Consider the following 283,433-nt stretch of genomic DNA (forward strand, 5'->3'; position numbering starts at 1 on the left):
GGCGTTTTTCAGCCTTAACAATGGTACCAAAAATATATGGCAAAAACACACCCAGGCCAAAAGGGGTTTGGAATGTAGAGGCAAATTTTAGACATAACTCATGCAGTTGATTTTCAGATGTAGTCAAGAAATTAAAGCATAAACATTGCTCCCACACAAACGGAACCCACACTAAAGAGGCAACAGAGTAGAAAGTCCACAATGACATTTCCTTTTTCCTGCACTTCAGCTTAGATGCTCCTGCACTTATGAAACATCCCATACAGATACATCAAACCCCAGATGATTATTCCAGGAGTTGCATAATAGAGTACGCACACTGAGTATCCAACAGTTTAACTCATCTTTTTAATTAAGGAGCAGTTCATAATTCATTTTGAATGAGCCCCTTAAGGGATTACTGAAGATCAATGCCACTCACATTATTTTTGTATTAGATGAATAGCAATAACTATGATAGTAAGCACATTCAGGACTTTTTTGCAGTCCTCACCAATATCTTTCAAAATAAAGCCCTACAGAAAATCTGAGTAGATGGCTGGATTCAAGCAGAGTTAGAAGAGCAGAATGTAGTCACAGCAAAAATGCACAACAGATTTGGAGCCCAATTTACAGCTTTACTACTGAAGCTTAAACGCAGTTGTTGTTGTACAGCTGAAGTCTAAATTCAGAGAGTTCAAATGACAAGTAAAGAATGAAAAAATAAGTTATTAAAATTATGAGAAGAGATAGCAGAAATTCAGGGTAGATTTTTCAAAACAAAACTTTATGTAGATCCAGATGCAGTAGGTTTCAATTGAAACTTTTGATTGATCCCAGCTTTTGCCCTGTGAGACATTGCTGATGCACAGTAACAAATAACAAAGTTAGTTGGGTGTGATCATTTCTAGAAAGATACAAAAACATTGTGAAAAAAAGAAGAAATTAACTCGAAGAGTGTACAGCCTGAGGCAGAAAATACCAGGTAAATGAGACAGCAAAGAACAGTGTGTGAGGATGAGAGACCCCAAGTAAAGCAGGAGTGATTTCTGCAGACTCTCACACACATGGTTTTACCTTGCATGAAAAAGCTGCAAGAAACCCAAAGGCAAGGCCAGCTCTGCCTACAGAAGGGCCAAGTGGGCAGAGACACATGAAGATGTGGTAACATCAGGGCAAGCAGTGAGGGAGTGGAGAAGAGGAAATGTAAGGCCGCAGGCTGGGGAGCTTGGGCACAGCAAGCTCTGAACACCAGGGCAAATCCAGAAGCATGAATTAGGCACAAGTAGCAGAAGCAGCATTGGACTGGTAAAGTGGATACAAGGAAGATGCTTCCACAAACCTGCTTTATGTTCTTGGTATTCTGGTCAGTGAGTCAAAGGAGAAATAGAATTGAGAGAGATCTCAGGGAATTGCAGAGAAGGAGAAAGAAAACCAGAAATTAGTAATATCAGAAATAGCAGTAAAATGATTATAATAAAGCTCTAACTTTAAAATTTGCCCTTCTTTGAGCAGGAGGTTGAACTAGATGACATCAGCAGGTCCCTTTCAGGCTAAATTACTATCTGATTCAAAGAAAAAGGACAGAAGAGAGAAGGCAGCTGAAGATGGAAGCAGTTAGTGTGGAGAACTAACTTGAAGGAAAGAATTATTGTTCACAAGGTAAGATTAAGATAGAGCAAGAATAAGGAATTGGATGGAGAGCAAATCTGCTTTTCTTGGTGGTTTGACTTTCTCAATGAAATTCTGGAGGCAGGAGAAAAACAGTCTGTACAGAGGTAATTAATATTCCAGAAAGGGTTGCCACAAGGAGAATATATAGGGCTGAGCAAGATACCCAGGAGTGCATATGGAGGAAGGAAGAGGCAGAACAGATGAAAGCCTGAAGACTTTTTATACAGACCAAAGAGAGTTCTGGAGGAATATGCTCCTAGAGAATTAAAAAAAACACTCATAAAAGCGCAACAAAGGGAAAAATCTCACAGTGAAATACGAGTGTCGTTCGTAAAAGGTAAGTCAAGGAGACAGAAGGCAGGGGAAAAACCTTTAAACTAAGATTAGAGTAAGTTGTGATTGCTGTCAGTCTCGGTGGAGAGGAAGCGATAAAAATAAGAGTGGTGGAAATTCGCAGAAAAATGAGAGAAGAAAAGGAAATGAAAGCGAATGGCACTTGAGGGAGGTGGAGGCAGAAGCTGGATTGCAGCAAAGGTGAAGCTGGACTTTCATAGCAGGGAGACTGTAAGACAGGGAGGGAGGATGACGGTGAGTTAGGAATGAGAATTACCTATCGAAGCAGACCTGTGTAAGATAACTCAGGGAGAGCATGTTTTACTTCAGATAGGGATTAAAATGAGAAATAGTCAAAACTCTATTTACTATCTTATATGAAACAAACAAGAAAAGGCCCAGAAGGCAACAAATGTCAGTTCCAAATACACTTTCTCAAAAGCTGAATTAATGAAGCAACATCCATAGGCAGCAGGGAAGTAGGTGCTGCAGCTGGAAATGCCCAGTGGCAGCCTGGAGAAGCACCAAAGTCCCAAAGCTGTCGCCACATGAACATGCTATAGTGACCGTGAAATGCATGGTTAGGAAGACTGACCCTTCTGGGCCGTATCTCAATCAGAGAACCACACCTAGATGACAACACCTTATAAAGAATGTCTAATACCATCTCTGATGAAATTTAACCCACAGATTAAGACCAATACAGCAGACGTCAAGCTATTTGCTCAGGCCAAGGGTATAATAAAATGCATATAGAAGCACAGACATTCAGGGAGAAGCAATTGCGTCTAGGAGTTGTTGTGGAGAGCATTTGTGCTGCTATAAGGAAAACCATTTCAAAACCGGCTTCTGGTTCCCCAAAAAGCACTGATAATCTCCACTAATGTGAAGTATCTCCACATAAAAGACTTAAAATATTTCAAAATTACATTTGTTTAATCTATTTGACTCAAAAACTTCCATAAATTGTGATCACTTGAAACCCATCCCATAAAAGAAAAAAATGCTCAATGTACTCCCAAACTTTACACATTTAAACTTTCTCTTCATGTCTAACAGCCTTCTACAAAGAGAGAGTGTTATGTTAGAGCACATGATCTGCTCTGCACCAAATCCCTCTGAAGATATTCAGAAGCAGGGGAAAGATGAAACAATTCATCCTCCTTTCATGGTCCTTTCTCTTTTCCCTTGGAAAAGGGGACATCCAGCCTGTGAAACAGAGAGTATTACCTTGCATTATGTGCCTTCACCATTTTATGTAAAATTAACTTCTCTATACAGGCACACAGTATGTTTTGTATTCATATTACTACTTTTTGTGTACAGGATCAAAATGACTGATAAATAAAGATTGTACCAAGCCACATGCAGGCTGTATTTTTTTTTACTTTATGGGATTATTTCGTCATGTAATTACAAAGGAAATTATCCCCAGGCCAGAACTGTATTTACAAAGTCATATTTTCATTCGGAATCAAGTGATCAAGAAACATTTTCTATGCTTAGAAATGAGTGGAAATGAGATGGACATGCTTTGTGCTGTGGTCGGAGCTGCCAGTCTCAGCACTGGAATCTGCACCACCCTGTGTCTACATCCACACTGACCGATTGCCCTGTGCCCAAAAAGAGAGGGTTTTGTGCTGGCTCCCAAGGTGGCACAAATCAATACAACTTTGTGGAACTAATTTATACAAGCTGAGAAGTTTTTGAAATTACTGAAATCTTTCCAGCACTGTGGATGAGTGCAGACAGAAAAATGGCAGAGCTGTAAAAATTTTCTTCAGTTACTGTAAGTCCCATTTTCAGCAGGGGTTTTCTGCTCACTTCAAAAGTTCCTCTGTTACTTTTCAATCAAGATCAACAACCCCAGACACTGGGAGTCCTACTGCTCTAAAGGCATTAAGTAGTCACTGAAAGAGCTCTCAGACCAGTTCAGCTATTCTGATGCTTGCAGTTGCATTGAAAACTCCTCTGCAGCCTGGCTGCCATGGCCACACCCCAGGGTACCTCCAGGTAAGACACTCTCCCTTCCCAGGCCTCCAAAACTCACATGTCCTGGCACTGGAGGAAGTGAGAAGCTCAGGTCAATGAGAAGCTAAGTCACAATTTATTGTCATTGTCTACTTCTGAAGTCTGGCCAGTGATTACTGTTCAAACAGGTGCAAATTAATAAAGAACATCCAAGTTACATTATTAAGGAACATAATAAATGCACCTTTTTAAGTGACCATAATAAATGCAGTCCAGCAGCAGAAAGCTTGTGTCCAAATAAGTGGCAGCATTTCTGTAACATGTTTTATTTAACATAAGCCCCAAGTCTCACTCAAGGACAAACTTTACATGAGTAATGTCACATAACATCAGGAATCACAGATCAGAAGACTTTGGCCAAGTTCCTTTACCCATGCTATTCAATCAACTCTCAGCTAAAGAAAACTGACACCTCTGAAAATAATTCAAAAAAAGAGCATCAGATTAGGCATTGTAACTCAATAAAGTTGAACAGTGAATAGCTGACAACACTAGAATTTTGCCTATTGCAAAATGTCACAGTTGAATGAATGGATGGATGGGGCTTTCATGCCCCACTGAAGCATGCACAGGCTTCAAACTACTGGCATGTGTCAAGATGCTGCAAAACCTAACATTTATAAAAGATACATCTGGTGTGCATTTATTGGGAGCAGAGTGAGGTCTTGTTTAAATTGCACACATGAATTTGATGAGGAAAGCGGGAGATACCCCATGTCTCACAGTAAAAGCATGTTTTAACCTAAACTCCTCCATCTATAATGCATGTCATGAGGTGTGAAGACCTCTTGCACAGCGAAAAGCCAGAGCATAAATTATGAATCAAGGCACAGGTGGAGTCCTGAAGGCTAGGCAGAGTTCTCAGTTCAGTGGTGATTTTTCTGGGTTTATGTTCTTTCAAATGATACTCATTGGATAGAAATATATTGAGGTTTTTATATTGCAGCCAATTAAAGCAACTGTTGTATTCTGACTTGGTTTCACAAAAGTTGCTTTTAATTTCTGTTTTTATCAGGCCATGATTTTTCCTTCCCCAGGATCATTTGACAAAGCAATTACATTCACCAGCAATTCATCTAACATTGTCAAACACCAGCAAGACAGACATATCCAAATCATGGCTGTAAATCATCTTTTTTGATCAGAGCAAAACTACACAGGTCTTCATCTGGTTCCATGCGTTTCATGGCACTGTTTGAAGCACACTTTTCCCCAGCTCAATATTGTGTGTGACCTTTCAGATTTCACCTGTAGTTTCAGCAAAAGCGCAATTTCCACTGGCATGTATTGTAATAACTAGTGCTGACAAAAATGTGTGTTTCCAATTTAAACCCACTTAGTTTCACTTGGCACCTGCGCTAAACCTACTTGGCAGCAGAAATTCAGGAGGAGCGACAGCAGCGGAGCAGGCTCTGCCCAGCAATCCTAACTCGATGTGACCGCTCGGGCCACCAGCCTTTGTCACCTGCATGAGCCGCCATGGGCACCACAGTGTGTTTGCAATGCACAAGCAGTCCCAGGGCAGGGCAGCCTCGGGTTCCATGGCTGCTTTCTGTCCCACAACAGAAACAACTCAACGTCTGTCACACAGCTAGCACAAGGCTAACAGATTTTCAGGTGTTACCCCGAAGTAATTTCACAAACTTTAGGCTGATTAGAAAAGTGCAAGTCTGCAGGGAAGGTGGGTGGAATGTTTCCACATATTTTTGCTTCCAAGGCAAAGCAGCTTAAACAAATAAATGCAGCTTTAGCTGCTTCCAGTCACCTCCTCAGCAAGCAGGGAGAGGATACCCACATAACAAGCTGTGGGCATCCAGTGTGACAGGGCATCCTGCCTGTACCGCAGCCACTTGGAGACCAGCCAGGAGCCCAGGAGTTATTCCAGATGAAAAAGCACAAGGCTCTGCTCTCCGTGCGCCTGCAGGATCACTGTGGGGAACACCACTTCATGCCTTGGCTGCAATGACCAAGAAACATCCACAAAAAGGGAAACATCAGCTTGGATCCCAAGGACAAAGCAGGGAAAAAAGCAAACCAGAAGACCACACAGGTGCACTGCTCTTTTCCCTCCATTTCTGACAGTGTCTGTGTCAGTGACTGCAGCTCTTCCAGAGATTTAAATACTTCCTTGGGCATACCACTGTGTCAAGTGAGGGTTGTTTAAAGCAAATCAGCAAGTTGACACTTTCCTTCTCAGATGTATGAAACCTTCCAGTTGAACAAGCCCAGTGCCAAGCGTTTTCGTTCAGAGGGATCCATGGCAGGATCACAGGCAACTGTGCTAAACCTGACCCCAGGGAGGAGGCAGCTCCAGCAGGTTTTTGCATGAGAAATGAGCCCAACAGAGAAGATGCAGATCTGCCTTTCAGGGTGGCCCAGTGCTGGCAAAGTGATTAAACTAGCCCCAGAGATTATTCTAGTACAAAATCATGGGTAACAGTGACCACTGGCCAGAAAAGCACATGCCTGCACTCAAGACCTGCACAGACTGGATTAACCTGTTTGTCACTTAGTCTTGGGTTATACCTTTTTGCGTAGCCTGCCTGAGATGTAGAAATCGCTTCTCCAATCTTCTGACACTGGGGAAAAAAGAAGTAAGGGGAAAAACCCAATTATACAAGTACTGGTCTGTTGACATTTAAAATGAGACAATGATGAACATAAAAAAAAAGGTTAAAAAAAAAAACCTGGGCCAGCAACCCAAAGGACCAAAGACAAATCACAAAATAGGATGCAATTAATTAGGCTGAAATGCCAACAATGTTCAGTATATCGTTTCAAGTATCTGCGGTGTCAGACTGCTACCATGACCCCCAGTACGAATATGCCAAGGGGAAATGTAGAATAGGACTGAATCACGTAAGTTAAGTACAAATATTTTAAAATGACATTTTAATTTCTACCTCACCATTGTAACATTTTCAAAATCATTAAATAAGCATGTCGCCTATTCTCAGAGCAGACCAAATGTCAGATGTTTGTATGTATTATTCAGTTGAACATTTTAGTACATAATCCTCCTCATTGCTAAACAGGTGGTATTAACGGGTTATTTTCTTAAAAGGAACAGTGAACAGAAAACAGCTGATACTATGAAGTGTATTAGTGAACATGAAGCCAATGCTTCCATGGGACTGAGCAAAGGACTGCAGGCAGGACAAGTGGAGCTGGGAGCCACAAATTCCTGCTGTGTCTATGACTTCTAAAGCACATTTCAAGGCAGAGCCTTGGAATTCATTTACCACAATTTAAGTCACCAATGCTAAACAATTCTCTGAAAAAAACTGGGCTCCACGAGTTTTAAGATAAGCATGTCAAAGATAAAACCCACAAGTCAAAGGTGGTTTTTAATATTCAGCCTTTCAATGGTCCAGGCTGAGAAAAGCACCATCTGCCCACCTTGAACACAAGAGAAATGCTCCTCATCACCATTTAGGAACTATCTTAAGATAAACCAAATGAAATCATTTTATACCAGGATAAAAAATACTCACCTTGGAAAGTATATTAGTTATTAATAGAATTATATATACTTGAAAAACAGACTTGTGTGGGCAAATGAGTACTGTGTAAGCTCTACATGGCAGAGTATATCTTTACTGTGTCTCATCCATGAGACTGAGTATTTTATAGGACTTCACAATTAAAATCAAGTAACAGACCTAAAAGGCTGGCAACCAAGTTGAACAGATTCTTTGTAGCCCACCTTGCTTCTCCAAGATTGTATGCTGGGTTTCATTGCTGTTTTGTTCCCCATGTTTCGCTGGACCCAAGACCAAAAAATGAGTGGAGCAGTACACCATCAGGAGCCCAGCCTTTGACTTTCAGGAGGAGTGTGAAACAGGCAGCCCAAGGAAAGGAATTATTACAGCCCATTCCAAATGTGCTTCCCAAACTTTGCTTTTACAACTAGTACTTGTTTATGTTTCATACAGAATTTCTAAGAGGATTGACAGCCTGTGGGCTTTTGAAGTGCAAGAAGCTGATAGCATTTTTTTCTGATGAAAATCTGCAGACTGATTCTACTCTGCTTTATCTGAATACCAGCAAACCCACAACACTACTCCAGGCATTGCTCAGGTTTTTGTTGTTGTTGTTGTTGTTATTGCTTGTCACATCAAATAAAAATCTAAATCCATGAATTTGATAAAGTTACTTTTCATTTTGTGAACATGAGGTTACACAGTGAGTTCTGGAAAGAAAATGAATTGCTTTGTCCATCATTCAGGTTTGGCTGCAGCTGCTCTGTGTAAAAGTGCATTGCAAAAGCAATTCTCATCTGCTTTTCTTTGAAGCACAACCAACCAAGAAGCTACTAATGAACAGGAATATTTCTGATTTCTCCTCCCAAAACAAGTCCCCAGTAAGACACTGCTTTGAGTTGCATTTTTTTCCCACAAATGAGGGAAATAACACAACTCAATACATGAGCCAGCTTTCATACCCAGGGTGCTACCACATGGCTGGTACAGCAAACTCCACTGAAATAGTCTTTCACAAACACTTGGTATTGTTCTACCAATAGGAACAGATTCCTGCTGTATGACCTGTGTAAAAATTACTAACTAGACCATTTTCTTTTACTACTTCCTATTCTTCAATCTTTTCTCATTCCAGGTTTGAAAGAACTTACTGAACTAAAATATCCACAGAAGGCAAGTTGCAACCACACTCTGAGTGCCTTGAGATAAAAAAACTAAGGTAAGTAGGAAAATTTTACCTGAAAGACTTTGTCTTCATACTTCACCACTCCTTCTGCAAAAAGTACTTTTGTAATGTCCTCCACTGACTCATAATCTGGATCTCAGACAAAAAGTTCATTTTCACAGCTATCATTTTAATAGCTGAATAAATGTGGCCATACCTACTGGAAAAACAAAGATGTGTTATGCTTGACCTAGCAGTGAAGATTCCTTTGCTACCAATCTTCACAGCTGGTATCACTCTCTTGGCTGCATTAAGCTAAACCAAGTCTAACAGCAAGTGTTAAAACCACATCTGCATTGTATTGCATCAAGATAATTTGTTGGTTTTTTCAGCAGTTGAGGATTGACTATAAAAATATTGAAACCACAGTCTCTATGTTTTTTCTGCATAAGATATCAAAATGCTTTTAATTTAGAGGAGTGAATCACAGATCAGATTATACTGCATAGCCATTTGATGGAAAATTCTAGCTGAGGGATAGTCATACATGTGCATAAAATAAATCAGCGAAGCAACTACATTAAAAAGCTAAGCCATATCGAATAACATATTCATGAGGTGTTACTGTGTTACACTGAAGTGAATTTGTGTGGCAAGATTCTGGTACTGGGAGGGCCACAGGGGTGGCTTCTGTGGGAAGCTGCCAGAAGCTGCTCCCATATGTGATGGAGCCAATGCCATCCAGCTCCAAGACAAATCTGCTGCTGGCCAAGGCCATGGCCATCAGTGATCGTGCAGATCTGTCTGATAGCACCTCTGGGATAATCCAGTTTAGAGCGGAAAAATCCCTGTGCAATTGCAGCCAAGAGAAAGGAGTGAGACTATGAGAAGAACAGCTCTGCAAACACCAAGGTCAGTGAGGAAGGAGGGGCAGGAGATTCTCCAGGCACCTGAGCAGAGATTCCCCTGCAACCCGTGGTGCAGACCATGGTGAGACAGCTATGCCCCTGGAGCCCATGGGGGTCTGTGGGGAAATAAGAGATCTACCTGAAGGTCCATGCTGGAGCAGGGAAAGAGTGTGAGGAGTCCTTCCCCTGAGGGGGAAGGAGCAGCACAGACCAGCCAGGGCCAACCCACCACTTACATGTTATTTAGCCCACCTAAGTTACAAATAAAACCTATCCTCATGTTATTCCTGATCTCCAGCAAAGCCACAAGGTGCTTTCTGCATCAGCCTCTGCCCATCAGCAGCAAGGAGGGGCATGAAGGCAGATCTGCATAGCATTTCTCCTTCATATGCCAATTCATTAATCTATTAAATAAGACAATATGCCTACTTTTTTAGCAATAACTAGAGACAAAGAAAAACTATTTAACAAAATGGAATGATTAGCCAAGGCTTTTAAGAGATGCAAAACACCACTGGAATTTCAAAGGATATCAACATGTAAATTTTGCACTAATGAATTAATCAACTGCATTCAGGAAAACACATTGTGCTTTCTTTATATTTGAGAAACTGACATGGTCATTCAATACAGAAAAGCTTTCAATATCATAGAGTATCATTTTAACCTTTATGTCTGACAAGCATGTAAAGCTCTTCAGATGAAGCCATCAAACAATAACCTGCACCACCCAAGGAATTTTGATATTGTTAAATTTTATTTTATAGTACAGTGTTGGGCACTTTATGGTCATGTGGAGTTCACCAAAAACTTCTACTGACGCCACGAACTTTGGAAGGAAAAATAGAAAACAAAACACACCACACATCACAGCTCATTTACTACATCTACACAGTGCACTACTAACAGTAGTCAAGGTCTGAATTACAGTTCTCAAGATGACTTTGAACAGTAGTCCAGAAGGTGCGAAAGCATGAAGTAAATTCTTAGATTTAGCTCTGTTTTCGTTAAAAGGTCAGTAACTAACTAAATTTTTTAAAACTGTTCGGACAATGCTGGTTGTTTGGTGTGTGAGTTTGTGGGTTTTTTTTTTAAATCTCTAAATTTAAATTATCAGTAAAATCCTAATGTGTCCTGAACTTTATGCCTCTTCTCTAAGTATTAAAGGCTCACAACAAGGACATTGTCTGGAATGGTTTTCAAAGGTCATAAAAAATGTTCTGAAAAAACACTTAGAAGCATCTGGATACATAACATTGCTTTGTTCCATGTTGAGGCATTTCTCATTATATCTGACACATTTAAAAGTAACAAACAGAACTGTCAGTTTGCCAAATATGTAAGCATTTTAAATTACTCTTTGTCCTCAGAAATCATGAAGTAACAGACATGATGTGCTTGTGTGCAAGCTGCACCCAGACTAAGCTCTGCCACAGTGCTTTATTGTCTCATTCAAGTATATTAATTTAAAGAAGTTCTCAAGGGAAAACCAGAGATTAAAAGAAAATGTACATCAATATACAAAGAAATTAATTTACAAAAAACTTAAAAGGATACTGGCAACATTAGTAGATATTTTAAGTAATGACTTAAAAATAATTAGGGATGTCACAAACTAAATTCTTATGGTCACCACCATGAACTCTCACCTCATTGCTGGTCTGGAAAAACAATTCTTAACTCCCCAACTTTTTATCCATAATAAACAAGTGATAAAATGATAAACCAAACATCACAAATTCTGATACTTAACCTTACTTCAATTTAACCAGTTTATAGTTTTAAGAATTACTTGGAATTACTGGTATGCAAACATTGTCTTAGGCCTTATTATTTCTACAGAATGTGACATCCATAATCACTCACAGTCATTGGAAATATACATCTGCCTCATTAGAATATATTTCTTCATGTTTTTATCATACAACCATATTTCAAAGCTACATGTAATTTTACACATTTCTGAAAAATACCATCTCAAGGATCTGCTTGAAAGCAGATGTGCACTACTAAATCACTTTGAAATAAAGAGAAATATTGCACAAAATTCACTGAAGATTTGAAAGTCAACACATTCCCCCCCACCCCGACCAAATAGCTCCTTTATTTTTAATAGAAACAGAACATTAATTCACACAGAATCATAATAAATGTCAACATACTTGAAACTCAACTTATTTTTCAAATGCTAATACTGTTACTGGATGCTAAATACAAGTGTCGTTAGTATTGACCTAAGGAATATAATAGTTCAATTTTATTTGAGTACCCTTTACTACAGTAAATGTTGGGATAACTTTCAACTGTGTTACCTGCTCCATACTCCAACCCAGCAGAAAATGTCAATGGCCCTGCCAACTTCATGGATGGTGGGTGGTCCTCTAGACTGAGGGGGCTGTGGACTCATCAGGCAACTCTATTTAGAAGAGTAAGTTAAACAGCTTTCAGAAAAACCTGTCAAGTACTTTCAACTGGCCACTCACTAAAACTGCAAAACAGGTATTACAAAGCAAATCGAGGAAGGTTTTGCACAAACTGTATCATCCCTTTCCATTCCTTTATTTTCAACACCCTGAAGAACATGAATTCTAGGCCAGCTGTGGTCCATGCTCTTGGGGTGAAGATGAGAACACGTTCTAGTCAGCTCAGATTGTGCTAACAAGTAAACAACAATTGGCAAAGAGATACAGACCTAATAGCAGCAAAGAAGTTATTGAAGAAAAGTCACATCACCATTCATCCTGGTTTTGCTGGTGCATTTATTTCTACATTCATTCTCCAAAGATTTACTGCAATACCACAGGAACAGACTGCCCCTCACCATCCTGAGCTTTGCACTAGGGAAGCTGCTCACCTCAAGTGTGATTTTATTGGCCACATTTGTTTAGCCTGAAATTTCAGGCTTTTGGGAACAGACTGGCTGGAGTCTCACAGCACCTGGACTAGAGGCTGGTACCAGGGAAGAAGGTGTCAACTTTGTTGGAAATAAAGATCACCCTTGCCTTCTCCCTGTGGAGTCAGGGAGGTCCATGGTTAGGGGCTCCTTTCTGCAGGACAGGGTACAGTCAGTATTACACAGGGGGGTATTTGCAAAAGGGCCTCATGCTGGCACTTTGATTATTGCATGAAACGTTTCTTTAATTACTTACATGCATAGAGAAAATATTTTAGATGCTCCTAGCAATTCTATTAGACAGCTGCACCAATGAAAGATTGTTCTGTACGACTGAATATGATTGACTGTAGGTGGATAATGGAAGCTGTTTTAAAAACCTGGCTTAACTGTTCTTTTGCCTAGACTTCACATTGGTTACAAGAACACGAGGTTGTAAACTAGCTCATCCTAAAATGACATCTAAAAGAGATTTTTGAGATCTAAAACACTCTTCTAAATAGACTGGGTGGGATTTTCAGAAGCACTCAGCATTTGTCTAAAACTCTGCCTGAAGTCTGTGTTACAATGCCTGAGAGGGGACTTTAGTCAGTGCTGAGAGTTTCTGATGATCCCACCCCAAAAGCAGCAGCACCACTGAAATGCTAAATGACAATGAAGGCTTCAGTCAACAAGTTCTATGACAACTTCTACAACTACATTATTTTCTTCAGAACAAGTCTATTTCTCAGAACTACGTGATGCTCAAATATGTGAGATGGAAGAGCAAACCAATGCCTATTCTACACAGACTGCCCTCTGCATGCATAGAGGGTGGGTAGGGATCACCTTTTCATCCACAGTGCTGTCCTTCCCTGAATATCTGCACTGTGTTCCATGTTACATCTCTATACACACGAATGGGAAGGCTTTGACCGGGACAATGTATTATCCATTCTGCAAATCCCACAGGGGGTTAATTCCATAGGCAATACTACTTTTGCCTACATGACTGGGCTGGAATCACACTGAGCTGGAACTGAAATCTCGGTTTCTTCAAAGTTACTATCCCTCCTGTGGCCTCCCAGGCTTTGCTTCACCATACCACACTGGAACAACCCAGGAACCCCTTTCTGCTTCTACCACACTTACTTTTTCCTCCCAAACCAGATGAGTGATATGGCTCATTTTAGGGAGATATCTATGCAAACCAAACTCAAATATATGAATTTCAAGTTGTAGTTTGACTTTCTACATCAGAAATTTGTTCCTATGCGTAAGTAACAGCTTATCGAATTATCGAGTATCTCCCTGAAACAGGAGAAATGGGAAGATTTTGAGATCCTGAAGAAAAGAGATGCCTCTGAAGAAGACCACAGGAGCTCTGACTGAGCAGAATTCGGTTCTCACCAGTGGCTGGTGATGAATGGTGATGATTTTCAAAGACACCAGAAGGATTCCCACAAATAAAAATCATACAGGTAATAAAACCTGCAAAAGTACTGGACCTGGACAATTTATCTTAATATTGAACCCAATGTGGTAATATAAATACAGTATATGTAGCCAATAAACAGTTTTATATTACCACAAGGACAGAGAGCAAGAGTGTTGAACCAGTAATATCAGTTTGGACTCTTATCTATTTGGTAACTCGTAATTCTACTTAAATAAGGCACAATTATTAGCCTTTTTAAAAGATCACTCATATTAAGTGGAAAGATTCTGCATATTACAGAGTAAAAAATGTACCTACAGTTAAAAATCAACATATATATAAAACTATGTCTGAACCCATACAAAGTTCAGAACAAAAAAAGACATACTAGTTAACAATTGTAAACACACTAGAGGTTTCGTAAATAGTAAGAAAAAAAAGTAGCATAAGCACAGAACGATTTTGAAAATAATTCAAAGTTGAATTTTACCTTCCATCTTTTATTTCATCTGTTTACTTCTTTTCAGCCTGCATTTTCACTCAATGTAACACTGAATTATTGCTACAATGCCTCAATTTTGAAAGATTCCACTATCACACTTTCAATTTTGTGATCCTTATAACAACTGTAAGAATACTGGAGCCTTACATGGCTTCCATATTTATGTCACAAAGCTGAGAATGGACAATATATGTGATTATTTGTTCAGAGTCTAGCCCTCATGTAAAACCAGTAAGATTTATGCCTCTATCAGACAGTAATTTTTAAAAATAATTTTTGGCAGTATTCCTGAACTTAGATGTTTGATGGTTTTGAAGGAAATGATGGCCATAATTTATGATTTTTTTTCTATTTTCATCCTTAAACATTAATACTGTTTACTATCTTTAATAAATGAAGAAAATAAACAACTTAGAATGAACCATGAACAGAAACATCGTATCAGATGCAGAGGAAAAGAAAAGGCAAATCTTGAAATTCTCATCTACAAAATGTAGAGACCCGAACGAGAATGAGTGAAAAGTGCTACAAGAACAAAAACTTTTGTGTTGCTTGTTTTCGCTTAGACACAATTGCAGCATTGTGTTTGGGCAATGGTTAGTACCAGCAAAGGAGAAGAATGCCCTCTACCAAGTCATTAATAACAGATCTAAATAAGGTTGCTCTGCAGTTTTGTCACATGAACAGCACCTGAGCCACTTGGTCTGACCCACCTGGAAAGTTTAAAGAGTTAGTTTTAGGATACTTTCAATTTTAAATAGTGTGAAATATTTTACCAAATAACATTTGTTATTTTAAAAAATCTACAACATATCACGTTGATACACAACAGGAAACCAAAGTATAAACAAATACTTTGGAGCACAGACTTCTGGACATATAACTCCTAACTCTGGAATACTGTGATTCTCCAGCAATGCAGACTGCAGATGTCCTCCAGAACACTCATGTTCCAATCAGAAACAGATATTTCTGTAAGATTTGCCCTTTTACAACCTTTTAGCTTTGTTGCACTGATTAAAAAAATTAATTCTGGAGGCCCATCTTCAATGAAAGTATGGCCCAGACCTTCTCATTGGGGAACAAGGTGAAACTTAGGCACTAACGAATTCCAAGGTCCCACCCTACTGCATCTTTGGTGGAGTTTCAAACACTGACTCTGACATGAAATGGAGCAATTCCCTTAGGTCAGCTGCCTTGCAATAAAGCAGCCAAAAAATCCCTTTCCATTTCTGTTAGCTAGAAGGAAAATTAATTAATAAAACTCAATGAGTCAACTTTTCTACTAATTATTATGAAGGTACTAAAGCACAATCTGATCCAAACACTGAACCCATGAACATACTCAGGTCTATGCGGAGTAAGACAAATCATTCAGGCCAAAGAGGGAATGAAAGAAAAAAGGTTTCTAACATGACTTAAAAGAATTCTCCTCAGGCAGAGTTCATTTTACACCCATGTGCTATTTCTACCAACTGCACCACAAATATCCTTCAAAGCTGACAATTCCAATCTGCTGAAACTGATTTAATTTCTTTTCTGTCCTGAGCAACTATGGAGGCCAAGATATGTATGGTGAGGTGGAAAAAGAGAAGAGGGAGAAAATGAAAAAAATGAAGGAGCTGCTTCATATAACATTAAAAATTTTCAGACTTTTTAATATCCAAATATTCCTCAGGAACACTGCCAGAAGGAGGAAAAATGCTTGTTCTAAATACAATATACATAAAGTCCATTTATTCTCCTTCACTGAACACAGAAAGATTTTTGGTTGTTCAACTTGGCTAAAATGAGAGTTGAACATATGCAGTATCAAACTGAATCTGGAATTTTAATTTTCTAGTGCTACAAATTAGGCACAAATTAGATTTCCAACTATTAAACCGTAGAAAATAAAAAATAATAGCAATCTATCAATTCCACTTACACTTTCCTTTCTGGAAAATTTTAGGTGAAATAGTCTACCTAGGGAAACCGGATAATATGTCTTTAAAGTGTCTTAGTTGTAAACAGAAGTCCATAAATGTCACATTATAATTCAGCGCTTCATGAACTTTATAGAAGGGAGAAAACCATGTGCTACCTTTTTGAAGTCTGGAAGACAGAGCCACAGTTTTAGTTTGGAGTAAGTTCCAAGTAATATTCACAAGAAATTCCTTAATTTAAAAAACGTCTCCTTCCCCCCTACCTTTGCTGAAGCAAATTCCTGCCATGGAAAATTATTATTGCTGTTTTGTAGATTTGCATTCATCTTCTAAGATAGTTAAAACCTCTTCTCAAAAGATTAAGGCAATTATTATTCATTAGAAATATTAACATTTGTACATTTCAGACAAATCAGATTGCTTGGTTCATTTCATGCTTACTGGAAATAATATAGTACCTTCAAAATCTGGTTACCTGTTAGGCGACACCTTTCCTGCTGCTTAGAGGAAGCAAATGCTAGGAAGCACCATACGCTTGCTGTATTTTTAACACAGAGACTAACTAGTACCTGATTTAAGAGTGCATTCATATATTTAGTTCCATTTTGTGGACCTAACTACAGCCAACAAATGAACTGAGTAAACATAGAAGCACATGTCCCAGTGGCAGAAAATGCATACTCAACTGAAGAGAATTATTTTTATAACTGAAGATCTCTTATTCCTTTTTCATCTTTTGGTTATCATGTTACATAGAGTTATATGGAGTCCTGAGTAGTCTCCCTTTAACTTCTGATGGGAGTCAAGTTTCTCTTCTCATGGTTTTCTTACGTTTTATTACCACTGCTACTGCTGGATAAGCTATCCTTTGAAAGACTTAAACCATAGTGAAAAGCAGAACTCAGTTTACATAATGACACCACTTCTTGAAGAAGACCACCCTCCTCTGGTGTTTCATCTCCTTCCTTCCCATCTTTCTCCCAAGGGACCAGAATGGATGGATGTTGAGCAAGACTTGCTGGGAGCTGATCTTCTGAGGTATTGCTTAGTGTTTCGTTCTGCTTTGCATATTTACAGGAAGAATAGCCTGCTTTGAAACTTTCTGGGGAAGTGAACTGAGCACTTGGTCGTACTGGAGATGGGGAAGTCATACTAGTGGTGTCCATCCTGTCATTAATAAAGGTTTTGTCACTCTTTTCTTCTTCCAGCCTTGAGAGAGATTGTGTCTGGCCACCAGAAGAAACTTGCTTCCTTGGTGATGGAGGGAGCTGCTTCCCATGGAGGACACTGTCATCCTGGCCTAGGTTCCACTCTGCTTGATCATTAGCACTGCTGCAGAGCAGGGTGAGATTGCTCTCACTGGGTGCATTTGACTTGTTCTGAAAGAAAAGACGTGTTTATAGTCAATGTCACAAGAAATGTCTCTACACTGGCATTTTCAAAACAAAAGTACTGTAAGGGATTTTATGTGTTCCTACATCATGGATCCCTTTCAGGGTTTAATGTTACAAAACAAGAACCCCAGATACAAAGCAAGACCAAGTGTTTTTACACTTCCTTGCCAGAACACTGTCTCTTCTGCTAAGGATCACCTTTGGTTCAGAGCAGGGATTTCTGTCTCCCTGTCCCTTCAGTCTTTGCACAGGCAGTTTTGACAGTGAACAAAGACACACTTTTCTGGTTTGCACCCATAATATGAGAGGGAGGGGGATTAAAACGAAAACCAGATGGCATTTCCTCTTTGCTTCAGTAATTAATTATACCAACTTTCAATATTAAAGTTTTTTGGCCAAACAAAAACGGGCATTTTATTAATCTAACCCCTGTATGACACTCGTAATATAAAATTTTACAAGCTTTATAAATATTTGCATCAGTATTTGCGGCTCCAGTAACAAGTCTTCTACTATAGGATCCCTTTCAGCAAAAGTAAATGTTGGACAGCTGATATGCACTGGAAGACAAAAACACTAATATTTTCTTGGATAGTATCACAGCAGTGACTTGGTGAAGGTTTTAAAATTGTAAGCAAGCAGTTTGTTTACACTAAAGGACCTATGCAATCCTACCTAAAAAAGGAACAAGAAGCCCTCTTAGAAAGTTCTGGAATACTATTCCAGCAGTGTTTTGGATGCAATTACCACATGTATCCCACGACTTAAATCAAGATAGAAACATCACCAGTTAAAGGCTGCAAAGTGAAAATGGAAATGCCTTCTAAACTGCAGAAAAAAAGACTAAAACCATCTCCAGATATACCAGTTTGAACACATAAATATAATATTACACAGGTGTATTATTCAGAGGTATATATGTGGTTACTGTTTTAAGGGAAAAAGACTGTTCCACGACGACTTAGTAAACTGGACAAAGTTTCTTGGCTGGTGAAAAACCATCATATAGTGACCAGCATGAGTGTACCATTACGTAGCCCTGGGAAGACACACTAGCAATTCTAAGGACTATGCTCCAGTGTCTGATGTAATGTTGCTGATTCCATTAAGTGCAGTATTCCACTACTATTAGACTTGGGCTGTTTTTCAAATGAAAGCAGAAGACTAACCGCAGTCTTGTAATCAATGTCATCCATTGACCTGAAGAAATCCAAGCTCTTTGCTCCTGAGAGTTTTCCTTGATCTGAACTGTGTGTGCTCAGCGTGTCCAGGATCTCCCCAAGCAAGTCCATTTCTCCTTGATGCTGAGGAATTATTCCAGTTTCACCAGAACCATCACTGTCATAAAAGTAAGCTGAAGCTTCTTCACTGTCTTCTGATGATAACCTGAAAACAAAAGCTTTTTCATCAGAGAAGAACCTAAAAGTAACTTCATTACAGCCACTTCTGAAAGGAGAATGCATTCCAAGACTTTTGAAAGGGAACAAACCTGGAATTTCTTTCAACTCAAGGATTTTCCTAAACATAGATGTCTGGTATCAGTGGAGATGCAGCTGCCATTAGTTGTCTCCTGGCCCAGCCACACACTTTGTGCTAGTGGCAAGACTCCGACACTGAAACCATTCTTCCATCACATGAGCACATTTACTGGAGTACTGCCCATCTTCAAGGAGAACTGGTGCTTTTGTCTCTTATTTTCTCTCTTGTTCATTGCAACACCCTTACCTCGGACCCCCATTCTACCCCAGCCTGTTCCTATCTCAGTCTATCCCAAATACTGCTACAAGGGCTATTTCCCACAGCTCACTGGTTTGATTATATCCTTTTAACCCTCCCCCTTCCCTACTACATCACAGCTTAAGCTGCCTGATTTTGCTGGCAGTGTCCTTTCTGGTTTATATCAAAACCTATCTGGTTCATTATCAAAAATTAACTCCTGAACTCAGAAAATGTCTCAGGGCAGTCTAAGCCTCAACTTACTACTTTCCTTTAGTTTTCACATAAGAGAACTCAGAAGTCATTATTTCTCTTTCAGACCCTTCAAAAAACTTCCCATTGTCAGGACCACAACACAAGTCTTGAAGAATTGATGAGCTGAGGTCACTGCCCACCATTTTGACAAACATTATTTTGCTGTTTCTTTGTATATGTAGTCTTTTTATCTGAAGCCTGTGAAGATAGAGGATTACATCAAGCTCTTCTAGACACTGTAAATAATGAAAAGATATTAATAGCCTGTTCTTATTTTTAAAGCAGATTTAAATCCTAAACTACTTGACATCATCTAGAAAAGAATCAAGCCAGCAGGCTGGACAGGAGAAATCTGTGTCACTTCAACTCGACTTTGCTGAATAGCACTAGTTACCTTCTCTCCTATATACACATACACATCCAAACAGGCCTCTTACTTGCTTGTTCTCTCCATTTCATCATCGTCATCTTCATCCAAGGCTAAATCCTGGTTGCTGAGACGCTGGTTGAAACGTGTCTGGAGAACAGAAAATTAGCATTATAACTCTGTTTATTTTTTCCATTTCAATATGACTTATCTGAAGACTAGCTGCCACTTTACTCATTAAGACTTCCCAAGCACTTGATGAGGAAACCCACATATTGATCAAGTCTTGTAAAGGTTGTTACAAGAGGATGTGAAGTCCTCAAGCATCACCAATTAAAGAGAACAATTTTTCTTCATGGCCGAAGGAGTGCGCCATTATTTATGCAAAGCCTGGTGTGCCTTATTATTTATGCAAAGCAATGATTAGCAGAAAACTGGCAACTGAAGGAAAAGCATCACTCAAGCCACTAGCTTCCCTTTCTTGAAAGGGTATCACAAAAAGCACTGTAGTTTAGTACTTTCTGATAGAAATATTTGCCAAGCTTTAGTTGATGTTGTCTACTGAGCATGAAGAACAATAGACGTTTGAAAAAGCAAATACAAAAGAAGTCAGGAGTCTCTTTACATAGGTATGTTTCTGTTAAGGTGTTATACAGGATTGCAGAGTAATGTGTAAACTATGCACTAAACTTACCTTAGTGTAGGATAAGTTACTGTAGATTACAGCCAACTCAAAGTCAGTGCACACTCAGCGTTCCATGGGAACTTTGCATGGACTAGCTACTGTGTTGCAAATTCAGATACTGCTCTATGAAGTACTCACCAGCCTGTTATATCCCCTTATTATTTAGCAAACAAAACTAGGCTTAAGAATTCTACAATAATCGGGAAAAAGTCTCTGTCTTGACCACAACATTTAAGTCAGGAATTTTAGTCACTTGGGCTTCACAAGTGACTGTCTTAAGGACCATACATCTCTTATATTTATTTTGTATCAAAAATCTGGAAAGATTAATGATACAGGCAATCAATTCACTGAAGATATTCTGAATCTTGGATAATCACCCATAATTTAAAGACATAGAGACAGACTTCGTGCAAAGGGAGAACAGCCCTAAGTAACAGGAAAATCAAGCAAGTAAAAAGAAGTGCTACTGCCCACATCTCATCATGCAGTTCACCAAATGCCTAAACCTGCAACAAGAAATATGGCCTTAATTTCAAACAACCAGGAGCTTGAAAACCTTGTTCTGTGAGGATTTCAGTACGTTACCTATTACAGATGTTGTCAGTGTTCTACACATACCAGGACACTCTGTAACTACACCCCCACCCCCATTATTTTCAGGAATGTCTCAGCATTCACTCTTTATAGACTGAGACATTTGTTCTTGTTCAGCAAGAGAGGATTTAATTAGGGCAGCAAGTTTTGATAATACTTTCCATAGTTCTTCACCCTCAAAGAGGAAACATATGGTTCTTAATGTGTTAAATCAAGTAATGGTTAATAGAAAAATGAGAGAATTATCAGCATATTAAACCCCATGAAAGAGCTCTAAGACTCATACTGAGCAAAAGGTATAGGATGGAAGGCAAAGCAAAAAACTGCTTCTAACTTTTTCAGTTTTGTGAATTCTTGGTGTCATTCCCATCACTGTTGCAATCCATCATTTTCCTGCTTGTAACTAAAGAGAGTTAACCATTCTGTCTTAACTGTTACTCCTAATTAGCAATCTTACTGCTCACTGTCACAACTACAGTCACTGTTTACAGTTTGTAAGTTGCTTCTTTAAGTATTTATTTTCACTGCGACAACTAAAATACATTGTTTCTTTAACACTGGAAATCAATCGCTTCCCCAAGAAAATTCTGACATGACATTCATTGTAATTAAAGCTCTAACTTGGAACAAGCTCTTGGAGGACCAAACCCTTCAAATTGCATCAAAATTAGATGCTACCATCACATCTACTTCTACTAACATAAATTAGAGATTTTGCAGGGAAGAAAGCTCTTTAAAAATGTTGAGAAATTTCTGAAAACAAAATGAAAACCGACACTGTAGAATCAACTCCGTCAATGTAATAAAATCCTACAGATAACACTTGCCAACTTGTTGAAACAGTAAATAATGTTTCAAAGAGATTCACAGATATCAAGTTACAAAAAAAAGGTAAAAAAACAGAAAAAAGGGAAAAAAGTAAAAAGGTAAAAAAAAAAGTTGTGTCTTTGAGAAACAGGAACCGAATAAAGTTAATTAGCATCAGCAAACCCCACAGGCATAGAGGTGGCCCCTGAGAGCATGTACAGACAGACTTATGCAAGTGTGCTAGTGAAAGCAAGAATAAAATTATATAAAGGAATATAACAGAACATGTTGATAAACATAAACCTTCCCCCAAAACAAGACCTTCTAGTTCCTGATGGTCAGAATCTGTATTTGAAAAAATATTTTTATTACCAATTTAAATTTTTGGGCTATAATATAAAATTATATAGGGAGACTTTCAAGAACTAAATCAAATGAAATGTGATTTACATATAAAGAAAAAAAAGTGGGGAAGGAAAAGAAAATATTTGGCTGTAAATAACAACCTTCTCCAGTATTTACAACTCTGTGACCTAACTATGGAGACAACAAGCAACATATGTTTTTGAGTAGGTGACTTTCCTCTAGGAACTGTAATAAAAATGACTGCAAGGGAGGGGCATGTCCAGACTACTTTGCAAAGGAAGAAAAAGAAAGAAAGAAACCCTTAATAAATTCCAAAGGAGAGCCATAAAACTTTTTCAATGTTCCACCAGGCAAAGTGACAGAGTACGTGCACCTGCAAAAGCTGTCAGAGTCATTTAAGAAGTCCTTCCATTACTGACGTACCCTGCTGTTTGCAGTTATTTAAGCTTTTAATTTCTGTCTTTTCTACATTTTGAAGTGTGTAACCTTTTTTATACCTCTTTATGAAAAAAGGACAGACTTCTGCTTCCTTCCTGATTAGCATTCTAATAACAACCAGACCATTTAAATTTATTACCACAAGAAATGATATGGCAACACTCTTTTCTTGCTGCACCAGAACTTTATAAAGTCTTAATAGACTGCTGTCATGTTTTTTTCTATAAAATAAAGGAAAAAACTTCTTTAAAGTACTCAATTGTTTTGCTTCTTCCAATAGTTCTGCTTAGATAATAGATCAATTACTTAATGTATTTACTTTGTACCAAAACATTAGCAGGGATTCGTTTTGCTGTTTCAAATTTTTCCCATTTTCAGGCACACTGCACCCTAAGATGCCACCTCTCATCTTATCCTTATGTATCCTTTTTGTATATACCATATATACCCTCCTTGGTTTCTGCCCCACTTCAAAGTCTCCTTCTGCAAGTGATCTGCAACCTATACAGAGCTGAGCAAACATTGATCACTGAAATAAGAAAAAGGAGGAGCTGAAAGTACAAATACAGGTAAAACCAAAGTGAGAATAAGCCCTTAAACTATTCTCTTCTGCTTGCTGGTAGCCTCACAAAATGTACACCTTTGGCATAAAAATGCCAAAATACATGAATGCAAAAGGATTCAAATGTAAGATGGTTACATTCTTAATTGGACATGAAAGTCAATCTTTAAAATGTCAGCTTTTTATACAATGCTAGACCTTTCCCAAGTCCAGCTTTTGGGAATCAGTGCTTATTGATTGATGCTAAGGCAGGAAGCTTAACAAGGCTGCTCCTATTAATTGTCCTCAAAGTGAAAAATAAATAATCTTTTCATAAATGGCAGCACACATGCAACTTCACATTTACTGGTTAGTCAATACATCAACACATATAAAGTTTCTGGAAAAGAAAAATATATACAATATTTTAAATCTGTGAAGTACTGTTTCCTTTTTCTTAAAAATTGAGAGATTATTAATTCAGTACAAGAGAGCAAAATAAATACATGTCTGCAATTATTTATGATTCGGTGTTTTATTTTACCTATCCTCTTCTACAACCAAACCACAGACATAATTATGGCTCCATCCAGGGGGGAAGCAAAAGATCTCCCAGTCAAACTTTCTAGTTAAGCACAACCTGTTGCCTTCCTTCTTGCTTAAACCCTGTGACTTGAAGTGATGAATCACAGGAAGGTACCTCACATTACACTCCACAAGAGCTGAGACTGATGAAAGGAAAGGAAGGGAGAGCTAAAAAAGAAGTATAGTTTCTAAACAACAATGCCTTGATGTATACTATCTAAGATGTCATATTTGTTTATATATATAAATACAATTATTACAGCACAGGATTAATGAAACATTTAAAAACTATTAATGTTAAATAAAAAAATCCCTAAAACTTCATCCTCTTAGAAGAGAGACCACCTCTGCTTTAACAGATACAGAAATACTGATGATGCATTTGAAAGAACATGAAGTGGCTGGAAACATCTATAACTGTGTGCCATGAAAATGTCATCAATTCTGAGATCCTGTTAGGATGATAGGCAAACAGAGAAACAAAAAAGGTAGCTTCCCAACAACAGAGAAAAATCCTTTTCTGTGACAACAAAGAGCCTGCAAGAGCAGAAAATCTCCAAAAATCTGCTTAGAGACACAGATAACCAGAAATATGTGTAGGGGCACAGTATTTGAAATGCAAAGGACACTGTAATAATGCCAGTCTCCATTGACTATGGTAAAGTTAATGGAAACACTAATATCTGTGCTGAGGTAGATTTATCATAAGTAAGGGTGATAAATTTATTGAGATGCTTAGTCATGGATAGCACACTGTAATTATTTATGTTCTGAATTGCTGCAGTGAAAAAATGAATGATCTCTAAGCTCCCCACCTTTTATTCATGCTAGACTCCTGAGCACAGGTATCAGAGGAGAATTTTGTAACACTGCTTTTCATTTTTAAGAATTAATCATGCTTCTGCAAATATTTTTCAGAAATAGTTATGTTTTTCTCCAAAACAAGTAAACTTTCACTTTCCCTGAAGAATCGTGGACCTTTTTTCCTCAGGAAGCCTGAGCCCCCAGAATCAGCCTGAGGCCCCACACTGCCCACAGTCAGGCATCAGATCCCACTTGCTCTTCTCAGTGGCACAGAGGCTATTCTTAGCTGAAGTGCCTGTTTGCAGCTGATGATGCACCATGGCATGGTGCCACACATCATTCTAGCTGCAAAGAGGGCACCATTCGAAGGCAGCCTGGCTCCACTTGAATTGGCAAGAAGCACAAGTGTTAGTCTTTTAAAACAGGATGTGGAGATTTGCAGTGCCATTTGCAACAACTAAAGCCAGCAGCTCATTTTTTTGTGGATGATTTTAAGAATTAGACTTACCAGGCAGAATTTCCAGTTACAAAAATTGAGAAAAATATCACCTATTTTCCCCTTTGCTGGCTATTAATGTCCTAGGTACAGTCAATGATTAGATGGAGGGAAAATGACAGAATGGAGCATTGAGGGGGTCACACTGGAGAGGAACAAGGAGATAAAGGAGAACGTGTGTCAGAAAATAAACACTAAGCAGTGTCCATATGCACAAAGCCACATAAATGTTTATATGCACAAAGGTAGAAAAGGGAACAACGGATGGTTTGAGATAACAGAAAAGTCAAAAGACCTGGACTTAACTCAAGTGCACAGTGTGTGACTTTCTAGTGAAGCATAACAGCTGTAAAGCCAGTCTGGCTGGCTGGAACATACCATTCCTAAGCAGGTAAAAGAAAGATTACTGATTAGATTGATCTTTTGATTAAAACGGGCATTGTACACTTATATCAACAGAACTATCACGTGGCAAAATCACTGCTGGGAGCGCTGCTGATCATGTGTGACTTTCTCAGAGGAAAACTTTTCAAAAATACAAAAATATACAATGTGGATGTGATTGTAAAGACAGACATTCTATACTTCCAGACTTCAGGAACACTGAATTCTGTCTATCAGGCCCATGGACAGTGGAAGAACCTAGGGAAGCTCTGTGTGAAGTTTGAAAACAGGCAGACTAATCACATTAGCAAGGAAAAAAAAGATTGTGCCTTAGAAACAGAAATACTGACGTCAAGCACGTTTCTAGGCTCTCTAAGGCTCCCAACCAGAAGAATTAACAAAGAGGAGTCCCTCCTCCTGTTTGACACCAGAAGTGTTCTGCTCAGCAAAGAGGGTCTTTCTCTGCAAGCTGTGAAATATGGCTGGCACTTGAATTTTGATGCTACTCACTAATTTCATATATTTTAAGGCCAAAATTAGACAATTAACAGCAGGACAGAGGCATCATCAGGATGCAGTCCAGATTCCAGGTGGGCTGAGTTGCCCATCAGTCATTCCCCTCTCTCTCCATTTACTGCAGAAAGAGCCTAGGGCAGCACTGCTAATAACCTCAGCGTTTCACAAGTGTCTAAAATTAGACGGGTCGAATATGGGCTCTACATTCGGAGATGCTGAGATCCCCGTAGGAAAGGCTTTTCCTGCCTCTTCTAATCCTCCCTCCTTTTGCCCACAGCCAAACTTTTCCTTTAATTGAACTTTTGCATTTTTTTTTTTCATTCTTAGATACAGGATTATAGAGAGAAAGAAAAGGTTAGGGAACATACAGTGCTACAGCTGAAGTTTTAGATGTAAAGTAGCGCTTCAGGCCAGAAGGCAAAAGCAACATGAAGTTGGGATGAAGGTTCCAGACATTGTCTGATGGCTCTTCTGGCTCCCTGCTTTGAGGGAGCCAAAACATGACCCGTGAAACATAGAAGATACACAGCAAATGAAAGCAGAAGATACCACAGTTACATTAAGATGTCAATAATCTCCTGATGAAAAAAAAATAAACCGATTATTTCCATTAACTCCTAAGGACAGAAAGGTTTATCATCCGATTTTGAAGGTACTTTATGAGACAGCATTTTTCTTCCAGATACTTCAGAAAAAAAGGCAACACTGGTAACATACCAGTATGGTTCATTTGTTTGTAGAAGAAAGACCCTCAGAAAGATTGCCTTTCTATTTGTTAAAAAGCTTAAGGCAGGGACAATAATAGTCATGAAAAGCCTCTGCAAACTTTTTGCTTGCATAAATTTTCTTTCAGTAAGATCAATCAAATCAGTATGTTGATGACTTTGTCTTGAAAAACCAAACATTTCACAAAATACCTACAGGGTAACAAAAAATTCCTGAGCAATTTCCTGACCATCATCCTATCTTCACATTTCTTTTCTTTTTTAACTGGGAGCATGGCAATTACTGCAGGTATTTCTCAAGTGATTTTTACTGCAAAACTGGGAGAGACAAGTAGCAACCAGGTTTACACCAGTTTGTGGGTGCAGAGCGAGGAGCAGAACTCTGATGCGGAGAGTCACTGCTATACAACAGAGTCTCTGTTTAGCAGGTAGGGTGGGGGGAAGTGTGAGAAATCTCATACCTCTACTTGGTAGCTTAGATTCCCTGTTCCTGAAAAAAATAGTATTATGCATGATACATGAAAGCATCTAAATGCTTAATTTGCACAAAATCCAGGTACTGTTTCACCTAACAAAAATAAAAGAAGTACCAGTTGATTTCTAAGAGGTTTTCCATTGTACCAAGCCAGGGTTGCACAAGGCAGAGGCCATGTGTGCCTTCACTGCTTGGGAAGGTACCGGAGCCACCAGAGGGCACTCTCGTAATCTGCAATTTCAATTTTGGCTGCCCAGCTTTTTCATTTTTAATTAAAAGGAAATCTGACTGCTTTGCAGAATGAAGAGATCTTTCTTGACACACCAAGACAAAAGATTTTTCTCCAAATTAAAGGAAGCTAATGATATCTACAATATTTTCAAATTACACCACATTACCTAAAGAAACAGAATTTACAGATCAACCAAAGCTTAATTCAAAATTGCATTTTACTTTGCATTTACAAAACGTGATTTACATTTAAAATTGGCTCTTACTTAATGACATCTGTCAATTTATAATATTTTAGTCAATGACAGTAGAAGAGACCTCCAGTAACACAATCAGTGTTATCTGTGGATGGCAGCCATAGATATGATCTCAGGCAGATTATCTGAATACAAGTACAGGTAAATGCTCTTAAATCAGGGCTTTCATGTTTCTTAAATCATTGTGGGGCTGTTTGTGGATTTTGTTGTCCTAAAATAAATTGAGTCATCTTATACAGAATACTCAGTATATCTTGCACTGCATTATCACAAGGATGGCATCTCCTCTCTTACGCTTCTGGAAAAAAAAGTCTTCAGAATAGGCCACTCTCACCACCTTTTTCAGGTTAGAAGGGTAATCAGTTACTAGAAGCCCTTTGTAGCTAATGATTATGTCATTTATTTTACTGGCCATTGTAGGGATATTGATAAATGAGCCACTCCTGAAGTTAAGGTTATTCTGAACACATCTTCCTGCCTGACACTTGCCATCTTTGTTGAACAGATGCCAAGTATACCTACTGCAAGCTGAATATTTATTGTATAGTTATTAGGATATACTTCCATAAAACAGAAAAGGGTCCATTTGCAATATGCCTTAAAAAAAAAAAAAGGTAATTCTCTTCTATTTGAGCATACCAAGAAAAAAGTTTAGCCTTACTTGGCTTTTATTACCTTATGCAAAACTGTTTTTAAAACCTTCTTAGACACTGTATTTGGATCCTGCAAAGTCACGGTGAGTTCACTTGGCATCTTTGATATAGCAACATATAAAGTAGTGCAGACACACAGGGATTGCTGAGAAATCCACACTTAAGAGTCCAAATGCCCATTTCCATTACAGATGCAAAATACCCGTAGTACCTTAGGCATGTATTATTACACACATTTCCTTAGAGACAAGGGGGCATTGCTAACTTACTAATTGCAAAGTGAACTGGTAGTTCTTATTTGGTATTCTGCAAATCTTCAAGAGTGTTTTATTAGCCATGAAATACATTAGGACTATTGATATCCTGAAATGCTCTGTTTTCAATAAGCTACCCTAACACCTAAAATAACAGCAAAATTACAAATTCATGAAATCAAACAGATCTTCCTGGCATTCTAACCAGGATCATAATAAACACGCTTTCTTTTTAATTATATATCCAATTGGAACAATTTACAGAGCTCCTACTCTGCATTTAGGCCCCTGTGTACCCAGAAATCTGCATTACCTGGGAGCATATAATGAAACAGAATTAAAACAGATTATGCAAAAACTGAATGTGCCACAGTCTAATACATGCCCTACTGTGCCCTTCTCATCAATAGTTAAAGGAACTCAGCAATATCATTGCCAAGATACTGCAAATGGTGTCAAAGAAATCTCATGCCTGCATAAATTTATATTTCAAAAATTTTGCTGGTGATTTCTTGTATCTTCTACACATAATTAATGCAAGAGATAAAACATACCAGAGACATATTATTAGCTCTAGGCATGAAACAGTTAACAGCAGTGCACATGCCAAGGTTTTAATAAGGCTTAACAATAAAAAGCTTCAATCCTCCACTTTCACTAGATTTTGTTGTTGTGGTTTTCCCTTGCTTAGGGCAATCCATCTGTTAATGTTGACTTGCAATATAGTTAAGCTTGCACACGTATAAAAAGCCTAGAACAGTGAACCTAAGCAAGAGGAAGCTCAAATGAATCTTACAGAGATAGAACGATTCATCTTAGGCAAAGATTAATTGTGTGCGCACACGCGCAGGCACACGGGCACGGAGCAGTGCACTCCCCACAGTTCTCTTCCTTTAGGAAAGACTTTCAAAATGCAAATTATAGGAGGGCAAGCTGATCACTACAGTTTGCAATAGTGCTTTTAATTATTTATCCTCTGATTAGGTTTTGACAGCTATTTTACATGCTATATTTTTATTTACTGTTAATTTTTTTAAGTCTATCTGGAAAAGAAAAAATACAATAAAGCCACTATGACAGCAGTGATAAAGCTTAGTAAATATTCATTGTTAAAAATGGCTCTGCACTGTGACCAGTGCTGGTATTCTCCCTGGGCCAAACTGGCCTTGTTTTCAATAAAACCAGAGAAGTATGCTTTCCCTTGAGCCCTGTTAGGCTGAGGCTGCAGTTGGAACTGTCATCTTCACACAAAAGCAAAGGGGTTGGGTTTTACAAACGCAAAGCCTAATTGGGAGATCTTCATGGCTGTACCCTTGACATTTATTAAAGCCTCATCAACAAAACAGGAAATAACCGTACTAATTAGCAGACCCATATACAAACCACTATTTGTTGGGGTAAAAGCAGATTCACTTTTTATTGTAAAGGAAATATCCTCTCAGACCCCAAAATCCTGTTTTGACCCCATTTTTAAAATAATCTGTCTCAGTGAAGCAAACTTTCATATCATACATAACTTTTCAAAGTAAATATGTTTTACAGCATCTCAGGCAACTATTAGTATTTAACTGTTTCCAAGAAATGAAAAACACAAAGCTCAATGCATGCATCTAATATGACATAAGATTTAACACCAAAATCATTATATTTCCTATTTTCTGAATGTTTCAGTATGGAAGAGATAGTAATAAAGTGCAGAAGTGCCTCTTGTTCAGAAGCAAGATGACTATTTCAAGCAACCACTCTTTTGTTCCTTGTTTATTTAGATTTTGGAGGGATACTCAAGTACACTGACATAACCAAATCAGCATCTGGTCCTTTCTTTAAATATGTATCTAAGTGCATGAACCCTATTTTAGCACTATCCTTATGCTGATACAGACACTCATGGATATAATTTTAGAAATCTGGGTGGAGAGGCTCATTTGCAGGATAAAGAGAAAAAGGATTAGACCTGACAACAATAGCACTCTGAAACATTCATTTCTTTTAAACAGCAGATTCAGTGCTAGATCAAACATAGTCTCTCCCATATACATGCATTGTGAATACAAATACACATTTTTATTTGGATGTAAAGTTTTAAATCAACACTTATTAATAAAGAAATTGTATTTGTGTTATCTTACTCAAACATAAAGAACAAAATGAAAACAAGCGTAGCAACAGCAGACTTATTTTTTAAAAATCTTTTGGTTTGTTTGCTTTTGGAGAGGAGGAAAATAAGGGAATAGTGTGAGTGAGGGGTGAAGGAGTTTTTGGAAAGCCACCCTCATGTGCTCCTTCCTGCCCACTGGGTTCATGTGACGTTTGGGACAGGAGCCAAGAAGATATGGGACCCTCATTTGCAGTAGGGCAAAACTGTGGGGCTGTTGCTTACAAGACTTGCTAGAAACTAAACCCTATTTATGTACATGGATATGTACCTGTGTACAAACATACGCCTGACAAAGTGTGTGTGTGTGCATGTATGTACCAACCAAAGCTACAGATAGACACACACTGTCTTGTTTTCAAAGCTAAAAGATAACTGGTAGGAATAGCAACAATTACAGGATTTTGCACTATACAGCTGTATGAACATAAAGTTAAATTGTTCTGCCTAAACACATGCTTTCAAAAGAAATGTTTAATTGCACCAAGGTAAATTATATCGCTTTGTATCCCTAGACTCCTGTACGTAACAGTAGGCAGCACTGCCATATCAATGAAGCAGAAAGTCTTTGTATTATTTATAACCCTACTAAAAATGTACTTAATACTCATGTACAATTCCACTGCCATTTAGCAGTAATCTGCATCAGTTCTATGGTAAATTTCACAAACTTTATTACTGTTAAAAACTAATTCAAATCCAAATTGATTCAATAGATAATCCAGAATTTTATTACTGCAATATCTAAAGCAAAAAAATAAACATTGCTAGATTAGTTGAACTGAATTTCTATACTTAATTCTCATATAGGGAAGATACAGGCATTAAAAATTCACATATAAGGTATTAAAAACATGGAATAACAATGTAATGTAAAAATAAAACCCCATATATTAAAAATAAGCAGGTAATAATTTTCAGAAAGAAGTGTTACAAAAACTCATTTGTTGACATCTTTGAAATAAAACTGTCAAAATGAATCCAGAAACATTAAAACACTTGCCAAAGTTGAGACACTACACCTGTTACTTCAAACTAGACTAGAAAGGATTAGAGAACAAAAGCCAAGACATTGGCACTGTATTAACTAGTTGACTTATTAATAAAATAATAAATCATAATGATCTGAGCAAGGCTAAAGGCCGTATGGCTGCCAAAACAATTTCTTAGAAACACAAAATTAATGTGCCTCACCATAAGAAACTAAAAAGGATAGCTTAACAGAGATCTATGAATAGACCAGAAAGTACTTTTTGTGAGAAGCTTTTATCAAAAAACAGTATTTAAGAATTAAATCTAAAATGCACACTTATAAATGTCCTGTTCTTTACCCTCTCAACAGGGATGAAATACAAACAGCATTTTTTCTCCATACAAGCAGTATTTCTATAAACACAGTCTTTTAATCTCAGTATCTCAACACAGACAATAAAATAATCTTAAACAGATTCACCAACACACTACTGTAAGTGGCAAAAAATTCCCCATATGTGCGTGAATACGAACAGAAGTTTCAGATGTCTTACCTGTGCCAGTCTTCGCTTTTCTGAGCTTGTTCTTTTCTCATAATGTGATGTGTAGGTGGGAGCAATCTGTACTGCACCAGCACCACAAGTTCCATACTCTTCCTCACTCTCCTATGCAACAAAACAGATTTAAATTCCTTTATTTATAATCATTATCTGCAAACATACCCTCCATATTATGCATGCAGAATGCATTCAAAATTATCTTGCCACAATCTATTACTGTCATGAAAATACCATCTGTAGTAAGAAAATCAATGTAGCTTTTCAAGACACTGGATTACCAACGTTGTCATTTAAAAGTTTAAATTGTTGAAAATTTTCTTAAAATAGCCTAAAAGATGCCTAAGAAATGGTTCCTTCTCCATATAGAAAATCTTACATGGAAACAAAATTTTGAAGGGGAAAAGCAGCTGCAAAATGCCTAAAACATCTTTTCAAATGAAACTACTTATTTGTCTCTAACCATTGCTGTTGTTCACAAATCTTATGAAACTAAAATTGGACAACTACACTTTCTGAAATACATTGTATTACAAGACTCTCCCACCTCAAATTCTCTGCTAAAAGCAAAGGCTTCAATTGTGATATCAAAGCAATCAACTTTATGAAAACATACATCCTCTTAATGTATCTTTGAAGACCTCTGTTGTTCTATGATAAAATATGCAAACAATAAAGAGATTATTCAGTGGATGCACAGAATGACAGATAGTTGCCAGAGGGCTCGTTATGAAAAATGTATTGTTGAACAAAGGGCTAAGCATATTTCAAAAGTCATTAAAAACACAAATCTCATGTGATTTGGGAAGTATAAGCTTCAAACTGATACAGGAAGGAATGTAAGAAAGTAAAAAGTGTACTACGTACCTTGTGTTTTAACTTACTCTTCACTTCTTTTATTCCTTGCCTTGCCTGGTTTTTTGCCTAGAGAAATAAAAGGACTTAAGTACCTCTGCAAGACACTGGCTGCAGTCATGGAGCATGCTTTATGATGCTGTACCTATTTTACCCTTTTTTTTTAAACATCTAACAATATAAAGAAGAGCAAAAACCTTTATGACAAATTTCATACATGCACTGTCACTTATTTTTTATATTCATGCTTTGTATATTTAAGGATTTTTTCAGTACATGCATGCCAATGCTGTGCAAAACAACATACACAAAAATTCTCCATTACTGCTGGGGCAGGCTAAATATGGTCATATACCTCACTCCTTTATTTGAAATGCTCCTTTAAATTTGAAAATTTGAAAGGGCTTTTTAGCAGTAAAGCATGTTGAAAAAAATGCTAAGAGTTTTAAGATGACTGCTACAGTGTTCCAGTCTGGCAACTTGCAGGGCAACATCAATCTTAAGAGAAATGAAGTGATTTCATATGCAGATGGAGATTTTGCCCAGTGTTGCTGAACAGCATAGTGCTGCTATTTAGGGGAGAATTCTGTATGCATTAAAAGAAGCAGGCAAGGATCAATGTCGCATAGAAAACAGCCAAGAATATTCTTGAATAGAGAAATGACTTATCAATACAGAATACCATGTTCTTACAGTAAAAATATTTGAGAGAGAGAGAAAGAAGGGAGAAGAAGGGAAAAAAAAATAGAAGATGAGGGCATGACACCAAAACCCCTAACCCTAATAAAAGAAAAGGTATCTTTCTTAATGAATACGGGAAAAACTAAAAAAGTTTACAAGATTGTCTTGAAAACAGGACTTTTAAAAATATATTCAAGGGCATAAATATCTGGAAACCACCTATTTTTCTGTGGTTTTCTGTACATGGCAATTCAGAAAAGAAAATAATTTTCTTGAATCAAGAGGTCAGATAACCTTTTCGATCCTCAAATCATACATCCATAAGCTCAGTAACAGCACCATGGGGTGCTATGTAGCACATGCTAACCTGAAAGCCACTTTAAACTTTCCAGCTCAGGCTCACAGCATTTGGATGAATTTTGGAGTGCTTTGTTCTAACTCTGAGCGATGGCACCAAGAGCATTACTCAAAGTTATCAGCCAGTTATGCAACAACTAAGAAATGCATATTTCATTTCTCCAGTAGCAGGCTCCATAAAGGGCAACAACACATGACATTAAGTGGGGTAGAAATACAAATACCAAATACAGATTCTCAAAAATTTACTAGAATTTCCTGGCATATATAGAAGTTTACTTTGAAGAACTTTTACTGTCAAGGACATAATTGTAAAAGTTGAAGGCTGGAAGGAGATCATGTGACCACAGTCTAAGATAGTGCAAATTAAGAAGAATAATTTGCAGTAACCTGTTAATGAACCATTTTTTTAATTATAAATGAGTCCATGTAGGAAGTATATTTAATTTATTTACCTGTTTTTCTCCATGACTGCTGTGTTTTTCAAGAGATGCAAACTTAAAAATTCTGTTTGAAAACTTTACTAAAAATACACTAGCTTAGACTGATTTACTGATTTATTCAGGACTACTTATGCATCCAACTAGTGAAACAATCGGAAAAGCAAAAAGGAAACCAAAAGTCTTTTCCTATCTATTAAAAAAGCAACCTCAAAATACTTCCCACTTCATTTTACACTACTGCAGTTTTACCATACTGCACAATACCATACAGTCTCACATGCTTTATTAGTTAGGCAGTCTTTGAAAACAAGATATTTTAAGATCAAAAGTATAAGTATTAAATCCAGTTAAACATGAGTATTCCAATATCATCTTTAAAAGAGCAGCTGATTTGCTGCACACATTATTGATGCTTTACCACATCTTTTCAATAGTGTAGCACTTAGTGCCAAAATGAAATTGCAGCTGTGGATCAAATAGCTAAATGATATTCAAATAAGCTTCTAGTGTATATTAAAACTGAAACAAAACCAGCACACTAATGCTTTGAAAAAGTCTACTTTTAAGTACAAGCTATCTAGAAGACTCTGAATCAACTCTAAATCCTAGTGGCAGATGAGAAAACAAATGAAGCTTGACACTTTCTAGTGGCTGAAGTGTTTTTCTGCAATACATTTCTAAAATGCCTAGGTTTTTAAGCAATCCAGAAGAATGAGACATTGTAGGAAGCTGCAGTATTTTTATGCATTATTTATCTCAAGTAGATGATCTTACAAATTTATACGCTGTTTTCACAGCTGGAGTGGCTTTGGTCACTGCTGTGTTGATCAGTGCACCGCCTTTCTGAAATACACAAAAAATGCATTTTAGCAACATTGTAACACAAGGCAAACCATAAGACAATGACAAGGAAAAACAAACAGCGTGCTGTAAAGTAATAACAACCTTCCTTTAAAATGGGTAAGAGCAGCCCCAGCCGTGTTTCCTCCCCAACCTGCTCTGCAGCCACACAAGGGTTACAGTACGTCATCCCCACAGCTGACACATTTATCAAAGCATTCTAACAGAATGATGTATTTTCCTTCTTCATTCACTGTTACCGTTTCAAAATCAGTTCAGAAGTTAAGGCTATTTTTCATGTGTTCGTATCATATTTATTATGCAACTAAAAAATACTTTGACCCCACAGAAAGAACTCTCTCATTTAATCATGGAAGAATTCTCTTAATCTAAAATAATATATTTTACTAATCCTGCAGAATAACAAGGTTATACCAAGGGTCTTCTGTGAGCCAAACTGCACAAATCCATATTAACAGAATTGTTATTTACTAGATGTGATAAACTTCATATCAAATTGTACTGTCACACCTAATTCACAGTTATGGAATGTAACATGATACAGAAAGGAGTGAAATCTTTAACTATAGAGGCAGAAAAATCTTATGCATTTTGCCACTTGTATTTTGTATGGGACTTTTTTTTTAATCATTAAGAAGAAAACCCACAAAATTATTGCATATACCATAGACATGTTTATTACAGAAGACACATTTTCCTCACAAATGAACAAACTATTACTGTTACATGGACATAAGAAAAAGGATAAAGACTTAAAGGGCAGCCAGTATCATTACTTAACCAAGTTTATACCTTCACTGTATGCATCCACTGTTGATAAGATCTTGAATTTCCTGAAACAGAAATGGAAAATATAATACAATCAAATATATATTCAATGCTTTAAATGTCTCAACCCTCTTCACTACCTGCATAAAACATGCCCTTGGAGGATTATTTATTAATTTAATTCTTTCCAGATAGATTAGGAATGTAAAGAATATGTGTACTCTAAGAAAGAAACCTAGGAATATCTTATTTCATGTTTTCATTTCCTTTTTAAAAGGTTATCATTTTATCCCACAAAATTTCTAATACCAGCTGAGGTAGAAAGAGAAACTAACACTATGTTAAGGTAACACAGTGCTAGGAGGTCTATAAAGAAAAACATTAACTCAAAGGAGAGAATAAAATATCACTAATTGCATTGAAGCTTAACAATCCCTCTGAACAAACTTTCAAACCCCACAATGACATAGATGCAGAAGGTGCCATCCCAAGGAAAAAGAACAGGAGAGCAGTCTGAGGGTTATGAGATAACTGTATATTCCTGTGCAGGAAATTTTTTTTTAATTATTAACTATATCTGCTTTCTTTCCCAAAGAAATCCTCTAAAGTGAGAGCTACTGGCTTCTGTAGGACCACTGAAGACTATTGTGCCACTAAACCGGCCATGAAGGACAAGGTTAAATTCTACTGGATGAAGAAATGAATACTATTTCCCAAAAGCACTTCAGGTGAACACAAAAAATGGGTCCATAATCCCTGAGAAACTTTTAGAGCACATCAATCACTTCTGTACTCCACTACTGTGAGCTGCTACTGACCCCATACAAGACATTCACTTTGAATGCTGAAGTTTCAGTTTGACCATTTTGAAAGGACCATGCTGATATATCCTTGAAGTTACAGACTTTTAACAGGAGTTCTCAAAACTTCTTAAGCTTTGCTTACTGAAGCCTGGGTAGAATTATTACCTTGACTAGTAGAAAGCCAAATCATTCTTCTAGAACATGTCTGAGAACTAACTGGATCATTGTAAAAGGCATTCCAAAGTTTCTCAATCAGGTGAAAAAAATGAGTTGTTTATACTCATATCAGGCACCTTCACATATTCCACTAAACTTTCCAGACAGCCACGCTCTCGGGAATGATGGCTCAAGTGAAAACAACACTTGCTTAGAGAGGAGAGAACCTGATGGCCATTATGATCCTATCTACTAAATACATCAAAATAAGCAAAAACAACTCATTTCTCACTTATTTGAACTGGCTCCCTAGACCTGTTCTAGAAGGAAACACACAAATAACATGTAATAAAGTGACATTTAACCAGTGCTAGTGTGTTACAGAAACTGCATGAAGCATAAGTACTTTCTTTACCATGACATTTCATAACTTCAATTACTATTCATACACCATCTGGATTGTGCTTTTGTTAACAGTGACTCTTTCCACATTTGAGCTGTCTCTGTCACAGCCTGACTTAAACAATAGAAACAGTAAATGAGATCACAGCAAATGATCAAGTTAAATAGTCATCTAGTTGTGTAGAGAGACTTCAGAGAAGGCAATCAAGAAAACTGATAAATACTCATCTACAGATACAGCCATGTTAACATTGCATACCCTCAGTTACATCTGAACTTCTTGAAACCCTGGCAAGATAACATTGAGTCCTTAAAATAAATTATTATTACAAGGTACTTTCAAGTGTTTTCACTTTTTCTGGAGTAAAATTCATGTCATTAGAAATTACTTGAATTAATATATTCTCCAAGAAATCCAAGTGCTAAGGCAATCCATCACTGTATTCTTGTACTGAACGTTACTTAAAACTCTTGGGAACTAATAATCCCATAGAATAACACGTGTAAGGGAAAATAAAACTTTTAAGTACAAGTGCAAACTGTCATGAAGATAGCTGACAAATTTATTTTCAAATGTAGACACAGAAACGGGTTTTGTTTCTTTTGGGGAAAAAACCATTTAAAAAAATAAATTGAAGTTTTAATTTTCCATTTCCAGTTTAATTTTTTTTCTGGTTTAGTTACACTTGCATATGGGGGAAATGCCAATTTAAAAAGAGATTACTGAAAGAATCACTTTCCATTTGATTCAAGTAGTTTTTAAATTACACTCTCCACAGCTAAAAATGTGTTCACCTGTCCTTTTAACAGCTTGTAGCTCACACTAACTTTCTGTGACTTTTCTGAAATCTTTCACCTTTTTTTTTAAAACTTTGGGCTTCCTGATCAAGTTGATGGGAGTTAACTCTGCAAAGAGATCTTACTTCTACCCCATTAGCATCACAAAATGTCACCTTCCATTGCATCCATATTGTCTGCCCTGCACTTCATAGCAATAATGAGGCAGCAGTTATGTAAATACTGAATATGTGCCCTGAGCAATTTGTCCACAGCCTGGCAACATTCAGCTTGCCTGACGTGAAAAGTACACAGGCAGTGCAATCTACCCAAGAGCTGATAGCAAAGCTGCACAGTCCCTGCAGAGCAGAGCCAGGTGAGACATGGTTCACAGGCTGCCAGAGCACAGCCAAGAAACAAGCCTTATCTAACTCCTATTGCAGTTTTATTGCAGCCTCCTGACCCCTAACCACAGCCAGCAAACGAGCTCTGAATACTGACATCATCTATCTGAATAATGGATGCTCAATGCCTCAAATCTGTTTACAGAGCAGCATAAGTTACTCTAAAAAGGCAGGAAAGAAGTAAATCTCTGTATAACTAACAACACTTTAATCAAGTAAAAAAACTCATAAATTATGGGCTAGATCCTAACACAAGACACAGAGGGCAGGAGAAGGCAGCGAAAATCTTGAACAAAAGCAATTATGTACTCTGAGTATAAAAAAGGTATTTTGCAAAGGGTACAGATGGCTCTGCACCACTCAACAGCTTCTCTGTGGGTGCCAAATTCTGTCTTCTACGTGTGCCCATTCAAAGGTAGTCTTGCAAAGGAAGCTGCCATATGCAACTCTGTGGATTTGCTCAAATCACATAACCTCCATCCACTGAGGAAGCTTCTACACCACCTTCAAGACTGACCATAAAATAGTATTTGTGGTGTCATGAATATTTTGATACCATCTATTGTATCTGTGCTCATTTTGTCTGGAGTAGGGTGAGCAGCTGTGTGGTGCTTGGTTGCCAGCTGGGGTTAAGAAACAACACCTCAAATAATAGCAGACCTGTACTAAATGTTTAACAGGAACCCATTCAACAATCCTGTTATGATCAGGACTGGATTCAGCATGCAGTCTTCCATATGGGTTAGTTCATGTGAACAGTGCTGTAACAATTGTCAGGGAACACAACTAAGGCAAACAACATGAGGAATAATACTTTTGATTAATAAGGAAGACAAACGTCCATGCCCCTTCTCAAATCAGACATAAAAGTTTAAAAAAGTTTCCCTTTTTTAGAGGAACACATTTTCTGAAGAACTTAAATTTCTCAGCATTCAGGAAATCACTCTGATTTTTACACTGCAGAAATAATTAGATATGAAAAAAGATGTTTATGGAAAACAACTATCTAGAAGTTAAACAGCACAAATATCCAAATTATTTTAAAAATAGTTTACCTGGAATGTAGCAGATTATATAAACATGCTGTTAATAATGTAAACACTATACTGATATCCCCACCTATGCTGAAATCTAAGTATAATTTTACTGGATTAAACAAACAAATCTTCATTTAGGATACTGACTTAGACACATAGTGTGTGTCCCAGCAGTGATTTGTTAAAGGCTAAAACCTTTCCAAGAATGAATGGAAACAGTGAAGCAGTAACAAGATTAACAACTTCTAAAATTTACAGGACATCATGAGGACATCATGTTGAACAGTTCCCAAGGAAGAAGTGTCAATGAGTACACACAAATTAATTCTGTACCTCCACAAAAGCCTCCTGCTGTGATTTCTTCTTCAAAAACATCAGAGAATCCTCTTCCTGCATTTAATTTTGATAGTCGACCATCAATAAACTAGAGGTGAAAAAAAAAAGGGTCACACTTGGTTGTCTTTTCTACCGCTTTACAGTGTTATAGTTTTAATGTCTTCCTTACAATGAATATGTATATTCAAGACAACATATGGCTTAAGGATAATAAGGCTTTTAGATGGACTTTGCAAGAGCAGTTGGAACCATGAACAGCAGGTATATAAAGTATTTTATACAGATCACTTATCTATATTTTCTGTATTTTAATGGAATGAAAAGAAATTATTTCCTTACAAATGGTAAATTTGGATTTGTAAACACAACCATATCAAGGTCACTGAGACAATCTCAGATGTTCTGTTGTGAAATTGTAAGTTACTTCATATCATCAACAGAACATAAACAAAACTCCCTATGGCATACCTTTCTGGGTGGGCACCAATAGATGTGAAGCAGAACTTGCTGTACACAAAAAGTCCCTTTAGAAAAACTGGAAATATTTCTCAACACCCCGGTCAAAGAAAAAATAGATGATGGTATGATGTCCACTCGAGGTCTGTTTCAAACACATTGTGTTCTACATGAAAAGTGGCCCTACAGAGACAGTAAGTGAGGGGAAATGGTAGCAGGTCCATCCAAGGAACAGCAGAGGAAGGCTGTGGGTAGCTCCAGACATGGTGGCAGCAGAAGGTTGGATTTGATGGGCAGAGGTCAAGCTGACTTGAAGGGCATTTCACTTAACTGAACAGGAGTGTGACACAAAGTGCCAAAACAAAGCGAGGCATAATGCCAAGGCAGGCCCCTGAGAGCCTCTGCACCTGACTGAGCACAGTTCAGGGTTGACACTACTGTGTTTTTAAGTTATAATACACTTCTCTGTCCTTTGGGGTCTCCTTAAGCACTGCCCCTTATTTAAGTGCATTTACAGAGCACACTGCAACACTTGTCCTTATGCAGAGGTTACAGCTGCATGACACACGGATTTGCATCTACACACAAGTTATATACAAAGACTGAAAATGATCCAAATAATAATTCAAAATTATATAAGTAATAAACCTCTCTGAAGGGAATTATTAGGCTTCAAGGAAGTACAACAAGCACAGAGGTTTAAAATTCTTTCAAGAAGTAACCCCTCCCTTTTTGTTTTGAAAAGGCTGAATCAAGTTTGACAGATAAAGTGAGAAAGCATTTATCCAACTATACGCAGTTCATCTGCTAGCAAGAATTATGAGTTATTCGCTGGTACTAAACAGTACAGAGAAATTAACCAGAATTAATTATTTGGCTCCATCATTTTTTACCACAGATTATCCAAACAGTGTCAGTGACAATCTGATGCTTGTCAATGAACACACTAGTGACATGAAAAAACTACTTTCTCAGAGTACAAAAATTCCAGCAGTACCAATAAGGCAAACACAAAGATAATTTCTCTCTCTTCCTTGTCTAAATTCTTTCTTATTTTTTCATTTTACTCTAAGTTGGCTCTTTTCCAAATAGGTTGGTTCATGGTCAGACCAGTGTGGGATCACTGGATTATTTCACAGTAAGAAAAAGATAAAAGCACCTTTAGTTACTGCTGTGAAAACCACCCCCCTAACAAAGATTCCTACTGCCCCCCCAGCCTTTGAACTCTAACACGTTATCTCTCTGGGGAAAGTTATGAATTGATTCCATACTATAAACTACTGTAAGATTTATGGACATACTCATCATTTGGTAAAATCCTATCAACGGAAGATTGAGACACTGACTGAATTTGAGTATTTAATGTAAATACTGACAAAGAGAACTGTTAGGAAAAAGATATTGAAGACATTATTTAAAGGAAATTATAAGTGTCAGTAGTGGTAGTAGCAGTTTCTACTTTTGAGTAATTTACTGTTAATGGTTGCCCTTAGACTGCTACCTGAGAAGAACAGCATGTGGAATTACACACAAAATTTATGGTTTTCTCCTTCCATTTTTCAGACCCACACTCTCTTGAAAAATCTGAGCCTGCTGTTTCAAGAAATGTATTCACTTAGAGATCCAGAGAGCTCTTGAGTGGCTACTGCTTCCAATGAAAAACTAGTAATTCCAGTGTTACTCTTGGATTTTAATGTGACTAAAGACACAACTACCATAATCCTTAAAAAATACTGAATTCTAAAACAGAAATAGAGACCACATCTGTTTTAGAATATTTTCTTGCACAGCCACTCATTTAGGAAGGAGCAAAAATTCCAAGTCAATTTATGCATTATTAAAACCAAAAAGTTTTCAGAAGCAAAGAAAACATCATGAATTATTTTCACAAAATAACACCTCAATAACTTGCAAGAAGAGAGCTCAACTCAAAGCTTGTCAAAGAAATTTGAATAATTTTCAAAGGCTTATGATTTTTCAAGTCCTCATCCTGCATTCATTATTTATTTTTTTAACTAACACTTTCCAACATTTTAGGAACAAGTCCCAGTAAATTCTGCAGATTACATTACTGATACAATTACTGTATTTAAGGAGCTTAAACTATTTAAGGAGATAGTCTGGCATTAGACTTCATGTTTGTTCTAAAAATAAATTCATATTTCCCCCTAGACACTCATCAAAACTATTTTTTGCAGCTTGAAATAAAGATTAGTTACCTTCCATGCTACCCTAATTAAAAGAGAGCCCTGTTAAGGCTCAGAAAAAGCTAAAAACCCGATAGTATAGACAGTACAACTATCAAAGATGTGGAAAAAAAAGTGAGAAAAGTAGTAACATAGATATACAGTTTAAGAGAACAAACATCTCATCTGAACAGAAATTGTCACATGCAGCATATTTAATCAGGAAATAAGAATATTTAATGAAATAAATAATAGTTATTTTCTTTTTAAGAAAAATGTTGCTTATACAATTAAATATCATAATAGTTTAAGAACAATGATAACCAGAGTTTTAACGTTAAATCCATTCAATCTAAAAGGTGGCTTTAGAAAACTAAAGCCAGCAAACTGCAGCAAATTAAACTTCACACATCCCTATATCTGTGATCCATTTCAGCATATTTATCATAAATTACTTCTACAAATTCCTGGAAAAATGTATGTTTTTCACAAACAGTTTGGTGCATTGTCTTTCAGAAAAATACAAACAGCTCCTTCAACTTCCAAAATACATGAAGTCATCAACATTATGTAGAAACTAATTCCTTGATCTCTAAGTCCAAGAGAATGGTTGTAGGCTAAAAGATAATCTAGACATTGTCCCTGCCAAAAATATCCTTTCTCAATTCTCAGTAAAGACTAAGATGTGGAATAAGGGAAATAAAGTAAGATACAGAAATTAACATTATAATACCTGAGAAATAAACTCATGTAAAAAAACCTCTAGATTCAACTCTGGTACACAATGGCAAGAAAATCAGCATATATGTCTGGAAGTTAATCTAATTTTATGAATCCATCCAGGTGAAGGTGACCACAGTTGAAGTGAATAATAATATCACCAATACTTAAAACCCAAAATTTTTTATAAGTGCTGGTTTGCCCTTAACAATTTAATGAGGCTTACAATTAGATTTTGGGTGAGAAAAATGGTAAATGAGCAAATGAGAGATATATGAGTTATCAAAACACTGATTCTCACAGATTCTTTGACTATTTATTTCCTAGATAAAGGAAATGCAATTTATCTATAACACAGAAAAGATTCTTGCATTTCAAAATATTAGCTGGAATAAAAGCAGAGTACCTGAACAGTCCACCTGAACTTCAGGTTGGATGAGGACTGGGAGAAGGAGGAGATAAGAGCTTGTACTGACAGGAAATGTGTCAGGCTGAGCTGTGGCCATGGTAAAGGTTAAGTGCTGGGACTCATCCTGTTTACAGGTTAATTAATGATTTTGGTACGAAAGATTGGCATATGCTAATACATTTGGGGATACCACTAAACAGAAAGCACATCAAAATGCAATACAAAGTAAAAACAGATGATGTTGGAGATGAAAATAATCTGAATGGGAGTAACACAAAGAATTAATCCCACAATATTTTTCTGACAGAGATTTCCTGGAACTTTGGTGAAAATATAACTTCTAAACTTAAAAGAATGGGTAAACTGGAGGAATTAACAAGTTTTAATGTAGGAGAGAGATGATTAAAAGCACAGAGGAAGGATTTTACAAAATGGCACAAATAAAGCTCACTTGTCAGTTACAGCAAAATGGGTGTATTTAAACAACCAACTCTCTGCTTGGTCTAGATTTAAGGCTGCCTCTAAGATCAATTTTCTGCTTAAAAGACTTTCCAGAACAGAATAAATACAGTCTGGTCTCTCTGAAATACAAACAACTTTGAAATCAGCAAATTTGTCAGTGGGAAAAACTGGAGTAGACGCAGCTGGGCTGAGGATTAGCTGAAAAAGTACAACTAACCTTTGCAACAAAAACTAGAGGCATGAAAAGAACCTACTACTACTACTAAATCCCATACATCATCAAAATTGTTACTATTTCCTAATCCTCTAAAATATATTATTTCCTTTGGTTGAAATAAAATTCAAACAAACTATAAACTGATTCTTTTTAATTGAACACTTTAAAATGTAATAGTTAAGTACAGAGCCATGCTGACAAGCCCATTCATTTCAGTGCAATAAAACCTATTTCTAGATCTTGTTTTAGTACTAGCAGTGGCACAACACTAGAAACTCTGCTTGTAAGCACCTTTCTGTTAAGAAAGTTTCATGCGCCTTATCTCACCAAGATACACAAAAGGGAAACAGCACTTCAATCCATTACTTCTTTCTGTTTCAGCCCAATCAACCATACTTCAAAAGGTTTCAGACTTCTTATTTCTTAATTTATATTTTTATTTACAATTTTTATTCTGTTAACACACACCACAGTAAAATTAAAGGAGTCCAGTTCTATGATCAGATTTTCACAAGATTTCTATAAAGTATCATCCCCATCTTTACTTTATACACTATCCTCTGATTAACACCAAATGCTTTTTGAAAATTGGAAGATTGTACATGTAATGCACTTCCCTTATCTATAACGGTAGAATATCCTCAAGGAAGTCCCCCAGATTATTTAAACATGAACTCTCATGTATCAATCATTCCAGGTATTTGCAAGCAAATATATACTTTCATGAATCTTCTGATTTCATTCAGAGTTTCCTTGATTTTCCTAAAAATCTAGTAATAAGTTTAACACCCTTTTGATGCAATGGGGTCATCTGATGAAAAGAGAGAAAAAAAGAGTTACAGAATAAAATCAAAGAACAGAAATAATTTCAAAGTCTGTAATCAAACTATAACTGAGCTGTAGAATACTGTTCAGGCCACCCCTATGGCTCAGGCTTGTAACGTTTTCTGTGTGCACACTTCAAAGAGCCTTGCAAAAAACCCTGCAAGTGCAGGATGACTCCAGTTTTTAAATAAAAAGCCACTGAAGTCTAATTTAAGTAAGTGCTATGTTGTTTAAGCTCTTTGGTCCTGATCCAAGAGAGCTGAAAATGAAGTTCAACCATCAAGCTGGGAGATCCATGATTCTTGTTTAGATGGGTTGCTGACTGGCTCTCAAGAGATGCTGCACTGGCTCTGCACCCTGGGGTTATTTTTTGTTTAGTTTCACCACTGCTCTTTTTAACTCTAAGTGAAGATACAACAAAATTGGTATGACTGTACAAAAAGTACTTGTACTTATATTTCACGCCAGAAATTCATAACCTGACAGAAAGAAAAATGCATTAAAATACAGATATGTTTTAACAGAAAAACATTAAACATGGGTCATTTACCCTCTCATACCTGTTTAAACAGTTGAAGATTAACAGCAGTTTCCAGGAACTGCTTAGTTGTACTGGAACGATGCTTCACAAAACTATTCTCACAGAAAGTTATAGGCTCTCCCTGAAAAATGGAAATAGAAAAAGTCAGATTATGAGTATACATACATGCTGATTTATATAAAATTCTCCATCACAAATGTATCTATTTTTTAATAGTTGATACATACAAATATTCCCTTTCAAGCAGTCTTGATTAATGTGCATACAATTAAACAAACGTAGACAACAACAAAAAACCCCCAAATCCTCATATAATATTTAAATAGCTCTCAAAATACACATTGCAATTGAACATCAGGTGTATGAAGCCAGTCTACAAAATACACATTGCAAGGGGAAAGTAAAGTGGTTTACATTTGCTTCATGTTACCTTTACAGCATGCTCTTAATTAAAGATTCCAAGTAAGTGATTCAAATTTTGAGGTCCAGTGCTTCAAATAATTTACTAAGTATTATTATTCAGTATTTTCAGTAAACCAGCAATACTGTAATCCAGTCCAAAAATATGTCTCTGCACCTAATTAATTTTGTATTTACTTACCAAAACATGAAAAGATTGATAAACATACTGCTGAGTTAAAAGGAAGTTACTGAAGCACACATCTATTTTATTTTTTCACAAAACAAAAGCTACAAAATTTTTGACACATGGTTAAAAAACATTTTCAACTTAGTGCAACAAAATGTATTTTACCACATGGGAAAAGTGCACAGCCTGTAGACACCAAAAAGCCGGCACCAAAACACTTCAATGATGAAAGAAGATTTACAAGTATTCATTGAAAAGTCAGTGCTTGTTGAATAAAAACTGTTACTGAAAACAACACTCATTTAAAAATAAGGGATAAACAAGCTAATTCATTCCTATGTTATTTCCTGATTTCATTTAAAAATCTTTATATTCAGTGTGCACAGATCACTGGACATTCCTGAGGATCATTCCCTTCATTTTGTTATTCTTGTCAATACTTTGTGATAAATGCTTGAAGTTGTTTGGCATAACTGAATAAATAATAAGAAACATTAAGAAGTTTGTGTGGTAATGAATGTACACAAATGGATTTCACCAAAAAGCCAAAGGGCTTCTCACCTAAGTTTACAAAATCAAAATTACTAAGTTAGACACAATTACCAAAGATGTCAAAGACAGAAAACCTGGACTCCAACAAAATGCAACACCTAAATCTACTACAGAAAATTTTACCGCCCAAAAACTACATCTACAGTGGAGTCCCACAACAGAACAAAAGATATCTCAGCCACTCAAAAGAAGAAAGATCAAAGACAGCTGTTATACCAATCTTTACAGCAGCTCCAAGTGACAGCCACTTTAAAGACAGATTTGTTCATGCCCACAATCACCACAGCTTTGTCTTCCTAACCCCATTTAACTCTAATGGCACATGTCACTTCACGCATTTCCCCATCATTCTGGCCCTTCCAGAATGTCACAAAGTGTTTTCTCCACGTGATCTGGGTGAGTTTGGTGAGGAAGCTCTGAATCATTTTTAACTGTTCCTTACACTTTACACTTTGTTTTCAAATGGTTCACGTGTGACCCAAGGAAATGTTGTGTAGAAACACTGTGATATCACATTAAAATCCTAGTCTTATACATTAAAAATCTTCCCTCTTTCTGAGTTTCTTTTTTAAGAGGTCCAATCTACTCCACAGAATACTTAAGTTCATGTTTACCTTGTTTTTAAGTTTTGCATCCTTACTTCTTTATGGAACCTCTGGTTTTAGAAAAGATCTCTCCCTGGAAGAGCCAGAAGATTTATATTTACCCAGCACAATCCCTGTCCTGCCACAGGGTAGGTGGAGTGCTCTGATACAAACCCACCTCAGTAACAGGTGTAGCTCTGTCAGTCAGGGCTCCAGGAGAAGCACCCAAGTTACTCTCCTTACTTATCCCAAGATAACTGGTGAACACTATACACATGCAGGACATGCTGGATCTGCCAAAGAGCTTGAAATGTTCATGGTACTTTAAATAGCATGGCCTTCCTGACCCACTTTGCATTAGCTATTCTCGAGCTCCTAAAGACTCATGTCTTAAGAAGATGACCCCAAGCTACTTAGCAAATCAAAGTGCATCAAAACAAATGGAATAGTCTCCAGTGAGACATGGTGGTATAAGACATAGTGCTCCTGAGGGCAGACTTTCTCCTCAGTTCTGCTGCTCTTCCAAAAAATTTCAAGGCAGCAAATTAAAACAATTCCTTATACATTAATATCTTATATATTTATATATATATATATACACACACCCCCCCCCACATACACACACACACACATATATACATATATATACAAAAATATAATTGTTACACAAAGAAGCAATTTCTGGAAATACAGAGGCTTTCTAGGAGCGCAGCCCTGACTAGATGATCGCTCATGACATAGTAGGAAACATTAAATTTAGGACTAAGGAGAGAAATTATTTTCACAATATACCATTTAGAAAAATAGAAACAGCTCTGCTTCCCACTGCCACTTTCCCAACTATCTGAGAAAGATGAAAGAGAAAAAGGAGAGGTTATCTTCCAGCAGGAGAGAAAACAGGCATGCTTGCTCTCCCTTTCACACCAGCCAGGAAAAGGGAGCAGGCAGATAGTTTCCTGATGGCACTTCTCCTGCCCAAGTCATCTAACAGAACACCAGGGTATGGCAGTTTTTCAGCACACATTTTTAGTGCATGGGTGTAATATTTTCCCAAATACTTTCCTTTAATCACTGAATGCTTCAGATACCTGGTAAGCACTTAGGCAGTGGTACATCTGTTCCCTTATCAGTACAGTTCAGAGACAGAATAACCAAAGCTATCTCTTTGCTGAAAATTTATTTAGTTCTATAAAGAGTTCCCATCCAAAAATCACCCATGTTATCTGAACCTGCTGATTGGGAGACTGCCTTAAAAATATGAGTAGGTTTAAAGCTCCTACCTATTCAGCATATAAAAATGAGAAAATCTGTTGAAACCTGTAGAAATTCCACACTGAAGTCCTCTCGAGCTATCCGTGGTAACTTTGACAAAATCACATTAAAAAACACAGTTAACTCTGAGCTACTTGTTTGTCCAAGGCTCTGATCAACAAAATTGTTTTCTAAATGAAACTTTTACAAAGCTTCAAGATTACTACTGAAAACACAAAGCCTTTTGAAGTGCTATTTAAGAAGTAAATTACTGAATCGATGTAAATAAAACTAGCTTTATATGTTTTCATATAGAAAGCTTATAACATCCTTGTTCTGCAAATACAGCTGACTACCTTTAGAAACTGAGTTTTGGAGGAATGCTTCTCTGATATTTAACTACTAGACCATCAACTCTCCCCTGTTGTATTGATCTACAATGTACTTTCAAAACAAGTTCGATCAAAACCCAGTGGGGACTCTGTACTGAAAAGCAGACAGCTAATACTCAGACCAAACAATCTATGCCCAAACATGATATCTGTCCTTTTAACAACAGTTGCTATAGAATTTTCTTCCCCTTTCATAGCTTGCCACACACAGCAGGAATTTATTACTGTAAGCTACATTCACATATTGAGTAAGATATTTATACAGACCTCAATGGAATATGAAAACTGAGCTAAACCAGTGTGATCATTTTAAAAAGAAAAGTAACCTAGAGGTATGTTTGTGCTTTCTAAATCCAGCGATATTTAACTTGAACAAGAAGTACAAATATATTAATTTTTTACAGAAAACACTGCATTGCTCTAGCATGAGATGACTCATGCCAACTATTAGTTCTGTTGCAACGATTAACACCATTTCATATGGCAGCTCTCACTTATTACATGAGAGGTGATCTTTTTCAACGACTTCACTATTTGTTAGGTAATTCTTGAAGAAAATCCAACTTTTCAAAGGCTGAAAATAAGTTACGGTTGCTTATTTGTCATTTTCTTTTAATAGATGTGGCATAAAATAAGAGGCCTTGTTTATTTTGAAGTACATTTGAAATGCATTCTGCTTGCCATTATTTAAATATAAAATATGAAACATCACACTTGAATTTCCTCCTGATGTCTCCTGCTTTGAATCACACAACTTTTCTGCTTTGCTTATGTTTTCTGATGATGTTAAAATTAATCTCTATCATGGTGAATACTTACATATTCACTATATTTCAACTCCTTCTTCATTCTATTATCTACGTCTCCCTCTCTAGACATAGATTGGGAATACTGCCTTTTGAAGAATTCTCTATATCATATTGTTGTATTAACTGACAACACTGCATATGATTAATGGGAAAAATTTACTAGTCTTTGCTTTCATCTCCACGGTTTGCCCTTGGACATGCAAGGAAGAATGTGTACAGTAAAATAGGTAGAAAAATCACAATGTCACACATATTCTGATAACAAAGTGACACAAACTGCACCAATTCCCATATTTGTATCTGTCACACCTTTGCACGCAATTCTGAAACACAAAACATGTGATATTATCCATGATATCCCCAAATGCTGAACTACCTCAAGAAATTAGGAGCAACAGAAGGTTCAAGGCCAAGTTGTAAGCACCCAAAGCAAACATTATTTGGACCTGTATATGCTTACATGATGCAAAAAGCATCTATCCCACAACACTGCTCACTGCAATGCCCCAGCAGGGTTAGACTGCAGTGATCAAAACTGTTTGTGATCACTGATGTTGCACAATGGCTCCCACTGCAGCTGCTGGCTGGGTGAGAATAAAAACACACTGACCACGTGCCTTTCTATATTCCAGAGCTCCTTATGGCAAAACAATTCCAACTGCCTCGCTGCCATTGATGAAGAGCACCCCTCCACCAGAGGCCACACACATTCCCGTGTAAGAGCATCTCACCCAAGGTCTCAAAATGGATTGCAGTTCTCTATGTGAATGAGAGCATACATAAAACAATTATAATTCACCATTCCACTGATAATACCTTTTCTGCATTATTTTTTGTCATTTATGAAATTATACTGAAGCAATTTTTTCAATCATTTGAACCTACCATGTATGAAGTGGATTTCTTCTGGATTAAACTGAAGCAGAGCTCCAGCTAGTCATGGGTATTCAGCATCCAACACCAGACTAAAATTAGAACCACAGTAAAGCCAGAAATGCACACTGTGTGGATGTCAGGTCCTTAGCACTAGCTCAGCTCTACACAGCCACTCCTATTATGCAATATTTGCTAACGTAAAGTGTACATATTAAAAAAATACTCTTGGCAGTTACAATACTTTGAAGGATTTCTTTATATCATGAGTAAATCAAGAAAAACAAGTATTTGTACTTTTCTTGGAAACTTTTACTTAATTTTTTATTATCATTTAGTACACACAAAAAATATTATCACCTTTATCTATTGCATGTCATATTTCCTGTCTGTATTAGAGTAGTCAGATTTTCCATATGGTCTTTTAGAGTCCCATGAACTCCTTCCAAGACCCCTGAAGATTCCCATTTTCCCTTTCACCAATCACTTTTTTCAATAATTGCTAGACGTTTGTTCAAGACATATTGCTATACCGAGGAGAATCTGTCCTGTGCTGAAAACAAACAGTTGCACAGAATGAGTGTTCAGTGTGATGAACAGCGTTTGGAGTGAAGAGAAGTGTTGGATGAGTACAGACACTATTAAAGCTGTTCTTTACTCAAAGTGAATATTAATGACAGTTGTTTCATGTTTCAAGTTAAAATCCTACAGGACACAGTTGCAAGGAAAATAGTTCATTTGAACATATTTTTCACCCATCAAGGAATCAATAACTTTCCAAACACATTATTTTATTTTTCATCAGGACGTTTGCAATCCCCAAAATAGTACCCCCAAACCCTCTCAGTTCTTGATTTTGAAAATATGGCAAGCTTATTTATAGCAAAAGTATTCCAAATTTATATTGGAAATATTTTCATTTAAGTATTGCTCCTACCAATTTTCTCCACAAACGCTATTTGAACTCCTGAAAGAATGTAAATAAATTCAATAGCTGTGGTTTAGAGTACCTTATTAGACCTAGCCCCACAGACTCCAAAACAAAGAGTATTTTCTTTGCAATAACAGATCTCAAATTTGAGACTCCTTCCAAATAGTTGTAACACATGATTTCCTAAGATATTTTGAAATAATGTGTCTTTAAAAAGTAATTAGGCCACAATGGTTTCAAAAATACCTTCTCTTACATGCAATCAGTGGAGTCAAAAAAAGATAAGTCTGCAAAAGAAAATAATGCAGGAAGACAGACTTCAAAAGTCACTTTGACAAATGTTTGCCAGTCGAAATGATGCATAGTGCAGTACTTCCAGTATAGTGCAAATGTAGATATCTCAGATATGCCAACTGCTAAACTAAAATGAAATGGAAATCAGTTAAAAGGAGAGGTCATTTCAATAGAGACAAAAATCAGGATGCTAAAGAACTTGCACATACAGCTCAACAGTTACCAAAACAAAGGACTGACAGAAGCTTATTCCTGGTCAGAACAGAGTTAAGGACATCAACCAGAAATCAATTGTTCTGCTTGCACGAATTGAATGTAGATTAAGACACTTTTTGATTTAACAGTTCTTAATGCAATCTGCCATGAGTTGACACGGACTAGTGTCCTCACCGTTAGAATAAGGAACAAATGAGATAACCCCTCCTGAAGCAAGGCCAGGTAATGCCATTATGGAATAAACAACAATCTGGTTTGTTGAAATTATTTGTTGTACAGAAACAAGTTGTTTGTTGAAATACAGCAATTTTTAAAACAGGTGCAGCCATTTCAATATGGTATGCAAACAACATTACCACATCATAAGAAACCTGCCACACACAGATACTTGAACTAAACCCTTGAATATGACTTCACTTCTGCATGGGTTACTTTCCATCTCGGTAACAAAGGCCATCAGTGGCCCAGACAGCTGTGTGCAAAACACAGCAGAAAAGACTACCTGTAAGAGAAGCATGTGGGTAGATGAAGACCCTGCCAATATTCACCCCAGTAAAAAGCCCCATCTGGAGCTATTCTATCGATTTCCATCAAGGAATACCATACAGTTCCTTACCCAAGAGCAGAATACATCACCCTGCTCATGCCCAAACACACCCACCCATGTATCCCACACACCCAGTGGCTTTACAGACTGGACTCCTCAAGTGAGGATGATTTTCTCCTATCAAAACTCCATGTTTAACTGAATCCATCAGACGAACATCATATCCACAGAATCCAATTTAGCCAATGTCATCTCAGTACATTTTATCAAACAGAACTACTACCAGCAGTTTACAGTATCATAAGAAAATAATCTGGACTGATAGGCTCAATATGTGCCACACTCATAAACCAGAAGTGATGAAAGCCTGTAACACATTAATCAACTGAGTACCAGCAAAACATCAGAAAAAAGTTCTGATGGGATGAAACAGATTTTCATTTCTCCTAACATCTAAGAGCAATCAAGATCAATGTATAATAGGAAAGATGCATCTTTGACTTGTATCTAGTGTCTGCTAGGAAATAAGATTCTGGCCTTCAGCAAAATCTATGGACTGGTACAGTGAAAAATGATAGAGTTTGAAAGGCACAGCCTCTTCAGTTCTTCACCACATTAAACCAGGCGAGCTGTGTGTAAGCAGTTTCATTAATGCAATCTGATTTCATACTAAATAAATTATAAAACTGATACAAAAAACAGAATAGCTGACTTTGGATGAATATTTCTTCTCCAGTACAACTCACTGTCAGGATATGGTAGTGCCTTCTAGATTGCCAGTGTATCCTTAGCATAGAGTAAGATTTAAAACAGACTATTTCAGACTGGAATAAAACATTTCATACTTTCCTTGTGAAGAATGAGACCATGTTCTTATAAATGAAGGGGGAAAAGTAACAAAGAAGCCATCTTACTGGTTTGTATCTTAGTGCATCTCTGTAGGATCCAAACAGTGCTGCCTGTGCCCGAAGGAAGGCCTTGGCTACTCCATCGCCCGTAGCTGTAGACTGCTTTTTCAGTTTATTTTTCAAGGCCGAGACCTGCACGACAGAGTGGAACAGTTAAATTAACACCTCTGAAATTGGTACAGCGAGGTATGAACCCAATCAGCAGGCAAACCATGGTGTCTATAGGTCAGCCAAAAATTCATCCTCCTCCTTGATAGCTTATCTTTTTAACTGCAAAGAGCACCTGCTGCTCTGTTAATTGAAATGAAAGCAGGGGATGATGGTAGAGTGCTAATGCAAATTGGTTTATGCTCTCTTTTTTTTCCCAAGGCCTCTTGACATAAATAAGCTTAATTATTTTAAAGTAAAATGCGTATGAGCTGCTTTTCTGCAGACTTTTTTTTCATCATAACATGTACTTATTTGTTTGAATGAAGACAGTTGTATATGTTTTATTTATGTTATGAATGTTTATTTTTAAGGACTCTTAATATTCACTTACTATTCCATTTCAGGGAATATCTCTTTAAGTCAAATTACTATCTTATATAATTTCTCATGCACCATGTCAATTAGTTGAGAAAAGTTTGTGTAAATTCAGTGCTACAATGCCTTCAGAATTGTCCCCAAAGATAAAACATGTGAAAGGGAAAATAAAGAAGAACAATAATTAGAAGTTGCTTGTAGTTTAAAAAAAAACAAACCAAACCACCATTCTTATTATAGTGGTTCACTTTTTTTAAGGAGGTCTGTCTTTTTACAGCTTTCAAATGACAACCATTGATTATACAGAATTAGAGAAAAAAGGGGCATTTAGATGACCCTTACTTGGATATACCTTGGAGGAAAATCATGTAATGTTTCAATTGTTACAATATTCTTGAAAGACATGTGGAATTACACCTACATATAATCTGTACTCTCCTAAATTTCCACCATGAGAGACACCTAGAGATATGTCAACTCCAATTAGATGGAATACATGTTTCTTTATCCATTTGTATTGCAATATACCCAACAGAGCATTATTTAAGTCTCTAAACAAAGTAACATCAGAATTACTCTTGAAACAGAACATTATAAATACAAACTTATCACCAAAACAGCTTTCATTCTTCGGGAAATATACGAGAGAATGAGTATCTTTTTGTTTCTTTATGCAAGCAGTCCTGACTGCTCTTGTAGATGATGATTGTAATTGAAGTGTCAACCTAATTAACAACTAAACTTTGAATAATGCTAATGAGAACTGAACATGGCATCAGAGAAAAGACCAGCTCTACAGGTGATAAACCTTCACAGTAGTGACATTTTCTAGTGTAAAGTCACAGTTACTGTGATCTGATCAAAGAGAGAGACCCCCATTGGGTCCAATTATAACTATAGTTTTGAAAAAAATTATTGAGTTATGATATTCATAATCTATGCAGAAAGGCCTTTACAGTATAGGTCTTTTCCCCATAGCTGTGATCTTTTCAATTTATATCCAAGCTCCACAGATCTAGATAAAAGTTTAGAGCTGGATTCGTTTAGCCCATGGAAAGCACACACCAAGGCTCATTTACGGTTTTTCCCTGCACCTCAAAAGGAAGAAAAGAAAAGTACAAATCTGATGACAAAAACCAGTTAAGAAGTTCAAGGTTGAAGAAATAAATGCATGTCTCGCTTTTGTGGGTTTTTTTCTGGTTCTGTACTGTACGATTATTGTACAGGTATTAAAAATAAGGTTTATTTTGCTCTGGGGACAAAAACGCATCTATCTTGTTTATAAGGAAAATCTACCCATCAATGTTAGCTCAGTTTGACTAAAATACAAGCAGTAACATGAGGTCAAAAAATGAATTGCGAACGTTAAAATTTTGTCTCTTTCAAGACTGGCAAAGCAGGGAAAATGTAGAAAATTCTCTACATTCTTTTCAATCTATATGCATCATTCTAAATCAGACCTTGTGAGTTGGGGGAAATTACAGCAGATGATCAGACAGGGTAAGAGAAGGGGGTAAAGATGATGAAGAGCAGAGACATTACATGACAAAGTGGGGAATGTGAAGGAAAATGGTATTTTCTAATTTTCTCAGTTCTAGCAAGCCCTATGCATCCTAACTTAAGTTTGATTAATAGGACACTTTAAGAAAAATGTGTTAAAAAGAACAATAGAAAGCAACAAATCTCCCATGTCACTGCCATATTGCTATGTTATTATTTAGCAATATTAAAAATATCCCAGTGGGCTGGCAGTTTGAAGGTGGGTTCTCCATACATGCACATCTTTTGTTGCTGTTCTGGAGGGAGTTTGAGTGTGAGAAAAGCTACACTGGAGTTCAAAGAAAGCTCCTCCAATTCCTGCTTCTCTCAGGAGGCAATGCTTAAAGGCAGTAAGAGCTCCATCAGATCATTCTGCAGAAAAACCAGGAGCACAGTGCTCTTAATCAAAAGCCTGCAGAGATAATGTGAGCCACAACCCTGCTTTCCCAGCCGTCCCAAATGGAGCCCTGGCTGCAGCACACTCCAAGTGCCCTTGGGACCTGCCTTGGTTTCCTTCCAGCCAAGGTCAGCAAACATGCGAGCAGAGGGACAGCACTTACTCAGCGCTCATCCCACCACCGGGGGATGGCAAAGCCAAGCTGTGCACTTGGGTAGGTGAATGTCAAATTCTCCCAGTTCCATTTAATCAAAGATAGAAAGATAAAGTACTTATTACAGTAAATATAGTAGGTATAGATAAGAGACTGGGTGCTTTGAACTACTTGGAAGGCCTCAGTGCACAGCAGGACTGTGATTGCTTAGATCCATGCACCTCAAACCAAGGAAGTGTGAGATCCCTTTGGGTGACATAATTAATAGTGCTTAAAATTAAAAAAAAAAAACCACAATCCTGGCACCAAGCCAAAAAACCAGCAAGGAGCATCTGTATCAAAATCCTTTTCTCATATATATTTTAATCCATCTACCTATCTATGATTAAAAATGTCAAACTTTTTCTTCCCTTCTTTGTAAGTTTTAAGCAGAAATAGCCTTTTACAAAGTTTAAAAATAAAGAACTGCAAACAAACAAACCACAGGGGTTAAAATGCTGTTAAAATTTATTTCTGGAAGACACTAGTGATCCGCTTCAGAAATGGTATTATTAATTTACAATAGAAGCAAACTGTTTTTATCTTCTCCTAGCAACGGCTTCTCACAGGAAGGTGACTTCACTGGACTGCTAAACACTGCCAATGAAGAGCAATCAGAGCTTCAGGAAGGTGGAAATCAATAGACCAGCTTTTCAGAGATATATAAAACCAAGAGGCTGATATGTAACTAAGTTTATCTAAAATGTAGCAACATCTTGTGTTGGTCATTAAAACAAAAAGCATTATTTATATAAATGGTCACCATATGTCATTTCTCAGAGTCCTAAATATAATTATCTCAACAGAAAGAAACCATGACTAATACTTGTTCAATATCCATGTGAATAGAATTACATAAAATTAAAAAATAAGTTATAAAATCATGTAACTATTAATGAAGTCTTTGTTCCTGCAAAAACTTAAGCCCACATATAAATTTAAGCATATACAGTAGTATTGGAAACGTGTGTTGTCTGAGAAATACAAAACCATGCACTGGGGTTCCCAAAGACCACTAGGTCTCTGAAAAAAATATATTCAGGTATTTCTCTGGTTATCAGAAACAGTTGTTGTATTTTAAACTCCTTTTTGGTGTTCCCCATCAGATGACGCCACTATAAAAGTCAGCCCACTCTCAACAGAATGCAGAGAAAGCAAGAGAAGGCAGCAGAGAAGACGAACAAGTCAAATACCTTAACACAAACTAGAATCTGTTATTATCTAAATCAATATTGCTAATGAAAGGGATTCTAAAGTTTTGGTAGCATCTAGACATACAGGATTCAGGCATCTCAGAGAGCCCTCCAGCACTTAATCACAAATACCCCTTTAGATGAAAACAACTACTTAAATGCAAATGTTTTCAATATGAGTTGTACTTTTCAATCTCACATTCTACCTTCTAAAGCTGCATCAAGGTTGAACACAATCACAACTCCAAGAATTTTTTCACAATAAACAGTTGCCCCATAACACCGTAAACACTGTTGACTGCTCTGAGATTCTGAAATATATTAGTAATATTTTTGGCTATTTTCTGATGGAAAAAGCATCATAAATTACACTATTTAGACTTTACAAAACATCTTTTTAGTTGCAGTATTATACAATGACCTTAATTTCTTTATAATATGATTAATCATCATATTTTCAGAAATAATTTGCACTCTCAGTAATTGCTTCATAAAGTAACCAATTTTCTACATGAATTACAGCCTACTTCTCAAATGCTACTTTTAGAACAGTAATGTTCATATGGCCAATTTATGGCGTTAAAATCCTCTGACTTCAAGAATCTCGAACCTAAAACTCCAAACCCCAGTTTAGATTCTGTACTGCATCACAGTGTGTAGGCACCACGGGCAACAAACACTGTGCACCTTTCAACAGCTCTGTAGCTTTTACAGTTGACAACATTTAACAACCACAGAAGAACCTAAAAACCTATAAAGTCTATTGTTTTCTGAAGATCATATTTATGAAAGTTCTGCTCAGTCTATGATTCTATGTCAGTAAGACTTGGCTGCTAGAACTGATGCTGTCAATCCTCTAAGCTGTTTTGGAAAGTGTTCAGATCTGAGCGAAGGAGTAGTCTTTTTGTCAGAGTTAACTGTAAGTACTGCAGGATCAGGCCCAGAGTTTATAAATCTCAGTCTGTGGTCACAATGTTCTTTTATCTAACATCTTAAATTATTAAAGTGGTGATCTCTGCATTATTGTATTAGGAAATTTACTCCCACAGAAGTAGATACTTATTTTCATTTTTTAAATTAAAAAATAATAGACAAATTCACAGTGAAATGATGAAATTTAAAAACAAGCATTCTTGTCAGAACAGAGAAAAAAGAGGGGTTTTCCTCCCTCTAAGAAAACAAAGGATTCCTGAAAGTCTTGCCCTGATTTATTCTTCCAATTTTAAATACCTTAGGAGTAGCGGAACTGCTACTGGCATGGTAGTATTTCTAACAGCCAATAAATCTAAAATATTATGTGTGAATATTGGAATGAAGCCATTAAGAAGATTACAGCATGCAACGCAGCAGAGGGTCCTCATGAAAAAAGGACTGGTAATTCAGGACAACTGTGACCACTGACCTTTGCACAGTCAAGATCACTGGTCAGTCTGACAGAATAATAGAGTTCACATGCATAGAAAGTCATCTAGCCTGTAACTATAATTTAAATGCTTAAGTGAATGATTTAAAAATGCCTTTAAATCTCAGTTAATTTATTATACAGTTTATTAGACAATGCCATATAATATTGTTTCTTTCAATCTTAAATTTATAATGAAAAAATTCACAATCAGAGCGTTTTAGTAGACATACTACTTATAGGTGGGTAAACCATTAAATACTTATGCTGTGAGTACATCATCAAGTTTATTGATAAAGAAAAGAACTACTGTTTCCTTTGGACACAAGAAACAGTTCTAGAAGACTCTGAAAATGCTGCATTTTTTTTGTTAGGATGTTAACCAGCCTGGAATCGATTTGTGAAAGGGATAGTAAGGCTACAGCTTGTCTTATATTTTCAGTTCTTCCTTCTATTTTCATGCCCTTCAGAGGCACCCATTTTATTTTTGCATCAGAAGTTTTGCTATTTTTGTTTGCATGCTTATAAGGTTTGTCTATGTATGTCAAAATGTTTCACTTATGTATCTGTGACATTTGCTTTAATGTTTTAAGTCTAACTTAACATTTGGATTCTACACTCCTGTGTCTTATATTTTTTACCCAAAATTTTAGCAGCTGCACTGCTCCTCAAGAATGGAAAAGACAGACATGCAATCTTAGGAGCCAAACAGAGACTTGTGCCTTTTGTTTCCAGGTTTTCCAACTATAATTGTACATGTATTCCATTAAACTGTTTTCATTAAAGCCCTTTACAGACTGAAGTGGAGTAAGAGATGAGATTAATCAAAATTAAAAGCTTCAATATAAAATCCTCAAATTCTGCAAGTGTATTTTGCATAGAGTGTAGTTGTTCTGTTGTGTTCTATATTAAATATGGAACAAAATATTTTAAGTCTATAGCCTGCATACTTTGATAACCTACATTAAAATTTACAATAAAAATATGCATATATTCTGGGGGAAAACATACTTCTGAAAGTATGAAAATCTGTATCTCTATTTTCTGAATGCTAGTCTACTAATTTAGAGATTATTTTGATATGCACCTGTAAAATACATGAGTGGTGCCTCTCATTGCACCAATATCCATTTTGACTGTTTGAAGGACCTCCAACTCCAACTCCAGTATCTCATGGAATATGATGCCCAATTCTCAATTCTCTATCTAGCTATTATTTGGCAGGAGGTACAGACCTTTTTGACATTATAACCTCAACCTTCTTCACAGAATGCAAGGTCAGTTAAAATTACTGACACACCACAAAGTGACTCATTTTTTTCTTAACATGTAATACTCTTGCACAACAAAATACAGTCGAAATTATTGTATATATATACGTGTGCATGTATATACTTTTCCATACTTACAAATGTAAATCACAAAACATCACAATAATTTTTATGGTCTTTTACACTTCTGAACTATAGTTAATACTGAATACAAAGAAAGACTGACCCAGTGATCTCTAAAAAGTCCAGATTTTAACATCATTAAAATCAAAGGAAATGGTCATAAATATAATAATCAGGAGTATGATTTCTACTGTACCGAATATATACAAATTACCAAAAATAACAAAAGACACAGTGTGTCAATATAGCACCTTACTTTGATTACATGGGGGATTTTATGATTTACAATTTAGAAAATGTAACTCTTTGATTTCACATTTTGATATAAAATTCTTTGTCTTGACAACTATTTGTGATACCTTGAGCATCTATAACTAAATAATGAAAACAGTGGTTTCACAATTATACTCTTTTAGAGCTCTATTGGGAAAAGCAAGATAAGTGAATTTTGTGGCTATATAAAGTGATATACAGAGTATGTTCCCCTATAGGCAATAAAAAAAAAAAGCGGGGGGTGGGGGAGGCACCCTCTGCAAGATCAAAGTCCAGAAGGAACTGGCACTTAATTTATCATCCTTTACAGACAAAAGACAGCTTTCGTCATTTCAAAAGGATCAGACGTCTTTTATGACAAACTGGGTTTGCAGTTTAATTTACAAATAGAATTCTAAGTAAGCAGTCTTTGCTCTGCCAAAGCAAATGACAAACAGTATAGGTTTTCATTCACGCAGCCCTCAGCAGGATAGAAGAGATTAAAATAAAACTGAAATAATTTAGAGAAAACAAATAAATGTTTCAGAAAGTTGAGGAAGATCAAAGCCTGAATTTTCTGACCCCAACTGTACAAGCATTTCTTATTATATTGACCAGTGCCATCAGATCATTAATTAAAAGGAAAGCGCTGGCAGGTGGCAGAGAAGCAGAAGCCGATAATTGGCCCCCTTCTTCTTTTTGCCTTCAAAAACTCTCTCGTTCTTTTGCAAGACATGCCACTAGGCAGACAGAAATGCCTACTTTGTAATATAATGATTAAGATGAGATGAAGAGGCTCTTGCGTTTAAAGCAGCCATGCCTAATGAATGCAGCTGGCTTTATAATTATGATCCTACTTCCACAATAAGAAATATGATGATGTACCATTCAGTATCTCCGCAACTGTCAAAAAGGCAAAAATCTCAAATAGAGGGGTCTACACTTAGTGCTTTTCACCCCCTTATTCCTTTTATAGCAGTTAGCAAAATGAGGCAAAAATAACTACTAGTAATTCAAGCACCTATATAAGAAAGAATGAAATGTCTAAGACTCACCACTTCACCAGGTAGGTTGTTCAGGTCATTAAAAGGGGTTTCTAGAGTGTTTGTGTCAACATTTAGCAAAACCACATCCTCCAGTGATCTATTTTTCACTCTCTGTTAAGAAGGAAAAAAAAATAGTGGAAAAGCAATTTACTACAGCATCCTCCTGAAAGACATTTTTATTACAATGTGCTAGATTATAAATGATGATTTTACAAAGGACAATAATGGCAAAAACAAGAAGTTGGAGCTTTAGAAGTAGGATTTGTGATTTAGATGAAGCGTTCAGAGTAGCTTTAAAAAATACTTCCTATTCTTCAAACACTAAGGTTATATTAATGATCTCTGAAATGCAAACATATTCAAGAAATTAATTCTTGAAAACCAAGATTTACACCAAGCACAGTTAAATATATTGAACTATTCATATCTTAGGACAACATTTCATCTTTGTGAAAATCAGATAGAATGTTAATCATATAATCAGATGAAACCCAGCAAAAACGAAGTAATTATCTGCAGATTTATGCACGTTACAGGCATGTGATGTCTACTTATCACAGAAGAATGGATGAAACAGTGTACTTGGCTACTACCTGAGAACTAAACAATTTGTTCCTTTCAGGAAAAAGGGATAGAACTCTTCTCTACAACAATACACAATAATGCAGTCCAGGAAATAATTCCAGAAGGTACTGAGTGATTTCGTTATCAGACCAAATCCTTCTGTTCCATTATTTTCTGATTGAATAAGAAAAAACATCCTAGTCAAGATATTACAATTGATGCATGCAGGTCTGATTTGAGAATCTGATTTGAGAGCACAGAGGGCTATGACTAGAGTTAAGAAGTGTAGATGAGAAAAGGCTCTTTTCTGGAAACACAAAAGTGCTGGCAGCTCAGACTAGGGCAGAATCCAACTCATCAGCTTAGCAAATGTGGATCGATTCTTAGAATTTGCTTTAGCAGAAAGTGTAAATGAAATAATGCTCCCAAATCAATTATCTGCTCTGCACGATAATCAGATGACACATGTAGGGTTAAGGGTGGCATCAAATGCTTGTGGAAAAAGGCAAAACTATTTATGACCCAGCTATTACTTATCACTCAGGTGAGGATTGTTTTGCTCTATGTTCAAATCTAAAAAGTCTACTTCTTGTTTTTTGGCAAAAATATTCATTTGTAAACTAGCAGTTATGAATGTTACAGGATGGAGGTTAGATTCAAATTTTCAGAAGGTCAAGAATGTAAAATATCTGGAAAATCACACTAATGCTGAAATCTGATTGATGGTGAACCCGAAATAAATTTTAAATGTTCTTATTATTGAGAAAGTCTGTTGCTGAACCACCAAAAAGGTAGGAAAATAGCTATCATTGAGCTTTGATAGACAGAGAGACAAATCTTGATGTAGAGTTTACATGTCTCCATAAAAAAACTTCAAAAATAAGATTTCAAAGAGACAAACCTTCTATTTAGTAAAGCACTTGAAGCTTAAATTTTGTAATTCTGTATGCTAAAATACAAGGATTTTTTCTGAAGCTTTTCTATTAAAATTATCATTTATGGTACACACATCTCATGCTTACACTGAAGCATATAATAAACTTACCTCTATTAAGCTTAAGTGGACGCCAATTAGATAAGGCATTGGTGCACTGAAGAAAAAAAGTGGAAAAGATCAACCTTTAAGTACCACCTAATACAACATTTGTGAAGAAAAAAAGTATTTGAATCTTGGCACATAAGTCCCTAGTAAACATTCACTGCTTAAGCCAGTATTAGACGAACGCAGTTGCTACTGAAATTTCTCCTAGACAAGGAAAATTTGATTTTGCTCTGTGCAAAATAAAGGGACACTGCTCCAAAGCATGATGTATGAGCAAGGACACCCTACAGCTTGCCATCCACCTTGCCAGACCTGGTTTCAGCAACTGGCCATACTGTATGGCAGAGCTGACCTTGCAGATGTTGCCAAAGTAGTCTGTCTCCAGAACTGTAATGGCTGTAAAACATCACTCTGGAGAAGGTGGTACCAGTTCACATCACCACACTGCAACAACAAACATCATTAACACCAATTTTGTTCTCAATATGGTTCTGAAACCCTTCCTTGGCAGGCATTTGGAAGTTGTGGAACATCCTATTTATCTTGGTTTCCTATAATCTTCTGGTTCTTCCACCAGAAGATCTGGCATCATCTGACCAGGAATATACTTGGTGTCCAGTGCTGAAGGAAAAAAACGTCCAACAATCATCATCACACTTTTGGGTACTGTGAGATCACTAACAACATTCACTGCAGAGAAGTGAGCAACAGACAGGCTCCTTTTAAGAACTCAGTGGGAAATTAATCATTAACAGATCAAGGGATAAAAAAAACCAAATTAAAAGAATCTCTGAAAAATAAACATAAGGTAAGATGACTTATACCAAGTTACACAAATAGTTCACATACAGTAACTTCTCTCATTGCACTAATTTGATTACAGATCTGAGCCAGTGGCACTGACTCATTGGCAATTGACTTCTCGAGGATGGGGGAGAGGCTTCACCGTATCAGTTGACATGGTCTCATCCATTTGTTCCCACTTCTGGGAACAAAAGAAGCAATTCTCACCTGCCTATGACTGCAGCCCATTTCAGAAAAATCTGTACACCCTATGGATTAGCCAACTGCTCTCATTAACAATGTCCTACAGGAAATGATCAATGCAACCAAAAAAAAACCCCACAAAAAACCTCTGAAAACCCAGAACAAAACCACCAAAAAACCCAAACCAAACAAAACTAGAAAATAAAACCCCAGGCCAAGGCCCAAACAAGACTGCATCATGTTTATGCTATCAAAATATATTTGCTGAAACTGCAAACTGTAATGGCTGAAGGTTTTTTTGGCAATGGGGCTTCCAAAAAGGAAAAGAGAGACTCCTATTTTCCCCCACATGTTTTTCTTAGCCTAATACTCTCATATTTGTACCTCCTGACAACTTCATCCAAGCTAATCCTTATGCCTTTGTGAACTAAACTCAAGTTACATGGAGCTGTAAATGAGTGTCATTCCAGAGTAGACACACAATTATATTCAGAGAGGATTCAAACAGCTTTAAAACACTATCATTTGAGGAATACTTTATACTATGTAACATATTTAACCAAGCCAATAAGACTATGACTGACATGTGACTGAGGATTCTACTGCTGAGTATGAGCAAAATAGATACTCTCGTTGCTCATATCAGAGTGCGTCAGAGTTACAAATGGCATGAACTGGAGAAACTGGCAAAAACAAGTGCTATATCATGCAAGGAGTTTGTGCACACTTGTTTTCTTGCACACCAACACTGCTGTAACAGCTTCACCAGGCCTGTACTGACTTAAAATAGCTGATGATTTGCTCCATTAATAAATCTGTCATTAAAAAGGGTAGCGTGCAGCTCTCTTCCATAGAACAAAGCAACAGCTACATCATTTCATTTTTGAAGTTAACAGAATGAAGGTACAAAGCACATCTTGAAAATGCATGAAATAAAAACTGCAGGTATGGAAAGTCAATTTGATCATTTTCATTAAAAAAAAAAAAATTACTGCTGGATTCTGAAGTCCTAACAGCAGAGGATTTTAATATGTACATGAAAATGCTTACTATGATGCTACTGGGAGCTGCTATATAGTTTTTCTCTTGCTTATGCAAGTTATTACCTAAAATGTCATTAATCTATGGTATCACTGCCTAACGTAATTACTATGTTATGCAAAACATGCAAGTTAATTGGAAAATAATTGTCCTGTTCTCATGAAAACAGGCACGTGTATATCCCAATTCAGAAGAGACCAAGTCTCATAAAGACATACTGCAATTGTAACTTGAATTTTCTAATTGTGTTATATTCTTAACAGAGCATCACTGTAACAGATGCTTTATCATCCACAGACAAAACTGTCATACATTCTAATATCAGTGATTTAGTTTGCCAACAGATTACACAGAAATTTGATGAAATTAACTTTCTCCTTTACAAAAATTAATTTCATTCAAATATAATTACTAAATCAATGTTCAAACTTCATTTTTGTAAGAGTTTTCTTGAAACCCAGCCACCCACTCTACTGACTGCAAGTCTTTTTTGACTTAGATGCAGAAGAGAAATCAATTCTCTATAAAGAATTAAGAAAACTCAATGTTTTAGTAACTCTGCTCTGTTTTTTTCCTCTACAGCCACAATGAATATTACTTTCACAGCCTAGTATTCAGCTATCTTTTAGAAAAAGAAATTTATTCTCTCTTTTTTGGATGGTTGTTCCAGCTCTCACATTGGAGTTCTCATAATGGAATTCAAGGCTGAGATAAGCTATACAGGGGTAAAAAATCATCCTGAAGTAAACAAATAGACAGTAGGTTCACACACTGGACCTTGCCAATAACCTGCCCAATCCTGAGAGCAGTGCAGTCCATGCTCAGCTCTGTGGGTTTGGGCTACTCCAGGAACATGTTACATTAGGTCTAAAACCAGCTTGTAAATCAAGCAGCATTAAGGAACAGAACAGATTTTCTGATTAAAAACCCAAGTGAAAGAATTTCAATAATTTTTAATATAGAGCTGTTTTACTCAAAGATACTTTTTTTTATGCTCACAAAATGTACCAGCCAAGGAACCCATGAAATTTATCAAATGTCAAGTGAAGCATTGACAATCAGTGTAGTTTCTAGGTATGAAAATTCATGTTGAGCTAAAAGGGAACAAGGCACAAGGCACTTTTATAACAAGAACTTTGCTTATAAAAATGACATAAAAATGGAAGACAAAAAGTAATTTTAAAACTCTTTCATTGATTTTAAATTTGCATGATCCCGTTGGACTGCAAACTAGGTCTGGCCTAACATAAACTTTGACCTTAAGAATTCATCAAGGTTTTTTAACTTGATATATTATATACTTATGAGGAGAACATTTATTTACTGCTAATACACCAGAACATGAGGAAAGCCAAATAATTTATGTGTTTTTACTACACTTTTCCAACCCATCTCACAAAAGAACCATTTAAACCAGACACAATCAGAAAAAGAAAATGTAAATGCACAAATTTATTGTGGTAAATTCATCAATTGTGCATTTCCTTTCATGAACTTTATGTCTCCATTTGAACATGTCTAAAAAAGGGAAACTTTTATCTCCACTCTACTGTACTACTGTGGGAAATAAAAAAGGGATATAAATGAATTTTACAAGTTTAAGAAACTCCATGCCTCTTTTTAATGAATAAAAAAAATTCTCAGGTCATGCCACAATGACTTAGAATCTCAACTATTGTCATCATCACAAGCAGCTGTGTACAGTATCTAACGTTATTATTTCTGGAAATATTATCTGTGCTTAGAAGAGGAAATAAAAAAATCTTCTAGTATTCAGGATGCACTCTACAGAGTATAGATTGTTGAATAAAGCTGTTGATCTCCCTTCTGAGAACAGCATTTATGGATGATACTGAAAAATTACAAAGCTTCTGGCAGTAAGCTCAAGTAATACAAAAACTAATCAAACACATCCAAGCTCTCCCCCATCTTGGTGCATTTTATCAAAGCTAGGAGGAAAAAAACAATTAGGACAGAGTTTCTTCAAAAGAAAACTATCATTAAAGATGAAAGGCTTAGCTACAGTCAAAAGAAAAGGGAGGAGCTGGAGAAGAAGAGATTTCCTATTTAAAACAATAAATAACACACACATGAAGTGTAATAACTACCACAGAAAAAATACACCATGGGCATATATTGTAAACTTGACAAAAAACTGTCAACAAGGCTTAAAGAAACATAGTGAGAATTTGTTCAAAAATAAAAGTTCAATAGATTGGGCGGAGTTCAATGGAACAGCAATGTATTTATAGATTCGAGGGGGGAAAAACCCAAATCAAAATCAACAACATAAAGGCCAACAAATATACAAGTGTAACTTATTTCTGTGAAGAAAACAGACTTATGTTGGTAAGCATCTGGCTTGGTCTCAGTTTTTATATATAATAATAGTAATTCCAATCGCTAAAATAGTTTAAATGGTTTATTTTTCCAGAACAGACCCATAATGTTTAGTTAAAGTGAACATCTCCCAGGATTCCATGTTGTAGATGCTTTAATGGAAACTCTCACTGGGTATGTCTGACACTACTATGAATAAAAGAAAGTAGGTCTTTTAGCCTGAAATTGTGAAACACAGGTATCTGGAAACATCATCCCCTTGAAGGATCAGAAGCGACGCAAAAAGTGACTTGTTCAACTTAAAATTTTGCCAAAACCACAAAGTCTATCATGTGAACAGAAGTCAGGAGAACAGAATTCTTATAATGAAAATTTTGGAAGTACCAAAAGGAGTTTTCGGTTCTTTTGGGAAGGTGCTGGATAGAATCCTGAGCTGGTTAAGTCTAAAAACAGAAATTCTAAATCACTGTAAAGACCCAAGGGAAACAGTGATGCCTATTAACATTTGATTCTGGAAAACTGATCAGTTTCTTTCTGCTTGCTTCTGTAAGTATTGTTTATCTCAGGTTAAAATAAATACCAAAAAAAAGAAAATTGCAACACATTTAAATTATTGAATGAATTCTCTAAGAATAAAACAGAAACAGTTATTACAATCATAATTCTAAATGCTGCACTGATGGCAACAGCACTGTAATTCAAGGTACCAATGCAAACATCACATCAAGGCAAGCTGCAATACCTCTATTCAAGTCATCATTTAAGCACTGGATTAAGTACTTTCATAAACTGCATCCTGTATATTCAGTCAGATAAATAATTAGTGTTTTCATCTGTTACTTAGAATTACAAGACAGGTCAGAATCTCAGAAATGGGGATAACAGGTTAGCTGTCTTACCAGCAGTAGTCCAGAAGATGTGGAGGAAGCACTGGGATGTAAATATGTTGCCAATACATTGGATACAACAATGCAGCTGACGCATGAACACAAGCAGTTAACTAAAAATAAAAATACACACACAGAATTGGCAACAAAAAAACATGAATAAAAAGAAAACACAAAATCTTAAATTAACTTTTAAACATGCAAGAATCTTAGCCTCCCCAAACCACCTATTATATATTGTCTTTAATTGTCAGAACACCTACAAAGAACTCTGGTGTACGCTTACAAGTACAACACTTGCAAGAAATCAGGCTAAAACATCAAGTAAGCCCTCCCTGTTCAGCTATTTCCCTGAAAAATGGGAAATAATCATGAATTACTTGATGCAGTCATGGTCAAATGTGAGTACTGCCATGGACACACAAGACTCGAGTGCACCCCAGCTGCACTTGACTCTAATGAGTGGGCAAGACTCAGCAGAGTTTTTGGTCCCCATTTCTGCTATTTTCAACAACTGGAATTGATCTGAACCTGCATGAAACTACACAATAGCACTGAACTCAGAAGCATGATTAAATGCTATTTGTGTCACTATCTTGATTTCCAAACTACCTTAAAAAAATCTGAAACTGATATTCCCTGTGACAGAAAAGCAAATTTATTACATTTTTCCAAAACTCCCATCCCAAAGCAGAGACTGCCAAGACTGGTATGAGCATCACTGGAAAATGAAGGACTCCTTGACCAAGAAAGAAGGTGCTACAATTTGCTTACCACTCAAAATGGACATTCCTTGGTTTTCAAAAACAAAGAAAAACCCACAACAACCACCACCCTCCTCTCAAAACAAACACAACCAACTATGGAATTCATCAGAAACATAAGCAAGTTCATTCCTCAAGTGAACAAAATAATCTGCAAGACATAAAGAATTCAAATTTGGTCTACCAAAAACCACCTTGCTATCAGGGAGTCCTTCAAATTTAGTTATTTCATTATGCAGGCACAGAGTTACAACAGAGTGAGAAAACATCATGGCTGTGTTCAAAATAAGGCATCCTATATTCAGTACATGAACCACTACAAGCCTTGCAAAAAAAGGTGAAAAAAAAATTTAAACAAGAATGCCCCACATAGAAGACATCAAGCTTATGGAAAAAGACAAGACTGTCCTAATGTTTTATACCACAACAAAATTACTATCTGAGTTTAACTTCATAATAGTGCTGTTTATTAGACATGCACTTTCACAGTAACAAAACAAAGAGCTAAAAATAAAATGTAAATCCTGTCCATACAGCAAGTGCTAAAACATTACGGATTTTAGAGGGGGGGAAAAAACCCCCACCTCTTTGTGGAACAGATCAGCAGTTAAAGCTTTCACACCCTGGCTGTCTTGGACATTTAAACTTGTAAATAAAAATTATAGTGCAATTTGGTACATGTACTTCTACAGTAAAAATGAAAAAAAGTAATTATAAGACCATTGCAACAGAAATCACAGACAATTAAAATTTGTGCAGCATAGTTTGCTCAGTCCTCAGATTAATATAACACGATTAAATATGGAAAAGAAGAGGGTCTGAAAGCTCCTGAGGGATATCATTAGGGCAAATTGCCAAAGAATGAAACATGAGCCAGTCAGGAGAGTCTGGAAGCTGCAGTAGTACCAAGGGACTTGAATGTTCGACAGTTGGAGCTTCAGTAATGTGTGAACTGCAGGTTAAGGTATCAGGAGACACTGTTCACTGACACACAGAATGTCACTATTGACCAGCAAACTGCCCAAGCCTGACAGCTACACTACAGAAAGCCAAGTATATCATAATTCTGTATTTAAACTCTTCGTTTCAGATTAACATCTCCTTTCTTAGCTTTATATCAAACCTCCACAATTACTCTCATTTTAGACTTCTAATAATGGCTGTTTTAATAATCACTGTGCAGTTACTAAGATTGATTTGAGGGAAGAAATAAATTAGTATCTTATCCCTCTTCTACACAGTGGGATTTATAAGGTTTATTTCCAAATTATCTCTCTCTGTAGTTTAACTAACACTACTGATAGCGCAGTCAAGTTCAGCATCATGTTTTTTGCTCTTTTACTCAAAATGGATCTGGAATTACTTATTAGTATGTCCACATAGTATTATACATAGTATAGAAATTTAAAACCACAACTACCTTTATAAAAATTAGGATCTCATGTATTTCTATCACTGAAATACAGCTGAGCACACAGTTATACAGGATATCCCCCAAGTATAGAGTCCCCTCCTCCTCTTAATAGACATTCTTAAATTATGAATTAAGATGACTATAGTATTTGCATGAAGAAATATTCCTATCTTATGCATATATCTGTGTTATATTTTAATTCTCACTTTAACAGAGGAAGTGCTTAATTCCTTAAAAACATTTGAAGTTTTATTAAGTTGTTTTACAATCTGTATTTCAGTGTGGCACTCACATTAGGATCTATTTAAAATTTTAACTGTTTAAATCTACTACTTTTTTTTTCCTAGCAGGAAAGGTAAAGATTTGATTACTGACACATCAAGTTTTGTTGTACTGTTCCTTGCTATTCTATTCAGTAACATCTTCATGTAACATCTTATTTAAACGCTTTCATCTCTGCTACTGCAGGTTTCCAAACATTTTAGTATGCCATGAACATGTTTTATAGTTTCCTGTTGTATACAGCCTATAATTCAAGCAGGTATGGGATTCTGTTGCTCTTCAAACTGTGTGACATTTTAATATTCTGCCAACTCTGTCTTTAAGCAAGTATTGATAAGATAATTATGGATTTCATATTAAAATTTTCACATTTTCTTGAAAAATCTTTTTCCCCTTTTTACTGTTTCAAGTGTGACTGCATGTCTCAAATGCAGTAGCCTATTTAAATAACCTACCTCTTCAACTGACACATCTACTCCTCTGGATAGAATGGGAGCTGCTGTAAATCTTGCAATAACGCTGCATGTTTTAAGGGCCAGGTAGAGCCTGATCCCCTCCATCAGAAATCGTCTCTAAAGGCGACACAGGATTTGGGGTGTGCCACGGCAGTGCTTGTGCTTGGGCTCAGAGCCAGGCAGTGCCCAGCGGGCAGCATGCCAAGGGCTGTGGGAGGAGGTGTAAGGCACAGGGCACAGCACGGGCTCCCCAGTGAAGAAATGAGAGCCTGACGCTTGACCAAGTAAGGATATCTTTTGCAGAGAACAAATCCTTACACTATTTAGGGGACAAAGGCATCTGTATGGAGCCTGTCAATTGATTGCTATCTATTCCAAAAGGACTTACCAAGTCCTACCTTTCTTTAAAAAAATTGCATGAAAGGTATGTCATAAATCAGAAAATCTTTTTCAAGACTGGTAAACATTATCCTAAATTATCTTGAACTTGTCTTGAAGAATGGGTAAAACCCTACCTATTTTGCCAGTGACAACTGGAGATAACATCAACTGTGAACGGTTATTCTCTTTACAGGTAAGTTTATATAAGGGTAAAATTTGCTTTATGCCCACACCTATGACATTGCTCAACTCTGCAATTTGCTAAAAAATCTTAAAATTATAGTGGAACAGTGCTGCAGAACCTCATTTCTGCAAATCTGATAATTTATTACATGTTTTGAAGCAACAAATGATGTTGAGATATCCTCCTGTAATTCACTGCACGAGAAAAGATATACTAGAGCTGAGTTTCTATCCATAACGGAAAGGTTGGGGAGTTTTTAAGTAAGTTATGGTCAGTTGAAACCCATTTGCCAACACAGAGCAGAACTTTCAGTATTTTTCCTTCCACCAATTTTTATTTTTCAGACTGTTTTTCTCCATTTCAAAGAATATATCCTAGTTTAAATAACTTTTCAAAAATAAATCTAAATATTGTTTTAAAATTGGTTTAAATAATGTGGTTTTAAACTACATAAACAGCACGAGTCAATTGACTTTATTTAGTTAAAAGCAACTTTTAACAAAAAATTTAAATGTTCAACCCTCTAATAAATAAACAGATCTATTTTGAAATCTCTAGTATTTACTGGACATGAGATGCTTTCTCTCCCATTCTATCAGTACTGAATTTACTAACTTTACTGAGTACAACTGAAAGTTTCAGTCTGTTTCTGATCTCTTCTGATAGGACGTTGCAGCCAGAATCAATCTGCAAGCTTTCATCATCCAGCAAGGAAAGTATCTGGTATTTTCTCCAGAGTACTACAGTGATTCTGGTACCATTTTATCTTTGTCTTTAAAGTAGAAAATGCTGGAACTATGTGCCTGGTGATTACACAGTCTCTCCAAATAGTGGGAGACCACATTAAATAGTTTGTTGGTGAAATTGATTGTTGGATGACAGTAAATTGATTACTACCAAATTTCTACAAGACTGAAATAATGCAGAAATTCTAGACAATGATGAGTTACTTTACACCTTATGACAACGAGCAGCCACTTGGGAAGATTGTTGTTCAAAATCTATGCAATGCTGATCAGGAACAGCCAGAAGTTTTAATTCAAGACTTGATCAAAGCAGGTTTCCCTGCTCCTGGGAACAGAAAGAGTGCAGCTCCTCCCCACCCTTCACATGGATGCAGCCATTCTGATGTATCTGTTACCCCAATGCTCACTTCTATTAAGGAATCTTTCTACTCAGTATTTCAAAGGGACTGGTCCCTTTTACTGTTCTTTTTTAATTTTTCTAATTTCAGTTTTTCTAAAACACTCTGACATGTCTAGAGTCACACTATTTAGACTTGAAGATTTTCTGCAGACTCAGATTATGCTTATTTGATACCTATTATTCACACAATTTCAAGGAGTAGCATGAAAACATCTGTATGCTGCACAAAACTTATCTGGCATTTACTTTTTTCTATATAAATTATTTTCTTCAAAGCCTTTTCTATAACAAAGGTAAAAAAAAGAGGAAGAACATAGGTAATAAGATCTGCACACATTGCAATGCACAAACTAGAAAGACAAACTGATTAGCAGAATCTTGTCAGTAAGCCAAAAACAGCAACAGAAGTTAAGCAAATGGTAAAGTAAAATTAACCTGTGATTCCATACAACCTTTCAAAACCTACTGTAAGCAACTAAAGAACTACTGTATAAAACCATTTCCTGAAAAATCATCAAACACTGTCAATCTCTGTCAACACCATGTCCAGAAATGGGTACTGGTGTGCCCTCTCCCTCCCCCCTCACAGACCCAATGGGCCAAAGAACTGCTTCCCTCCCACTGCCTTGACCACACATATGTTGAAAGATGCCCAGGATTCTGTTTAGTTATCTCATCTGCTTATTAATACCTATAGCAATAAATCAAGAGTGGATGGGTCACCGTTTTACCACAATTTCAGTATTTACCATCAGCTAGGACCAACTTATTGCTGTTAACCAAATATTCTCAATTCATGAGAATTACTGAAAAACCACTTTCTGCTTCCTGAAAGGGGAACAGTCATACAGGTGAAAAGAAGCCCCTCCTCTGCCTCATTACAACTCATAAGACATTCCACATTTTTAGAGGGGTAACCACACCTAAATCCTGTGTGATTGGGAATGAGATCAGATCCCAAACTCCTAGCAGTGACTTAACGTTTCCAGAGACCTACCTTCCCATTTGCTTCTTGAATGGGAGACAGAGCAGGGGGAACACTGCTGGGGAGTAAAAATGGAAAGGGAGCCCTTGCTTTTGGCAGTTTGCAGCAAAGCATAAACCTCTTCCTAGCTCTAAAGATTAAACAGTTTGATTAAATTATAAACTCAGTCCATTCTGCTGGTGTTCATGAGAAATCACTGAGGAAAAAAATTTAGAAACAAGAGAGAACAGAATATACTGTCGAAGCCATGATATGCAAAGCCACTTCTACGCATTTCTTTAATTTAGCTCCTAGCTAATCATTTTCCATCTGCCATCCCATAATCTTTAAGAAGTAAAAGATGGAGGGCCTCAAATGAGCCATAATGTATTTTCCTCCTGTTGGCAAAATGAGATCCCCAGCTCTTCCCTCTCATAGAAAGGAAAGAGAGGAAGGGAAATATATTTACAGTTCACAGATGAAAAATTTAACTTCTTCCATTGTGAAAATTAAAGATGTAAAAGTAAACACACAAAACCTTATTTTCTCCTGAAATTGCTGGGGTTTGGGTTTGTGGTTTTTTTTTTTTCATACTATTCACTTCCTTTTACCATTCTTTCTGAGTGAAGGAAAGGGAAGACATGAGTGTTACTCATGAATTTGACAGCACTTCATGTACAATCAATTCATTCCTTTTTGCAATTCCTGATTCACAAAGCAGCATTATGGTATCGTTCTTGTGCATTAGTTTGGAAGGGAAAAGAGAAGACTGCAGACACGGCTTGTTCCTTGCCTATGGCTCCAGGAGTGACATGTTTCCCAATAAGTGAAGCTGAGCAGAAAATAAAACTGAAGTGGTATTACAGGTGAGCCCTCAACAAGGAGTACCACTGACATACTGTGCCCACACCAGGCACCTACAGGCACTTTTATAGATAATCGGAGGTATCTACGTAACAAAGTAGGCGTGGGTGTATAGAAAAAGCCATTCAATTACTCAGTATTTTCATACCACAAAGGGGTTTTTTTGTATTTTTAACAGGTTTAAATGAAACTTTGGAAGTTAGTCATCAATTTTTATCCCTAACACTTCATAGATTAGGTTACTAATGTGTCTCCTCTGATATTCATTTATCCTCTAATTAACTATGCTTCTTTATCTGTTCAATAATTGCAGTTTCCTCATATTTCTTCATTTCACCTCTGTAGAATCTTGGTAATTTGTTTATTCTAATTTTGGCATTCACTTATTCCCTAACTCCATTATCTCTTCCTCTCTCACAAAAACACAGAGCACCATAAACATATATCTTTATGTCCATTTTCCTGATCATCTCCAGATGCCTCCTTCCCTTCCTCCTTTATTTTATGACCTACCTCCATGGAGGAAGAGCTATCCTCCTGTAAAATAAGGGAGTTCTGCAAATGTTTCTTGCCTCTGAAAGGAGAGCTCCCAGGAAAATAATTTTTATTAACATTTCCTCCCCCAGAGTAACTCCATTGCATGTTCTTCTGCTATACACTAATTAAGAAGCAGTAGGGAACTTCCTTGCGAATACGTGACAGACAACGTACTCTGAGCAGGAGCAGAGATAACTACTGACTACGTTACAGCTCATCTTGTCACTGGTGAATTTTGGAGAAAAAAAAAGAGTGATAAAGCAGCAGCAACTGTGAAAAGAGGAAATTTGGCCATACCAGCAACACCAGGAGAGCTGATATTACACTCACGCCACACTTCAGCAACTCCACCTTTTCTGCTTCACAAGACCACGAAATCACTTCAGTGGTACTTTTTGCAGAGGGTGAGACAGTACTGCTCAAGAGAATATGGACTCTCTCAGTTCTCATACAGCCCAGCCACAAAGGACTCAGTACTTAATGACTTCTCTTACATCGCATGTGCCCTCAGCAGCACTCACACTGGCTCTACACAGCATTTTGTTTTGTCAGTCTCTACCAAACTTCCAAAGGTTCTATGAATTGGAAAAAGAAATAACTTTTGCCCCAGGTTACCTCAATCTCTGAGATTTCATATTCCTAAAAGTGCTAGTAAGTGAGAAGTTACATTTTGAAATTAATTTGTAGATCTTTCTCTCTTATGTGCTTTTCTTTTACAGTGTGGATTTTTGGAGGTTTAGGATTACTTTTTCTTTTATAAAACCCAGTGGTAGAGTTCTTAATATTTTACAGAGGTGGCAAGTAATAGCAATCTGCAACTTTTTATTGCTTCCCCCCACACCCTTCCCGATTAAAAGAAAAAGCATTTTAACACAATTTCTTTTAACAAATTCTTTCAACAATTATTTAAGCTAATATTATTCTGTGGCAATGGGAAAACTATTCTAAACTTCAAGACAGAGTTTTCCAGATCCACCTTTTATTCCATACTGACATCCTGCAGCTTCATTGCTAGAAGTATGCTCCCTATGGGATCTTAACGGCACCTACAACACACACCTCTGCCCAGTTATCTTAGTCTGCTTACATCTGAACTATTAAAAAAATATTAAAAGCTACTCCTCATTTACTTCTAGACCAAATGGTCTAATTGAGGTTATATTCAAAAATTAATTCTAATTATGCTTCTGGAAGTAAAGTAACATCAGAACATCCATTCTACCTTGCAAGTTAATGATAATTTCCCATCCATTTCTTGATTTTAGGACCTAAATTTAGCTCTTGAACATGTCCAAGTCACATGAATTTGAGATACAAATCAATTCTTAAATCTATAGTACTTTTAGTTACAGAAACAGTACAATGGATCTGCCATATACTTCACAGTTTCATTTCTAGAAGGTGACTGCAGTACAATGCACAATTAAAATAAATTAGATGCTACAGTTCATTTAATCAGAACTGGGAACCTCACCCTGGCATAAGGCAATGTGAGGATGTCACTAAGTTGTATGACGTTTCCCAATGCCACTATTTTCTCCAACATGGAAGTCATGTATGAAGCCAATTGTTTTGCTGTCTTGGATCCTTAGATTGCACCAGAGTTTGCTCCATAAATAGCCAGCTTTGATTTCAGAAACAGAAAAACACAAAAGAGGAGCTTTGCTGTTTTTCCAGGCTCTACACTAACATACACTGTGCTCCAACCACATCCCAGTGACTGGAGATGCAAAAGGAGAGAGGCGATTCACAAAGTCGATGTGTTCAGAACTAAGAGGTGTTTTGCTTTCTCTAGAAGTTAGTATCATATTCTCCGGGGAGCCTCTGTGTCCTCCCAGTGCCTGAGCAACCACAGATAGTGTGACCGGAACAAGACTAATGAGGCAATGAGCACAAAACCACCGCGCAGTCCAACTCACTGTAGCAACTGAATGAAACCGCAGAAAACTCTGCATGTAAGCAACAGTAGAAATGATTGCACAAATATGTGCTTGTGTGTAAACTTATGTTCAATGTTCCTTCACTAAAAAAACCCACAGAAGTCCAAAAAAACCCAAAAAAACCCCTGTATCCTTTACTGACAATATCTGTCTGTTTTTGTAGCGCTCACCAAAGAAACCTACAGCCAGCACAAAGCAGAACTTGTAACCACAATGCTCTCAGACACATCAGGCTTGTATTACCTGAAACAAATACTGGTCAAAGTGGAGATAACGTTTAGACATTTGCTTTAAAGTGTAGCATCCTTTCCACCTGCCATTGTAGACTGCAGAAGATACAATCTAGTTAGCATATTACTGACAGGATGATGAGAAAGCTCCTGTCAGACACTGGCCAGCCGGGTGTTTGAGACGGAACACACAGCCCCAGCTGACTAGTTAGGGAAAGACTGGTGAGGTACAATTACAGAGGCATATGACAAGCTTTCATGCTTGAGTGACTTGAGAACCGATGACATGGCTTTAAACAGCAATCCTTCCTACCTCCGGTCACAAAACAGCAATAAGTCAACTGATGCACTGTTGTAAAATCATGATTTATTCCTTTGCTTTGAATACATAAGAGTGTGGTATGATGTTCTGGTAGAGTACCACAGCAGGTGCACTTGGGGCCGAAGCATCTAGGGCCCGCCTCCAGCATGCATAAAATCAATGCTGTGGTTCAGCCTTCCTGGAAAAGGCAACCCCAGCACTTTAATAATTTATAGAAAAACTGAATTAAAAAATTATTTGTACTGGAACTCCTACAGCTCCATGCAATTAATAAGAATACATGCAGATGCAGTGACATGCGAGAAAACAGTGCTGTGCAAAAACACACAGCATGACATTTAGGAAAGGTCTTCCTTTTACTGCTAAAGTGAAATAACTAACCAACCACCTGTGTGAACAGATCAACCCCTTTGTTTCATTCATCCTTTCACTTAATCCAAAACCATATAATTTGTTTCTCTTTTATAGTTTATTGTTCAAAAGACAGAAATGGTAATTTTTGCTACAAACAGATCTTACAGACCATAATCCTCAGGCTATAGCTGAATCCATCTCACTCTAACGCTAAGCCTGAAGCAAGCTGTGAGGTTGGTGATAATCACATTATTAAGGTGGTTGGAAAGTCAAGCTAATAAAAGAATCAACAGTTAGGGCAAATAATGACCCAGAAGCTACAACAGAATAGAGTAGTGAGAAGTTTCCACTTATATCATTGTAGTAATTGGAAAGGATAGCAGATAAATATCTCCACCAAAGGAGTTTTTGAAGGGGATAAAACCACAGAAAATCAATTTAAAGGAAGATGCAAAGAATACCCAACAACCACAAAAATCTGAAGATGCACATAAAACAAAACCTGCTTGGCTAAAATGAAATATAAGCTGAAACACATCCTCAAGATAAGGCAGTACTCACTTTTTTTTTTAATTAAAAATCACTACTCAACACAGCTTAAAATAGGCAGCCTTCTTTTCTCTTTCCTTTTTTTCCTCCAAAGGAAACTTTTAAATATAGCATCCTTTTTCTGCCACTTTTCCATAACAGGACTGATCCTTTACTTGAGTATAATGAAAGTATATTGGGGCAGAAAAACTAGACAAAGAATTTCTGTACATAAGTAAGTGCAGTATTCCACTCCTGGCCCCCACAAGAAGGGTGAGGAGAAAGTAAGCAAGGCCTTGAAATATGCCTTTTGTTATCAGTCACTGCCCTGAGATAGTGAACCGAAACAGAGCTGATAACTTGAAGGTGACATCACAATCTGGTCTTGATGAACTGACATAAACACTTGATATTCACTTAACCTCTAAGATAAGGTACAACTCCCTTAACAGAAAGTTGTACTTGATAGCATTATTTTTGAACAAACATCTTTTCAAGTATCAAGCTGTAATTTAGGAATATTAAAGCATGACCTTTGCAACACAAAGGACCAGCCTGCTGCGTTTTGTATGGAATAGTAAACCAGCACAAAACTCACAAAGGCTTATGTCCAGATACATTCCATTTGCTAATTGTATTACATTAAGCAAACCACAATATAAAGAAGAAATATCTTCTGCCAAACCCACATTAAATCATTCCTGGCAATTCAATTAAATTCCTATAAGCAATACCCACTTTTAAATTATACTGCTTTGTAAAGGGCCATGCATCAGTCCTGTTCTGCTCTTGAAAGAGATGACCAGGTAACTGAACTGAAGCTCTTGATAAGCCAGCTCTACATTTTTGCTTTATCAGAACTCACTAGTCCAAGTGAAAATTAACCCAATCCTGTATCAAAAGTTGATCCAACATGATGTGGCAGCAATTTTGTTTAGCTATGACTTAAATAATGCTAATAGACTTAAAAAATAACCAGAAGAAAGTGAAACAGATCTCTTTTTATATTTGATATGCAATCTATTTACATGCACAGACTGGGGACACACTCCAGGACACTCAAGTCCCACTACAAACATCTGGAAAGTGATATAAACTGTTTTCAAGTAAGGACACCAGAAAGCTGACTATAAATTAATTAAAAGCTTTGGAATAAACAGCTGAACTGTAAATGAAGTGTAAGTTTCTCAAAACCAGAGTATTTTTATCTGTTGTTCTGTAATGACTTCCAAAGAGCCTGGAATCTGAACATATAAATATGGTGGTGTAGATCAGTGCAGACTAATTCTGATACTCATCTTCTCTTGTCATACCCTAGCACTAGAGACCAGCTGAGATGTTCAGACTAACAAAAACAAGTCTTATATGGATCCAAATGTAGGCTGAGAGACCGATTCTAGACCATGTCAAGCAGACAGATATGTGCCCACCTGCAGAATGAATCTTCCACAGGCACAGAGGTGCCATCATGACTGCCACCATGACTGCCACCTCCTCTCTAGCAAAAGAGACTTGACTGGGGCATCATTGGAGATGAGTTTTTTTAATGGTGTATTCCTTTTCTCTTTTTACCTTGTTTTTTTTTTTCTTAAATACGGCAAGCTGTGTTCCAGACTGGCAAACTGGAAAAAAAAAATCTGACTCCACAGTTTTGCTACATCATGTGAGCTTCTACTAAGACAGATTCTATGAAAGGGGTTTTCTCTTCAAACTCTATTTGCCCATTCAGGCAGTCTTATTACTGTGTTGTAATGCCCAACCCTTCCCCTAGCCATTTTGGGAAGGGGAGGAGAGAAAACCACTATAACAGAATACAACAATTTCTTTGGTGGTTAAAAGACTAGTAATTCGAAGACTGCCTAAATTCACTCACTAATTATTTTTCTGGATTTCAGTTGTTCATGTGGTCTCTGCTTATGTGATCCCATGTGTGCTTTACTCCAATCACCATGGCCTGACTCAGCTCCGCGTCCTGCCGACCACTGGTAAAGTGCTGCCTTTGTGCATTCCCTGACAGCAATGGTGAAACCTGTCAGACTTTTATGACAATTCTGAATCTTCTCTATCTTCAATTACTTTTGACTCAAAAAAATGTAAAGGCATTTTATCCACTACTCAGAATCCAAAAATTCTCATCCTTACATACACACTTATCCATTGGAAATCAGCACCTGCAAATCTTTGAAAAGAGTAATTTTTAGTACTGAGTCAAACCTTGTAATAGTGTGTTCATTTATATGGGAGTACAAATAGCAGCATTCAGAAATATAAAGTGCACTTTCCACCACAGAAAACATATTAAACAAAATGTTTTAGGCAGTATTGTTGAAAATAAGGTAATTGTGCTTAATAGGCTAAAGATTGTGCATTAAGAATTATACTCTATGATTAAAATTGGTTATAAAGTGATAGCCTTACACTGATGCAAAAGAGGGTATTTTAAAAGTCTATAGATTCTGTGAAAACAAAATAACGTGTGAATATTTAGGTATACTTTCAAAATAAAACACATTATTATTTTATTAAGCAGTCTAAACAGGTATAAGGGGAGGAAAAAACCATTTTAATGTGGGCAGCAGCCTAAAATCTATAATTAAAAAAACTGCTATTTTGAGTTGTACGCTCTTGACAGTTTGAAGAGCTGCTCCAAATCACAGATATTACAGCGTGCACTCTCAAACCACTCTAACAAAGATGAATCTACCTATTACCAGGTTAGGATAGCAGCTACTATTATGGACCCTTGATTTCTTTCAAGTAGCTCCAATGGAATAAGCCACAAGTGAATAATAAAGATCTTATAATAGCCCTTAAGAATTCTTTTTAGGTTAGAAGGCACAGAAATGAACTCAGAAGAGTTAAAGAACTCTCATCTCCTGATAAGAAAAATAATTAACCTGACTTAATGTATCTGAGTAGGTCTTATATAAATCAGACTTTTGTACTTCAAGAGCCAGACTAAAACCATATATTAGAAGAGTATGTAGATATTGTCTTATAAGCACACATGGAACATATCTAAAACCACAAAGGTCTGCAGGTCATTTTGTGAAATGTTCAATATATCCTACTTAAAAGGAGATGTGTGAAGTACTTACAGTGCTTAGTTTGCTCGAGGTAATAATGATTCGCCTCTCATGCAACATACTGGCATAAAGTTGCAGCATGTTGTTCACATCCACAGCAACAAAATATTCAGTGAGGTTTCTCTGTTTAAATAAATAAAATATTTAAAATATAGCAACAGTAGTAGCTAAGTGGAACATTTTATACATTCCTTGTGAAAATTTTTGTCCAATTAAGAGGTGGGGGAAAAAAACGCAACCTAAAAACTATGAAACAAATCCCTTTGAATTAAAATTTTTATGCTTTAAAAATAATTAATTGGGTTTTAAAGCCAAAGAAAACCTAACATTGATGTAAATTATTACTATTTTGCTCACTTCATTATGCTCATGACTAAGATGTGCCCTTTTGTTTTTTCAAATCTGAAAAAATACGAAATTGGTATAATATAAAGCATCAGATGCTTTTAAGGTGACCATTGCTTCCGACCCAGGAACTGATCTTCCGCCCCTGTGGCAACTGTTCTGCCACAGCTGCAGTAATGAAACTGCTACTTTGCCAGGTTCTCCCAAAGTCAACATATTTTATTCCATTTCAAGTACTGCAAAATTACTTCTTGAAAAACATCAAGCTTGAACTCTGTGCGCCAGGACACCAAACATCCAGAAATGTTGGCAGGTATTGGGTCCTTTCTGCAGCCACCCTTTTCACCCTGATAAGAACCGCTCTGTTGGGTTTAATCAACAGCAAAGTCACCAGCATCTCCCATTTACAGTTCAGACAACAGAAAAATGGGAGAAAAGGCGAAAAAGATGGAAGAGATCTCTCTGTACCAGCTGAACTTAACAGCATTTCTGCAGGGCACAGTGCCAGAGACATACAAGTTCTGCATAAGCCAAAACAGCTACCAGCAAAAATTCTAAGGGAACGAGCGTATTTTTGTAAACACTAGAGAATATGTATGAAAATACACTAATACACCACCCAATATGCAAAATATTTAATTGCATATATTCATTATTATATCTGCAAGCAGAACTCTTATTCATCTCTTCTCGAGGGCAGCAACATTACTGAACATTCATGTAGCAGGTCTACCAAGGACAGGCCCCAGCCCAAGGATAGACATCAAGAGTGTAATTGTAGACTAAGAGTCAGTTCTGGTTGTGTTCAACACACGGCAGCAAGATGATGCAGACCTGAAAAAACAGCCAGGGCAAGCCAAGCAGTAAAAACTTCAGAGTGGGACGACTTTCTTTTTGGATATATTGCAATATTAAATCTAAAAAAGGTACTGAAAAGATAAAAGATCCAATGGACAACCCAGTTTCATGTAGAGTCAGAAATGCATTAATAATTTGGACACATGAAGTATTAGAGTTATTTTTGGTCCATGCTGCATAGAATTTTTGAAGAGATAAAAACCAGAGCATTAAGGCTACAGACATTCCATTTAGGAAAAAGAAAATCTGGTCTTCCACATGCTGCTTGGAAATGGCTGTCCGAGGCTGATGCACCATGAGAGTTTGAGTCCAATTTGCCTTAAATACTCTCTAACACTGCAATTGATAGTGATGTGCTGATTTTGTGTTGCAAAAGCTGTGGGGAAAAAAAGCAGTTCACAACCTTGTACAGGTCAATTTTTTTTTGGAAGACAGTCACAGTTATTTCTCTGACACATCTGAGAAGTTACTGCCCCTGAAATATGTGAACCTTACAAAAAGAAATTAACAAATTAATTGTATTGCTACTTTACTGTAATTACCTCATCTCTTCACTCCCCACATGTTTTAACTCTCCATTAATACCATACTATTTTGATTTATACTGGAAGGATGAGACTTTTATTAATGGAGTAAAAAGTAACTATTGAAAGGGACTTTGAAATTGTTTTACCTTTCTCCTACAGAACCAGAAAAATAAAAACCACAGTGGCACCACCGCAAGATCCTCTATCAGCCAGAGGTCCAGACAGATGCTTCCCCACATTTTCTTCAAGTGGAACACATAACACACCTTCTAACTTCCAAACTCATATTCTATTAGAATCCCAAATAACAAGCTAAAACAAGAGATTTCTTAAAAATAAAGGAATTAAACACATAAGGTGAAACAGATGAAAACTGACATTTAAAAACTAAGCCCTGTCCTGCACATCCAGCAACTCTCCCATGTTTTCTGGGTTGCAAGATGGGCTGTACCATCTCCTTGGAATCCTTCCCACCACCACAGGTGTACCCTCAGGCCTCCTCCCCACTGACAGCACCCTCCCACTCCTCTCCAGCCAGAGATTCCCTGGCTCTGTGTCCTTCCCTCGCTCATCCCACTCTGCATTCTGGGATGCATAGCCTCCCCCTCAGCCAGGGAGGGGAGGTGGGAGCAGGCAATGGAGACACCTCACTGGCTGTGAACATTCTGAGGCCCAAACACCCCATCCTCGGCCAGGAATGAGCTCTGTGGTGCTGCATCATCTTGTGCTGTGGGGAACCCCAATGTCCAAATTTCCAGAAGGAAGTGGTTATTCAAAGCACAAAAATGCACACCTATCTATCCATATTCAAGTCCCGGTTTAAAGGCAACAGTGGGAAACAGAAAGCTTCCAAGCTCTTTTATTGGATGCAATCCTGCTAAACAGGGCACACAGAACACGCTCCCAGATTCCACATTTGCAATCTACGCCACAATCTACACACCATCAAGAATTCAGCATCTAAAGAATGCAAATCTTCATAAATAAAACAAACAAACAAACTCAAAACAACAAAAAAATGAAATCTCCCCCCAGATTCTTGGTTAGTATCCAAGTGTAAGCAGGTCCATCATGTTTTCACAGAGCCTCAAACAATAATGCCTTCCTGCACAAAAATTTACTGCATATCTTGATAGCTGAATTCACAGCTTAGCAATGCAGTCTTTAAAGGACAAGTATTCAAATAATATAAGGTGCAGAAGTAGAATATATTTCATATAAATAATCCTAATAAATGCAAAGAATCCAAGTAATTATGAACAAAGGGTGGATATAGCAGTGGTCAAAAATGCCCTGTTACTGCTGCAAAACAGGTTAATGAATGCAACAGCTAAAGGTTGCAATAACAGACATCAATCATATTCTAAAAACAGTCTTGGGGAAAAACATCTCATCTTGATAAATGCAGAAGTTCAGCCCAGCCCAGAATGAGGTTAAATAAGAAATGGAATACTTACGCTTTCAGGGATTGTTGGCAATCCAGTTAAATCAGGAGTAATGAAATACGAGTGCTGATCCGTGGGAAAAAAATAGTTGATAATTTAAGCACACAGAAAAACAGATTTCTTCTCTTAAAAGCCAACATTTAGGATTTCCAACCCCATCTTTGTTTAAGCAAAGAGCCATTTTCCCAATGACATTCTTATCACTACTAGACAAAGCATTAAGCAGATCACGACATGGAATGACAAGCTCTGGTTCAGCACAGCACACAAACTAAGGGAACAAAATGCTGGGCTGCCATTTCAAAATAACACTGAAACTAAGCCAGCTTTAAATGTTGTCATAAGCCTGAGAATAGCATTGATTAACTTAAGCATTGAATTAAAAATTGCAAAAAACCAACAATGTTTAGAGGACAAGATGTAAATCATTCACAAGAACAAAGTAATTAGAACACAAATATTATTACTAGACATATATTCTCTTCTCTTTCCAAACATCTTTGAATCAAAAATGTGTTAACAGAAATGAAGGGTCTGAAGCTTGAGATTCTGCAACCACTTATGAAATATATTAGCAATTTTATGCATCTTTGTTAGAGGCCATCTAGGATGTAAATATAAAATGCATTAAACTGAAAACAGATGTATTTTAAATTACTCTTATTAATCCAATGCTCTTAATAGTTATCAGAAATAGATTTAGATTAGTAATTTTAAGGCATTTTTGCATGTTAGTCTAAATCTTGGAAGGAGAAAAAAACTCAGTGCATACGAAATAAATATGATAACTATTGACTTTTTAGCTTTTATCTGTTTTTAACAGAATTTTGACATTTTCATTAGAATTTGTTTTCCTAGTATATTTTTAAATGATAATTAAAAACATAAAGACAAAGTCAATAAGACATTAAATGTGTCTTGCATTCAAGAAAAAAATTATTAATACCATTAAGCCTGTGTAAGAGACTTATTAAAACAGCTTGATACATTTAATAGAAAATGTTCCCCATAAATGAGGTCATTTGGCAATAGTTAAAATTTAAGGCAAAAATTGGCTTAAAAATGGCATCCCATAAACATCGAACCACTTGCACAATAAATATCAGAGGTTATTGTTTTGCATAAACAGAAGGAAAAAAAGTTGAGATTTTTTTCTCCGGTCAAGAACAGGAAAATATTCAGATAGAATGTCTATATTCTTCAGAAGTATAGTGAGAACAGAAAATTATTTCCTATATGTAATAAGGTCACAGAATATTTATCAAAAGATTTCTGAGTAATGAAGTTAATAACTCAGAGAAATAATTATTTATAATTAGCAAAGTAATAGAATTTCACTCATTAAACAGAAAAGGAAGCCAGTACTATCAGAAGCAAGAGCCATTACTGCAGTCATTAAGAGTCATAAAGCAGCAAAAATAATGTGGTATGGAGTCCTTGCACATCTTTGTGAACTTCCTTTGGAAGATGTACGGCCTTGGAAGAGATCCTAAATTAATAGTTGCTGGCCTGCATAAAGTTTTCTCAAAAAGGACACCAGAAAATGCAAGTTTTGTTCATCAATTCAAGGGTCTGATTTTCATTGCAGTGTTTACGAGGGGATTATGACAGGCACACACATAGCTCGGAAGTTTGATTTGAACAGAAAAGGTACATTAAAATTAGACTGCTCTTTTAGGTTAAAGACAGCAGCAGAATTTCCCAAAGGACAGGTATAAATAAGTCTGAAATCAAGAGAGAGATCCTATAGCAAGTAATTATTTCTTTAATTACGATAGGCTTTAGATAGTCAGTGCCTTTTTAACTCACCGATACAAGACAAGGCTGTTTTTTCAAAACTTGCTCACTTGCAAAAATCATCTCTTGGTTCTTATGTAAGATGAGAGAAAGATCGAACAATTGACTTTTTAGTTTTCCAACAAAAAAAGGCCTGAGCTGGCTCTAATGCTTGTAAAATTCCATGTTTAAAATACTGGCTAAAAATAAGTTTTATTCTTTTTATTTCTCCCACATTTGAATTCAGACTTAGCTAGCTTTTCTGACAAAACAAAACAAAGGAAAAACCAAACCAGACAGAAAAAACCAAACCAAACCATCAAAACAAAAAAATCACCTTTGCTAGCCCTCTATGGGTAAAATAAAAGTGATCCAAATTATATATAAACTCCGGTTTCATAGATTATATTTGATTATATCTGCATCATTTCATAGATGCAGATTATTTGTTATTCAGCTGCAGACTATTTGTTACTAAGACCAATAGGTGAGAGCAGAACTTAGTTCCTAATGGGACCAAAGCATTCTCCTAACCAAGGGCTACTAGAAAACCCCATGTATCCAGATAATAGGAGTAATTTATGGGTAGTTATACACACACAATCCTAAGTGCCACTGGGGGCTGCCATCCAAATCCTGCTGCAATCTACCTATGCCTGAGTGAATGAGGGAGGCATCTTTTTAATTCTGCACCACGAAATTCAAACTGGACTGATCCTGGCACAAGGAAAAGCCACCTTATGATGTCATTTCTACAGTTATTTTTCAGATTATAGTTTCCTTTGATGTCTATTACTGAAGGTTCCAGTCTAGCTTAGTTACAATATACATGGACCAAGAAAGATCAATGCAAAAGACTCTGCACACAGAGTTAGGATTGAACAGTGGCCATAAACATTTCCCTGGAGCACTAAGCATTACAAAAACAAAGATGTCTGTAGATCCAACAAACACTGGGATTCCAGATAACCTCTCCCTTCCTGCTCTGCCCCATCCGAACCCACAGCATTTGTTCAACTGTCTCTGGCAAGAGGTCTGAATTGTTCATCTAGAAAGCTTTCAAAACTCTTTGATGTAACGAGCTACTGGGAACAAGTTGTAATTGATAAAGTCAGGCAACATTGAAATAAAACCAACAAGTATCAACTTTATTGCAAGCATTTGTCGCTCGTGTACCCAGCTGTATTCACCACAACATTCTTCTGAGGTGGGCAAGCTCCATGCAAGATGAACTGCAACACTGACAGCAGTGCTTTGCAAGAAATGCAAGAAAAAAATCCTAAAACTTCTCTGTCTCTATTAATCACAGAACTTTAGAAGGGCATTTTACAAAGCATTTTGTAGGTGCCAAATTATTATTGGTTATAATACTGCAAATAATGATAGCAAGATATTTGATATACAGAAGTATTTTTGGCAAAGGTACTATGAAACATTACTCTGACAACAGAAGGAAAAACTTATCAACAGAAATAGTTCCAACTGTAGCCTCAAAACCAGTATTGTTCTGGTGAAAAACAATAAACAAGACTAGAAGGACTTCCAAATACAGTTGATTAGCATTGTTCAAGGTGGAAAAATATTAGGTCTCTGTAGCCTAGTGAAAAAACAAGGGATTTCAAACATGACAAATTAAAATAAAACAACGGCAACATTATGTTAAGCAGGAAGAGTCAGTAGCTGCTGGAACAGAAGTGGTAGACTCTCCATTTGTCTGTGCCTTCACAATAGGTCCAAGATGCTTTTCTGGAGTCTGTGCTTAGTTTATTGAAGTACTGGGCTTAGTATTAAAATAAATGGGTTGAAAGTAACAAGAAATGACACAAATAAGGGCAAGACAAATTAGTGATCTTTCAGTATGTGTGTAAGGGAAGCCTTTACAAAAATCCCTTCTTTCTGTGTCCTGCAAACTGTGATGGTTCAATCACAGAAACAGCTATTTGCACACTGTTACTGACAAGCGCAGGGACTGTATAGATGCTCTGAAAATGCACAATGTCTTGGAGACACAGCAGAGGCTCTGTATGGGCTTTATATTCCAAGCTCTACAAATGTATTTAAATGGACATCCACATGATATTTTTGTTTAAAACTTCAGGAACTCTAACAGTGACAGGTTCACTTTTTGATGTTTCTGCAACATCATCTTGACACACTATCAGGGTCCTGTCCCACATCCCAGAAAGTCAGAGTACAAAAGTAAGGTAGGCCTGGACGTGCTGAAAGTTTCATGTAAAACAGTGCACTTCTACTGGTCTTCCTACAGCATTTTTGCATGATTAAGCAAAACTAGAAATAAGGAGAAGGCAGATGGGAAAGAAGCCAGCTTACACAGACTTTTGTCCAGTCCTGCAAGTCTACCTACTCAGACACAAGAAGCAATAAAACTGAGTTAGTGTCTCCTCATGCACAGAAGGAGAAATGAAAATTTTCTACATGAAACAGCTGGAAGCACAAAAATGTAGTTCTAGCACTGTCAGATCCCACTACAGTTTACTTTCTCATGCATAGATCAAAATTCAAATTTCTGCTTCCTTATGACTTTCAGAAAACAACATAAGACAGAGATAAACTCTACCCAACAGAGAAAAAAAAAAGACAAGGTTGTTCAATCCAGTTAATGATGGGAAGTAACATGAATTTACTCACTCAAAGACGTAAAGTGTTTTTTTATTTCAGCTTTACCTACTATTTCATAGTCAGTGATAGGAGTAGGAATAAAAAAGAAACAATACTTACCACACTTAAACTGACTAAAGCATTTGCCTTTGGCACAGGATGGCTATACAATGATTTTAACAGATCATTTGAGTCATTTTCCTGTAGGGAATGGTTTTTAGATGTAGTTAATTATCATATAAAAACTAATTACTATTTATTAAACATCAAACTATATGTTGACAAAGAGTATAAGTATTTAATGACAAAACCAATTGTAATTCATAGTGAAGTATTTAAATATTAAGTACGAAATTCAGGCCAGCCTTTTATCTTATAAACTGATTGTATCTGCAAGTTAAGCCAATCTCTTACATGTTTTCCCATATACTCCTTACATGAATCACCTCATTTGCAGCTGAAAACTGTGAAAACACGTCTGGTTGGTCAGTGCATCCTGGATATCATCTTTCTAAAACTGCTAGCCCTGACACATGTATAGTCAAAGCTTTACTAAATATGCAGCTACTTATCTGTATTGTATACTACAAAAATGTTTCATCAGAACACATAAAACAGATAATACGGTTTACTAAAAACTACATCAGACACCTGTTTTAACTGGGATCCCTCACTCTGATCTTTAAAAGAGATGTTTACATGGGAAGAGTTTAGGTTTAGGGTTTTGATTCACTTCAGGGGGTTTGTTCATGGAGATTAAGTTCTTTATGTTGCCAAAGTACAATAAAAAATATCAGTGACAAGCCAGGGTGAGTTTTTAAACATACTGCACGAGTCTACAGGAAGCTTACATCTCTCCCTGTAAGAAGGATGATGCTACTGGACCTCATGCTAATAAAGAAGACTTTGGAGGTAGCTCTTGGTCAGATGGACAGTGCCTGGGCCAGGGGGGATCAATGTCCTCCAACAGCCTCCTCAGCAACAGGTTTGGCACCAGGGAATATACCAAAATGCTCCATACACTGCTAAAACTTTCTGACCATCAAAACAGTTTTCTTAGCATATAAAGGAACAAACTTACAGCACTGCTACTTAAATTGCTTGAAGTAATAGCTGCAATGTCAGCAATGGTCATCAAAACGATACCTACCCCCTTCCGTCAAATACAACCTTAAATAATTTTTTTCTATTACAGGGAAATTGGGGCCCAAACCAAGTTCTCATTACAGCATTTGTAAGACATACATACTCCACACTGTTCAAACACACAGCTAACACCCAACTTTCCTACTGCATTTTCTTCTTGCATAAAATATCATCATTCTCTACAATCTATTTATTATAATGCATATTATTGCTTATTCTATACTTCATATATTTTTGAAATGTCAGCTTTTCTAGTCTACAGCATATGGCTGAATATTGATACTTTTTTTTTTAATTGTAATCTAGTATGCTAATACAGTTAAAGCAGAAAGGTATAGCTTTAATGTTCTCAGTAAAGACAGATGCCAGTAGTTCCTTTGCTGTATAATCCTGGAATACATCTAATTGCTCATGAATATGCAAACTAAACTATCATCATTCTTCACCAAATGCTGCAAGTAATTTTGTCCTGCTAGCTGAGATGACAGAATTACAAGAGGTAGTTTTTAGTTAATATGAAGGGTGAAACAGTACATCATATTTTATACAGTTCTGAACAAAAGTGTTTGCAGCTGATAATCAGATAGTTCCAGAGATCTACAGTTTACAATCAATACGTCACAGCTCTCCAGTGATGTGACACTTTGCTCACACTTTGCCCAAGACTTGTTTATGCTGAGACTAACACTTTATAAAGGTATATTTTCAGCAGCTTTTATAAGATTACTGTGGGATTCAAGTGACTGTTGCAGCTGTATGTATGTTCAGATTCTTTGTATTTCAGCAAGATAAATACAACTTGCAACTAAATCCTACTCAAATTTTCAACTTTTACACAGAATAGAATCCTTTTTCATAATTTCAAATAGTGACCACTAGTTTAAGGAAATATTTTATACAAAGAGCTGGAATATCAAAAATTACCTGTTCTTTAGCCAAATAATCTGCCAGGGTATTTAGGAGCTTGTAGTACACCTCAAACCATGGTAGGTAACTAAAAGAGGAGGAAAAAAAGTGTTTTATTAAGATATCAATGTATTTTTTCAGAGCTTATAAAATACTACAATGATCGATCTGACTGACATGTTTTTAGAGTATTTTTACTTATAAATAAAAAGCATAAAAAAAATTTCCCCACAAATTTAATGACGCGTCACTGATAGATTGATTCTTTGTGCTGCATGAAGTTCCAATAAGCACAGAAGAGCTCATAATACTTAGATTTCTTAGTATTTTAAAGGCATTTGAAGCACTGTCAAATCTCATGCCTACTATCATTAACTGTTACAGTTTTCAGTAGTTATTTGTAATTTTGAAATTCTACATCCTCCTATAACCCAGTGTCCTGCCAGAATGGCTGCTATGCAATAGTACAGTTGTTGCATCATACGTAAGAATATTGGTCTTCTCATAAAGTAATTTTATAGATAGAATTAACTTCCAAAAATAAAAACATTCACTAATATTGTAAACACACGGCACATTAATATGTAAATACTTAAGAGACTTTTAACACAGGGTCTGCAGCCCATATGAGTGCAATACTATCACTGAATTAATGAACCCAAGAGAAATAAGGCATAACTGAAGACCATGGGAAAGAAAGTCAAACACAGTGGAATCAGTTCCATTTTTTGTCACCTATTTACAGAAGAGTTACCTTTAACAGTCACATCATCAGTGACCACATGCTACAGAACTTTCCATTAGCACTATTTAAGCTACTACATCTGGTAAATGAATAGTACCAGTATAAATTACACCTCATTAACAAATTACACATCATCGTATGTCTGATAGACATCTCTGTTTCATCTTAGAAGGGGGAGCTGGAAAGGAAATAAAGCCTGAAATGTTTTATTTATTTATATGCAATACTACAGACTGTTACTCCAATGCAGTGTAAATCTACAGACATGGATTTCTTAAAGGCTTTAGGTCATGCTGTGGACAGACCTTAAAGTTTCAAATTTATATATTTCAGGAAGCATGCTACCTGCAACTGAAAAAGTCCAGCATGCAGAACCTAAATGTCTTCCCTGATAGGAAAAGGAAAGGTGTTAGGGGAAACCCTGGCTAGTAGAGAAGCCAAGTCTACTTTTGTGCAGTTAGTGCAGTGAAGGGTTGTGTTTTCTTTGTTAACACCTCTGTTCTCAGTACGGAGCTGGCAAAGATTTAGAAACAGACCCCAATTCTCAGGGAAAGGAAAAAGAACAGCAGAACCTGAACACAGTTATGCATTGTCTAGCAATCTTATCTTTTGCTTAACCACCAAACCACAAAAACTCATCATAATTTATTTCCGTCAAGCCAAAGAGGCATAGAGACAATGATTTAATGATTTCCTTTAAAGCCACTGTATTAATGCTTTTATCACATTTTACCATACACTATTAATCAAAACTACATCAACCTATTAATGCTCAAAGACACTTTTAATGCTTGGTATTGTTGACAGTGGTTACGGTGTGACATTATTGCACTTGCTATTCAATATATTCTTATATAATCATAAAATTTACTTTAGTGCACCTGTGTAATGTCATTCACTGCTTACAGGCGTGAATGCTGCACGCTCTTGTAAAACACCCATCATGACAGCACCTAAAACATCTGATCTTTGAGCGTTCTTTCACATAGGACTCCTGTTCTATTATCTTGAAATCATGTTAACCTGGTTTTACACATCGCTGAAACACAGCCTAGATAGGCAAACAGAATTATTCACCACAGCGTTCAGAGTACCTGCAAATGTCAGAGCCACTGAACAGCTTTACAGCCTCGAATTACAGCAGGGACTGAACACTGTCCTGGCGTTTTGTCCAAGTCAAGATACAAGGCAAGTATAAATTGCAAAGCATTCTTATAGCACTGGTCACACAAATAGGTTAGACTACCTAAAGGCCTTCCAGTCTTTTGCTATCACCTTTGCACTAGCAGTAGGCACGACCACAACCCCAGCATATTTTGCTGTAGAGTACTTCAAAATCTCATCACTTCTCTTTCATAATGAATAGGTGTAAACAGCATTCTATAAAAATAAATGCTCCTACTTCATTACCAACCATATTTCTTTTTCTGTATGAATGATCTCAACTCCTTAGCTCAGTTTGTTAAAACTTGGTTATAATAAAGCCAAGGTCACGGGTTCAATCCCCTGTGTGGGCCATTGACTTAAGAGTTGGACTCTATGATCCGTGTGGGTCCCTTCCAACTCAGAATAGTCCGTGATTCTGTGATTCCTCTTACTGAGAAAACAAAAATTAAATGCCATTTTAAGTCTAAGCATAAAAAGGTCAAATTCATTACTTGAAATTAATGAACCCTAGCAGAAAGCCAAGGGAGACTTTTTCTTTCATACAGCAAGGCATGCTGACCAGAGTACTTGTATAAAAATTTCTTCCTTTGCAAAATCAGGTTGATGATACATTTCCATGTCTTTGCGTAACAAAAATGCAAAGAAAAACATGTAAAATACACAAATTCAACATAGTTTATAAAAGTCAGTTTCCTTTTGGAGGGGAAAAGTTGAAAAACAATTGCTTTAAGCCTTATGTCATAGCCATGATGTTAATATAAATTCAATGTGCCTCTTAAACCTGAAAAACAAGTACATCATTACATTATACAGCACAAAACCAAAGGCTGCCACAACCTGCCGTCTGCTTCTTTTTCACAGAAACTTCAGTTCTTCAATAGTACAGTTTAATGGCAAAAGTTCTGTCAATATTTTTAATTATAATTTTATTACTTCATCAAAATATTACAAAGACCTATTGGAAATCAAAAAAGTTCCCTTTATGTGTTTTCCCCCAGCAGGCTACAACCTCTTTTCAGGGAGTTGCAGAGAGTGACAAGGTCACCCCTGAGCCTTCTCTTCTCCAGGCTGAACACCCCCAGCTCCCTCAGCTGCTCCTCATCAGACTTCTGCTCCAGACCCTTCCCCAGTTCCATTGCCCTTCTCTGGACTCTCTCCAGCACCTCAGTGTCTTCCTTATAGTGAGGGGCCCAAACCTGGGCTTGGGATTCGAGGTGTGGCCTCACCACTGCTGAGTACAGGGGGACAGTCACTGCCCTGGTCCTGCTGGCCACACTATTTCTGACACAGGCCAGGATGTCATTGGCCTTCTTGCCCACCTGGGCCCAGGCTGGCTCATGTTGAGCTGCTGGTGACCAGCATCCCTGGTCCTTTTCCACTGGGCATCTTTCCAGCCACTCTGCCCCCAGCCTGTAGCACTGCCTGGGGTTACTGTGACCCAAGCACAGAAGCCAGCACTTTGCCTTGTTGGCCTGCATGGCACTTTTGTGTGTGATATCTAAAAAGGAGAAGCATAAAGAGTAAAAGAATCTTCTTAGCTTGTCCCATTAGCAAATCTTGCAAAATTATTTAACCTTTGCTTTGCACAGAAGAACTAGTCTATATACAGAAAAGTCACCCAGTACAAAAGTGTCCATCACCATCTATTAAGTTGGGTAATAATTTTTTTCTCAAGTGAGTACAGAACTGCCCTGTCTGAGAAATATACTTTTGAAGTGTCTGAATTTAACAGAGACTTTTAATATATCACTCCTAACTCAAAACTGTCACATTAATATGTACCTTAACATGAGATAAAATCAAAATTAAACTCCATTACTAGAAAGACCTTACCACCACATTTGTATTCATAAAATTATTTATGAGGAGTGCATTTCATAATTAATTAGCTGTCTTATGAAAACGTCAAAAGGTTATCAATGAAGTCCCTTCACAGTAGATAAAGCAGAGGAAAAACAGAGCTTTAATGTTCAATTTTAATGTGTTTAGACCAGTAAACTTCAAATACAAATAATTTTGGTTCTTAAACTATGCAACCATTACTGGTTTCTTGTTTATCTTTGTTTAATTGTACACATTATCTTTGCATTCTTCATATCATAATCAATAGCTGTTCAAGGAACAAACATACAAAACAAACATAACACGATCTCCAACAACACACAAAAATTTCTTTAAACGTTTCTTCCATAATAAAGAGAAACATCGAAAACATATGCAATATTGTTTTAATAGATATGTATTCCCTGGTTGAGAATACAAGGGTCTTTATTTAAAAGTACAGCCACTGTCTGTCACAAAAGCAAGAGACCAAGATATTTCATGGTTAATTAAAAACGTCCTTAGCATTTTCTTTTAATCTAAATGAGCCACAAGGCAGGAGCTCAGACTTTTATTCAAAGTCACGCATAACTCTTGTTACCATAAGTAGACTTTCACCTCACTAGTGCTTCTACTACAGCTCTGATAAAACTTTTACATTCATGAGTCAAAGGTTAAACAAAGGAGAGGAAATGTTTTCTGTCAAATAGTCAAGGTAACCACTAACAGTCCTGAACTATCAGCAGGAATCTAACTTCTAGTAATCAAATAAAACTAAGGAAACTGCCTTTCCGTAGCTAAATGTCTAATGTCTAGGGGCTACTTTTCTGTCTGGAAAATTGACACAAAATGTGTAAAACTGAAACATTCTGCTTCTAAGGGATTTGCCTAAAGGAAGAGTGAAAAAGCTTCAAGCGTGGTCTGAACTGAAGAACTACAAAGCCTAACCACATAAACCTGTCTTCCTTGTTAGAAAATTTCATTTGGAAACATAGGTGACAATTTTATAGCCATCAAATTATTGAAATCTAAGACTGAGCATTTTAATGATGCATTTCTTGTTCCTCAGCATAGCTAAGGTCAACCTCAGAGTCCATCAATAACTTCAGGATTTTTAACAAATTATTTGTACTTTGTACTAAAACCATTCAAGTAATTCAAAAACAATTTCATGTAAACCCAGACTATTATTCCTACTGCAAGCAGCAGTGGTACTTAGAAACAAGAGCTAGAAGAATTAAATCTCCTTCTATTATTCAACAGTAATCACTAAGGTTTCCACTGTGCCACTTCAAATGTCAACTAGCAAAACTATTACCTAAAAACAGAAAAAGAAAGCCTAGGAGAAAAGATCCAGTATAGGATATGAGCACAACAAGGTATTTTACAATACGCCTATTGTAGTACCTGCTGTCTTACAGGGCTGCATTAGCTCAACTGTCTGTGGAGAGGGAGGAGCTGAAACAGCAGGATTCACACTGAGAGCTTCACAAAGCAACCATGCAGCTAAAAAAACCCCTAAATTAAATAAAACTTGCCAAGGAATCAGACAACAATTCTGGAGAATAATCCAACATTTATTTTCTCGCCTTACTACGATTTAGCACTTATTGGCACTTTCAATTCGGCAACTGCAGACAAGCTCTGCACTTTAGACAATACAGTATCACAATTAAGTTCTTCAAACAAAAATGCCTGAGAAAGCTACTTTGGGGGATTTTTACTTCACTTTATAAACATAGAGAGAACTTGAACAACACATCCTGATTTGGGAGAAAATTCTATTTACACAACTCATATATACATGTATATGAAACCAACCAAACAAAAAAATCCAACCATAAAACCTATAGAAGAATTTTGTATGTGTATTTTCTGTTTAAAACTACCCAGTTTAAAGCAGGACTATGTAGCTGAAAAGTCAGAGACAATTCCCTTTAGTTAGAGTTTCAGATAGAGAACGAATTAGAGAGAGAAATCCCATAAACCACATGACTTTATTCTTAGTTCCAGCTTTAAATTGGTAAAGTACAACCTGTTGACCACAGCCTTTTCTTCACCTTTCAGTTAAGAATCCCATTCAGCAGTTCAAATCCTAACTCTTTAGCAGCCCTGGCATAGGTCAACACATGGCTTGGGACCATCCACAAAAGATACACACACAAGGGAAGAGTTGTGTTCTGCTCCCCATTCATCAGCCTACCTAAATTTATACAGTATTTCCTTTGTCATCGCTTTGATTGGCTTGTTCCTCCTCTTCTTTTCAGAGAGTCTTACTTATATTTTAGTTATTTACGATAATTTCATTAAGTTAACATTTTGTATCGGACTATCTCTGGTTGTCTTTGTAAAAGCCTCAGTCAGCAACTGTAATATATTCCTCTTTTTTGAGGCAATGTATGTGCATATGGACATGGCAGTTCTACATGGCATTTCTACACCTGTACTTGTGTGTTTACATAAAAGTCTACAACTATTGTGCAAATATCTGTGATGAACTAGTAGTTTGAATTGTTCATACATTGGTCATCATGTGTATATACACACAGCAAATATCAGTTTATGTTATTTTTATGTATGGACAAGAAGGAGTGTGAACATGCACACACATTTATATAAAAAGAAGACAGCATTCAATTGGTTTGGGGTGTTCTTTTTACTTTGGTTAATTTAAGTTCAACAAGCATGTGCAAGGGGACACATAAAATGCCAAAATAAGTCTGCTTAGTGAGTCTTCTTTTACTTGGTCACTTGTAAAGAATCTTGGATTCAGAGTGAAAACCGGACTGGATACTAGAACATACCAGATGGAAATACTGCTGCATTCCTTCTGTCTGAACTAAACACAGCGCACACACACACACTGAAGACAAACACACTACCCAGATAGAAGTACAATGCTATGGAGCCAGTGCTGTTACGCATTCAGCTGTGCACTGTAAATTTGAAATTGTCACAATAAAAGCAATGCTTTGGTTATGGCTCAGTGAAAAATTACAGCTTGCCACTTATCATTTTCCTAGTTATTTCTACCAAGTAACAGACTAATCTTTAGCTGATGTATGTCTATGGGAAAATTTTAAAAGAAATACCCAGGTTTACACCAGCTGAGAATTTACATCCGTTATTTTGCAGCAGTCCATACTGTATTTAAATGTGTGTGCTTGAGTGCATGTAACTGATTAATCATTGTTACCACAGCATTAAAAGCCAGACAGGCAATATTAAGAGTACAGCAAAAAAATCTGTTGCTAACTTGATGAGGGAAGAAAATAACTCAGAGAAAAGTGCTGAAAGCATACACCTACATTCTCACTCTGGGCCTTAACAAGTTATATCTAAAAAAACATATGACAGTTAAGCATTACACACTACACAAGCCTAAGAACTAAGAAGTAGATGTTTTTTCATGGTCACAGAAAGTAAATTAATTTCCAGAATAAAATACTTTTGCTATTTTCATGATATGATAGTAATTTGGGGGTTTTTTAACAATATTTATATCAAATACTTATTTTTAACTTACTTGCCAAAAAATAACCAGTGTAATGGCTCTGAATGTTAGTTTGGAATCTGTTCAAAGCTCAATAAAGTCTTGATGTGCTATTTCCAATAACTTTAAGCTCTACTCTACAAGTTTCTATATTGTCTGGTTTATATTGCCTGCTCCGCGTGTTCATTTACTGATACTCTTTCACAAGCTGATGTTGGGTTTTTTTCCCTAATTCACATGATCTATCCCAATGACACCCTCCATGACTGCCTGTTTTCCATCTTGTCCAAATACCAGATAATCTGCTATTCTCCACAAGCTTCCTAGCTTCCTTAATCTCCAGAATTCTCTGTTACACCTTTGCTGCCAATGGGTTTGGCTCCTCTTTCATCTTGTGTTTGGGAATTCTCACTTAAAAGGTAATTATACTTGAATCTTGTTCTTCTCATGTTCTGTTGAACTGGAGGTTCCCATTTCCTCCATGGGACTTACAGGCTGCTATGCTCTTAATTGAAGCTGCAAGTTCACCTTTTAATCAACACACTCTACCTTTTAATTAATTAAAATGGTTTTAGGACAGCAAAACAATTAGGATTTTTTGTTACCAAAACAAGTATCTTACCACAAAAGAAAGAAAAAGCAGAGGGGGAAACAAAGTATTTCACTAGAATAACTTGGTCCAACATCAGTATCTCTTCTCCAATAAAGCAGCATGTTCTTAACCTGGGAATTATCTGGATCTGAGGCTTCTTATATTAGACGTAACTGGGCAAAGAACTTGGAAGAGACACAAAAATCTCCTTTCCAATGAGAGGAATCCAGATTAGTGCACTTTATTGCTGGATTGACTGGGTGCTTGTCAAAGATCTGATTATAAAATAAAAATATCACTTAATATTCACAACCTCTAAAGCTGTAGCGCATTGTTCTCTTCTTTAAAACAGAGATTTCATGTTAAATAAAATTATTTAGCCTCACACAAGAATACCATCACAGGAGGCTTGGGCCACTTTTTATATGACATTACCAGAGAACTTACAAAAGACATTTTTTCTTTTTTTTTTATATTCACTCCTTGATTCAATTTTTCTTATACCAACTTACCTTAGAATACAGAGGCAGATCTTGCCTCCTGACGTCAAACGGCAAAATCCAAACCTTTGCTTACTTTCAATGTCGGTGAGCACAAATGTGAAATGCTGTCCTACTTGGTTTTGGGACACCCTGAAAAAGGAGATACAGAGCATAAAACCACTACATCACATAAAACATGAGCATTTAATTCACTGGTTTCAAGTATTTTCATGCTCAATCCTCACACTCCTCTCTCTTTCCACCATATGGGCTGTTTCTTGCACCCCACTCCTCCTGTTCAGCGCAGAAGAGCCCAGTCCTTCCTTCAGCCACACCTCTGGCTGCTGCCCTGGCTCTGCTCCTGCTGACCTGTTCCACTGCACTGGCCCCTACTCTGAAGGTATAAGGCTGGTCATAAGGTTTGTTCTTAAGCACAGAATACACTTAAGTTAGAGCCAGTACAAGCCTCCCACAGCTTGTTAGCTTTGAGCACATCTCAGCAGAGGAGAACAGCAACCAAAGAAAAGGTTTAAAAATTTACAATTGATTAAATGTAATAACACAGGCCTAGCTTACATCACCCATTAAAAAGCTAGCTTAATAGGGTTTTTTTAATCCCTTCAGACTATTTTCATTTATTAAGGCCCATAGCCTCCCCATGCATCTTCCACACTTTTTCCTCCCTTTTTGCTCATACACTGCCCAACAAAGAACTTGGTGCTAAGTTCATTTTCCAGTGCAAACTTCTTTGGTTCCAGAAATGCAAAGGCCAGAACATAATCAAGAACTAACAGCATGAGAGTTAAAAAAGTAAGTAATAACATCTTCAAGACTGTATCAAAACATGTACCCACTTGAGACAGATTAAGTTTACACAAAATTTCCCTCCCCTTATCCCCAAGCTCTGTGAAGTCAGCCCTCCCTCAGCAGTGCAGGCTAACATGTTTTGTTCTGAGTTTCTACCACTCCTACCATGTCACCTCTGACTCCACATACTCATCAGCAGGTCTAAGTTCCAACCTCCATTCCTGACTCCTCACTTTCTGCTTGTCAGTATGGACCTTCTCCCAATATGTTTTTTAAGAACAAATGACTTCTTCACTGCCATGACAGAATAGCACTGAGAGCATGGGACAGACCCACACCCAGTGTGACCAAACTTCAGTCATCTTCACAGAAACTGCAAAATGCATTTGAGGCAAGCATTTCAGGAGACAAACAAACTGTATCTGAAGTTTACTCACCAGAATACTATTTTACTTTTCCAAAATCTCCCCCAAAAATCAGTTTTAGGCAGACTTAGCATTTTCAGCCAGGAATGGTCATGTGTGGCATAGAATGCTTCATAACATTGTTTCATCCAGACGTGACTTTTAAAGATTTCATTAAAACCAAATGAAAACAAAGTTCAGATGGGGAATGCATTGAGATTTGAAAGCACAAAATGCAGCAGTTTTGCCTGTAATTCTATTGTCTGTTGTTCTTTTCCTATTGTTACAAGATCTTTTATAGCAAAATACCTAAGCACCTGCTAGTAAGTGCTGTGATTAACATGTGTCACTTGTGGGTCAATTGTAGATGACCAAACTGAAAATGAAGTACCAGAGAATGGCACTGGCAATGAGGGGCAGTGATCTCAGCTGCCTCCTGCTCCCACCCTCTCCTGCTCTGCTGTGTCCCACTGTTAGGCTTGGAGCTTCCAGCAGCCATCACTGGCTTCTCCCTACACCACAGACCACCTGGCATGGTTAGGCTGGGGTCTCTGTGCACCACCATCTGAACCCAAAGAGATCACTGATAACTCATAAACAGCAACTGTTAATACTTGCCCATCTATGCAGGCACTGCTTTTGATGGACTGTGTACAGGTATGTCAGGCAAACGACTACATCATTACTTTCTGAACACAATTCCTTAGGACCAAAAACTCACACCAGTTAGGAGCTCCTGCTTTCAGCTTTTTGCAGCCTCCCTTCCCAAAACCTGAAGATGACATGGAAAAATAACTGACATTGCGATTAAAGGGTACCTAAAAATGTCACTACACAAGGCCACTTTAAAAATTAGTTCTAAATTCTAATGATTTCTACTAAAAATAACCCAGCCAAGTTAGGAGTTAAGTGGAAGCAATTCCAATGCCACCTCACCACCTACAAATCTCCCTTTTACTTCTGAAAGACAGACAGCTCCGTGTTTTGTCAGTGTAAAAATGGCCCAGCTTAAAAACTGCTTCCCACACAGTTTAGAAAGAGATGTAAGCAGCTAGTTCTAGATTTTTAATGTGAGAAAACTCCAAGGCTAAAACTGAATTTCCACAAGAACCCAAAAGTTTGCATTTGGACCCATTTACTTCAAAAGAACAATTAACAGAAGCCAGTGACCATCCATCTGGACGAAATTTTCTGATCAGAGTTTAAAATACTGAATTAATTCTGGGTTTCTAAATTAAGAACTCCACTTAAGATGTGGGGGCAGCAAGTATGCCTTGTTTTTTACTCCAGCAGAATTAAAACTGACTGTATGTAAGCATTACAGAGAAAAACAAATGTTGACTGGGGGTTTCTCTCCAGTGATAGACAACCACAATGCATAAACCAGACATATAAAACACTCCAAAAGTTGTAACATAGCATGTTATATCATGCAGACAAATGTTGGCCAAGTGACTTGGGGTCTGTGTCTCTGTTTTTCACTGCGGCACATCCAGTTGTTCAGAAATCAAGTCTCACCTCCAGAGGAAGGCAGCAGCTCCCAGCACTGCTACTGAACCACAACACTGATGCCTCACAAGTTATTCTTAAAATGAAAATCAGCACAGATAAAATGCAATTACTACATACCAGAATTCCCTAAAAAAAAAATGTTATCTAGACTTTTTACTGGATCACAGGATCAACTGGCCAAGCTTCAAAACCTTTCTGCAGAACACTGGTCTAGCTGGCTATTTGAAGTGAGCATGATCTGCTCACTTGCAAGGGGAGAGCAGGCACAAATCGTTCCCAACCACTGCTGACCTTCTCCTCGCTCATTCCTCTGCCTTACTTTCAACTCTTGCCCTGTATGCTTACTTTTAATCTTAGTTCAACAATAATAAATCACCAAGAGTGAAGAATGTGTGTAAATACTTATTAACCATGCAGACTACAATGGGCTCTTTCAAAGTTATTACAGTTCACTATAGAAATAAAAATGGGTTTTAAAATTTTCTACAGTATGTACCTACACAATGCAGAAAAGGCTCCTTGGTACCCAAAGAGTAGGTAAAGAGTCATTATAAAGATTTTTTGTTTACATTACAGCCATTGCTCAGGCCTCATTTTAAGGGTGCCTTGAGAGAGGTGATTAAGGTAGGAATTGAATCGCTCCTTCAAACAAAAAGCAGAATATCTAATCATTAAATTTTTCCCTTGTTCTCTATAAAAATTGCTCTTCTTCCAAATTAATTAGTTTAGGATACAGCAGATGTTTGAAATTAATCCTTCTTCAAATTTTTAGAATTTTTAGAGTTCCAAAAAATGAAAGACCTTATGCATGGGATTACAGATTTTTGTTTCCTTTTAAAAATAGGTAATAAAGTTGCTGGCATCATTAATTATAAAATGTCACATACATGTATTTGACCAGTGTAACTAAAGCACATAGTTCCAACTGAAGCTTTGGCAGCTGCCACCTAAACCTGAAAAATTCACATGTATTTCAACTCCCAAACTGATGCTGAAAAGCAAACTCCATCAGTCAAATTCACTCTAATTTTCCCCAAAGCAAAAAACTTATTAGAAACCATTTCAAGCAGAAATTTGAAAAACAGGTGTTAAGGTAGTGGTACAAACTGACAGGAGAGACTAGGAAGACAGTAACCCAAAGCTGGGCAGACTCTTTCAACTAACCTAAAATCTAAGCTTCGGGGACTATTTTCTCCACTCCCAGGCTCACTTCAACAACGACACAGCTCAGGCTCCCTGTGTGAAGGGGTCCTCTGCTCCAACTGAGCTATCTCATTTGAGCTCTGCCTCCCAAAACCTCCAGCCCTTTCCATTTCAGGCAAAAAAAGCAACTGGAAGAAAACTGCAGGAGATACAAAAATGGAGAAAGCCACCACCAACTAAGAAATTTCCCACCAATAAAAAGCATAGCTAGCTTATAAATGGCGTTATGTTTTCAAAACAACAGAAGGATTAAAAGAAACCACAACTACTTAGCAAAGAGTTTCACTGAGAGTATTAAGTTGCAACAGAAGCCTTCTCTGTCTAGAGGTCCTGACCACCACACCTGGCCAAGGATCTATCAGAGCAAACCATGGCTCCCTCGGCATTCCCAGGTTTCCTCTCAGACAGGTTCACTTCTGTGCACACACATGGAAAATAAAAAGCCATGTTTGAAACCAACAGTCACACTCTTCCCGGTGCCCATTGCACACTGCGGCCTGGCCAGACAAACACTTCTCTCTCATGTACATTTACTGTTTTGCACACATGGACCAAATACAATGAGTCAAAAGATGCAAAGAACTCATTTTTATATAACTGCTGCTGCATTTTTGAGTTCATAACCCATCTTGCAAACTGACTGCAATGACTGAAGTGTACAGAAAATGCTAGTTTATTTAGCCTCACCTGTACAGCTTGAAATATTTTCTTGATCATTTAACTTTTCATTCTCAACTATTTACTCAAAGGCAAAATTTTCCTGTAAGGTATAACTGCCTTTCACAAGATCTGCAAATCCAATGATCTCTATAGCCATTGTTTTGCATTTGTCTTGTTTCTGCACAGACTTCCACCAGAAATATTCACAGAAATAGCACTATCCAGGAACAGGAGAGTGACAGTGATTCTTGCCATCATTACTCACTGACCTAACAGATTAGGAGTTAAATAATATACACATTAATTCCCATATTTGAGTGATATTCTGCTGCTAAGGAGACATCCTCTACTGCAGCAGCAGCACACTTATGCTCCAAAATCCAACAGTTCCCTGTGACTGGCTGAGAGCTGTAGGGGGGAATTAATGAGATATGTATCACTGTCCCCACGCTGATGACGCAGTTCCCAAAGTGTCTTATCTAAAGATGTATATGGGCTACATATTCAGCAGGAGAAATGCATCCTGAAAGGGAAAAGACTGAGGAATGAAGGAAGAGAGAAGTACTTATGGCAGAGAGAAATGTAAGAGATTCAAAGCACAGTTAAAAATGAGGGGTCAAGCAGTGGCATAGCTCAATTTTGGACTGAATTTCATATGATTCCAAACGGAACAAGAGGAAAGTCACATGTTCACCAGTCATTGTCAACCTAAATAACTGACGGATGCAGAGTTCAAGGTGTGTGGCTCTGCAAAGTTACACCTCAATTTTGGGTTGAGAGTGTAAATACAAAAGACTATTGGTGAAAGAAAAGTGAAGAAAAACAAGCAGAATTTAGATTAAGGGCTCAAATAACAAGAGAGGGGACAAAGTGATTTTGTCTAATGCATTAATATTACTTTAGCAAACATTAAAAGGAAAATAAAATCTCTATATCATCTAATGTTAAATCCTCCTAGTCTACATAAAAAAGAACAAAGGAATTGTTTACCAGAGAAAAGGAAACTTATTCATAAATATATAAGCAGACAGAATGCTATACAATTGCACATTCATTAAACATGAAATAATTTATTTGCAAAACAAGAAATAGGTTCTTAGAGCAAATGCTCAAGAATTCTATCATGCAATTCATTTCTTAACACCTTCAGAATAAAATGCAGGCCAGTAGTAATGACGATATGTGCTTACTTTCAAAAAAAAATTATGCAAAAAATTCGAAGTTTAAGTCACGTCCAAAGAATTTTTTTTACACCATTGTGCCTCTGACAGCTTGACTTTCAGTTTAAGTTTAATGGGAGTTACCTCCAGATTTTTAATCACCGTTCACAGTATGTACTTCCAATAATTAGAACGGGTAGTGTACAGATATTTATAACATCTACATAAAAGGTACAGTACATCTGGTGAGATGATGCAAGCAGCATCAAATAGTGAGAATTACATTTGGATCTCTGTCTATGATCACTGTAGTACAGACAATAAAAGAAAATCAAATACACATTCTCATTTCGTTTATTTTTCAACTCATTCAGTAATTAGGTGAGTCAAAAGAAAAAAGCTGATGGTGGTCTTACCACTGTGCTTTAATGGTGCTTTAACTTTCCTATTTCCGTAATTTGAAGAATCCTGATTTCCTATTTTAATGAGTTTTATTTAGCTAGATAACAGAAATAACACTCCACTTCCTACAACTCTGCTGTACAGTAGAAATCCAGAAGCAATCTATGGAACAGAGTCACATTTTTGTCCTAAGTATCTTGATCGACAGAATTAGTGGAAGTTACCACTATAGCACTGCTAAATTTTAGCTCTTAATAGGCTCAGATATTGCTTGAAGTGGTTTATATATGTACAGTACACACAATACAGGCTGACAAACTGTGCTTCCTACAGCTCAATGTGCACAATCAATGAAACAGGTGTTTTGTATTCCAGTTCAATCAAAGTTTTCTGTGTAGAAATTGTCATTGAAATTGTCTAAAATACTTGTGGGTTTTTTGTGTATCATCTACCATGATCCTCTATGCAGGACACAAAAAATAACAAGGCACATATATGGCTAGACAAAAACTAAAATGCTCATCACAACTTAAATGTCCATTGGAAAAAAGTCATATGAAAAGAAATTAAAGCAGTGTTTTTCGCAGTCCTTTATTGTCCAAATTTCAAAATAAAGTAAATAAACTGACAAAGCTGAATACAACTGATCTTCTGGAAACAGAAGTGTTAATCTATGTCCATATTATGGAAAATGCTTCAACTGAGAACTAGATGGCAAATACACCAAGCAGCCAGTAAGTTGTTCACACAAATAGCCTGCCAGTAAACAGTTTCTGCTTTCTTGATTGAGCTTACAGCATTTCGGTCCTTGTCTCCACAACAACTCTGCCCCTCCTCCTTGTCCATGCTCTTTTATACTCTCATGATCCCACAAACCCCTACAGCTCAGCTCCCAGCTACACAAGCAGCTGCGAGTGCAGCACCTTGTTCTGAAGGACACCACAGTACTGCCTGAGCCGCCAGCAGGGCAGACTGAACACCTCAGTGTCATTCTCCTCGTCAATACATCTCAGCTCCCAAGAACCTCTCCTCCTTCTGCCAGTTTTTACAAAGTCTGTAGAAATTTTTCACCTTTGAGATCACTGCTTTACAGTCAAGAATGAGGCCAAAGTCAAAAAGCATGTCTGGGGAGGGGGACACAGAGGGTCTTAATAGAAAGACAACAAATATCTCGTAACTTTTTCTTTTTTTCCTTTGATCTTTGTCTTCTATCCTTTCAGACACTCAGCTAAAATACATACTTAGCTATACTATATATTCATGTATTTCCACAGTTTATTGATGAAGATCATACATCTCATACAAGCAGCTAAGTGCCTTCTGAATGGTTCAACAGAAATAAGGCAAGATGAGTTATTTGAAAAAAAATTATTTGCTGCCACTGATTATCTTCTTGCCACTTGATGGCAGCAACAGAACCTCACCTTTTTCTGTAATTCTCAAATTTTAATTTTATTATTCGTCTTCATTACCAGTTTTAAACCATTCTGTACATATCTTAAGCACATTAAAGACTTTAATGCTTCAAAGCCAACACTGACAACTGTATTAGTTATTAATACAGGTTAAAGGACAGTGAGATTAACCAGTTCAAAATCCAAACAACTTAAGTAAATTAATCTATAAAAGACTGAACCTAGTTTACTTCAGGGAAGTTGTGTTTACAAAGATCTTTATTTTGTCAGTGTGTTTTTCTGCAAAGACTCTTCTTTCCTCTCTATACACACCATCTTTTACTCCACTGAGTACAGCTTCTTGTACCTGCTAAATGCTTCGCATCTCTGAATCTCCATCTACAACTGATGCCCGTGTTGTTCTGAAACTGGTTCAGCCTGCACACTACCTGCATGCATCTTTCATTAATCATGCCCACTCAGCTTCTAATTCAATCTTTGCCAATTCGGGCAATACAAGTTTTCCAAACCAAGGGCATTCAATCCATTAAAATAATTACCATTAATCATTTTGACAAGCCTGAATAAATATTTTCATTAATAAAAACATATAATATGAACTATTTAAATGACTGGCAGCATTACATGGAAGACAGACGATAACTGATACTAAAAAGGTAAGGACTAATTAATCACAAATAATAGTCTTGATTCTTCTCTGAGAAAAATCAATTGCATATTCAGCTACTTCCATGCAATTAAAGTCTTAATTTCTTTGAACTCAAACCAACATGTTTTCAGTACTGCTCAGTGAGGTTTTATATCCTTGTGCACTGTAACATTTTTATGAAGCTTGCTGCTTGAAGGAAACTATGCTGTATCCTTAGACTAACACAGATGGTGTTTACAATTACAATGGACAAAACTGGGAGTCAGAATGTAGCTCTACCTTGACAGAGATACACCTAAAATTCTGTAAAGATTGCATTTTGCTGTGATAGCCTCCTCCTAGGGACTTCATACTTACTTGAACAAAGGGCTTGTTTTCTCATCTGCAGGTGCAGATAGGGAGTATATTACATTTTCCTTGTCTAAATGTTTGCTTGCAATTATGCTAAATATAATTTTCTATGAAATACTTTTAAAGAAATGATAACTGCAGTACGTACCTTTCAATGTCAAAAGGAAAGCAGAACTTTGGAACACTGTTCAGCACTTCCTGAAAATACAAGTGAAAGAAATAAAGTCAGGGTATTTGAAAAGGCTTTTCAAAGGTTTGGTTTTTTTCAAAAATGGCCAAAAATACTCATAACAAATAATAAATTCAAGGAATATATGCTTGCAAAAATACAGCACACGTTCCTGGACTGAAATAATTGATTATTAAAAAGGAATTAAGTTTGTGCTTTGGCAGATTGCAAAGACAATGCCATAGAAGCCCCAGGAGGGAAAGGCCTGGCCTGAAGGGTATTAACACCCTTCACATCCCCGCTGGGATTCCCTTCAACAAGGCCATATGGATTTTACAAGAAGCACCACACCATATGGGTAAGCCACGTCTGCTGCTACTTGTACCACAGACTAGCCACAGGGACTTCTGACAGATCCTGGCTCAAAAATACAAATGTTGTTTCAATTAAAATGCAGGCAGAGAAAAGGGAATGAAGTTGGCAGCAGAATGAATTACAGAGAGGTATAACAACTCTATACATGTTCCATAGTCAAATGCTGAAAATGATGGAAATCGTCTGCTGGTCCAAAGGAGAAGTTTATATGATTAACCCTTTGGGTTTCACAAACAAGCCTTGCTATTAATAAAGAGAAAGGGGGGGGAAATCCACCGGATCTACATTCGTACCATAGTCTGAAAGGATAATGTCACTCTTTCTTGCAGAATTTTATTTAAGAAGCTGTTTAGTGGCAAATAAAATGTGTTAATTAAAATATAAAAATGCTCTCAAACTAGTCAACATTTTTCTTTAGGAAAAAAAAAGTGAATTACCAGATCAGTTAGCAGCAAATATTAAACAATGACTTTACAAGATCCCAGAAAAACAGGTTTTATTTCCTTGCTCCCACCTGGGAAAACAAACCCCCTGGGAAATGCTTCAGCTAAGAAGAGACAGAACACTCAGTTGACATCAGCACAGTTGGTCAAAGCTACAGAATTCCCTTTTTGTAGTGGACCAAGACACATATTTCTGTATACAGAAAAACACATCTTGATTACAAATTTCCAGAGCTGCATAGGAGGATTTAAGAAGTTGATCTAAAATGTTAGCACTCCAGCCTAAACATTCTGTTTACTGCATGTTGAACAGTCAACTCCCATTAGGGGAAATTATGTATTTAAATTCCTACACACTACAATGACTATTTACTTTAAACATTTGCCTGACTCAGTGGATATTGTACAACATAAAGAACCCATGCAGGTTAATAAGCCAGGGATGAATAGTTCAGGAAAAAGATGACTCTGACTGGAATATGCACATGTTGGTTGCAAAGTTTTGGAGGTATCTGATGTGCCCTAATATATCATCATGTGGTACAAAATGAAAAAGTCAACTTTTTAGAATTTCTAAGTCACAGAAGAGACTTCAAAAAATCTTTAGAACTTTTACTTTGTCAGCACAGATAAAGAGTATGAAAGACACAGTTGTGTTTTGAGAAAGGTTATTAATTCCATTATGAACAAGAGCAGTACATATGATACTCTCCAAAAGGAACTGCTCAAGCACCATCCTGCCTGTTGTGAGTGCCCACTGCAGAAGGGTAAGGAGCAAAATACAAACAGGGCAGGTAAAGCCTGGAATTTCTGCAGTCAGGAACAAGCACATAGGATGCTAGCAGTAGGAATAATAAACTCTAACAAAAAAAGCAAACAGAACAGGATAATCAAAACTTTTAACTCAGAAATTTCCTAAACATTTCCAAATAAGCTCTCCCTTCAGGCTCATAAGGTTTGTTTTTCCCTGTTCCAAGGAAATAGTATGTCATTCTTTTTTCTAAATCTGTGCCTATTCTCACACTATAGGAAGTGATTTCCTCCTCACTACCAAGGATTTTAATTGCTGCCTGGTAAGCTTAGCACTGACTCAGAACTGGATATGGAAATGTATTCATTTATGTTCCCCATTGTATTCTCTCAGAATAAATTATCACGCAAGAAAAAGAAAACAAAAACAAAACCACCAAAGGTATTAGCTCAATATTTTGACTAAACAACTTGAAAATTATGGGTCTGTTTTGCAGCGTTCCCCAGGCCAGCGCTCCCCCAGCGCCGCCCGTCCTTCCCCAGCCAGCACACGTGCTCTCAACTTCTGCAGAGCAGCCCCAGCTCGCTTCCCAACTGGCAGGAGCATCCCTCAGGGGACAAGTCTTTAAACCTCGGCACTCTTTAAAATTCAACCAGCCAGCAGGTCTATAGACTGGTGTATAAACAGTATAGACAAAAAAAAAAATCCTCTCTCAGCTTATGTCAGTGACAAAGCAGCTCAGCAGTTGACTGCTTCTCCCCTGACAGTGTAAGCCGGGCTTACACAGATCAATAGATGGAAGTCCTACCTGCCTTCCAGGGTTCGGTTTTCTTCCTTCATTACAGGTGCCATTCAGATTTTTAAAATGGAAAAAAGAAAGATGCCCCCAAGATGCTGCTAGACCAATTTAAAATGCAAATGATACACATTCACATACACAGTTACTGCTTGTGTACAATTAGAGCTGATACTTGCAGTACCCTCTCTATTGAATAAAATCTGAGCTCTGTCTCCTAAAGGGTCATCACTTTCAAGGTTCCATAACTCAGCCAGGACGTCCTCATGAGCCAACATACACACACTCAGAAAAAGAACAATGTATTTATTGCTTTTTTAATTCACAACTTCAAAAAATTAGTGTTTATTTCTGAAGACAAAAGGTTGAACGAGTCTTCAGAAAGCAAAACATCTCAATTCACATATCCCGTGATTATTTCCTCCTCTGGTATTAGTGCTTTTAGAAACGCTCACTGTGTTATAAAAACTGCATACAGGAGGAAAATTATAACGATGTAAAATAAACCAAAAGATTAACTGTGTGCTTTCAAACACCACATAAACATCTACAACTGTACACACAATTGAGTTTAATTATTAAGTCAAATGACAACAGTCTCATTCCTTATACAAAGAAAATCATAAAATTAGTATCATGTGATCTACAGCATGCTGTTCCCCTCACAAAAAGCTTAAACAAAAATGGAAATACCTTTACAAAAATATTTCCTTTATGCCTATAGCAGAGCAGAAGAAACTTGTATTCCCATAGGCTCATGGTGCAGTGGTTTTATTAATTCACTTTCATCAGCTGCACTATACAACTTCAGCATAACCTGGTCATGCTCACTGGCTCTTCATTAAGATGAAATTACCTAAGTCTAAAAGGTAAAAACTATTTAGCTTTCCTTGCTTATTTTGATACTCATCCAGCCGTTTTCATGTATCATTGTTTCATAAAGCAATGCTAAGAGTGGTAGGAGATGCTTCTGAGTTCACACATGTCAACCTTCTGGAAAAAAGGTCCTCACAACTCACAATCTTGCCCTTAAATGAAATTACTGGTTAGCCATTCTAGTTAGATTCAAGATACATACCATATTCCTTACTAGCTATTTCTTAGAATATCACTGTCAATTGATACAAGAAATCTTCGTGACTGTTCAGTCTCCACCGGAGAGCACAGAGATTGAGAGAATACTTTCTTGATCCACTTGAACAAAATATAATGTCATCTCATTCCAGCTGGAAGAAGGTACAGGAGCTGCTGCTATGTGCAAATTCACCAGATTTGCTGTATATTACAGAATTAGCATATTAATGTATCTCCACAGAGGTACGAGTGGGTTTTTTCATTTTAACTTACACATTTCAACCAGTTTCCTTTTTCTATGTAGATGAGGCCTGATGACTGAAGGAGTTGACAGAAATTAAGTTCATCACCTCATATTGTACTACTGAAATATTTCAGTAGTGAAACTTAAATTCATTAATTTCTGAGGTTAGAAGAATGAGGGAACTAATCACCTCCAGCATGTTTTTTTATTTTAACATATTCTGTAGTTCACAGTGGAGAGGGAAAAGAACCTGAGTTTTCACAAGAGCACCCGTGAAAAAAAGGATGGAAACTCTTCCCTGATAGGAATATTTTAATATATCCAGAATGCTGAGCCACTTTGTAAACAGCAGATTATCTACTATGTTTCTAGAAGAGTCCTGTGACCTTCCAACTATTTCTGTGTTTATCTGCAGCATAAGACTGCTTCTCAAGCAAGTAGGTGGGCTCTCCCCCAAGGTTCATTCTACATATGGAAAGAGCAGAGAATAGAGAATCATAGAATATCCTGAATTGGAAGGGACCCACAAGGATCTTTGAAGTCCAACTCCTGGCCTTGCACAGGACAGCACCTCTGGAGAAGAATGGGTACAGCCTCACACTGAGACACAGCACACCACATCCATTCCACAGACATGTCAGGATGCCCAGGCAGAAACAGCTTAATAAAATAGTAACCAAGATAATTAGAATTCTCTAATTACATAATCATGACCAGGTTACCAAAATCATTCATATAAACTAGTGTTCAGCTATCTATATATTATCATCTCTTCATTCGGTTTTGAGGCAGAAATCAGCCAAAGAAATACCAATTACAAGCAGCACAAATAGAGTCACTCATGTACAAAATGCTTTTGAGCTCCCCCCATTATCTTCAATAATTTTCTTTCTCAGTAATAATATTTTTCTAGGTTTTTTTCTCTTATTTCTCTATTTTTTAAATCCTTTCCCCCCACCCCTTTTCACTGAAGGAGAAATTCTCTTATTTTTGTCAGCCTTTCACCTTTGTTATATCTTCTTTTTTAACCAGTCTCCTGTTTTCAGCCTTGTTGAGAAAAGTTACTTTCTATTCTATTTTAGCATGTCATCTAATTTCTTCAAAACCCTTATTTTCTTCCTGCTAACCTCCTCTTCATACATCCAACTGCAGGCTTCTCGTTTGGTACTTACCTTGCCAGTTTTTCCCTACTCAAATCTTCATCTCCAACTCCAATGTCTCCTCTTCTTCACTCTTAAACCACTGTGCTCTCTCATCTTTCCTCAGTCTTTGACCACAGCTTACCAGAGTTTTCAGTCACCCAGTGCCAGTTCAAACATACAAACAAAAAATCTACTTGAGATTTAAGACTATCATGATTGTCATGGTATTTCTGATTCAAATCAGTGACTTCAGTGAGAATATTTAAATGCTTAAAATTAAGAACAGATTTAGGTTCATTCTAAAATCAAAGCCAAGCTGCTTGCATCTTGCAGGGTTGAGTCCTTCATCATTAGGGCTCAACAAAGGTGAAAGTCTAATGCTGTCACATAAAACAGCTGATGAAAAGGCAAGCTCTGTCCTTGCCACCAACTTTTCCTTTTTCTCCCTCTGAAGCCACTCACACCCACAGCAGGGACCCATGTGAAGTCTGCAATAGTAGTTATATTTCAAAGACTTAACTCTCATCTTTGCTAAAAAAGCTCATCAGAAAATTGTAGCTACAATAAAGAAAGGTTCAAATGGTTTGAACAGTAAGAAATTTTCATCTTCGATTACATTCATGTAAATCCAAAGGTCTAAAGTATGGAAGTCATTATCAGGCCTCCACAGCTATTTTTAACTTCTACAGGTCTCTTTCCAAAGTTCAGTGGTCACTGATTATCTAGTAGTTCTGAAAAGAGGGGGGAAAAAATAAATCTATCCGCAGTCTTTTGTACACCTAAAGCAAAGAAGAATAATGTAAATGGTTTAGGGTGGAGATGTAAGGCTTTTTTAAAAAGCAAATAAATAAATTTAAAAGGTACCTTAAGGTTATAAAACACCATTGCAAGAATGAACCACTGAATTTCATAGCTTCTTTTCCTTCTTTTTCAGACTTGTTTTTTAAAAATTCAGAAATCTCTAGTTTTACCTATTTTAGCTATCATTTCAATATTTGCTAAGTAAAGAGTAAGCATAATATCAACTCTTCATGCGTTCAGGGGTACTTGTGAAAAAGAGGCTGGAATGCAGAGGTCTAAAACTTTGTGATCCTTACAAGGTCTCTGCAACACAAGCAACAGCTTTCTCCAACCTTTATAAACAATTTGAACCAAAAACTTGTCCACACTTAGCAACAATTTGCACTTTGTACTCTGGAAAGAAACACAAAATCAGTAGTTTCTGCATTTCATCTTTGGATATTTCAGATTTTCCTCTAAAGCAAAAGGCAAATTAGGAACAATTCTCTGAAACTGTTTCAGAGAAAATTAGTATTTAATCACAATTACTAATTGGCTTTCTAGTCGTATTTATGGGGTAATCCCATGAAAGTCCTGTGCACATCCACTATTTCATTTGCAGTGACACACCAGAGGACGGGTGTAACGCTACGGGTGTGGCGCAGGAGTTTCAGTGCTGTGTGGGTGCAGAACACAGACCAGTAGATGTGCTCTCTAAGCTCTACCTGTTGCAATATTTCTGTTCCCAAAAGATACAAAACAAAACACGTGTCATCGCAGCTCTCTAAAAACAGACCTACTCTATGTAGCTTACAATTTTCTGACAGAAATGAGCCTATTTGCAACATACACAACTCTACCTATCCATACATTGCTTTAGAATTATGTTTGTAGTCTCAGAAATGTCTGCAAAACAGAGTCTGATTGATACTCAGGTCAAAAGGCTCCTATTTGCAATATTTTCTTTTCAGTCACCAAGAAATTATAAAGGGAAATTAACTGTAAAAGAACACTACAAATAAAGAATCTCTGCATTTCCATGAAAATAAGATATACTGAAAAAAATCATAAAATTTCAAGCATGACAAACTCTACTTCTGATGACACTCAATACATTTCAGATTCAATTCAACGCCAACCATATTTTGCTCCAAATATATCCAAATTTTTTTGCTCCGTAAGTTCTGCACTAGTTACTTAAAAGACAAATCCTGAAACAGAGAGTGTCTGTGAATAGTCGATGTCATTCCTTGCCTACAACTGGCTTGCCCAGTATAAACCCAGTACTGGTGTACACAGAGAGGGCAGTCCCAGCTCTGCAGATTGTTTGTATGCAGGAGTTGCCCTGTTCAGGCTGGGAAGTGAAACTCTCCTGTAACACCAGGTGATGCTCTTCCAGAATCAGAACTTTCTACTGATTCTTTCTCAACATGACTGCACAGCATATACCATGATGAAATCTTGAGGAGAGAGGGAGGCAGGTTCCACCAGCAAGTCAGGCAGCACAAGCAGCTACAGCCAAGCTTATCAGCTGTTCCACTTTGATCCAGAAGTATGAAACTACCCATGCTCATAAATCTAACCCAAGTATTCACAACACTTATAGAAAAATCAATAAAACTCCTGTTCTGAGAGCACAATTTCTTCATAAATTCAAAGAGGTCTTCCCTCTTCCCAACTTTAGTCTGAAATTTAAGAAGCAGTGCACTGAGTCTTCACTGGCCCAATATGTCTTCTCTAATAGTGGTCATTATGCCTGCTGAAGGATAAAGGACAGATAAGCACACACTGCAACCTCAGAGGCGGGTTATTCCTCACACAGGGATCTTTTATTCCTGATTGTACATTTATGAATAACTGCAGACAGAAACTGGCACACAAAAACCAGAAACTTGACACCTCTACTTAGGGAAGAAGCAAATCCAGTCAAGTAGTTACCAATGCCTTGAAAACTTACACAGAAGTAATTAGTACCAGAAATCATTGCATTCTGATGGATTAACGTATTTTGCTTTTTGATCCCCTGCCTGGACCTACTTCACCTTCACTTATTCCTGGCCCAAGATTCCAAACCAAGTAGTTCAGATCTCTCCAGCTGTAGCCCACTAATCACCCTTGCCTTGCCCTTGCTGCTCCCCAAGTCCTCTGCTGCTTCTGTTTCTGATCTCAGTTCAATCAAGTCTTATTCTTTGCCTGGTTCCTTGATTTCATCATACTTGGATCACACAACATTTAATCCCAGACCATTTCCTAACATAAACAATATGTAAAAGAGTATTTCATTTAACAAAATATAGCAAATTATTTGAAATGACGTTTCAAATACCTGTAGCTGTAACAGCGAACGGATGTACCTCAAATGCTCTCCCAGTTCTACAGAAAACTATCATCAAGAGAGGCAGAAGAAGAGACAAGAGGCAAACACAGTGTTCAAGAATATTACATCCAGTGCATAACCTAAAAAGAGGCTGTACTGATTAGGATATTCCTCAAAGTGCAGCAGCAAGCTTGAGACACAAAAGCAAAGCTGAAAATAAAACAGAGGCAACAAATTGAAGACTCAAATGGATGTAGGATACTTAGCAAGCAGATGAAAAAGTATAAGGTATCACAGAATAAGGAATTAGGTGACATTAGACTGGAATATTCTGAGGGCAGTTGAGGTCAATCAACAGCGACATCACACATGACAATTTGGCAGTCTTTCTGGAAGACGTTCCAAATGATTGTCATCACTATTTCAGTCATCAGTTAATTTTTTCTTCTTTGGTTTGGCACATCACTGAAGGCTGGAATCTGATTTGGCTTTGAAATGAGTCAAATCACTAACAGTTATTTTCGATAGGCTGATACAGAAAATTTGAAGGACAGTCAAATATTAATACTGTACATTTGAACAAACAGAGAAACTACAAAATGTAGTCCCTCCAATATCACAGCTGTATGATTTTAAAAAATGGCTGGCATATGCATACAGTCTATTAAAATGCACATAATTTATTTGACTCAAAATGAAAACATATCTAACAAGGAATTCCATTCATCTGGCCCTTTTTCACCCAGCCTTAAGATATACAAATGTGTGCCTTTTCACCAGAACACAGCAGCTGGGAATGAAAAGAAAAGCATTCAAATGATCATTTTCACATCATATTCCATCGCCTTTTCACCAGCTTCTCCCCAGTCTTTCTTTGAGTCCCATTCTGTTACAAGAGAGCTGCTTTTTAGATCAATTCATATTTCCATAATCCACACTGCTGTTTTTCCCTCTCCTCCCCAGGGTGGACTAACCCCTGCAACCAGAACTGTGGCTTACAACTGTCATTAAGACCTGTAACAATAACAAGATAACAAAAGAGCTGGTAGAGATGAGGCTAGCCAGTACCATATGCTGATCAAGTCCAACATTTTTAACTTTAAAGCTCTGTAAAACAAAACTCTCACAATTCTGAGAACAAACAAGCATACTTCATGTTGCCACCTGTCCACAAATTCAAGAGAGTTCCAAGTTCTCAGTATTGGGGCTTTATAATTTTAAAAATAAACATCTCAAAGATTTATTCCGTCTCTTTTGGCATAAATTAAAAGAAAAATATTGAGAATACTATTTACATCTCAAATGATGTGAAGGTCTCAGTGATTCTGGGTGTTCTCAGCATGACTACATGGGCAGTTGTTTTGCAGAATATTTATCAGGACCAGACAGATCTTTTCTGTTCACACAGTGCAGTTAGCAACTATAAATACACCTCTGACTGTTTTTCTTCTGATCATCTATCAGCTGTGATTTGCATAGACAAAAAACATTGCTGCCTTACACACACAGTATTTTTCAATAAAAACAATGACTTTACAAACATGAAGTGTCAGAAAATCACAGTGCCAGAAAATTGTCTTAACCAGATAAAGCTTACTTGCTGTGCATGAAACCACTATCATCTCAGCTGCATTAACTGCTTTCCTCAAAGTTACACAGAAATTCAAGTTCCAAAATATCCTAAACTAAATAATGTGTAACATTTAGACAAAAAATACTATTGAAAATCATTAATCTCATTAGGTTGAGTCCTCCTTTCTCATACCAATGTACTCTAATATAAATTACAGTTATTAATACACAAGCAACAAAACACCAAATCCCTTTTTATGTTTTACTGATTTAAAAAACTACCAAAGTAAGCACCTATCTAGTTAGCATAAACATATGAAACATGCATTTAATGCCTCATCAGAATACAAGAACAAAGCCATCCCATGCAGAAAGCTGGTGAGATGCAACCCCTCACAGCACGCCTGCAGCCTTGAAGGGAGTGTGAACAGTCTCCTGCCTCCTGGGGTCCTGCTGCTCCCTCAGGAGCACAGAGGAACACAAAACCTCACTACTGCCTTCCACACATTGTTTCGACCTAAACAGCGAATTGTAGCCTTTTCCTCGAGGATATTAAAACAGACAAACAAACAAACAAACAAAAACCTCCACAAACACCAAACTTGTGGGATTATTTAAACGTTTTTAAAAACCTACAATCTCTTTCATAGTGACTTCATTTATGTAACTGCTGCCATGATCCATACAATGAAATATTGGATCCTGAAACTGAGCATTTTCTCCAATCAGTTGCTTATTTGAGCCAGCCTTAACCTTTAGTAGTTAACACATACATTCAAAGCAATTAGTGCTTTGCTGTGGGAAGGTCATGAATTCAATCCCATGTATGGGCCACTGACTTAAAACTTGGACTCGATGAATCTTGTGGGTCCCTTCCAACTCAGAATAGTCTGTGATTCTGTAATTCTGTGACTGACATATTAGTACTTCAGAGGATTTCTCCTTTAAACAACTCATTTCACACACATGCCTGTGTATCTATACTTTTTTCTATATACAAATATTTCCACATGAATCAGGTAGATTTACACGTATAGTAGACTTCACTAGTTGGGTCACTACAGGGTAGGAAAAAGGTTCACAGCTCACAGCTCAGTGGTGACCTGCAGAACGTGATACATTAAAAACAGAAAGCAGATGTTATGTAAAATATGAAATAATAACATAAAGGGTGTTACAGTAACTTCATAGAAAACAGCAGAGACACCCCACACAAGACGCCATATCCCTTACTAATTATTCATCTTCAGTGTTTGGGAAAAGCCTGACTTGATAAAGCAGATTTAGACTACTTGTTTTAGAAAGCACCAAGTGAGAGAACCTAGGATGAAATCTGGAACACAAATAACAATCTAATGCAGTCGCAATTCTTTCTTAACCTGCATCTTCAGTGACCAACCTCTTATCATTATTTATTACTTCTAAAGTGACTTCTGGTAAGACTTGTCTCCTGCCACATTAACTATTTGTATCATCTCGCTGGTGAGATGTTTTTCACCGGCAGAGAAGTGGAAGGCTAAAGACAACAATTATTAAGTGATTAGAAGGGCAAAGAATGAGAATTATTCAATGGACACCATATACTCTGGGAACTACTGAAATGGAAGTCACTTTGGGCCAATAAGCAGTCAGATTGAAAAGCTAAAAGTAAAATCCAATATAGCTGCAATTACTACATTCACAAGAAATGCTAGACTTCACATGCTTCAAAGGTTAAGACAACACAGAAAGCAGCACTGCCTCTTGCACAGCCACTAACTCCTGCCGGCGCTATCAGCACCGTGCTCTCCTCCTCCTTCTGCCAACACTACTCTTATCCCAGGAATGTTTTAACCCAATGAAGGTACTGGGAGTGTCAGTGTTTTTATGCGCTGAACAGCTGGGAATAGAGCCATGCTGGAGGCATCTGGACACATCTGACATCAACAGGGCTTTGCTACTGACTCCACTGCCACAAGCAGACAAGCCAGCATCAGATCGCAGTTCTGCTGGGCAACATTAACTTCTGCAGAAATACCTATTTTATTTTTCAACAGTTATGAAGTATTTCAGTTTGGAAGCCAAGGTGTTGTTTTGACTTGGGTTGCTTTTCTAAAGCCCTTTCTTCTTAAAAAAACCTGGGTTTTTTTTCCAAATATCATAGCATTAATATTTTCTTTGTACAGACTTCTGTTTCAAAATTAACTTGCAAGGTTGAAATTAAATTCTGGTTCTACTGGTCTGAATAAACAACATAGGAATTTCAAGATTAAAAACCACACACCTTTTATCATGAGAATTTTGTTAAGCACAAGGCATTTTTGAACATACCAAGAGACAGGGCCTCTTGGCATATAAAATCAAAATACATTTAAAAAAAAATAGTCCATTAAATGGCTACAGCTCATTCTTCATCCAAATGTGAGCTTGTGAGGATAATCACAGAAGACCTATATATGTTCAAATCAGAAATCTTCACGTATTTTCTATGGCGCTGAGATTATTCAGAACTTTTTCAACATTGTCAAACTCACATTTATGGGACTAAAGCCAGTACAAGACTAAATTGTAACTCTATGATGTCTCAAATAGATTAGTTCTTTTGGGGTACTTAAATAAAAACTTTTTTTGAAATGGGAGTGTGATTCTTTGTCCTCTGAATTCTGTGCACCACAAGCTCATTTTTTCACTGATAGTTTTGAGAGTTACTAAAAATGGAATTACTCCCACCATCAAAAAATGAAAAAAAAAATAAATAAAAGGAAAAAATACTCCTGGCAAAGAGAACTATTTTTCATTTCCTGCTGTGAAGGCACTTTCCCCACTCCATGTTTTTCTCTTTTCCTTCCTATTCTGGTATCTAAAGAATTACCAGATAGAAAATAAGTGATCTTCCTGAAGTCTTGGCAGATAAGGAAATCAACAATGAATCTTGCTAATTCTTCTGTGGTACCAAAATCACACCTTGATATTTCCTTTCCTTGATGGACTGCATGTGAGCAAGTTATTATGACAAATCCCCAGTCTTGTCTTCCTCCTGATCAGCTGTAGTTTCTACATCCCATCCACAACAGATGGGATGCTTTGCAAAACATGATTTTGGAAAATCAACATTTAAGAAAAAAGGAAACCAAAAGAAGAATATTGACCAGCATAAAAGAAAATGGAGGGTACAAGAATAACAGAGAGGATTAGGGATTAGTAAGCATTGGAAAGTTCAGGCATGCTTTGAGGACAAATGTGAAAAAGAGGAGGAATATATCAAAATGGCTTAGACAAGTTTTCTTTGCATTACGAAAGCAACAAAAAGGTGACATGATAAACTGTAGAAAAATTCAGAAAGAGAGGAAAATATTTTGCCCACTGTTATCACATCACTGTGCAAACAGACAGCCCTTCAATTTTAGGAAAGATGATTCTTTGGGATACATCCAAAAACTAACTCACACATTTTACATTTAAAATAGAAATGACTGGAAAATAGCATGGAGAACATTCTTTTTTTTTTCCTATTTTTTAATATTTTCCCCACAAACTTTCATGGAAATTAGCCCTGGTAGTTTTAGTGAGTTCTTGATTTTTAACAATTTAAAAATTAAATTTGGTAGATGCTCAGGTCTCCAGCCCAAACCCACCAAGTTCACCATTCACACACACACGCACACACAGGAGGATTCTATGGGTTCCACTTGGTGACTTGGCTCAGGGCTTTGCTGTAGGAGCTGCTCCGTTCTCTGTTCAAATCCAGCGACCCTAATGGGAAAATTTCCCTTGCAAGAAGGATTAAAACATACTGTTTTCCAGGAGCACAAGCCCTTTACCTGAAACACCAGATTCCCCACATGGCTGAGACACAATGTGCAGGCACAGGTTTTTCAGAGCCCAAAGGCAGAGCTGCCTGAGGCCCCTGGTTTTTATAGATTAGGTACGTCTATTGCCTCTCTGTATGATTCCCCTCCAGTCTTTAGTGGGCTTCATCTTCTAATCATTTTCTACACCAGCTGTTCTTTGAATAACCTTCGACTTGCTGAATAAGCTCCCATTTTTCTTCATACATAATTTCTTTTTTTTTCCTTTTTTTTTTTTAAAGATCAAGTCTTTCTTGGGGGAAAAGAAAGAGAACAAAACAAACTAGAAAAAAAAGAATTTAAATGACAATGAAGATGATCACTCTGCAGCCAGGATAATTATGAAAACTTGCTGAATGTCTAGCTAAGAACATGTAACAGCACACTTTGCTCATGTGTGACTGTTTTACAGGCTGCACATGTTTCTGACTGATGCTATTCCCTAACCAGATATCCTACCTTCTATGTTTGTATATTTATTCATTAATCACATTATAGCTATCCCTATAGAATCTTGTATTACTGGTTTTTTAAAAAAAATCAACAATTTATCAACATCTACTGTACAATAACATTGCCGGATCATCCACTGTGGTGATACTACCAATGAAGAACATGCCTAAGTATCAGTCTAAAAACAAGAGGAAAGAAAGACATTGAGATGGAGGTATTTATTCTATTCAGTAGGTTTTCTGTATTTTCTTTTACAAAAATAAAGATATTTGCATGGAAGAAACTTATGTAAAAGTTGCTGAAATAATAAAATTTATTAATTTCATTAAAATTTAATAGTAATAACTTTAATAAAATAGTCATGGCCAAAAACCCAAACACACTAATTAATAGCTTGCTGTCACTACAAAAAGTGAAATAATCCATCAGTCCTGTATATATAAACTTTCCTTTGAGGATTAATTATAGATACAACACAGGATTTTCATGCTTTCACAATCAGGACCTTTAGATCAGCCTCTTATAAGGGTCTGAGGATTTTTTTCTCAAGCAAATAACTAGGGTATCTCTAACGTATTATTTAATAAATATCTAAAATCTTGCATTGAAAAGGATTACAGAATGACATTAAAAGGACATACATGGGCAGCTCTTTAACTTTTTTGTTCTGTTGGGTTTTGTGACCACAAGTTATAACATCAGCATTTGGCAAAGTTTTATTGATAAATTTTTCACATTTTCAATCCCGCAACAGATAAAAACGCGACACATCCAACAGGATCCCCTGATAAAATACTCTGTATCAAAAATAAGGTGATACAGAGAATTAGCATGACATTCCCTGCTCTACAACTGCTATTGCATATTCCTGTCACAAAGGCAATCTAATCACCAAGCCACCAGTTGGGTGAAGACTTCCTCCCTCTTATCATTAGCATCTGCCTCTCCACAGCTGAATAGGAGAGCATTTTTATTATTATTCCAACATAAAAAAAAGTTCAATCTCATGTTTCCAACCTGGTCTCCAAAGTCCTCCGGGAACTTCCACAGTACCACCGGATCTGTAAATAATTGACAGACAGCATTAATCAGAGGCAAAAGAACAGAGTATTACAGTCAGAGTACATTAATATTAAAGAGAGGGTCAGCTTAGCGTCAAGCTTTGAGGCAAGTGCAAGAATGTATCTAAAAACGCAGGAAGATACTGGATTATTTAAAAGACTTATTTCATATTTATGAAACTGTATGTTTATTGTTTTACATATGGTAGCAGGTTATACTGTACTGAACTATTTTCATATTCAGCTCTTTCATCTTTGAATAGTTCATCTTTTAAGGGCATGTTCAATTGTCACATTTTAATTTAATTAAGAAATAAAGTGATATAAAATCTCTTTCCATCCCAGGAAAAAAGGAATGTAAAATTATAAGGGAAAAAAAAGATCTTTATAAAGTACAGAAAAACATTCCTTTGGGATTGCAAAGATAGTTCCAGTGTAACCAGCATTCTCAACAAAGAGTTTAGAAGAGCTAACACATTTCAATATCTTCTGTTCAGAGCCATTTAAAAGCATTTCAATAATAGCTTGAAGTTTTCATTAACCTCTTATAAACTGCTCATTATCAAAATAATCACTGTTATTTAGGCTGTAGTCGACAATTAATGTTATTTTGAAGGCATGTAACACAACAATCTGAACCATAACCTTTAAACAAAAACACAAATTACGCTCTTCATCCCGCTCAAAGCTTTTAACCTTCTATGATACAAAACCTTCCCAAGGTGCTACTGCTACACCTCATCACAAACACCAGGAAGTTTCACACCGCTCGTGTACAACAGTTCAGCACCAGCATTTGTCCATGTGCTAAAAGTGAAATTACATGTCCTCCCGCCGCAAGGCAGATCCAGGTCAGTACCAAAGTCTGGGCCAGAGGGAGAGCTCTCCAAATTCTGCTTGAGCCCCAACATCAGGCAGATCCTCCTGCCACTGGACTGCCTGGCTGATGACAGCCTGGGGTGCCAGAGGGCAGGAAAACTAACAGAGAAACCCACCAATAAGCACCAGGGGACATCACTGATGAGAACTGCCACCTCTTGTCTACCTCAAGAGCCACTGGTATTCCTGTCTTCCAAGGAGCCAGGACCTGGGAAATGTTCAGAGCTCCACTTCAGTCTTTAACACCAGCACCATGGGATAACTCTGAAAATTCCTCTCATTGCTAAGTTTTACATCAGAACCAGAAGGTTCTCCACTTGTGGCAAAGCACGGAGGTTTCTACTCTTCTTTATCATATCACATGTTTGCTGCTGCAAAGTGGAGCTTTAATGGAAGGGAAATGCCATTGATGGTGCTTTCATTTCCAGTGCTGATTCCAAATTAACACAGAGCTGCTGTAAGGAGCTGGGGCTGAAGTCACCATTCCTCCTTCATCCCAGGCCAGATGCTAAACCAACAGTGGAACATACATTTCAAATGTGTTGCAAAAACCTACTTGTTAATCAACTCAATACAATTTATAACTAATTTGCATCTAATTCAAATCTAAGTGATATTTTAGATAAAAACAGAGGCATTTATCTCTTCTTGTTGGACAAGTACAGTTTTTCTTCTAAGTACATCCAGGAAGGGTTCTGCAGCTATTATTTATTAAAATGTATGTACTTTGCACAAGGAATCTTACTCCATCTCCTATGGGGAGAAAGAACTCCTAAAGGCAGACACAACAGATTAGATGCTATATTTATAAACTATCATACCAAATAAATACAGTTACTTAGAACAAAGACTTTTTTCCCCCACCTATTTTGTGTGTCATTAAATTGACAACACATCTCTATAATGATTAGGTACATGAGGAGTTTGAGTATCTCAGTACCTATCCTGTAAGGGAGCTTGTTTTTATTCCAAATTAGCATCATAAAAAAGAAAGCAATTGCATATCAGAGGTGATCCCTGATAATAGTAAGTATGGTGACAGACATCAAATACTCAACTCTACGTAATTGATAAATTACTTGCTAAAACCCACTGAAAATCATGCAGAATGCAAAAACTACTTTAACAGAGCTTGTGAATCTAATTCTGTATGTCCACAAACATTTCAAGCATAAATTTCTTTGCAAATGAGCAATCCCATTGCACTCCCACCACCAGGTACCGTTGGTGACCCTGTGGCACCATCTGCCTCCTCCTGATACAGACTGAACCAGATGAGGGAACCGACCAAGATCAAACCAACTGTCTGAAACTTCGCAGATCAGTGTCATGTAGATCAGTTCTCCAAAATCATTGGGGTTTTTTGCCAGTAAAAAAGGAAGAAAAACTGGGGAATAGGGAGTTGTGGCAAAAAGAAAGCAGGACTGCTTCACCCAGCAGAGCTCCAGCCTGAAGCATTTGATAGACCTCATGCAATACATGCTGGTTACCAGCTGCCTCTAGTTCCGTTTCTTATCGCCCAGTTCTTGTTCACAACTTCCCAAGTCTTGCTGTACCATTTATAGTTGCTCCTATTGCAAAACCCGAGCTCTGCTGCCCGTGAGGAGGAGCAGGGACTGCTCTGAAGAGGCTGCCGGAGCACCAGGCAGGACTTGGCAGGCTCAGCCCTTCCCAGCAGTAAAGCCAAGCAGATGATTTTGGCAGATGTGAAGTACAGTTACATGAGAAACATTTAGTATAGTGAATGCTTTAGCAACATAGTAACAAAATCACTGGGGTTTCTGAAATCACACAGAAATGCCATTTCTTTCTTTCATTGTCCTCAGTGCAAATGTAACTGCCAGGCTTCAAAACAGGAAGCAAAGAGCGATAGCAAAAACTCCATCGGTTATTTTAAAAGGTCACAATAAGAAGCAAGGTACAATTTCAGAATTAAGCAAAACTTGGCTCTAGGTAACTTGGGTTTACAGTCAAAACATGGGTAAAATTCAAACCTCAGCAAGGTGTCAACAATGCTGAACAGCATTTAACATAACCATCCTTTACCTACAGGCAATAACACCAACAACCTCAGTAAGTTCTTTTGGTGCCCTGATATGGTAACAGATAAAAAACCTACAACCTTAATCTAATGTCCTGCTCAGCTTCCCATCCTCACTTTATATTAGGGCTCTCTCCTGCTACTTCAGTCTCACTTGAAATGGTAAAAACAAATCTAAGTAAATTCCAGTTCACATCATGAGAGGATAATTAAATTCAAAGGATCTAAACAGGCAGAATAACACTTTTAATACTCCTTCATGAAAACAAAAAAGAGCCAATATTTTAAAAAATGATCCTAACTCAATCCAAGAAAAACACTCAGTGCTACACTCAGCAAAAATTACACGTTCCCAAGACTTGCCCAACTGCTTTGAGCTGGGTTTGCAGCTGTTATTACTGGCTTTTAACTGGTTATTTTAGTAGGTACTTGCCATACATTTATTAAGTAAGAAAATCTGATGTGACTTGTGCTTCAAAAAGAAAAGTTACTATACACTTTTTATGTCTTTACTTTCTGAAACCAAACCCTAACACCTATAAAAAGCCTCAGGATTTTATGATAATTATCCAGGTCAGGGACTGGTGTTGGTTTGGGGTTTTAGGTTTTTTTTTTCAAAGATTATGTTAGTTTCTGCTTTTGGAGCCAGGCTCAGGCAGCATTTGACACATCTTTGTGGCAACTTCTCACAAGTGCTGCAAAGGTATAAACAAAAGGGTACTGATTTAGAAATAAAAAGAGAAAGTATAATCCAATTCTGCAACTCGATGCACTTTATCTTCAGATTTTAAAAGACTGAATTTCGTTTTCCCTGAGGATTACTTTCCAGATACTCCATCTCATCTGGCTTTGTTAGGTCAATTTTATACTGATTTTATGGGTGAGGATGAGAATTACTCAGAAATAGGTGTTGCTATAGCCAGCTGAGGATCTACTGAATTTCTTCTCATTTTCTGACAGACAGAATTTTTGGGACAAATGCTTTGCACCAATTCTAAGTAAATGCAGTCGTAAGAGGAAATTGTTAAGTGCATACATAAAACAGTTTGTCTGTTACATGTATAAATAGATATATATGCAAGTACCAACATCACTTCTTCCTATGCCTACCACACCCAGGATGTACATCTTGCACGTGCCAGTAACACCTGGAAATTCCTTTGCTAAATATTCCACAGTACTGGAAAGTCCATCCTCTTTGCTACAAGTCTGAAGAGAGCCAAGCATGGAGAGGTTTGCTAAGGGACCAGAACTTCAGAGTATGGTATAATGGATACAGAAAGAAAAGTGATTCACATGCAATGCCTAAAAAAATGTAATCGAGATGTTCCAACCTAAAACTTCTCCAGAAGACAAACTCTGGCAAGTATGACACACACTAAGAGAAGAGGAAAACATGCATATCCTCAAGGTAATTTCTCTCCAAAAATCTCTTCCCAGAGAGGCAACATCATAAAGCATGTCATCTGTAGTTTAGGAAAACAACTTCTAACACATTTTAACTTCTATAACTAATCCAAGAAGGTACTATTTCTCATGACAGATTAGAGAAGTTATGCATTTCAAACTATGAAAAAAATAAAGAGAAAGCTTTCTGAGTTGTAACTTCCCCAAAAATTGAGAAATAAAATATACTCTAAAAATACTCTTTGTAATCATCAAGCTTGCAGACTATAAATGTCACCCAAAAATACAACAGGATCAGCTAATTAGCACATGTTCAGTTTGGTAACGGAACAGAAATTACAAACACATACTGAGAAAAATCATCTCAGGTAATTCTCTTGACAGCAACAGAGAATAATTTCAGACAGGCAAACACAGCTTGGGCAAAATGAAACAGGTTAATTAAGTAGTCCAATGTCCTGCTTGGAAAGGAGGAATCTTCATCCCTCTGTGTTTTACTGAGCAGGACAGACAAGAAGATTGCCCAGCAGAGTTGGTCATGTCTTGGGACAGAGGAATGGACTAGATGACTGCTCAGTATCCCTCCAGCTTTATTTTCTCTGATGCTTTACAGACATTCATTGGAAAAAGCTGTCAGTGCAGAGGGGAAAGAAGAGACTGGAGCCAGGAGTGAAGGGGGTAGGAAAGAAAGAGTGAGGAAAAGGAAGGCAGCAAAGCAAAGCTCATAGCAGACAGTTCTTCTTTCTTGTCTGGAAAAAACAAGAAGTTCCAAATCGTTTTTCTTACATGAACATGAGAATGTAATGAATAAAGCTGAAAATACATGTCATTACCTCAAGGGACAGCTTTATAAAACCATATTTAAACAATAGGCAGAACTGATTTTGTTAAAATAGTTTTCAGCAATAAAAAATTAGTTTTCCAAACCATGTTTATTGTACTGCTATTGTTCAAAAACAAATATCTGTTACATCCTTAGAATAACTTTCCAGAAACCCACAACAGTAATTGCAGTGATGCTTTTGTATCAATATAGTATTTAATACTCCTCTCAATCACTACAACATTGATTCAGAAATAAAATAGGAGATGAACCATTACATGCAACCCAAGAGCTTTTACAGATGAAATCATCTGATGAAAAAAACAGCATTCACATAAAACAATTACTTATTGCAAAAAAGACTTCTGTATATCATACTAAAATCTGCTTGTTGACAGTTTCATACATAAAGTGCCAGAGATGCAGCAGAAAAGGAGGCCCTGCTGCCAGATCTGGGCATGACCATGATCTTCAGCTCCCAGATTTGGGGGACCAAAGCAGAGCACCCGCCAGAAGCAGGAAGGAAGAGCAAGATGCCATGGAAAAGGGGAGAAGAGATTTACAGTATTTTTTAAGCAGCAGAAATCAGAAGAAAGGACAAGGACAAAATATATTGAAGCAGTTTGATTAAACAAAAGCAAAACTAAGGAACAGTCTCTAACGTCTGTGGCACTTGAAACCTGCCAGAGAACAATAATATGCAATTCAGGGTGCCACTGTAGAAAATACCTGAAAGTACATTTTTATGCAAATCATGCAGTCCACAAATTTTTTTGCTCATGAAAAGAATACCAAAACTTCTCCAGAACTGTCAAGTCTGGTCTCACTCTACTCATTCCACAGAAAGCTTATTGCAGAATGCAGCCATACACCCACAGTCTGTTTATAAAAGCAAAAAAAGAATACGTACAAAACTGTATCAGATCTTGACGATTCAGCACCTTCAACTTTTTTACACACACTTTACTCACTAACGTGCCCTCCTAAATTGCCCCCACAATTTCAAACAGTTGCTACTTCAGCAAACAGCAAGGAACACAAGGCAAAAAATGTTGCGCCAAAAGAGTTATGTTCCCCTAGAACAGCCCATTTAATACACACATTTTTCTGGGTCTCCAGGTGTTTCCACAGCAGCCCCAGCAGCACAATTGAATCAGCAGCTGAACCTGGACTCACCTTCCCAAATAAGCCACAACATGATTCCAGCACAGGACTCCAGTGTCTCCTGTCCCTCTCCCCACCTTCACACCAGTGCCCTCTGCCTTGTCTTCAACTGACTGCAAAGTTTATGCCACATTTTGAAAAATTATTTAGGTAGTGAAGGTACCCAACTCACATTGGCATTAAAGGGGATACTTGGAATGTGTGACTTCTGACATTTTTCCTTGTGACTCTTCTCATGGAAAGTAAAGTGTGAACTAAATGATGACAGCACCAACAAACACACACTAAATACTGCCCTTTGAGAAAGGGAAAATGGAAAATAACAGTTTAGTAGCCGCAGTTGCTATCTGTAAGTCTTCATGATTGCACATTTTCCAGTCAGAAATAGGATTTTTGTATCAGTGACATTTCAATCAGGTTCAGAAAGATAAATACAAAGTCTTCACATCTTCCTTCCATTAGGAAGCTTATCCTAAGAAAAGCGTTTTCAACTTTAGTAATAGCAGCTGCAATAACAGAATTTTCTGTAGGATGTATGCTTGAAAGATGCTCCAAATCACAAGTCATCCAAATTACTCATGGACTTATCATCTGCCTCAGGATTTAATTACATCTCTCCATTGACATGGAACTTAGTAAATGGTTTCAGAATACCAGTTTGTTTGCAGAAAATCAGAATTGTTCCTAATACATGGGAAAACAAAGGTGCAATCCACAACTGTAAGTTACTCAGCCTTTACACAAAAGCTGCACACATGACATTCTTCCCCACTCCATGTGAAAACAACTTCCATTTGAAGTCAGCAGGTCCAGCTCAGTCAGCCCCTCACAGCATTTCAACTTCATGGCAACTCCACAGCTTTTACATGCCAGCCATTACTGCCCCATTGAGGCATTAAGAGCTCACAGTCTGTGCTGAAGTGTGAGAATCCAACATGTGCACATCACACTGCAAAGCCACACAACAGATTTACTTACTGAACAGTTTATCACGGAATTATTTTCAAGTACTACTTTTAAACTTCCATGACAACAGTTCCTCAAAGTCATCAGAAATGTTAGAACGCTGTGCAAACACTGAACTCCAACTAACTGCGTGCAAGGTTCAGCACAGCACACTGGAGAGAAGCAGGACTTTGTCAAGTTTTGGTTCCTCTGACCCTTACGATTTCCCTGTTTGAAAGGCACTCAAAGTAGGAAATAAGGACTTCTTCCCCATTTTATGGGGCAGGTAGATGGTTAAAACTTCTACCCACAACTTGACATCTCCTTCGGAGCTGCAGGTCAATCCGTTTTTGCACAAGAATTTGTCCCACTGAAGGACAGAGCAGTAAGTCATTTCAGCTAAGTAGGGACAGAAAGAAAGAATCCTTTTGGCTGCAATGCTATTAGCCATGCTTCAGGCTAAAACCTTAATCAGGGTGAGAGTTCATCGCACAGACAGTGCACAGATAAAATGAGTATGTTCAGCCTTTATTTGGTCTCTTCACAAGATAAGACGGAGTTTCTTTTACCTGATAAATCCTTAGAATGACCCTGTAAAGCGTGGCAACCACTGTATGCCTTTAGAAGACACGGTATTAATTTTCCTATTTTTAACTTGCAATTGTGAATGAATACAGATCATGAAAACAATGATCTAAAAACTAAGGTAGCAAAAGAACAAGCAAGTGAGCGCCACTTATGGCTTAAGGCATTGCTAATGCTTAAGGAAGGTCTATAAAACAAAATACTTCTGCTGTCACTAAGTCACTTGTTCAAAGAAATTTAAACAAGACAGGCCGTGTTGTGATCTAATTAAATGAACAATAACTGAAAACAATAAGATTAAGGTCATTCACCTTTACAAGAAAACACAAATTTTATGTTCCACCCTGTAAGAATGAAAAACTAACTCGCCACACTCCCTTGCAAACAGACATAGTACGCAGTGTTTTGTTTGGTTTAAATGAAGATACAGCGCTTAAAATTCTTAAAAAATATTGTGGGCTATGTGAAATTTTCCTACATTGGTGCTGCAAGTTTGATTTTCAGAAATATCTGGAAAAGTTCAAGTACATTATTACCAAGGAATATGTAGTAAGTAAATTAGAAAGAAGCAGAGTTCCTGCCCACCCAAGTACACTGGAGAAGGACCATCACTTAGCTTTCTGACCAGAGCCAGAGACAAACAGTATCTCCCCAGAGTACAACACTGTATTTGCTCTGTGGAACCCACACAGACTGCATATAGAAAAATTAAAAAGCTTTTGGCACGTGATAAAGACTATATCTCAGTACATATGGATACCTGAGTTACTGCTTCCTAATTTACTTCAAGACATACAAACTTGGCGTCAGCTTGGACATGAAACCAGGGATATATGTGACCATGTAAAGCAAACGGATTGGTTGCAGAAAACACAGAATAATATTTAAGCCATTTCAACAGATATTTTTCAAAAATAATTCAAAAGTAAATCTTAGAGTACTCTAACATACCCTAAAAAAATAAAATAAAGCAATTAAAAAATTAAACCAAGAAGTTAATGCTTCTGCAAGTTTTTTCTCTAAGCAGAAGTTAATCCAGTCCTTTTGCTACTTCAGGAAAAAACTAATATTGCAGGGAACTCCCTCTAGGCCAAAGAAGATAAAATTACTACCTATTTACATCCCTTCTGGCCTGAACAGTGCAGCAACATTCCTTCCACTTTCCGCTGGTGAGAACCACATCCTGGGCACAACCCAACTCCTAAGTACTTGAGGGCAGGACTTCCCTGTAAATTATGCCCCTTGCCTTAAATACTGACTAGTGTAAGCAGTAAAATGTGATTACTCAATAAATAACAGGTACCTATTACTCAATAATCTAGAGGTACAAACTAAAGGCCACAGCAATAGTGAAATACATAATATGTTGGAAAAGCCAATCCCATTGACACCATCATTGCAACCTTCAGGGAGAAGGGGCTTGAGTCTCTGTTTATTGTTTTGTTCTAAATTATTGATGACATTTCATTTAATTAATACAGATACTACTGTATCATATATTCACCTTATCTCTGATTATGCTGTGAAATGAGACTGGGGAATGTGTAGTGATACTCCATTTATGTGTGAAAAAGAATGAACATAATTGTACATTACAAAAGAATAGTTTCAAATTCTCTATCCTGTTTTCATTCTTGAATTACAAAGAGCATTTTCGATATGAAATTTAAACCTTTCATGTTTTGCTTGTTGCCTGTGGTAGAAAGGTATGGAAGCAGAACAGCACTGACAACCAGGACCTGGCCTGGCTGATTCCTACTCCTCTGAACATCTACAGCACCACAACTGAAACACATCTAACTTCAAAAGCTATAATTATATACAGGAACATTTTGTAATTACATGCATGTAAAGTAAAACAATCACAAACATTCTTAGTTACTCAAAGCTTTAAAATCATAACAAGCAATGACTATTGATTAGCCTTAACCTATATATAGTTTGCTACATGTGTAAACAATTCACAGATTTAAAAAATTTTAAAAATCTTTTTAAAATATGTATTTTCTAACATACTCTTATTCAGTATTCATTTTCATCCTTGTTGTCCATGACACACCAAGCCAGGATAAAGATGAAGGAGCACTGATCAATACGCACAAATCTTTTTTTGCCTTTGCTTTCCATCTTACCCCAAATCCATTTTAATACCATCAGGGGGAAAAATAAACTCATCAGTCACCTGATGGAGTAATTCAAAACTTAACCAAACAGGGCTAATGGGTGAGAATTGAAACGAAAACACCTTGACAAAGAAAGCAATTTCTTTTCTTCGCACTCTTCAGAAGCTGTGGGTGATCGCTGTAATCAAACCATCAACAGCGAGGGGCCAGCTGTCCCAAGGGCCCTCCACGTGAGCGACAATCAGCAACAAAAAATTTTAGAGGCTGGCCCACATGCACTCAGCCCTGATTTGCCTATGGCAGGCAGCATGCAGCTGAAAATCAGTGTTTTGACATTTTTCACATACCAATCCTTAAAAGTCAACACTAAACTTTTGATAAGAACAAAACCCAAAGCAGGTTAAGAGGTTGCTGACAGAAGGATCAGTGTTACTCCAACAGCTGAGATCCTCCCTCTGCCAGGAGCACTAATGCTTCAGTATCCAAGAGCCATGTTCAGTAAAAAAACAGTACAGAAGACAAACTTAACAGCAACATTTACGTTATGAGTCCCCAGTCACTCACCAAACAACCCTCACAGAATCTCCAAACCTTGCATTTCTTCCACAGAAAACAAATAAAACGTTAAGAAAGTGTCTCCCAGATATTTCTGAGCCAGCAACCACATACAATCACAATGCACACCAAGATGAGGCGCTCAGGCTGACGCAGCAGAGGCACCATGGCTTTGGCACCTGACATCCCAGGGAACAGAAACCACTTTGATTCCCACTAAGGACCTCCCAGAGCAACAGAAGAGGCTCCATGTCACCCCCCTCCCAGGGATGATCCCAAACTGGGCACTTTTCCTTCACTAACCCTTTCAAAGGGGAACATCACACATGACAGAAGGCTAACACGATTTATTTCTTCAGCCATTTTCTAACTGAAAAATATATTGATCTTTTAATAAAACAAACTCTGACATAGCTGCACCTCTCTGCGCCATTCTCACTAACTCCTTCAAAACTCTGAAGAGTCACAAAGTAGAGAGGGCAGTAGAAAAGAAAACAAAATGTCCTTTTTTTGTTGAGCTGCATTAACAGTATTGGTCCCTCTGCTTCAACAGAAGTAGAACATGGACCCAGTTGGCAGTGTTCTTAAACTTGAGGTCTGAACTGGAATATATTTCAACCTAGTTGTTGGCCCAAGAACAGATTACACAGAACCACAGACTATTTTGCAGCAGGTCAGGAATCACAAGACACACACTCTTTTCAGTCCTGCCCATTATCTGATGCATGACCTCAAGTCAGTTATTTCAGGTTGCCAAACATCATGACATCTTGGAAAAGTAAGTTGTTTTTTATTCAGAAGAAAAGGCATTAAAAAAGGGACATTTCCACATAGGCCAAGGTTTAGTTGTTTTAAAACACAGCCCACACAAATACGTAAGACAAGTTAAAGTGACTCAAAAGGTTTTCTTACAGGTGTTTCTACAGTTATTCAGGTCAAAATTCCCAATTATGTGTTGGAGAGGGGTTAGCAAAACCAGGGATGTAAACAGCAACCCAAAATACATAAAGAGCTGTATCAGAAGGGTACTGTGTCCTGCAGCCCTGGAGGCAGGAGATCTGAGTTCTGGTCTCTGAGTTACCAATCCCAAAGCACCTTCGACAATGAGGAAACTCTCCAAGATGTTTTGTGCTATCACATACCTACAGTGATAAAACAGAAGAGTTACAACGCTCTACTGATTTCTAAAATACTATTTATTCAGAACAGCAAAGTAGAAGGGTGATGTACATGCATGATTTCAATTTACATCCCATTACAAAGTAACTGTGATGTGGTTAGAGTTCAAAACTATTTTATCTAATGAAACCCCAATGCCTCATGCCTGCTTCATCCAGTGGAACCTCAAATAAATCATGCACGAAATAGTGAAAATTAATTTAACAGTGTGATAATAACAGACAATATATTTCACTCTAATAGAAAAAGCTAAAGTGCAAAACAACACACTGCACTGGCATGGCCCATGAGGGGTCAGAACTCAACACATCATTTGTAAATTGAGCTTTTCCAGAAGGCAAGGTCAGAAGTGCCTTCTCCCATTTCAGCAGTCTCCGTTCAAACTAGCTGTTCTAAAAGTACAAGAACTTTTTTTGTCAGAAGCACTTCAACAAAGGCACCCTGCAAGGTACACAGCTCTGCTGCTGGGTGGGAGCCCAACCCAAGGGGCTGCCTTGGGGATTGGAAAGCCAGGGAACACCAGTCAGGCAGCAGCTCCAGCTGGTCATTCATTCAGTCACAGAGGCGACGCAGCAGCCCAGAGAGTGGTACCACCACTCAGAGGAGGGAGAGAAAACAGACCTGTGCATACTCAGGACAGTGGGGTGTTAGGGGATGAGTAGATAAGCGCTACAGGAAGGGAGTACTGCAGCAAGATGGGCCATCCATGTTTGAACTGAACATTCCTGCCTCTGAAGTAAAGAAGTCTTAATTTTACTTTCCAAGGAGCATTACAGCAGAAAGAAGTGAGATGAGGACAGGGAAACTATGAGTAATGGTCGTGCATGCAGTATACAACAGTCAAAAATATTAGCAAGGTGAAAAATTATATTATTGATGTGAAAGAACAAGGAATGACTTAATTTATCAACAGCATAAATTAGGGTTATGTCTAATCTGGAAACAATGACTTACCAAATAATCTGCTTCTAGTAGTTCAGAATGCACTTACAAACCTGCGCAACAATAACAGCCATCTACACACAGGATGCACGAGTAACTAAAATATATGGCACTGCATGTAATATTACCCACTCTATTACATTAACCTTTATGAAAGTTTCCATTAAAAGTTCTTTCAACTATTGCCCTTCTCACTGCCAATTTCTCCTTGTTCAGTGTTTGCAGGAAAGGATTGGATACTATTGGAAGGGCTGTATTATTCTGGCTTCCATTTTCTAATTCAGTTTCTTCCTTGATGCAGATCATTAAACAAACCTCAGATTTCCTACAAGCCCCACATCACTGATCTATTTTAGTCACTTCACACCCACTCTCTGTCCTTCTGCACGTTCTCCATCTCCACCAGTAAGACAGTCCTGCTGCCCTGGCTGCATGTTCACCAAAGGAAGGCTTAAAAGGATTATCTGAATGATCAGTACAGGTTGATAACAACTCGGTAATTATATGGAACTTTTCTCTTTGTATTGTTCCTGAAAACAAAAGAAATTCACCTCCTGGAGAAACAGATGAGCTCTATGGATGTACAGTTGGAATCAATACTAAAGGCTATTAATTTCTGATCTAAGTAAATTATAGTCATGACCGGATGGGCACACGAAAACAGAACCATTACCTTGTTGGTAATTTATCAGGAAACAAAAAAGCCAAGAACACTAAGAATTAATTGAAGGGGCCAACCAAACTTCATAAAACATAGAGAGGAATTTTTGGAGGAAATATTAAAATGTTTTCACACAAGCAAACTCCTGCATTAAAATAACACTATGCTGCAGCAGAAACCCAGCACTAACCATACACATGCATTTCTCATCAAGAACAGTTCAATATGCAGTTAAACAGAGGTTGCTTTGCCTTAAGAAAGCTAATGCATTTTTTTATAAATCAAGACTACTCATAATCACCCATGCTGACAATTTCATAATCAATGGGATAGAATGCACTTGTAAATTATATCTACATAAAATAAGGCACATCCTTATAGCACCTTTGTAATTAATTGGTTTTATAATTAGAAAAAAACCCCACAGAGTACGAAACCATTGCTGCACCTTTCAAGTAGAAACACATACACTCTATCAAGAAGCCTCAGGTAACTCCTCTTTTATCTTGAGCCTTCCATCACTGCGGTAAACAAAATCCCTGAACTTTCCAGAGCAGGGAAAACCCCCTCATTTCTGAAAACACTAAAAACAGATTTGAAAAATTATGGATGTGCAAATACCATATCTTAATTTTAACAAGTTATCCCAAATGACTAGTTAATGCTTAAATTCTTCATTCGAATCAAATCAAGTCCACAGAGGATTTCTTTTCAGAATAGTAAATTCCACAGAAGAACATTCTGCTTAAAACTGTGAAGTGTACCTCCTTTCTTCAGGGAAATTCTGTTTAATATATTTATCAGTGATCTGGATGAGGAGATCACCTGTACCCTTGCTAAGTCTGCAGAGGAAAGGTAGTTGTGCAGGAGTCTTGGGCAAGAGTGTTGATCTGCTGGAGGGTAGGAAGGCTCTGCAGAGGGATCTGGACAGGCTGGATTAATAAGCTGAGGTCAACAGCACGAGGTTCAGTAAGACCAAAGTGCCGAGTGCTGCACTTTGGTCATGGCAACCCCAGGCAATGCTACAGGCTGGGGGCAGAGTGGCTGGAAAGATACCCAGTGGAAAAGGACCTGGGGTGCTGGTCACCAGCAGCTCAACCTGAGCCAGCCTGGGCCCAGGAGGGCAAGAAGGCCAATGACATCCTGGCCTGTGTCAGAAATAGTGTGGCCAGCAGGACCAGGGCAGTGACTGTCCCCCTGTACTCAGCACTGGTGAGGCCACACCTCAAATCCCAAGCCCAGGTTTGGGCCCCTCACTATAAGGAAGACACTGAGGTGCTGGAGAGAGTCCAGAGAAGGGCAATGGAACTGGGGAAGGGTCTGGAGCAGAAGTCTGATGAGGAGCAGCTGAGGGAGCTGGGGGTGCTCAGCCTGGAGAAAAGGAGGCTCAGGGGTGACCTTGTCACTCTCTGCAACTCCCTGAAAAGAGGTTGTAGCCAGGTGTGGGAGAGGCGGGTGGGGGAGGGGGTGTCAGTCTCTTCTCCCAGGTAACAAGAAACAGAACAAGGGGAAATGGCCTCAAGTTGTGCCAGGAAGGTTTAGATTGGATATTAGGCAAAAATTCTTCATAGAAATGGTTGCCAAGCACTGGAACAGGCTGCCCAGACAAATGATGGAGTTGGAGGACCAAGGGTTGGACTTGATGATCTTGGAGGTCTTTTCCAACCCAATCAATTCTATGATTATCCCTGAGAGGTATTTAGAAGATGTGGTGCATAGGGACATGGTTTAGTGGTGGACTTGGCAGTGCTGGGTTAAGGGCTGATATTCATAAAGGTCTTTCCAACCTCAGTAATTCTATGAAAAAGGACAGTAAAGATTCCAGAAATAAAACTTTGTTCTAGCTCAACTCCACACTCATTTGTCATTTGCGTTCCACAGTCGTAAGATATGCACAAGTTAGAAATTTTATTTTGGACACACAAAGCAATTTTTCCCCACGGTTTTCTCCCATTGTAGCAATTGAGAAGAGGGGGAAAAATAAAGAAGAAAAAAAAAAAGAGAACTTATCAAAGATATTAAAACTACACCCTGTCATACAGCAGTACTTTTAGCCTTTTTTTTTTCCCTGAAATCTGGACATGTTGCACGAAACGCCATTCCAGAACACAATGAACAGTGAATAGTCAGGTATGAAAGGGCTTTAGATTGCTTTTCAAGATTACAGAAGAAATAATTATGAGGAAAAAACTGTATCACTTTTTTTCCAGATTCAGATACTGGACGGTGCCTCCGCTAAAATACATAACCATTCTAACTTCTGGTGCTTTCCCCAAGGGCAAAAATGTCAGTCATTTTGCTTGAGAACACCATTTTACTCCACCAAATTTGGAAAGCCTAAAAGATTACAATTCATACCGTAGGCTGCCCCCGAAAAAGGTACAAAATTAGAAATCACCTGCTCATGTAATTCCAGCAATAGCCATAATCCTAAGACTTTCATTTAATAAACAACTTTGCATGTTTAACAAAGCTCTCCATTGAAACACTGTATGTGTCAAGACCATGGTAGTACACTTAGTACCACCTTTCTGAGGAATTTACGCCCCCCCAAAAAAATAAGATGGATATCTATGAAATTGGAAGACAATGGATTAAACTCAGAAAAGGGTCAGAGAATGCATCAAGTCTGATGCTGTGCCATTTTCAAGCAGAAATAAAATCAAGCATGTACCAAAATATATTTCCTTGAATGCTGAGAGGCCCTGCCACTGGCTGGCTGAGGAATGCTGTTCATTCCTGGTCCCTTCTCTAATGCAAGGGGCCTAAAGCTGTCCAGGTCATAAGCAAATGTTTGAAGATGTGACATGTGAATAGAGTCAACAATAAAGCCCAGCTTTAATCCCTTTGTGTGATGCAGGAAGAGGAATTTACCTCATATCTAAAACACATCTATGTCTAGTGAAGTATAAAACTTCCAGAGGTTCACAAGCAAGGCATTATGTCTTCTTTGCTTTTTTGCATGCTGGGAGAGACCAGGAGGGAGGTGACCAGTGCTTCTCATGGGCTGGATGTAGTGAAGCACAAGGAGCCAAGCAGAGAGCTAAGCTTTAACACACCAAGTGTATTAATCACTGTCAGTATCTTCTGCCAGCCTAAGTCAAGAGTAGTGCAACCGATTAGTCCAAACAGGTGGAGCTGGGAATATGGAAGGCTTAACTATTAGTTAACAGCTTCCATCATTTCTAATTGGATTGTGACTAAATTCCCAACACTCATAATACCAAAATGAGATCAGAAGGGAAAGGCTTCACATTCCCTTTGCACAAAGATTGGAAACAGCTCTCCCCTGCTGTTGTACAATAGCACTGACCACCCAAAGATCCCTGGCTTTAGCTGAAAGAGACACATCTCACTGCCTGTTGAACCCAAGTGATGGCATTATTACAGTGATGCTTTCTTACAAACTTCAGAAAACAGCTCAGAAACAGTGGAAACAGTTAAAAGCCAAATGCTAAATGATGTTAATCTACACAAAGGAAGGTTATAATAAAAAACCATAATAACAAAAGGACCCGATATGGGCTGGGGAGGAAGAAAGCAGAGTAACTGTGTCTTTAAGCATTGCTGAAAGAGGTGATTTTTCATTTGGTGATCTCTTTATCAAGCATTTAAGAGAAAGCAATGCAAGCTTCAAATTCTGTAGCAATGTATGGCTAAGCCAGAGCCCATCTTCAGACTCCCTTGCAGCCCATCAGAACTCCTGTAACCATTCCTGACACTCATTTGTTTGACCCATTTCTGATAAACAAAGAATGGAGTACTTGAAGTATTTTTCCCCCTTGTTCATCCCATTCTTTACTAGTCTCTTGTTTTGTGGTCAGAGGTTAAACTGCTGACCTCTCACCTTCAAGGCAAGTTTTTCCCCCCTTCCATAAAAGGTTTTTCACAGTGTGCAGCATTCGGATTAGCCCCTATCCCCCCGAACAAAAGCTATGCCTTTGTACCACTGGTTTGGGCATGGAGTCTGTACATCAGAGGAAGCTGCTCCTACTTACCATTCACAATAACGATATTGTGAGGCCCCTCTAACGCCTCGTCTCTCAGTGTCTAGACTTTCACCCAACCAGCCAGCAAAAGGAAAATCCTGTAAAGCACTCAACTGAAAATTAACTATGGTATCCTGTTGTGAACCTGATGAAGACGTTATTTGAACATACGGTGAAACTTTCCATTGTTTAACATAAAGATAAGAGAAAAACTTTTAAAGCCCTGAGATTTAAATAGTCATAGGGATCAATTCACTTACGGGTCAGTAAATGCATTTTATCAGCAAGCAGCTATTGCTTATGTGTGTCTTTAAAATAATACACAGATTATTAAATTATACTCAAGCACCTACCATTCTGGATATTGGCACAGCCTAATTTTATACACTCTGCAGATACACCAAAGTAGAGCTCAAAACATAGAAAAAGAAGCGTATCTCTCAGAATTAGCTGAAAGCACAGCATCACTGTTGCCCACTGTCCCAGTGATCTTCAGCAACTTAAATAACAGAAGTATGGCAACAAAAACATTTTATGTGTTGCTGTATTAAAAAAGTGTAAGTGCTCAGCATCACCTGTCATCAAAAAGGGAAACTGTGGGCAAGAAAGGGTATCTATAAAGCTAGAGGGCAAAAAAGCCACTGGATTTTCCAGGGGGAAAACAAACAAACAAACAAAAAAAAAAAAACCACTGCAGTAACTTCTATTTTGTTACTTTGCAACACTTGCACTGATGTAGCATAAATAATACACAGTAGCAAGAAAGTTTACTGAAGTGGACTACCACTAATAAAAACCTGTTCTTTCATCCTGAGTTAAAAAAACAAGTAGGCCGCTGGTGGCGGGGGGAACGAAAAATCTAGTTCTAAGCAGTATTTTAATGTTCAAATAAGCATGATATTTTACTGAAGAGCATTTATTATTGCAGAAAAATAGATCTTTGCATCTTCACAGAATTCTTATGGCCTCTTTTAAGGGTGTATTTGGAAAGAATTCTGAGAGCTTTGTTAGGAGAGTAAGCCATAGCCGAGGAAATGCATCTCTCTCATCAGTTGCACCAATCTGTTTTGAAAAGAGAGCCAGAGTGTCTCAAAATAAGAGGCAAACAAATTGCACTCTGGCATAGGTTGATTGATTGGGGGAACATGAGGGGGTGTGCTTGTTTTTTTGGGGAGGTTGTTTGTGTTTTTTTAAGTGTGTTTTGTGCAGAAACAAGAAAGTGTGAAATCATCCTTGTCATAACAGGAAAAACAAACCAACAACGTTTATCCCTTACCAGCCACCCCACAGAGCCTGGCCATGGCAGCAACAAGCAGAAAGCAACAGGATTTGAGAACCTGGACACAAACACAACTATCAACCCACAGCAACCCAATTTTCTCAACAGGCAGAAAAGGCTGGATTTGCAAAGGAGGTAGAAGTCAGGAGATAACCTTCTCTGCCTTCATGGAATATTAGACACTGTGTGCCTCTGCCGTATAGGAGAGTCACACTTAGGAAGTATTTTAATGTTCATTGTAATGGCCTTAAAAAAATAAAAAAGCCCACACAGGATGGCTGCCAAACCTAGAGACTGCTGAGTATTAATCTCTTTAGCCATGAAAGTATTTAAGTCAACCTCTGATGTTTTAGGCTCTGTGATCTTTCCATGACTGCCTGGACTGCTTCCCAAGGAGGGATGTACTGCACACTGGAGGCACTGGCTGCAACACCTGCTGCTCTGCCACAAGAGAACAACCAAGCTGGTACTGAACTATTTTTCACTTGAAGTTTTCATATATAAACCCTATCAAATTATCATTAATCTCCAGAAGTGATAAAAAAATAGTCATAGAAGCATTTACTGTACTTAAATTGGAAAGAAAAATGATTGCCTTTTACACCACTGATCAGAAACGCTTCTGCTCTGTGTCCACTGCAATCCACCCTCTCCACAGACAAGGTCTCGGTGGTGCGAGACAGCACACACTGAAGCTGAGCTACACAGGAACCTAAGCCAGGCCCCCAAAACAGGGCAGCTGCCACAGAAGAAAAACAACAGAGACTCTAATTCCTGTTCATGGTACCAAAAAACTTACTTATTTACAGCTATTGACTGGGAATGATTCAACAAGATACACGTTTTCACACATATGTAGGCCTGTCTGAGAGGATGCATAAAAACTGATTTCTGATAGACAAAATGTCTGAGAAGGAACAAATACAGAGCATTAACTCAAAAGCATAAAAATAGAAATTGATTTATTTTCCTATGATTCATTATTATTTTTAGTTCTATCCAAGGTTACTGAGAGGAAAAAGATTATTAATATAGGAGACTTAAAAAACAAAAAACTTTGAAATTCTCCCTGTAGCTTCTACAGAAATCTGTAACACAACACCGGCTTGGACTGCCATCTCCTCAAAAACCAAAAAAAAAACAAACAAAAAAGACTGAGAGAAGAATATAAAAGAATATATAAAAGAAAACATTTTCTGGATACTTCAGTCAGCTTCAGGCCATGCGGGCCAGTATCAACAAAGCACCGAACTGCAACACCTGCTGTGGCTGGTTTTACAGGCCATTGTGTTACCACTTATGTGAAAGAGGACATGTGCCTTCACAAGGAGATCATGTATGCATTAGACATCAAGAAATGCACAGATTAATCACCTGCAACAAATAAAATCCCAGAATCTTTACTTGTCCTCATAAGAAGCCACATCTTTCTTTTGTACAGAACTTCTGCAAGATAATTTTTTAAACGCAGAAGTCTCATTTAAGAATACATTTCTGTTGTTCTTCAAATTACAAAGCATCTCCTTAACAAAAGCCTCAGTCACAACTTCCTCCCACATAGGCTTATACCTAAAACTAAACCCAAAAACAGGATGACAGCAAAACAAGGAACCAACTGCACTATCGTAAGGGGATACTTCATTAAGCTACTGAGCAAGACACTGAAATCTCATTTCTGATTTACCAAGAAAAGTTTGTTTTATAGACAGTTGTAAACCATCACCCTGCATAGGTGACTTAGTTGACCTTTGTCCTAATCTTCACCTCTATACTATTGTTTAACACCTTGTTCTTTGTTACACTTGGAGACAAAACTCCTTAAATTGCTTCTCATTCTTGACCTTCAGGATTATGCAACATGCACCATTCCAGAAGCAGCACATGAAAAAAGTAAACTACACGCAAATATACATCTCATCCCCTCTCAGCACCAACAGGTACATCAGGAATTACTTGTCTACCATCACTTTCAGGCTCTTCAGGTCATTTTAATCTCAATTATTCAGTTACTAAAACACTTTCAAAAAAGGGAAGTTATAGTTTTAGAAATACTAAAGTTTTTAAGCCATGGTACAACATATGAGTCATTCAAGTACCACAAAGCCCTGCAGCTAAGTTTAAGAAAAAGGTTACTGATTATAATCCTCCAGCAATACTTGAAAACTACTTAAGAGAATTATGACTACAAACTGTTCATTTCTTCCCCCCAGAAAAGGTTCTAATAAAGGGTAAGTGAACACATCACTTATTTGTTTTGCTTTTGGAATAAAAACCTACAGCAGTTTTGATGAAAGAAAAAAAAAAACAAAAGAAAACATGAACTTCAGTGTTTGTGACTTCTTTGCTAATTATACAGGAAGGCTTTAGCAACATAAAAGAAGTATAGCAGATTCATTCATTCTTATAGTTCTTTAAAATAATGACCTATTTTCAAACATGTTTTCCACAGAAAGCAATATTGATCTGCTATTAACATAAGCAATTATTAACTGCCCTGAAACGCTAAAAAACTCCTTCAAAATATGGCAAAATTTCCAGCCTGAACTGAAGCAGACAGTCTACTTCACTACTCCCTGCATCTTGCTCTATTGAGTAAAAAGAATGAAATCAAATGAACTCTCTTAACTTGAATGTAACACATCTGTGCAGTACCTTGAACTCTGAGAACAGAGTTCAGTGAGATTTTCCCCTCTAAACACAAAGACCTGAAGAGTGACGCAACACAACAGCACAATCCTAATCTGCTCCCTCCCTTAAATCAGTCATTGGTCATCGGATTTTCTTTCCGTGTTTCCTAAACTGCTCTTCATGTTCCACAGGGAGCCATTCACCCAGTAACAGGCACGGACACCTCCTGGCTTTGTTTGACCAGCTTTCTCACCAGGACAAATTTAGAGAAGCAAAGCAACACTGGGACTGTTGTACGAGGTGTCAGAAGTGCTTTCAGCATCTCCTGCCACAAAGGGGATCCAAACAAAGAGGTGACAAATCACACCTCTCCCTCGCAGGGCATCCAAGCCCTTACCAGTACATACAGGTAGCACAACTCCCACAACTGCTACTCCCTGAATGGTGACAAGCAATAAGTAACTAAGGATATGTTTGACAAGTTATGGGTAAAATGGCATGTAGCTTTCAAACTGAATTTATTGATCTTTCTGGATTAGAAGTGTCTTGAAATAACAACTTGCAAATGTGCTGTTGCATCAGGAAACATTTCCAATGTTTTGGTGAAGCTCATGGTAAACTTCCTACTTGAATAAAGCCTAGAAGAATTTTCTTTGTGAAGTTAGAGGTCAGCAGGAAGTTTTAACTTTCACACAGATTTGCAGCTGAAGTGCTGCTGAGGGGCAAAGGCAAGAACACCACATAGTCTTCTTTAATCTTTTCAAGAGCAGATACTACAGCACTTCAAGGAGGTCACAATCACAGTCCCCTCATATTTCATAACACAATAGCTTATAAAGAGGCTTTTCTTTTCAAGGTTTTCTATTGCTTATATATATTTAAAAGGTTATACAGCAAATGTTCTCAACTATCTTACCCATTAAATTCAAATTATTTGAGGTGAAATTGTTTCTTCACTCCCACGGGCTCCCGCCTGAAGGGCGACTCATAAAAGTGCTTTAACTACAGCCACATGCATTCCTGATAAGGTTTAGTTGCCAACAAACAAACAAACATACCTCATTTTCTGATATTATAAAACTTCTTTTTCAAAAGAATATTCACTTCAGGCACAAGAAAAGCTTCCACTTAGGAAAATTTTGTCATTTCTCTATAACGCAATTATATCTTGATTTCCAGCAATGAGAACCAGCATATATGTGGCATCTTCATGGCAGTTTCGGGGGAGATCATCCCTTCGCTTTTACTCCAGTTACACAAACACAGTTTCTGTGCAGCCACACAGTAACTGAGACAGCTTTTGCTTTCTCCTTGCTGCCCATGGAAAGGCAGGTTGTGGAATAGAGGACAGCAACACTTACCATTACCACCAGAATACCTTCTACCAAGAAACACACCACGCTTCAGCATTAGTCATTCATTTCAAGCTTGAAGCATCTATTTCCTGGAAAATGCCATTCAAATACATGGCTTTTTTTGCAGAGCTTGCCTAATGGACACCTATTAGCAGCAAGGCTTGTTCATGTGGCCCACAGTAATGCATCACTCAGGCTTTCAGCAACATGATCCAGACTCTGGTCACCTCCCTTCAGGAGAGACTGGTGCTTGCACTGCCTACTAAAGAAGAGTATATGTTTTAGCTTTGTGGAATTATTTTTTCTTCAGTTTGGCTGAAGCTCAACATCAGCAAAATCCAAGAGAGTTTAAGGATTATGCCTGGCCCTTAGAACATGGGGCTTTTTTCATCCTTTTCCCTTAGCACTGCTAAATCCAGTGAAAACATAAACCTCACACATGTAAAGGAGGAAGCACAGACAATAACAGGACACTCCAAAGAAAAAATGAAAAAAAACCAGAGTAAACATATTCCAGCGCTCAAAGATTTTGTATCCTATTAATAACTACTGAGCTATCTAGCCAAGTTAGGAAGATATTTCATCTATTGTTCACAAAATGCTTTTCTTTGTTGACTTAACACCATTCAAAACCAGACCTAGTTGATATCCTATATGACACTGTGTTTTGTACCACTTATCTTTGGTGTATGTGATCAGTTTTCTGGGCACAGGTATTTCAAGAGGGGAAGATTACAGTTCATTGTATATAAATCAGATTTTATCCACACATCTGTGCATTCAATGTCCATAACTTCAGACACAGCCACATATGAAAGAGAATTCTTGTTTGATTGCTCATGTATTTTATTTGAGGACAATTAAAAATTCTAATAGAATGTCTAAGAATTTCAGATTAGAGGAGTCAATTAGCATATCTTAACAAAACACTATTTTCCAACACTGCCCTATAGTAAACATTTTAAGAAGAACCCAATGAAGTTGAAACATTGATTTCAAATTCACCTCTGTCAGCCACTGGTGTTCAAAGTTGATCTCCCAGACCTTTCTCTGCCTAACCCTGCATATCTGCAATACATCATTCTAGCATGTCTGGCTGATACCCTGTAAACAAAAACTTCCAGAAATGTTGATGAACCACATATGAACACAATACAGAAATTAAACTTTAGAACTACTGATTTTTATATCAAATATGTTTTTTTTTACTTTCTAAAACATACTATTTTCTTGTAATGGATCAGTATTGCCCTACCTTATCCATTCTTTTTGGTTTACACATATGACAGGACTTCTAATATTTCTATTAAATAGATTAATTGAATATATACTGCTGTGATTTAAAAAGAAAAAATTGAGGTTCTGGAACATCAGTTAATATAAAGGCACTTTCTCACGTTCTGTAACACTTAACTGTCTCAACATTTATCTCAGATTAGGCAATTTGTATCTGTGTCATGCTTTGCATTGCGTTCAACCCACAAGCACAAAGCTACTGTATGAGCTGTTGTGGTAAGCAATATATACTGCTCTACATATCCAAAGCAACATTAACTAAATACAGGTCTTAAAACAAAGAAAGAAAACACCAAATCCACTTTGATCTCATTGCATGCAGAGCGCTTGGAAACATCACTTTGTTTGCAACTATTGTTGATGCTGTTCTGGCACTTTCTGTCCTAGCAAGACTTTTTGTCTTGTTCACTGAAAGATGAATATTTCAAGATGTGCTGACAATTAAAATATATTGGTCATGCTTAGATGAATAATTTCCAGCATTATAATACACAGAAGTAGAACTCCAGTAGCAGAAGTACTCCAGTGGCACATGTCAGAATCAAGTTTCCCTGATACATGAGGATAAAAGGAGGAGCGTACACAATGAGACACAAAATGAACAATGATCTTTTATCAGATTATAAAATCCTATTACATTTCTAAGACACGATGTGAACAATTCTGATTTAGCTCCATACACAGCCCAGTTATGTTCCCTGCACGAATCCAGAATTGCATATACTAAGGATATGTATTTACTTTACACAGATTGGCTTTAAATCCACATTACAATACAACTGTAACCAGCACCTCTGCAACTGTTGTAACTTTAATTCATTTCAGATTCTTTTATTAAAGTCATTCATGACGATGTTAACTGGTGAATGCAGAGATCATTCTGCAATCCCAGGCCACAGCCTACTGAAGGGACTGCATACACAGCCAAGTTTTTATCCTCAATACTTCCATCTCCTATTAGATGGGTTATTGAATATTTTTGAAGTTGGACAGCCTATGAAGTACAATCACTATTCATCAGAAAGCTGAAATTTCTACTGGGTACTCCTTTCGCAGAGAACATCTTATAACAAGGTATATTCATTTTCACACAGATTACTACACAGAGTATTTTCCAGTTTAGGAGTCAAGCAACCATAGAAAGCATCACCAACATACCCAGTTAGGAGAAGCCACACAGATGGGTTCTGTAGGAGCAAATGCTGTTACCAACAAATTTTCCAGGAAATACAGAGAGGAGTGGTGTTTTGGAGCTGAGAAACATTCAGTCCTATGTTAGCAGAGTGAGGCAAACCTACAGATCGAACTAAAGTAATTTAGGGCTGGAAGCAAAGGTTTTTTTTTTCTCTTTTTTGAGCTTAATGCACGCTGTGGTTTCACATCTTTCTCATTTATTTAAAATGCATGAAGCAGATCATATACAAGCAGACCAAGTTCATGCTCCCCAGCATTTGGAGAGCAACTGCTTGGGATTTGACCAACCTTGTGGATTTACTGGCTTTGAGATCTGTGCTGAACACAGTCAACACAATTCACTACCTTTTTATTTCCAACCTTCGTCCTATTTCACCTTCATTGAAAGTTCTGGTAGTTTAATTTATTTTTATTACTGTTTGATCTGGTTTACCCTGTCCTTTATGATTTTCCCCAAAAGCAGGAGCTGAAAAGATTCTGCTTTGTTCACTGTTGAAAACACAGTGCAAATTCCCTCCAAGGATTGCAGGACCTGACAAGTATTCTCAACGACACTTTGCTGTATCTGTCAGTGTCCAGTAACATCACACAAAACTGTTTGTTTAAAAAGAAGAGAGTCACTATGAGTAGCTACCAGAGAATTTAAGGCAGGCTTTAACCTATTATAGTTTTTACAGCCAGTGAAAAATGTTTTCAGCCAGGCACTTAACCACTGGTCACCTCAAGTTTTTTTGTCAGCAGCTTCTACAGAATTGATTTCAAACATCACAACCAGAATGCAAAAGAATAGATTTCAAATCATTCCCTGTAAAATACAGCATATTATATCAAGACTGAGAAAGAAAACTCTCTACAAATTGCTTACTTACTAATCACATATGCTAGTTCTGACTTTTTTTTCCCCTGGCTGACACTTGTATAAGAATTTTTAGACTAGAACTTGCAAGATGCTGGAGGGCTCCATCCCCAAGTTAAAGCAGACAAACACATACTTACATTGCAAGGGACATGCCCATTCCCAGGAACTAAAATGGGTTTACTCAGATGCACCAATTAAAAATGCCTGACAAAAACTGCAACTGAATTCTCAGAACCTCACCTAACTCAGTTTCAGTGCCAGGAAGCCTTACTTGTCCTGGCACAGAATCACTGACATCACAGCCTCGTCTGATGCGGCAGCAAAAGTTCATGAATTTCAGCTAAAAAGGCAAGAAATGCATCTGCCACTAGGAAACTAAAGTTCTTTTTAATCTCACAGCATTCTTAGCAGGGAAAAGTTACCCAGAATATGAATACCAGCAGAAGTCTTTCCTGGACACAACGTCTGTCAGAATAGTCTGTGTCATGTCACAATACCATTAACTATTTTCAGTTCTATGAATTACTGCATGACAACAATCTAGAAAAATTGTGGTCTTTAGGCGGAATTTTATTTATACAAAATGAAAATTTAAGCTGTCTCCAAATCTGCAATACCTTAAAGTGACCATGTGTGACATGGAGCTCACTTTTTTTTTTTATTAAAAGCTAAATTTTTCTAAGTGAACAGAAAACTGGAAGGCCTTGGCAAAGTTGTCAAAACATTTCCTCAAAAACAGGAGTTTAACATAACCCAATGGCAATTCCAACACAAAGTCATCAAGAAGATCACAGGACAGAGAAAGGCCCTACCCAGTTGTCTTAAGTTTCCCGAGCTGGCAATACATTTATTTTAACAAACCCAAAAAACTTGAAATTAACACTCAGAGATGAAAGAAGAGCCCATGCTACAATGCACCGCAAGCAAATCCCACTGGTTCCTCCTTCTTTGATCCACAAACAAACTTTTCCTGTCAGCTCCAGAGGCAGCCCCACCAGCTGAATGCCAAGTGTGCCCACGCAGGAAGCCCGCCAGGTGCCACCAGAAGCAGGAAGGATGTTTTTTACCTCACATGCTGCTATTTGAGTGAAACACAAACAGCAAACACACACAGCTGAGGAGCCAAATGACCTTCAAATGTTACAAAGAGGACACATAAATGACCAGCTCTTGCCAGCAAGACTAAGTTAAAATAACTCTTTCCCTCTTGTCACTCTAAAGGCTCAGGGGTTTCACTCCCTTATTTCAAACTTGAGACAGACCTCCAGCTAAGTTTACAACCATCACACAATCCTTGCCTTTTATGTTGCTACTTTTCCTTATTTTGCATTTAATCAGAACACAAACACATTCACTGTAGCACAAAACTTTTACTTTTTTTTAAATCTGCACCTTAACATGAAGATATAAAAATTATCATCATTCTGCAGTAACTCCATTCCCTGCCTTAAAATGCTAAGCTTTTCTTTGTAACTTCTGAGAGAAACCATGCCGTGCTTGACAATGATTTTCAGCACAGTTTCTCTGTGTCAAGTGCAACTATCACAACACAATTCAATTCGACATTTGGCAGATGACAGCAGATTTTGCGTTTAGCTTGTCCTGTAACAGAGCAAAAGGACTGTCTCCTCCCAAAAGCAAACACTTGACTCCATCCACACAATGACATCACAGCGTTACAATACATATGCATTCTAATACAGGTTCAAGTGACACAAAAAAGCAGAACCCTTGAACAGCATTAAGTCAGATGAATGGAAGAATTTGTCACTCTTCATCATTCTGACTTGAAGGGAAAATGCAATAGTCAACCATTTATGGAAAAATACCTTGGTTATGATGATTACACCCCTCTGATGAGCTAAGAAAGTTTGTAAAATGCATCCCAGAGCAAAGAGAAACACTAACCAATATGCTCTTTACAGACAAAAGTTTTTAATTTTAGCTAGGTTTTAATCTGCATCTGAATACTCATTCAAATGTGTAAAGAAACCAGATCCAGGAAACATAATCTAAGGGCGTTGTTCAAGTCTTGTTTCTAATTAAGGATGCAACACTTGGACAGTACCTTCCAGACAAGGATTGAGAATTTTGTAAAGGAAGACAGTATGACTATAAACTGCTGCCTTGGCTCTCCCAGCTCAGGAAGCGCAAACACCACACCCAACATCTTGTTCAAGCCTTTTTCCTTCACTTCTGCTTTTTCTCTTCTTTTTTTCCATAAAAAGTTAAGCACTAAGTTTTAATTCTTTCTCCCAAACCAGATTCACAAAATACAAAAAGTCTTTCTCCAAACAAATTATTCAGTTCTAAGTATAAAACTACAGTTCCCCAACATGCATGGAAGAATGTTAAAAGTGAATCTAAGAAGTTAATCCTTTCAGCATTTTAACACTTTATCTGTCAGTCACGTAGAATTTTTCATCCTAAGAGTGTGCCTGTAAATATCTTGTTTGTACCTGGATCTTGAAGTTATCAGCCTGCCATGAAAAATACAGATTCTTAACATATTAGGTGCAAAGCTCAAATTGCTCTTACTACACAAAATTATTTTAAGTAATAAAAATAGTACTTTACTTGGCTTCAGGGGTTTTTTAAGCTCTTTGAAAACACTTATGTAACTCTTCCCTTAACCATGTTTTATTTTATTTTGAAACAGAAGTGTTTATTTCAACAGTTAGACAATGAGCATGCACATCTACATGTATCTGCCATTCCCCAGATAATATCAATGGCAAAGAAAAAAGAATTAAAGAGAGCATTTCTGTGAACCAGACAGGAAGTCCTGCACTTCAGCCTCTTCAAGTTAGTGGTAGACAGAGAAGTGTCTCATGGCTTTGCAAAGAAACATTTGAAACCTTGAAAGTTTAACCAATTTCCAAAGTTTTTTTGGTAGATTTTAAATTAAAGAAAACAAACAAACAAACTATATATAAAGACTGCAAGCAGCTTAACATATCCAATTAAAGACTGATACACCTCTGTGCATGATGTGGCTGTTCAGTGCGTGGGAGGGCCAAAGCATGCTGACATTAGCTCAGGAAAATATGCAAACTTAACACTTCTGAATGCAAACAATTTAAAAGCCCACGACCTGTCCCCCAGGCAGCCATCTCAAAGAGTGAAGAACTAAAACAAAACTAAAATTATATTTGAAAAAAGCACAGGAACATGAACTTTCATACCAATGGACTGCACTAACAGATACAGGTTACTGAGTTTGGCTTATATTTAGTTATATTAATAGTAGCATGTTCTTTCTACTCAATTTTACACAAAATTATTTTTACAGCACATTAATAATTGTATTACTTAATTCATCAAGTTTTTCCCTTTTAACTTCACTGCCCCAAACCCGGTCACACTGCTGAGAGTGGCACATGGCATTACGTGAAAAAATGACACAGACAGGCAAGTGCCTGCAGGGCAATAATTCATCTGTACCAGCACTGATACCACAGTGCCAGCCCCCACATTACTGCAGCTGGAATCTCTGGAGCGGAGCAGAGCCTGCCACTCCTCCCAGGACTGTCCTCTGGCTGCTGGGGAGTAGGGTCATCCCTCCCCACCGAGGTCTCTTCATCTCAGCAAAGAATGCAGGGGAGATAGGAGAAAGGGCTTCCTTGACCTACTTCCTCAGCAGCTCTTGCCCTTTTCCCTCCTACACACACATATCTGCACCCACCCCCAAATTACACATACATCCAAGAATCTCTGTAGGTTGGGGGGAAAAAAATAGCTGTAAGAAATGAAACACTGAAAAGCAGCAACATTTTTCTCCACATTTCTGTATTTGTGGAGAAGCTGAAAGCTGGAGAGACTACACTCCACTTCTCAGTCTCTGGTGAAGGAAAGGAAAAGGTAAAAAGCATCAAAATGCCCATCTTAGATGGAAAATCATAGTTGTCCTAATTGTTTTTGTTGTTCATAATTCTCCATCATCCACTCTTTGCTAGTGACAGTACAAAAACACACAAAGATATTTGTCATACCCTTAGGGGCTTTCCAATTAAATGCAAGAAATCTGAACCCAATGAAAATACTCGTTTAGATATATTATAATTTATTAAGGCCTTCCATGTATGCTTGGTGCTTGTACATAAGACAGTTTCAGCCAAAGTCTGGTTTATATTCCTCCTTTTTGTCCAAAGGATAAAAGTGATGCACTACCTGCTTTTGCTTTCAAAATGTTTGCATAATCCCCAACAAAAGACTGTGAAATATTCTTCTCATCAATCCTATAGAGAAACCAGGATAGATTAAATGTCCTTTTCCAAGATTTTCAGGCTGGAAAATGGAACCACCATTTAAAAATTTCAACAAGAAAAGCAAAAAACCATTACAGGGAAGTAGCACTAACCTAAATAACAACATGGAACTTAATGACTTTGGGGAGGGGGGATGTTAAGCCTAATGCGACTTCAGAAGACTATAGAAACTAAGTTTTAATTTTTATACACAAAAACCTGCATCGAAGCTAAGACTATAAGTAGATATTCCATGTTCTGAAAGGACATTTTACTAATTGAAACAGTATTTTTAACTTTTTATTGGTGTAAAATAAATTCTAATATGGCAACACAATATTTGAGACTGAAAGCATACACAAAAATTACAGTCTTGAAAGAAAGTTTATCTAATTCATAGGAACATATAGTTGCTTTTCACAGTCATCTGAAAAACACAGAGTGCTTTGAAAAATTAAGAGAAACTTAATTTTCTGTGGGCCAGTACTTTTTTAGTATCCTTCCAGTTAAAACCAACAGTGAAAAGGTTGGCAGTATATATAGACTATATAAGAAGTTTTAACTGTTCTTAAAAAAAATCCTGCAGACTTCTTCATGTATTACACTGAGAGAATTATCTTTTTCATCAGGTTCAAGTGATGGTCTGCAAAAAAAATGTACAGCAGAGGAAAGGAGTTATCTTGATCAGCACGTTACACCCACTGGCTCAGAGCCTGTGGTTAACGAAAGACTCTCTATAATGAAATAAAAAACAAAGAAGAAATACTGGTGCTTGCTCTGTCCACAATCCTGAGAGCACCTTTGGAAGTCTCTTAATCAAAATCTTACCAAAGAGAGACACGTTACCCTTGGACAAAACTACCAACTGCAGTAACCTCTTTTTTTTTTAGAATTGGGGCCTTCCTGGAACTACCTATGTTTTTACTACCTTAGAGGCCATAACCAAACCTCATATAAAGAATTTTGCATTTCTAGACTAATTCCTGGGCTTAACTCATATAGTTTTAACTCCACCAATGCACAATTGAACTAATTTTCATGGCTTTTCCTTGAAAATTTAGTAAAAACAAGACTCCTTAAAGAAATATAATTCAGAGGTCACACATCACTAAGCTTATTATCATTTTGGCAGAGGCAAGATGAACTACAGGAGTTACTCCTGCAATTCAATACAACCCATTTAACACCTTCTCTGAAAATGACATTAGCTTGCCCTAGAGCTATAGAAGGCTTCTTAGCATTTAAAGAGGAAATACAGACAAAGCAATCAAATTTCAGGGGTTGTTCCAACAATTATTCTTAGACTGAACAGAAAATGAACTGCTACTTTAAAGGGATTTTCAAGTTAAACTTCAGCAGTCAGGACTAAAGCAGCCCTAGACCCAAACCATGATGTTCAGTGGTTGACTTTCCTGGTTCTGTCTGTACACTCCGTAGAGCATTTCTGTTGCTTTTTCTATGTGCTATATTCAAAGGAAACAAAGGTGTAGCAAATAGCACTCTCTTAACCACACACACTGAAACTGAGTCATCTTCTTCTTGGGAAACTGTGGACAGAAGTGCTGAAAACTTTAAGCTCCCAGGTGCTGTTGCACACTGCCTATCTACTGTTTGGTGATATATTTGCATTGCCTTTTGCATCTGGCCTTGCAACCCAGTTTTATTAGAATCAATATGAAGGATATCAAGTCGATAGACTTGGTTATTGCCAACCTCATCTTTGAATATTTAACCAAAATTCAAAGCTCTGACTAATACGTGTGTATGCACAAACTGTAGGTGCTTGGTTTTGCATAGATACACATAGATAAACATCCACTCCTCACAAAGATTGTAATGGCACTATTATTTTGGACCTGTTCTGTGGAAAACTTCAAAAACATCAACTTTCCAAAAATTAATTTTCATGATAGAAGAACCTAGATAGAAAAAGGAAAAGAAAAAAAGAAGCTGCAGATTGCTTTGTTCAGTCACTTTCGAGGCTCCAGCCCATCTGACATTGTCAGCCACATTATAATTTTCAAAAGAGGGCCAGGGGAAGAGTAAAGTTGCTGTAAGTGCAGACATTGAGCAGCCTTGATGCAATACCCTTATGTAAGATGACGCACTCAGGACAACTGCACCACTGCATTACTCCTGAGACCTGGAATGAGTGACTCAGCCCAAAGTGCAAAAAACTTGCATCTTTTCATCCTAAAGCTAAAGAGCAATTCTTGTCCTTAAAATAACACAGCAGTTTTCACAATATCTGTTATCAAGTGGCCCTCTGAGTCTCTAAGTGAAAAATTAATGGAGAAGGCCTGATGATGATGTTATATTGAGCACACATTTTTGCTATTTCCTTTTTTTTTTACTTGTTTGTTAAGAAGTAACACAGAAAATAATTATGAAAATCTGAAACTGCCTGGAAGGCAATGTAAAACTTTTTGCTATAAGGTGCTACTCACACTGCAAGCCAAATTCACAATTACCAAACAACAGGCTGTTAGAATAGCTTAGCACTTCTCTCCCAATCACTCAGCAAACTCTGGCAAACAGAAGTTAATTCATCTCAAAGTTTTGTGAGAATCGGGTTATGAATTTTCACAAGTTGTCACATCAACCAGTTACTATGTTTCAACATCTGCACCCCTGCGAAGGACTGGAAGTTATGACATGGCTACAATCTGATTTTGGTGTTAAGCTTTTTTCTTCTTTTTGGAGATCTACTCTGAAAAAACAGTAAGCAATATATTCTATTGTTGCAGGAATTACAAGAACACTTAAGTAGAGAATACCCTTTTTTCTCTCCTGCCCCAAAAATGAGGAAAGCCTTGAGAGATCACTATTATAGCAATGCTACTGTGCACTCTTGTTGTTCAGAACAGAGAGAGAGAGAGCAGCCCAAAGGATGACTTACTCAGTATTAAGAAATTAATATTGAAGTATGCAAGCTACTCTTAAATCACATACACAAAAGGTATGCAGTAGGAAACAAAAATTTTATCCAGCTATAAATAAATACAGGCTAGCACAACTAAGGCAGTAACCAGTTCAGGAGCCAGCTACCACACATGGAGTGAAAAATTCATATTTAACCTACATGAGACCTTTCTGTTTTCCGTTCAATGTAAACGCCAATGTTAAAAATAATTAGAGGAATAATTTAAGAACAAATTCCATCAAACTGTGTTGCATTTCGTAAATGGATGCTCTTTTACAGGTGGAAGAGTCATAGGATGTTGTCATACCTGAAAAAACTGACATTCCTTGAGAGCTATGCGGTAATTAAGAAGTCATCTCAAAATACTTTTCTAAATGCATAACAATTTCTTAACAGAAAAATTTTTCATCATGTCCCATTGTTGCAGGCATACAGCATGCTCACAAAAAAAATCTTATTAAGAGTTACATACGTAGCAGGGCTACCTCCACATCTATTTGTTAGAGCAGTTATACTGGCAGAGGGAAATAAAATGCAGAAGAATGCACACTAAGGCAAGACTTGAAAAGAAAAAGCTTAAAGATACATGGGTCACATTAAGGTCTTCCTCTCTCCTAAGTCAGCTTCTCCTGCTGCTCACTCATGCAGGGAGATCATAATTTTGTGGCTGTGATATTTCCACGGCAACACTGGTGACAGTGATGTCACAAATTCAGCCCTGACATAGCTTCAGGATCAAGTACAAGGAGCAGATGGGATGCGAGGAAGAAAGACCCCATTTAAACACAAATCTCTTTTACAAGAAAGAAAGAGGCATGAGCAAAGAAACAGGTGAATGGATCACATTTTCAAGTATGATATATTCAAAAGATTATCCTAGCATGAAAATCTATTTAAAAGCAAGACCTACAATACAGGGTAACTGTCAAATTTGTTAGGCCTTATAATAAACCAACCCTGAAAGCTCCCTGTTTAGCATGACAAGCCTTGTGCTCCGTTTCTAAAGTGGCAGTGAAACAATACACTTTTGTCCCTTGTGAATTTCCTTTAAATAACTTTAACATTCAGATATATTAATCTGATACAACACTGTGCTCATAATACCATATGTAAATATGATGTCAAGCCCTCACTGGAGTGAGTTTGTTATCTGAATTAGATATGATATGAAAGACATTAAGAAGAATCCCAGATGGGTCACCAAGTACAACAGGATGGTAACTGGAATATTCAGCCAGCACTGTCTGATTGGTAAAAGGGGACTATACTTTTGTGCTGATCTTTATAAGCATGCAAGAATCAACAGAAGCTGCAGGCCAGTAGAAAGACCCCTAAACCCCTCACCTGTCAAACCCTGCAGACTCTAACACTGCTGGTATCAGATCTCCTTCCTGCCTTCGGCCACCCCATGAATCAATAGCACCTGAGCACAACCAGTGTAGAAGAGATGGTGATAAAAAGTGGAGTATCCAGGGATGCAACCACAGTATAGTCACAGATACAGCGTCCACATCAACTCAGGTCACAGTGCAAGGAGATACAAAGATTTTTTAAAGATGCTACTTTCCACAGAGAACAACTGATAAACAGCAAAAATGTCCCCTGAAGGAGGCACGGGAAGTGCCTACGACCAAAATTCAGGTGTAGGTCATTCACAGAGCTGCAGACAACAAGAAGCGGTTTCTTGCAGCAGCAGAGGCAGACAGAGGCAAAATCAAAAGTAAAACAGTAGATAAGAGGAATTAAAAGGATATAGATCCATGTTCTGATCACAGAAGAGAAAGACACATTTTTCAAGATTTGAAGATGAAGACATGAAAGGATTAACAGCCTAGATCAGCCTCGGGAGGGAAAGGAAGAAAGGGAACGAAATCTGCAAGCTGAAGCTGGGCCTAAGCCAAAATGTGAACAGGCCCCCAGGAAGAGATATTGGGTGGAGGCAGAGACCAAAAGCACAGTGCAAGGAGGAACAGGATTTAGAAGTCAAGTAGCTAATCAGTGTTCCCAAATATCATATAAGAAACCACTAAGGTAAAAACTGCAAGAGAGAGAACAGAAGGGAAAATGTGCCACTGTACAAAACACAACAACAATTAGAGTCAGGAAAGTCCATCTATGTGCCAAACTATGACTGTACCAACACCAAATCAAAAAAGCAGGCAATAAACTGAGAGTATCTAAGGACTGCACCAGGCCCAAGATTTCACTTCACAACTAAATGAACAAGCTTACACAGATAAGAGGAAAAAGTAAAAAAAGAGGAACTTGAGAACTTGAGTCCTCAATAGAGGGTTATATATAAAACAACAGGTACAGAAAAGTCTTCCAGGGGTTGTCAGGAAAAGACCTAAAAAATCAGGTTTAGCTTCAACATTGTTGAAACTTCAAGAAATTGTTTATATTCAACAGAAATACTGTTTGCAAACATATTGGCTACTTTCCCATGACACCACTAACAAATGCTGTCTGAAATTAACAAAAAAAAAAAAGGAATAGTTTGGGGCTATAAACTTCTACAGCCTTTTTGTTAGAGTAGTAAACTCTGGAAACAGCATCCGTTAGCATAGTAGGGTAAGAAATACACCCTATTTTAAGATCCAGCTCATTGTTTTCACAACTGTGATTAAGACACAACTGTCACAGACCAACATAACTACAACACAACCCCAACAAGACTCCTCCTCTCCCTGGGCTTTTGTAAGGCCAAGAACCTCGGATGAGAACATGAACTGAGTTCCCCCAGCGGACTTTCAAGAGGTCACTTTCATTTCAGTACTGCAAATCCCATCTTCTTTTTACCCAAGAGGAAAAAAGCCTTTCTCAGACAACTCTTGCAGTACTACATCTCTTTTACCATGTGTTTATAGAGACATGAAACTGACGGCTGATATAAGCTCAAGTCAAGTGCTGTTTGTATGTTGGTTGTATCAAGCTGAAGCAACTGCCAAACATGAACTACAAAGAAAGTCTATTCCTACTGTTCAGAAAAAAGCTTATCTTCTCCCTATCACACTGATCAAAATTAACATTCCACTGATAGACAGAAGTCATCCGTTCTGCTAAAATGAAATTTTACACAAAACCAACATTTTAAGACTTCAGAAGTGCAGCAGACACAAGTCCAAGCTTTGCAAATATTTCTCTCAAAACAAAAATATTTTTACAAGTCAAAACAAAAATATAACAATAGAATCCCACAACAGCTATAAATTAATAGATTTTAAATAGCAGTAAAATAAACATAGTCACTTTCTAATACAATCTCAATCCAACAGCAACTCAAAATATAAGATAACACTACAACAGGATGAAAAATATTTTTTTCAGCTCTCATTTCTATAAATAAATATCATAGGCATGGTATATTACCTTCATTTTCAGAAGCTTGGCATTTTACTTTCAGTACCAAATCAAAGGTACGTTCTGGATTTTCCCTAGAAGAAGCAAACACAAGCAATTAATCATATGCATGTTTCAGATCATGGTTCTACTACGTTATATACTTTCCATTCTTTCTGTATGGAATAAAATTAAAGTATCATTAAAATAAAGTTAGAACTCAGATTAGTTCTAAAGAAGAACCAGTAAGTTACATTTACCTGTACAGCCCTAAGAAAGGAATATGGAAGATAAACAAGATAAACCGTGTGATTTATTTACATGATACTGTGACTGCCTTATGGATAAAACAGCTTTTAAGTCACTTCACTGTACCCCACCTAACAGGTGAGAAAAAAAGAGCTACTACAATTCTTATCAATCAAACAATCTGAAACATATTAATAGAGCCTCAGGGAGCCTTTTCTAAAGCCATATTTTATTTCTACTTAATAGGAATAGCCCATCGGTAACTTCCATTTTAATTCCATGACCTTAGCCACTATTCTTCAAATCCCTGATTACCGTCACAAGGTTGAGAATCGCTGAGCTTCCTTTTTCACAAGATATTGATCATCAGCTTGGCCTTAAAGGTATGATTCACCAAGTGAGAAAATATTACTGCAGTTACCGGGCCTGGACACAACCTTGAGCTGCCCAGGAAGACAGAGCCTCCCTATCTGCAGCAGCCATCAAGGGCAGCTGTGTGTGATGGCTGACGCCTTTCACCTGCCCAGTAAATGCACACCTGATAATAATAAACTACATATGCTCACAGCAATTAACACTCGGCCTAATGCCACACTGAATATTTACCAAAATAGTTTTAAATGCCACTATTATACCATCCACCCCTTCTGTCTACCAAGCACACTGCTATTTTTATTAAAAACAAGTGGTATAACCGCACCCATATCAATTATCTATTTAACCACATAAAAGGCTCACACTTGAACTCCTTTCTTGTGTAACTCTCCCACTGAAGTCAGCTGGAGATTGAGGAAAATACAAAAATCCAAGCCTTGGTTCCAAGTTTCTAGAATGCTTCAAATAAAGCATACAGCAAATCAACACACTGTTGTTTCTTTAAGGAAAGTTTTGAATTAAATCCAAAGGCTGAGCTGAGGAAACTTTCAGCTGTCACAAATTAATTGATTCAGTACATACTTATACTGACCTCAGCACCATCATCAACTGAGATATGCAATTATAGTCTAATTCAGGTTGTGGAGACATAACCTGCCCATAATGCATTTTTAAGCATTCAGCTGGGAAAATCCTGTATCTACTGATCCTGTGTGTAGGAGATCAAATTCTACTCTGAGTTACAACAGCCTAAAACCAGGATATTGGAGATTTATTCTGGTATTAAACTGTTCATTGTTCCTCTGGCTGGTGAGCAGGTTCAATATGAAACTGATAAGACTGTGTTTCATAAAGCCACCTAGAAAATTGAACCACAAAAATCTTTCATTTAAAAAAATTACACCTCCCCATGACATTACTCAAGCTCAGGCATTTGCTTCAATACTCTAAGGTTGGAGTTTTAATGGGAATCAGTTCAGATGTTGCAAACACCAAATCAGTGCTTCTAATTCAACTCCTAGCTGAATTATGCTCTTGAAGAAGAGGCTCTTTGAAGTAACACTGCCTTCCATCTTTCACTATGCCACTCTGAAACTGCTTTTCCAGAAAAATGCTTCTAAGTTTACTCTTCACATCCCACTATGCATAGAAATGTCAAAAATGTGTCAAACTAATCTGCAAATCGTCAGACCGTCTCTCATTTCGTTCACAGCTACCCTGTGGCAGCCTGCTCATTCATCATGTATTGACACGGAGACGTTTGTCAATTTCTGAAAGCTGTGTTTATCATCCTGCCGCTTCCCAGCGCCGGGGTGGGCAGGCGGCCGCTGCTGGTGCCCAGGCTGGACACCGAAAACCCTCCTCTGCACCTGCGATGTCACAATGGCGAAAAGGTTGTGTCTGTAACAACCGCGGCCATAAAGCAAAGCACAAGAACTTTCACCTCAACAAGAGGAAGAACTTGCTTACGTTGCGGGTGGCAGAGCACTGAAACAGGCTGCGCAGGGAGGTCGTGGAGTGTCACTCTATGGAGACATTCCAAACCCACCTGGGCGCATTCCTGTGTCACCTTCTCCAGGTGACTCTGCCTTGGCAGAGGGGTTGGCCTGGATGATCTCCAGCGCTCCCTTCCAGCCCTAACCATTCTGTAATTCTGTGAGCGCCTGCAGAGATGCCTGACACAGCCTCGGGCAGGGTCACCGCGGGCAGCGCTGCCACCCAGTCCAGGAGCTGGGCCGGGCCCGGCGGCCTCGGTCCCGCTTTCTGCCAGCGTCGCCCGGCCCCGCTCCCCGGCCCGGCGGTGCCAAGAGCGGCCCCCGCGCCGCTGCGGGTGGGCGATGCCGGGGCCGCCGCGGGGCCGGGGGCGGCGCGGGGAAGGGGAGCTGCGGCTGCCGCCTCCTTCTCTTCCTCCTCCTCCGCGCCGCGGGACGGGTCGGGGGCCGCCGCCGCTCCCCCCGCACCGCGGGTCCCGCCTCGCCCCGGCCCCGGCCCCGCCGCCCGCCCTTCCCGCTGTCACTCAGCGGCCGCGGCGGGCGCGCCCGGCCCCTCGCACGCTGCCGCCGGGTGGGCTCCCCCTCCTCCTCTCCCTCCCCGCCCGCCGCACGCCGGGCCCGCCGGGCCGGGGCGGCCGCGGGGCCTGCTCGCTGCCCGCAGCCCCGCCGCGGGGCTCGGCCCGGCCCGCCGCGCCCCACGGCCCCGCCGCGGCCGCGCACGCTCTACACTCACTTGAACCTGCTGTCCATGGTCACATCGCGGGGCCCCAGCGGCGGCCGCGGCGCCCCCAGGGACAAGCGCCCCTCCCGGTAGGGGCGAGGGGGCGGCGGCGGCCGCGGAGCGCTGTGCGGCTGGGGCGGCTCAGCGCGGCGGGCGGCAGCCCATGGCTGCTCCGCTCCGCTCCCCCGGCTCGGGCCGCGACTGCGGCGGAGCGGCAGCACCGCCTCCTCCCCCGTCTCTCAGTTCCTGTTGCAGACGCTCCGGCACCTTCTGGGAACCAGGAAGCTCCGCGGCGGCCGGAGGAGCCGCCGGGGCCGGTGTCACCTGAGCCGGGCGGGGAGGAAGGGCGGCCCGTGCCCTCCGCGGCAGGTGCGCCCGACCCGGGGCGGCTGCGGCCCCGGCCCGACCCGGCCCCGCCGTCCTGTGTAACCTCGGGGGCACCGCACCCGCTGCAGAACCAGCTCCTGGCATCAGTCCGGCCGGTGTGGGCACTGACACATCGTAACAGCCCTTCATGCCCTGCAGGAAAGTGGGGCTTTTCCTCCTAAAGGTCATAAATGTTAATTTCACCTGCGGTAGTCTGTTTCCCGTTTATTTTTATCGGGTGCTAAACAAACAAGTGTCCCAAGCTGCTCAAGAGGTGCTGGAGCAAACGCACCGTCCTGTAAACACACATGAAAAACTTCATACCTTCAAGTGCTTCTCTCGAGTTTGGAATGGAAATAAAAATAACACCGTCCTTGAGAGGCTTCCAAGTCTCATTCATCTGAGAGGCACCAAGCTGCCAAGTTCCCACCTACACCAAGTTTCCTTCACCAGCATAGTAACATTGCAATGAAAAAGTGTATAAAATAGATTCTGTGGTACTGGGCCAAAGAAAAAACGTCATTCTTTTCACTCTTCCTCCAGAAACTAATCATCGTATCAACAGTTCAAAAGATGAAAAAACTTAAAGCCAATTATATATTAAACACATAAAACAACATTAGCACATTACTGGGGCTGAAAAATCAAATATTCAAAAGGCAGGAAATTACAAATATTAACTTTTCCAAAGCAATATCGTTTTGGCTTCCTTGCACATCCTACACACCTCACAGGATATAGATTAACTAATAATAAAATGTATAGATGTGCAACGAAAAGAACTGAATATTGCAACAGAAACCTTAGCTTAGGGATTTTCTTGGGTTTCAAATACTTATTTTCCCAGTCCTTGTTCTGTAGTAATTCTTGGCTGTGTTTTAACAGCTGGTATATGTGGCTCCCACCAAAGTAAATGAAATTGTTTGAGTATTTGTATCCTTAACACACAACCACACACTTCATATAGCTCAGGGGTTTTTAGAAAAAAACATCACATGTATTTTTGTATACCATGAGAGCCCCTTGCAGTAGGCACCATTAACTGACCCACTGTTAAACTGAACTTCTCTGATAGGATCAGTCTGAACTGAAGGGCCAGGAGAGAGGGTACTGATGCCCATCCCTGCTTCAGCAAGGTGATGGATGAGCAAGGCAGGGACCGTCTGGCAGCCACCCTGCATCTGGCACCCGGGATGATCCAGAACCCAATGGGCTCCAGCAGCACCCAGTAAATCTGGGTGTACAAGAAAGCACACACAGACAGGGAGATGGGACACAATCACAGTCACATCTGTACATCTGTTTGTCTGCCCTCTGTCTCTCCCTCCATACCTTCTGTAGAGCACACAGAATTTGGAAGGCTTTTCTGCAAAAAATGGCCAATACTTTAACAAGATTGAATTTGGATTGAATGATTATCCAAATACAGAGACATTTCATTTGTGGAAAATTTCCATTTGAAGTGTACCAGAAAGTGAAGGGAAAAAAAAAAGAGCTGTGTTTCAGGATTTCAATAAATCTGTATTTTGAATTACACTAAATATTTTATAAGCCTACTGTGAATTTGTTTCTCTCTTCTCTTAGGCTGCTGATGCTTGCCGCTTCTACAGAAAGAAGAGTAGCCTGGCAGCCTGTCAAGCTGACCCACCATGTGATTCCAGTCACTCTTGGGCTGGGATCTGTCTTGGCAGATATGACCGTTGGGCCCCTTGGAATTTATTTTATTGTAATTGGAGAAAAAATAGATAGGGTTTCTTTCCCAAAGTAAATACATGCTTTGTCACTAGAGTAAATTGACTGCATGCAGTGACTAAACCTTGCCTGCCTGAAAGAGCAGGAAGAGCAAAGAAAGTTCACATTTGAAATAGGTGGTATACAACAGAACAACCTGTTGAGATGAAGCTCACGTCTCTCAGAACTATTATTTCAGACTCTGTGAAAGCTTAAGCAGACATCTATGCCCAGGTTACACTTAGTTCATGTTTTCAAGACTGTTTTGCAACCACAGCAGCTTTTAATGAAAGGTGATGTTTTAAGGTAGATGTTGGTGTTCAAAACCACCTCTTGCTACTGCCTAGTTTCAGCCTTTCCTTGGAAAAGGGTTAAGGAAGAAGGAAAAACTGAAAGAAAAACCTAATAAATATACAGAGGATGGATTAGTTTAGTATATTCTGAAGCTGAAAGTCTAGTTTACTTTTCTTTACTCTTTAGTTTTCCTTTCCAAATTAGAATCATGAAGCACATGATACGTGGATATTTCAGAGTCCACTGTTCTACCAGGTAATCCAGAAGACCCAAAGCCTTTTTTCTTTATGTTTTGTATAACATGAAAATGGCTGAACTCTACCTAAATTATATCTAAATTATTAGTGTAGGGACTGATACAAGACAATTCACTGGAAGTGGGGGTGATGAACATTTATTTCATAGATATGAGCAATTGAAAGACACGTAACTTAGAGATAAAGATTCCTACTTAATCTTCAACTGTAGTTTGCTTATGGTGAATACTCATTAGTCATCTTTGTAGCACTCTAATAATATAAAGGGGCTTTAAAACTGGTACACACATTTACAGACATTATTCAGCTCAAATGTGCTGTCAGTAAAAGAGGTCTCAGTATAAATTGACTTGGACCTACAAGCCTTCATTTTCTCCAAATTTTATTAATGCTTTGAAGTAAGAGGTTAGATGAAAAATATACCTGAAAATCTACTTCATCTGAATCAGATAAGAAGATGGATGTGTCATCAGGGCAGGCCAATCTCAGGGATCATAGAATCATAGAATGGTTTGGGTTGGAAGGGACCATAAAGATCATCTGCTTCCAACTCCCTGCCGTGGACAGGGACACTAGACCAGGCTGCTCAGAGCTCCATCCAGCCTGGCCTTGAACACTTCCAGAGATTAGATATCACACCTTCTCTGGACAACCTGTGCCAGTGTCTCACCGCCCTCACAGTAAAGAATTTTTTCCTAACATCTAATCTAAACCTTTTCTCTTTCAGTTTGAAGCCACTCCCAATTGTTCTGTCACTACATGCGCTTGTAAAATATCCCTCTCCATCTTTCTTGTAGGCTCCCTTCAGGTCCTGCAAGGCCATAATTAGGGCACCCTGAAGCCTTCTCTCTTCCAGGCTGAACAATCCCAATTCTCTTGGCCTTTGCTCACAGGAGAGGTGCTCCATCCCTCTGATCAACTTGGTGGCCTTCCTCCAGAATCACTCTAACAAGTTCACGTCCTTTCTGTGCTGGGGACTCCAGAGCTGGATGCAGCTCTCCAGGTGGGGTCTCACAAGGTGGAGCAGTGGGGCAGAATCTCCTCCCTTGACCTGCTGATCATGCTACTTTTGAATCAGCCCAGGATGCAATTTGCTTTCTAAGTGCACATTACCAGCTCATATTCAATTTTTCATCCACAAGTACCCCCAAGTCCTTCTCAGCAGCGCTGCTCGATCAGCCTCTGACTGTGTTGATACCAGGAGTTGCCCCAACCCAGGTGCAGCATCTTGCACTTGGTCTTATTAAACCTCATGAGATTCCCAAACTTCATGAGATTTGTTATCAACATAACAAAACACATAGCATACTTTTTAGTTTACAGCCAAGTTCAATACAGAAACAACAAGAGATGTAAATGAAAAACACCAAACAAAATCCCCAAACAAGCACCCATAGTTTTTCTGCTATGGAACAGTCTACCATTCTCTGCCAAATCAAACCCATGTGGGTTTGGGTCTGTAAAAGTGGTGCTGTTCAGGGATCCCAAAAAGGGAATGAGAAACAGGCAGAAAATGGCCACACCTCATGTCTCTTGGAACCAGTGGGGCAAGGAAGAGAAGTTCTATGAGAATCCAATTTTTTTAAGTTGAAACCATTACATTCACACATTTAGTGATTTTCTTTTGGCAGGGAAAACATAAAAGGGACAGAGGGAAGGGAAAAGCATAAAACCTCTGAACACAAGAATTACTCTGTTTAGTATTTAGCATGGGGGAATTTGAATCCTCCCAATGCAAACTGCAAGCAGCCGTGCTTTGTGCAGGAACATTCACAGGGAATGCAGGAAACAGAATTTACCCTATTAAAAAAGGCCACCCAATGAAATAACAGGGGGTTTAGGAATCACTGACTGAATCCCACTTTGTACAGGTTTAAATCTCCCACCCCAAGTAATTCCACCAAGATGGGCTTTTGTATTTTCTACCTGATTCTGAAGTAGAAGAGAACTCTCATCATCACTGTAAGCTGGAGCACACGTATTGTCAGTTAAGGAATCTTAGGTATCACAGAAGTCCTCACTAGCTGGGTACATTTCATTTAATAGTAAAGCAAACTACCAATAAAAGTGGTCTTCCTCTTAAATGCTGCTGAAACCCATAAAGGGATTTCCTTCATAACATTGTTAGCAGAGCTTGCTGAAATAGATGGTCTCCCTTGGGAATGCCCATGAGTTTGTCAAAAATGGCAAAATCGAAAAAGATGAAGTTTCCCATTGTATGGTTATAGCAGAACATTTCTTAGAACACTTTGGTATGATCAGCAATTTATTCCTTGTACCAAGAATTACTTCTTCAATCACCACTGTGACCATTCATTGTCTATACTGGGATCACTTTTAGTCCTTGTTCGTTCAAATAACTCAAAGTAGATTTATGTTATCTCAGCGGCTATCAGTACATCTCCTATCAACATAATCACCTTGTCAGACCTCACAGGCTTGGAAAGCATCTCTTAGAATGTGAGTTTGCTCTTCATTTTAGTGGGGTTGGAGGTTTGTGGGTTTTTTATCAACTTGTTTGAATCTTACACATACTCATCCCAAGTTATAAATGAGTGACTGTAATCTCCCCTATGGAAAGGTTTCCAATTCCCCAAATTCACAAACATCAATTTCCCCATTAACCATCTTAGCCATAATACTGTCATGAAACCATGCTTAAAAGAGAAAATATTGTACTTTTAAAATTACCACCTACCTTAGGTCATTTCATCATCAGCTTCTTTCAAGATAGTTGTTGATTTGAAATAGATCTCTTTCAAAGAAGCTTGTCAAGTTTATTAACTATGTGTATATAGTAAATACATGTCTATAAATATTCTACATTTTTATTGACTCCTTACATGATCCATACAAACATCTTTTTTTCACCTTTCAATGTTATTTATTCAAAAAAAGCACTATAAAAATCTAAAGATTTCCTACTTAAGAACGGGTAATGATTTAAGGTAGACATGACCGAAGGTGACGCCTTGACATGGCTGGGTAAGGGCTTTTGTGTGAGGCCTGTGCCATGTTATCATTAAGTTTCAGGGTTGCAGCATTCCCCAAGCTGTCATCCCTGCGGCCAGGCTATGTGCAAATGCCAACCTCCCCAAACACACACACTCAGGTAAGCATGCTCATTAATTAATCAGTAAACTCCTGGGCAGAGATCACTGCCTGGATAAAAATGGGGATTCCCTGGCGTTCTAATCAATGTGTCCTACCCACAAGACTGAGAAAGCAGGTCTTAATCAGGTCAGCTTTGAAAACAAGTTTAACAAAGGAGATGGGGGAATTTTTATGAACATAACTTCAAACTACAGAGCTTTAAGAGCTAAGACACTCAAAAGCTTTAATGATTATGATATGGCTGTATTAGCTCAGGATTTAGTTTACTGGTAGTATTTACAAATTCTTACAGACTGATCCAACTACCTTTTGTTAGATTTGCACTGAAATCTGCAGAAGATTTGAAGTATGCATCTAGTAAATACTTACAAGCCTTCATAAGGTTTAACCAGATGTTTGCTTTACCTATGCAGTCTTAATGTCTTATCAGTGATTCAGATGTAAATTAATTTAGAAATTAAGGATGAGTAGTATTTCTATGCATAATAACCCCAATTTATAGAAAATTTAGAATATTTGGATTGATTTCTAATTTATTCAGACATGACAGCTGGCAGAATCTAACAGTAGAATAAACCACCTTTCAGCTCTGCTGCCCAAATCCATCCTTCAGCTGGCGAATACCAAGTGCTTTCCAGTGGATGCTGATTATTCATAGGAGTGTTTGCCCAGTTCCAGTTTAGATGCGAGTCAGACACCTTGCAACAAGCCTCCCTGTTAGGAAGCTCAAAGAAAGGAAAGACTTCAAAAAGAAAGAAGCTGTTCTCTTCTTTGCATATTAAAAAACCAAACCAAACCAAAACAAAAAAAAAAACACAAAAAAAACCTCCAAGAAAGTTTCAAGAAACATGGATGGCAACATTAAGGGAACATACCCAATTCTTTACCACCGTTAGTGGTTATTGTGGAGATTTTTTCAGCCCAGCAGATAGTTTTCTTAAGGAAGAATTTTTTAGTGAAGCAGCAGGGTCAGGTGGCATCTTTCAATATGCATGGATTCAGTAGAAGGAAATCACTCATTCAAGTCATTTGCAAGTAAAAGTTTCTTACCAGATTGAACACTTTCTTGCTGAATAAATTCAGTTTTTCTCTTTACTCAAGAATATACTCCTCATCCTTCTCAAATGTATATTTTAAATGTTGCAGGTTGCTTGATGAATATGGTACTCATTAAAACTGCGAAGGAGCAAGGCTTTTTTGCCATATTTGAACGTGTTTTTTTAAAAAGTTCTATTCAAAGCAGTAGGAAACTGATTTTTGTTATCAAACATAAAAGTTTCATACTGTTGCAATCACCTGGATATGGACTTCTAGTGGTAAGACCAAACATACATAAAATCAGGAACTGAACTTCATTAAAATGAGGATGTGTTAAAAGTCTATAAGCTGTTTTGGAAACTGTCTGCTGTGTCTACAAAAAAAAAAAAAAGCAACAAAAAAAACCCCAAACCAAAACCTCAAGGAGTAAATCAAGCAATACTAAATATTAAAGGAACAGTTTCCAGCTGTTTATTTGTAATGGATTAAGGCCCTCTGTATGTACTGGCACCATTATGAAAGAGTATATAGGACCAGATGGTTTGTATGGAAATTAGTTATAAAAAAACCAATTTTTCAGCTCCACAAACATTGTATAATTTACAAATACCCAATAGGGATGGTGTATTTTTATATTTACTTCATTAAAGGATTAAAAAGCACTGTACAGTTTCTCCTATCAGAGTATCTTGCACAATATCCCTAACCCTGTTCTAATATTGGAGCTGACACAAGAGGTAACCCACAGTGCCAGCTTCTTTGGCCAGTAATTTGTCCTCATGTTTTGTTGTGGATGCTTTTCTTATAATTAATTACATAAGATAGTCCATTAATGACAACATTTCTTCTTAGGAAAAGGCAAATTCCCTCTAACATAATTTTTTTTCTATAAAGGAAAAACTATATCCCTGTGCAATGTATGAATCTTAATATAGAAATAGAGCAAGCTTTTTGAGGAAGACTTTCTACACTGCTTTTTGTTATAACACTTTGTTATGCAATCAGATCACAGGAAAATCATTGAACTGTCAAATACATCTTCTGCAAGTTTCTTCATTCAGAGGTATTCGAACAATTGACATTGTGCTAAATAGCTACAAATAGTTCAGACAGATGGTTTTAGATCTCTATATGTATTTGCCATTGTTGACTCACCACTGAATCTGATTCTGAAGACCCAAAGCCAATGGAGAGATTTTAAGCACAACAGATGTGTGTAATCCCCAGTAAAGTACCATATTTATAAGAATGCTTACTGAAGAAATTACTGAGATTGGAAGAAGGAAGTGACAGCTCAAGAAAAGCAAGGCTAACAGGCTGTCCTTGGGACACTATAGCCCTATTGGGTTAATACAGCTGATGGCTTTATTTCCTGCTGCCTGCCCTAACCAATGAAGCTGTAGATCCAGTTTAAGAGCAGTAAAATGGTGGGACACTGTACTATTTGGCATTTGAGAGGACCTGCCTGACAGTGCTCAGAAAGATTACAACAGCTGAGCTTTGGAGTCACCTCACCATTTTATTTCAGGTCTTCACTTACCACTGGTGGTGAAAGGAGCAGGGCTCTCGGCAGTTCTCAAGTGTTGCTGTAAATCTGCCACAGGATCAGGCCATTTTGTTTTCAGAGTCCCAGGCAAAGACAAAAATTAAATCATACTGATATGACTTACTTTGCACAGAATTTTCCATCTGTTGCTTTTCTCAATATTTCCATTAGAAAGGCATTTTGCTTCATACTGTATTATTAACAGATGTTGGAGCACAATAATGTGTATGTGTTCCTGAGATTTAGAAGTATTGCTAAGTACAAATCTCTGTCCTTGGACTTGTGACACCACACCAGTACCTTGGTGCCACAGGAAATCCCACCTGTGGGAAGGGACCGCCAGAGAGGTCTTCTCATCCCATTTCTCGCTCAGAGCAGGCAGCTCAGGACCTTGTGCAGGTGGGTTCTGAGTATCTCCAGGTGTGGCAGTAGTGCAGCCTCCCTGGGCACCCTACTCGCTCCAGTGCTGGACCACTCTCACAGTAAAACATTAATTACTGTATCAAGTCAAAATTTCTCATGTTTCAACACATCTTTGCTGCCTCTTGTTCTTCCATGCTCCACCTGTGGGAAGAATCAAGCTACATCTTCTCCACAGCGTCCCCTCAGTAGCTGCATACACCAGCGGGGTTCATGGCGAAGCCGCCCCTCCTTAGGGCTGGACAAGCACAGCCCCTTGAACCTCCTCTCCTCCATCACAAAATCCAGCCACAGGACATCTTGGCAATCCTCCACCAGACTTGCTTCAGTGTGTCAGTTTTTTGGTGAGCCCAAAACCAGGCAGAGTAAACAAACAGGGGGACTAATGACTCCCCTTCAGCAGCTGGCTGTCCTTTTTCTCGAAGAGGCTGGAGTGTCAGGAGCCTCTTTTTTCTGCAAGAGCATGTTGCTGAGTCACATTCAGCATCTTATCCACCAGGTCCCCCAGGTTTTGTTCTGCAACACTGATTTCTGGACAGCAAATCCACAGTCTGTATTGCATCAGGGCCTTGAATCAACTCCCCTTTCCAGGATTTTAGTTGGTTCAGGAGTTTAATTGATGGAGTTCAAGGTCAGCCTTTTTGCTGATCTGAACTATTTGTTGGAAAGAAAGCTAAAAGCAACCTTAGCAAGAGCCTGCCTGCCTGTTCATCCCTTGGGAGCCGCTTTCAAGCTGAGGCTCTTGCACTTGGCCTCTGCCTGAGCGACACTGCAACTGTGTCAGTGCCCACTCTTGTATCTCCCTGATTCTGACCTGCTGGCTTGATTTCCTGCCTTGGCCTTGAACCTGCCTCATCACAACAGACTTGCTTTGTGTCAGTGGACCCAGGCTGATCACTCTTTTCAGGCGTATATGCACAGGAAACACTGTTTTACCCTTCACATTGTTCATTTCAATTCAGCTGAGATTTGGATTTTGTAATCTACACACTCAAGCAGTGTCTCTATACACCTCCTGGGCAGCCATCACTGCTCCTTTCTTCTGTGTGCTCCCTCTGTGCACATGACCTTGGTGAGGAGTACTCACTTCATCCGTGCTCATACTCTGGTACTCCTAATTCACTTTGCACATATTGCAATAGACTACTCTTATGCTCTAAGGAGGTTGTCCTTAAAGATTGACTTGCTCTTCTGTGCCCCTTATTCCTCTAGGTCTGTCTTCCATGGGAATTGCCAAGTCTCACAGTTATTGCAGCTAAGGCTGCCCTTGACCTTGACCTTCACCTTTTCAACCAGTTCTTCCTTCTTTGTGTGTAACATGTCCAGTAATCAGTTCATTCATCATCTCCTTCAACAAAATGTACTCAATACACTCTGGAAACCTCCTGGATTGGTTATGCACGGTCCTGTTACCATTCTAGCCGACAAGGTGTTTGAAATTCTCTGTGAATGCCAGGACCTGTGATAAAGAAGCACTGAAAACAGAACTAAACAAAAATTCAGCTTTGTGCACACTTGTTTAGACTGCAAATATCCCTGTAAACACATTATGCAGTACCAAAGAGAAACCTCATCATGCACTATAGCATGAGTGGGAAATGCAGATAGAGCTGTGGTGCAACTTCAGTCAACAGGACAATGTAAATCGACACGATGAGACTGAGCCTCTAAGACAAGAGCTCAAGATGTCCAGCAAGAGGGCATTAATATAAGTCCTGAATTTGGTGTTGGCCCTGAAGAAGTGGAGATCACTACATCCTTACCACCACCACTTCTTGAAGTAGTTAATCTCTACATGTTCCAAATACCATCAGTAGCAACACATGAGATCTGATGGACTATATTGGAATACCATAGTCTTGAAATCCTCATCTCCAAGAATCAACTTTTTTATTTCTCTTGCTATCTAAGAAAGCAAAGCAAAAATTCCTCCTTCAAGGACATTTTACAGATTAGCATGTAATTGCACTCTATAAAATAGTCCAAGGACATGCTCTTTCTACTCTTGTTATCTGCTATATCTCTTTGATGCCAGCTGTTAAACACAGTATTTTGTATCCAGGCTTCATCAATGTGCCTTTTAAAAAACATTGCAAAAGCTGCTATCAATCATGGTTTGCTCATCTCACCTGGTATTGATTATTAACATTAAATTTTTATATATATATAATCAGGGTTGGGCCTGTTCCACAGAGTACAAACCAGTCATTCTGAAATATACCAAGTGAAAGCATTTCAGAGAGCTTAAAAAGAATTCCTGGTACCAGCATTTACGCTTAACACAAATGTATCCATTACCAATACAAACAATTGCAATTGTTTGTTCCACTTTTCTTAAAATATTTTGGACAAATTTTTTTTCCTCACATAATATATAGTAAGCTTGGCAAGTGGGAAGACACAGGAAATAGTTTTATAGAACAAGATGTCATTTTTGGTTTTCACAGAACATTTGTCAGCCACCACAGACTCATGGGATGTAATCCATATGAGAGTTCCTCAAATGTGTTACAAAATACAATCTTGCAAAAAAATTTCTTTCTTCAATTTATAAGCTTGGGATGACAATTAGGTCTAACCAATTATTCAGTACGGTTAATCTAAAAAAAAAACCAAACAAAAAAGAGAAGAAATAACTTCTTTCCATGGTAAAACCATAGGGTATTTCTAGGCATTGGTTAAGTGAATAAAACTGGTTTTGAACTGCATGACCTCTTCAATAGTCTTCTAGTTTAGCCTGGAGACATGGTATACTGCGATTCTGATGTGATCAGTTTTGTAATCTACAGATTGAATTAAACTTATGTACTGTACAAACTGTGTTATCAATCTTCTCACATCCTTGAAGGTTTTTTTTCATAACGGATAAAGTAAGAGGTTCCTGAAATAGTCAAACTGCAGTGCCCATGCACTTTTTCAAATGCTTGCAATTCCTTCTGCTGTCTTCCTGAGACTGTCTCTGTTAAATGTTATCATCAAAAATTTAAATTTCTCATCATGCAGTCATCAACTTGTAACAGCAGCAACATAGAAAAGTAATAACATGTTTTTATGCTTTACTGTAAGATGCTTTCTTGTCTGCTGAGAAAGTCAACTAGTATTGTTGAAACAACAAATCTGGGCATTATCCATGAAGGAAATCTTTCATCAAATAGTTATATAGCAGAGGAACAGAGTCATCCATTGCCACTAAATGAAAAGGTATTTGTTTAACCTGTGTTGTTTTAGACCCATTCTGAAACAAAGAGAGCAAATTCCTTGTATTTCTCAAACAAAATATTTGCAATCTCTCACTCCCTGCAACAGAAAAATCAGTGCAAACCACCTTTAATGCAAGCAAAAAATCAGTATCCCTCCAGTCTATCTGCTGTATTCAGCTACACCTGAGCTATATGTAACTCAGAATAACTGCTACAGGGTTCTGCTCCAGTAGCTTCTCTTTGGCTAAAATCATCCTGCAGTTAACATAACCACCCATACTGAAACCAAGTGAATTAACCAGGGACAGGCAAGGGACACCCATTTCCTGGTGACTGTTCACAGTTAGGCACTAAGAGAAAGCATTTACAGAACCAGGCTGTGAAAATGTCTACCAAATGAGAATATTTTTCTTGATATCATAAAATCAAAATCTAAATCTTCTCAGAGCTTAAGAAGCAGCCATATTGAAAACATCTGTCCTGCAGCTGGATTGCAAGGCAAATAGGATCCTAAACAACTGGGACAAGCACTAGTTGACCTGTGACCTGCAAGGTCACTGTACTGCCTTGCTTCCTTTGCTGTTGTCTTCATCTAATACAGGGGATTTACTTCAGCAGAACCATTTAGGAGCTAACAGGTGACTGGGAAAAAGACAAAGGGATCTAAAGGGTAAGTACTAGTGCTGGAAAATATTTCAAAGCCCTCTGACAAAAAAGTTGTTCTTTCTTGTTTCTGTATGAAATGGTACATTTTTCTGTGATAAGCAGCAGTCATGCTGTTTCTACTTCTGCTTCAACAGAAGAAGAAAAATATCTTCAATGCCTTATGACTAACTTACCTTAAAAATGGTTTTCTGTGTCCTTAACTTTTCTTTAGATTTTACTGCCTATTTGTCTGTGTCAATGAAATACTCACAATTTTAAAATGCTTTTTTTTCTGCCTGGATTGTTAATAAATTACCTTGAGAATGTTAATTAGTGCTTTATATTTCCAAGAACATTTTCTTGATATTCTCTGCAATCATTTCGGGGATAAAAAATTTATATAACTAAACATGTTTACAATCTTCATGTCCAAAAAAGGAATCTTGATCTGACTACATTCAGTTCAACCTTGTGTATAATGATATTTTTACAAATATTGTCAAAATAATTTTCTTTGGCATGCTTTTTTTCCCCCACATTACTGTGTTGTCTAGTTCCTTCTTTTTGCAGGTAGTTCCTTTTCTTTAATTTCCAGTGTTCTCAGCAGCTCTGCTGCCCCTTATCTATGAGCTCCATCATCTGTTCTCCTGCCATCAACTCTCTCCATGTTGGACTGAGGCACACATATCAGATAAAGCCTTGAGAATGCGGGCTAAGTTGTGTTTTCCCATTAAAAAAAATCATTCAGGTTTTCAAAATCTTTCATTCACTAGCTTGTATATAAACTCAAATTTGAGAATAATTGATCTTGAAATGTTTGGCTGAATATATAGCCTTCCTCAAACAAGAGCAGGAGAGCTCCCTCTGTCCACTCCCATAGTTTGTGTGAATCCGTGTGGATCCAGCAGGAGACTGATTCAGTGTGGCAGGGGTAGGGGATGGAGGGAACTGCACATCCACCCAAACAGAAACACAAGGTCCTCTGCTGTGGCTGAGAGCATTTTCCGGGAAGAGAGTGGAGTGTGATGACGTTAAACCAAACAAGAGGGGAGAACACAAAGGTCTCTTTGTCAAGTTTCCAAGACACAGTTGCCTTCATCCTTTCTTGGTGGGCAGAATGCTTCCCCTGGCCTCCTAATGAAGCTGCCAAACACCCTCCCTCTTAATATTTCATGCATCATTTCACTGCATAGACCTTTCTGTCCTCAGCATTGTGCCATATCGGTTTTTATCCACTGTACCCTTACAGTCCTGGGGAGTAACTTTGCTCATGAGGCTGCTGTTCCAGAAAGCAGTGCTGCCTGTCCCAGACAGTCCAGGAAGGTTTGACTCTGAGAATGAATCTATAGTCTTTTTCAGGGGTGAAGCTGTCCGATCAGATTCTGTCAGCAGAGAAGTGCAGCCCAAGTTCACACTGGGGATCATTACTCATTTGATGTTTTCCAAGTCTTAGCATTTAAAAAAAAAAAAAACCAAACCAAAAAACAAAAAAACCCCAAACCAGACAGAATCTAAGAAGTCAATGGATATGTTTGGCAACCCCCAAATCAGCTGTTTGTAACAGACTTACATGGAGTAATCCAAACCAAAAAGTTATACACAGTCTCACCATTTCTGCCTCTGGCACCTTCCAGCACAGCAAAGTGCCCCTTTGTGCAGCAACAGGAAGCATGTTTTGTGCTCAGTCAGAAGCACTTTGTAACCAAATGAGTCACTGTGGTCTTCATCTGTCTCTCAATGCAAGTTCATATTTGGGTTTTTTCCACAGTTTTCACTTTACATACATGAACATTTTTTATATCCATTCATAAAGTTCAGTGTTATATTGATAATAAGTTTTCATTTTTCAGAACACCCTCATGTTTTTAAAAATCCACTTAAATCCAGAAGAGACTGTAATTAAAGGCAGGGAATAGACATGTTGAAGGAGACAGATTATGCCCCATATTATTAATATCAGTTCATCTTCACAAAAGTCAGATAATTTATGCCAGCTGATGTTTTGGCTTTGCATTGTAAGCTTCAAATAAGAAATTAGGAAAACAATACTGAGAGTGATCTGGAGAGTTATAAAAAATATTTAGAATTATTATTTTAAGATTTCGTCTCTACATATTTGTATAAAATCCAAATGTTTACTAATCAGGTCAAGGCATGTATCTATTCAGGAGCCATCACAGTATTGTTGAAGAATTTGGCAAAATTCTCAGATCTACTCTCATTTGTAGCATGTATTGCCAGAATGCTTTGTCATTTTCCAAGAAATGTGTATTTCTTGGACTCATTGTCCCAGCTGGTTTATTGGTTCCATGGTTATCCTTTCCAAATCACTGTTCCAGCTCATTGATGATTCTATCCAGTGCTGATTACACAAAATGTTGTTGAAAGTCCTCTTTACTTTGAAAAGCCATGTGTTGACCAGTATTTTTAGTTAACAGATATACTCAGCCAAGATGACAACCTCCAAATTTTGTACTTCTGTGTTTTCCCCGCAGAAGGCAATGAGCTGTTTGCTGCAATAAACTCTTCTGTTTTGCCCATTCTTATGGCCACAATCCATGCTCTAAATCACTGTCTACATTATTTTAACATAAATCCCCTTTCAAATACCCTTCTAATTCAATGGCATGCTGTAAATCAAATACACACTCTTATAACCGCCTTGAGACTCTACTGGAGCTCTTCAAATATACTCTTTAAAAGCACTGACTTTATGGCAAGCTTCAGGGTAAATTTACAGCAACATACACAAAGACTTAGTCATGGGATAAAATTCTGCATGCAGAGAAGCTTAATGGCTTGGTCTTCTCAAACACACAGGTGGTTCACTTTAGAAATATATATAGTCCCACTGAAGTTAATAGAATTATGTGTATGCTCAAGGTTAAGTATATGCATGAGTATTTTCATGAATATTTCCAGTATTTCCATTTATCTAGATAACTGCCTATTTAAAATCTTACCTTTATAATCTGGCTTAAATTTTTCTCTTCCAAAGCACTTCATATGCTTTTGGGGTGGCTGGCAGATTTTCTGGTTAGCAAAACTTGCTAAAAAGGACCTGCTAGCTTAGAGCATGAGGGTATTGGCTCCAATTAGTCACACTTATTAACTTGTTTCCAAGAAATGGACCTGGGTGATAACAATCAGACACACACTCCACAAGGTCAAAGTGTAGGGCCACCTCAGTTTGCTGTTACAGTTTGGGATGTGGAGGTATGTTAAAGGTTTGCAGAGCTTTATTAAGCCAAATAGAACATAGACAAAGGCTACACCGTTGCCTTTCTCCTGCTCTCTCTCCTTCAAAAAAGAAAACCAAACAAAAAAACCCCAAAACAAACAAACAAACCCTCATCATGGTCTCCATCGCTCTCTTTTGCTTCCCACTGACAGAGAATGCTACTTTTGCCAGGCAGTCTTGGAGTGCTGCTTCTTTCTCCGCTTCATATACATGCCTGGGGCTTTAACCCTGTCTGCCCAGCTGATGAGAAAGGATATCAAGCTGACAGCCATGACAATAAAGACCAGGAACATCATGAATATAGTCCTCATTGTTTGATATAAACTAATATATCGGATTATCTATTTTCCAAGACCTTTCTACCACATCACAGCAGCTCTGCTTTGAAACTACAGCTGGACTCTGGGTACAGGATCATGTGAACAAACCAGGATGAGCCCTGATCTGCAAGGAGGAACAAATGGTCCACACGTCAAACCACAACTTTCTGATCACCTCATCATGAATAACAGGCTTTCTAGGAGTCAGGACACAGTGAAAATGCTCAAAAAGTTAAACTGGCTATTATTTCTACAGCAGTTTTGCTGTACAGTAAACCAAGAGAAAATGTACTTGCCTTCCGAAAGGGTCCCAAAGGAGGAGTCTAGATTGCAATTTACATCTAGATTGTCTGATTTGTGAAGTTCCTCATCTGCTGAATTCAGCAGCTTACAGAAACTCATCCCAACCAGCTACCATTATGAGAAAGCTAAATACTATTCTCTATTTCCTGGGCAAGGAAGCTGGGAGGTTAAACAATCCATTGCATAGCACTGAGCAAGATATGGGCAACCTCGAACCATGGCAATGCCACCTCTGTCCCAGTATATCAGATTGGAGTTAGTTAAACACTATCATGAACAGTAGCTCATTTCTAAAAAGCAGTTTCTTCCAACTCAACAGATCTTAGAGAACAAACCATCCTTCTGCAATCTCTTAATTTTTACTGGACTTTTCCACAAGGTCAGTGTTGTAAAATAGTCAATTACCACAAACTTTTATTTATTCTGAGGGCACCTCAGCTCATAGTACAGAATAATTAGTGTTGGCTGAAGGCCTGATCTGACCACTTCACCTGCACATGTGTAAGCACTTTGCACTCGCTGAGACAATGTGCGTCCATGAGAGCGTGTCAGGTCCTGGATCCCTGGCAATCAGGTCAGACTGCTCAATAGATATTAAACATGCAAGTTTATATATAAAGCTTCAGTGTAGCTACAAATGGATGTGTGCCCTTACTGTCCTGTGTAATACAAGAAACTTGAACAGGAAAATGAAGAGAAACTTGCTAATGGATAACTGAAGACATTCTGCAGGTACTCAGAACCAAAGGAACACCTCAGCCTAACCCCAGTAAAGGTGTATACAGCCAGTGTTAAGAAAGAAAAGGTGTTTAAGAAACATACTACAGGAAGGTCGAATTATTTATCAATTATATAATAAACGATAATGAAATAAGCAAGGACAGCATAGTTAAAGATATAAAGTTTTTCAAATATGGAAAAAGCATGAGAAGTCCTAGAGAGATCACTTCAATAACCTAATGTTGAAACACACTTTCATACTAGAAAGCTGAACGCTAAAAGGAATTTTATAATGAGCAGTTTTAATTTTGCTTAAATAAACCATTTTTTCCACTAATGATTTGACGAAGTTATTCCTGTAAATGGCAGCTGACAGATTTCTTTATGAAATAATTATCAAACAAGCAAACAGGGCTATTTCAGACTTTTAGAAATTATGCTATAGAAGAGTTACACATGCAAAATAAATTTGAATTAAGTTATCATAACTTGCTTACAGTTTAGTTAAATGGAAAAAGAAAGAAATACTTTTCTGTAACGATGAATTTTATTTCAGAAGAGCAAGTTTTAAGTAAGGGAAACCAGAGTCTTGGAAAGTTCTTAAGTAAAATTTGCTGAAATTATCTGGAACTGGTAAATGAGGAAAACTCTAAGGAAAGGACTTCAGAAGCAGCCAGATGATAACCAGCTCCAAAAGCGTTTTTGGACTAAGCACAGAAGCTGATCCAAACTGGTAAAGCCAACATAAAATAGGATAAACAAAAATGTCTCAAACCAGGTGAGGTATTTCCGGTAGAAAGAAGCAAATGGATCATCTAACTCAGAAAAAGCAAGGCTGGGAGGGCAGCTGATCACAGTTTCCCAAACTACTAAAAGGTTTTAGTCAGTTATAATACCAACAGCTCAAGAACCTGGACTTAAAAAAGAAAGTACTCTTCATGGAGACTTAAAGAAGAAACAAGGTTTGTATTCAGAAAAGAAAATTGTGAAAGGGTAATGACACTGCAGCTTCTTGGATCAGGGCAGAAAACAGTAACTGAAAAGGTCACTCCAAACCTCCAGCCTGTGCTCCTATCTTTAGCCTAGTGCTATGACCTATTCTAAATACCCTAATAAGTAAATGCAATTTATTGTGCTTTATCAAGTTGTACAAGACATCTTAAGGGAACACAATAAACCAAGCTCTTCTGCATGTTTTTCCCAGAGTCAGGGACTGGAGCCATGGCATTTGGATGAAAAAATCTTTTTTCTTGCCCAGTTTTCTTCTGTGGAGCCAAAGTGTCTGATTCTGCTGGCATCCAATTTCAGTTCTGATTTCAATCCAGTGAACCTGGTAACTCTGGGCTGTGATCTTTTACACCACGAAATTTCTCACTGTCCTTGTAGCCAAGTTTATCATCATCGCTTCTTACAATAAAGCAATGCTGCTGACTGTTTCAGATTGTTTCTCACTGTAGTTTTTGGCCTTTCTATTCTGAAGCTCACAGAACTGACATGTAAACTGGTTTTCTCCTTTACTTCTCTCTTTCCCCAATTGTACAAAATTACTCTAAAGATCACGTCATCTGTTTCAGTCATCTTTGCTTTTGGCAAGTAATGTTTCAATATCCATTTCCTGATCCTATTCCTAAACAATCATAAATAGAAAAATGTGAATATAAATATGCCAATATGAAGTCAATGCCAAATAACTTACGTCCCAAAAGTCCTATATAATACCAATATAATCTACATTTCAAATCCTGCAAAAGGTTTTTGCATTTGCATTGTCACTGCAGGCTCCATGAAGCTGAGACTAGAGTGCCTTTGGTTCTCCAGCACACCAACCCATCCAGCTGAAAGAGTGCAGCTTGAGATTTTTAAGTTCAAAACAATAGAAGGACTACATTTTCTAGATGGCATCAATCTACAACACAGGAAAATATGAACTTCGCATGGATAAGCATGTCTTATCCCATAGTCTAACAGGAAAACAAAGGACAAGCTCCCCTCTGGAAAAAGAAGTGTTGGCTTGCAAGAGCACTGGGGTTTATAAGAATTGAGACAGAAGGGCAGACTTCTGCACCACTTGATAACTACTGTGCCCTTAGTATTTAAGTCTTGATCTACTTTCTCCTTTAAAGTGTGCCTGACAGAGAGCACTTCCTTTTTGTTATAGGCCAGAGAAAGCAGAGTGCAACATTTGCTTTCTCATCAATTCAAAGAAAAAAAAAAATATCAACCTAGAATACAGAATTTGATGTTTCTGTAGGCTACCAGAAAAAAAGTAAAAACTTGCACCAGAAAATTGCTGTTAATTCATATGGACTAAAGGTATGGACAGCCTGATGGGCTAATGGACACCTCTAGTTTTTATGGTGAAATATCATAATGGCATCAGCAGATTTTTCCACTGATTTTTGAAGAATTTTTAAAGATAGTCAGGTTTCATCTTTCATTCTGAAGAATTTTTATTACACCAACACATAGATCACCATCTGCCACCCTTATATAGTGCTTCAATAAGGAGTCCCATCTTGGTTTTGGAAAAGGATGATTTTGATGAGTCTTGGCATATTATCTCTTACTTGTCCACCTTGTGCTGGTACCCACACCCTGGTCAGGCAACACCCACCCAAGGGACAGGGAAATTACACTTTTCTTAACAGTAAATGCTCATCTGGAAGAAGCTTAAAAGAGTTCCTTGAGATTGTTTTCTGCTAATTCAGTGGTCTGAACAAGGTCCACAGAGGGTGAGGCACTTTCCAGAGCCAGCAGAGAAACAGGATCACCTCTGGCCAGGCACCACACCAACAACTCCACCTCTGAAGTGAGGGATAGTTTTCCCAAAGAGCTGGAAGGGCCATAACTCAGCTACTGAGAAGTGCAAGCTCAGGAGTAATGGCACAGTAGCTAAAGATTTTTTTATAAAACATTTGAATTATAATTTTTCTGATGCAGCAGTTGAACTTCTGTTGAAGGAGCACTTTATTTTGTATTCTACTAAAACAGTTTAAGAGTCCATTTGGTGTGCTTAGTTTGAGGAAGTGCTACAGCCACTCTCATTTCAGTGCTCTCAAACCTATGCTTTCACCACACAGACATTAAATTAGTTTGCCAAGTAGGAAGTACAAGTACAGGGAGAGCATCTGCTTGCAAGCAAGCAGGCACACACTGAGGAGAGGGATCAGATACTGGCACAAACATTCCCTTTCAGACCTCTACTGGGTCACTGCAGTCTCCCCCAGGCCACACATGGCTTTCTGGAAGCATCAGCCCATCGGTCAATGAAAAGGGCCATTTGTTCCCAGCAGCACAGTGCTGCAGCAACACAGCGCTGGGGCTCGGGGGAGGTACCGAGCAGATGCTCTGGGTCGCTGCTTGGTGGTCTGGGCTCTGGCATTGCTCAATGCAGCTGCTGCTTCTCTGTTCTGTACATACTCAATACACTTAAAATCTGTGCTCATGTCTCTGCCCGGCTGCCCAGCACACTAATGCTGAAACAGGATGTGAAATGAACAGTGCAGAAGTTAAGTCTGAAAGGAAGGTGGCCTCATTTCCTGCATCACAGAAAACAGGTCCAGATGAGAGTTTTCCCCACTCACCTGAGCCACTTCTCTTCAGAGGAAGCCAGAGGCAACTCTCATGACCACTACCAAGGTTTGGAGCTTCTATTTCAGAATCAGTACAGCTGCAGCAGTTGCTTCCCAGACGTCGAATTTCTGGAGAAAAAAAACCAAAAACACACAACATTTGTTCCCCTCACTGTCAGCATTATATGAGGCCATCTTACAGCCCAGTGCCAAGATCTTATTTTTGGCCCTGGAGGTACATTCACTTTATTCAGCAACGCTTTACCTCTACTGCATCCAAACATGTACTAATGCAAGAAGCCGCCCACAGCTTTGCTGTTCTGCATATGAGCAATTACTTGTGCTGAGTCTCCGTATTAGTCTCCTCAGTCTAGACTAATTCACAAGGAAGAGTTCTTGTCACAGCTACCAGGGTGGATACAGTGCTCTTCCAGCGTGGACCCATGCCAGGTTCAGTTCAATCCCCAGCTGCAGAGCAATCCATGCTTTCCAAATGAAAAAGGACAAGTTTAGCGGATAACATAGCAAAGCAGAAAATAACTATTTCATGAGAGGTTTTGAAGTTTCTCCATTTATTTTTGTTCCACTGCAGAAATGTCGCAGTCAGTTTCCTACATCGCAGATGACTGACCAAACAGCTCAGAATCACAGAGCTACCCTGAGGGCAGTTTCTCGATTGTCACCAGGTAACAGAAAACTGTCATGTCAGGCCGTGTGTGACTTCGGATCTTTGGGTCTTGAATGCCAGTCTTAGACTAACCTCTCACTTCTGTTTTACTGAGGCTATTGGAAAGGGTATTCAGTGCCATTTAACTTGCATTATAAACATAACCGGTTCTATAAAGTGGTTGGGTTTTTTTAATTTGACAGTAATATAAGAAGAGATTTTTCCAAAATACTCTGTCACTGAGTTCCTGATTTTAATAGGACTGCACATGTAAATCCTTAATTCAGACAAGTTTCTAGTTCTCATTCCATTTTCTACTCAGGGCCTGAGAACACCACCAGGCTGTACAACCATTTCCCCCCAACTCTGGTGCTCAAAGCTGCCTGTCGGACAGTGGAGCTGTTCCATCTGGAATTGAGCTTGCATGAAAAAGCACTGTAAGAAATCCCACTCCTTCCACTTGGGAAGTGTCATTTCATGGGTTTTTTTAGAGTCAAATTTTTCTGCTAAAAATCTTTGTTATAAGAGTAACTATAAAAATAAAGATCAGTTTCCAAATTCTAGTAGTCTGTCAGGTATTAAAACTGTGTTTGAAGAGTCCCTGCAACTATTGCTTTTTAATGATACAACATTTAATAAAAATGCTTCAAAGTTGTTGCTATGGAGTACCTAGATCACCTGCAGCTATAGGAATAAGTACCCTCTAATGTATAATGAATGCTGAGGCTCTGCTTGGTTTTGCCCAGGGCTTGTTTTGCCTTAAAATGCTGGGGGTTGTTTTGGGGTTGCTTGTTTCAGTAACATTTGTTGTAGTTTTAAAGGGCTTAACAATAGTCCAGGGAGAATTCTAGTGCTGGTGTTTTACATTTTTCTATAGTGACTACCAAACTCTTTAGCATAGTTGATCTTGAACTCATGCAAGAGCAGTTTGAGCAGAAAAATTCCCATCTATAACTTTATAGCCAGTACCACTGGTAGGCAGGATAATGGGAAAATAGACTGGTCTGCTCTTCCCCTGAGACACAGTAGAAATTAAAATGTTCCCTGTCCACTCCTAGCTCAGATGAGATGCTAACAAGAAGCAGGGAGCCCTATACACTGTCAAGTCCCTCTTTCAAAGGGAACAGAACACTTACATTTTTATGAATAGAGCTGAGTGCCAAAGGTATTGGATAAACATACATCATTTCCGTGCAGTTTTATGAATCATTCTCTAGCACGTATTAATCCCAGATGGTATGGGAACATCACCTTTTAAATGAATAGTGGTGTCTGAATCTTACTGAATTCTGCTACCCAGAGCCACCACAGCCCTGTCACATCCCTGCAGAAGGCATAGCTCCCTGCTCCCTCTCCTGAGGGACAGCCTTCCTCCACCTGATGGTTTAAAGTCAGTTTACATGCTTCAAAAAGCTTAAGAACTCATTGGTTTCAGGCCTGCTGAACAGATTTTATCAAGCTTTTAGATATTTGACAATTAATAGGCTGTTTTTTCCATGGTGCAGAAGGAGAATGTAAGGACAGGCAGGCACAAAGCATTTGGTTTATCAAGGTTTCTTGTTGCCCACACATACAGACAATTGCTCAGCACTTCTAGAAAGTGCAGAAACAGGTGTGAGTGCACTTTAAAGCACTTATTTTCCTTGATCATCATCTCTGAGGTAAGATCACCTAGGCCAAATTGTTATTCTGGGGTTTTTTGTTGTTGGGGTTTGTTGACCCCCCCCTTTTTTTTTTTTTGACAGCAGCAGAAGTTTCCTTACCTTTGATCACTCCTGGGATGAGTCTACAGTTTAACTCCAACTCCAGAATTCCACTAGTCAGAATATTCCAAACCTTGAAATATGCAATAATGCCAAATAGTTACTACAGTCTTTTAAAGTCCAATGTTTACTGAAGAAAGTAAACAGAGACCTGTAAAAAATGAAGTGGAGCTTAGCTCCCTGACTCACATTTTCCAACAGTGGCAATGCTTCTGTGTGTACCTTAGTGAGGAGTCAAGAAACCTGATATATCAAACCACAGCACCATTACCTCAGTCTAAAGGGAACCAGAGCCAGCTAATTCTAGGTGAGGAATTACTCTATGAAATCCCAAAGAAGAGTGACAGAATGGCTTGTGAGAGTCAATGGGATGAGGACTAAGATGACCTGTAAATAAGCATTAACTCCCAAAGTACAACATCCTATTCACTTGTACTTTCTCTAGAATTACAGGATCTACCAGACCTTTAAGAAAAGTTTTCAATTCAGTAGATAAGAGGTTCATGCCATAAATTATCCCAGTAGCACTTTCTCCACATTTCATGTAATGACAAAGTTGAAGTTAACATTTTTAGAGCCTCACATCCAAATTCTCACAGCCTGGATTTTGTGAGCAGTTTTGCTGCACTCTAGGCACCTTTACAGTGTATTATACAGAGGAATCCGAAAGCTCTTTTGAAAAACTGATCAGTCTTTACAAAACTCATTCCTGGCATATAGATAGTTTTCAGAGACAAAATTTACTTTTTAACTTCCTTGCCAAAGGCCATGCAATTGATCAGTAGCCTAGGCTAGATTTGTGACATAGTTTGGTTACCTGCTCAAGCCACAAGACCCTTTTGCTGAAATAAAGGGCAAAACAAAAAAGCACAAGTTTTTGTATCAGCATAACATACATTTTTACTGAGATAATACAAAAATTTCTCTATTTTTCATTAGCAGCAATGTCCTCTAATAATACATTTTTAATTTCTGCACAAATCAATCTAATCATTCCATTATGAAATAAGAAAAAATATTTTTTACGTGTCTTTTGCCATCTAAAATTACTTCATTCTTACGGGATTCAAGCCACTGTCCCTTAAAGCATGCCAGGGGCATGTGAATGATAACGCAAACAGAAGCAAGGTCTGAAATTCTCTTGAATTTTTAAACTTTTAAAAACATGAACTTATAACTGCAAATATGTATATAACTATGTGATATTAAACCATCTGAAATTAAGAAAAAGCATCAAAGCCATCTTTCCAGTTATTCTTCACTTCTTTAAAAAAATAATGTAATATATATATATTAACATATCATAATCTCACCTTTTTCTCATACTGAATGAGATCTACATATGTGTTCAGGGGTCACATACAGTGTCTGCAATCCCCAAACTAAAACCCTATTCCAGGTCCCATCTTGCCTTCTACAGAGAACTCTTCCAGGCTTGTAAAACAAATCACATTCTATCATAATTTTCCAAGACTTTTAGTCACCCACAAGTGACTGGAGGAGGGGGGAAAAATCAAGTCAGAGAAAGAGCAAGAGCAGCACAGAATAAGTAGCAACATAACAGCAAGCAAGTTAAGAAGCGATATTTACAGACAGGCTGCACTTAATCAATAGAAATATTTAATATATAGGAATGCTCTCCAGCTGCCTAAAACCCGGTAATTCCTGCTAACTCATTTCACACCTAATCCTCAGAAGGAGTGTTTATAAACTAGTTCTTTGGCACAGAACTATGTTAGTGTTCTTATAGGTTATACCTGATTTACTACCTGGTCACTATGTACCATAAAAGATCTTGCCTTTCCTCTGAGTTGCAGGAAAGAGAGACTGGAGCTGCTGTGCATGAGCTCTGGATACATTTCAGTTTGGGATATTTCTTTGACAGTAAGAGACAGGATGAGAGCACAGACAATCCACAGTACTACGGTGAATTAACATCAGATGACTTTGCAGAGTGGCTGTGGCAAGCAATAATTTGAATCCAAACCATGTAGAAGGCCTAATTCTGTTCAGGCATAAATTGGAGCAACTCCACTGAAGCAAATCCAATTTACTGCAGAGGTATCCCAGGATGCACACACTGCAGCTCTGGGCATTGCAGGGCCTCACAAAGGCATGGCACTGCACACAGACACACAGGCTCTGTTTTCTGTAGAAAGCCTCAAACCATATGAAAAGCTTCACCAACACCTTTATTGCTGGAATGATACCACCAGCCGTGACAAATACGAATCCCAACTCACTCCTCCACAGCAGCAACTACTCTGCAAGGACAGCAAGTTACCACAGTAACCAAAAATTGCCCTGACACCTCTCATAGCTCCTGTTTTAGGATCACTTCTCCAACACTGCAGAGAAAGCTGCAACCCTTCTCCTTGAGATCCTCTGTGCTGCTGCCTCAGACGGCCATCCCCTGTGGTGTGGGACACCCGTGCCAGCACTGCAACACAACAGCGGCCACTGGTCCATTGCTCACATCTTCCCCAGCCTTTATCTTCCTAAGCCAGTGCATAGGATGGACTGATAGCAGGTTCTTCCTAGATCTTTTTGGGAAATGTTTGCAGTCCCCCAAGACTCAGGGGCACCTGCCCAGGAGGGAGAAAGGCCCTGTGCTCCCAGTCTGACCAGCCAAGGCAGGGGCAGTTTGCATATGGACCAGTCCTCCAGAGCACTGCCTCTGTCCTGAGTGTCCTCACCATCCTTTGTCGTTCCCTCAGGACATGAGGAGCTGAAGACATGTCCATTATCTCACCAAATGCAATAGGAGACCTTTACATTTCTGCAAAAACTTGTAGTATTTGTATTGTCGCCTGTCTGCTGTGACTACAAAAATAATTGCATTTATAATTGGCATATGCAAATTATCCCCCAGATTTCATTAATCTGTGCCTAAAGATGCTTCCAAGGAAGTGGAAGATCCCAAGGATAGATTCCATGATAACTTGGTTGTTATTTAATAGAGCAATTCTTCCATGTTTATTTAACAGTTTTCCCCTAGCCACTGGTATACCATTATCAAATTAAATAACATCTAATCAGGCTATCAGATTATTGTATTTTTGTATGAACCAACAAATGCTTAATGGATTTTATTTCAGAAGCAAAAATACTCATATTACAGGAGATTAATGCTATAAAAATATCTATATTAATATCTCTGAGCAATAAGGGATATGAATTAATGGATAGATGACCTAGTTACAAAAATGTAATGGTTTTAAAAAATTCAATATGATGTATTTTTAAATCTCACACTGTTAAGTCTTTGAATATACTTCAATAAAAAAGCCTTCTGTTATGCAAAAATGTTGCACATTCTGACACAGAAACGAGTCTGATTTTAATTGCAAGAAATCTTGACACCCTCTCACCCGGGAAGCAGGATTATATTTCTTAACAAAGCATCCAAGTGTTGATGGGCAATATCCACTGCTGCTGCCTGCCCAAATTTCTGTCCAACAGTGAGCAACAGCACTCTGGGTACAGCCAAAAAGGTAAACTGCTTTTGACCAGCACAGCCAGTATTCCTTCAGTCTCCAGGGCACCCTGCTGAGCAGCTGGTGCTGTCACCCAAAAGAGGAGCTTAACAGGAGTAAAGGGGGCCAGTATTCATCACCCCCTCGGCAAAGTGCTCTGATCACTTCAGGAGCAGCATCTACAAAACAAATGTCTCCAAACCCTCACCCAATCTACACATCTATATGCAACATCTTTGGCTTTCCTACTGCATATCTAAGCAGTTCTATACTCTTTAAGAGCTGAACTGAGCACAAATATAGCCTTCAGTTTATTCTGAGAACAAGAAAAATACACATTCTCTGATGAATAGTATTTTCTCTGATACCACAGGTACTTCTGCTTGCTCACCCAATTATTCCTTCCTTTCTCTATAAAGATCCTACCACTCAGATTCAAAGGAGCCAGTCATTTATTTTCTTCATTCCATCACCAACTCCAACACCATGCAATAAAACTGCATTGGAGGGCTTCAGAGCAAGATGTTTCAGACTAGAGGCACTTAAGGTGCAGTATTACAGCAAAAATGCTTTCAGAAATTAAGTTAAGGTCATGTCAACTTAATTTTCTAATGCTATGTCTTATTCAAGGATGAAGAATATTTGGGGAAATTTGAAAAACTAAGAAATACGGAAGGATTTTTCATTAGTTTCCCATTGTTTGTCTTATAAAGCCATCACAGTGAGTCATGAGCTCAGACATGTAAATACTATCCTACCTCTTCTCTCTGGTTACTACTCAGCGAAGCCTTTCTAAAATATTTAAGTAATCGTTCTCTATCTCTATTAAAACAACAGATGGAATTCCCAACCTTCAATTTTATGTCAGGATTCTGCAGCAATTTATTAACAGCTTGAACTCTGTTCTCTTGAGGGTTTAACCTGATGGTTGAACCCAATTACATTACAGTCCTTTGTTCATCAAGGGACATATGTAATATGATATTAAATATGAAACAATTCATGCCTGAATAATGTCATCTTTGTGATACAAATTGATGGAGTATGGAAGCCCAAATTCCAAGCACACAAACTGTTCTTATTTCTGATCTTATATGACAAAAATTCAGGACAAATTCCACTGCTGTCAGTTGACTTACTAATGGGTAACTAGCATAAATTACAGGTTTATCTTTCTCTTATTATCCTCAAGGCATTCTGAAGTCTAGTCATGCAGCTTACAGGCTGGGTTATGACTCCCAGAAAAAAGTACACATTTAAATCAGTGTATACCTCCTCCATATCATATCAGTGCCATCAACACAACCTAGGGAAACCCCTTCACACACACCAGACTATAATTGCATGCAATTCAATCAGTGTCTCAACATGGCATGGAAACCTCCCACATAGCGAGAAATCTGCTTTGCTGTACCACTTGTATTTGCCAATGTATTTTAAAATCATTCCTTATAAGCTAACTTTGACAGGTTAGCATATTGCTTTTTCCATTATGAATCTTCCCTTCCTACCCTGTTTTTTTCCTTCTTGCAACACGATGCAAGCCTTGAGTATTCATTACTGTTCTTCTCCCACAAGTTGCTCCTAGTCCCACACTTCATGGATGGCATTCCTGAGCTCATCCATCCGGCTCCTGAACTCCTGTTTTGTTCCAGAAACTTCCACCACCAAGCTACAGATACATAGAAAAACTCGTTATCAAGTAAGACCAATGAACACCTAATAACCAAGGAACCTTACATGCAGAAAGTGTTGCTGACTAAAGAGCTGTTGCTTATTTTGGGATAAGTTCCACGTTCATTCCAAGACTCAATATCCAGCTACAACACTGAGTTAAAACAGTTCCCTGGTAACACAGGGGACCCAGGGCATCCATTTTTTTGTTAAGCTATAATTATAGTAGCGGAAGAGTGCATTTTGAAATATCCAGCACACCAAAATTAGCAGACTGTCAGCATACTTGGCACACATAGGAGGGACAAGAAGGGTGGAATCACATCCCTCTCAACTGCAGATCTCAGAAAAACCACACCTAAAGTGGGAAAGAACTAGTCTACCATCTATGGGGGAGAAATAAGCACTTCACAAGGATAAATAACTTCATTACAGGACAGATGTTTCAGGGAGTTTAATTGTACTTCAGAAGAGCACAGTAATTTACAGAGTAACTGGCAGCTCAGCTATGGGTACCTACAGCATAGGTATGGAATTAGGGAATGAGCAATTCCACACATCAGACTCGAGGGGAACAGTATGTACGTTAAGCGTAACCAGTTGTTCTGATGCTTTCAAACACCACTTATCCTGACCAAAGTTCTACTTAAAATCATATCAGTTAATACAGTCCGTACATATTAGGCCCAGAGATGGCCATGAAGACCAAATCTCTTGCCTTGACAGATGTCAGTCTGCTAAAAAAAAAAAACAAAAAACCCCCAAAAAATCCCAACTACACTTGTACTTCTAACTCAGAGAAAATACAGTTCAAAAGCTGCAATTCTGTGTCTTTCCCAAGAAGCAATTTTGCTGCCAGCTCTAAAAACTTGAATTTAAAAATCCAGTCTTGGTTTTATTTCATCAGAGAGCAATAACAATTTCTTTATGGTTCAGTTTATCACGTGTAATTGCCAGTGTTAATCTACACAGAAGTATTCTAAATCCCAGTCCTAAAGAAACTCTAACCTTGTCCAAATTTGTTTCCTGGAGCTGAGCAAAAGCAAAGCACATGGCTGAGTTTTTGAAGGAAGTCTAGAAAATTTTTAATCATTACTTTTCATATGGGAAGGTCCCTACTTATTTTAATGTTTAAGCTCACTTAGTGGTTTGAATCCTTTAGATTTCAAAAGTTCATAATATTTTTCAAATTCCTTTCTGGTATGTATTTAAAATCCAATCAAAAAGCTTGATGACTTACTCCATCCCAAAATTTCAGTACAGGAAGACTTGGACTGCATTTTTCCAAGTACCTCCATCTACCTGAGAGTTCCTTTTGCCTGGAACAAGTAGTGATTGCTTATACAGGTTAGTCCCTTTCCAGCTAAATCACTGGCATGCATAGCAAACAGGAAACCAAACCCAAGTATCACCTTTCTTCATCTCACACATGTTTTAAGACAACCAACCTTTTCCCCACTCTACAAAGCATGAGATCAACACCACTGAAAAGCAGTCAGTTGGGGTTTTTTTCTTGCAACTCCTCGTGCAGTCCAAGTTCAACTGACACTAAATTCTACTTTAATTATTCTGTTGTGGGTTTGGTGCTTCTACAATAGTGTTTAACTGCAGAGACAGCCCAAGTTTGAAAGCACATGCAAAGATCTTTTTGTGTATGTATCAATTTGCCACTTGTAATATCAATAATTTAAGATGATTAAGGGAAGTATTGGAAGGCCTGCCCCAAGGCTGAAGTGTGTAGTTCTCAGTCACTCCCTCTGTGAATGCATTGTTGTGGCAAATTGCAATACAGAGGCAAGTGCAACAAGCACTCAAATCAGTATGAAATTTAGATCTGAAATGAAAGGTTTGCTTCTGTGACAGACCAAGTATTATATTGGTGACTTCTTAAAATTATGTTGCCATCTTGTTGCACCAAAGCCTGCTAAGTCCCTGCCCTCACCAATTCCCAGCAGGCTGGCGACACAGCCGGAGCTTCACTTTTCTGTCGCTGTGGAAGTCTGATGCTCCCTGCTCACCCACACAGGTCCCATCCCACCAGAGAATAAGGCTGAACACCACGCTGGAGGTGACCTGTGGTTTAGACAAGAGCAAGTAAATAGTTAACAGCTTCCAGCTCTCAAAATGCGCACGTATTTCAAGGCTTCAGGGAGATGATTTTAGAAGTGCTCCATTAAGCCTTTGCTTCATTGACTGCCAAGATCTCTCAAGATGTGAAGTCTGTCTCATCTTTGCCACACCTGGCTGTGGGCAATGCTACAGCCCCCATGGCACAGGGGGTCAGCAAGCTCAGATCCTCAGCCTCCTGCACTGCATACACATGTTTTTTCTCCTGGGAGTTATTCTCCTGTCATTCTCAGCAGTGTAATACAGTAACATATTGCACAGTGTAAACAAGAACTCCTTTTTTTTTTAATCAAATATCTTTAGGCAGCAACACACAAACCAGAGAGCACCAAATAAGCCCGTCATTCTACAAACATGGACCACTCATAATATCAAGACAGACAATGAAACAGTTCATTGACTAATCTGTTTCTGTCACAACTAAGAAAATGTGAGACAAACTTCCCACTTAAGAATTAGTTATTTAACCCTTACAGAAAGGATGCAAACATTGCATAATCCATGATTTCTATGAGTTGAAACTCTTGCATATTTTAAGCCATGTGCCAAGTCAGCCTTACTACAAACTCAGCATTGGTATGCTGTGTATTGGACTACAATCAAACGTGAATTAATTTTGGATATTGTTTTTTTTTTAAATGCTCCAGGGATATTTTTAAAGCACATTCTCTGTAGAGAAGGAGAAATAAGAGACTTACTCATGCTGTGAGCAACATAGCATCACAATAGTACTTAGCTACTAAACAGTAAACTGGATATGAAAAATCAAGGGGCTTTTCAAAACTTGTTTCTTCAGCAACTGAGTCATGGAAAAGTGACACTGTCATACAGCTGAGGGGAAGAGTCCAGAAGATGGAAAAGGCATCCAAAGGTGACACATGAAATCTCTGAAACCATCAGTGCCTTGACATGCTGCTGTGCTGGGCCTGGTCTTGTCCTTCCTCACACAAGGCTACACTCAACCCACTGAAGGCAATGAGAGTGATGTCTTTGAGGGGTTAAAACAGGGGAATTTTTTTAAAAGTCAGTGGTTAGGGGATGCTTTTTTCTAATTGACTACGAAAACAAATAAACAGCTTTTATCTTCCTAACCCATGTGGTTTGGTGTGAGGCTTTTTCAGTTTGTGTTTTGGGGGGTTTTTTACCACAGCCCAATAAAAAAAAATCTTACTCCTATTTAATTGATTTTGTTGCTTTTCTCTTACAAGAAAAGAAAAAAACCACGAAGGCTACAGATTGGTTATAAATGCAATAGTGCTTCTTAATAACCGATCAAACCTTACCCTTTAATCTAAGATCTGTTAAACAGGTACAGGCAATGAGAAAGGTAAGAACTTGTGCTTCTGAGGAAGACAATATTAATTTTACAGTTCAAGATTTCTTTCCTATTTTGTTGTTACATAAACTGCTACTATACAAAACTATTTGGCTTGAGTTTTTTCATATATACAGTAAGAGAGCTCATGATGCACTACCCTGGAGCATTACCTCTAGGAAAAAAAAGGCTTCTGTATCCAACTGGCAGCATGCACATGAAATCCATACTCTACTGGCAAATATTGATCCCTCTGAGCAAGAACTAAGAATTTCACTGATCCAATCAGGCAGGTGGCTTATCATCCTGCAGGCAACGAGGAAAGGGAGAAAGACCTCTAGAGACAAGGATCTAGAACATAAACTGAAGAGGTTAGAAAGAAGGGATGCCTGACTTTCCAAGCTAAGAGCTTTATATATTTATTTAGCAGTTTTCCTGACACACATGGTTAGAATTCAGGGAAGAGGCAAATATCAGATCCTAGACCTAACAAGTTACATACAAGAGCAAATGGCAAACCATTAATAGAAATACCACAGATATAGTAAAAGCTCTCTGCAGAACAAAGCTCTTCATCCTAACAGTGGCTCTAACTGCCTGAACAGCAGAGTAAAACAGACCTTCAAATTTCTCCTTTCAGTTTAAGTAAATTTAAAAAAATTAAGAGCAGTAGTTTGCTTTATTAGACAATTCCTAGGTAAAATCAATAGACGTCTTAGTTAATGTTAATACTAATCTGTTTAGATGATAGGAAGATGATTGTTTACAGTGCTCTGTTAAGTCATAACAAGCACTCAAAAGAAATGGCATTCAACAGCCTGCAATACACATACAGCCTTTAACTGGTGTTTGGCACAGGAGTGAGTGAACAGAACTACAAGGAAGGCTCTATGCTTATTTTCTACGTTTCTAAGTCTTCAAAAGTGACAACCCCCTAAAATAAATTATGTAAAAACAGCAACAACAAAAAGTCACCATCATCATGTAATCAACAAATATCTGATAATTATCTTAAGGCAACTACTCTTAATTACTCATTTTTTTAGAACACAGAAATAGTAGAGGAAGGATTACTCAAGGGCAAATGCAGCCCTAAATGGGGACCAGCAGCTGCATCCAATGTTGTGACAGGAACAACATGCCATACCTTGTCGGTGTGAGACATAACCCCCCCAGACCTCAGTTTAGATCTGTGCCAGCCACACTCAGCAGCAGCTCATGCATAACAATCAGCCTGGTTCAAACATAATCCAAACTATTTTTTTTCTTTTCTATTGTCAAGAGAGATTAAAAGCTTGAATAAGGGCATTGGAGTTACAGTAAGGGAAAGGCAGTCTTGTGAGGAAGCTAAACCCCATTAAAAGAGAGCTAATGCCCTGAAACCAATCAGATACCCATATGTTCAATGCAGAAAGTTACCTCCAGTGTTGAAAAAACTAATTATTCCATCAAAACCTGGTGCCAGAGGCAGCAGCTAAGAGAAAGTTTTAGGGTTTGGGCTGAGATTAAAAGCCATAAAAGCTTTTACCTGGGTTTACCAGCTCCTTTTGCTTAAGTCCCCCAGCAGCTACAATGCAGTTGCAGGCTGCCTTTTCACCTGTTGCAGGGGACCCACCTCTCAGTTCAATTAGCTATTTATGAAAATAAAATGCAGTTTTACAGTACTTCACTCCCCAGTGTTTCTCTCCTGAAGGAAAGCCACCAATACACATACTCCAGTCCTCCAAACAAAGTTTAAAAAAATTAATTCAGAAGTAAGGAAGTTCAGCAATGATACGATTCCTTTTGGATAGTATCTGTTCCATTGCTTTCCTACTGACAAAAATTCTCCATCAAGTGCATTCAAGAGATAAACTTCTTTCAAGCTCAGGAACAAGAACAGCCCCACTGCCTGGCAATACCTGGTAGGGCACTGCAAGGCACCAGAAGCCCCTGAGGATTGAGGAAACCTCTCCTGCATGCAGGATCACACAGCCATAGCCCCTTCCGTCACCACAGGAGCAGGGTGGGCTGGAGCCTGTGGCCAGGCAGGGCCTTGGTGATGGACCAAAACCGAGATCAAGCCAGGACAACAGCTGGTCAGTGCTTGGATTAGCAGGAGTCACAGTGAGGCAGGAGAATAGCAAGGATACTTTGAAGACCACCACACCCAGACAACAGCTAGGACATAGGATAACAGCCGGGGCTGAGCATAAATAGAGCCCTGGGCCCTCTGGGCAGGGTGTGGGGAGGGTGTGCCCAGGTGAGGCTGTTCAGGGCATGAAGGCTTGTTGGTGCCCTTAGGTACAATTGCATCCACTCCTTCTATCTGCCAAAGATATTTTACATTAACTTATTTAGGTTCAGGAGGAAGATTTATATATGTTCCACATATGCACTCAAAGAATAATCCGCTTTAGCACTTTCTCCAGCTTGTTCCTACCATTAAAATTAGCTAATCCACCTATGTTCTCTCCTGTAGGAAAGTCTTCACCATCTTGCTGAGTAAGTGCCTTCATCCAAATAATTGGGAGTTTCTGCCATATACAAATGTGAGGTGGTTTGTATTATTGGTTTGGGAAAGAAATAACATGGTAGGAATTTCCCTTTTTGCTGGAGCTCCCAACAGTCCCATCACCCCTTGAACTGTACTACTGATAAAAACATTTCTCAGTGTCCAGAGGGCACAGCAGAAGACAGGTAATAAAGCATTCAGTCTGAAAGCATGATGGGACTCCCACTTCCTTCACAGGGATGAAAAGGAATTGTGGACAAACATATTGGACAATCTCTGTAGGCGGCAGCAGGATGCCTTCAGCCAACAGGTTCTAGATCCCATGGATTATGTATATACCACTAAGTAGTCTTTCCAACATGACAGAAATCACTCCTGACAGAATCCCCTTATATCACATAAACAAATGTGTTGGTTTTTATTTGCCCATATGTTACATGAATACTGTTCTATGCTGACTGCTATTTCAGGTCACAGATAAAGAAAACAAAAAGTTCAATGCTAGTTTGAAGTAAACTGAATTAGGTTATTTTTAGCTAATTTTTCTTATACTAGTTTGAATTATTAGCTTAACTTCTCTTGCTCTTGGAAAGACCGAGAAAAACCTATGAAGGGCTGTATCTTTTCCTTATTGGAGCTAAAACTATGTGATAACTTTAAGTCTTCTGAAAGTGCTCCCAAATATTTATATTTTCATTTATAATTGTTAAAAATTCATTTTAGAAGACCATGATTTTTTTTTTTTGTGAGAGAACATAATCTTCATCCAGCTTGCAGAGGCAGGAGACTCTCTTCCCAAGTGGAGCCTTTTACATTCCTACATGCCTTATACAAACAAAATTGCCAAGTCCTTGAAATGCTAATGTCAGTTCTTGCAATGGACTTCCTTACATATGTGCTAGAGAAAAAGCAATGAATCATAGAGGAAAACATAGGCTAAAGCAAAGCAGGCCTTTCACATTAAATGCTACCATACACAGCATTTCAATTAGCTAATATTGATACTATTATTTTGTATGTTGGTGATTGCACGTGCAATACATAATAGCAAATTACTGCAATCACCAACTGTTGAACAAGTGCTTCTGATTCACTAGCTGCTCTTTGATCTAAAAATTGTGGTTTCCTATTAACAGTTAAGTACCATAAATATACATTAATTTAAATGAGAAAGGAGGTAAGTTTACACAACACAAGAAAAAATAAGGCAAAGGCACAGCAGTGAATAATCATGTATGTAATGGCAGTCTCCCTATTATGCTCTTTCCTTTTCCTCCTTGCTCACTGTGAAATTACAATGGTTGTTACTGCTAAAGAGAATTTTACAGTACAACAATCCCTCAGATCCCCAAGCATTTCAGACTGCTCCCCTTTCCCAGTTTCCTGGACATCAAAATGCATTGTAGGCACTGGACAGCTTGTCTTTCCTGAAGAGCAGTGCAGAGTATTTACATTGATACAGTCAGAGGGCCTGAGATGATATTCAAGACCTAATTCTCATTTTTGCTGGGATTGCCTTACATCACAATAAACTACGGCAGCATTACCAGGCATCAGGTTCTCATAACTGTGCAACTACCTGTTTGTTCTATGGCTAAGAGTGCAGTGCTGATGAGGGGAACACCAAGAGAGAAACCAGAGTCAGATAGTAGCGTAGATAATCAATCTTAAACAAAGCTAAGGAGTACATCAACTGTATGCTGATTAATTACTTCATTGTTACTGTGTTCAGATGTCACAATGGCACCACACCATGTAGTAGTATACATACTAACTCAGCTTCTTTACCAAAAATAGATATGTTCCATTTAATATTATAATGTGCTTTTTAATATATCAGCACATAGAAATTGAAAGGCTCTTTTTCTTTCTGGGTTTAAAAATACCTGTCATTGCTAAGCTCGCAGCTGCCTGTATTATCTAGCATAGACAGCTGAGAATATGAGAAGGTTCACTAAAAAGCATTTCAAAAAAAATTTCTAATTCTCTTCAAAGAAAGGTTAGTCTATACGAAAAAGCAGAGTCTATTAAAAGATGCTCAATAAGATACATTGCATGTTCTCCAAATGTCTGTCACAGATGGCTTTCTGTCTGTAACTGTGATTTGAAAAAATACTGATTTATGTTCCACAGAACACAGGAAAAAATACAGAAGGAAATTAGTGCCAGCCACTAGAAAGGAACAGACTCTACTAAGTAAATTGCAAAGCTGTAGGAAGAGCTCCCATTACTCAGGGCTGAAACTCTTCTAACATCCAGAGAAGAGGGATGAATGATGTGCAACATGTCAGCAGATCCTTATTTAGGGACTGCTGCACTGGATGGGCTGCCAAACAAGGGGAAAACAATTGAACCATGAGAAAAGTAAGTTAAAATGTTTAGCATTTTGGCTCAGAAGTCATATGTATGGAAAGCCCATAAACAAGCACTAGCCCCAACAAAATACTGGACACTAAGTGCCTGAGTAACCCATACCATCAGCACTGAGAAATAATGGCATCCCAGGCTGCCAGTTCAAAGAATTTACTAACCCTTTCCCAGGACTCCTTACTGCTCCTGCAAATACCAGTTTTCTGAGTTGTGTGTGGAGGTACCAAAAGGCAAAGAAAGATGTATTTCCACAAATGTGCCCTGCTTGACAGGCAACACTCACTCCCACTGCTCCTAAAATGTGCTGTAAAGGTAGCATGTTCTGCAACAGACCTAAAGAAGCTCAAAAATTTTGAATATTTCATTCCACACAATCTTCTGAAAAATTCCCATCATCTCAGAGTACAGTAGGCTACAACAGAAAGTTTACCATCCTATAGTCTCCAGACATACAGCAGATATATGACCTTTTGTACGGGCCCCTTTTCAGTGCCCTAAACAATATCTCATCACGTGCAGCCACACAAACTTAATTAAATACATGACCACATGAGAATAAATTTCAGCAGTATTTTTCCACTGAAATAAAGAGTTCAAATTCTTGTTGTGACACTCCTTTCTGAATTTCATCACTGAAACTGATTTAAACTCCTTGTTATCGAAGCACTGTCCTCCACGTGATTTTTACAAGGGAGCAGATAAAGCTTCTGATAGAATATGCTGCTGTCACATGTTTGGGGTCTCCTGTCTGAACCAATCAAAGTCAGCACCACTCAGTCAAAGTCTGCTCTGTATATCAAAAACATGGTTACCAGTTCTTCTCTGAAAATAAGCAATTTGATTACACCTTCAGACACTTATGGCCAAATGAATCAATACAAGCCTTACCTGCTAATTCTTTTGAACTCTCAGAAAGTAGAAGTTTGGTAGTTTGGAATGAATGAATAAAGCTGGGTTCTTATTTTTATAATATTTTTTTTCATTGAAGAATGGGAATTTGTCAAACCGCTACTGAAGTTGAATTCTACAAAGATTATGGAGCGGGGATCGACATCTGCAAAAATGAATCTAATTTTATTGCATTCAGTTAACTGAAATATACAACTCACCTCTAAAATAGACTACCTCAGCTTTTGACATTCTAGTATATACAGGTTTTCCTAAATCATTGTTTGTTGTTATGGTCAGAACTGCTAAACAGCATAATTCACCAACTCAGTCTGTAAGGACAAAATAAGTAATTGTCATTCAACACTCCATCAACACTCCCTCTACCAAATGCCTTCTCAATCTTCTCTTCATCATCCAAACTCAGCTGCAATACCTAGCCTGAATACCACTTTTCTCAAATAAATTCCATAATATAGTATATAAGGTATAGATTTTCAGTTAGTTGAGAGCTCTGTGGACATTAAGAACTAGAAGTGTGCACTGAAAATAAGTGCAAGAGTTCCAGAGGACTCATGTGGGGCTCCAGCATCAGAGGGTTTGGTTGCTTCTTCTACTGTGGGACTTACACCAGTGGGGTCACTGAGTGTTTAAAGGGAACCTGCACAGTCAGTTATATATCAATATGTTAATGTCAGGTGGTCTAAGGTTGTATCACTGGGTTAACTGTTGACTTCTGTGATTATTTTTCTAAAGGTCTTTGTTAAGGAAATCAATTTATAGAACGTGACCTTGGGTGGAAGGTTCATAATTTATATGAATTATGAATGAGACTGATGATGCATACATTAAACAAGTAAACACAGTCCTAAAAAAAATAAGCTTCCAGATTAGACATAATATTTGTACATATTTTTGGATCCCACAAGGCATCACACAGAATTTATAAATAAAATTAAATGCTTGGAACCAATTTGATGCAGCCACTCAATCATAAAGAGAATTATTTAGAGTTATTCAATGCTGCTGAACAATATACTTTTCATGAATTTTTAAGTGTAGTCAGCATCTCACAATCTGTGAAGCTGCCTTGTTTTCAGCTCCTTAGAACTCTAACATTTTTAATACATTAAGCTCCTATTTTCCAGACTCCTATTAGCTTTAGGGTAAATATTTTGAAAAATTTAGCTCAGGAAGATACAACCTTTTTATATATGTATAGGTTTGTATAAGACCATGAAAAAAAAGTAGTTTGTTGTGTTCATGTTAGTAGTTGCAAAGACATTAAGCAACGCTTATGTCCCCTGCTCAGGAACAGCGACATTCTTGGCATGGAGATGGTGTACTAGGAACTTTGTCTGTTGGGAATGTGACTTTTGCCAATAAGTGAAAATGTATCCTAACTTGGCCAAGTAACATAAACTGTAACCAACCATGCCTTGCATGTATCCATGTATCCTGCTATACCTGCTGGATACATGCAGCTAAATTCTCTGATGACTCCATTTCAATAAAAATGCTCAGATTCAGAGTAAAGCACAAGTTTATCCACAATTTTTCTTATCGACTTTTCTTGGGTCTTCCCAAACTGTCTGGACTTGGAATCTGTGAAACAAGTCTTTTCTCTGGTGCTGTCTGCACTTCCTGCTGGCCTTAGAGCTTGTGGGAGAGAAAAGTGTCTGATTTACACACAGAATCAGCAAGGGTTGGACTTTAGTGGGAGAGAACAGAGGGTAGACTTCAACCGAGGCAACGAACTGACACTCAGCATGGAGGAGGAATAAAGGGACATCTGATGAGCAGCTGTGTTCCTTGAGAACGGTCATGTTTGGGAAGGCAAAATAATAAAGAGTGAGGAGGTGATTGCTACATTGGAACAGGCAACAAGAGAGAAAACAGAAAGGGTGATGGGTCATCTTGAGTCCACGACTTCAGGAAAATGTCAAAATCCATGTAGGCAACTAGAAAAGGCAGAGCAAAAAGTCTGGGGACAAACAGTCCAACAGCAAGGTTTCAATTCTGCCAAGGCACATGAGCCTCTCACTTCATGCTCTCGGCTTTTGGAGATACTTGAGTGTGGGGAAACTCATGATGTCAAGACAGAAGTCTGGGAATAAGAAAATACAAACGCTTCATCAAAGGCATTATGGTTGGGAATGGGACTGAGGATGAGGAAGGTCTGAAAGGTAAGACTGTCTCCTGAGAAGCACCATGCGCAACCTGAGACTGTGCTTAAAACTAACACTGGATTCACAGAAGAAATGGGTTATGGTGGTAGGTATAGGGAAAGAGAAATTGGGTAGCTGTGCAATTTGAAGTGGTATCAAAATATACCAAAACACAAATTGAGGTCTCACTGACACTGATTTCAGGCATATCCCGACTAGTGAGTCCTTGCTAGCAGTGGCTCCAGATGTGTGGCATTTGGCATCCCAGGAGACCACAGCTACGTTAGACACCAGCATCGCTAAAACAGTACCCAAACACCTAAACACGGCCACCGTCTGCTCACAGAGAAGCCATAGATGGGCCTGGGCTGGGGCTCCGTCACTTTCGTTCCGGGGGCCGCTTCCCTCCGGAGCAGCAGCCGGGCCGGCGGCAGCGGGCGGGAAGAGCCGGCGGGGCCGACGGTGGTGAGATTGTCACCGATGGGACAGACACGGGCTGCCACTGCCCCCGCACGTGCCCGGGCGGCGACATCGCCACCGGGACTTTCCGGTCCCATCCTGAGGCCGCCGGTGCGGCTCGGGGAGGGGGACGCCCAGGCCACTTTGCCCGGGGCGCTTCCCCGAGCCCCGGCTCTCTGCAGCCGCTGACCTCCGTTACTGAACGTATCATGCGCAATTAGCCGTTTGATGTAGTACGTGAGCGCATGGTTTGCATTACGGAAGAAATGACCTGATAATCGCCCGGCAGCGGCGTGCAGATGTGCTAAGTGACTCCGGTCCCGCTCCCGCTTCCCGATGGCATCTTCCGCTCCCCGGTGCCTTCGCTGCTCCCCTGCGGGCAGCAGTGGCTCCGTGGCCCCGGGCTGGCAACTGTGGGGCACCTTTTCTTTTGATAAAGGAGCTCTGGAAAGCAGTAAAATATTTCGAATTCTTTCTGATAACCGCCTGAAATGTTTTACAAGCAAAATTAGAGGAGCTGAAATGTGGAAAGGGAAGAGGAAATAATGATAAAGAGGGGACAACGTCTAAAGTGAAAGGAGTGTGAATGTTCCGTGATCTCCGGCAGAAGCCGGCGCTGCTGTGAGCAGCCGAGCAGCCGGGGACCCCGCAGCCCCAGACCCCGCAGTCCCGGACCCCGCAGCCCCGCTGCCCAGCCCGTCCGGCCGCGCTACCAACGCAGGGTGCGGTGGCGGCCCCCGGGCTGAGGGTCCGTCACCGTCCCGCCTCACCGACGGATAGGGCTGACCGGAGCACTGCGAACGGTGTCCTGAGGGAACGGGCGGGGAATGGTGAGGCTGTGGCTGCACTAAAATGTTAGCTGTAGAGCCGCCGCAACCGCCTCTATAACATGTCCCCCATTCATTGATTTCCAAGTCTTTGTGCATAACACTAAAATTTCTTTACAAACGCATTTAATAATGAATCAACAAGCAAGCGTGTTTCATTTTAAGCAGTTAATAGAGGACAATCTCAAACTCGCTTGCAATATGAAACCTGAAAGAGCTGAAGGCTCCCGAGAGCCGAGGTTGGTTTCTTTTGCTTTCAGACTGGCCAGCAGACCGCAGTGGATCCAGTTGCTGAGGGTTTAGTGGTCTCCGAAGTTGCCCGCTTGCAGAGGGGTAACTGCTGTGACTGCACGCAGACACGTGAGTAACAAACCTGGCCTTTCGGCATCAGCTTCTATGTTGTCTTCATGACTTAGTAAAACTTAGTATGCTGGGGTAGTAAGAGTTGGCAACCCATCTTGTGTGTTTTACCGTGACTTTAAATGAGTCAAGGACATTTTGAGTCCAGGGAAGGTCTCTGGTGGATTTTCTTAGTCAAAATATTGCAGCATTTCCTATTAGCGTTATCTCTTAGAAATAACCTGAAGAGCACCACACTGGAGCTATTTAATTGACTGTCGTTTTATAGAAGTTCTATTTCCTTTGGCAAGTCCGTCATGTTTAGGAGGAGACTCCATGCCAGAAAGTCTGTTTCCAGACAGCTTTCATTAAAAAGGAGGGGGTGGGGGAGGGGGGAGTAAGGAACAAACCCCCCCCCCAAAAAAAAAACAAAACAAAAAACCACCAAAAAACCAGAAAAAATCCCAACAAAAAAATCCCACCAAAACAACAGGAAGATGATAGAACCAGGGGATCAAGATAGGTTTTATGTCCAAGGTAATTTAGCTTTTCCGCATTGTGTTTAAAGCTTTAGGAATTATGTTTTGTAGTGGTATGGAGAAGTGACAGAAGATGTGGGACTCTGTGGAAGAGAGGATGATTTTCATGAAACAACAGGATCTGGTACTCCAGCTAATGAGAATTACCAGTTTGTATTATGTACATCCGAGAAAGAGGCCTCCTGTGGGAGTAAACGGCAGGAGTTGTATTACTTTCAGTGGAGACAAGATCAAGGCCACAATAAACCAGTGGCCAAGCACTGTTACTCCTCCAGTGTGTGCCCTAATCTTCACCTGGGTACCACATCAAGTGTAATATATATGAGTGTACCACGGTGCATTTAAGTTACAGGTCACACTTCAAAACGGTGGAAGGAGTGGGTGAAAGCATGTGACAGGCAGCTCGGATATGCAATGCTTTGTTCTGCGTCCGGTTTTAGCTTTTTCTTTTCAAAGTTTGTGTTGCAGTCCGAGTGGAGTCAGAGACTCGATTTTTTTAATGAAATCCCGTTTGGCACTTCTCTAAGGAGACTTGTCAGTAGGCAAGGCTTTGGGGAAATATAGTTTCAAATAATCGGAACCTATTTGCAGGCGACATCGAGAGAGTGAGATCATCTCGTCCTCCCTCCTGCTCCCGGTGCTGGGCTGTACCCTGAGATGAGCTATTTTTGAAACGTCGGTATGCAGAGCATTTTTTGCAGTTCTACACGAAATACAGGGGTTTAATAACAAAAGATCGCTCTGGACAGTCAAACTGGAATGAGTTGGAAGAACACATTTAGGAAATGGTTTCTTGGACACTAATTAGGACCATTTGCTTGGGGTTGCCATTATTTTCTTTTAAGGCTGGAGGGCACAATAGATCAAATGATTTATATATCATTAACAATTCTTGTTAACCATAAGCAGGGTTGGACTTCTCCATACTGATTACCGAGTAATGCAATAAGGACTTGTTTTATTTCTTCTGCAGTGTCCATATGAGCAAGTTAACGTGAAAGACCAATTCCAAAAGAAGTGCTTCAATTCTTTTTTTTTTTTAATACATGAGTATTAACATCTTTCATTCTGCAAGAGGGGGTGTGAAACCGAAGCCCGCCATCTCTTTGTGACTTCCACTGCTGAAATACTGGCATTTGCTGTACCTGATCCTGGCTCCCAGAGAATGCATTTTAATTGTCCTAAAACACAAATTGAACCATATGTGAACCTGTGTCTTAAGTGGCGCATCATTGATCCCCCTTTACCTTTCTTTTACGCTACTAGTAATGAGTTACAATCCCATATTACAATTATTTTCAGTATAGAAGAAACTAAGAAACGGATCATATTCGATCAGTAAATCCCACGAGTGTATCTAACGTTACTTTTGTAAGCAACGTGATTACCAAGAATCGTGGATGCCCAGGAGTTTCGGCTGTTGGGAGGGCGGGAGGGGCAGGGAGGGATGGCGTTGTGTGCTGTGGTGTGTGTTGCTGTGTGTGAGCACGGCCGAGGCGGCTGTGGCTCCTCACCGGCACAAGCGGATGCCCGGGGCGGCGGAGCGCTCCCGCCGTGTACCGGGAAAATCCGCCCTTTGGGATAAGCCCATCCCCTTCGACTGCTCCGGGGGATGCTCCGACGTCTCTGCGCAGCGAGCTCGGCCATGCCTGAGCACCAGCGCGGCGTTCGGCCCCGGAGCCCTCCCGAGGCCAGGCCGGGGAAGCCGCCGCCGGGTCGGGCCAGGCCGAGCCGTTCCGTCGCCGGTCTCCGGCTTTCCCGGCCCCATGAGATGATACTGCTGCCTTGGGGCAGGGCCCAGGCGGCTCCCTGACACACTTGCTACCGGATTAAATCCCCGACACTGAGATGGGGGATGGGAGGAAGAAAGGCTACACAGAATCGCTTGGGTTCCTGAATAATTTAAATTCTTTGTATTTGATTGAACATCGGTCTGTTTGGTGTCCAAGTTTGTAAAAGCCTTTCAAAGACAAAAGAATTCTGTTTGCAAACATAATATGAAGTGAAACGCACACCACAGATATTCATGAGCACCCAGGAGGTACTGAGCACTCCTGTACGTTCGAGGTCCTTGCCAAGAGCTCCCGCATCTTTGTTTCATTAACACGGAGCCCTCCTTTATTTCCTGCTAAAGTCACCGATATCCGGACGGCTGTATTTATTGTCTCGCACGACTTCTCCCACAGATCTTCATTAAGGTTGAATGGCACTCACATAACATGTTCTATCATAATGTCGATGAATTGCTGTGCCCAGAAAATCCTAAACGAATCCCGAGCCTAGCCAGTGTCCCTGAGATGAAGCCGGTCTGCCAGCGGGAGGACTCACAGGCGGTAGTGACCTTCGGGACATCCCGATGCCTCACAGCAGCTCCGTCATGGACGTTGACTGGGAGAATTTGGGGTTTCTCGTAGAGGCTGCAGTTAATGGAGCGCCGCTATATTTTTTTAATCCTTTCTTCATTTTAGTGCTTTCAAATGGAGCAGCCAGTTTCATTTAGACGGGAAACTATTGTCAGTTTCCTGGTGTCCCATTTTCATCCCTCCTCAGCTAGGGTTGAACTAAATGTCTTGAAACCTATTCCAAAAAGATGCCTGTACAGGCTTCCAGATGCTAAGATTTAGATCATTTGAACGTCAGCGCAGCCTTCTGGTAACAAAAAAACATCCAAATGGATTTCATTTGTGTGTTAACATCCGTCAGATGGGAGAGTAGCACAGTTTAGAGCTAAAGTCTGTTTTCATCCATTTAGCAAGTAGGTCCACATGAACATCTCGTCTGGCAAGTCAATAGGTTGAAGCTGCACTGAACAGACTGAGTCCAAATATCTGAAATTACTCGGAATAGCTGTGCTAACAAATACTGATTTAATGTATGAGGCTATTATTGCTGTTTATATAGCTTCGCGTGTCCTTGCAAATAGATGGAGAGGGGGATCATTGCTGGGAGAGGCAGCTCTAAACGGACCCAGGGAATTGTGCACCCCAAAGCAATGGCCGGGACCTGGCCCCCGCCGAGGTACCACCCGTGGGTCCCAGATTCCGTGCGCAGGAACCGAGCATCAGTCACTGTCGCTGACAGGACACTGGCCCCCGCGGGTGTAGCGAGATCCTCTCCCGGCTGTCGTGCTAGGTGGGGAATTTGTAACGCGCGGGCCAGTGCTGCGGCAGCAGTAATGAAATAAAGCATAACATTAGTTAGGCGCGACGCAGCAGGTGGCTTATTATGAGCCTTGCATATTCCTCTACCTCCTGCTCCCATTAGAGCGCCAGTAATTGGAGTAAAAAACTTTTAGGCGATTTAGAGAGTAAGTGGAGGAACAGGGAAGAGCTGGCGGCTGCAGCGCCCAGCGGGGCCAGAGCCGGAGCCGGGGCCGGGGCCAGACTTCTCCCTCAAAGTCGCATCAACAATACCGTGGTGATTATGATACTAATAATTCTTATTGTTGTACCTTGGCGCAGATGGCGGCTGTTCTCTCAGGGAGGTTAAGAAGACAGCAAGTCCTATGAAGGCCCCTCTCTCTCTGCGTGTTCAGCCTCTTCCCGGCACGCACAAACCGATGGGTTCCCCTACCCCTGCACCGGGGCTGCTCCCACTTTTGCCTAGGATGGCTTTAAACTTCCTAGTCACCAGCGGATTTAACGAAAACCTTCCTTTAAAAACTCTAGCCCTTCAGAGCATGGGAGCAAGATGGGTTTGCACGGCCTCGGAGCCGGCACAGCAAACCCTGCGTAATGAGAGGTCAAGGTCCCTGCCCTGAGTCCACTAGTCCTGCAGAGACATACACGCCCGCTCACACACGTACACCCACACCCGCCCGACACCTCCCTGGCGGGTTTCTCCAGGTGAGCTGCTGCTGTTGGGTGGGATGTGCCCTTCGCTGCCCCCCCTTGCCCATGGGAACTCCACACACGAGGCCGCCGCTCCCGCCGCGGCTCCCCGGGCTCGCCGCGCTCCCCACCCATCCGTGCCCGCGGGTGGGCGGGTGTGGGCCCTCCCCCCGGCGGTCGGGACGAGGCCCGGGGCGGGGAGAGTCTCCCCGTGCCACCGCGCTATTGCCCAGCTACTGCCGGGCTGCCGCCCCGCCAGCAGAGCCGGCGCACACCGGGACTCGCCGCCCTGCCCCCGGCGCACGGCCGGACCCCGCCCGCCCGCTCCTGCGCTCCCCGGCGGGGAGCCGAGCCCGCCCTGTCTCCCCCGCGGGTCGCCGGGGCTCCGCTGACAAACTCCAAGGGAGATCATTAGCATCCCTTGTTTGCCTTTTTTTTTTAATAGATTACCAAACCGGCCACATAGACCTGAGGGTCACATGGCTCAGGGGAGAAGGACTGAAACTGTCGCAGGAGTTAAGAGAAACGGACAAACAAAGCCAAAGCGAGAAGTCATCTCGTGTGGCTGCTGCAGAAGCAGCTCCCCGGCCAAAGGGTCCTCTCAGTGAGCCCCTTCCTGCAACAGCCGCTCCGCGAGGGCCGGCGGAGGCGCGGCCACAGCCCCTCGGCAGCCCGGCCGGGAGCCGGCTCTTGCCTCCCCGCTTCCCCCGAGGAGGGAGAGTACTAGAAATGACTCTCGACCCTATATTTTCCTATTGTTTTGAGCCGGTGGATCAATTGTCATCAGGGCTGTCACCTAAGAAGCAATGATTCCGATTCATCTTGGCATCTGATTTTATTCTAATGGGTTAAATTGGGTTCACTTTTACAATTATCCCAGGTTTGACTGAGTAGTATTGCATGACAACTCACAGTTTCATCGGGTTTGGCAAAGCGAGGTTGCTCCATGAATCCGTATATCATATCACATCACATCAGGCTGAAGTTTGCTGTTTAGCGACTCCATTTGAGAGGCTTTTTATGAAAGTGGGAAGGGTTGATGCAGCCCATGGCTGGTTCAGTGCGATTTGGAAAAAAAAATGTGGAGAGATGGCAACAACCCGGGGTTTGCTGCTCAACTGTGAATAAGCACAGAACGAAAAAAAACGACGTGATGGGGAAACGCTCAGCTCGCTACTATATTTTTAACAGCCTCTCAGTCCTCGCCTTTTTTTAATTTCCTAATATGTTCTTTGCTTTATTAGTTTTATTTACAACCAGCTCCCCATTAACACCTCACCCGATTACTGAGGAGCTGAGACAGCTAATCAAGAAAATCCAGCAAACCAGCCAAAATCGAGAGGTGGGATTTATTTTTTGCTTTCATTTATTCTTATTTATTTATTTATTTATTTATTTATTTATTTATTCATATTGTTTGGGGAAATATTTCGAAATAAACAGAAAATAAAAGGCAAGTATCACTGTATGTCGGTGAGAGGTCAGAGGTTAGAAATTCACGTCAGTTCTGTATCAGAGGCTATGTAGGGGAGGGAAGCGAGAGGGAGAGAGGGAAAAAAAAGTCTTTCCACCAAGCAGCTTGTTTATTTTAATTAACATAGGGATCCTCTGCTAGGAACAAGGAAAAACCTCCATCTACTGGCTAGATCATTGCGTTTCTTCTCCATCCAAAACCCATCCCTCATCACTCATTAAGGAGGGTACAATTTTGGAAGAAGCTTCTAAGGTCTCAAGGTAAGCTCCTGCATGAGTCTTGGCTAACAATGCAGCTATTTGGACCTCATGGATGTAATTTGCAGAGTGTTTCTTTGGCATGGTGTTGTTCGTTTGTTTGGGTTTTTTAACAACACAGAATGGTAGTTTCCCCAGGTGTATTAGCAGATAACATTTCATGCATCTATGTTTTAATCTAGAAAAACAGCAACCTGGGAAGGCTGAGCCATTCAGCCCAATTAAAAAAAATCGCGTGTTTTTTGCCTTTCTTTATTTTTTTTTTTAACGGAATGGCTCCTTTCACCTGTCTGTGAATCTAGTCTGCACAGGAGTCCTTTTCAAAGGCAGCAAAAGATGATGGTTTCCAACGTCTTAATTACAACCGGAGTACAAATACGATTACGGTTAATATTAGACAACTTAAAAGCTGACAGTGCTGAGGTCCTGGGCGGTGAACAGTTTCGTGTTAGACAATAATCTGCCTCTCCTGCTTTCTTCTTGCTGTTTGATCACTTGTTTGTGGTCAGTCACAGCGCTTGACTATGGAGATATTGTGTTTGGGATTACCATGCAAAGCATCTAATTATTTATTATTTTTAAATTATCTCCTTAAGCAAATGAATACGTGGCTTAATTGACATGTTTTCAGATTATCAGGAGGTACAAGCACATTGGAGCTTTGGGGATTTTTAATTCAATGCCATTTACGGTTAAAGATACCCTGCTCTTGTGGCTTTCGCACCGCCAGCCCCCGCGCAGCCTGGATGAGGAGGAGAAGGGCTGGTGCTCGAGTCTGGCTGCGATGCACCGGCTTTTAACACGTCTCAGACACAGAGATCCAAAAGTTGGTCTACAGTACACTCGAGAGGACTCGAGAGAAGAAAAAGATGATGGTAGTAAAATATGTTATGTTTGATTCCGAAGAGGATTTTTAAATAACGTCGGGCTTTGGTAAAACAAAAATAAAAGGAAAAAATCCCAGACACCTAAACCCAAGATCAAACACAAAAAGAGCAACCCATTGGAAAGCTTAATACATTAGCCATATTTGATGCCTCTGCCGAGAGATGTAACTCTATTCAGATTTTCCGTCTTTGTGTTTAGATTACTTGTAGTACCCGCGGACTTCACAAAGAGATGAGGTTGATCATTAATAGCACTGTACTCCGCCACAAGACCGTAGAGCAGAAAATAGCGTTAGGATTTAAAAATAGACCTGGCTTTAACCACCCGACTTGCAGGCAACAGGATCGTAATGCTGTTGCCGTTTTTACCAAGCGCTTTAAATTTCTGGAAATGATTAAACTAGAAGTGTCTTGAAAAGTTCAGGTGCTGACGGAGAGGGTGTGAAGCTCTGGTGCCCTACGGGGCGGGAGACAGCTGGCCCGGGCAGCGCCCTACGCCTGCAGCCGGGACACGCCACGGTCGCAAATAGGGCAGGCGAAATCCCAACCATTTCTGCTTAAAGAACACCCCCTTCTCCCCACCCCCACCCCCCGCCTGAACACCCTCCCCTTTCTCCTAATTATTGTTGGTCAATTATTAATTTGCCCGTAGATCTTGGCCTAAATCCTCCGAACTAAACACAAGATCGTTCACGCTGTGATAGGCTTTAGATGGTAGCCCGTAGCCAGGGAGAACGCGGGCTCCGTGGCAGAGCGGATAGCAGTGACCGCACGCCGAAATCTGCTCAGGGCACACGCTAATTGCGAAGGTGGAAGCGGCTCCAGGCACAGCCTGGGGAGCTGTGGGCAGGAGCTGAGGGCAGGGACTGCAGCAGGGCGCGGCGGGATGTCCGCGGGAGCTCTCCAGCCCTGCGTGGGCAGGCAAACGCTGGACTTGTGGAAATATCCACAGCGTTGTATTCTCCCCCTGTGCCCCCCCATCCTCATTAGCTTGGGAAGCCTGGGTAGAGCCTTACAAAAAGGAAAAAACTGAGAGTGCCTGTCGCGTTACTAAAATATTCTGAATATTGCACATCAGATATCCTTCCCCAAATACTGAGGCGAAAGGAGATAAAAGCTCTCTGCAATGAGAAACTGATAATGCCGATGGATTCATGAAGTACAGGCTCGTAGATTTGGATTTTAGATTCCCTGTCGTGTTCTTTGTGAGCTTTTCTCTCCCCTCCCCAAGCAAACCAGCAAAACTCTACGGAGCCCCTCGTGCTATAATGGCAACCTCTCGCTACCAGCTTGCCTTAGAGCAGAGGAGCATCAGTTCGAAGAGAGGAATAAGATCTCAGGAACATTGAAATAGATTTACCTTGATCTCTTACAGGCCTTTTGGAAATGGAGAAGTCACGTTTGATGCTAGCAACAAACTTTTAGTGTCCCTTTAGGTAAGAAGTGGTCTTCCAGCATTAGGATGTTAATCAGAAAACGCCTTGGAAACCCCTGGCCTCCTTTACTGGAGCAGCAGTAGCTAGTAGCGTATCCCTAACCGTACCTGATGGAGCAGAAAGAAAGGACCCTCTAATTAATTAAGTGTGCCCAACCGGAGGAGGCTCAGTCATTTCTGAGTTTTGTTATGAGTCTGCCCAATTACTCCTAACGGCGTCGTCGAGCCAAGGTAGAAATGGAAATTTAACAAACAACATTTTCGGTGTCTCTGCTTTGGACCAATACTTTGACAACGCACCTGCAGAGTATTTTGATGAACCCGAGAGAGCAAATGCTAGACAAGCGGGAGGAGAGGGGAGAGGTGAGTGGTACCCTCGCCCCGAGCACCAGAGGCGGGGGCACAGCCCGCTCGGGGGGCGCAGGGTCCCTACTTTAGCCCTCGGAGGGAGCTGGGCCCGACGGTCGCCCAGAGGCTTCCCCCAGACCCCTCCTCTCCCCGCTCCCGGCGGACGCGATGAGTTTGACGGTGCTCAGCCCGGCAGGGACACAGTCACAGCAGGACAGCGGCGGCGGCGCCTCCAGGAGGGTCTGCGGGGACGGCCCGGGAGGGCGGGGGTCGGCGGGTGTGCCTGCCCGGCACACACCGGGGTGTCTTTGGTAACCCGGGCGCCACGCGAAATGCAGACCATTTCCAGGAGAGCAGACGCAACGCGAAACGGAGGCAGGGTGAGTTACCCCGACAACGTAGCTGGACGGGAATATAGGAAAATCTCGTTCGAAGAGGAAAAAAAACCAAAACAAACCCTGAACGTGCCGGTAGAGAGGAAAGACTATATTCCAACCATTAGAAATAAACTCGTCTCTAGATGAGATTTTTTGACCTCTGTAGACAGCAACCGCTGCCATGCCCCAGGCCAGGCGGTACCTGCCAGGCGAGCGCACAGGGGTTCGCCGCTGCCCGCAGCGCGGCGGCCCCTTCTCTCCTCCCTCCCTGGGCTGCACGACAAAGGCCGCGGGCCCCGCAACCGGGCTGGCCCGGGCCGGGCCACCCTGCCGAATTGCCGCCCGAGCTCCAGCTCCCCGTCGGGTCTGGGAGCGAGAGGGAAGCACCTTCGCCTCTTTCCCGGAACAGCTGGGGCGTCGCGGAGGGGCGACGGGAAGAAGGGGATAGGGGGATTTGGGGATCCCGAGTGAACAGCTCCCGTGTCCGAATTGAATCACTTTGTTTATTTTTTCCTGGTGTCTTACTGAGGTAATTGACTTATTTTCTCCAAGGAAAGCCTATCTTTACCTCCTTATTACCCACACATGGCTTTTTTTTTCTTTTTTATTTTTTTTTCCCCAGACCAGGAGTGCTCTGCAGGAGACTATGGATTGTGTAGGGATCTGCCCTTTTTAAGGGAGATTCCCTTAGCCCTTTGAGTCTCGTTGGTTTTATAGCTATTACTCTCTTATTAAAACACACACATATATACAACACATTGATTTCCATCCAAAAGGGCTAATTACATTACTTACAGTAAATAGCAGCCCTGCTGTCCAGGGTCTAGTGTGCCAACAGAGAAAAAAAATCCCGGCTTATTTCACTTGATTGACTTCATCTTTGTGTGAAATTGTGTTTTATGAGCTGTATTCTGGCACTCGGAGGAATGTAGCAACATTCAATCTGCAAATAACATTAATTTTAGCTACTTCAGGGGAAAGAGAAGGGAGGAAACTGGCTGCCTGAATCTTGGGTTACATGGAAGAGGTGACTCGAGGAGCCCCTGAGGATGTCTCCGGGATGCTTTGGAAAGGAAGTGGGGGCTGGGGTACTTCTTTCACTAGTCGGGCTCGGGTTTGGTGTGGAGTGTCCCCCAGGGAGCAGGGAGCGCAGGACTGCCGCCAGGAAGATCCTTCAGTAGGGATCGAGGTGTCAGGAAACAGCCGGCAGCTGTTTCAGGGAAAAGCAAGGAAGAGTGGTGTGAAAAGTAAGTACGAAAACTGGAAAAGGAGGGGAGGGGGGAACAGACAGAGAGATTAGACAGGAAGGAATGCATCGCCCGGTCCTCTGCACACAATAATCGCTCGCAGTGCGCGGCTGTGGAGCGGGCGACGGGGAGAGTCCCAGCAGGGCGTCCCCGGGCCGGCCGGGGCTGGCCCCGCCAGCTGCCCGCAAGAAGCAGCTTTCTATTCCGCGTGCGGGTGGAGACTCCCTGGGGCAGCAGGGCGGGCAGCGCCCCGGTAAGTCCTTCATCTGCCCGGGCCCCTCCTGCCTCTGAAACTCCCTCCTGCCTTAGGACCCCTCCGCGGCCCCCGAGTCCCGGGCGCGATCTGGTCTCTCCGTCCCTCTTCGGCTGGCCCGCAACGGCGCTTCTCTTCCTTCTTCCCTTTCCGCGGTCGAGGCTGGAGCGGCGATGCCAGCCCGAGCGGCAGTAGAACGGAGGTTCCCGCGGAGCGGCCCCGGGGGGAGCGGGGCCCCCCTGGGGGGAGAGGGGCCCTCACTGAGGGAGCGGACCCCCGGGCCACCCTGCCCCTCGCCAAGCGCCGTGGCCGCCAACTCCCGGGACTCCGTGTTTGGGGGAGGTAATAAACCCCACCCCACCCACAGCCCCGACCGTAATGTTTGTCACTGCTTGCCCATCACTAGGGGTTGAGAGGAGTATGACAGGTCTTTGTTGTCTGAATAAAAATCAGCGGCAGCTCAAGGGAGAGAACTCCTCCTACTAAATTATCAAAAATGGGCTGGCTTTAGTCTCTTAACAAATTGGACAGAGCTCCGGAAAGCAGCAGTCCCAAATCCAACCTACAGGCACTGGGAACTTTAAAGCAACCAGGGACTGCTGAAAATAGCACTTCTTTTTGCTTTCTTTGTATTCAAAATTATATCCTTTCCCCACCGATTCTACTGCCCCAGGTCCAAGTCTCTCCAGTCAGGAGCCCCAGGTCTCCTGAACAGTAACAGATCCTTTAGTTCGCTTTTATTATTTTATTTTTAAAACTAATTATTATTACATTTTCTCCCCCTTGTTTGTTTTCTGCACATCTTCAGGAAGCCCTCGGTGCTTGTGCAAAGAGAAGCTCCTATTGCAACCTCCCTCTCTGCGCTGTGCGCCTCGGTGTAAACATTTTGGATGATCTAAAGACTCTGGGGTCTGTATATGGAAATAGTGGGGTGCAGAGCAGAAGAAAATACTTGTCCTTTCCGTCCCCCAGCCATGCTTTTTCACGGAATCTCCGGAGGCCACATCCAAGGAATCATGGAGGAGATGGAGAGGCGATCCAAGACGGAGTCTCGCCTGGCCAAAGGGGGACAGATGAACGGCCGAGAAACGGTAAGAAAGGAGTTGGCACTCTTTACAAGGGAATCCCTGCAAGCATGGACCGGCACCGGCACCGGACCCTGGCTTTGGGGAAGAGAAAGGCGCTGCTTCCTCCTGCCCCTTCCCTGCCACCCCTTGCTTGTCGAAACCCTTCTGAGGCTCCTTGTAAACCCACCCGTAACGTTGGGTGTTGTGCTGGCCGGGCTCGGTTATACCTTTGTCCTTGCGTGTGCTCTCTGGAGCAACGGGGAAACTATTTTAAATCGTACCAGGGACGGGTTTTCTGCCCTTGTGGTGGAGGAACCTTTTGCCCCTGTTCGGCCGGCGGCTGCTGCTCTGCGCCTCCGAGCAGGGCTGCAACTAGAGCTCCCGAGGTACGCTATGCTTTTTCAGCACTCCTGGCAACTCCTAAATTAAACCGCAAACCGCTACTGCTTACTTTTTTAACTGGTTTTGGTCTGAAGTGCGTTATTGATACAAAGAGGCACCGCTCTCTCTGAATGTTATGCTGGCCGACTACTTTGCTTAGAAGTAACATCCCTTTCCTTAGTCAAAAGGACCAAAGTCTTCAGAAATGTGTTAAGGGACGGCGGAGAAACTGATTGTCACGCTGGGCTTTGTGCAAAGCGAGATCTCCCTTTCTCCAACTTGTAGGGCTTCCGCCGATCGCGCACAAGGCTCTGCACACAACGTAACGGCCTGGAAAACTGCTTTAAGGTTTTGGACCATAGGGTCCTTTCCGCCTTCTCTTAAATAAACTTGCACTTTGTTGTGTGAGGATTTGCAATGTAATTTAACTCGCCTTTTCAACTTCTAAAAAGAAGCGGGGGGGGGGGAGGGGGAGGGAGGGGTTCGAGGAACACAACTTCAGATTAGAAAATTAGTTTGGAGTTGGCACTTTAAAACAGTTGGGACTTTAGAACAAGATGTTTGGAATTTTTTCTCCCCTGATACTTTACCAGCAAGCGCTGCCCAAAGTTTCACGGCAGAGCTTTTGTCTCCGCCGTCCCTCCATCTCCCTTTGTCCCGAGCGACACTCCTCGTGAGGAGCAGATCAATGGGAACTTGCAGAAGTTTACTGACAAAAAGAAGCTAGTTTGAGCTGAAACCAGCCTGTGCCACTTTTCTGCCCATGCCCCTGGCCGGGCTGGTGAGCGTTCAGCTCACTGCTCTTTACATCATCCACCTGTCTCCTTTCTCTTACTCCTGTTTTAAATGGCCTCTTTCTTTAGATAAGTGATTTTGGCTCGTTTAAATACAGGTGAAGATTTGCCGTAGAATGAGTGCAAGCTCGAACCCTCTGTCGTAAACTTTTGAAACAGCAAAAGGATATTTTCCTGCTTTAAAATGTTGCTCCTGTGAAGTGCTCTGGGGTTAAAACGCTAAAGTAACGGGGAAGCCTCAGGGTTTAACTTCAGTACTTCAGAAAAGAATGGGCTCTTCTTTTCTCACTGCGGCCTAATCAGTTGCCTTCTCTTATTGAAATGACATTAGATCGTTAGGAGAGTTTTACCGGCATAAACACAAAAGCTGAATCGCGATAAACACTTTACTAGCAAGGATGATCCCGGCTCATCCTTAAACTTCCCGCCGGGAGCAGAGTTTGGTCCCAGAGAGCAGTCTCTTTGTACCAGCCCCGGGCCCTGCTCAGGACCCATCCCTAGCCCGGCCTGCCTGCCTGTCTTTCTCTCCCTGTCTCATCCCTTGTGGTGTGGTTGTTTTGCAGAACATGCCCCCCATGAGCCCCGAGAAGCCTGCTTTGTGTGCTGGTTGTGGAGGGAAGATCTCAGACAGATATTACCTGCTGGCTGTTGACAAACAATGGCACCTCAGGTGTCTTAAGTGCTGTGAATGTAAACTGGCTTTGGAGTCAGAACTCACCTGCTTTGCCAAGGACGGCAGTATTTACTGCAAGGAGGATTACTACAGGTACAGCATTCAGTCACCATGGGTTCAAAAGCATAGCCCTTCAAAAGGCATTATGAGCCGAAACGCTCTTTTCTCTACATGGGCTTTCAAAGGTAGCTTTTCGCCGTCAGCGTTTCCTTAATCCTGTAAACGTATCCCCTCCGAAAAGTCTCTCACATTTAAAAACTGGACCGAGCGTCAGGGGATGCGCTGACCGAGCATGTGTGGCGGTACACAAACAGGCGAAGGCTCTTCCGCTGCCCATCGGTTTCCCTCCTTTAATGCCAGCGTTAAGACCCAACAAAAATTTCCCTCCGCCCGCAGCTTGAGGGTTTTACCGCGGTTCGGGGAAACGCCGCCCTGTCCAGCCCCTCGGAGTGTGCCCGGGCCCGGGCTCCGGGAGCGGCCACTGCTGATCCATGCCTTTACAGCTGTCCCGGGGTTCAGCTCCCTGCTGCACTTCTCGTCCTGACAGCAATGGCAGGAGAGCGGGGACCGATTTCCCCCGCCCCGTCCTGCCTGCGTCCATGCACACGGGCAGCGGGAGGGCTTTTGCCCGAGTCCTGAGTCTGTCAGCTCGGCGGAAGGTGCGAGTCGCTTGCCCTGGGATTCCAGCACCGGATCCCGGGCGTGTCCCGACACCAGGAGGGCCAGAGGCCACAGCCAGTGACACGGGCCGTCCTAGGGCCAGGGTGGGCGCACCCCTGTGGGGGCCAGGCTCCCTCACGTGGCCGGGAGAGAAGGCGAGCGGCACCGGGGCAAGCCCTGCCTTTGCCGTTCTAGTTGATGCCCACTTTTCTGTTTCCTTCAGAAGGTTCTCCGTGCAGAGATGTGCCCGCTGCCACCTTGGGATCTCAGCCTCTGAAATGGTCATGAGAGCCAGGGAGTCGGTTTATCACCTGAGCTGCTTCACCTGCACCACCTGCAACAAGACTCTGACCACGGGCGATCACTTTGGCATGAAGGACAACCTGGTTTACTGCAGGGCCCACTTCGAGTCCCTTTTGCAAGGAGAATACCCCCCTCAGTTGAGCTACACCGAGCTGGCTGCCAAGAGCGGAGGGCTGGCCCTGCCTTACTTCAACGGCACTGGCACAGTCCAGAAGGGGAGGCCCAGGAAAAGAAAGAGCCCTGCCTTGGGAGTGGACATCGTCAGCTACAATTCAGGTGGGAAACACACGCCGAGCCTGCCTCCCGCTCCCCCGAACAGAGCGTTCTCGGGCTTCCTCTCAGCTAGGCAGTGCGTGAGTAACTCAGCCAGGCCAAATCTTGCTTAACCATTGGAAAATCAAACAAACAGCCCTCTGAGGGTTGGAGCATTTGCAGAAAGGCTAACAGCAGCCCTCCTCAAAGGCTGTCTTTGCCTATTAATGTCAAACACCCAAACTTAGCCACTTCCCAGGGTAAAGACCAAAAAAAAAAAAAAAAGGAAAATGAAAAAATCCCAAAAACACATAGCTGTCCCTCTCTAGGAATCTCAGAAATACTGTTGTTATTATTTATATTTGATTAGCTAAAAGCATTTCACTACTTAAACCTCAAATTAGAAGTAACCAAATGAATCAGAAAGAATGGAATAAAAGTTATAGTATAGGGCTTCTACAATGGCAATGTAATCCAGGCATAACCCGATTTAGATATTCAATTTATAGTGATTAATTCTTCAGGCTGAATAATTCTGTTTTACTGGCACATAAATAACCAAACTGTACAAGAGGTCAACGAATAAATGTTGCTCCAAGTAACTAAAATCTAACAAATGTAATTAAGGAGAACGGTTTCTGTTCTCTCAACAGTAGGAAAGGAGAAAGTGTTGTCCAGTATTAAATATCTTTCCTAACTCCAGTCACTTATGTACCCAAACTATGTATAAAACAGTACTAGTGGCCAGAGGCAAAGGAGTTTCAGGTATGATCAGGCAGCTGAGGCAGAGTTTCATTAGATGGAAGACGAGAGCAGTAAGGGTAAATGTGAACTAGCAAACTCCTGACTCCAAAATTATTTTAGCGAAACTTAAGCTCCAGATGGACGGTGACGAGGAAAGAAAGCTGTGGGAAGCAAGAGTGGTGCAAGGTGCTTCTCCATGAAGCGGGGAGCCGTCCAGGCCGGGACAGGAAGCCGAGGGCTCCGGTCCCAGGGCTGCGAGTCGCTGGTCACACCGGGGAGCCAGAACAGGGGTCAGGGCCTCCTCTTCCGACAATCGCGGGTCGGTAGCAGTGCACCGCTGTCGGCCCGGAGCTCTCCCCCTTCCACTAAGTTCAACCCTCTGCCACTGAGATCCATAAGGAATCCTCCACCGCCCCCCTGCCCTACCCATCCCTCCCCCGGCACCTCCTCTGGGGCCGCTCGTGAAACGGGCTTTAGCTGGGAATCAGGGAGCTGTGCAAGGCGATTTCATCTCCTCTGATGCGTAGACCTTGGAGCCGGGGTAATCACTGCGCTAATTGTTCCTTGTTAATTGAAGATGACATTGGAATCCCTGGCTACGGAGTGGCTTCCAATCAATCCTGAAAGCTGCTAAAGAAAAGGGAACCTGTAGCACGGCCAGGGTTCATTCAGTCCCAGTTTCGAATGGTGCATTTCCCGTGCGCTCTGCTCTGTGCTATCCCTGGTCCGCACACCATCACCCGAACCTCCAGATTCCTAAAGGAAAATATTACTAGGACTAATTTAACGTTAGAATTAGGGCCAGAAATAAGGGAAGGATGAAGAGTTGTCGGTGGGATAAAACATCCCTAAAACTTCAGGTCAGGACTCAAGAGAGACATTTGCGAAGGCTTGACATAGTTTTTGTGTGCTAGTCTTAAAACTCCCCTGTTTTACAACAACAGGTCTTATAAGATGTACCACTGACTCCAAATGAGATGAAAAGGCACTATTCATTATGAAATTACGTTTCACTGCATTGAGATCTCACCAAATCCTCAGGGCAATGGAGAGGGGAAAAAAACCCCACCACCAAGAAATCAACAAACGCTCGAATCTGATGCTTCGTATTCAGGCTAGATGGCTGAGAAATCTGTTCTGTTAGGGTCGAGATTTTATTTTTTTTAATAAGTGTTATCTAGCAATGTCCAGGGTTGATCCGTGGGCTCGATGAAGTACAGCTAAACCCTGTATCGGATGGAAACGACTTCAGCCCGCTGACCCACTGCGCTCCATATCCAGGGTTAGGAAAACGAATCCGTAACAGTTACGAAATGAGTTGCAGCAGATAAAATCTCTTCTTGAGAAAGAGAAAAAATTTCTAACTAATTGGCAGCCACTTCTCTACACACATTTTTCGTTCCCTGCCCTGTGATTCAGTAACTGCTCTTGCATGTAATCATTTGCAAAGGGCAAGCAGTGTACAGAAAATTAAATGTCGAATACACGACTGCCGCCTTCCAAGGGAGGAGCGGGACTCCACAGCCCACCCTGCAGCCCCAGCAGGCCGTGTCCCGGTCGTGGCTGCGGTGGTGCTGTCGCTCGCCCCTCTGGCGGGGCGGGGGCGCGGTGCCCCCGGCCGGGACGGGACAGCCGAGGGGCCCCGGGCGCAGCCCTGCCCCGCAAGTCGGCTCTGCGCTACAGCGCACGGCGGCCGGGACACCGCGCACCGCGCCGGCAGCTCCTCACCGACAGCCAAAGCTTCCTCCTGGCACTCCGTGTTTGGTGGGCACCACGGGTTTAACTTCCCCGGCAAGCCAAGGCGGTGCCCTACCGAAACAGCCACACCCGCGGGTGTATCCATGTGCCAAGCCATTGTGGAAAACGAACCCGACGTTTGAAAACGAAACTCCGATGAAGTTAACAACTTCACCCAGCTGAGCATAAGCATGTGTGTTTTCACAGGCCATCCGGCAGGCCCTGGCTCAGATTTGGCTCCATATTTTGTTTCCGGGGAGCTGAGCCCAGGGCCAGAATGGAAAATCAGACCCTGCTGCCGAGTCTATAACAGCTTTTCTATTCTGTATTTTGTTTGGTAGTTTAATTTCTGTTTCTCAGCTCCTAGGTTGTAAAGTGGAAACACAACAATAAATAACTCAAAATGTTATGAGGTAAAAGTCATTCATACCTGTGAGCTGTCTGGAATTAATGTGAAAAATGGAAGAAACTATTCAAAAGTACTTAAAACATTCAAGGCTTTCTCTATATTACTTCTTATATCATAGAATTAATATGTATTTTGTGGGAAACTGTGTTGACTTATAGCTCACAGGATACAGAAATGAGATGGTGAAGATTTCCCTAGGATATTTGACACTGCTGTTGCTCAAAGAGCTGTTTAATTTGTTTCATTATATATCTGTGTGTGTGTGTGTTTGTATGTGAAAAACTATGAAGAGTCCACTTGAAGAATTTTTTGCAATAAGAAGCAAACTGTTCTAGCTCTTTGGAAAGCAAAATTAATCAACCCTCCAATCTCACTGTGAAGAGGTGAACAATAATGTTTTGCCTAATTTTTTGCTTCTCCTTAGTTCTCCAGGAGATAGTGTAAAACTCTGCTCTATGATGTGGCCAAACTACAAAACACTGTTTCATCCATGTAAAACAGAGAATGAGCTGTAATCATTGTATAAACCAGGATTGTCTGAAGATGCTTGAAGCCCTCTTCCCATTTTCTCTTAAAAGTAAAAGTTGAAATAAAGTAGATCACAGACATAAAAAAAAAAAGGTAGAGTACAGAAGCAAAGGCTTACAGTAAGCAGGACAGAGGAGCCAGAGGAAACAGGAAAAACAACACAAACAAGCAGCTTGAAACTGAAGTAAAATCTGAGGACAGAATTCTGGTACTGTGATTTGTGTCAGCTCATAAGTTGCAGCCCACGCAGTTTGACTGAAGGCAGTGTGATTGCTTGTGAAAACAAGTAGTAAATACAATCCAAATCTGGTCTGATATTGTTTTTAAGGCAACTTTCAACTCCTGATATTTTCAGAAGTGTCAGCTTAGTTTGTTTGAAAGTGCAGATATACTTCTTACCAAGAGTAGAAGCAAAGCTAGCTATAATTAAATATTCACCTGATTTTCTGTCAAAGTGTTGTCTTACCAGCATCTGTTCATGTTGACTTGTCTTGTAATTCAAAAGAGAAAACACCTTCAAGAAACTTTTTATATTCTCCTGGTTTCAAGTTGCTTTGTCTCTGTTTTCAGCTCTGCTGATGTCAATCTCTCAATATTGTGTACTTTCCTTCTTTCTCCTTCTCAGTCTACCTATTCAAATTAGGAGTGGGGGTCAGCTAGGCCTTGTAAATAATCCAGTAACTATTGGAAAGCAGTTCAAAAGTCCAAATGAACAACTAATGAAACTGGGTTTAATTTCCGGGTATTCTGAAATACTTTTTAATTAGATCTTCTTTAATTAATATTCCCTGCTATGATGACACCATTGATTTTCTCTTGTATGACTGAGCTATCTTTATAAAATGAGATGCTAGAAATTGATAACCCTTCTGTTTAAGCTGAAAAGAAAAATGTAGATGTATTTCTTACTTTTTTTGCCAATACCGTAATTTCTTCCCAAAATATTAAGTAATGATGCCACTGTCCCCAAACAGCTGCAACCCTTGTATACAATTCACACCCATAAAAGTGTAATTCTTAGACAAATTTATCTTTCACAGACACTTTGAAAACTCTGAATCAGGAAAATCAGGGAAGCTCTTTTCAAGTTTTGAGTCCCTAGCAGGTTGCTTGCAGAAATGTCCTGAATCAGTATTAATTAAGAGCTACTGCTGATTGGGATTGAGGTTCTGAATCAAGCCCTGATGCAACTGCTTTCTAGACATGCTTTACAGAAGAAGATCTTTGAGCAGTTCATATAAACTCCCAGACAGAGTCCAAAAGCATTTATTTTATTAGCAAAAAACTTCAGATGTTTTGCTTTCTTGATGAACTGTCACAACAAACTTTCCTGCTGTACATCTATTTATATAGGTGCTTGTGATTTGGGGAAAAGCTCAGGAACTTTCAAAATGCTGGTTTGACCTTTTTTCTTCTCTCAAGCTAAGAGTGTTTCAATGAGTGAGATTTCAAAATCTGAATGAGATTTCAAATGACTCTTTGATTGCCCAAAGCAAAACCATCACCACAGGGGAAAAGACTTGTATGAAAATAGACGCCAAAGGAGAGAGAACTTTCTAAACCTGCCCTTAGTAGGTACAAGCCTGAGGGACATAGCATATTTTAAGAATAGGAAATGATAATATTCTGGATATTTTTTGGCCTAGTTTAATTACCACTGTACTTATACCATCTTATCCCTTCCTTCCTTTCTTGCTTGTTTGCTTCCTCTTAACAGTATGTGACTTAAGATTTTTGCCTTGGTTCATTCATCCTACGTGATACATGGCCATTAACTCCTTGTTCCACTTTGTTTATTGAACAGGTTGTAACGAGAATGAGGCAGATCACCTGGACAGAGACCAGCAGCCTTATCCCCCATCCCAGAAGACAAAGCGCATGCGCACCTCCTTCAAACACCACCAGCTCCGTACCATGAAGTCCTACTTTGCTATCAACCACAACCCAGATGCCAAGGACCTCAAGCAGCTTGCCCAGAAAACAGGCCTGACCAAGAGAGTTCTGCAGGTAAGAAGCCACATCATAGGCTTGACAGAATTTCCCCCTACCCCTGCTAGTCAATAGCATTTCCCTTATGTGTAACAACAGCAATATACATATAAATACTTTTGCTGGGTGTCCCTAGAGGGTGTGCAGAGGAGGACGGTATTACATGGCACGAGTGCTGAATGTATGCCTTACGGCCCCAAGGCAGCCAAATATAACAGTGTGATTTGTAATTAGTTGCCTCCTCGACATGAGGAGACCATCTTCAGAATCTATCAACCCAGTAGATGTCCTGGGATCTGTGGTGACCTTCCTAAGGGTAGAGGCAGCAAATATACTAATTTTATGCACACTGAGTGAAGTCTTTGGGCTCCCCAGAAGGAGTTAGTATGGCCCCTCACTAAGAGACCCCCTGATATGTTTAAAGTAAGGTTTGACCAAGATGATATTCCAGGACCAGCTGACTCCCTCTCTCAATGCTTGTTACACAACTGTTTTCATTAAGGGCTTACATAGTCAAAAGTCACTTTCCTATGAAGAACAATCTATTAAATTATGTTAAAAAATCTCTCTACTGTGTGTGCTAGCTCAGTGAAGTTAAAGTGAGGTGTGTGTTATATGCAGAGTGCTAAGGAAGGGCAGTGATTGAGGTAGAAGGAGAATCCATTGGCAGCAATTCCTTGAGTGTGTTACATGTCACCTAAAACATTTTCAGTGAACCTTACAGAACAGAAAGACTAGGTGACCCATGTCAACAATCTGTGTGATAGAGATGGTATAATTACCCCTCTTTCCTCTTCAGCCTTTTCAAATAATCAAGGCAAACTTTCAGTCTTAGCAAAAATCTGCTCATTCACCCTTTGCCTCGATCTTTATCGTGTCTTTACCCCAGAGCTACCCAACTCAAGGAGCACTACATGGCCATCAAGACAGTTGCTTTCATTTAGGGATTGAATGAGTAGATTTTTCTTGGGGGTCTGAAAGGGCTGCACACTGGGCTGTGACATTCTAGTGAGCACCCGTAGCACTGGGTCTGTGCACAGGGTTCCGCCTGCGAGAGGCAGAACCACCAGTAGCAAAAAGAGATGTAGAATGACTTGTGTGATGTGCCACACAAAAACAGCCATCAAAAATGACTTAAAAGCAAGAACAGAGACAAAAAAAAAGCAAAACAAAACAAGCATCGGTAAAGAAATCAATTGGGATTGGTTTGCAGGTTTGGTTTCAAAACGCAAGAGCCAAATTCAGAAGGAACCTTTTGCGGCAGGAGAATGGGGGTGTCGATAAAGCTGATGGCACCTCACTACCGGCACCGCCCTCAGCAGACAGCGGCGCTCTCACTCCACCCGGCACTGCGACCACTTTAACAGACCTGACCAATCCCACTATCACTGTAGTGACATCAGTGACCTCTAACTTGGACAGCCACGAATCCGGGAGCCCCTCACAAACTACCTTAACGAACCTTTTCTAACATTTCAGTTTTTTTTTTAATTCTTACTCTTCATTATTATTATTATAATTATTATAATTATTATAATTATTTTCAAGCCTTTTTTTAAAAAAAAAGAAACAAACAAACCCACAAAATATTTGGGAAAATAAACAGCTTGATGTGTAGCATCTGCAGCCACTTGGCAAATGAGTTTGAAGTAATATGTTGCTATAATAAATGAACATTTATTGTTGTTAAATTGTATTCAAATTTTTTAAAATTCATCATATGACTGAAGAGAAGGTTATGAATCATTCTCATAAGTGCCTCTTAAAATTGTATGTTACTTATTTCCAGAACCTTGAAAAAATTGATTGTTAACCACTGCCCCCCCCCCTAAAAAAAAAGGATTCTGTCTCTCCTTGATAACCAGATAAAAACCAGCACCAAAAGAATGCTGTTTCAGGATTGTATGTTCACTTGCAGCATTTAAGAATCCTAAATTTAATTTCATTTTTAAAATGCCTCTGAAAGTTTTGTATGATTTATTTTTTAAATGTTGAAAAATAAATACAGAATTAATGAAACTAATCATCTAAACAGACTGGAAGTGCCAGTGCTCTTTTCTAATGCTTTAGTCACAAGCCTGATCCTCCCTGAGCACTGGGGATCTCACTGGGATAGCTAAATGCTCCTCTGCCAGTTCTTCACCCAGCTGGGACGTCCTTGGCCACCACTGAAAGTCATGCCTGGATGGAGGACTTGGAGAGAGAGACCCAGTGATGTGAGTGCATGTGGGTGAGAATGGCAGGATCAGGCCGTTGGTCTCCAAATTTTTGTCCTGTACACTAAGAAGACAAGATCTGGAAAAAACCCTCCAGAATGAGCTCACCTCTAGAAGGATATTATTAAAGTAATAATAGCAGAATAACAATGGGGGTGAGAAGTCCTACTGATCTGAAATATTGCATAGGGAGCGGTTTTAATTTTTGTCTGTCAAGCAGCTCTGATTTGGAATTTAAAAAAATAAAAATTACAGTTTATTATGTGGCTTTGACACCCTACCATCAGAGCACACAGGAGGCTGCCTGGCTACTTTAGTGAATGCAAAAGTAATTCTCAAGAAGGTGTATGCACGTCTACTATTAAATGAATTTTTGATAAATCCTACTTTTTTTTTTTCAGGGAACATGGAAATAAGCAAAATATAATTTATTAAGATGTTTAAGGAAAATTGTTTCAGTACAATTTATTCATCACTATTTTGAATTTACTTTAGATGTTTTCTGAGATTGTATCAGACACTTTGTTTAACACAGGAATTTAAAATCTTTAGTTAATATCTCTAACATAAACTTTTTAAACTTTGTATGAAAGAAAAAACTGTCAGCAAAAATTGTACAAAACCAGGAATTGGCAATGAATAACTTCAAAGCCGATAAACTCAGAAGCCTTGTGGATGCTGATCTGAATACATTTCTTAGTTTACAAAAGTGATCTTTCTTTTTTTTAGTTTTATTTAAGCTAAAAGTCTGAATGGTCTGGGCAGTGGTGAATGTTCATTTGTATCCTTTTATTGTAGTTGAACACCAATTAGATTGTGGAGAGTCTCAGAAACAAAAACGAACAAAACCCAGTCAAGATCTATGTCTTGCTTTTAGTGGATTGTTAAGAATAACTTTGCACATATACCCCACTTTTTAGACACCATCAAATCTCTTTTTGGTGGTCAAAGTGGCTATTTAATATATTTTAAAGGTGGCCTTTTTGGCTGTATAAATGTGTGGTTACATATTGACAGTTCACTGCCCACATTAAAGTGCATTATTGTAATTTTTGCTCAGGGTTTTTAGAAAATTAGCACAGAAAAGTAGCTTATTTTTAAAAAAAAGATGACGGAAGAGATGTTAACACTGTAATAGAAGAAAGGTGTGTTTGCCATTATATATTTAGCAAGTATGGTTATCATCTTCTAAGGATATTGAATCTTGACTTTTCCTATTTCTATTACCTTATGGGCATTTACCACTAACCAGACCAAACGACCTTGGTAAGGCTGAGATCTTTATTAATACACTTTTACAGGTAAAAATATTGATACTTATAAATTTTGTTCTTTGACAGAACAATATATGGTACTAGAGATCTACTTTATTAAGTAGACTAATTAAAACTCAGTTCTACTATGTGCCTTATGATATACCTTGGGAGTAAGTTTGTGAAAAATCAGGATATATGTGTTGTTTGTTAAATTAACTGTTTTAAGCCCTTTTGACACCTCACTAGTTTTGTACTGTTTTACCTCTTATTTCTGAAACTCTTTTTATGGTGTATCCTGTTAGAGGGGACAAACATGTCATAGAAAGCAGTTGTGCACTCTTTCAGATATAGTTGATAAATCCAATAATCTTATATATTGAGCTTCGTGTTTATAGTACAGTAAGTGGTCTAGCAAAATTGTCCATGTTTCTTTGTTTATTGATAAATGCATTGTATAGAAACTATTTCCCCTAAATATTTATGGACCAAACAATTGTGATATATCCTATTAAATTTGTGTGAATAAACCATTTTGAATCTAAGGAGTTTTATTTCCCATCAGTTTTTCCTTATTGTTTTTTATTTTTGTTCTTTTTTTTTTTTTTTTTTAATTTGAAGTCTACATGTACCAGTGCGTCTCTTTACTTTTACGGTGCCTATGAACAATTGGTATTAAACACAGAAACACAGCTTTTAAAATATTTTACAATATGGTTCCTTCTTAGGTTTTCAATTTCTTCATATTCGATGTATATGCTACTGCTGGTGCAATTTAGATTTTAGCCTTTTAGACTCCTTTTTTGACCATGCAAAGTAATGCCCCACTGATTTGTTAGTGAAACCCTGTCTTAGACCTCTAAAAAGGCCAGAAAATTAGCAGCTAAAGTAATTGCATGACAAATATAACCTACATAGTATGATGAAATGAATCAAGATTTAATGCTAGGTATATTGAACACAAAATAGAATTGCAGACCCCGAAAAGCCAGGTTGCTCTGTAGTTTAATAAATTGTCACTATGATTTCTTTCAGGGAGAACAAATCATGGGGCATTACAGCCAAACATCCCGACGTTTGAAAATTCCCTAAAGTATTAAAAGAAGGGGAAAAGTTTGATCGGAAATCCACTGCAGTGAAGACAAAGACAATATTAGGTTATGATAATCATACATTTAAAAATCTATTGAGCCAAAAAATAAAAAGACTTGATGTCATTTCCTGAATGTTAACAAAACATATGTTATTTTATGGTGTCTAATTAACAGAACTGAAGGCTTCAACAAATTGTGTGGTATCAAAAACAAATTTAGAGAAACTATGTATAAAACCAGAGCAACCTGGCAGCAATCTACCCAGCCCATATTCGACGAAACCTTTTCTTTAAAAACAAAAAATCACATTTGTCAAGCACAAGTACTTGTAAAATAAAATCTGAGCACATTCATTCCACTTGCTTGCTAATGTGTACTAGTCATATCTGTTAAATGGATTTTTGTAAATTCAAAGAGAACTTTTCACTCATCCAAGATCATAGGACTCAAACCTCAGTAACTTTAGTACTATTGTTTCTGGATAATTTTTTTTTAAATGAGACAAATCTGCATGCACTTTTCCATCTGTCACATATAGTGTACATTTCTGTATGATGAATTTCTCTTTGATGTTTCTTGTATGATAGCTCTCATTAATAAACATTTTATTTGATGCAAACATAGTTAACTTTATGTAAACACATAGCTAATTGTTCCAACTAATTTAAATTTTTCTTTTGAAGAGAGGCAGTACAGTGCAGTTCTAATATGCTATATATATCTAAAATCAAAAAGAATGAGGTAGCAATACTGTTGCACAGTGTAAAATTACTTCCTTTGGTGTTAACTTTTTAATTTTTTAACTTCCTGTATAAAACTGACATGTTTTAAAAAGAAATTCCCATCAGCATCAACAATAAAACAATTCCCAAATTCTTCATCAATATAAGAAAACACAAGTAGTACAGTATATAAAATCCTCGATGACTTCTAGAGTACAAGGATATGATTTGTGGATCCCTGAGCTGCTTACAAGGTCACTATGCAATGAGGAAATATGCTACAGAAAGTTGGTCCTGAGATTCCCAGCCCAAATCACAGATGATTTTTGCAAGCCAACGAGCAAGTATAACAATAACCAAATCTTAGTAATGAGGTTTTGTAACTGTTAAGCAACTATTTGCAGAAAGATTTTTTAAAATATATTCCTATTTAGCTGTATAGCCAAAGCATATGTTAAACAAATTAACATATAAAAGATTTGCCAGAAAATCTTTCATTAAGATGACATTTTTATTATATACTAATGAACCCTATGTAAACAATGTAACTTTTATGAATGATGGACATTAAATATTTCACTTACGTGTATCCTCAGCATTTTGCATGTTTTCTTAAGCTTTTCCAGTTTCAGAATTCTGAAAAACCCCAAAACATACAATTATTAACAACACAAGAGAAAGTTATGTACAGATTACTGCAGCGATCTCTGGAAACTGGTAACTAAGAGTGTTCTAAATGGCAATAAAAAGGTATCATTTATTGGTGGTAATTATGGGAAGCATTGTTTAAACAACCATTTTATAGTATGTTGTAAAGTTCTATTGAAAAGTTTAGCACGGTGGACTTAATTCAAATCAGCTTGATCAGAAATTTAAGTATATTGTGAAATTCTTAAACTGAGCCTTGTGCGTATTTATTACTGCAGAAAGTAAGTAAATGTAGGAAAGCAATTATTTGTGTCACAGCCACAATGTGGTTTCCCTGTTGTCCACAGGAAAATATTACAAACATTAATTATTCCAAACAGTAAAGAACTTGGTGGTGATTAGGAGCAAGAAAAAAACCCTATGTAGTATAACTTTTCTTTTATGTCCTTGCATTCCTCAATAAGTTAAATTTCTTCTCTTTCTCATTTACTACTTAGTATTGATATTTCTAGTCTAGATATTTGTCTGAGTGTTGCATTTTCCACCTCATTTAAATTAGAAAAATAAATTAATTAAATAATCTTGGTGAAATACTGGCAAAATCATCACTGAATAAAATAAGACCAGGACAACTTTATTTCTCCATGTCTGATTAGAGACAGTAAGGTTTGATTTTTCTTAAAAACACTATGCTGTTTGGACACAGTCCTGCCCACAGTGCTCTGATTGACCTGACTAGTGGCATTTGACAATCCGAATTTTTCCAAAGGTGCAGAAATGTCTCCTGCATTAAGAAGGTAAACGTGCTGAAGGGGCAGCATTACCTGAGAAAGAAAGGAATAATTTCAGAGAAAGCTTCAGAGACTGCAAGACAAATGTAGGTTTTCAGTGTTGCTGTGATTGAGAACCATGTTGCAGGTCTTTCTAGTGGTTACATGTCCATGTCTAGACACAGCATTTCTTTGCACTCCTAGTCTTGAAAAAGAAGTCAAATTGCGCAGTCCTAGCAGATCTTACTCAGAATTATTCACCAGAGAAATGGCTTGCAGGGCCAGGGCAAATGACAGAAGGCTGACACTGCAGCCCACAGAAATTGGTGAAATATTCTCTCTCTGATTCCATGGGCTTTGAGCCAGGAGCTGGATGAACATGGAGATTAAATTACACTCTTGTCTCTAAAGAAAGCATAACCTTCAGAATGAGACAGAATATATAGGACAGCAATGCTGCTCTGTGCTTTGGACTTCATCCTTCAGAGCTGCTAATCTAAGCACCTGGCACATGCACTAAATTGACTTCAAAATATTTCTTCCTCCTACAGCCAAATACAGGACACAAATTATACTACTGGAATTTCCAGAAGCTACTGCAGTGTCAGAGACTTTATTCAGTTATTCTGCAATGTTGAACAATTCTTTTGCGCCTCTCACTTGACAGACTTATCTCGACACATACCTATATACATATCCTTGTCTAGCCTTCAGATAACCAGTACTTTCATATTTATTTAAGTCATTCAAAACTGCAGGAAGCAACTCTCCATGCTTACATGTTCTAGCAAAGGCAGTTGTCATAATTTTTGTTCCAATACTCCTTTACGTTTTTGTGGACCAGATTTTATAAGTTTATACTTTTGTATGTTGTGTGGTTTGGTTTTTTTTTATTTTTTAAATAGCTCTGGCAAAAAAAAAAAATTAATAAAAAAGTACTGCTTAATTCATTTAAGTGTACAGATTACTTTGCCAGCTTTTCTTGTAATATCTAGAAAAATAGCTCTATCGTAATAATTTAATTCCTGGCTTGTGTGTTACTATAACGTTTCCCTCTGTGGTTGATTTTGTCATATCAAACTATATCCGATTCAGACAATTCTATTTTTAACTAATATGATTAATATTAGAAATTATAGGGGTTTTAGGTGCACTCATTTCTGGCTGAAGTGTGCTTCTGTTTTTGGACATGGGACTGCGAACAAGCATCCTTTGAAATTTTTGGTAGGTGCCGCTGCTGGGAGCAGAGGGCTAGACTGAAGGTCAGATCCAACCTGACAAAAATCAGTGTTATTTTTCAGTTTGCTCTCTTCAAATCGGCCTTTAAGAGAGGATAAAAATATTGTCAATAATTATTTTACTGCAAGATAATGAAAGTTATATAAGCTTCCCTCCTGCACTTCATTTACATGCTCCAGTATAGGTTTTTGAGACTGAGCAGATACACAGCACTTTGTGAGACTGCTGCTTATAGAAAATATATAATAATTGAAAGCACAAGCTAAGAAATGGTCACCAGGTTGCAAATACAAGCAATCACTGGGAGAGATGTGGTAGTTTTAAATTTAACATCCCATGAATTCTTATTTCACCATTTCCTTTGAGGAATTTAGGCTTACCGGAGAGTAAATGATCAAGTGGCTTGCTTTGCCACATGCACTTTGAACCCAGAAGTGATATGTAATAGAGAACAATCTGTAACAGGATTTTTCAGAAAAAATTATCTAGTCAAATAAAAAGCTGTTGTCCAATACCCTAAAATCAGTAAAATAAAATGCAACCTGAGGAAAGCTGAAAGCACTGGTTACTGTTAAATCTTAGACATACAGATATGCAGGCTCATGATTTCTATTTAATTCATAGAGAATTATTAACTTCACTGAAGAAATACATATCCCATCATGATGGGGAGCAGTGCACGTAGGGTCAGTAGGGACAGTTAAGATCAATTTAGAAAGTAATGAACTCAGAAGCTTAGAGGTGAGTATTTTTCACCAGCAAACATACTTGCATTATTACTGCTCAGACTGCAGCCACAAGTGTTAGGCAACACCTCTCTTTTTTTTTTTTTTTATTTTCTGTCCAGAAGAATATTTTTTACTTTGCAGAGTGTGCTACAGAAGAGAAAGTTAAATGGACACTGTGAAATACATGAGTGGCATTGTGTGCCTTTTATGTGTCTGCTAGCACATTTGATATAAAATGCTGTTGCACTGAGACTCTGAATAGCAGTCTCACAGACTGGTATTACTGTTTTCTTTCTGCTTAATTATTTGAAGATGCTTTGCTTCTTATATATGAGGTTACATAGACAAGCTGTAACTACATCAGCTGAAGTAATTTCCTACCCCATCTTCTCAAAACATTTCTTAATAATCCAACCCTTGGACAGATTTTTTTTTTTGTGAATCTGTCTGGAGTAAATTAAGAAGTTGGAGTTGTTGCTGTTCATTGTGACCTGTTAGAAACAGTTTATCTGTCCAGAATTGTTCTACACATACAGTAATGTTAGAATTGACTGGAATGAATCAATTTCTTCTCTATTTAACCTGTAACAGAGCACTAACATGACAGCAACTACACAGTAATCTGTGGTTCAACCACTAATTTTAACCACTTTTGCTGTTGTGGATGAATCAAAATTGAGAAGCTCTCCAAATCACAATTTACCACTAAAACAGTATCATTAAAACACTATACAACTTGTAGTGCTCAGACCTTTTACAAATGACATCCCAATTATGAGATCTTTTTATCCCTTTGTATTATAACACCAACAAATTAAAACTGAAGAGCTTGAAAGTATATTTGTGTTCTAAACCTATTCAAACTGTCTAAATTCATGGTATTTCCAGAATAAACTGCTGAGTTCTGGTGAAATCTGGAGCTTTTTGTTTAAATTTCCATAATTTCCTTATTTGGATCTACCGAAACAAAAAATTAATGTTATAATGACCTACAAGGCTTTCCAGTCTTTAGTAAAACTAAAAAGTGAAGTAATATATAACATCAATGAAAAAAAAAAATTACAGAACTAATACTCAGTTCAGAAGTGTTTTAAAATGTGTGGGTTTTTTCTTTTTTTTTCTTGAGAAGATTAACAGGTAAACCTGTTTTTTTGGTATCAGGCACTCCAACAACTACATTCCAAAGGCCTCTCTCTTGAGCTTCTGAAGAATTTTGCCATTAAGTTAAGGAACACTTCATTATGAATACCTCCTCCTTTGAGAAAAATGAACCCTTCAAACTGTTTTTTCCTTTTTTTTTTTTCCCATTTTTTTTCCACAGTGCTTTTGAACACCTGTGTTCCCTCTGTCCCATTTTTGTCTTGTGAAGCCAGTCCTTGCAGGATTGCTCTGGCAGCCTTATTAGTGCTGCCTGCACAGGGGATGAGATCCTGCACTGAGTCAATCCTAGGACTGAGCACTCCTGATTGCTCCTCTCAAGTAACTTTTCTTCGTTTTGTTAATCCTGGCTCAACATGGCCCATGTGGCCAGGGCCTGCTGGGCTGATGGCACTTGCCCCCTGAGCAGCCCCACCTGAGCCCTCCCCACCCATTTCAGCTGTGCTGCGCCTCCCTTGCCTCCAGTCCTGCTTCCCGTGGGAATGCTGCCTGGTCTGACTCTCCCAGACTGCCCATGGATCTTCAGGCATTGTCGGCTTTTTGTAAGAAAAATATTTTGGTCATTTTTGTTCTTCATGTCTCCATTTTGCAGCAGGGGCTCCTCCTGTCCCAGGACAGAGCCAAGGCCACCTGGGACAGCTGCTTAGGAAACAGAAGCCCTCTGTGCAAGGGGTGGTGGTTCCCCCAGGCCTGGAGGCTCCTTCCCTCATGGATGCACCCAGCCCTCTGACACCAGAGACTGCTTTTTGAATCATGGAATGCTTTGGGTTGAAGAGGACTTTAAAGTTCATCCCCTTCCAATCTCTTCCACTAGACCAGGTTGCTCAAAGCCCTGCCCAATCTGGCCTTTGTGCAACTCATTATAACACTAAAGGACAGCAGAACCCTGACTGGAAAAACTAATTTAAGCTTCTCTTTCTACTTCCAACTTGCATCCATATGCTATGATCCCAGTAGTGAAAACATTCTCCCATGTCTTTAACATCTTTATCCCATGTGATGCCACTGAAATGTATTTAAATGGGTTTATTTGCAATACTGGACTGGACTGGAGACATAAACTAATAAAATCAGAGTTTCATGGATAATTTACACCAACCCTGTTTTATCTAAAAGATGTTAAAGATTTTCAGGTATGTTAGTAGAATACTAGTGAGATATCCCTGCAGCTTCTGAATTTTGCCTCATTTGTTGTAAGATGCTTGCATTTGCTTAGGGATTGGCATTAGAATGAATGGAAGCCACTGGAATAATGGTCAAGAGCACAAATGGTCAAAGGATGCAACTATAATTTGAGTATTTTGCAAATATATCACTGCCATATATGAAATGTATTCTGCACATATGTTACTGGTTGCCTGGCTGGCATGGAATGAAAAGGCCTAGTTTTGGTATTTCAGGTTACAACAGATGTTATTTCTTCTATGCTTCCAAATTATGATACTTAATATTCAGTACAATTTAAAGTAGTTATATGAGACAAGAGATATTGATAAAGCATGCACAGATTTTGATTTTTACTGCCAATGCATAAATACAAAGTAGGTTTTTTAGTTTGTGTCTGAACCATGAAGAGAATAAGTAAGAACCAGCCTGGACAGCTTTTAGAAGCTGTAGAAAAAAAATCTGTCTCAAACTCAAGCCAATATTTCTAGGTTGCTTTTTTTTTTTTAATCCTGATTTCCTTGCTCACAGGTGAAAGTGGTTTCTTACTCCTTCCCTTTAGGTAAAATCAATCAGGCAATCCAATGCCTGAAGAGGAAAAGGGAAGCAGAGTCTAACAATGTCTTCACAATGCTAAGTGTTTAAAACCCAGTTCCATCCTCTGCACACAGTTCCACATGGTCACCTCAGTAGGATAATAGTTTGCTTGGAGCATAAATCCCGTTGTGTGGTGACTGTCAATTGACTCTGGCTGTAAAATGCAGCGAGAGCAAATGCGGCGGTGGGAACACATGCCAGTACTCGCATGGCTGCTCCCCTGCTCCGTGCTGATGCTGACATGTGTCAGAACAGAGGCTGCCAGTCCCTCTCTGGCTAATAGGGGAGCGTGTCCTGGGGTGGTTCTTCACCTGTAGTGCTAATGGCAGTCCTGTTCAGAGAGTTGTCTCTTCACATCCTCCAGAAAGCTGTTATTCTCCCTCCTGAGTAACACTGCTTGGCAAACTGACTGGTTACTAAGGTCAGAAGGCAGAATACTGGCACAGGTGTATACAGTATCCTTTTGCAGTGTTCTCTCTGCACTGTGGTGTGTACAGATGAAATCCAGAATGTGTCATTTGAATCCTCTACAGACTTAGTCTGTCCCTAATCCAAGGTGAGCTTTGATCTCCTGTTATTTAACACCAACATGGAGAACAGCAGCAGTCAACTGGACAGGTAAGTACACCTGTGTCTTCACCAGAAGGAAGAGCTACATGTTGTATATCTAAATGCAAACAGCGGCATGTGATGAACTGAAAGATTCAAAGGATCAGCTCCTTAGAAGGCAGTGCTGTCCAGTGTGTAAATTCCTTTGTGGTGAATGTCAGCTGTGACCTGTCTTCAACTAAGTTAGGCAGTTATTCCACTTCAGCAACTTTGAAGATGAGCAGATCTATAGAGTCCAAACTGCAGTCTCTGATTCTCATTCGTGTATCTTGACTTGGCACATCACCTTGTTGGAAAGGGAAATAGGATCACAGGTCAGTATTTGCCATTACACACATTAAGCACGTGGTTGGAATCAATCAACATAATTTGAGCAACCCTCAAGTTCAGCAGCCAAAGGGTGTGCAGCAGGCATTAACCAGGTGTTTGTCTACTGTTTGTAAGAGCAAGGAGTGGTGGCTGGGGGATGTGGGTATTTCTGTGCCATTGCTGCAACACACAATAATGTAGTGTTAGTGAAAGTGAAATCCAGTACTGGGAAATAGGAATTCAAAGTTTCTTAAAAATGCTTAGTACGATGAAAAATCTAACATGTGCATAAAATGATTGTTACACTACTGTATATTTTGTTCCCTGTGTACTCATATTGCACTATTATTTTCTAATGGACTTATTAACATGACCAGAATATTTACTACATGGACTTTGCTGTAAATAAGGGTGGTAAGCTAATACACACGTATGACCTATTTAATGGCATCTTCTTTGCTCAGAGATATTCTGCTCCAGTTTTTGGTCTTGGAACACTTTTTCTTATTTTACCTTTGTCTCTAATTTATCATTTCAGTGAAGTTTTGCCCAAATTCATGCTGGAATTGAGAACAGGATCAAAGTCTGTGGTGTAGTTAAACCAATCCCACTCACAAGAATTCAATCCCTTTTCTGAAAGCTACTTATATGTACATAAAATGAGCTTGCTTGTATGTGCTCATGTTATTTGTTTCCCATTATCTATGCTTTGAGACCTAAGTTTAAGGAAGCATTCAGTAAAATATTTTTATTGCATACTTAGAAATTACATAAGAAAATGGAGAAATTATTGAACATGCAGGATAGTAGGTTAAGTGAGCTGGCAGTAGTCAGGGCAGCATTTGCACCCTATGTTCTATGGTGTGAGAGTGAGGATGCAGTTTCAGATTTATTCAGCTGCTACCTGCTGTGTTGTAACAGGTTAAACTTGGGCTTTGTAACCAAAGAAGACAGATTCACTCTGGAGCCTAAACCCCACACACAGTGACTGTCAGCTATTCTCTCTGAAGATTTGATTTATCCAGAAGTCTTTCTGAAGACACTATTAATCACTAAATCTACAAAGTTACTGCAAATGTGTGCAAAAATGCAACTGCATACTTGGTATTAAAATAGTAGTGTTGGCATGTATGGTGCTTGGACTGTTAAAACCATTTTTCTTCCTAATTCTACAGATTTGTGTTTCTGGATATAGTGAATCTTAATGATGTTCACGTTTCTGTGTAGCTGTTTGATGATGCTGGTATTTGGAGCAACTGTAAAGGCACTGCACTTATGCATCTTTCACAGTCCCATAAATATGGTTAGATGTAAATGTTCTGTGCTGTATTAGGAGGAGTTATTGTTTACAATGCCAGTAGGATTTTTGGATGTAACAAAAATACTGTAGCTTTCTCTACCCTAATCTTGAGAAATATTTATCTTGTATTAGCATGTGAAAAAAAATCCAGTTTACTAAAGTCTGGCCAAGTTGCAAGAGGTCAGACTGTAAGAAACATTATATAGAGTGTAAGCAGAGAATGTAGGCAATGAGAATGAATCATCATAATCTATTCTTATTATTAACTGAAAAATCACAGCTTCATGTTTCATTTTAGAACTTTACCTGATTATCAGCAACAACATATCTACAAATAAGAATTATGCTTTTGAAAACTTTTTAAGAATGGTAAAATTATTTTAACAAATGTGCTGGCACACTGACAAGTAAACTACCTCTCCCTGTGGTTTTGTATTTTATACAGCCTCCTCTGAAATATGGCCAAAGGCCTTTCTTAATATCTGGTTAGTATTTCCAGAATTCTCCATTCCCTTAATTGCTACCTATGAGTAACTAATGGCAATGCCACATATTTTCTTTGCAAAGAGCAAAGCCTTCTCTGTTCTCTTTTGGTTCAACTGTACATGCCAAATAACAATAACAAAATTTAAATGATCTAGGTTTGAATTAATTCTGTTGCCAAAGGTCTAAATCTAAAAAGTACCAGATATTTAATATCTGGTCAGCATCCTATTTTACAAAAATTTTGCATTATGATTTTAAGTCTTTCTTGGGGACAAAAATATTCTGGTGTCTGTCTCCTGCTTTTAGATGAAAATTTAATAGGCAATTTGAATTTAAAGGAAAATAGAGCTTCTACCTCAGTCTTCAGGCAGTAGCATACTACTGCTACTAATTGGGGCAGCACAAGAAAGCTTTAATAGCAATCATTTCATAACTGCAAGAGTACATCTGAGCATACAACTATCCTTCATTAGCACCTTTTTAATTATTTCAGTGCCTGTAGGTCAGTATATTTTGCATTGCTCCATTAGAAGTGATGGACACATATTGTAGACAATGATCTGTGTCTTTATAAACAAATATAACAATTTCAGTCCTTTATCAACTTGCAGTAAATATGGAACACTGAACAGTTGAGGAGAAGAAAAAACTCTGTCTCCCATTTCTTCATCCCCGAGAACTAAGGCCTCTCTGCCACTAGAGGGTGAGACAACTACAAACCAAACACTTAAGTCTTAGTCTTTCCTACAGAAGGTACGAATGCAAGTTAACATTCAAACAGGACCTTGGTTATTCATATTTAGGAGAGAACGTTGCATGCCGTGGGCATGGCACATATTCATATGCCTAAAGCCAGAGCTGTGAAGAAATATGGGAACAGTCTGTGATAATTAACAACAGTGGAACAAAACCTACTGTCTAGACAATAGATTTTTGGGCCCTGGGGAGACATAGTTCCAGAAATAAGTTCTTCTCTTTATACAAGTATTGAATCAAACTGTTCTGCTTCAAGAAAGAACAACTTCTTTCTCAAAATGTCTTTCTTTTAGTCGTTTTTAATCTGAAAAATGGTCTAGCTTCCTGCTTGCTTTTGATCTATAATATCTATACAGAAGATTTTTTTTGTGTTCTTGTCCTTTTTTGACTTTTCTAGTATTCCTTTCTTTTTACTACCAGACAGCCTGATGCAGTTGCCTTAGTGTATCTTTCAAAACTGCCAATTAATTGTGTTGTGTAGTTTAAAGTGGCTTTGCACCTAGTGCTGGCAGAAAGCACTAATTCCTACTAACATGTCCAATGTTTCTTAATTAAATGTTTTACAAATAAGTCATGTTTTGATGCTTGCAGAGTCTCTTAGAAGATCGTTTTCTCTGAAGGCTTCCCTAACTCACAAAGAAAATAGGCCATTTACATTTCAATTTTTAAAAGCTACTCTTAAATCAGAGATTTAACAAATCAATATGCTGTTTCTTCAGAAACAATATTTCCCAGTTTAAAACAAAAATCAAGTCCCACAGGGTACTGTAACATCAAGTAATTTTTTTCTTTTTTGATCTGGCAAAGCTCTCTGAAGGATTCTGTCATTAAATATATTTTGACAATGCCTGCTGCCTTGTTACTCTGTTGTTGCTTTGGCAATCTGGAGGTCCAAATTCAACTTTCCTTTTTTCCTGAAGAAAGACTTTGATATTGAGTTTGTAAAAATACAAAGGGCACGTGTGGGGTCAGAAGAAACAAAACTATTTGTCATGAAAAGGTAGTTGAAGACAAAAAAAGGAAGAAAATATGAATTATCATATGCAGTTCTTAATTATTGCCTGTGACATTTTAGTAACCTGTTCAACTTATGTGAAAGACAATTGTGGCAAGAATTAAAGTGACATTTGGAGTTTCTAATCTAGTTAGAAAAGGACAGCAGTAATTTTTGTCTAGGGAATTACAGTTTTCTGATACATAATGATTGGAATTTTGTTGAAAGCTTTCTGTGTTTATCAGCTCCTGCATTTGAAGTTACATGTAGGATTTTACACTTTCTGGTCTGAAAACTTTTCATGCTCAGTCTTAGGCGCATGCCCAGATTTTCTTGTCTACATACTTAAAGCATAGAACAAACCCTTACTGAACCTTGTTGAAATAAATAGGGTTTAAGGACACATCAGTTTCTATTTAACATTAGCTTAACTGCTGTTTATGTTGGTTTACTTTTGGTTCTTGTATAATATTCCTGTAACTTCAGAGAAGCAGCAGAAGGATTTTCCCTTTTTTTTAAAAAAAAGGTGTTACTAGAACGATGAATACTTGCTATTTATTTTCTTTGAAGATTTTAACTGAAAGGAAACAAATGATGACATTCCCTTGTGCTGACATTAAAAATCCCTGGCCCCTTTCTATGGGCTCTTTTCTTTTAGTGTCCTAAATACCATAGAAGTAATAGAGCGTTTACAGTTGGAGGCAATGGTTGCTTTCTTCATTTCAGTGGCAGATATTTTGGACTCTATCAAATAACTCTAACCCTGAAGTCTGTCCAAAAGCTTTACTGGGAGGTACAGATGAAAACACACAGAACAATCAGTTAGACTATTGTTTTGCTGATCTGAATATTACAGAAAGCACAATAAAAATTTTAATACAAGACTACCATATTTAGCTCAGTTCCTTATTCTGCATTGTTTAGCATCCTTCTGCTTGATGATGTCTGTAGGATTTGCAGCTATTCAAACACTTTGCAAGAATTCATCACAAACCATTTTTTCCTGGACAATAGAATATGGTTGAGAAAACTGGAAATCTGTCCAGATTTCATCACCTTCCATTGCAGAAGCACCACTAGATGTTGGCTGCCTACTAGTTTCTAAGGCTTCGAGCCAGACCAATGCCAAATTAAATTACCATATTTCCTATTAAATTCAATCACACTCACAAACTACAGTTAGCAGAAAGGCCCTTTCAGTTGAGCCATGATTTGATTTTAAGAAATAAACTTGAGGTAAAAAGCCCAGTCCTTGTTTCAGTTTCTAAGGCATTGCTTCTGTCTTTCCCATAAATCAAAATGCCAGAGGCTGAAAAAAACCACATCTGAACCACACCTGAAAATGGTGTTGGGGAAGGATTGGTACCATTTAACTTGATTAACATATGAACAATAGTAAAAATACAGGAAATGTCCATGTTAGCAGAAGGACCCAAGCAAGCCTGGCTTGTTCTCTTCCCACGGTACCATCTGGGTGTTCATGTTCCCCTGTCCCACAGCTCACATGTGCCCACTCTTACCAGAACAGACCTGCTGTGTTGCGGTAACAGAACTTTGCTCATCTTGGGTAGGGGATGGAGGGGCTGTGAGGCCACAGCAGAGGGAATGAGCTCCCCAAGCCTGGGCTGGCTGTAAACACTCACTTTTTCACTGTGATATGGTTGGTGGAAACCATGAGCTGCTGCATTTTTTACAGCTTCCTTCAAAGTAGTAACTAAATTAAAGCTGTGTATGTGTTTTCTTGTAGCACTTTTGGTGGCTAGCTAGGAGAGAAAACAACCATTTAAGCACCATTTTCCCTTTCACTCCATGTCCTCCACTGTGCAGAGCAGTTCCTCAGGCTCTCTTGAATAGAAGCGCTTGTTGCTTTGGTGCCACTTCACTGCTCTGGGATTTGGGGAACTTTGCTTACCCTGTCTGAGCTCCTTCTCTTCTCTCTGCCAGGCTTGGCCTCCAGCTTTAGCTGATCTGACGTTCTTTCCCACAGAAACATGAGTGGGAATGGCAGGTAGCAGCACAGTGGTTATCTGCAGCTAATTTAAAATGTGGCTGTCAGATAAAAGCTGGAAGTGTTATTTTGCACAGAGCACCTCCAGACAGGCTGCACAGCAATAAGCAAAAAGCCAGAGAACCCCCTGCCAGCCACTTTCTGAGTCCTTGAAAAGAGTAATTTTATTATAGTTGTTTGTTTTGGAGTTTGACAGTGTTTTTAGGCCTGAAGAACTCAGAAATAAACACTCAAATTCATCACTCTAACAGTTTTCAACTTTCACAGTAAATTATTTGTTTTAAAGGTTGAACATGTCACATGGTAATAGCATCTAACCAGCAGCTATGAACTGTCTAAGGCATCAGAGGAGATAGAGAAATCTCAGTAAGCAAAAGATAATGACTGGGACAGCAAAATGCAAACAGTAGAAACAGACAAGATGGGGAAGAACTCCCAAACCTTAGTTTTCACTTTATATTTTTGGATCATGTTATAACATCACAAAGATCATGCCTGTCATACAAACTTAATCTGAAAATTTTAGTCAGGCTTTGTCCTATGGAAGTGCCAGAAGGAAATAGAGGGTAAGACAATGGATCGAGTTCTGACCATCATTGTATGTGATGAACTGGAAGTTTAAAACTTATTTTTACTCACTTGTTTCTTTTGTGGTATGACACTAAATCACAACACACAATTTGTTTCATTCTTCTTCTGGTTTTGTGTTGTTGTTTTTTTCTCTTCTCGGCCAGATCCAGCTCCAGGTTGAAGGAAGGTTTGAATGAGATAGTTTAGCAGAAGGAAAGCTTCTTGGAGGGAAACCTTCCTACTATGAATCTGACACATCTGCTTTTGTGTGAAAGGCATTATTTTTAAATAAAAAATCATCAAGATATTGAGTGAAATCTCTAGAAAAACTACACATAATGCTCAAAATGCATCCCCTTTATATTGTACACTAAGACACAATAATGTCTTAGTAATTTTTTTTAAATACCCATACTCGTGGAATGAGTTTTTTATAAGGTTTTACACCTTGGAGAACCACCTAGTGTGCAAGCTGAACTCAAACATGAAAAATGTTACCATTGCAGGCTGTCAAGTTTTATTTCCTTACTTTTGCTCCTTTTGGGTGGGAAAAAATTGCCCTGAAATTCTTCATTATGTTGTAAGACTTTGCAGTGTAAGTAGGAAGAGTATGTATACAATATAGAATAAGTCATACTGGCTTTGACACCTGCTGTATGTCAGTGTATGAGGCCCATTGTTACAGAATATATGGAACACTGAAGTTCATAATCACATGCAACATGGCAGTGTTAATACAACTCATTGAAACTATATATCAAATATTGTATACCCTATTATGTTATTTGGAATGGAAAGGATTTTACAAAGTATAACCACACTATTTGAGTGTTTCCAAGTTGTTGCTGGAAACAGATTATGCCTCATTAAGACACTGTGGCTGAAATGTTGCTGTTTACTAATGATATATTGATGGTGTATTTGGAGAGGTCTTGTACTCTCACTGTATATGAATGAAGATAGGATAAAAACCATTTAGGAATATGGATATCCAGGATGTAAATACCAGACATCTAGGCATAGTAGAAATGCTGATGTTAGAATAAATCCCCATCTATAGGTAGAGCATTATTGATTAGCAAAAACTGTTTTTGTGCCTATTTTGTGATGATTCTGTGAAAGTTTCCATATGTGCACTATCTGTAGGTGAAATTAGGCTCAGATATTGCAAAGTAAAAATTGAATTCTATTGCCAATGATTGATATTGGCTATTTACTTCTAAATACCTTCACCACAGTGACAGTGCTAGGGGCAGGCAAAGCAACAACCGACCCAAAGGGACTCACTGAGGCCAGTTACCGGGAGCTGACTCTTCCCATTGAGATATTCAGTGTGTATTTCTCCTATGCATTTAACTACAGGTGTTTTAATATTGATTATGGCATAATCTTAAAGAAATATATAATGTTAATATTAATTGCACTGTGTGATTTTTTTTAAAAAAGTGGTAATAACTAAAAGTAGTGGAGCATCTCCATACTCTAATCCTCTAAAGGCACATTAGCAAGTTGTGTGAACTTTATTGTAACAAGGACCAGAACTAGTGAATGTTGGTTTCCTATGAATTTGTCTTGTGACATGCAATGAAGTATAAACTGGAGGGTTTTTTCCTGAGTGGATTGTACAGCTTTCTAATCACAGCTGATGTGCTGTGGCTGCTTTTTCCACTAAAGGGGCATCTATTCATCAAACTGTTTTAACAATATTTATACAGCATTAACAAGATTAAAGACTCTAATTCGCTGCTGGATAATGAATGCAAAAGTTACTAGGATGGGGCGGGGAGATGACTTAAATCTTTCTTAGAGAGCTTTTCCCAAATATTAAAATTCCATGAATCCTTCTTTGTGATTCCTAATGGGGTTTGTAACAGCAAGAGGTGGTACTAGTTTTTTACACAGTTTAGCCTTGGAGTTTCCAAACAAAACTCTTACCTTTGTATGATGATAGCATGATCTATTTTTCCATGAAATGCAATGACCTGTGTAAGTCTCATTCAGGGAAGGTAGCAAGGCCTGTAATAAGGAGTGAGAGGGAGGGAAGGGAAAGTAACGAAGGGTGGTGGAACTTTGCTGTCTGTGGCATGACAAACAGGGAAAGCAGCAAAGGTAGTTCAGTCTGTCACTGGAGAAGCAGGTGATGTGTAATCAGGGTAATTCCAGGAAGCCACTCTGAAGAGAACAGCTTTTTTTGATACCCTAATGTGTAACCACATCAACCGTTTAAATGAGATGCCTATTGGAAAGGAAAGGTTTTTCCAAAAGGCTTTGAAGTGTTGTTCTGTGCAAATTTTGGCAAATGCTTCATCTATGTAAAAGTATTATATAAATGCCTTTCTACAGTTTAGCAAAACCTTCAGGTAAAGGCATTCAAGCTTCTTGAAAGATGGTATCTGGGTATCTGCACAAACACTGATTCAGTGCACAGAACTGCTCATGTGCAGATGAGCTACAAAATGTGGTCTTTCTTTATGCTGCACAGAGATTGAGAATTATAAATAAAAACTGTTGGCAGATTATGAGAGCTGGGATCAGTATATTTTTTTCCATAACTACTAACAATTGGGAAAAACCTAAACATAAGGAAAAAATAGTAACTCAATTAGTTGACTTCATTTGCATCGATGATTCATTCAATTTGGTAACACTCTTCTACCAAATATGGGCATATCTGAGTTCTGTGTTTTGGAGGAAATGTGAACTGAGACAAATCTGTCATTTAAGTAATACTGAATGTTTTGAAGCAGTTAACATCTGGCAAACAAAGGTGGAAAAAATAAAGTTCTTTAGAGCAGAAGAGTTTCATAGTAATGAAGATAAGATTTTTTCTTTCATTGGGTGGGAAATGAATTACAGAGCTCTGATTAGAGAAAGAAAAATATCACAGTATCATAGAGATGTTGGTAGACTTTCCTTTTATTAAATCTTAATGAAGAAGCACAAAATATTTAATTTAGAATATAAGCAGTGAAATACCTCATAATAGTAGAGTATTAGTGGCACCTTTCTGCTGTGGACTACTGATGCCAAAGTGAATGATGGAGTATCATGCCAGATTTTAGAAATGAATGGAGCATGTAACAAACAAATGGCAGTTAGGAATTGTTAATTTAAGGAAAATAAGTGAGAAGGAGCAAACTCATATAGAATAAAAATGTATGAAAAATAAGAAATCTTGAATTAGTTTTAGCAGCTCTGCTAATTATTAATTGTATATATTGAGTTTGGTTAGGACTATTTCTCTGTATTGGGTGTCCTGGAATCCTTTTTTGGAAGGTGTAGACAGAGGTCATAGAAGTCATAACAGAATAGAACAAAATGGGAAGGAATAGTAGTAGAGCAATCACCACTTTTAACTGCTGCAAAGTGTGCCCTGAATCTGTCAGCAGGATTTCTGTTTTTGTTTTTCAGAAGAAAAAGTATAGCAAAACAGATCAAGCCTAACATTTTTTTGTCTGAGTCCTTATCACTCACTAGAGGAAATGACAAACTCATTTTACCTGATTTTTATGGCTATCCCTTCCCCCTTCTCCTGAATTATGTTTCATGCATTAATTGCAATTCCCAGGTTTTGTTCCAAGCTTTTAAAACTGGATTATCACCTTTTCATTCCAATATTCTCTCCTAGTTGCCTATAGCCATCACTACCTTTTTATAAGTGTTGATTTCATAACTTTTTGATCTGCTTTAGTATTTCACTACCTGTATTTTATAGTACAACCATATTTATTTTTCCCTATAAACAAACTGAGTTTTGTTTTCAAGCTCCTGAAATTTTTTTTATTTAAATGACATAAACATTCACTAAACTCTCCTTATGGCTCATCTTACAAATACTCAGTTAACTGTAGGTAAACACAAGGTATTTTCATGTTTAAAGCTTACATTGATAAATGTTTGTGCAGAGGGAATGACTCATGAAAGGTTGCAAATAGAAATTTCAAAGACGGGGAACATGTAAATGAAGTAGCTCAGTTAAAAAAATAACCTAAAAATTTTTTCAATTTAGAGCAGTAAGGGGAAAAAAAAAGAATCTCTAGAGATACTAGGGCAATAGGAGCAAGCCTGAAATGCTTAAAAGAAAAAGTTCTGTCCTGTTGTGGGTCCGAATGGCTGGCGCATGGCCAGACATGGCCACCATGGCTCTGTTACTTGCTCCTTGGCCATAACAAGGTGCAGAAGTTAAGTACAATTGAGAGGCAGTGTCACTTCATTAAACCACACCAGATTTTTTTTTTTTATTGTAAAGGTAAATATTCATTTTAACTTAAATGATCCAGGCATACAGTTGTATTTGTTTCACTTTTCCATTCTGTTTTAGGCCTTAATAATGCTTTAGGCTAAATGTTCCAACATTTGGGAGTAAGCCTTTTCCTTTCTCCTTGCTCTTTCCCTTTATTTTCACCATGCTGCAGATGACTCTTCTAATTTGGCTGTAGACTGAAAAGAAGACTGAATGGTACTGCATAATTTAAGATCCTCAGTAAATCCCACGGATGTGATTGCTATACCACTGTTGTTCCTACCATATTAGCATGGGTTTAACAGTGAACTACCAATAGAAGAATTAGTGATCATAAACTTCTAAGTTTTTACTATTTAGAATGAATGATGTTTAGCCTTTGGACTAAAATTTTCTTTAGAAGATTGGTGTTCATGTTTCAATATAATACTGTCATAGTTAAGCTTTATCAGTTTGAGCACTAAACTTTGGTCTTGTCACAGCACAACTAAATCCTCACATCAACACTTGCCAGTCATAGTATAGAGTTCAAGAAAAGTATCAGTAATCCATGGAACACAGAGAAATATTTATCCAAAGAGAAGTTATACAAGCAACTTCAGGCTTTTGAAAGTGGCTTTCAATGGCTTTTGAGATATAATTACACAAAAGGGAATAGACACATCCATCGGTGCTTTGTACTTCACAAAGCCATGAGAATTAACTTTCAAGTAATAGGTGCACTACAGCCATGGCTTATTGTTAAATTATTATTATAGACTCATACAAGGCCCAGTTGAAAAGTACTGAATGGTTGTCTGATCCAAACTTTTTTGGTAAAAGCCTGGTCCAGAGAAGATGACCCAGCACAATGCCTCCCTGAATCCTAAAAACTCCCAGTGTTGGGGAATCCAGTGTATCTTGGGGGACATAATTACAATGGCTGATTGTCCTCATTGTGAAAAAATTCCTCTTGTGTGCAACTGGAATTGACTCAGGAGTAACTTGTACCTGTTTCCTCACCTTTTATCCAAGTGAATACTTGCAAATAGGGAGTCTCCACCTTCTTGTAGCCACCCTTTAAGCACTTGAACTTGGTGACAAGGTCTCCCCTAAAGTTCTTCTCAAGGCTGAACAAACCCAGGTGCCTCAACCCTTCCTCATGTGGCAGGCTGCCCAGTCCTTGGATCATCTTTGTCGCCCTTCTCAAGACCCTCTCCAGCCTGTTCCCATCTTTTTTTACTGTGTGGAGCAAAAGTGAACACAGTATTTCAGCTGTGGCCTGACAAGCTCTGAGTGGAGTGGGATAGTGCCTTCTTTATCTCTGCTGGAAACGCCCTTCTTGATGCAAGGCAACACCCTGTTGGCTTTCTTTGCTGCTGCAGCACATGGTGTGTTGTCAGTCAGATTTTGAATAAAAATGAAGACAACCTGTTTCCTAGATTTATTTTCTGTACAAAATTTTAAAATAAAGGCAAACAAAACTGAGAGGTAAATTGTCATGAAAGAAACAACACCTGGATCCTAATTTTGCAGAACACTGGTACTAACAGGAAGAAGAGAAAAGAAAAATAAGAGTACTTTCTGAAGTCTTTAAAAATGAGTTGTCTGGAAGATTTTTAGAAATTAAAACTGAATTTGTCAGATGATATGTAAGGCTCAGCTACCTGTTAAAACTTGTCAACTCTTAATTTTACATCTGTTGTTGATCACACTGTAGGACTTGATAATATGTTTATGATCATGTCACTGAAGGGAAGGCAAAGTTAAATTGTCATATCTAGTCAAGTAGGGGTCTTGGTCTTTCATGTATATTTGATGATAAACAACCCCACTGGTGTATTGCAGCAGTACCCTTATAGGAAGGACTTGTGTTTAGGTTTGTTATTCTTTGCTGCCTCAGGCATAAGCATCTGTATCTATCAAGATATTTTAAACCAAGTAGAATTAAAATTATACAGACTTTTAACAAAAGAGTAGTGTCATCTGTAATCCTGGTTTTGTCTTAAGGGTTAGCATTTTGCATTTTGTTTAGCAGCCAAATAAGTGATGCCCTGCCAATAACTGCCAGGTACTGGTAAGCAATTATTTGGTGTTCAAGTTAAGTAAAGATTTTGTGCATTATAAAATTATTTAGCCATTAGATTTCAAAGTAGCATATGATTTGTGGTGCTGATCTCAGGTTCCTTCCTTTCTCTTGCATAATAAGACTTAGTAATTGTCATTTAAAATACGCATTTATGTTTGCTTTGTAACTATTAGTCCCATTGCCATTGGCATGGGAGATGCCACTGTATGTAATGGTAGCAAGTAATGAAACTTGACAAGATTCTGGAAATCTAAATATATTAAATATATTAAATTCAAGATGGAACTTACTTTAATAAAGAGCTGTAAACATTAATTTGGTAAATCGTTTTGCACCTTGAAGAAAGAACAAACATATACACACATTTTAGCTGCACACAATGGGCCACTGTTTGTTATTTGCCCTTACTGACTATGCATATTCATGCTCCAGCAGCTCAACATATGCTCCTGCCATTGCCTCCCCATATATCTGCCTTGATTCTATCTGAAGTTTCACTCAAGCAGCTAGAAAACTTTGTACTATAAAGATTCTTCTGCTGTTTACATTACAGTTGTAAATATACCTTTAAAACATATTTGGAGGTGAGGAAATATTTATCGTATCTGTAGCTGTGTTTATGAATGACTTGATAAATTATTTCTGACATAGTTTCTATAACCTAATGGAGGAGTTTTTATCCACTTGAAACCAAGAACCACTTCATTAGGAAAACATATAGATGAACTACTGACCAGGTGAATTAACATAGTTAAGTGTTCTTCTGAAGAGTCAACAGAAATGCTTCAGTCTTCCAAGATTTTGATTCTTAGCTTACCAGTGAATTTTCAATCTCAAGAAGGCATGTGTAGTTGTCATTAACTTTTACTGTAAAAATGTTTGTATATAAATCACTTTTGTAAAGTGAAAACTTCATAAGGAGTGGTAGTACTTTCACTTGACTCCATGTGATGACAAGTCTTAAGCAGAGTTGCAGCTTTACTCAAACATATGAATGATAAATGTCCTGGATTCACTGTCACAGAAATAGCTTGTAAGTGCAAGTAAGAAAAAGTACACCTTTGCAAACCACTCAGTGCTGATAACATAGTTAAGAAAAGCCTGAGTGCCATCTGGATATTCCTGGTGACTGTTTCTTCTCCAGAGGAGCTTCCAGGAAAAGACAGTCAAGTATTAATTGGAAGTGCAGTAAGATACAGAACTTACCTTTCTGATAATGCCATTTATGCAGACTTTGATCCTGTCGGCAGCCTACACCTGTCCCAGGGCTCCAGGGAAATGTCTCAGGTTTTCTGTCCACTGGCCCTTGCTTTTGGAAACAGAGTACTTTTTCCTAGTGGGTCTGTGCTCATCTTGGAGCTAAATGCAGTCTTCCTCCCCTTTTATCTTCATATCCTTTGTCTTGGATTCTCTGACACCTAACCTGATAGCTCTGGTTTCCCAGTCTCCTGGGAAAGCCCTTCCCTTCCTTGCCTTGGTGGAAAAGTGACCCAACAGCTGTATTGGAACGTTTTGAGGCTTTGCTCTGGAAGACCTTGGTTTCCTCTCAGGACATTTCCCACACAAGGTGTGAGCAGATAATTAGCCAGCTCGGTTCTCTGCTCCAATCTTGAAAGCCTAGAGATGCTCTGACTCCCTCCCACAGGCCTGTTTTGTGGGGAAGGAAAACATATTTCATGTGGTGCAGGCCAGGCTGAGCCAATTGCCAGAGCCTTGAGAACATGTGTGTTTAAAAGTGAGTATGAATATTTCACAGTAAAATATGAAAGGTCTACTTTGTGGTCTTTTAAAAATATTTCTGGCACAGCAGAACAAGTAAGATGGGAGACAGGCTTTTTGTATGGGATTACTTGGTGCCAGCGCAGCATTTTCTCCTTGCCAAGTTTTTGGTTAAGTTGGAAAGTATATTTCCTTGATTATGATGAGGCGAGACGCTCTTTAAATAGAAATAAATTTTATCGCCATCTGCAGAGCAATCTGATGAATTAAATGAGGAGTTACAAAACTCTTCTGTTGGCCCTTTTTTAATAAACTGGTTCATATGGATTTTATAAATCCAGAACTGGATTTTTAAATATGCCTCCGTCAAAATTTTTCACAAAATAGTTTGTTACATAGTGACAATCTTGATCAGATTATATTCCTTTTAGATGTTTTGTCCCAATTTGAGATAAAATTATTCTGCTGTATTGCTGTAAGATTTAAATCCCATATATCTGTGCCAGTCATTTCTTTTGAACAGTTTGAGATGCTTCAGGTGTTGGAATTTATATATCATCAATCAACTATAGCAAAAATAATACTTTATCACTAGAAACCTTGTGTCATATTCAGGTTTAACAAGTAACCTCACGAATTAAAACTAGAGCTTAGGTACATCAGCAGCTATAAACATCTGTTTAAACATGTTAGGGATTATTAGGATAGCACCACAGCCTTGTTAACTTGAAGTGTGAGCCAGGTTTGCAGTCCAAAGCAAGCATAAGAACTGTGATGTAGCAAAAAGAAGGGAAAAACCTCATTTTTGCAGAGTGAAGATTAATTGGACATATACAGTAAGTACACACAAGCTTTTAAACTTTCATTCAAATCCATTCCAGCCATAAAAACACAGCTGTTCAAGCTAACAAAGCATTATAGGTCTAGACCTGCAAATGAGCACATGAATGGTATTAGAAATTAAAATCTGCAGTAAAAGTTTAGGGCTCAGTTCGTCACAGTCAGATCCCATTGAAAATAATGCCAAGTTCAGAGTCAGACTTTTGCGTTCATTATAAATGAACTCTAAAATCATATGATTGGACAAAAATCAGTTTTGGTTCTCAAACTTCCAATATAATGCTGTGGGATTAAGGAAACTGAGAGACAGGCAGTGAGAATGATGACTTTTCCATGCAGAAGAATACCAAGTCATATTTTTTTGTTGGGTTTTTTTACAAAATATGATGACAACACATCTATTTCACCCTAGGTCTTCTCTAATATGCTTTATGCCTTAACCATAACTGAGAAAATCTTTGCCAAAGACTTCACTTCATCCAAGCAAAACCTCATGACTGGTGGTGTTACCCTTCTGAAAGGGGCAGGTGTCCTTCCTTTAAGTCTTATTCTGTCTCACCTCCTTTATTTTGTGCTTTCTAAGCCCTTTTCATAAACTAGCAAATCTGCCTTTCAAGAGTTCTTTCTGTGCAGATGATGTGTGGAACCATCTTCTCACTCTTTCATCTTCACACCTGTTTCCCACCATGCAAACTACAGCTTTAGCTGTTCGAATATGACTTTACAGTTGTTTAGATTTTAGTTCATATGTAAGAAGGCTAAAACCTTTGGTGCTTTCATCATGATATTCCTTTCCTCCTTTTTAATAACTGTGAACAAATTAAACTTTGTCACTCATGCAGTAATAGTTTAATCATAATTTCTTTGTGATCTGCACATCTGGGTGATAGTTGAATCTTGCATAATTTTCATAACTAATCGAGATTTCTCTTTTTCTATTCATTCACACAACTAGAATGTATAATTAAAATACACAATTGTGTCAATGTCCCTTTCAGTTCTGCCTTGTTTATGTATTCTCAATGTGCTGTTAAATGTTTTTCATTCTCATATTCACATGACTCAATTCTTTAAATCAATCTAGCTTCTTTTTTTTCCCTTACACCATAGGCAGCTACTTCCATAATTTTCATGTTTCATCACTGGTCAATTTTTGTGTAGTTCTCAATTTCAAATGAGATCATGAAATCAATTTCTGTGAATAACCAGCCTGTCAATTACAGCCTAACATTGCATATAAATAAATATACATACTTCTAGTTTTGTTATATTGTTATTCAGAGTCACATGTTAGAAAACCTGGGTGTTTTGCTGCACTGTAGGACTTCAAGCAGGATGGGTAGAATAATGTGTAGAATAGATGAGACAATAAAAACCAGGTGTGAGAACAGATTATTAGAGTATCTTGCAGTGGAAAGCTGTTTGAATTTTAAAAAGAGAAGGAAAATGGTGCAAGCAAGTACTTCACACTTCTCAGTGTGTGTATATTGGGTAATAAAGGAGCACAACAACCAGACACTAAAAAAATGCTAGAAATGTACCATCCATGTCTTGGAGTGCCAGCAGAAAGACAAAAGACAAATCACTGTCAGAGCAATATGCTTAAGCAGTTTGCCAAGACGCAAATTTTGCTGCAGAGTTCTTAAATGATTTAGTGCATCCTCTGGTTTGAGAGAGTTGCTTTTTATCTTATTCCTGTGTCAAGTTATCTATTCAATTTTTTAAAATACATCCTTTTTCTTATTAGGAAAAAACCCCCTTCCTTAAGTGCTGGAAGAATTAATAACTTACAGAATTGTCTGTTTTCTATATGAATAGATTGGGAGGATGAGTATTTGAAAGGACCAATATTGGAAAGATTTAGCAGTATTTGCCACTTATAAAAAAATTTTGCTACTATAGAAACTGTCCTGGACTTCATCATAGATGCCTATTTATGACTTTTTGCTAGTTAGTGATTTGAAAGAATATAAGCTAGTTTGTGAGAATGGCATCTATTCATAATGACTTGGTGGAAGGAGTGTGGATGCTGAGAAGGACCAAATTGCCATCTGATCTACTTTGTGACTCAGTCTGTGTATTCCTTAATGCACTCATGAATGGGCCAACTTTCAACAAAAGACTTCTTTGCCTTTCTTGTTCCTTTTGAAATACTAATATTCACATTTGAAAACAATATCAGGCATTCTGATGCAAATGACATTGCTCCAAAGGATGGTCACAGGTCCCACCAGACATTTCAACTTGACAACTTTTCTAGCTGGAGTCAGTACGACAAACACATGACAACTGCAGGAGAATGTGGCCAGTTTTCCTCTGAAAGCCTGACTGGCACATCTGAGCAGTTGCTCAAATATGGCAACAATCAAAATCTAGATAAAGTTTTATGCTTTCTTTTCTCAAAATGTTCATATTTGAAAAAAACCCACACACAAATGAAACAGCTTTAAACCCCTCCACATTCTGCATGTACCCAATGATTTTGTAAATAAAAATTAATCACCTGCTAGAAGGGGATAATTAGATTCCCAAATATTCACAAAAAAAATTAAAATAGTCATCTTCATCAGACACAAGAACATCTCAAGAACCTTATTTGAAAACATATTTTATCTCTTGTGCAAATCTCATTTACCTTTAAGAACTCAGACAACCAAAGATAGCACTAACTTTCACAAAATGTTAAAAGTTTTTCAGTAAACTGAAAGTGTGGTTACTTTCTATACTTTAGTAGAATGGGACCAGAAAATACAGAAGTAAATATATGGATTGTATTTCAGCATGAGAAAAGTGATGTGTTGTCATTTGCTGAATTTAGCAGCAGGATGCTGAGAACCCCTCTCTGCCTATACCATGCCTGAGCAATGAGATTTGTTTGATTTGTGCCCATAAATTCAAGATAAAAGATGAGTTTGACTCGCTTAGAAAAACAAAGCAAAAAATGTAGTTGAACATTATTCAAAGAAGGTATTAAAGGCAAACAGGAAAAGGCAAAACCACGGCTGCTTAGAGTGATCCATTTGACAATTCTGAACTGACAGGTTGAGTTAATGCTTGGGTTTTATTCTAGCACTTAATTCACTTCTTGTTTTGTTTTGAAATTTAATAATCTAAGCATGTTTAAAAATTTAATGACAGATTTTTTACAGTCAAATTTAAATTCAGGAGAGCAATGACAAGTGCTGTAGTACAAAAATAACACACCTAATTTCAACACCTAAAGTCAATGTAATGTCTAATGTACAAATTATAGGGTGTATGGTAGCATAATTTTTTGATATTCTTTTTGGTTATAGTGATACAAAGTTTTGTAAAATTGAAAAAACCCTCAACTGTTGATAAATTTTAACAGGAGCAACAAAAAAGTTTTCAGTCTTAGCCAGCAATTTTAGAAAGTGTTGAATCCTATCAGTTCTGTTCATTACTAGAAGTAGCAACTCCTGCCTTCTGAGAAGCTGCCACGCATGTTCAGATACCAGCTGGAACATTCAAACAATAATTCTTTTGCCCTTAGGCTCCATCCTTCTCCAAATCTCTCCTTTACCATGATATCTACAATAAATATGCCAGTTTTGAGACTGCTGATACAATCATATCACAAGCTATTTTGTGTCTCAAAGATCTGTGCTTTCTCTTCCAAGCATCTGTATGCCTCCCTTAGAACTTGTTAAAATTTACAGTGAGGACCATTTCTGTTCTGTACAGACCCTGGCACAGTGGCCACAGCAAGTCCTTGTAGTTGCTATGGTAACATAATAGCTATTGAAGAATATTGCAGCCTAAAAAGCATGATTTAGAAAACATGGTTAACAACATAATGGAGGTTTGTTTTCTCAGAGTACATTTCTGTTTTTTGCTTCTCGTAGCCACCGGACAGTAATCATGAACTCAGCTTTGGGTTTCGATTAGGATGTCCCAGTTTGGTGCTGACTTTGTGAATTAAGAGTGAATTAATGAAACATAAGGAGGGCAAGGCTTCCCTGAAAGCACGTCATGATACTGAACCTGTTGGAATAGACAGTGGAGTGAAATGGAGTGATATGATGCTAAAGGAATTTAGCTGACTTGCTAAATTCTCATGTTAAGTAAAGGGGGAAAAGGAGAGACTTGCATGGAAGGAACCACAATCAGGGCGAAGAAAGAGTTTGTACTGAAAAAATTACTGTTTTTTTTTTTAAATTTGCCTTTATCATACATGGGAATTCTGCCCCTCTGCCTCCCCCACCACCTCCCAGACCGTTTGCTCATTCCACACTTTGCTGTGGCCACCTCAGAAAGTTGTCTTAGAGGTTTGCTAATGAATTTCATATGCTGTTGCCTACCACCACATTTTCTTCTTTTTGTACAGATAAACTACTGAGAATATTTTCATTGTCAGTCTCAGAATAGAGAAAATATATTCCTGTATGCTCTGGTGCTGGGATGAAGGTACTTCATAGAGAAGACTTTAAAATTAATATAATGAGGGATATGCAGAGGAAAATATGATGCATATTTACATTGTAACTCCAACAGCAAAGAAAAATTGAAAACAAAACAGAAAGCATGTTTGCAATATGTCACCCTAAAGGATATCTTTAAGTTGAAATATTAAAAGCATTCTCAGTAACAGCAGACTACACCAGTTTAAAACAAAGCCTAAATTTGTCATAACTCAGCAGCTCAGAGTGGTGTATTCAAAGCAATTCCAAACTATTTAAATTTTGTCCAAACTTAGGATCTGCTTTTCTTTCATTCTTTTTCCTAACCTCTCTCCTCCCTCTTCCAAACACCTCACATTGTCTGAGTTCCAGTATATGCTGTTGATCTATCTGAAGTGTGCCTAGTTAGGGGATAAGGAAAAAATGTCACATACCTATTTGTCACATACCCTTTTATGATTAAAAACTTACTTTCCTCTCCATGGAAGGCTTGGGATTTAGTCAAATATATGGATAAATAAACATACCCTCCTAGCTATGAAAGATTCCATTGCTTTGCTTTAAAACCATAATTTAACAGATGCTTTATAGCTATAATTTGTTTGCATTATCTCATCTAGAAACTGAAGTAGGGCCCTTACAGTGCTAAACAGTCTATGAATGCATAGAATTAAAACTTGGAATGCTTAGAGCTTGGAGTTTTACTGTTGGCTGCAACACGTCAAGGATTTCACCTGTGATGAAAAACATGCCCTGCCACAAAACCCCTTATGCTCCTAATGAGCAAGACGGATTCACAAGGGGAGGAGAGGCAGGCAGAGTGGTTGGTGGTTATGAAGCAGCTCAGCTGCAGAGCACAGAATGGGTCCTTCTGTCTCCTGTCACAGAGCAGTGCCCTGGGCGTGCTGCCTCGACACATAATTAACTACTAAATCTTTCCAGCGCCCTTCGAGAAAGCGGGTAAGTGAGCCTGCATTAAACACTCTGCTGATGCCAGTGCAGATCCAGCTTGCTTAAACCCTGCTTGAGTATCACTGCACTGTATCCCAGCCTGTCTGTGTTCTTTCCTCTGGGAATCTGTAGGGAGTTGCCTCTGTTTTGAAAAATGGTTTCTGGAAGGAAGGCTTCATCTGGAACCGTGGTGGTGTAAAGTTCCCTTCCCAAAGAATGGAATAGGAGGAGAGAAATATGACTGTTCACTGAATTTGTGCTGAAGGGTGTGGACAGTGCTGTTGATCACAAAGCCTTGTAGGGACCTGGGTGGACAGGGGTCTCCTTCCACCTTTGCTGTGGGGGGAGTCTCATGGGCAGAGGGAGCTGTTACAGACTTCTACTGGACGATCCATGCAGGCATCCCAAAGCAGGAGAAATGCCATGAAAGAAAAAAGCACAGCACATGGATGGATCTTAAGTGCTTCCAAGTTTGTTTTTCCCTCACTGAAACCTAAGAAAGTTGCCACAAGAAACTGCTTCTGCAATTTATATACTTTTCATTACAGAATTATCAGAATTATGGTCCTGACAGCCAACAGCTATATTATAGAGGATTTTCCCCTTGGACTTATTTTCATGTTAAAATTGCAAATACAAGAGAACACAAATGAAAGTGGGAAAAGCTGAGGTGTCACTGTGCTAGCTTCAGTTTGGGCTTAGGCTGCATTTTAGCCTCTTCAATCACTTTGGAAATCCCATTCCTGATATGAAGTGACTGTTATGGTTGGGCTGTTACAAGGTTTTTCAGTCGAACTGGAGTGCTGACAGATATGTAAGGGTGGATTTTACAGGCAGTAAAAATCCAAATTACAAACAGTTTTGAAAGGTCTTTCAGGTATAACATCCTAAATGATAATTTCAAGGAAGGTAAACTTGGGCCACAGATTTCAGGATTTTTTTTTACCTTGGGAGTTTAAAACTCACAAACTAGTATTAAGAAAGTTGGTTTAATTTGTTCCTCTTCGTGGTAACATGAACCTTGTATTTAGATTATATAATTACTTTTAATTTTAAAAATATATTTGAGCAATATACTCATGATGTACTCTGGATATTCCTGTTTCTGATTCCTGCTATCCAGGAGATGGAGTTTAGCAACATGCTTATGACCTACTTGCAGTTTTTTGCCAGTGGCAGCTTGAGGTCTGATAGATGGGATATTTCCTCTTGGGAAGGTCAGTTGTTGAAGTCCAAATAAAAACATATGTTCAGATCAATTTCTATGTGATATAAATGCAGTGTTATAAATAAGCAAAATCCTGAACAATTTCCTAACACAGAAGAATGTGTCTTTCTGTTTGTGTCATCCACACACAGATTATTACACTATAGGCAGACTGAAATAATAACCAAGGTCTAAGAAAGCATAAATATGCAATATTCCTAAAATTTAGCTTGAACTATGTAATGTCTGATATACAAAAGGAGAAAAGGAAACAAAGACTAAACAGAGTGAGATTTAGTCTTTCACAGATTCAGCAGGAAGGTATGACTTGTGTACCACCTATCTCCTGCATAAATCCTCAAAAAGTGATAAACTGAAATGTCAGATATAATTACACTTTTATATAAACTTTCATGCAAGATTTAATTACCATATTTTGTGCATGCTCATGTACTGTCCTCGAAATCTGTAGGCTATTTTATCTGTTGGCTTGATCTAGATGAATAATATAAACAAGTTACTTCATTTTTTGAAAAGCCTTACTGGTAGTGTTACAATTTGTTTCATATTTCTTAACTCTTCTACATGCCTGGAAAAAAATAGAAATACTCTTTGATTTAACAATGACATATTAGAAACCGAAGCATGTGAAACATACTGGTGTTTTGCAAAAATAATTCTCCTGAAAGTTACTCTGTGCTTATGCTGTCGTCAATGCTAGGAAATTGCACTTTCTTCTTTGTCTATGCAAATTCTACAGTGAGGTTTTATTTCTTTCCTCTGTGCATTTTGCACTCATTTTCATATATCTGTCATCACAGCATTAAAAAATCATAAAAAAGCTTGGTGCTATAAAAGTCCTGACAGCACATTTTCAGCTTGCTTTTTTTTTCTTGTTCAATTCACAATCAATGTTTGGAAACATCAAAGTCTGTAGAAGATTTTTTTTTATCTAGACTTTTTATTTCTCATGTTTTTAACAACTGTTTGATAGCAACCTCCTTTCCCCCTTCTTCTCCCACTGCAAACCCCAAAAATATGTCAAGTTCCTTCTATGAGTTTGTAAAGAGCAGCAAAGGATTGGGTTGCTGTCTCCAAGGTTCCTCCCACCCATACAAATTCTAGGTTTGGAAGGCAGCTCTCAGGTCATCATTAAGGCCCTACAGTGTCTAATGATGTTCACGCAATGATTGAGCACCGCACGAAAAGTAATTAGGCTTTTTCCCTTACTGTTTCACTGGGAAGTTGTTGCAGACCATCATGTCTCTAGTTTGGCAAAGAGGCCACATGGTTAACTCTGCAATAGTCTTTCCTCTGGTTCACAATGAGGACACAGCTGAAATGTTTATATGTGGTAGGTGCAGTGCTTCTGAAAGCATCTGTGCATAGATTAGTTTCTGTTCTAGAAAATGAGTGAGAAGGTTATTTAGAGGGCAAATAAAATTTGCATCAAGTATCGGATTTAATAAGGATATAAGGAAATTAAGAATTTGAACTCCTCTATTGTCTTGACTAATCTTAGGCTAGTTGGGCAATCCATCCCATTAATTAGGTGGGTAAAGACATGAACTTTGCTCCTGTTTCTCATGCTGTTTCATATATATTACCAGGTGCAGCAACATGTCTTCTGTATGGCCAATCAACTACTGATCTTGTTGGGAAAAATGTACAGAAAGGAAATGCATCCCTGCAAGTCCTGCATTTATGTGTGCAACCTCTTCCTATTGGCAATGGCAGAATACAGTGAGGGCTTGTGTGGCTGAGAGAAGCAACTGTGCATGGCCTTGTGTACATCAGCAGGGCTCACTCAGCACCTGGACAAGATGTTTTTCAGGATGCTATTTGCTAGCCCCATAAGTCTTTCTAATTTGATGTTATTTGAAGTGAATTGTGTGTAAGTAATGTTAATTATGCAATAGGTTTTGAAGAATATGTTTTGATTGTACAGTGGAAATGTCAGTCCCATTAACAATCATTATTACCTGTCAGAAAGCAGAAGGAGCTTTGAATGAATGCTAATTTTTTATTCTTGTATCTGTGCAGATGCATACCAATGCTTCATATATGTTTTGTTTATTTCTATCCTCATCACTAAACCAAGCTTCTTCTCTCTCCAAGTTTTCTCTCCTTGGACTGAGTCCAGAAGAGAGAGAAGGAGGCTCCAACTTCAGGTCTCATGTGAGTCAGTTTGTATTGAATGTGTTTTGAAACAAAGGTTTTGGCTCTCAGAAAGCAGTTCATCTGCTGAAGTGTTTCCAAACCTTGCTCCCAGTGGTCTCTGGAATGTATTAAGGCTGTGGAAAGGGTTCAATAGGATTGGAGCAGGATTTTGGAAGCAGCATTCCAAAAGAAAGAAACTTATTCTGTTTCGCTTTGTTACATAGGTTAGAGTTAATTTAATAACTACTTCTGACTATAGACACTCTCAATATTTTTTTTGTTTTCATTGACTCTAAGGTATAGGGTGCAAATAGATAGCTTTTCATTCCAGTTCTGTGGCTGGCATGATACGGGGGCTTTTTTCCCCATTTCCCTTGCCTTTCATTATTATTATTTATTTTATTATTATTTAACTTAATTCAAAAATAGTATACTCTGATTAAATGATACCCATCTAATAATGATATATCTTGTCTCTTAAACCAATTCAACGTGAATGAACCTTTCTTGAAAAGGAATGAGAAGATATTGCTTGAAATATTCCACCCAAGACTGTAACAATAACATGCTACAAAGCTAATGCAATCCCTAAATATATAGCTCCCCATGAATTCTACCACTGCCTTAAATATCTTTGCAATACATCACATTTTTTTGGGTCACTGTCATTCTGTAGTCAAGAAGCAGATGGATGTCCTTCCTGTCCTCAGGGTTTTCCAAGAACAAAGTTCCAGCTCATACCAAAAGACTTTATTATTCCTGAGGTTTATCACCTTCCATTAAACACTGCTGAGGTTTCTCCCGGTTTTATTAAGCATGTATAAAATTTCAACAGAACAACAAGTTATAACACGTGTTCTTTTGAGAATTACAAGCAGCAACAGAAGTCTGTGTGAAAAGGAAACCTAGAAGATTGTTAAAGGGAAAAAACAGTATTTTCTGTACCCACACTTCTATAAAACTGTGTTATTAAAGGTTCTAAACACTGTCCTTTACACTGACAATCATGGCCTACTTAAGAGGATCAGATTTTCTGTCCAAAATCATGTCCTCCTTTCTTTCTGTTCTTGCAGAGGACCTAAGAGCTGTATTCAGCTCTATTCAAGGATGGCTCCTCCACCCTTTTAATGTTGCTATCCCATTACCTACGTAGCTTAACTTTTGCAAAATGTACTACTGGGAAACTGAAGGTCTTATGTGCAATTTTTTTTTCTGATTTTATGACTTTTTGTTCTCACTTGTGTGAAATATTGAAAATAGGAAAGGCTTTTTCTGGGCAAATTAATGTACCCTGTTTGATTTCTTTGACATTCTGTTCTTGGATGTTTGTTTAATTAAGGATTAGTCCATAGATTTAAAGTCATATTTTAGTAATTTAATAGGCTACAATAATTACATCTGGTGATCTGAATTTTTTGGATATTGAATTGCTAACCTTTAAGAAATCAGATGGACTAAAGAATTAAAGAATAACAACATGCTTTGAACATTAGTGAACAGCAGGGGATAGTCAGTGTACCTGTATAGATTTTATTCAGCAGCCTGTGTGTAATTGAAATGACTCTTTTATTAGGAAAAAAAGGGGAAAGTGAGTAACTACAGGAATAGGAAAATCATTGTTGGTTTGCTCTGATTTAAAGGGAGTTGGATATTGTGGTACAAAGTTTCCATTCATACTTATTTTCTTATATTATTTTTAGGGAAAGCAGTCCATGAAGCCTCCAAATTCAATTTCAGCTGTAATGTCATGCCAGATGAACTAGTAGTTTGTTGGGGTTTTGGAACAAAACTATATATTCCATTTTTCGCTTATAAAGAAAACACCACCACAGAGTCCCATTTTTCACTGCATAAGATAGGATTAAAAGAAGAAATCAGGGAAGTGGGGGAGATTGGTTAGACAAAAGAAACATAAGGCACTAGCAGTGGGTCTTGAGTGTGTTTGAGGTGTGTTTGACAGGGTGAAGTTATAGAATAAAAAATGATACATTTCTAGATATTTAATTAGAATAATAAGTATATATGTTCAAACTTTTGTATGCATGTTGTAGAATAAGTATTTCACTTCTCATAAGTTCTTTTGTGTAGGTTTATCTAAAACACTGCAGATGTAGAAGCATTATTTATTTCTGATTTGTTAATTCCAATTATACATATCCTATTTTATACAAATATATATACATACATATATGCATGTAAATGACACAGGCACAAATATACATATGTATACAGAGATGCACACAGATGATGAATCAGAAACCTCTATTGTTTTGGAAGGTACAGAAAACATGTGCCCAAACTAAACACATGAACAGGGTAGTCCCATATAAATTGGGTCTTTGATACCAGGCATGGCCATTTGTACCCACACATGGGAGATCTCTATGGACAAAATCAGGTATGTGAGGTCAATATTTCTCTCTTTGAAGTAAATCTGTATTTGGAACAACAGTGATTCTGCAGTGGAGACCCAGAACTCCACTGTAGTTTTAAGAATGCTGTGCTTTTCTGTATGTTCACTCACTAATGCAAGTATGTTTGCAAGAAAGGTCCAAAAAAGGTTTACTGCTGAAGCTGAGTCTGTCAATCTTATCAAAAAGTTATTCAAAGCAAAACTGTGAAGGGTGCCTTCTGATGCTTTCTCTGATAAAAACTGTTGTGAACACATCTTGAAAGAGAAAGAACAATAATGCCCCTACATTGGCCTTTTAATTAACTATTAATAAGACTGCAGGGTTCTAGAGTTCAATAACAGTTTCTCAGAGGAGCATCCTCCACCCAAAGCCTGGTGAAGGGAAGGAGAGAAGTACCTTAAAGTTCCAATTTAACAGCAAGTGCACTATGAAAAAAAATATTAAAAAGTAGGTAAAGAAAGAAGATGAGAAAATTTTATAGCAGGCACTGCTCTTAAATACAAATTACTTTTTTTTTTCTAAATGGCCATTTTGTGGCAAATCAGAACCTGTTGAATACAGGTGCTTCATTTCCTTAAGATCTGGTATTCCCTTAATCAGAATTACTGAGAAAAGGCAATACTTTTGCTACAGCTGCTCTGTGGGCATGGTACCATGGGGTTGATTTATTTACTTATGTTTCACAAAATAAAAGGAGTTTTGATAATTGCAGAAACAGACAGGGAAGCTTCTGGCTTGTCTGTGTTTAGTGGCTGTTCAGTCGCCTCCTTCACACTCTGCCTTACAGTGGCAGTCAAGCAAGCAGCCACAAGCAACCAGATAAAAAATGGGTTTCTATTTTTCCTTAGGAAAGGAGAGGTTAAGTAGTTTCCCCGTGCTGTAAGAACTGGAAGACTCCAAAAGAGAGGGGTGAATTCCACGAACTGAGACTGGTGGTAATACAGACTTTTTCAAGAAGTTATGTAAGTTGAAGCACTGCAACACCAAAGTTAGTACCAGATTAATTGCAAATGAATCCTTGAATTATTTCCTTCCCTTCTCTACAGAGTGCTTGAATATTCCCAAATAAATAATGAGCTTTGAAAGATATTCGTCTTCTCAAGAGAGATAAAAGTTTCTGTAAACTTGACTTTAAGAAGTATTGCTGCAGGCAATGAAATCTATACAAGCAAACAAAGCCCAGGAGAGGGGTTGCCTTCTGGCAGACTATTAGAAAACATTTCTTTAGCAACTTGCTACATTCTTCAAAATAATAACAACTATTATACTTAAATGGAAATATTTTCTGTTTGAAGTAGCATTTTAAAAAGGCTTGGGATCAGAGCACACCAGAGTAAATCTTATCACTAGTCCTACTGAGCGTGACTGCAATATGGCCCATAGAACACAGCCAGCCATGGTTTGGGTTTATACTGTCTGAGCTGGAAAAGTGTGGGATGTTTTTGTTTTGTTTGTTTGGGTTTTTTTTTTTGGGCAGAATGGGGAGTGGATAGATTCCATAAACCCTGACTAATCTTGGCTCTGAACACCTGGGAGACTGCAGAGCTCTTCTCTGCTTCAGGACAGTTCATTCGATGGTCCTTTTTTATTAAAGGTCCTGCAAATAAGTACGGAGATGAATTTTCCAAACTCTGTGGAAGACAAATAATGCTTTATTGCAGCATTTTCCTACAGTGTTAATTTGAAAAGACAACTGAATGCAACTTTTATTCTATAAGAATCCAGTAAGTGTGGTACAATATCTACCTCTAAGAAGAAGAGTTCTGAACATGTTATATAAAAACTCTTGTCTTATGAGTAGAACTACCCATTTCCACTGTATAGCGGAGACAAAATCTGGACATCAGAAAAGGATAGGCTGTGGTGAAGTAAGAGTTGTTATACATGCTATCCTGCTAGCTGAAAGTCCACTGACAACTTGCAGTGGTCTGACTTGTAGATTTAAAGCAATTTATTATCCTAAGGAGCTGTCTAAATCTGTGAACTGGACATCTGATCTCTAAAAATACATTTTCCCTCACTTAGGCACTTGCCACTAAACAGCTGCCTACTTGCAACATTCAAGAGGACAACGTGAGGAATGTGCATCTGACATGTATCATGGAAGATCTATGGGCAAAATGAAGGTTTCTTTATGTAAAATTAAAAAATGGAGTTTGGCATAAAATCTTACAATACCTATTTACAATTGTATTAAGAAATTACTTGGCAGACTGTTAACAGCCATTAAAATAATTATTCAGAGTGAGAGAAACATGTTACAATGACAGTTAACATTGGTTTGTCAGAACTATCTCATTCATTAATTTCAGTGACAATGCCTTTAAGAACAATATCATAGAGGAGTATTTTACCATGAAATACAGCAAGTGACAGCTTTACTTTAACCAGAGATTTCTGTTTACTTTCCATGAGCTACTTGAAAACTCTTTGCTATGCTTGTTATTAATTGCAGTGATTTGAAAAGCCTTACACTTTGATTCTGTACTCTTAGGATGGGGAAGTACAGTAACTTCAGGGCTGAGTTCTAGACATCTCCTGTAAATTTATTTAAAAGACTTACATGGGCAAAGCTTCTGAAGTTCCATAGTTTTTGATGAAGTTTTTGGGAAGTTTCTATTGTAGTGCCAAGACAAGGAAAATTCTCAACTATGGGGATTTACGAACATATCCTGCTGATTAGATATCCCTACAAAGTAATAGCAAAAGAATGTGCTGCAATTATAAATAACATCTTAGACATGACACAAGAGCCTTGGATTTATTTTAGATGCAGCAAAGAATACAAATGACTTTCTGCTAACAACTGATATTCTAAAGTATTAAGTTTTCTTCTTAGATGAAGTTTTCTCATTATGTCTCATTATTTCAGTTGGCATTTCTGCTTTTATGCCTTTTTTCTTTTTTGAGGAGATATTCCACCAAAAATAAATAATTAAACCACAGATGAACTGTCAAAAGGGAACATTCATATTTTAACGCAACATTAACATTTTGGTAATTAACATGGCAGTTAATGCTTTTAGCAGATGTAACAACATTAGACTTGTAAATTTTAATTAAAGTTAATGGTTCACGATAGCTGTAGGGATCAGGCATCCTCTCTGGATACTGAAAACATGTCTAATGTGATTAGAAATACTAATTGAAGAAAAAAGGACTGCAATAGTAATGATTGCACTTCTTTATCCTACTAAATTATTACAAACCTGCAGCAACTTTAAAAAACATATTTGCAAGAGGAAGCTTGAAGAGTCAAATGCTCCCCTTGATGAAATTAAAGCAGGTCAAAAGAACATCGCAGACATTTTCTGTGTGTTAGAAGAGGGAAAATCATTAACTGAAAGCCACTGATCCTTCCTTATTCTCCTGAGACCATATTCCCAAGAAATACTATAAAGTTATTTGGTTACATTTAATATCCCTTTTGGATTTAATTAGGAACTAATGTGTTAGTTTTAATTCCCTCAGAGGCTTTGAATTCCAATAGCAGGCAGAGAAACTGGACTGGCACTGGGAGCTATGACTCAAGTGGACATTTCTTGGTTTTCATGCAAGTTAAGAGATTGGTAGTGAGTCGTTTTCACGGCTTGCTGATACATGAAACTTTTTAATAAGCACAGGGAAAGGATTAGTTTTACTAAGGGTAATTACAAGCTGCTAGCCACCTATAAAATGCACCCCCATTTTATTGTAAAATGCCAACAATATTTATTTCACTTGTTCTGTGGATTTTTCTTCTCTCAAGTTGGCTCTGAAGTCTGCTGAAGTCAGTAGAAAAATTCTGTAGTCCTTATCCTAGCAAAATTGCCACTGAAAATCATGTCCCTTCTACTGGGAGTTTCAGCAAACAAAGATTAAACACTGGAAATTAAGTTTGCTTTTTTGACTGACAATAGCTATTTTTAGTATAAATGCAGTTATTCCCCGCCAATGCCATTAGCTCCGTTTCTGTCAACACCCTTCCAACATCATCATAAATTGTTATTCATTGGCACTGCAGCAAAGGCATAGGCTCCATTCTACTGAGGCAAGTGCAAAGACATGGTGAGAGACAATTCTTATTTGGAAGAATTTCACTCTAACTAGTTGTGACACAGGTTAAGAGAAAGGATGCCAGCCAAATAAATGCTGGTTTATCTTAATTTTGTTTCTATCTGAAAGGCTGGAACAAGAGATTAAGAACTTCAGTCAAGCTTATATGAAAAGACTGAATAAAGCTATTAAATTGAATTTAGCAACTAACACTGAAATTGAGAACATATTAATCAAAGACATGTTGGTCTCTGGGCAAAGTGACCACATGCAACGTTATGTATCTTTTTGTCTTGTGTCAGGACTAAATGTAAATACTAAATGGTGTTTAATTAATCATAAACCTCAGGCTGCCTTTCTACAAAGGTGTAAATGTTATTGAGTTCAGGTAAGAAGAGCTGAATTGTGCATTTAGAAAGCTGTCTAGTTGTATCCCCTGCAATGATACAGTGCATACCACAATACACTGGAATATGCAGCTCCATGAAGTCTGTGGCTTCATTGACTTGTGTGCCAAATAGACAAGAAATGCATTTATCTTAGCTATCACTTTCCATTGAAAAATCCCAATATATTTTACAAATTTCTGAATTTTATTTATGTTACTATGTAAAAATAAGTTGCTTCTATGTATTTGCTGGAAGTTCAACACCCTGAGTACAATGGTGTGGATGTCTGCTCTACCCAAGGATTTAGGAGGAGGAAGAGGGAAATTAAAGTTACGATTAAGGTTTTGGTACATTTTTTTATACACTACTTCTTCATTTCTCATAACTGAAGCCAGTGGGATTCTGCATATGGATCCATAAACATGGATATTTATTTTGACTTAAAATGTAACAGCTGTCAGTTTTTGTTAATAACTTACTGCACTTTTGTTTTCTACTTTTACAGTAATAATGACTCAAGCATAACATAATTTATGGCAGCTATGACTGACTGAAGGAAAGAACAAATTTGACTAAATTTTTTTTGTTGTTGTTTAAAATTCCCAGATCCAATAGCTAAGGCCCAAGCCTTCAGCTGTGTAAATCAGCATGACTCCACTGAAGTCAGAGCAGCTACTCAAGGTATGAATCTGGACTTCAGTGACACCAGACATACAGTTTGTAGGTTTTATTGGCAAGTACATGTTTATAGAGTTAAAGGCAGTTTCTAATCCTGTGACATATTGTAAACACTACCGCCTTGAACAAACAGACAGAACAATTACTTGGAAGCTGAAAGGCTTACCCACTTCTGTAAGAGTTTCTTTCATATGAATATGATTCTATTCTGCTTTGAAAGTACCTCTTGCATGAAAGACCATTGCCAGACAAAAGTTAGATAGTTTCTACCATTAGAAAAATTACTAATAGTCATATTCTGGCTTTCAGAGCAAGGTAATCAACCAACTCACAAGGTGGAAAATGAAAAAATAGATAAAGGGAATACATTCCAATCACTGATTAGAGGTTCATTGTCACATAGTTACTGAGACCATTACATTTCTAATGTTCAAAATGGACTGGACCTTTAGACAGGTGAAAAGGATGTCCTAGTCAAAAAAAAAATCTTGAGAGGAATAGTTTTGGGTTTATGATAAATTCTTGCTAAATAGGACCAACTGAAGTAAGATATAATACAGACAGGTATGTCTGTTCCTGGTTTTTGAACCGTCATTGCCATCATGCATGAGTGGCAGAACTAACTTTAAACTCCATTTGAACTTGCTGGCTGGGTAGTCTATTACTGAAGTTTCTAAAATGAAGGAGAATAGCCCAGCCCTCAAGGAACACGAGGAATGTTAAGAGATGCCGAGGGAAGATGCCGATGGACTGGGGCATAAAAACCCTGAAGCCTGCTCATCTAGTTGCAATGGAGTGGGAGTCTGGATGGAGAGAACAGCCTGTACCACACCGAGATCAGCAGGTGGTCAAATAATCTGCATGAAAATGTAGTTTTCTTTATTGCCAGTAGCAAGCTAGGTTGGTCTTACTCTGATAACTGTGATCTATGTATTATGATAATATATGGAAACAGCAGTGTGCTTCAGCAAAGAAAAATTTTGAAAAAAAGAACCATATTTTGCTGTGATTATGTATATAATTCCAAATTTTAGGAAAAGGTATTGCATAGTAATGACTGTAGTAATTTCTGTCCAAACAGAACCTTTCAGGCGTCCTGCCAGGTCTGGATCTACCTGCTAATTTAATTTTATGGCACTTGATTATTTCACTATGGGAGATAACAACAACTATACTTTTAGCAATATTAACCACTAGAACAGTAACAACCATATTTATTTTCTTTATGCCTTTCAGAAGTTGCCACATCCATTTTCTGTCTCCCTTCAGTCAACTCATTTAGTTATTTATGTTTAAGTTGATCTTTCCTCTTATATAAGGTTTTGCTTACCTTTAATTTTCCTTTTCATTCCTCCTCTTTTCCAGTTCTAGGTTTTTTTATTATCGTCCTCCATAATTCTCTACCACTGGAAAATGGTTGTTTGATTATTTCTTTTCTTTATTATTTCAAATGAGTACATAAACAGCAATGGGCCCAGCATACATCCCTGTGAGATTGTAGTAGAGACCTCGCTCCATTGAGCAAGTGGATTTTTTATTTATTTCTTACCTTTTTTCCCTATCTGACATCAGTTATCACCTCAGTATTAACCCTTTTCTTTTACTGCAATGCAGTCTAATTTCGTTAAGAAATTTTAGTGAAGATTCACTGAGAAATTTTACTGAAATGCAGGAATCTCATATCATTCAAGCTCACTGCTTCCACACACCTTTCCAAAAACTCTCACAGCTTTCTGTGGTACAAAGGAGTTCCCTGTAGGAACCTCTCATAATATCCACATAAGCAAATAAATTTTCTATCCTGCAGGCTTCCTGGTTCCGATGTGTTTGGAAGAGGTTATACAATAAAGTTTTATACTATTACCAACATTTTCCTTCAAGTGCTTTTGGCCTGCCTTTCACAGTTTTACATTTAGCTTGCCAAAGGTTTTGCTATTTTCTGTTTTTCTCATTTCACCACATTTTTTTAGGAGTTCCTTTTAATATTATCCTTTATTCCCATGCAGAGCACTGCTGGTCTTTTGGAAATCCTCTAGGCTGGCTTTGACAGATGATAGATACTTATTCAGAAACCCTAATACAGGTCATTTCCTTCTAATCTACTTTTAACAGACTTCCTTGTTTTTATGTAGTCCTCTTTTCAACATTCACTGTTGCTATGGTCAAGTTATTTGGCCTTCTTACTTCTACAAGAGTTTTGAATTTGAATATATTATGATCAAAATTCTGAAATGGTTCTTTGATACAGATGTTCTGAGAAGGTTTGGTGCCCTGCTTGGTCTAAATCAGTTCTCCAAGCACCACTGGATTGGTCCATTTAATGATTTATGTTTTCTAATATGTTCTGCACATGGCCCTATCATAATATTTATCCAGTGCAGATATAATGTATCTCTCTTTACTGTGCCTTCCCAGCCTTTCTCATTTCCCCATCCATGTCACAGGCAGCTACCCCAGCCTTTTTACTGTTAATAACAAAGAACCAGGAGAGAGAAAGACTTGAAACCAGAATTTTCAGGCTTAAGGACTTAGGGCAGAGCAATTGCTTCTTTTGATTAATATCCTGTAGTTTATTGATTTGAAGAACTTGAAGAACTGTTAACCAGTGAGCTGTTATGCTCCTGTCTCCGTGACCTCAAAGACATCTGTTCCCATCATCCACTGACCTACTGAGCTCTTCTGCCTCAAAGTTTTAATATTTTCAAATATATACTTTTACTGAGGCTTAAGTTTAGTCTGTTAATGAGCATCTCAAGAGTTGAGCTGTACAGAGCCCTGGATAATAGTAGAAGCAAGTTAGGAATCATCTGGAGAGTAGGGCTAAATGTTTGAGTTCCTGGTTGACTTTTATGTTGTTACCTAACATCTCTACATGCTTTTAAGTCTAGTAGCTTAGTCCTGACTAAGAACACTGTTTTCAGTGACAATCCAAGCAAAACATTGTCATTCTAAATAATATCCTTTGTCATAATTGGATATATCCTTGAATCCAGACCATCTTTATATATATTCACAGATTTCAATAATAAAAATTTCAATGACCAGAAAAAAAACTGGTGGAGCTTTCTTAAATCAATGTTGATATGTAAATAGATTTATAATAGCCAGGCCAGTGAAGTGGAGCATCAATTGACAAACAGTTCTTTTTCCTTCTGTCTCTGGCCTGTTCGATTCCAGGTGTAAAGCATATGCTGGCAGCACCTTCAGGAGTTGGTAAGACAGGGAACAAGACACGTTCTCCCTCCCAGATCTCCAATTCCAGCATGTCTTTGTCCATTTTCTCTAATCCTTTGCTAGCTGGTTAGGTAGTGTCCCCCGCAGCCTCTGAGAGAAGCATTTGCCAGAGAGAAGCCTGGTCCTTAACAATCCCTAAGGCTACTGGATCTTCTGGAGCCTCTTCTGCCTTTCTGATTCTGTCTGATAGAAAGCCTCCATTACCGGGAATGTTAGATGAATGTATTCAACTGTAAGCGTGCATTAAAAAGTAAAGAAAAGGATCCTTCTAGAAATAAACATTTGTACAGCACAGGTCTGAAAGACAATCTTCAGTGGTATGTGGAAGATTTGTCACTTTGCAAATTTAATACTAATAGGCAGGCGCAGTGTTGCTACATTTTCAAACCTGGCTGGGCCAAGGCCTTAGGGCAGTGCTGTTCGCTGCACTGCGCGACCATCCCCGGCTCCAGGGCCGGAGCGTGTGTTCCTCCCGCTCCCGGTTTGTACAGGGGCGAGCGGCGCTCTCCGTCCCCGCAGTGCCAGGGCAGAGCAGGGCCTCGCTGCGCTCCGTGCTGCGAACACCATGAGAGATCAGTGCTCCCTGATCCAAGCAAGGCACGGACAGCCCAGGCCACCTCCCAGCGAGCCGCCGATCCCCGCACACGGGCCCGCGGTGGCAGACCCGGGCCCGGCCAGACCCCGCGGCCAGGGCCGGGCGGGCAGAGCGCAGCGAGGCGGGGCCGGCGGCCGCCCCGCCCCATCCTCGGGGATGCCGGGATGTTTACGGGCCCGGCAGGAGTGGCGGGGGGCGGAGAGCAGGTCGGGGCTGCTGCCGGTGCCCGCGCCGCCCGCCAGGAGCCCCGCTAGGCGCCCGCCGCCAGTGCCGGCGCGGCCCCGGGCCCGAGACGGCGGAGCAGCCGGGGAGGAGCGGCGGCCGGTGCCAGGTCCCCGCGGCAGGAGCAGGCGGAGCCAGGCTACCCGGTAAGCGAGTCGGCGGCGGGGCCGCGGGGGGCGGCCCGGGAGGCGCGGGGGGTCCCGGTGGCGGCGGCCGCGCTGCGGAGCCGCTCCCCCAGCGGGTGCTGCCGTGGTTCCGCCTCCCGCCGCCTGCCATTGGCTGCCGGGGCTGCGCCGCGCAACGCCATTGGCTGCGGCAGCTGCCGCTCCGCTCGCGCGCGGCGCCGGCGGCGAGAAAGTTTGGGCGGCCGGGGCGGGACTCGGGGCCGTGGCTGCGGCGGGGCTGAGCCGCCAGCGGGGCACCGCCGCCTGCCCGCGGCCGGAGGTTGCCGAGCCGCTGTGCCTGTGTGCCCCGGCCGGCGGAGCGGCGCCCTGAGCGCTGCGGCGGCGTTTCGGCCGGCGGCGGCTGCCGCGCTGCCTCCGCAGAGCGGAGCGGGCGGCGGGGACCCTGCCCGGCCCCGCCGCCTCCGGCCTCGTCTGCCGCCCTGCCTCCACCGGCCCGTGGGCTCCTCGGGTGCTGCCGCAAGCGGAGCTGCTTCCCGTCGTGTTCCTCCTCGTGTCCCCCTGGTTTCCTCCAGCCTCCCGTGCCCTCCTCCCGCCTGGGGTGGGTGTCGGGCTGGTGCTCCGGGGGCGGCCGAGGGGTCAGCCCGGTGCGGGGCTTGCACGGGGCACCGGCTGAACACCGGGAGCCGCAGCCCTGGCGCTGCGGGCTGGAGCAGCCCCGTCCCGGCCGGACTCGCCGCCTCTGCCCCGCGGGACCGCCTGGGAGGGCGCGGGGGGTGCCCGGTCGAGCCCCTCGGCGGGGGCAGCGCGTCCCGCCCAGACTGGGGGGAGCTGAGACCCAAGGGGAGCGCTGGAAGGGAGGCATCCTCCGTCTGGTGGGGTGTCCCCCCTCCTTTACCTCACCGAGCACCCAGTGTCGCCTATTTAGCCCGGGATTCCGTTCTGTGTCCATGCGAGCTGTACCTGCCTGGCCTTAGGGTTCAGAGGTTCAGAATGCTGTTCTGTCGGTGGAACGTGCTTGCTTTGTCTCTTCGTTTTGTGAGGAGCATCACTTGAATGGTAAAACTTAGGGTATTCACCCTTCTTTTGATACAAGATAATTAGGGTATGTGTATTCATTAATCGCACAAATACTTGATTCTTTATATTAGAAAAAACTTTATTAAATTTTTCCTTTTCTGACACCAATTCAGTGCTAACATTTTTTGTCACCTTCGAAGTGATGGCTGAGTTTTCTCAGATTGCGATGATGGCATCACTTCTCAGGAAAGTTCACACATGCATGGTAGTTTCACTGAATGTCCGGTGTGTATTTCCTGTATAAAGTTGTATTACAAGCTTGAGATGCAGAACTTACAGTAAATAATGTGTTAATCCATAAGATACACACTTTGAGTGATTAGATGATTATATTGGATAATTGCGTTTGCAGATTTGCTAAATCAGGACAAATGAGATTTAGGAGTATTTTACTTTCTAGGCTATTTGGGAGACAGTTCAAGTGTTGTGGAAAAGTCTGTACTTCAAACTTCAGACTTGAACTGTCTTGAGAAAGAAAACAGTCTTAGTTCATGGGCTGTGAAAAACTTAGGCAGAGGAGGGAAAACTGTTGGTGTTGTGGAAAGAGACAGAAACTTACAAGCGGAGAGACAGAAACTTACAAGCGGTATCCAACAGCTTTAAAGTAAGAACTTAAAGCCCTGCAGATTTGTTTGTTGTTTTTTCTTTTTCGATAGTGGAAAAGAATAATATTTAAGAACACTTATTCTTTAGTTTCAAAACATGAAGATACTGTATTTATAAATATTTTATGTTTTAGTAGATAACTTCTCAAAGCGCACTTCAGGATTTTTCACTATAAGGGTGGACATACTGCCTTTGTCTTAGATATCTTGTATTCAACATAGTAGTTAGTCATTACAGTAAAAAATAATTTGAGAATAAATCAAGGACTTCTCTTCAACCAGTTTTTTTTTGTTGTTATCACAGTGTCTTCTGGGGTCTGCAAGAATTAGATAAGTAGATTCTCATCCTCAACATGGAAACTTGTTTCAAAAGAAGAAAAAAACCCCGTAACATTTTAGAGTTAATCTGAAGACCTGTGAGCAAATGAGAAATTGAAATGAAAAACAGAGTGCAGGAAGTTACTTGCTAATTTTACTGTGACCTGTGGTATCTTCTGAATTGTTAGACAGATAGCCCATTTGTGCCTTTCTTTTTTTGTGTAAGAGTTGAGCTCAGTTGCACAAAATACAGCCAGTCCTGTGTATTTGTTGACAGACTCTGTGGTGAGAGAGGTCGTTCATATGTGCCAAACTCTGCTGTGTCTAATAAACTTAGTGCAGTTCTCTGCATTTATACCAGCTCTACATTCAGTTGTATTGCCATCAATGCCTTGTTGCCTTCTGAAGTTTGACATTGTACCAAACATCTGTGCTGAACGGTTGAGTTCACGTTACCTTGGAAAGTCCCCTAGGAAATGTCAAGCTGCAGTAACTTCTCTACCTCCAAGGGAATTTTTTATTTGGTGCTTGTTCAAAAATCCTTCCTGTTTCTCGAGGAGTAGGATATAGGACAGGGTGGGTGTTATTCTGTCAAGGTTAATACTCTGGATAGTCATAAAAGTTAACTAATTTCCAGAGAATTTGTTCGGTTTAGTTGCGTTCCATGTGCTTTGCAGCAGAGATGAAAATAACTGACCAAAATACCAAAGTGGTGATAAGGGCAGCCTTTAGAGCACTGATTTGCTGTTTTTATCGCCATTTGACCTCCCTGGCTACAGGGGAAGGAACTGAGCCCTAGACCGAAGTACAGCATCTCACTATGTGTTTCCTTTTTTTAGTAAGTATTAAAGTGATTCTTCCTGTCAGGTTAGTTATAAAAGCTGCAGAGAAGCAATGGTATTAAAATGAGTTGCTTCTCTAGTAAAGAGCATCCTGTGTATTTCTCTCTGGCATGTGAAACATAACTGTGATTTTTGTAGCTAGAAGTACACAGTATATTTCAAGTACCATTATTCCCTGTTGGGCATGTAGTTATGTAAGGGAATTTGTTATAAAATTTTAAACAAGACATTAAAAAGAGGAATTTGTAAGAAAATACTGTGAATAATCACGTTAAAACCTGATTGCACATAGTTAATTCTGTGATATTAGTGATTTTCTTGCCTCTGAGTACAGGTGACAGAGTAAGAGAGGCTCTTTGCATCATGTGGCATTTGGGAGTTTGCTTTCAAGTCTCTTTGCTTTAAGCTACTTAGAATGATTTATGGCAAAGTTATTGCTGTCTTATTTAATAGCTGAATTTGTGTTGGACCAGATGAATTACTTTACAATGTCATAAAAGTACATTTAGAACTTATAGATTAGATTCTTGCTGAAGTCTTTGGGAGAAATTTGAGTTGGGTGCTGTGAAGGGATGATGAGCCAGTCTTTTTCAGTTCATTTTAATTTTCTGTTGCAGTGTATAGTGTTTACAAAATTACCAATTCCTAGAAAGCTGGAAGGCAAAATTATCACAGGTGAACTGAAAGTTAATTCTAAAGTAAGTTGAAACTTGTAGTGGGAAAATGCATAGCATTCTGCCCTGCAGAGGCCCTTCTTCTGTACCCTTTTCGTCCTCATCTGAGAGCAGATCCAAAAAAGGAGTTGTCTTCGCAGCAGTGAACTTCCAGTCCTTGCCCTGACTGAAATTCAGAACTGTGTCTTGGGTACGTGGGCTGTGAAGTTTATGGAGATAAGCAGGACTTCATAGGAGGAACAGCAAGCAGCCTGCAAACAGAGTGCTGGATGTAGAGGTAGTCATTGAGGATACTCCAGAACCACAAATGGATCTTGCATATTTTAAGCAGTGGTGGTTTAATGTAAAACAGAGAAACAGCTGTGAGCTGAAGTCTGGGCCTGCCTCTGAAGTGAGTGTGGTGGCTGCTGCCTGCTTTGCTTCTGGACCCAGGGATCCTGGATTACTCACTGCTGTCATGCATGGTTCAGGATTCAAAGGTAATGCTGCTCAGAGGATCACAGAAAGCCTATTAAACATGGCTGATGTCTCTTTTCTTTTTAGTGCTTCATTCATTTTATCATCTTTGGGGTAGCAGATTTTAAACTATGTACTACAGGTATATTTTTTCAGCCTGAGAATGTGTGTTTAACACCTGCAGTAAGGTGTTATCTTGCACTACCTTCTAAGATGTTTGGATGTTTCTTAAAGGAATGTGTGGAATTTGTTACTGAATGTGTTCTGCTTCACTTGTAGCAACATGTGCATTACCAGACACAGTTGTGGCACAGTGGTATCCTCCCAGCCTTCCAAACTGGATGTGTTTTCTCTGTATTTACCCATAATGGGTTTATCTGACAGTGCTTCTAGTCTTTAATTGGTCCTGCATATTTGTTAACTCTTGCATGAAGCTCAGCTGTTTACACTTTTAGTAAAGCTTTTCATAATATCTTTATGAATAATTTGTTGTTACAGATGCATTTTAAACCATACCTTCATTAGGGAAAGGTCTCTTCCCTCTCTGCATGTGGGAGTTGTGAGGTTTTTTGGGTGATAATGGCTTCTACATAGTCTTCTGTTCCTTTCTTTGTAAAATCTGTATTTTTTTCATTTTTTTCCCCGATTTGATTTGTTATCCTGGTTTATTTTCCTTTCATTAATTTTGTTTTCTACTTTGACTTCTATACAGTATTTTTTTGACAAAGCTCTTGGCTTGGTGTTGAATCAATTGGCTTCTCTCTATTCTGGCTCTTCTGTTACAGCTTTTTTGAGTTGAAGAGCTTATTTGCCTCCCTGCTAAGGGTGAAATACAGTTAAATGTGGTGAGCTAGTGTTGGTATTGTTGCCAGGAGGGAGATGTTCTGTTTCTTCTGCAGTCCCCTTCCTACAGGTCCCATCCTTGAACTTCCCCTACTTTTGTCTCTGGTGCTCAGCAGGCTCCCACATGTCCTGGTTCTGCTCACTGCTTGCAGAGCATAAGCCCAGCTGCTTCAGGAAATTAAGTCAGCTCAGCACCAGCTCCAGAGAGTTCAAGACAACAACACAGGATCATGTGGCAGAGAAAGGGAGAGGAAAGAAGACCTTTGGTGTTACTGAGCTATTACATTGACTTGTATAATTTCACATTAGAGATGTAATTTGGCAGTATATTTAACTGATCCAAGGTAGGGCTGCTCTGTGTCTTCACGTCTTTTGTCATCACAGTTCTGTCCTTGTCTCTGCAACAGTATGGTTTGGGGAACTGAACTGAGAAAAAGTGACTTTTGGTCAAGGTTAGTTTTCACTTTGTTTCATTTCTCTTATAAGAAGTCTGAGTAGCCAAAGAGACCTCACTGGAAAGAGAGTTTGAGAGTCATGGTTGAAGGCACAGGAAGCAGCAGCATCACTTACTCAGATCATGCTGTTTTAGAACTGCATCCCTACAGAGGCAGGGGCACAGCAGAGTAGGCTGTGGATTTGTTTTCCTGATAGTATTGTGGTTAGATACAATACTTCATTCCCTGTCAAACTTCTCACTGTGACATGATTATGATCCACCTGTGTCCTTTATAACTGGCTATTTAGTATAAAGCAATTGGTTACAAATTTGTTTCAGGTGAATCGACGTTAAATGAAACTGTTGCAGCTTGCTGCTGAAGCAGTTTCGATTCTGTTTCTTCTTCAGTTCCTATGAAATGACAAACAAATGGTGCAGTAAGGGGCAAGTCAGTGCATGTACAACCCCTTGGGAGCACCTTGCAAGATAAGCAATCTACTTGAGTGACATAATTGAAGTGTTTCGAGAGAAGTAAACAAAGTATAGTGTCTTAAATTGTGCAAATAAATGAAAAGGAAGCTGAGAGGACTTGTGAAGCAGGTGGGCTTGGACTTTAACCTTCTAGTCAGACAGCACGGATAGAGTGAACTCTGTAGTTGGGGAGTGACAGTGACTGGCATGTGTGTTTTCAGGATTGGAGTGGAAATATGCCTGATAAGTTGGGCCAAATGGATGGGAAAATTGCATACAAACCCTTAGCGTATTCCCTTTTTTGCAAATGGATTATTTGTGTATGGTTGCTTCTGCTCTTGCTAAAGCCAGTTTTTACCCCAGCTTAACTGTGTTTTTTGACTGGACTGTCCATGAGTACGGAATTTGAACATAAGTTTTCAGAAAAATGTAGTATTTCCAATTAGTTAGTTGATATCTTCTTGTGGATGAAAAAGTGCTGGGGATTTGTGTTGTCCAGATTCAGGGATGTCTCTACAGAGTGGAAGAATGTCTTGTCATCCTGTAGGGAATATTGATCTGGCTTTTAGCAACTGTTTCTAAAATTAAGGCTAATCCTACTTGAATATGGATGTATACGGATCTATATTTGATCACTTTCAGTGCTTTACAAGTTGCATATACAACTTTTCTCTGATGTGGATGCTTCTGCAGAGAATTTGACAAGTGAGTATGTATTTTCCATGCTTTAGAAAACTTTTTTTTGGGAACAGTGTGAAGCAAATATTTGCTACTAGCTGACAGTGGTAAAAATGAAATATTCTGTGTACACACACACTTAAGTGTAGTTGCATAATCTGTAAGTATGCACTGGCTTGTATGTATGCATGTATATATTACTATGCATGGGTATAGAGTTTGTGTATATGTGTATATATATATTTGTATACTTATAGGGATAAATGGCATTTTAATGTGATGATTAATATCGTCTTCCAGTACTGAGTTTGTTTTATCTCTAGCCAGTTACTCTTGGCAGGGTTCAAGAGAGTGTCAGCTTAAATGCATTTTGGGTTATTAATGCTTGTATATAAAAATATATATAAACATAAACAGTATAAACTCCAGTCTGTACCCAGTGTTGAGTAGATGCTGAAGTGCTGATCAGTGTTGGTGACCTGACAAACCAGCAAGCCAGTTCCCTCCAGAGGCCAAGCTTTTGCCTTAAAAGAGGTAAAGAAATTACTTAAGGCAGTCTGGTTTATAAACTAGTACAGTGACTGTTTTTTAACCTGCTCACATCAAGCTGAAGGGCCAGGCTGTCATTTCTGGCTGTGAAGTTTGTCTCCTCCCCACAAGGATTGTGAGTTTGGCCTCAGAGCTGGGAGGTTATGTCAGTGACTCTCCAGGTGACAGAGAGGAGCTCTGGAACTGGACTGGCACGGCTGGGCTCCCTGGCACACACTGCTGGGATTAACACTGCTGTGGTGGGCTGCATGGTTGTGTTCGGGATATTCAGTAAGGCATTGGGAAATCGAAGGCCTTGTTTCCAGGGCACAAGGCTTTTTTTAGGTTCAACCAGGGTGACTATTTGAATGTTCTACCTACCTTTAACTGATGCTTTTGGATAGCTGAGAGTCAACATGTGATACAGGTGCAATATTTCTTTAGCCTGTGTATTTATATGCAAACTCGTATTAATACATGTTGTTTTGTCTTTTTCCCCCTCAGCTGAGGATGGTCCATATCTTAGAATTTAGCTACTAAAGATAGTTGAAAAGTTTAGGGATCTAAACCTTGACATTTTAAATCCGTGTTACTGAAGAATCTGACTTTAATCTGAAAAAATAAGGCATGTGTAGGGTATTTAAAGGGTAATTGTTTCTGCAGAGCCTTGGTTCAAACCTCACTAAAATAATGGTTGTAGTAAAAAGCAAAAATACCTGCTTTTAATAGATAGTGTAATCCAGAAGTACACGTAGTACATTCCATTGTTTGTGAACAGCAGCTGAGTTGACTCTGTGCCTGATCAGCACATTGTGAACCAGTGTAAGTTAATGTTTCTGTGTAAGCAATTATGCAGAGTACTTACATCTGTATTTTCCAGAAATAAAGAAGGCTGAGATTCTCAGATTCTCAGCAGAACTGTAACACTGAATATTTTTTAAGTAAATGCTCGATTTTGCTCTTTTCTTAAAGTGTAGCCGCTTCTGCTTTGACATTGATTATTGTATGTTCTCACTTAAGATGCCAAAGGGACAAACAAGTGCATAGCATGTAGCTAATGGAAACAATGTCTCACTGAGACAGTAGTGTTTTCTGCAGGAAAACATTGTATTTTTCTGTTGTGGTAGAACTGCCATCTGTTAAAGCAATGCCATTTTTGCCTTAATACCATGAAGTGTGTTTCAACGTGAATGCTTTACGGACTTGGAGCTATGAAACCAGTGCTTAAAAAGCATGTTTTGTGGGATTAGGCAGGGATTTTTCTCCTGAAGTAATTTGGTCAGGTTTATAAAGACTTAGTTGCTAGACTTAAGTCACAAGGATTTCAAGTTTTTCCTAGGTATCTTTCTTTTTAAAATGTTATTTCACAATACATTCCAGTGAACTGAAAGCGAGGAGGTCTGGCTCCCGTTCAGGAGTGTTGTCTGCTCTGATTTCACTGGCAGTCGTGGGTAGTCCACCCCTCCTCTGGGAGGCTGCTGGAAGCCACCTGGAAAGCTGAGTGTTGATTATGGGATGCGAGCTTGGGGTGTAGGAGTGCACCCCTTGCCTTGTGGGCTGCTTTATATCTTGGCATCAGCTTCAGATGTGTGTGCAGATACCTGAGAGCACTGACTGGTGGCCAGTGAGGAAGTGAATAAGGACAGTGAGGCCTGATCATGAAGGAAGGAAAAGGTGTTACTCCCAGTTCAGGCAGTTGCAGTTTGATAGTCTGACTTACTGGTGAGGACTTGACTTCCTTTTGTTGTCTTGTGAGGTAAATAATGTCAATTAGAGGAGTTGCTAGGCAGTTGTGATTTCAGATGAAAAATGTGTTGTATTGTTTGTATCCCCAGGTACCTCATCGTTCATCCTTTGTGTGTAGGTGCCACCTACTCTTTTGATCAACTGAAAAAGTCCTAGTAATTAACCAAAAGTCATCTCATAACTGAAGTGTTAGCAGCCATAACCTGAGTATAAGATGAAGCATGTTCCTGGGATTGATATTGTGCATGGATTGTCTTGAGTCCAAATGATTTTCATCTTCGAAATGGTGAACATCATCTTTGCAAGACAAAGGATTGAGAAAGTCTTTCATTGTTCCCTTCTTTGCAAGTGGTGTGGTGAAGGCAAGGAGTCCTTTTCCCTACATAGTTGGTTTGAGAGTGTTTAGAAACATGAGTTATATTTGGCCCTTTGGGGATTTTGAAGGGTGGTGATGGTATAGTTGACTTGCCTCTCATCTCATCTGTTGTCTATTTTCTGTGAACTAATATATATTTTGGTGATGGATTTGCAGAAAAAGGTCTTTGTATTACTTGTTTAAAGTAGTGATAGACGTCACAAATAGATGTGTTTTGTGTTTACATTTCAATTTCAAACAAGTGTGGACTCTGGAGTTTTTTTGGTGTCTTTTCACTGTAAATTAGAACTTAAAAATGATCTTTGTAAGAGTAACAGTTACTGCCTCAGTTCAAGTTTAAAGATATCAATGTTATACCATTATATTTTGAACTCTGGAGTTAATATCAAGGTGAAAGGCATGCCTCACAATAAAAACAGTCTTCAAGCAACAAAATCTAATTCTTGCTTATGTTGACAAACAGTACAAAAGATTCACTTTGCATCATTGACTTTTTTTTACATATTTGAGATTTTGTGTGATCAAAATGCCAAATTTCTCTAAAATGTGACTCTATCAATGCAGTCTTCAAAGACAAAAGCTGATTAAGAAAATAAAATAACTTTTATATGTGGATGTAAGATACTAATCTTTGTCTTTCTGCAAAAGCAACAACAAATCCACAAGTCAATAAATCCTTTATCTCTCATATGGTAGAATGTGTTACCTCTTCAGTTTGCTTGCTTTTATTTTAAAACCAAGCCACAGAGGGCAGAGCCACTGGCAGTGGTAATACAACTTCTGCCATTTCTACTCTTTTCCCAAATTTAAAACAGAAGGATCAAGACAAAGTCCCAAACAATTGCAGTCAGTGCCTCTGATGACTCAGATGAGATGAATGGGTTGCACAGTGCCTGAATCAACATACATTGTCTAAATGTTTCAGCTTATATTTCATTAATCTTGGGTATATATTTGCAATAGGAGATAGAGTTTTCTATTTACTTCTTCTGCTGATCTGCTATTTCCCATTATGTCCATAAGTCCAAGGTACTGGCCAGCACATATCCATGTTGTTAAACAAGTGGTTGGTGACTGAAGAATAATGGGAAGATACAGCTTTTATAAGACACAGCCATTTGTCTGATGCAAGAAGTTTTAGTTCACATTTCTTAATAAGTTCAGATGTGTATAGTGATTTATTTTATAGAACAGCTAAACATATGAAAACCTCCTTCCCCAAACAGTGCAGGGCTGGAATAGTTAAATATTTGTAATTTCAAACGTACAAATGAGAAGGTTCTTCTGTTGATGTTCATTGATCATACAGATTGAATTAAAGTGTAATGACTGTATTTTTCTTTTCAGGACATAAGAAACGCTTGTACGTGATAGAATGGATGAACAGTCACAAGGCATGCAGGGACCTACTGCTCCACCATTTCAGCCGCAGGTACATATATATCTGGAGTTTTTTTCTTTTAGACTGTTGTTCAAGAGTGGATGCTATCATTTGTCAAACAGAGCAAGAGATAACATTGTTTCTTGTTGGAACAATAAAACTGTAAACAGATAGAATGTGTTCTGGTGATCCTGAAATTAACTGTACTTATGTGCCAGCATGTACTGGTATGTGAGGTTATTATACCCAGGTGTGGAGCTTTAGATGTTCCTGTGTTGAACTACATGAGGCGTTGTCAGCCCATTTTTGCAGCCTGTCAAGGTCCCCCAGGATGGCATCACACCCCTCTGGCACAACAGCCATTCCTTGCAGTTTTGCATCACCAGCA

The 283,433-nt window shown here is 38.9% G+C and overlaps 3 protein-coding genes across 16 annotated transcripts in view; 2 read left to right on the forward strand and 1 right to left on the reverse strand.

The window, feature by feature from the left end:
* Positions 1-10,310: 10,310 nt before the first annotated feature.
* DENND1B (DENN domain containing 1B) lies at positions 10,311-163,568 on the reverse strand. 3 transcript variants are annotated; one of them, XM_071564690.1, is made up of 23 exons: positions 163,187-163,568; positions 160,367-160,431; positions 123,880-123,923; positions 109,068-109,117; positions 100,387-100,506; positions 92,075-92,144; positions 90,125-90,205; positions 87,419-87,478; positions 85,622-85,675; positions 82,447-82,557; positions 68,996-69,096; positions 63,732-63,777; positions 62,132-62,233; positions 54,188-54,313; positions 46,255-46,356; positions 40,417-40,507; positions 36,529-36,569; positions 35,650-35,718; positions 33,407-33,463; positions 32,537-32,647; positions 20,112-20,191; positions 18,873-19,089; positions 10,311-17,688 (listed from the first exon to the last, which is right to left on the reverse strand). In XM_071564690.1, exons 1-23 carry the CDS (start codon positions 163,201-163,203, stop codon positions 17,137-17,139), a joined length of 2,367 nt encoding a protein of 788 aa, XP_071420791.1. In that variant the 5' UTR covers positions 163,204-163,568; the 3' UTR covers positions 10,311-17,136. The 3 variants fall into 3 exon arrangements, with proteins under 3 accessions (XP_071420791.1, XP_071420792.1, XP_071420794.1); XM_071564691.1 differs by lacking the exon at positions 87,419-87,478; XM_071564693.1 differs by lacking the exons at positions 123,880-123,923; positions 163,187-163,568 and adding an exon at positions 162,431-162,475.
* A 40,600-nt stretch (positions 163,569-204,168) lies between these two features.
* On the forward strand, positions 204,169-230,931 carry LHX9 (LIM homeobox 9). Of its 9 annotated transcripts, none has more exons than XM_071565436.1 (8): positions 204,169-204,529; positions 210,122-210,219; positions 210,479-210,611; positions 215,964-216,246; positions 217,961-218,163; positions 218,954-219,309; positions 224,508-224,710; positions 225,906-228,710. In XM_071565436.1, exons 4-8 carry the CDS (start codon positions 216,073-216,075, stop codon positions 226,161-226,163), a joined length of 1,194 nt encoding a protein of 397 aa, XP_071421537.1. In that variant the 5' UTR covers positions 204,169-204,529; positions 210,122-210,219; positions 210,479-210,611; positions 215,964-216,072; the 3' UTR covers positions 226,164-228,710. The 9 variants fall into 9 exon arrangements, with proteins under 9 accessions (XP_071421537.1, XP_071421541.1, XP_071421540.1 ...); XM_071565440.1 differs by lacking the exon at positions 204,169-204,529 and adding an exon at positions 211,240-212,931 and having other exon boundaries at positions 209,868-210,219; positions 216,128-216,246; XM_071565439.1 differs by lacking the exon at positions 204,169-204,529 and having other exon boundaries at positions 209,868-210,219; positions 216,128-216,246.
* A 41,620-nt stretch (positions 230,932-272,551) lies between these two features.
* Positions 272,552-283,433, forward strand: part of NEK7 (NIMA related kinase 7) — a 64,293-nt gene continuing 53,411 nt past the window's right edge. Inside the window, exons 1-2 of one of the 4 annotated variants that reach the window (XM_071564771.1) lie at positions 272,552-272,635; positions 283,012-283,096. In XM_071564771.1, coding sequence (XP_071420872.1) covers positions 283,040-283,096 — 57 coding nt within the window. In that variant the 5' untranslated portion in view covers positions 272,552-272,635; positions 283,012-283,039. Of the gene's footprint in view, positions 272,636-273,142; positions 273,213-273,651; positions 273,671-283,011; positions 283,097-283,433 lie in introns of those variants that run through there. The other 3 variants (XM_071564772.1, XM_071564773.1, XM_071564774.1) reach the window with 3 other exon arrangements.

Source organism: Pithys albifrons, chromosome 10 (genome assembly GCF_047495875.1).
Source record: "Pithys albifrons albifrons isolate INPA30051 chromosome 10, PitAlb_v1, whole genome shotgun sequence".
Classification (NCBI taxonomy): domain Eukaryota; kingdom Metazoa; phylum Chordata; class Aves; order Passeriformes; family Thamnophilidae; genus Pithys; species Pithys albifrons.

Excerpts from the sequence above, each read along its gene's own strand:
- DENND1B (XM_071564690.1), bottom strand. Across the intron at positions 54,314-62,131 it reads ACAACCTACCTGGTGAAGTG|GTCTCGGCCTTGAAAAATAA; the intron begins GTGAGTCTTAGA and ends TCTGTCGTGCAG. Across the intron at positions 35,719-36,528 it reads AGTGGATGCATACAGTGAAG|AAAGGCGGTGCACTGATCAA; the intron begins GTATAAACTTGG and ends TGTGTATTTCAG.
- LHX9 (XM_071565445.1), top strand. The coding sequence starts at position 214,674 with ATGGAAGAGGTGACTCGAGGAGCCCCTGAGGATGTCTCCGGGATGCTT. Across the intron at positions 214,903-216,127 it reads AAGGAAGAGTGGTGTGAAAA|CCATGCTTTTTCACGGAATC; the intron begins GTAAGTACGAAA and ends TCCGTCCCCCAG. Across the intron at positions 224,711-225,905 it reads TGACCAAGAGAGTTCTGCAG|GTTTGGTTTCAAAACGCAAG; the intron begins GTAAGAAGCCAC and ends ATTGGTTTGCAG.